This window comes from Barbus barbus (genome assembly GCF_936440315.1).
Source record: "Barbus barbus genome assembly, chromosome: 2".
NCBI lineage: Eukaryota > Metazoa > Chordata > Actinopteri > Cypriniformes > Cyprinidae > Barbus > Barbus barbus.
The window spans coordinates 18348653-18637010 of record NC_136730.1 but is presented as its reverse complement, the minus strand read 5'-3'; the positions used below and the strand labels follow the sequence as shown (position 1 = coordinate 18637010).

General features: G+C 38.7%; 6 protein-coding genes and 1 long non-coding RNA gene across 15 annotated transcripts; 2 read left to right on the top strand and 5 right to left on the bottom strand.

Moving 5' to 3' along the window:
• Positions 1-15929: 15929 nt before the first annotated feature.
• Positions 15930-19678, top strand: LOC306843270. 2 transcript variants are annotated; one of them, XR_013781825.1, is made up of 3 exons: positions 15930-17014; positions 18615-18710; positions 18783-19678. It is a non-coding gene; the product is annotated as an uncharacterized lncRNA (long non-coding RNA). The 2 variants fall into 2 exon arrangements; XR_013781826.1 differs by having other exon boundaries at positions 15934-17018; positions 18599-18710.
• Positions 19679-29338: 9660 nt separating this feature from the next.
• Positions 29339-37598, top strand: LOC306882391 (cartilage intermediate layer protein 1-like). The gene is made up of 9 exons (XM_079436984.1): positions 29339-29495; positions 30308-30466; positions 30977-31039; positions 31131-31400; positions 31649-31825; positions 31990-32304; positions 32847-32955; positions 34328-34479; positions 34603-37598. Exons 2-9 carry the CDS (start codon positions 30400-30402, stop codon positions 36954-36956), a joined length of 3507 nt encoding a protein of 1168 aa, XP_079293110.1. The 5' UTR covers positions 29339-29495; positions 30308-30399; the 3' UTR covers positions 36957-37598.
• LOC306882401 (eukaryotic translation initiation factor 3 subunit J-B-like) lies at positions 37322-41564 on the bottom strand. The gene is made up of 9 exons (XM_079436996.1): positions 41454-41564; positions 41274-41365; positions 39866-39923; positions 39602-39693; positions 39370-39484; positions 39077-39277; positions 38836-38909; positions 38544-38652; positions 37322-38432 (listed from the first exon to the last, which is right to left on the bottom strand). The coding sequence occupies exons 1-9, from the start codon at positions 41515-41517 to the stop codon at positions 38365-38367; spliced, it is 873 nt and encodes a 290-aa protein (XP_079293122.1). The 5' UTR covers positions 41518-41564; the 3' UTR covers positions 37322-38364.
• Positions 41565-64461: 22897 nt separating this feature from the next.
• Positions 64462-84035, bottom strand: LOC306886767 (CTD small phosphatase-like protein 2-B). Of its 2 annotated transcripts, none has more exons than XM_079444076.1 (13): positions 83895-84035; positions 80240-80424; positions 77360-77489; positions 76839-76967; positions 75696-75920; positions 75163-75256; positions 71866-71977; positions 71693-71779; positions 71392-71454; positions 71114-71193; positions 70599-70725; positions 67775-67870; positions 64462-67598 (listed from the first exon to the last, which is right to left on the bottom strand). In XM_079444076.1, the coding sequence occupies exons 2-13, from the start codon at positions 80399-80401 to the stop codon at positions 67533-67535; spliced, it is 1371 nt and encodes a 456-aa protein (XP_079300202.1). In that variant the 5' UTR covers positions 80402-80424; positions 83895-84035; the 3' UTR covers positions 64462-67532. The 2 variants fall into 2 exon arrangements, with proteins under 2 accessions (XP_079300202.1, XP_079300203.1); XM_079444077.1 differs by having other exon boundaries at positions 75696-75914.
• Positions 84036-84648: 613 nt separating this feature from the next.
• Positions 84649-99144, bottom strand: LOC306877749 (protein GOLM2-like). 3 transcript variants are annotated; one of them, XM_079429692.1, is made up of 10 exons: positions 97773-99121; positions 93248-93302; positions 92878-92980; positions 92645-92732; positions 92407-92548; positions 92228-92311; positions 91775-92089; positions 88952-89080; positions 87509-87676; positions 84649-86098 (listed from the first exon to the last, which is right to left on the bottom strand). In XM_079429692.1, the coding sequence occupies exons 1-10, from the start codon at positions 98097-98099 to the stop codon at positions 86022-86024; spliced, it is 1488 nt and encodes a 495-aa protein (XP_079285818.1). In that variant the 5' UTR covers positions 98100-99121; the 3' UTR covers positions 84649-86021. The 3 variants fall into 3 exon arrangements, with proteins under 3 accessions (XP_079285818.1, XP_079285819.1, XP_079285817.1); XM_079429693.1 differs by lacking the exon at positions 87509-87676 and having other exon boundaries at positions 84705-86098; positions 97773-99144; XM_079429691.1 differs by lacking the exon at positions 84649-86098 and having other exon boundaries at positions 86538-87676; positions 97773-99100.
• Positions 99145-100300: 1156 nt separating this feature from the next.
• LOC306877740 (protein ENTREP2-like) lies at positions 100301-202333 on the bottom strand (the record flags this gene model as incomplete). The annotated part of the gene is made up of 12 exons (XM_079429681.1): positions 100301-100516; positions 100673-100995; positions 101093-101158; positions 102643-103284; positions 104300-104378; positions 105992-106127; positions 106865-107025; positions 110207-110314; positions 116420-116551; positions 120721-120831; positions 156325-156381; positions 202109-202333. 12 exons carry the CDS (start codon positions 202331-202333, stop codon positions 100301-100303), a joined length of 2256 nt encoding a protein of 751 aa, XP_079285807.1.
• A 2294-nt stretch (positions 202334-204627) lies between these two features.
• Positions 204628-286552, bottom strand: LOC306878825 (tight junction protein 1-like). 5 transcript variants are annotated; one of them, XM_079431372.1, is made up of 29 exons: positions 286095-286552; positions 248047-248103; positions 245699-245823; positions 245076-245178; positions 244066-244366; positions 243675-243778; positions 242048-242213; positions 241724-241859; positions 234539-234669; positions 233562-233667; positions 233257-233407; positions 230666-230774; positions 229790-230009; positions 229402-229586; positions 228596-228691; positions 228352-228378; positions 227325-227407; positions 226950-227160; positions 225802-225902; positions 224243-224581; positions 222053-222277; positions 220089-220820; positions 219911-219996; positions 218982-219179; positions 218678-218757; positions 217892-218327; positions 217360-217577; positions 216980-217123; positions 204628-206471 (listed from the first exon to the last, which is right to left on the bottom strand). In XM_079431372.1, the coding sequence occupies exons 1-29, from the start codon at positions 286119-286121 to the stop codon at positions 206377-206379; spliced, it is 4992 nt and encodes a 1663-aa protein (XP_079287498.1). In that variant the 5' UTR covers positions 286122-286552; the 3' UTR covers positions 204628-206376. The 5 variants fall into 5 exon arrangements, with proteins under 5 accessions (XP_079287498.1, XP_079287499.1, XP_079287500.1 ...); XM_079431373.1 differs by having other exon boundaries at positions 217019-217123; XM_079431374.1 differs by having other exon boundaries at positions 217040-217123.
• Between the last annotated feature and the right edge of the window lie 1806 nt (positions 286553-288358).

Below are 288358 nucleotides of genomic sequence, written 5' to 3'. Positions count from 1 at the left end.
GTATGTCCTTGTGCTGGATTGCACACTGTTGCAGCTCATCTTAGTCTGATTTGCAGTGTCTCTCCCCATGAGCTTTAATGAAAGGGCAAGGGAGACTTTTCCATCGTGTTTTTGTGGTTGTATGCACACCTTGATTTGTGTCTGTGTCACAGTGTTTACATGTAATGAAAAAGTCTTTGCTTTGTCCTTCTGCATTAGGATGGTGTGATTTGTACATACATGTGGAGGGTTGTGTGCGTGTGTGTTTGAGGTCATGCTTGGAACGGGAATTAAAAACAGGAACTTATTTGACGAGACTGTTCAAAATCAAAACACACATGATCATACTCTACTCACTGATTGTCTCTGGCATAAATTGGATGAAAAGCAGATGTAAATTTATGGAAAGGATGCAAAAAAGCCCTGTGTTTAGTATCTCATAGATGCCACAAAGCATATCAAAAACATCACAAAGCACCCCCTGAGCTTTCATTGGGCTTTCTGAGTTCATATTCAGAGAACATCTAACAAAACAACTGCACTCACTCTTGGCAGTCATGCACATGCAGTCAAACACAAAAACATTCTTTAGTTAAAGAAGCAGTGCGATTCAAGTCAAGTCAATTCACCTTTATTCATATATAGTCCAGATATTCATCACAGTATCACAGCACTTACAAAATTCCATATTATGGTTTTTCATTTTTTCTTTCTTTGATAATTAACTAATATTTTATTCAATAATACATTAAAAAAAAATTTTTCAAGAATACTATCACATATTTCATATATATATATATATATATATATATATATATATATATATATATATATACACAGAGGGGCAAATAAGTATTTGATACACTGCCGATTTTTCAAGTTTTCCCACTTACAAAGAATGGAGAGATCTGTAATTTCCATCATAGGTACACCTCAACTGTGAGAGACAGAATATAAAAAAATCCAGAAAATCACATTGTATGATTTTTGAATAATTAATTTCCATTTTATTGCATGAAATAAGTATTTGATCACCTACCAACCAGCAAGAATTCTGGCTCTCAAAGACCTGTTACACTGAAAAAAATTATACATTGAATTTACTCATTTTTTTAAGGTAAGTGGTTGCAATCAATTTATTTTAGCTATATTTAAATAAACAAATTTTACTGAAAGTTAGTCAACTAAATTTGATTATTTAAATGTAGCTCAAATAAATTGATTGCAACCACTTATCTTAAAAAAATTAGTAAATTCAATGTATCATTTTTTTCAGTGTAGTTTGTCTTTAAGAAGCCCTCTTATCCTCCACTCATTACCTGTATTAATTGCACCTGTTTGAACTCGTTACCTGTATAAAATACACATGTTCACACACTCAATCAATCAGACTACAACCTCTCCACTATGGGCAAGACCAAAGAGCTGTCTAAGGACACTAGGGACAAAATTGTAGACCTGCACAAGGCTGGGATGGGCTACAGGACAATAGGCAAACAGCTTGGTGAGAAGGCAACAACTGTTGGCGCAATTATTAGAAAATGGAAGAAATTCAAGATAACTGTCAATCTCCCTCGGACTGGGGCTCCATGCAAGATCTCCATTATTTTCTGTCAAATAATGTGTTGGGTGTTCTGTTAAGTACTGCAGGTGTTGGATGATCATTTCACCAGCCAGGAAAGGTGAACGAAAATGCCTCTTTGTGATGTTACCACAAGGCATCACTTACTTATTTTCTGTAGCAATCTTTCCTGTAGCTCAAATAGTAGAGCATGGCGCTAGCAACGCCAAGGTCATGGGTTCGATTCCCAGAGAAAGCAAGAGCTGATAAAATGTAAAAACTGTAACTCGAATGCAATGTAAGTCGCTTTGGATAAAAGCGTCTGCTAAATGCACAAATGTAAATGTACTTACAGATCTCAGGCTTCTGGAGGGATGTAGATTCGTAAGAGTGAGGAGGAAGTAGGAGGGTGCTGAACCTGTGGATATTCTGTACGCAAACATCAATGTTTTGAACTTGATGCAAGCTGCAACCGGTAGCCAGTGAAGGGAGATAAAGAGAGGTGTGAAGTGGGCCCTTTTGGGCTCATGGAAGACCAGTCGTGCCACTGCATTCTGAAACATTTGTCAAAGTTTGTTTGCGCATGATGGAAGTCCAGCTAGAAGAGCATTGCAATAGTCCAACCTAGAAATGACAAGGGCCTTGGAAAGAAGTTGTTCAGCATGCTCTGTTTGGAAGGGCCTGATCCTCCTGATCTTGTGCAATGCAAAGCTGCATGATCGAGCTGTCTTTATAATATGGTCCTTGAAGGTCAGTTGGTCACCAAAGAATAATTTTTGATGAACCTAGCAGGATAATGAAATCATGCTGTAGAGTCGGAGTGGCAGGGAAAACGAGAAGCTCAGTCTTTGCCAGGTTAAGCTGCAGGTGATGTTCTTTCATCCATGCCGAGATGTTTGTCAGGCAGCCTGAGATCCATGCAGCTACTGTTGGATTGTCTGGTTGAAATGACTGATAGAGCGGTGTGTCATCAATGGTAGAATTTAGTAGGAGAAACCATGTGCTTGTATAATGGGTCCCAGTGATGTAGTGTGTATGGTGAAGAACTGATCCCCGAGGAAACCCTGTGGCAAGTTGATGTTCTTTGGATACCTCTCCTCCCCAGGAAACCCTGAAAGACCTACCTGTGAGATATTCAAACCAGTGGAGTGCAGATCCGGTGATGGTAGACAGGAGAATCTGATGATTCACAGTGTCAAAAGTGACAGATAGATCCAGCAGAATAAGAACTGATGATTTGGAATCAGCTTTCTCTACCCGCAGGGCTACAGTGACCAACAGCAAAGCAGTCTCAGTTGAATGGCCACTGCTGAAACCTTATTGGTTAAAGTTCAGGTGGTCATTCTGTGAAAGAAATAATGTAACTGTGTCTATAAAGGTGTGTGAACCAAATGGTCCATACCATTAGAATAACAAAGGAACGGGATTCCTCAGGAACGTATTGTAGATTGCAGGATATACAATTATATCCCATTGTCAGAACTTTGGGAGAAGCTAGGATTCATACAAGGGTTAAGATTGTTTGAAGGCTGCATTACCATCTTCAATAAATTCTTCTCCACAAAAAAAAAAAGGGTCAAGCATACTTAATTTTTTATATTAGAGAAATCTATTACATTGATGAGCCACCCAAAAGACTGCTCCGCAAAAATACAGTAAAGATGATGATACATGGGGCAACTTTTTAGGTTCGAACGGGTAGTATACACTGGCCTGTCTAGACAGATATTGTCTTTACATTAAGTTAAAGTGGACTAATTGAAAGAGAACAACTGCACACTCACTTAAGCATAATAAATAGCCTATGCTTAAGTGCGTGTGCGGTTGTTCTCTTTCAATTAGATCATATTTTTTCCTTCAACTTGCAACTCTATAGATGTGCGTTTGCTTTGCCTCACTTGCTCAATGAAGTTAAAGTGGATCATAAAGTGTCACTTGCTGTATTTACATCCAGAGATGAGGAATGGGTGGGTGAGGGAAGAGAGGATGACACTACAGAGGAAAGATGAAAGGGTGAAAGGGAGCATAGGTTTGTCTAAAAGTAATTGGTAGAGGAATTGGTGGCAGATATGTTAAATATAATACACTTCTGTAGGTTAAATATAATAAAGAAATTAGCAGAAATGTCTAGAAGTTTTACCAAATGTTGTCTGTGATACAATTGCATGTGTAAATTAAGTCAAGCTGGTTGCCTGATTTGTTAGTGCTATGTAGTGGTAAGCCATTTGAGATCGAATGAAGCTAGGAGTGGAAGTGGAAGTCTGCAGTGTAAGGCTTCTCCAGATGGATTTCGAAGTTACCTAAGACTACAAGTGGACTGCCATCCACAAAAAATGAGGACAGCAGTCCATACAGCTCCTTTATAAAGGATTATATATGACCAGGAAGGTGATAAATCATTACAATATGGAGTTTAACTACTCCGTAGTTGAAACTCAAAATAATCTTTAATGCATAGGGAAGAGTGGGTTTGGGGGGGTGACAGAAAGGGAAGTTGCAGAGTCTTCTGGACAAATCCAGGTCTCAGTCAAGCCCAAGATACTAAGAGTAGACTGAGAAGCAATGGCCAGAATGAAGTTTGTTGACCGCTAACTGACAATTCCAGAGACCCAGAGAAAATTACAGAGCTGCAGCAGAAGAGGTGCAGAAAGGACGCAGTTTAGCAAGATTGCGTTGCCATTTGCGTGTGATGTTAGAGCATTGCTGAGAGAAAACAAGAATGTATTGGAAACATACTACCACATAACATAATACCTTACTCTACCTGAGAAGTAAGGAAAAATACACTTACTTAAGGTTATATTTCTGAAATAAATTATTGTATTCTTGAAAACAATATTTTATTGTACTATTGAATAAAATATTATTTAGCTGGTGTGTGGTGGGCCTTCTGGCGCAATATGGCTGCTGTCGCATCATCCAGGTGGATGCTGCACAGTTGAGATTGAGATTCCCCCTTCCATGTAAAGTGCTTTGAGTACCCAGAGAAGCGCTAAATGTAATGAATTAATAATTAATTAATTAAAACATCCTTTTATTGTACTATTGAATAAAATATTAGTTAATTATCAAAGAAAGAAAGACAAAAATAATAGCCATAATATGGACTTTTGTAAATGCTGTGATACTGTGATGCTCAGATACTGTTATTTCCTTATTACATTGCTGATTTCACCATTAACTCTTCACCTGAACAATTTATGTTGCTGTATATGGTATCATTGTAATCCTTTACCATCAAAACATAGGGGCAGACATCACCTTTTCTGTGTTATCATATTTGGTTCAGAAGATGACACAAAATACATAATTTGGTTATGGCGGAACGTAAAATGGTCGCCATGGCAACCACGCAGTGTTTTTGTGATGGATCCATTTCTGAAAATGTTTAGGGCCGCAAACTATACAAGTGAACCACATTTCATGCTTTTATGAAAAAGTGAACATATCACCTGGATTAATAGTGCTTTATACAATACAGATTGTGTCAAAGCATCTTTACAGTGTTAAACAAGAAAATAGTGTGTCAATAATGCAAACATAATTCAGTTCTTCTGTACAGCAGCTCTAAAAAAAGAGGACAGTGGTAAATAGTCAATTTTCCAGTTAAAGTCAGTTCATCCTTGATTCAGTGATGTCATCGTCCAGGTCAGTTATGTTCTCTTCCAGTAGTGTCTGTGGAATCAAGTTGATAATAAACAAGTTTATGCCAAAACATAAGTATTTCCAACTAAGAAAGCCAAAAGTGACAGTGGCAAGGAACCCAAACTCCATTGTGACAGAATGGAAAAAAAAATTAAAATAAATAACCTTGGGAGAAACCAGGCTCAGTCGGGGAGCCAGTTCTCCTCTGGCCAGAATTAACCACATGGTGTGGTTTAATTCCAGCCTGCAACACAAATCAGACTATACAAAATACTTGTCTGGTTCTAGTCTTTGCTGAGGTTTGGGCCGATGGCCAACAAGGTCTTCGCAGGGGATCTGTCACCAGGGCTCATTGTCATGGTCTCCACTGACCATCTGATCTGGATACACTGTAAAATATGTTGGAAGGGCAAAAATATTTAAGTTGAGCTAATTTTATTGAAATCCACTCAACATTCAGAATGCTAAATGTTCACTAAACTAATAAAAACTAATCCAGCCAACACAGATAATTTCGCACGTGCACGAGCCTGAATGACTTCGCGGATCTTGTCAAGTTCATTCGTCAGGTAAGTGCCACCAAATAAATGTTATTTTGAGACTATATTTATCGACAAAAACGTACAGCATATCTGATGTTTTTGAGTGGATTTTTAGAAGTGTTTTTATGTCATATGTCCGAAGAAAAATTGATGTGAAGTGTATGTCAAGTTAATGCTAAGTTGCAAAAACGTACAACCTATAGGCTATAAAAACATTGAATAAGCATTGTATGAATATCTGAGGGAGCTGTTTAAGGGAGTAACGTGGCCTTTCTTCTTATTTAATCCAACACTTAATGTCAAAAGCTTTGTTACTGAATTTTAGGTTGAATTTGGGCGTGCTGTATATTTTTTTGTGTTTCCATGACGAGAACAGATGGCATGAAGAGCTCTCGCGGTTTTTCTCTTTTATAAGTCATTGATGCTTAATACCACAAAACATGTAATGTAAACCAAAATAATGTCTATCAAAAGCTTTGCCATAAAACGGAGCAAGGAAAGTATCTATACATTTCAGAATCTCCTTCCCTTCGATGGATGATAATCATTATTCGTCATTAAGAACACTGATTATCTGCAGTGTGTGGGTCTAAATAATTATGAGCCCATTAAATTAGAAAAACACTTCTGCTCTGTTTTATGGTCATGCTTGAAATAATACACAGATGTAATTGTTTGAGGACAGACATATGTTACTATGTATGTAAACATGTTTTTGCTTATGAATGCATGAAAGCATAGCAATGCGATAACATTAGGGGATGAAGTTGCATGTTCCTCAACTCTAATCAATGAACTGTCATTCCTATCCTGTTTAGTCCTGACGCTGTGACATGTCCCATCACTCTTTTTATTGCAGACTTGAAGCAGAAGGCAGTAAACAAGTTTGATGGGCTGAAAACCAGGTTAGATTTCCATTGATATTTCTGCAGAATAAATGAACACCCATGACACACAAATGACACTCCATGAGGAATCCATGATATATTGACGGTAAACTGAACATTTTCAGGCATTAATTTAGACTAAAAATATTTTGAGAACTTTTTTTTGTTAAGTATTAACCTCCCTAAATTATGTTAAATGTATGTGTAAAACAAGAAAAAATACTCTTTGCCGGCTTAGAAATTTAAACTTGAATAAAACGTCATTCAGTATTCTGTTTAAAAAAAAAAGCCATCATTTCTTATTCACTGCTGCTTGTAAAATAAATGTATATACATTTGTACTGAAAATGAGATCAAAAATACTGATTAGAAAAAATACTTTTAGGATAATTGTTTTTTTTTTTAAGCATAAAAAAATATTTTAAGCATAAACCTCCCAAAGTTATATTTAGGTGTAAAACAAGAAACTTACCATTTGCCAGTGGGGCTAGGAGATTAAACTTGACTTAAACGGTCTTAATATTTTTATGCACATCTGCTTATGTATCTTTTGTTTGGGATGCAGATATTATTACTGGAAAATAACATAAAAATACTGATTAGTATAATGATTTTTGAAGTGAAGTCCTTTAAAATCAGTGGCAATGAATTCAAAATTCTAAAGTAACTTATTTGCAGTAAAATTATATGAGGGATGTCAATAGCTCATTTCCTTTCCATTAGTCCCAGACTCAACTGAACGCTCCCACAAAAGGACATGCAGACTTAATAAAATGCCATCGGTATGATTCACAGGCACATGTCACGTTAATTGGAAAATACTTACACAGAGCGAGGAAGATGAGGATAGATGTTATAGTAGCAGAGGAGGTGTGACAAAATGATCATAATCTTTTCTCAAAGGCAGATCAGATTGTCCCATCTTCCTCTACTTCCTGCTGTCTAAAGGAAGAATCAATGTCATTTTTCCCAGCGTGCTCTGTGTCGCCTGCCTTCCCCTGTGCTTTTCATCACATACCCAACAGAGGAATAAGACACTCCTCCAATCAATTCACCTTCTGCCCTCTATCTGAACGATTTTGACATAAATCAAAAGGCTGAGCAGTGCACACCCTTTGAGACACAACCACTCTGGATTTCATTTTTCTGACAAGTTTATATTGTGCACACAGGCATTTCAAAAGAGAATGGAATGCAATTAAATAAAAATAATAATTCTTATTAAACATATTATTAACAATATCCCATTAGACTAAAAACTGCTAATATTTAGAAACATCATACATAAGTAAGTACAGTCTTTAGTACAGATATCAGTGGTACTGCATTATTGTTTTTGTTCTTTCCACAGTAATCCGATGTGCTCACTATGGCGATAGACCTTGTCAATGTCCAAAGGTCACATCATTAGTGTCCATGGCAGCAGACAGAAGGCCTGTAAAAACATGCCTCTGTACTCATAGGAAATCCATCATGATTAATATATCATTACTGCACAGTCTCAAATTGTTCAGGGAATATAACCTTGTTGTGAGATCAATTAGCATGCAGGACCAAGGTTACAAATTGACAGTCTTAGTTCTGGCCTCTGAACCTGTAGTTACTGAAATGGCATTGTGATCAATTAGAAAAATATAAAAGGCAGCAGACTAAATGGAGGAAAGTGGCATGTATTAATTATGTCCTCATTTTAGTGATGGTGTAATAATGGGGTGCTCACTGGAGTTATTGAATATCCTTACATTTCACTGCAGCACGTAGAAAGAAAAAGAAAGAAAGAAAGAAATAGACAGACAGACAGACAGACAGACACAGACAGATAGATAGATAGATAGATAGATAGATAGATAGATAGATAGATAGATAGATAGATAGATAGATAGGATGTAAAATGATGAGAGAGGGAGAAAAACAAAGCAAAGACTGTAAATGAGCTGTGAGAGAAGCAAGTAATTGCTGAGGTGTTAGTAGAATGATGCTGTGATCCTCTTAGAGGTCAAAGAATACAGTCAGAGTAGGTCAGAGGAGTTATTCAATCAACTCTATGTGTTGGGTCTACTTGAGGAGCTGAAGGACAAAATAAAAGACCTGAAGTAGTAATCTCATAGATAATGGACTCCTGTTGGAACTGGGCTGGAATCAATGCTGGAGTCAGGTCTGGCTAAATGAAAAAGTCATTTCTCCTTGATTCATCATCCTTGGCCAAACCTTAGGGCAAAGACTGTGTTAATCATATGTCTGCACATACTCACACATTTAATTTAAGCATGTTTGAGTTTCCTTATGCAAATGTATGGTTAGATGCATGCATTATTGTTGACATCTGGAGAACATGAAAGCACACATATAGTATATACAGTACATGTGGATAAATGTTAAACATTTTGACTTCATCAGCCAATCTGCTCTTAGAAAGAGAGAAACTCAGCAACTAGACATTATGTTAGACATCATGGCAGGAGAAATGATCAATTGAGAGCCACAGCTTTTTTCCCAATATGTACATATTGAGGTTCAACAGCAACTGTGTTCACAGTTTATTAAAAACCTAACTGCAGTTCAAGTATTTACATTTTGTCACACATCACTATAAATTACAGAGGAACGTGATAGCATAACATTAAATTCCCATCTGGATTCCCATATCAACAGATATATACAGTGCCATGAAAAGTTTTTGCCCCCTTCCTGTTTGTCACACTTAACCTGGCTGCACACTAGATGATTTTCAAATCTTAACGATTTTAAGACCATGGGAGACCACAAACATGAAGATAGTTCAACCGATTTTTAGCCTTATAATCCCCTGAACTCACACACTAGATGATTCGTCTCGATCGGGAGCAGATAAATAATTATAATGACACCACACAATAGAGGATTTTTGGACAAAAAAATCGCTTGTGACAAGCCGCGAATCGGGCCACAACCCGCGATCATTCGGGGGTACAAATCGGCCTTAAAATCCTCTAGTGTGTGGCCAGCCTTAAAAGATTCAGACCATCAAACAAATTTTAATTTCATTCATTTTCATTTCACTTTATTTATAGAGCACTTTATAACTGCACCAGCAGACCAAAGTGCTGTACAATCAAGAACACTCATTAAAACGCACAACTTAAGACAACACACATTCTACTAAACAGCAAAGACTAGCCCACACTCTCAAAGGCTAAAGACAAGAAGTAGTTTTTGACTTCAATTTTAAACACATTTAAAGATGAGACCTCTCTAAGTACCTGATTAAGACTATTCCAGAGCTTTGGCCCTGCAGCAGCAAAGGCCTGATCCCCTTTTAACTTTAAATGAGTACGAGGGACAGTAAACAATAATTCATTATTGGATCTTAAAGACCTAGGTGCTCGACGAACAGCAATGAGCTCAGACACGTAAGCAGGGGCCATCCCATGCACTGCTTTAAAAAAAATATTAAAAAGTTTTATATTTTAACCTGTAGTTCACTGGTAGCCATTTGAGAGAAGCTAAAATAGGAGAGATATGATGACTTTTCTTAGCACCCACTAGCAGCCTAGCTGCTGCATTCTGAACTAATTGCAAGCGTAAAATAGTGGCCTGGCAGGACTTCACATACAACACAGTGCAATAGTCCAGACGAGACAAAACAAAGGCATTAATAATCTTCTCTTAAGTCTTTTCTTGACAGAATAGGCTTTAGTCGAGCAATAGACCTAATCTGGAAAAAACAACTCTTTACTACACCATTAATCTGCTTGTCAAATTTCAGCTCTGTGTCAAACACCACACCTAAGTTCCTTATTTGGTCATGGCAATAATCGGACCATGAACCCAAATATGTGGAGATATCTAAACATCCTCTGGCAGGGCCAAAACACATAATCTCAGTTTTACTCTGGTTCAACTGAAGCAGACTTTGAGTCATCCAGCTCCAATTTACTCTAAAAATGCAAATAGCATATTCGAAACATTATTCTCTCATTATACTCTCATAGGTAAATAGATCTGTGTATCATCTGCATACAAATGTTACGACATGCCGTATTTTTTAAAAATTGAGCCCAGGGGCAACATATACAATGAAAATAAAAGAGGGCCAATAACTGAACCCTGGGGGACACCACAAGTAACAGGTGCTGTCGTTGAAACAAAGTTACCATACTTCACAGAGAATGATCTATGTGACAAATAAGACTTGAACCCCTCTAAAACCGTCCCACGAATTCCAACTAAATGGTATAACCGCTTTATAAGAATCACGTGGTCTATTGTGTCAAAAGCTGCACTTAACTCCTATAAAATCAGTGCTGCTGCGTTACCTGCGTCTCTGATTATACGGAGGTCATTAACAACTCTTAAAAGTGCAGACTCACTGCTGTGACCTACTCTAAAACCGGACTGAAATTTGACTAAGATTTCATACCTATTTAAAAATGACATTAACTGGGAATAAACCACCTTCTCTAAAATCTTTGCTAGGCATGGTAGTTTTGAGATGGGCCAATAATTCTTCAGTTCTAGAGGGTCTAAATTAGGCTTTTTAAGAAGTGGCTGAATAACAGCCTGTTTAAGGCCTGTTGGAACAACTCCATTATGTTGACAATAGAAGTAATACTCGGCCCAAGAACATCAACCATCTCCTTAAGAAGATGTAAAGGAACCACATCACAACCACCAGATGTAGGCATAATAATGTAGGCAAACGCATAATAATATCCATAACTTGCACCAGAGACACCTGACATGTTACTCAAAGATACACAAAGATAACATGAGTAAATACAAAATGCAGTTTTGAAATAAAAAGAGAATCACATATGACATCATATATGATATTCTTTTCATGAAAACCTGTGTTAGTTTCATGCCATATGTAACGGGACACACACCTTCCAAAAAGTTCAACTTTTGTCTCATCAGTTGACAGAATATTTGCCAAAAATCTTTTATGACCTCCTGGATGAGTCGTTATTGCTCTCTTGAAGTAATTTTGGTAGTCTGGCCACTTCCATGTTTTCTCGATTTGTGGATAATGGCTCTGACCGTGGTTCGCTGGAGTCCCAAAGCCTTAGAAATAACTTTATAACCCTATCCAGACTGATACATGTCAACTATTTTGTTTCTCATCTGTTCTTGAATTTATTTAGATCGTGGCATGATGTGTTGCTCTTTAAGCATGCTTCACTTTGTCAGACAGGTTCTATTTAAGTGATTTCTTGATTCAACAGGTCTGCCAGTAATCAGGCCTGGGTTTGGCTAGTTAACTCAGATTTCTAAAATAATGTGGTTAATCAGTTCTTTCATGATTTAACAGAAGGGGCAATTAATTTTTCACATCGGTTCAGGCAGGTTTTTTCCCTTAATAAGTGAAATCATCATTTAAAAAGTGCATTTTGTTTTTACTTACATTATCCTTGTGTAATATTAACATTTGTTTGAGGATCTGAATCTTTTAAATGTGACAAATATGCAAAAAATAAATAATAAAAACAGGGGGCAAAAACCTTTTCATGACACTGTAGATATTTATAAAATAGAAGGATAATTATATATACACATATAAATTATCAATGTTAATCCACTGATTTCTCGATTTTCACACACCTTCAGCTTGAGAGAAGCTCTGTTTCCTCCTGTCTGTTAAAAAAAACAACACAATACCTATTCAACAGGTCACCAATAACATACATCTGATACTGTAAAGAATACAAGCCACAATTGTGTACCTTCAGTATATAAAGCAGACTCAAAGACAGGATCAATGAGGCCAATGAGAATGTACAAATGGGACTCAATTGAGAAACTATGGTTTCATTTGCTGTTTAAAACGTCCTCTCCATTCCCAGAGTCTCTTCCACTAAACAATAGATTGAGGAGATCCAGGGAATTATGTTCTCTATAGAGGCTATAGAGGGACAGATGGAAGTCTGTATAAAGAAAATTGAGCCTTCATTGTAGTAGAGAGGGGTAACGGGACAAAAGTGCTGGGAAACTACACAGGTCAAGAGCATCAGATACACTATCCACCAACAGCTTGTGCTAACAGAATACTTTCAATTACTTTTGCAAAGAATGGGTAGGAATAGGGAATGGAATGTCGAGAGAGGAGTAGTGCTGGCAACTGTTTCACTGTAATGGAAATAGCTAAAGAGAGAAGCTGGGCTTGCCAGACAGTCCTATAAATGATGTTGATGATTTCTGCATCTTCTTGTGTGGCATTGGAAGGTGTGTAGGTTCATTTCAGTTTCAAAATAGAAGTAAACCGGTATCAGAGTGGAATAAATTCATTTAGTCACTCTCAACTCTAAATCTGTATGACTGGCTTCTATAGAAGTTATTTTGTGTTTTTGTCCATACAATGAAAGTCAATGTGGTTCAGTGTTATTTGGGCCCCATAACCCATTTTTTAAATATCTTCTTTTGTTTTTAACAGAATCACTATCACTGCTTTAATCATCTTTTCAGTCCTGTGTCCATCTGAGTATCTGTTTTTATTCCAGTTAATTTCAAAAGACCCTGCTTTCTCTGTCCTATCTAAACAGCCACTCCTCTTCTAAATCAAGCAAGGCCGTGAGCATGGAAAAAGCAAATCTAAGAAAAAATAAGTTGTTCTCAAAACAAAAGAAAGAATATGACACAGAGAAAACAGAATGAAAGTGAATGTATCTCCTATCTCCTACACACCCAATCAATTTTGCATCTCTCTTATTTTTCATCCTTGCTGTTGTATTACGTTTGATCATGGGAGTAAAATCAGGCCCCCGCAGCAAGCTCTGCTCAAGTCTACAGATGGCCCGCTCTCCCTGCAGTCTGTACAGCACTTCTGGAGCTCACTGAGCGGCTAGGAACCCTAGCAGGCATCCAGATCTCTGCCTGCCTGCTGTGCATCCATCTCTCTAGGGTACTGCAGCTGTGAGGCAGGTCTCAAGGTCCAGGATGTTTCCCCTCCTTCAATTTGTAATCACACACACAGGTTAGCTCTCATTTCTTTCAGTCAAACACACAATCTCCCACTCACTTCTGATAATCCACTTCCAGCTGCTCTGTGCTTTTATCACATACAGGCTGCACACTTCGCTAGATCATCATTAAAAAATCCTGCATGGCAGAGCAAACCCTCTGCATCAGCCACCCACCCTACAAGCAATCAGCTCACTGCACAAGGCAAACCTCATTCAGTCGTGCGTAAGCCACCAAGCTCCACACAGAATGGATGCCAAGCTCTGAGATCAGGTGGCTTTCAAAAGGAAGTTAATTCTGCAGTAATATTTTGGGTTAGAAACACAAAGTTATAATGACTGTTAATATCATTAATTTTGTGAGCTGCATATGTGCTAAACGCATAACATAGTGTATCTTTTTTTATTTTATTTTTTTATTGTCTTTCTCATTTCGTACTTTAGGGAATTTTGTTACATTTTATCCCATTCAGCTGTTGTGTATTGGATTATTTTAATGTATATACAAGTATTGACCATTCTTTATGAATTGGCAACATACAATTTATACTCTCAATGTGTCTTTCTATTTTACAACCTGTAGGTTTTGTGTACATTTTACAGTACATTATTTAATGTCTGAAAGTCTGTGGTCTCATGTTCTTCTCTCAACATATAGGTCGATCAGGCCTGGTTAATTATGCTCAAACCACAAAAGCCATGTGGGCCAGAGCGTTCTCATCCAAATTCCGGATGCAATTATAGGCATGTTCATGCTAATGACATGCTAATTAGGTACCAAAACCAAGTGTCTGTTTAAATGTTGCTCAGTGAGAAACATTCATATTGAAGGGCTGCTGCAGGAGTATCAATATGATGGTCCAGAGAACGAAGGAGAGCGTGCCAGTGAGACAAATCTACAGAATAAGCTTTAATTGGGTAATTACAGAAAGTGGGAATGAGGCATTTAGAGGCTTAAATGGAAGGCAAATTGCCCATTATCCGGTGATTGTCCTTGTCTATGTTACTGCTTAGTGCATGGGATTCAGATTTTACAATGACCATCATATACTGGAGTTCAGATCCATAAATTAGCCCCATTATTCCTTGTAAACATGGGAGTCCACACCTGTAGAAACAACCATAGACAGCGATGACGCAAACCACTGGAATATAGTGGTTTGGAATTAATGTTCCTTTTATAGTCACACGCTATGTGCTTTTTTATGGGAGGGACATTAATCATGGCTTTTTAATTATGGCCTGACCCTGATAGTTAGCTGTAATATTTAAACCAAATGTTTAATGATCTTGTGTATTGAAATGCATGGCTGATTTTTCTTCCTCAGCTTTCATCTTGACCTTTAAATCCCAAACAGCCTTTTCCTTAAAACCTATTAGATTTTAATGCAATGCTGTCTATGCTGATGGGTGTTATTTTCAAGCGGTATGAGGTTTTGCCAGTGTTTCTGTTCATTGTTTTTTTCTTAGAGCTCCCTATATAGAGAGCTGTGGGTGTAAATGATTTTTTAGTTTGATTGATGGCTCTCGTCTAATAAGGCATTTGTCATTTTCCACAAGTGCACATGATGTCTCTGGCACTCTGGACATAGTCCATACACCACCTCACACTGCCACCCAGTGGTGAGTCATAATAATTGATCTAATGAGAATGAGAAACGAGCTAGTAAGTGTACAGAGGGAGCCTGCTAAAATTACATTCATCTGAACACTGCTATCATCTGTTCGTAATAGACATCCTCCTGGGGAGTTTCAGACAATCTCCACATGATGATGTGTTTTTGTTTATACAGTCCTCCATGTGAAACTCCAGATGGCTGCCATAATACGTCTATATCACAATAACAAATTCCCATTGAACCCATGCTGTAATAAAGAGATATAAAAGCGATGACTTAATTTAAGATTAATGACAGAGCAGGATCAGAAAGAGAAGAATAACAGGGAACATTTGTATTTCACAAAATGATATTACACAACAGTGAGCTCACTTTACATTGCCATTTTAATAAAAACCTTTGGCAGAAGTAGCCTGTGTGTTGTAATGCCAGCGATAAGGAGAAATCGTTCTGAAGGAGATCCACACCTGATCAAGTGAATTCGGCTTCTTGAAACAGTATTTTTGATTACCCGTCTCTTATGTTTCTGTTTGTAAAGCAGGGGTACACTGTATTCCTGAACAGCATAACCTACTTATTAAAAATAAGTAAACTGTACTAAAAACTCCAAAACGTTAATCGAACTTTAAACGTTTAGGTGTGTTCACCGTTTTGGCCGTTTTAACTACCAAAAACTCAAATAAAATAAGTAAAACAGACTTAATCTTATAACCAACCTCATCTTCGCCTGTGGGTGGCGGTAATGAGCTTTATTGCGTTCCAATTAAACAAAGAAGAGTCTCTACTCGGTGCACGTTATTTGCCTATTTTAAAACATACTAGGTTAAATCTCTCCAAAACAGAACGAGTCAACATGTAGACTATCGTGCCATGCCATGTCAGTTTATTTCATGTTTTACAAAAATGACTTGGAAAAATTAACAACGGAGTAAAACGAATTCACATCTGAAAATGAGCTCGGAAGCCTGTGTTAACTGTGAGTTTATCTGAATCTATGATCCTTTACTGGATCGGATGTAGTTGATAACACTTTAAAGGTGATAATTCTTCTTGGGAAGTTCCATATTCCATATACATACAAAAATTACATCTAATAGTCCCTCATTTAAGTTTTTTTTTAAAGAACTTAATATATTTTATGACTCACTGACTTCCATTAGCTACCAGAAACAAGAAATGTATAAAAACATCTCTCGTATTAAAAAATGTATTTGTTAAATGTAATGCTTTACCATAGATCATATATATTTGTTATATGTATCCCCCATGTTCTTATTTATTTTTGTTGTTGTTTTTTGGATGCGAGTTATGCTTGAAGTTAAGTAACTTAGCTACTTCTGTATATTTGAAAAAAAAAAAAAAAAAGTTTTTCTCCATCTGTGAACAATAGGCCGCAGATTGGTTACAGACATTTGCAACATGTCCATAATAATTTAATCGTTCTTACTACGTCATGTTATCGTTGTAAAAACAAAGATAAGTGATTTCATTGTAAAGACAAAAGTGCGTTTAACAAAGTTTTAAAATCCTTGTTGTTTTGCCATCCGAACTCGTCCGACAAAATAGCTGTTAAAAACCACTGGTGCGAGTTATCTGAGCGACTTTATCTGCTTGAACGAGCATTTTAATATCTTTTGTTTTAAATATACTTTTTTTAAAACACAAGTTTGCAAAATTTACGAATCTGCGGCCGATTGGACACTGCTGGAGTCACCAGTTAACCAGAAAACCCGCCAATCAATTCACGCAGGAGTCGTCGCTTCAATGTGCTGCTGTGGAAGCTTTCATCATATTCATTGTTTCTGTGGTTGCTGTGGAGTTTTTTTTTTTTACCAGCTATTATCTGGTAAGTACTTTATAAAAGCATTTTAGAAAATATTTAAGTACTCAGCCTCAGAATGTGATGGTATATTCATGAAACTGAAACGAGTTACTGCATACACTCACCTAAAGGATTATTAGGAACACCTGTTCAATTTCTCATTAATGCAATTATCTAATCAACCAATCACATGGCAGTTGCTTCAATGCATTTAGGGGTGTGGTCCTGGTCAAGACTTTCTCCTGAACTCCAAACTGAGTGTTAGAATGGGAAAGAAAGGTGATTTAAGCAATTTTGAGCGTGGCATGGTTGTTGGTGCCAGACGGGCCGGTCTGAGTATTTCACAATCTGCTCAGTTACTGGGATTTTCACGCACAACCATTTCTAGGGTTTACAAAGAATGGTGTGAAAAGGGAAAAACATCCAGTATGCGGCAGTCCTGTGGGCGAAAATGCCTTGTTGATGCTAGAGGTCAGAGGAGAATGGGCCGACTGATTCAAGCTGATAGAAGAGCAACTTTGACTGAAATAACCACTCGTTACAACCGAGGTATGCAGCAAAGCATTTGTGAAGCCACAACACACATAACCTTGAGGCGGATGGGCTACAACAGCAGAAGACCCCACCGGGTACCACTCATCTCCACTACAAATAGGAAAAAGAGGCTACAATTTGCACGAGCTCACCAAAATTGGACGGTTGAAGACTGAAAAAATGTTGCCTGGTCTGATGAGTCTCGATTTCTGTTGAGACATTCAGATGGTAGAGTCAGAATTTGGCGTAAACAGAATGAGAACATGGATCCATCATGCCTTGTTACCACTGTGCAGGCTGGTGGTGGTGGTGTAATGGTGTGGTGGATGTTTTCTTGGCACACTTTAGGCCCCTTAGTGCCAATTGGGCATCGTTTAAATGCCACGGCCTACCTGAGCATTGTTTCTGACCATGTCCATCCCTTTATGACCACCATGTACCCATCCTCTGATGGCTATTTCCAGCAGGATAATGCACCATGTCACAAAGCTCGAATCATTTCAAATTGGTTTCTTGAACATGACAATGAGTTCACTGTACTAAAATGGCCCCCACAGTCACCAGATCTCAACCCAATAGAGCACCTTTGGGATGTGGTGGAACGGGAGCTTCGTGCCCTGGATGTGCATCCCACAAATCTCCATCAACTGCAAGATGCTATCCTATCAATATGGGCCAACATTTCTAAAGAATGCTTTCAGCACCTTGTTGAATCAATGCCACGTAGAATTAAGGCAGTTCTGAAGGCGAAAGGGGGTCAAACACAGTATTAGTATGGTGTTCCTAATAATCCTTTAGGTAAGTGTATGTAGCTAATAGACCTAATAAAACGATCAGATACGCTTTATACTGCAGTGTTATTTGTAGCGTGATTAACTAAATTTAAACAATATACATGTGCTGGTCATAAAATTAGAATATCATGAAAAAGTTGATTTTATTTCAGTAATACCATTCAAAAAGTGAAACTTGGTTTAAACCTGGTTTTGAATTCTCTCGTTTTAAATGTCTTTCCCTCTGTCATCGTTCCTTTATCTCGATTTGTTTCCCCTTTCTCTTGCACCACTAACACAGTTCTGTCTTTTTTCAGGACCCAAACGATATTAACAACAGACATACAGCTGCACTTCGAGGCCTCCCTGTGTACTTGCGTGAAGATGACTCTGTGTTTTTCAAGATGTGGAATGTAGGTTTTATACATCATTTAATTTTAATATAATTTATCTGCTTATGCTCATGAAGCTCTAATGCTTTTCAGACTGAAGAGGTGGATGAGCCAGACATTGCAGATTAAGCCGTAGCTCCTGTCAGCATGGTGAATGGCGACTCGAGTTCTACTGTTCAGTTTGACCCTGCTGGGATTGCCATTGCGCTGGAAGGTGACATTGTTCTGAGGGACATTTGCAGGTTGGCTGATGCTTTTCTTTTGATGTTTGGTTTGATATATGCATTACATCTCAACTATCCAAAAGAGCTGACCCACACCTTCAACTTCATCCAAAAAGTCCTGCTAGGATTGGTAGACTCAAAGCCACTTGCACCCAGGTTGCTGAGTCTAAAAAAATGATTTCCTGATTAAGGAGTAAGAGGAATGGATGTATGGGCTCAGTACAATGTATTTTCTGTTCTTTTCAGTTTTTGTGACTAATGTCGTTACACTATTTAAACACTGAGCTGAAGATTTGAAAATTGTCAGTGACGTACAGGTTTTTACGTTCATTTCATTATTCATTGGGATTGCATTTCTGAAAAACACTAGCACCTAGATTGCTGTCTAAAAATTGTTTGTTTACTTAAGAGATATTCTGTATCTCTGGATGCAAAAGAGATGATTTATTATTGATATTTATTGACTTTGATTTGATTTGTTGTGACTAATATTGTCATAGTCTGTTGTAATGCTTCTTCAATGTTACAACTTTCCAGAACACAGATTTTGTTCACTTGTTATTTAATGGGATTGCATTACTGAAAGCCACTAGCGCATACTGGTTACATTCTACAGAGCTCAGGTTATAATGCAGAGCTCAGAGCTGCAAAAGACAACAGTGTAAACGCTTCTGAAATTCCTTTTTGAAATGTGCTAACGTTTATATGGTATTTCTTTTTCTATTGTTTTATTCTCAAAAAGTATAAATAAATGTATTTTTGCATATGGAGTTTGTAATTGTCTTCTTTCCAAGTGTTTAAGAAATCTAATTTTGCTAATATTAATGTTGAGGTAATAGTTTTTTAAAGGCTTTTAAAATTTATTTTTATGAAAATAATTGTTTATTGTTAGAAAACTGAAAATGAAGTATTGTGTATTTTAAATAAATAGTATTTTTGATTTCTGATCAATACAATTTGAGTTTAAAATAACCAGAAAAACCTTTTATTTAAATAAATAATTTTGAGTTCATAGGTTAGATGTATGTGTTAAAAAAAATTTAGTTTATAAACTTAAAAGTTTTAAGACAATAAGTTTCCTCATGTTTTGAGTTATCTTAACTTATCGGGGTTTACAGTGTAAGCAGCATCGGTCCTGGAGTGCCGCTGTCCAGTAGAGCAGAGGTGGGGAACGTTGATCCTGGAGGGCCACTCTCCTGCAGAGTTTAGCTCCAACCCTGAAAAAAAAAAAATGTAACTGCATCCTGAAGACTTTGATTAGCTGGTTCCGGTGTGTTTGATTAGGGTTGGCGTACTCTGCAGGGACACCGGCCCTCCAGGATCAACGTTCCCTACCCCTGCTGTAGAGTTTAGCTCCGACCCTAATCAAACACACCGGAACTACTAGGGCTACAGGCAGGTGAGGTTTTTTTTTTTCAGGGTTGAGCTAAACTGCAGGACATCGGCACTCCAGGACTGACGTTGCCTGCCCCTATAGCGCTATGGAATCTTTTTTTCCCTGATGTTTTACATTTAAGTGTAAACCTTTTTTAAATCGTAAACAGTACCTGCTTGATACCTCATTACAATGTCACCTGGTGGTGATTATTAAGAAATGCAATGTTTTTAAGTATCCTGTAAGACATACTCCTACATGTATGTAGGGGTCATCAAACTTGATTCTGGAGGGCCGGTGTTTAGCTCCAACTTGCCTCAACACACCTGCCTGGAAGTTTCAAGTATACCTAGTAAGACCTTGATTAGCTGCTTCAGGTGTGTTTAATTTGGGTTGTAGCTGAACTCTGCAGGACACCGGCCCTCCAGGACAGAACTTGGTGACTCCTGCTGTAAGACTGTAAGACCCTTTTAGACCTCAAAGCTTTTCTTTTGGCTGAAAGAACTTCCATCAGAACGGTTTACTATTAACTATTTATAATTTCCATAATTTGCTTATGCTAGCTGACACAATGATACCATTATGCATACAAAGGAATTGTGACACCATATTCTTTTTCCTTTTTGAGTATTGGGTGTTCATGAGTCTTTCGGCCTGTCATACAGCTGTTACAGAGTCTGGCACATGTAGCCCGAAAGTCTCAGTATCCCAAATGGCAAATGGGCAAGCATGGTGAGAGAAGTTTTGGACTTTGATAACAGTCTTTTAGATTCTTCTTAAATGGAAGGTCGAAAAGCCAGTAAGAATCTATAGTCTGCCTCGACCCAACTTCCACTCCACAATATATTTGATCATGCTCATTTCCCAAAATGGCTTAATTATTATAGAGAATAAGAAAGTCAACAGTTGTTTGTAGACCATTTGGGATGATCACATCCTGAGCAAAAGGTGACCAATTGTAAAATAGAAGCAGGTGTGGGACACTGAGAACCACCTCAGACAAAGGGGTGTCAGAACTTAATTAACATACAGACTACAGCTGTTACAAAAGGAGCAACTTAATTTACATGTAGGGTAGTAAACTGGAAATGTATAAAAGGTTAGAACTTATGATGTTCGGGGCTCATTCTGACTCCGTTGAACCCAAGGTACTACATGTACTTTGTCACTGCTATGCTGCAATAAGCTTCTTCATAAAGATCGTCAAAGTCCTCTTCACTTTTTCTTACAGTCCCGGTGATGTTCTCCGCTGTTTTAACTATCATCTGCAACAACTTGCGGTCAGAAACCGCAGTTCCGATACCAGACAATTATGCAGCTGGACAGCACACTCTCTACCTCCTAGTGCCACATGATACAGGAACAAATACTTTCCAGATATCCTCTGTTCACGCATAAAAGGCAATAAGCAAATGCAAGAGCAAAACAGTCATGTAAACATGAGAAATGTTTGGACCAGTCATGTTACACGGTTGGCTTTGTGCGGACGCATGTGGTTTTCTTTGTTCTTGGATATCATCTCCAGAGGAAGAAGGTATGTGTTAATGCGTGTGTGTGTCTCTGTTCTGTGGAATCTTGGGGATTTCACTGGCTCTGATGGATTTTACAGGGCTCTGTCTGAGAATACATATGTTTGCATATATGTGTCCATTTATATATAGGAGCAAATGATAGGGGCCTTCAATTTTAACTGACATAGAGGCATACTTTACAAAGCACTCTAATCCCACCTTTCTCCCCAATTACACAGACGATTATGAGCGTAAATTGTGTGGCATTAAAATCCCTGTATATGAATGAATCCTTTCAGCACCTGCTCTGGACAATGTTTTGTGGATTTTATTTCAATGCAAGGAAAGATGACCAGTGTTTCTGCACAGCAAGGTCAGATTAAAATCACTATTCTAAAAGCAACAATGTTATTGCACTGCTTGTTGTGACCTGGTTCAAAGAGGTTTTTGTCACAGCCACGTGTTGTGGCTATTGGACTGATACAGGCAAGACAGGGAGGAATGATAGCGATGAGTGCGCAGACCTCATTGGGCAGGCAGTCAGGCAATGAAGAAATCGGCTCTCACGTTTCTTTTGACCAATTTTGACATGTCAGAGTTTACTTATATCTTTTTGTTTAAAAAATGACTTGTTTTGACAGAGTGGATCAGGGGAAGATTTAATTTGTTAATTTGTCACAGCAAAATTTTTCAGTGTAATTGAAACTGTTCTAAATTCCAACATAACACAATCAAGTCTCCTCTTTTCTCATCTTGCTCAAAACCACACACGTGTGTGTGTGTGTGTGTGTGTGTGTGTGTGTGTGTGTATATATATATATATATATATATATATATATATATATATATATATGAAAAGTTACAATGCAAAAGCCTCTAAAGGTCATCTTGGTCAAAAATTAGATAACGATACTGAGTGAATGCTCTCCACACATAGTATGTATTCATCAAGCAATTTCACTTCAAATGAGCTAAATCCCAGCCTCAACCCATTCAGAAGTACCAGTGCTTACATTGAAACCTATACATAGTAGCCAAAAAGAAATGCTAATTTTAAAGAAAAACGTCAGACGTACTTAGAGGCTTTTGCATCTGAACTCTTCATATATACACTCACCGGCTACTTTATTAGGTACACCTGTTCAATTGCTTGGTAACACAAATTGCTAATCAGCCAATCACATGGCAGCAACTCGATGCATTTAGGATGGTCTGAAAAAGAGAAAATATCCAGTGAGCGGCAGTTATGTGGACGAAAATGCCTTGTTGATGTCAGAGGTCAGAGGAGAATGGGTAGACTGGTTAGAGATAATGAAAGGCAACAGTAACTCAAATAACCACTCGTTACAACCAAGGTCTGCAGGATACCATCTCTGAACGCACAACACTTCGAACCCTGAAGCAGATGGGCTACAGCAGCAGAAGACCACACCGGGTGCTGCTCCTGTCAGCTAAGAACAGGAAACAGAGGCTACAATTCGCACAGGCTCACCAAAATTGGACAATCGAAGATTGGAAAAACGTTGCTTGGTCTGATGAAGAACATGAAAACATGGATCCATCCTGCCTTGTCTCAACGGTTCAGGATGGTGGTGGTGGTGTAATGGTGTGGGGGATATTTTCTTGGCACACTTTGGGCCCCTTAGTACCAATTGAGCATTGTTTAAACGCCACAGCCTGTATTGTTGCTGACCATGTCCATCCCTTTATGACTACAGTGTACCCATCTTCTGATGGTTACTTCCAGCAGGATAATGCACCATGTCACAAAGATCAAATCATCTCAGACTGGTTTCTTGAACATGACAATGAGTTCACTTTACTCAAATGGCCCCCACAGTCACCAGATCTCAATCCAATAGAGCACCTTTGGGATGTGGTGGAATGGGAGATTCGCATCATGGATGTGCAGCTGAAAATCTGCAGCAACTGCGTGATTCTATCATGTCAATATGGACCAAAATCTCTGAAGAATGTTTCCAACACCATGTTGAATCTATGCCACAAAGAATTAAGGCAGTTCTGAAGGCAAAAGGGGTCCAACCCGTGTACCTAATAAAGTGGCCAGTGAGTGTGAGTGAGTGTGTGTGTGTGTGTGTGTGCGTGTGTGTGTATATATGTATATATGTGTGTGTGTATATATATATATATATATATATATATACACACACGTGTGTGTACTGTCCCTATTAAGCCTCAAGCAAAGAATTAATAATAATAAAAAAAGATTTAAAAATAACTTCTGCAGTCAGTAAAGCTAGCCAGTATATGTGCTGCACATCAACACTCAGGTGTCAGGCAAAAATACTATTTAAACAAAAATTTTGCTTTTAGGCAAACTAAACAAAAAAGGGAAGCCATGATTTTCAAACAGATTGATATAAAAACGCTCTTTCAATAAATGACTGAGTCGTTTCACTTTTTCCAGTGTATAATAGTAGTGTCTTCTGAACTGAGATAATAACATCACCAGAATGATGAACGAGGCCGAGCACAAGGAAGAATAGGTTCCAGTATCTTTTTAAGAGGCCGTGGAGAACAAGATGCAAGGAGCACACAGTAGGCTTCATGCGTACGTCTGGTCTTGGGGCTAAATCATAAAAACATAAGGTTTCAGGGGTAACTCTGCACATTGCCAAAAATTACTTCAGGGCTATGAGGTAAATTATGTTGCTGCTTTAAAATCGTCAAAAAATTTTTAGAGAAATTAACCAGAATTAATGTGGTGGATGCTAATAAGTGACCCATTTGTCAGTTGATACTGAGAGTTTTTCATCAAGTCAATGAAGTTTACTAATAATGTCTTGAGAGAATGTCAGTAGTGAGGCTGGTGAAATAGGAAATAGTTTTTTAAAGCAGCCTGAAGTTGTTTTAGTTCAGAAGCCCAAACGTTAATCGAGAATGAGAAACAGATGCTTACCTAGAGGTTTTCTTTTTTTCTTTCTTTCATGCGTCATACTCTCAGTATTCTTTTTCCAGGTTTTTGTTTTTTGATAAGGTGAACACAGGAAAAGAAGGAAGCAGGCTGGCCTGGAGCTCCCAGACAGTGATGTAATCTGTTTGTGAAAAACACTCTCAAAATGTGATTGTAACAGCCACATCTTAAGAGGGTCACTTTAAGTTTGGTAAAAGACAGACTGACTCACCAGCCCCTTCACACTGTTTGGTGTTCCTCCCATCTCCCCCTCTCTGTCCTCCTATCTCTCACACTTTCTCACACACACACACACACGTACGCACGTCGCACGCACGCACACATTGCTTTATTAACCAAAAATCTTGTACTCCAGAAAGTTTGGCTTTTCTTACTTTTTTTTCCCCCCATGATAAATGTGAAAGTGCAGAATGTCCTTATCCTCATGCAGAAATGCACAGGATGTGAGCAGATTTGTGGCCACTGTTAGCAATGTGTGAGAATGGTACTGTGACTAAACAGACCAGCAGCATAAAAACATCTAAGGCCTTTCATGGCCTGAAAACAACCAACAACAGTGCTGGAATTTCACTTCAAACTCATAATAATGTGCAAAAAGAGAAATTCAAATCACATCTCTCAACACATCTTTTAAATCACATCACAAAGAGCATTTCGTAAACCAATGAAATAAATTAACAAAGCAGAAAAATATATTTTCGTAGTCCTGAAAAAGAACCAGACAGCTATCAACAGCTCTACATTTTTGGTTCATACATCTTGACATTTTTCATGCAGACTGTTTATCAACAGAGGTTTTACGTTTCTTACATTGGTATTTCTTCTCAAAACATATATCGCTATTGTTCTGTCTCTGAACACTGCCTCCATTCTTATAATACTAAACATGATGAGAAGTGTGACAAACAGCAAAATTCAATTGCTCATTTAGTTTTGACTTCTTTTCTTCACTTGTTCTAACTGTTCTCTGCAGAGTGAACTTGTGAAAGTGTGTTAAACTTGACAGGGTTTAAATTGAAAATTCTTCAGGGTTTCCACACTCATGGAAATATCATGGAATTTGAAAATTGGGTTGCTTTTATACAATCTTCTTGCAAGCTATGGAAATGTACATGTTATGGATTTTGTTTTTCAGGGAATCTTTGTGCAAAATATTCTTAATGATTCATTAGTGAACTGGCCTGAATAAACATGACTTTATTTTTTTTTTGTCCAGCAATAATATTATGGAAAGGTTATTGAAAAGTCATGGAAATTCATTCATTTGCCATAAACGGGGAACACTGATGCATACTCATGTTCACGAGATGACATATTCTTGGAACACAAATAAAAAGGTAGTTCAAAAGGCACCCTTTTACTCTTCAAACCAATTAAATTGTATAATTTTATTCCCTTATGTGAAGAAAGGAAGATCCTTTTTTGACTTTTGAGGGAAAGAGAGATTGATTCAAAATAAACAATTGGATGTTAGAAAATTGGAAGATTTCACCTCCTCGGCATGGTCTAAGCGTATCTCATCCATCTTGCAGGTCTGCCACATGTTTTCAATCTCATGGACCATTCTGCATGTCTTTGCATGTGTCTGCATGCATGTGTTTTATAGCTGCAGGACAGCTTCATGCTGAAAGCGCTCTTTGCTGCGCCTCAGGTCATATGCTTGTGTGTAAATGTTGAACATGTACTTTAAATGTTTATAGGGCTGTGTCAGATCTTGGGAATATTTTAAACACTCCCAAGCAAGTCTGGAACAAATCTCTTACTTGAATATCAGCACTACTTATCTTAAACACACAAAAAAGAAAATCTCCAGCAAATCTGTTTCATATGTTCTTGATCCATAGGCTCAACCACTTCTGATTTACGTCTCAAAGTGAATCATGTGTAATGCTTTTAGCCACTTCAGGGAATGTGTGCAGCATTTAGAATGGCAAAAGGAAAGAGGTTAACGTGCTCTTCCTGGGGTCCAGGCCCCTTAATGACCCTACCAGAAGCTGCTCTGCATACTTTCACTGGTGCAGTCATTAAGTCAAGCTTCCTCAAGAACCCCAGCATACTATACTTGTATGATTCAGTTTGGATCCAGACCCACTCAGTTTAGCCATTACTTGTATCTGCCGGTCAAGATTAGTCTTGCCTGGATGGCCACAGAAACCTTACACAACACTAATTAAAAAAACTGACCAGAAACATTGCACTTGCTACCAGAAGAGTGCAGTCTAAAGAGAAGGGACTTTACCATGACTGAAATGATAAAGCAAACTTTACCCAGACTACAGAAACTTTGGGCTGGATCTTTATTTTCCTCCAGCATTAGTAGTCAAAGCACTAGCACCTGCTAACCACGTGTTCCTTACTGAGGTCTTGATGTGTGCCATCACTTGTCTTGAGTCTTTGCCTGTTGCTAGGCAACTGACAAACCTTGTGTGTTTGTCTGTTTTTGTTTGTATTTCCAGTTTGTCTCTGAGAGCCCACCCTACAGGTCCTGTCCTGCTCAATTAGAGTGAAATAAGTTGCTTTGAAGAACAGCAGTCCTCTTTTTTTCGGCCTCATAAAGAAACCTCACAGAAGATTACAATGCGGTACGATTATTTAACCGTTTCTGAAGAGACGAGTTATAATGTACAGTATGTGTAGTGTCAAGTTGCATGATTTTTTTATTTTTTTTTTGGGAGATGAACGTGGTGGTACCATGGCATTTTTTTAAGCATCTTGGAGCATCGTAGTACATGGTAATCCTTCAGAGCCATGGTATTAACATCTGGCATCACACCAGCACTATAGTACCATAGTTAATTTAGTACGCAATGAAAGGAAAAGAGTGTGTCTGTATGTGTGTGTGTGTGTGTGTAAATTGTTGGTTAGAGGTTCTGTAAAAAGAACCTCTAACCAAGAAAGTTTCTTGTCTCTCTTGGAAAATAATTATATTGTCTCCAGTCTTACTGAATTTTCCTTTGTGAATACTGGCATCTCATCTGGGACACTAACTACTTCCTGTTTTTATACTGTTCTAATGACCTCACACTCCACCAAATTGCTCTAAAACAGGACGCTCATGCGACACAGAGTGTCCAGAAAAGCTGAGGTAAGATTTTATTGGTGCTGTCTACTTTTCCATTCATGCATGCTGGGCTTAAACGTTGCCCGTAAAAAGGAATTGCCAACTGCATGACTTTTTTGTGTTCTGTCAATCTCACAGTAGAACTGCATATCAGAATGCTTGTAATTATCTGTAGCACAATCATAGCCATTCTGATATTTAGCAAAACAACACCAGCACTGTTGAAATGGCTTAAACAAATACAAATACTGAAATAATTCTACAGACAGAAAAATACAAGAGCACTAACAATAGAATTTAGGTGTCTTTTTCAAAGTTAGAGCATGCTTCCATATTGCTCTTCCATGCATTTTGCTTTTTCTTATTTAAATTAAGAGACAAGTTAATGAAGGTCATTTGAATTCCAGGGCCAGAACATCTGGTGTTTCTTGTTCTCCAGCTTCCAACAATTAAGTCAGCATGTCAACAGCATCCCATTATGCTCCACATAGACAATGAAGAACATTTTTTAAACAATGACCCCTAGATTTTAGGACAGTAACTTAAAATGTCTTTTTTCTCATGAGAGTAAAGGTCCACAAAAATGATGGCAATAACGTGATTTTTTTTGGCAGACCGTTGGACTTAAAATGACTGTTATCCAACGCAATGCATTAAAGCATGTAAATTCCTTCAAAGGAAGCACTTATTAAATACTGAATTTCAACAGGACCATTGGACTGAAACTAATCGCAGCTGTTTTGGACCACAGAAACTGGTCCATTGCTCTGTTCAAAGTTTGCAGCTGCTTTGCTGAATTCATTTGAGTAGGTCAGTTATATGAAAGTTAGATCTTAAAGGGCCTCAATCCAAGTAACACTTTCTTGTATCTAATACAAGACCTGATTTCAATATTTTAGACCTGTTTTGCTCTGACTTCCCATTGACCCTAGGATCTGTTATTCCTTACAGATTTCAATCACACAGGTTTATGTTCTGCTGATACAGTGGATTTGTTCTGCAGATTCTGACATCATGACTGAAAAACCACAGTGTATTGCTGTTGGCTCTCGAGTGTTACAAATCATTCATATTGTTTATCAACACATTCAGAGGGACAGATGGGAAAGAGCATGCTAATGTGTTTAAGAAAGAGTCACGTAATGGCTTTCATGTGTTTGAAATACATGGATGTCATTCTTGAATGGCTTTCTTGTGAATGTTGCATAACTAAACATACTCCCAGCAACGAATATCCCACCACAGAGCTGACACAACTGTGAATCATTATGGAAAAAGGAAAAAAGAAAAAAAATCTACTTTGAGTGTGTTTTTGTCTCTGTCTACTTTCATACACACTTATCTGAATACCTTGTCACAGGATCCATTTTTTGCTAGTAGGATTCAGACCCTCCCCCCAAACATCTATCAATAGCGACTTTTATTTCTTTGAAATTATTGTTCCAGAACACCCCTGACTGAAAGCCAGCAATGCAGTCTACTGTACAGGAGCAGTAGATGGTGCTGAACCCATGTTGTTGTGTCATGGCAGAGAGCCGACCCTATGGCTCAGGGCTGAGCTATATAAGTACCGGACACAGACCTGGACTTCACATTCACTCTCTCTCCTCCTCATTCCAAGTATTTACCAACTGCTCTGTAATATACCACAGAAACAAGCAGGAGTACAAAAGCTTTCTATTTTCACCAAGAAACCTTTGGTAAGGTCTCAAGGTTATCATCTTTTTTTACTGTAACCACAGTTTGTGGATTTGGATTCAGACACTAATGCTTTCTAAATTGTTTTCTGTAAAAATACATTTTCTCACTGTTGTAGATTTTGTATTGTGCATTTTGATTTTTGAGAAAAATTACCTGTTCGTGTTTTTTTGCTAACTGCTTTATGTGTACGAATGATTTTACATATCAATTTGTAATGTAGTACTTCATAATTTGATTGTGACATTAGAAAAATGCTCCAAAATTAAGTTGAAGAGCTGTTGCATTTTGTAGTCATTTTTGTATTAAAGTAGTCACGTTGTGTCTGGTCATTTAAAGTTGTAATAAATGTGAATACAGACATAAACTGTTAAAACTGACTGCATTGAAAATATTTTATGTCATGCATGTATGTGCATATGGAATGTGTACTTAGAATTTTAGCTGTTCTCGAATAACACATCTGTGAGAGCCATCACTGCGTGTCAAGGGAATGCACAACTGTTTTTACATCCAGCCAAAAAGACCTAAGTACTTAAGCTCTTTCTCAGCAGCTTGTCTTTGTTTCAGTATGCATTTTCAAGGATTCTGATCATTTTCAGCCATTTCTTTAAAATAGGACATTTTTAGGTAAACTAATTTTTAGAATTCTTCTCAGGTCAGTTTGAATTTTGAAAGGTTGAAATGAGTTCATAACTAGTTGAACAGGGACATGGGAGTTTCCTGTATGATTTACAGAAATCAAAACAATATGGTCCATTTCCCTGTGTGCAATTTACTAATCGTCTTCATATTTATATCTGATCGGCACAAGATCTGTGGCTGGAGTATTCCTAGTGTGGAGGGAGCTGTGTATGAGGTCAGAGCCCCTTTACCGGAGGTCGGCGGTCATTAACGGGAGCCAGGATGGGCTGCCTCTCAACATGGACCTTTCTCCTGCTTCTGTTGGAAACTACAGGCACCTTTTCTCAAGGTTTGTTTGCGCTATGAATTTTAATCAGCACATTTCACACTGAATTGTTAATGGAAGTTATTGCTAAAACAGTTCTTGCATGTCATTACTCATGGCAGACGCTGAAAGATTTCGACAGGATATTGACAGCTGGCTCTTAGAAACATGACTCTTCCAATACCCTAACCCCCAAACCTCTCTTCAGCAAACCCATTACTGAAGGCAGCATTGTTCTAGTGTCCCCAGTATATCCAGAAGCTGAGTTGTTTTGAGAGCCAGCAGCAGAAAGCCACCTGCTAGCAATTGATTCTACTCTGTGTGTGAACTACTAGCGGAAATCTCTTTCTGAAGTAATCTGAAGGGTGAAAAATCACAGGAAAATGAAAGAAGTAATATTTTATTAACAAGACCCACAACAATAAGTGAGCCCTAAATGACTTATACTTTATTTTTCTTACCACATCCTAAACCCATCAGTAGGTTGCATCATTGTAAAACTATACTAAGAAACTAATGCAGTTTCCTAATTAGGGACATGGAGAAGCATCGTGGGGACATCATGGAGACCAAACCCAGCTGTGTACCATAATGAAGGTAGGTTTGTATGTTTCTGAAAATACATAAAATATTTCAATAGGTGAGGCAAACTGGTATTCAAATTCCATCAAATTCTTCCTTTCCTCAGATAATTACGAGTGGACTACATGGTTCAATGTTGATCACCCTGGAGGGAAAGGAGACTACGAGAAGCTGAATGTCATTCGTTTTTATTATCGAGCCCGTGTCTGTGAGGTTCCTCGAGCTCTAGAGGCACGTACTACCGAGTGGATCTCAGCTCGCAGCACTGGGGAAAGAGTACATGCTGACCCAGCAGTGGGCTTCTGGTGTGTCAATGATGAACAGCATATTGGGAGAAACTGCTCAAACTATGCTGTACGTTTCCTGTGTCCTAAAGGTAAGTAAATGAGCTGTAAAAGACAAATGTTTTTATGTTCAAAGCTCAGTGTTATTATGCACATTTTCTCTGATTACTGATTAAACATGCAAATTAAATACAGAAAAGGTGGATTTGTTGATGTTCCTGCAGAAATACGTATTCACAAATTTATTATTTTTTTTAATTTACCATGAGTTAACATCAGTTTTTGATTTCTAATGTCACCCTAGAAATTTAGCAGAATCTCTCTATCTCTCACCATTCAGAAATTGTTTCAGATGTTGAAGAGGTGATATGGGGTCCATGGTCAGACTGGAGTCTGTGTCCAGCTCAGTGCGATCAGGTTGCAGTACAGCATCGCTCTAGAAGCTGCAGATCCAGTTCTAAAGAATGCAATGGCCAAACTGTCGAAGCCAGGCCATGCCAAGGGCCACCTTGCCCACGTAATGCATCTACTGTTCCCTACAGTTTTAAAATAATGTCTTGTCAATTAGAATTTCAGATAATCTTTATCATCCATATTTACTAACAAAACCAAACCAAAATAATTTATTCAGTTTACCTTACATTTGTTGAAAAATCTCAGTTTTCTCTTTTTCTTTCTTAGGCTGCGATATGCAGTGTGTGATGGGCAAGGTAAATGATGAGTGTGATGGCTGCATGTGCCAGGATCATACAATTTTAGGATCAGTCCGTAGTGCCGGGGGTCTCCCTGCACCTGGAGCTGCCATCCTCCGTGCTGGTCCTAGGCCCAAACTCTTCACTGTTACTGATCACAATGGCCATTTTCAAGTCCCTGGAATCTGCCCTGATGGCAACACGACGCTAATGATCAAGCTGAAAAACCATGCTCCACACCAAGTCACTGTTCCCCCGAGCACTGAACGCACATCTGTTCTCCTTTTGAAGCTAGAGAGAGCAAGTAATGCTTCTTTAAACACCTTAAATCCATTTGACCTATGAACTGTGTGAATCTGTATTAGCATTAGAATACTGTCTCAAGAAGACTTTCTGAAGATCAGTTTAAATGTTAAAATCATTTCAGGGGTCAATAATAGATAAGCTGGGCCTTTAGTTTTTGCTGGTTCCACTACAAAGAATTAACAATTTTATTAAATGTTTTATTTTTTACAAAAATAATTTCTCTTTACAAATTAAATGAATTAACAAGTATATAGCTATGATGTAAACCCATCAATTTTGCTGGAAATCGGTGGCATACAATGTAAAAGATTACTGATTAGTTTGTAGTTTAACACATTTGAACTGATGCTTCCAAGGCTATCACAAGTCATTTTGACAATTTCAATGAAACCTCATTCATATTAGCTAGATTTATAATGTTGGTAAAAAATTAGCAATACAACATGGAATGTCACAGGAAACTAAAAACATAAGTTTGAAAAGCATAAAAATGGATGTACAAAGTCAGAGAATCTAATGAAATATCAATGTGTTCCTCAGAAAAACTGTATGTGTTGACAAATCCTGAGAACAAGGCCAGAAGGGAGGGTCAGACAGCTGCTTTCTGTTGTAAGGTTGATGGGACACCTGAACCAAACCAGTATGAATGGTAAGTAAAATTTTCAGATATAAATTGGTTCACTATGAAATTTTGGCCGATTACAAGGAAACCATGTTTCTTTATCTGATGGTATTAAAGGGGTCATATGATGCTATTTTAAAGATAATTATTTTGTGTATTTGTTGTAACAGAACATGTTGACATGCTTTAATGTTCAAAAAACACATTATTTTTCAAATACTGCCCATTACTGTAGTTTCTCTATGCCCTGCCTCTCAACGCGTCTTTTTCTACAAAACCCCTCCTTCCAACAAGTGCAGTCTGCTCAGATTGGCCAACAGGCACAGTGCATTGTGATTGGCCGAACACCACAAGCAGTTACACGGAAATGTAACGCCCTTTACCGTGATCACGAGCTTCAGCTTTTAAGTTAGTTTTACCATCATTCAAGCCCGAAAGGGGGACAGAATCGCGTGACAGACACAGTGATGATGCACGTATGTATTTGCAGTACACAAGCCGCGGTACACTCCACTGTGATGAGACCCTGTTCCACCCTCACACACACATACACACGACACGTTACACGCAAAACTCTGCATTTGAACAGTCAAAAGCAAATACTTGAACTAATAACAAAACATACTTACAGTCGCTGATTCAGAAGCGCCAGATTGTCATAGCAAAATCGGAATTGACCCTTTTTTTAGACACAGCCTTCGTGCATTGCCAGCCTTGTACTCTACTAGGTTCACGAAACTGTCATCCATAAAATGCTAACATTTGGGTTGTGCTGTGGTGTGGTAAACCAATCTTAACCAATGATTCCTAATTGCATCTACTTTCGGAAGGCCAAATAAAATACTTTTGCTTTCGCATAGAAACACACAGCGTTTCCCTGACATGGCTGCATCAACACTACTGCTGTTACTGAAACCATGCTTTCTTTCTTTGCATGCACATTTGGGCGGCATTATGCAAATATTTCCACATCGTGACGTAGACATGTGGGGGCGTGTTTAAATGAGCCGTTTTAGGGCGCAGATGAGTCTTAACTTTAATAAAGAATATCTCTTTGGGTTTGAGACTTTAGTCTTTGCAACTTTAGGAATCTCATCTATGCACGAACAGGTTGTAATACTCCAAAGATAAAGGAAAACTTGAAATCGCATCATATGACCCCTTTAAATGAGGAAAGACACTCTAAAGTCAAAGCCCTCGAAAGTCAAAAACACTCGAAAGTCAAAGCCCTCATGTGTTATGTTCCTTCAATAAAGTATTAAAACAAATAAATATTAGGACAGTTATATGAGGACAGACAAACCAGGTTATCATTAAGTTATTTCTTCATCCCCAAAGCATGGCAACAATGATCCTAAATGTGGGAAAAACTATGATAATAACTGGTATCAATCTTTAGGTTCCACAACGGTACTCTGCTGGACAGGAGTCAATATGACGAGACACTGGTTTTGAGGAATGTTAGTTTGGACCATTCAGGAGAATACTATTGCAGAGCCAGTAATGAGAACGGAGCCATCAAATCTAAGCCAGCCACCCTCACAGTTATTGGTGTGCCCTGTCATTCTATTTATAACTACACATATTTCATATTAACCTAAAATTGATCAAAATACTTAAATAGTCTGGTCACAGTTTGGTATTTATCTGTTTTCTATCCATTTCTATGTTAAGGTCAAAAAGCACCATCATGCAACCCTAAGCCTTATTCCCATCGGATACGACTACCACATGACTGCTTTCAAAATGAGACCAACTCTTTCTACTATGATGTGGGGAGATGCCCAACATCTACGTGCACAGGGAAGCTAGATAACGGTATCAGATGCAAAGACTCAGTTTCCTACTGCTGTGGAATTTCAAACATGGAGGAGAAAGAGATTACATGTCAGGGATATCAGTTGCCCATCATGGTAGTCACTGAGTGTGGTTGTAAAACATGTGTGGACACAAAGGCTATTGTTCGTGGACGTGCTATCGCAGCAGACACTGGTGAGCCGATGAGGTTTGGACACATCTACATGGATGGCGCAAGAATAAGTCGAACTGGATACAAAGGCACATTCTCTATCCAGGTACCAACAAACACAGAGCGTCTGGTCCTCACCTTTGTGGACAACATGCAGAAGTTTGTGAATACCACAAAAGTGCTACCATTCAATCCTAGAGGAGGAGCTGTGTTCCACGAGATCAAGCTGTTGAGGAAAAAGCCAGCTGTGATTATTAGCTCAAGAGAGACTAATAAGCTAGATCTTGGTGAGGTAGAAGGCCAGGATCCCATTGCTGAGATCGAGATCCCACCAAATGCATTCTATAAAGAAAATGGAGAGGTGTTCATGGGAAATGTCAAGGCCAGTGTGACTTTCCTTGACCCCAGGGATGTATCAACAGCAGCGGCTGCCCAAAGTGATCTCAACTTCATTGGTGATGAAGGTGACACTCTGCCCTTGAGGACCTATGGAATGTTCTCTGTGGACTTCAGGGATGAAGAAGGAGGTGAGTCGCTCAATGCTGGAGAGGTGAAAGTGCGTCTCGATGCAGCACAAGTGAAGATGCCTGAGCACTTGAAGACCATGAAATTATGGTCCCTTAATCCTGACACAGGTTTGTGGGAGGAGGAGGGCCAGTTCCATGCTGAGAAGAAACAAAGGGGGAAAAGAGAGGAGAGGACCTTCCTCATAGGTAACATGGAAATCCGTGAGAGACGGCTGTTTAACTTGGATGTACCTGAGAACAGGAGATGTTATATGAAAGTGCGGGCTTTCCGTAGCGAACGGTACATGCCTAGTGAGCAAACTGAAGGAGTTGTGATGACTTTAATAAATATGGAGCCCACGCCAGGGTTTTCAACCAACCCTCGGGCTTGGGGTAGATTTGATAGCGTCATCACTGGCCCAAATGGTGCATGTCTTCCAGCCTTCTGTGATGAGCAGAAAGCAGATGCATATTCAGCCTACGTCATGGCCAACCTTGGGGGAGAAGAGCTAGAGGCAGTAGCATCCTCTCCAAAGTTGAATCCTAACACCATTGGCGTCCCGCAACCCTATTTGAATAAACTGAACTACAGACGCACGGACCACGATGATCCCAGAATAAAAAAGACAGCATTCAGTATCAATGTGGCCAAACCCCGATCGAACGCGGCTGAGGAGGCCAATGGTCCTGTTTATCCATTTGACAAACTTAAAGAGTGTGAGGAAGCTCCATTCAGTGCAGCTCACTTCCGTTTCTCAAGAGTTGAAGGAGATCGGTACGATTACAACACAGTGCCTTTTAATGAGGATGACCCCATGAGCTGGACTGAAGACTATTTGAGTTGGTGGCCAAAACCCATGGAATACAGGGCCTGCTACATTAAAGTAAAACTCAACAGCGCCCATGAGCTCAACGTTCGGTCTCGCAATATGGGAGGTACCCATCCAAAAACTGTTGGCCAACTGTATGGCATTCGTGACACAAGAAGCATCCGAGACATGGACCAATCAACGGTTTCAGCAGTGTGTCTGGAGTTCAAGTGCAGTGGGATGCTGTACGATCAAGACAGAGTGGATCGGACCCTTGTGAAAGTAATGCCTCAGGGCAGCTGTAAGCGAGACGGTGTAAACAGCATGCTACAGGAATACTTGGTGAACCACCTCCCACTGGCTGTCAACAATGACACAAATGAGTTCACCATGCTTGCACCTCTAGACCCACTGGGCCACAACTACGGTATATATACAGTGACTGACCAAGATCCTCGGACAGCCAAAGAAATTGCGCTTGGCCGTTGCTTTGATGGTACTTCAGATGGCAGCTCTCGAGTCATGAAGAGCAACGAAGGAGTGGCATTAACATTCACCTGTGGTGATAAAGAGGTCACTAGGCAGAGTATGTTCCAGCAGATACAGAACTCACTGGGTCAGGCCACAGCTGGAAGTGCAAGGCCAGGAAGAGGAAACCGTAGGCAGAGAGGTAGCTCAACAGCACCTCGCAGTAGTAGGATGAGTACTCGTAATTCCTACACAAGTGCCCAGATCATTGGTTGATATACCAAGAACTTGAAAACTATTCACGAGACAAGACAGGCCCATTCCCTATGGGGCTGCCCTCATGTTTAACTTAGTTACTGGATTTTCTTTTTTTTTTTAACTTGACAGCAGTAAGAAGTGTCACAGCAATTAAGTATTGCTGATAACATCAACTGGCAAACAATATTAAAGATTTCATTAATTGCAACTCAAAATAATATTAGACTGAAGAAAACTTTTTACTTTCAAAACCTAACAAAAATCATATTTTTTTTTAAACAGTAACTCCAGAGGAATGTGTGCATGTAATTTTTTTTTTTTTTTTCATTTTTATATTTTCTATTGACTTGTACTGTGGTAAATATTTTACTACTTGAAACTGTAAATACTCAAATATTTATTGCATACTTCAGATTATCAAAAACAAGACAGTAGAACATCACATTTACACTCAAACATGTATGCCATTAATCACTCATTAATTAGAAAAACTCTGAAGTTGTCCAAACCCTTTACAAAAATACCAAGCGATACCTTTAATCCAATGATTTTATTATATTAGAGCTTTAAAAAACAATGCCTTTATCTTTATATTATCTTTGCCCAATTTCAACAATGTATGAAAAACCCTCCAAGCTGTTTTTAATAAATATTTTTGCCAATAACAAGTTCACATTTCATTTTACTTCATTCATGCCTGTAGAACCTTAATGTATAGTGACAATGGGTAAAACAAAAGCACAAAACCACGGATCTGTTGCTTCAACTAGTGATGACTAAAACCGATCATATACTATCATATGAGCAATACTATCGAATATCATTAATCGATCAAATGTGCAGCAATACTGAGTTAATTTAAAATATATTTTGGCGGAGAAACAACTGCACAACAGGTAATCTGTTCTGCATTCATATGAAGGCAATGTCAACAGATTCAAGACAATGCTTGGATTCAGTTTTGTTTTACTTTAATTTTTTTTCCATTCTTTCAGTAAGTGTGCCTCCTCTGCTCATTATGTAGTGTTGACAAAGCACTGAAAAATGTCCCGTTTTGATTTCACATGTTGAATGGTTCACACTTGAAAAACTGTCTCCAAATGTGCATAAATATGCAAGAAAAGTACAACCATACTTTCAATAAGGACATTCTTGGAAGAAATTAATTTGCATAGAGCATCACATGTACTTCTGTGTAACTGAAATTGCACAGCTTTAAAAACACAAGTCACTTTCAATGAAAACAAAAAAAAGATAGTCTACAAAGTTTTCTATAAGGCATTGAAATGCTTAAAGAAAACACCTCCATCAAAAATGTCCAACATCATACAATCTGTTTTAGATATAAAAATGAGACTTCAAGGCCATCTGAGTAAATTTACTTTTCCCCCATTTGCCGCTGAGGTGCTATGGGCTGATAGCAGCTTTATGAGGAGTCTGTCACCACTGGAACCAAGTAAAGGGTCAACGCATTGTTCAGTGTCCAAGATGACACTGAAAAGCATGAAAAGGTAATGTTGCATGTCTGCAAGGGCAAACTGGGCAGAGAGGAAATGGGAAGGGGGATGATGAACCTTCGTCACATGAAGTCATCATAGTCATTACCATAGCCATCGTCAAAACCACTGTAATCAGCAAAGACATCTTTCATGTTTGCTTTCAATCCACCACCAGGGACTACACCTTTCTTCTTTTTCTTATTTGCCTTCTTTTCCTGTGCATAACAGCAACAAATTAATAGAGTATTTTGCTGTTAATATTTTGATGATGAACAATACAGAATTATAAATAACAAGCATGTTAGTGCCTGTAAATAAGACTCTCAACTAGCCAAGAATCAAGTTCTTTACACTCAAGAGGTTTTGAGAAGTTCACAGAGAAATATCATTCAACTCACCTTTTCTTGCTTTTGTTTTTCACTGAGCAGAACAGACAACGAATTACTTATTTTTTTCAGGTCATCTACTTCCACTACACAGAGGGGGGAAAAAAAGTCTTCAGACATGTGCAAGATTTTATGTTTAAGAGATTCACCATATAATCTAAAAGCTGTTGGAATATCGGTAATTTGCATTCTTAAAATTAAAAAAAATTGACATATCCACACACAACTAAAAAATATATATTTCCGCACTTACATGAAATACAAAGCTCTCGAAACAGTGACTCCAAAAAGCTGGAATAATGCACTGATTTTTCAAACTGTGTTATCTTATCTTTCAGTAATTTTTCAAATGCAACAAAGTCATCTTTGGACGAAGGGCACATGGCTTCAATTTCAGAGGCATTGTTTGTTGTAATAACAGTAGTAGAGGCGTTTGCAGCAGCAGGATCAACACCTGAAATCAGAGTGATTGTTCAGTGATTAACAGTTAAAATTTGGACTTGGAAGACTTCACATGTAGTGCAGTGCACACAACTAACTTCTTACCAAATGCCTCACGGGCCAATTCCATGTCTGCCTCCTCCTGCAGTTTCTTCAGTAGAAGCTTCTCTGCATGCTGCTCCTCTGGTGATAGAGTCTCACTTTTCACTGTTTCTTCCATCTATTCAAAGGTTTCAAAAGGAAATGTTAAACCTTTTAGAATATGCAAAAAAATTAGTAATGAAAAATGGATTAATCCATTAATAAGTAATTATACAAGTAATACTATTTTACTTACATTCTCTCTCAACTCATCTTGTTTTTTCTTTTGCAAAATTTCTCTCTCTTTTATTTTATCAGTTATTTTTTTCTTCTCAGGGGGTTTCACCTCTATAATAAAAGCAAGTCAAAACATAAGAGTACTTTCCACTTGGGTTAAAGAAAAAGGGTAATAAAACAACAAACACCCAAAAGATACACAATTGTAAGTTTTACAAATATGCAATGGCTCTGCCTACAACGTTTACACTGTAAAATCTGACCCCTCAACAGAGGTCAATACCTGCTTTTTTCTGTTCAACATTCTTCTCTTCTTCCTCCTCCTCATCATCCCAGTTATCCTGCAGAAATGAAAATGTATGGTAACCATATGTGAACTAATAAAACGCTTTGAACTCAATTAGAATGTTTTCATGCCCTATTTACTTGTTTGTTAAGCAGTCGTGTAATAGGCAGAATAATGTAATGGCTCAATAACACTATTCTTTACTTATTTCGTCGCCATAAAATTATGATCAGTTTGGCCATTGCACAGACAAAAATTATTAAAAAAAAAAAGTTAAATAAATAAAAATAAAAAAACACTAAAGTGTAAAGTTTCTTTGTTAATAAACAGTGAATAGTGAACTGGCACAAATGGTTATGAAGCAATTTAAAACAAAATTAATGGTAGCTAACTTTTATATTTTAGCCGAGTAAGTTGCAGTACAGAAATTTCCTCGACTTTTTAAAATATTTTAAGACACAAAAACGATCATTTTTAAGTTTGCTGACATTTCAAGGTCATCTATGGCAGTGGGGATAACGCAGAATATTCCAGAAAAGTTTACTTAAACTCTTGAAGCCCCGGTTAGCGGGTTCATTCTGGGAGTCTTTTCCAGAGATGCCTTTCAAACAAAACAACTTGCAGTAATAAAACGTGCGCGCGCACACACACAGTTCGAAAAGAGGAAGGCGCGTGAGAGAATTCTAGATCTGCGCGTCAACAGATCTCAATTGCGTTATGACGTCACAACAGGAGCCCATGCAGCAGCTGCTCTGCCTGGCGCAAAAAATGACAACATCGGTATGACTGCGACTGTTAAGATGTGGAACAAACTCGATCAAAAAAATAAAAAAAGTTTTAAAACTTGTGACATTCACTAGACCAACTGCCACGTTCTTTGCCAACTACTACAAGCTAAAGTAGCAACAACAACATTTTTAAATTAAGTCAGTACAATGAACCAATAAAACAAATGAAAAAGCTGCTGCTGAAGCTCCGCAAGGCCTGTCACTTTATCGCAGTCGAAGCTGGTTTCATATCAGTCAATAAAGTTCAACCACTGACACTCACATGACGCTACCGGTATTCTGCCAAAGATCCCACATTAGTTTGATTAATCTGTCAAGTGTTGGCAGCTTATTTCTGCTAAAAGAGAAACTGTCGGATAACAGATCCGTCCAGCTGGAAGACGACACGCTGCTGAAACTGCAGTGCTAGAAAATCATGAACACGCAACTGGATACAGCTGGTGATTCTCTAAATAAAACAGGCCTATTCTAGCCTAGCTAAACTGCTAAAAATAAACCACGATCGTCCATATTAGCGTCGCTACCTTTAGCCACATATCACACGATGAGGCAGAATTAAAAGGACTAAAACGCTCTTTAGTGATAAAGTTTTGACAACATGGACATTAGCATGCTACCTTCACGTCTTCCTCCTCGTCCTCGCCTTCCCATTTATCCAGCCTCCCGGCGGCATTTACGATCGGCTCACTCGGCTCGAAGCTGTCAGCGCCTTTCGAAAAACAAAATAATGCCTTGGTTAAGACAGTGACCGACAGCCTGTCACTCACTTCACTCTACAATATGGAAGTAATCCTTACCCCAGTCGTCGGAATCCGCCATCTTGGTTAAGTGTGAGTTAAAGTAGTAGCTGAGAGAAAGCATGTGCTGCTCTGACCCACGCGCGTCTGTCTTCAAGCTGAGGCTCGCCCCCGTGTGGCGCACAAGAGCACGAGCCATTACTGTTCTACAAGTCTGTGTTTATATTTAATAATTATTTACAATAATAATAATTATATTATATATTATATTATACTTAGCAATAATAATTGTTGTTGTAGTTTTATAATAAGTCCCCTTATGATGTCTCTTGTAATACTTTATTTCTAAGGATATATGCACTGGTTTACACACAACAATACAAAATTAAAATACAGTCTGACATCAGAAGACATGAAGTAGTACGGCAAATAGGTAGATTTAAGAAGCCAGAATAAATACATGAGTGACTTTACAAAAAAAAAAAAGAAAAAGAAAACTTCACAGTCAAGTTAGTACTTCAAGTTAATACAACCCCTTCTGATATTTTTCCAGAATTTTAAAGTACACTACCAGTCAAATGTTTTTGAACAGTAAGATTTTTAATGTTTTTTTAAAGAATTCTCTTCTGCTCACCAGGCTGCATTTATTTGATCCAAAATGCAGCAAAAGCAGTAATATTGTGAAATATTATGAAACAGCTTTCTATTTGAATGTATTTTAAAATGTCATTTATTCCTTTGATCAAAGCTAAATTTTCAGCATCATTACTCCAGTCACATGATCTTTCAGAAATCATTCTAATATTCTGATTCGCTTGGTGAGCTTGATAAGCAGAAGAGACTTCTTTAAAAATTATTAAAAAAACATTACTGATCAAATACTTTTGACTGGTAGTGTATGAAGGCTTTTAAAGCAGTTAAAAAGTAAATAAATAAAATTAATAAAAACAGAACAAGAAGTTGAATAAAATCACAAGTCAAACCAAATCAGTTAAGGCAATTACAGACCTAGGTTGATACATTATTCTCCAAGCAAGCAATTATTCAAAAACAGTTCAACAAACCACATTTTCACTGACCAACTATTATAAAGTGCTGAAAGAAATATTTCCATGAGTTATTGTTCTTGTATTTCTCACAAGTCTTATATATACAGTATTAAAGTTACATCATATTGCACATATTTGAAAAGAAAAGTTCAGTTCAGTATAGCAGCAATTCAGCAGCGATAGACCTAACTCATCCCAGAGAAAACAGCAGCATTATCAGGATGCTGGAGAGGTAGAAGAAGGGACACGGATGCGTTGCAACTCCCAGTGACCTGCCTGAAAGATACACAAATATAACTGTGAGACAGAATAATGAACATTTAACAACCAAAAATGTCAGAATATAAATCATTCATTTAGGTTTGAGATTGCTCACATTTAATTATAACCAATATATAAAAGAGCTTTTCACACCAGGAGTGAAAGTACCTCTGAAATCAACAGGTTTGTCCTCCCAGGGGTTGAGCACCATGGACAGGGCCGTCTGCTGTACTGGAGACAGAGCGGAGCGCTGGGCCTCAGTCACAGCAATGGCCTGATCATAGGTGAACATACGAATCTGTGCCTGGTTAAACACCACCTGTGAAGAGAAAACGTAGAAACAACAGGTAATAATGGTCCTAGAATGACTTCAAAATACATTTAATCTTAAAAAATAGAGGAAATCCTAAGAGTTTAACGAGACTAATGGTAAACTAATGGTAGCTAACTTTTATATTTGAGCTGAATAAGTAGAAGCAAGTGCAGTACAGAAATGTCCTCGACTTTTTAAAAGATGTTAAGACAAAAACAATAATTTTTAAGTTTCCTGATATTTCAAGGTTATCTGTCATTCCAGAATTATTATTTTTTTAACTCTTGAAGCCCCGGTTAGCGGGTTCATTCAGGGAGTCTTTTCCAGAGATGCCTTTCAAACAAAACAACTTGCAGTATGTGACAATAATAATGCGAGCACACACACACACACACACACACACTCAGTTCAAAAAGAGGATGGTGCATGAGAGAATTCTAGGTCTGCAAAATTGAGGTAAGAAAGTAACTGTTGGATTTTATCATTTGTTGTCAAATCGGTGATAGATATTAGAAAAGACTAAGCATATTCCTCCGTGCTTTGCCACTAATAGTTATGAACACAGTCAGATAGCCACACATATACATACATCATACATTTCAGTGCAAGGCACTAAAGAGGCTAGAGAAAACGGATACTAACTGCAAATTTGCCCGCTGGGATGAGAGCGATGGCAAGTGGGGTGATTCCTTCTATCTGTTCCCTCACCAAAGCAGACATGGCTATGTCAGGCAGGCCCGCTACAGAAAGAGGAAAATGCTCAAAAACTCCATGTATAAGAAAATACATCAATGATCACAACTAGCAGATCAGGCACAAGTTTTTTCTTTATCTGCTGATGCTAAATAATATCTGTTAATAGACACTTTTTATCTCAAGTGACTTAAAGTATACCTGTTACAGGGATAATTTCAACTTTTGGGTAAAGTGCCTTGCCCAATGGTAATATCTGTGGGAATCAAACCATCAGCTTTCTGATTACAAGCTCTGAACTGTACCTGCAATCGCTCCAATCTCAATGAAGACCTCTGATCCCCAGGAGCTGACCGGTCCAAATGCCAAGCTATGACTGAGTAGCCCTGTCAATGCCTGCAGCTGCTCCTCAGAGCAAGACAAATTCAAACGGCCAAGCCACAAAACTGCTTTGCTGGAATAAGAAAAACAACACATTCAGCACAAGAGTAAATATAATTGGAGGAAACATACTGTACATGCAGTAAATTTTTAGATAATTCAGATAATTTCGATCATTTTTTTAGATAATTCAACCTGAACTCCACTGGATTCAGGCTGCGCATGACTGATGCATCAAGTCCACACACAATATGCCCCAATGCCACAAATGTGCTGGAGTCCAACTGGCTAGGAGTCTTTCTGGTTGAGTTCAGAACCGTGGAGAAGAGTGATTTCAGCTGCAATTGCAAACAGAGGTCATTTAAAATATGTATATAAAAACAGTAAGATTTTTTTCACATTGTTTCAAAACCCTTTTTTCCAAATAAATTCTGTTCTTTTGAACTTTACTTTCCTAAAAACAATCCTGAAAAAATGTATCATGGTTTTCACAAAAATATTTGTTGTTTTTACTGTATTTTTGTTCAAATAAATGCAAAATCACTCTGTGTATTTTCATTGATTAGTGGTATATTGTATCTTTCAATTTTTTTTAGTTTTACCAGCCATTCGAGCTCACTTTTACAAATGTGTTCATCAACATTTCACCTGTCTGCTCGTCCATGTGTTGAGAGCCCCCATAGCTGAAATTGACTGAATTTCAGAGAGTCTAAGAGAGGCCAATTCTTCAAGTGAAAGCTGAGTGGCAATGCGACCCAACTGAGAGATCACAGAAGAGTTAAAAGAGGAAGGCATCCCATACACCTACACACAGACAAAAAAAGTCACCACTATTATTATGCCACAGATATGCAGATATTCACCGAACATCACCAACATATTAATGGGATTTCCACCAAGTGGAAAGGTACAGTTGAAAACGAGGATATGTCTTATTATGTGCACTAACTAAATGTCATATCTCAAAATTTTAAAACACTTGTGAGAATGTTATTTAGGAGCATATGAGCTGATGGAGAAATTCAGGCACCTCTTTGGTCTTTGTAAGGAGCATTAACAGCTCGAATGCACTAAAAAATGGATCCTGGCCAATGAACTCCAAGCACCTCCGAAATGCAGCTTGTGGCATGTTTCTAAGGCTGTCAATAGTCCAGGCAGCAGGTTGTGTCACATGCAGGCTCTCACAAGTGGGGATCAGTCCAGTATCTAAGACACAGGGATGGAGAGATGAAATGAAAAGGGTTGAGCAGTCAAAAGTGTGAAGTGACAGCCATACTGCTGTATTATATCCCTTCACAATCTGTTATTTATTTAAAGTGAACAGAATGATTTTAACAGATGACATTCTGTCAAGGCAGAGAATTGTGCTTACAAGGGGCACGTCCCATTCTGAGGAAGCCGAGGAAGAATTGAAGCACAAACTGCTTCTTCTCAAACAGCTCTGAGGGTTTCTGACACAGAGAGCCAAACTCTCCCCTCTCCCACTTCTGCTGACTCAGGAACAGCCTCTCGATGCGCTCTAAGCTCATCAAACCCTGAAGACACATGCACACATTCAGACAGGTCAAAACACAGGCGTGTGTTCAGATGACACAAAGAAATATCTGGTCACTCACTAAGGGGATGAGCTGAATGGTGTCCTTTGGGAGAAAAAACAAGAAGCGGTCCACTTGGTTCAGTGTCTCTGATGTCCAGTTTTTTACAGGGCTATGCGGAGAAAACAGTTTATTGTCATCTTGTTGGGTTTGATGCTAGCTTTCATTTCCGGTAATTTAATAGAAACTAGTTTTAACTGTCCTTACCCAAATGTCCACTGTTCCTGTAGCATGTTTGCCACCAGGTCTCGTTTATTGGCATTGTAGCAGTATCTTCGTAGGAACTCCAGACCATCAACAAAAAAGCTCCTATCCAATTTCAAAAACATTTCATCTGTCACAAATGTAGCCATGACACCTAGCGAACGAAACTCCTCTTCAGTGTACAGGCCAGTGTACATATTCTGATGAGAAAACCAAAGAAAATAGGGTTGGAGATTCACAGAGACTACTATACCGACTAGACAATTTGACATTAAAGCCCTTTTAAAAGGTTTTTTAAAAATGTACATAGAATCAGGGTTTGTTAGCACAGTCAAAATAATTAACTGAAAAGATCCATGTGCATGACCTGTAGACAGTAATATTATATTTTTTTTACCAGTCTTTGAACCATCTTGTCCACCAGGACAGCTTGTTTGGTGCTGGGAAGCAGCAGGAAGTAATATGGGTCCTGTATTATAATTTTCCTCAGGGAATCCATCTTATCTTGTGGAAATTTCTTAATGGTGCTCAGCCTTTAGGCAATAACATGAAATTTAACACGTGAAGACAAAATTATATACACATGTAAATGTGTTTTGATGAGTTGAATTTTGACTCACGGAAGTGACAGGGCAATCTGAGAACCCAAATCTCCAAGTAAATCGGAGAAGAAGTCAAACTCATACAGTTCCTCGATTACACATTTTTTCTGTAGTACAGAAAAAGGAAAAGAAACTTCTGTCAAGAGAGTGTTTGTGCAATACTCCAACCATTATTCAGGATTCACGGCATCTGCACTCAATTTACAGGTAGGTCTGCACAAAATTTTATTGATTAATTGAGTGAGCTGTAAATAAGATTATGAATAAGCACTACGAATAAGACTAAATAAAGATTAAACTAAACTGGTAATCTGTCAATTTAGGTCCTGAATTTGAATGTAGGTTTACTAGATACCAGTGAGGGGTGGAGTGGCACAGGCTGCTCACTCAGAAATGTCATAATGTCACGTAGAGGCGATAGAGATGCCAGGGTCTGGAACAATCTTCTAAGGTCCAAGCAATTCACTCCCGTAGCCAGTGTCCCCAGAGATCTGTCATGTCAGAGAAAGAGAAAACATGATCATGCTTAAGTACCTCCCTGAGCAGCATCATGATTCATTTTATAGACCTTGTTTATAATCACAAAATGAACTCACACATCCCTAGAGGCCAAACTTACAGAAATTCTTGACGTGAGAGACTTGGGTGAGAGACGACAGCCTCTTTAAAGAGAACTTTAGCCTGTTGGATGAAAAAACTATGTAAGGATGCTATTGGAACAATCAAGGATTTAGATTTTAGCATAGCTTTAACTTGAACAATTCAGATTATAGAAAAAAATACTATGGAAGTAAATGGCTACCAGCAAATGGTTATCAACAATCCTCAAAATAGCTTCTTTTGTTCAACCGAAGAAAGAAATTCATACAGTTTTGAAACGTGAGGGTGAGTAAAAAATTAATTTTTTAACCTTATTAAATTTAAGGAATTGACCTATAAGTCAGGGGGCACAATTACTGTAACCTGTTAAATATTTATGCATAAATTAACAGTGAATCAGTGACTTCTTAGCTATGTAAGCTCATCTATAACAGGAAAGGGGGATTACAAAACACTTTCATGCTTAATGTCCCGGAAAAAGGGACTGGCAGTACTAGAGCAACTCGGGTTGGTTTTCATCTTATTTTCTGCTAGTTAACATGAGATACGGTGTCTAGTGAGCTAAATCAGAGGTTACACAACAAAGAAGCTTTGTTGTGCTCCGTTATCAATAATTAAACCAGTAATTAGACACTGTAGTATTACACAGATCTCTGTGGTCATGATGGAAGACACTTTTTATGACCTCTTGCTCAAACACAAACATTTAATCAGACTATGTGAGAAATTCACCAGATTTGGGATCATTTCTTGGATATTTAGACAAACTAGAAGCCAAACCAATGTCTATTTTTCCTTTGTGGGTTGAGTTGTACATTACCTTTGGGCATTTCTAATCATTGACTGTTTTGCAGATCTTTACTATGGTACCTTTAGTTACTGAACCTGTATTTATTATTGTAAGCATTATAATATTTATTTGTGAGTGCATGTGAAGTCTGAAACAATGTTGTTTTTTTGTTTTGTGTTGTACTCTGAAAAATCCTTAAAATAAAAAAATAAAAAAATGACCTTCACCAGATTTGCCATCCCTAAAATAAATACCAATACTTGAAAGGCAGCATAGTGTAAAAGTTTAACATAAAATCATAATTTAGGTTTTGGTTATACACTAATGAAATGCTACATGGTCTTTGCAGTGTAAGAACAAACATACACTAGTTCAAATGTTCGGGGTCAGTAAGATTTTATTTAATTTTTTTACCAGACAAAGTAAATTGATAAAGTTAAGACTAGTTACACTGTTCTCTGGAACTTTCTGTTCATCAAAATCCTGAAACAATTTGTCACAATTTTGACAAAAATCAAGCAGCAAACTGTTTTCAACATTGCTAATAAAGAGAAATGTTTATTGAGCAGCAAATCAGAATATTAGAATGATTTCTGAAGGATCATGTGACAGTGAAAACTGGAGTAATGGCTGAAACTTCAGCTTTGCCATCACAGGAATAAATCATTTTAAAATATATTACAATAGAAAACAGTTGTTTAAAACTGTAACAATTTTAACAAAAACATTGTAACTAAAACTGTAAAATAGATTTACTGTATTCTGAAGCCTTGGTGAGCATAAAAAACAATATTCTTTTAAAAAAATATTAAATAAATATGTACAAGGGACATAAAAAAGACCAATCAAAATTCAGTATGCAAATAAGTATAAAACTACCAAAAAACTACAATTGTACTGTAATTGTGGTTGATATATGAAGTGTGTATGACTGGACTAGAACATACCTGCTGCGTGTTCCAGAGGCGAGTGTGTACAGCAGTGTCTCTGATCAGCAGCAGAGGGACTTGGGGAATCACACTGAGGAGTGGAGTGCTAGAGAGCAAAGGTTTGACTTTATCCATCCACTGGGACACAGAACTAGAACCCTGAAAGCATGGAAGAAAAAATTCAGATTCATTTCTGTTGCCTGAGCTGTTACATATTCAAGACCAGCTGCAAAACATATCTGGTGAAAGGACACTATATATTTTTTTTAATCTTATGCGACACTCAATGAGATATTCAAAACCAGAAATTATTCTATTCCATTCTGGTGTTAATACCAGGAGGTCTTTTAATTGTGGATTTATTTACAGCTGTTTCTCTTAACTAATACTCCAATATAAGATGTTCATGTTCAGAAGCCTAAAGGGAAAATCTGTTAGAGTGAGTTTCTTACCCAGAGTTTGGAGATGATAGTGTTGACCTGTGGGGGGGTGAGCCCAGGTGTCTGAAGGCTCATAGCAGGTAACGCTTCTAGCAAAACATCAGTTGGTAAAGTCCATAGAGTCTCCACCTTTACTCCACTCACAAGAGATCCCAGCATAGACAAATGCGCAGAGCCTGGCAGAGCCAGCTGAGAGGGAGCACAAATTTCACATTTCTGTTACCAAAATATGATATTCAGTATCATTCATATGACATTCAGTATCATTGAGAATTTACCATAACAAACTGGAAAAAAATATACAGTTGAAATCAAAACTTTACATACACCTTTCAGAATCTGCAAAACGTTAATTATTTTACCAAAATAAGAGGGATCATACAAAATGCATGTTATTGTTTATTTAGTACTGACCTGAATAAGATATTTCACATAAAAGATGTTTACATTTAATCCACAAGAGAAAATAGTTGAATTTATAAAAATGACCCCGTTCAAAAGTTTACATACACTTTATTCTTAATACTGTGTCGTTACCTGAACGATCCAAAGCTGTGTTTGTCCTGAACAGTTACACTGCCTGCTGTCCTTCAGAGAAATCCTTCAGGTCCCACAAATTCTTTGGTTTTCCAGCATTTTTGTGTATTTGAACCCTTTCCAAAAATGACTCTATGATTTTGAGATTCATCTTTCCACACTGAGAACAACTGAGGGAATCATATGCAACTTTTAAAGAAGGTTCAAACGCTCACTGATACTCCAGAAGGAAAAGCCATGCATTAAGAGCCTGTGTACATTTTTCTTGTTTTGCCTAAATATTATATTTTTTCATTTAGTACTGCCCTTCAGAAGCTACAGAAGATACTTACATGTTTTCCAGAAGACAAATTAAGTTAAATTTACCTTGATCTTCAAATTCAAAAAGTTAAGGCTCTTAATGCATGGTTTTTCCTTCTGGAGCATAAGTGAGCATTTTAACCTTCTGTAAAAGTTGCATATGAGTCCCTCGGTTGTCCTCAGTTTGGAAAGATGAATCTCAAAATCATATAGTCATTAATGGAAAAGGTTCAAATAAACAAAAATGCTGGAAAACCAAAGAATTTGTGGGACCTGAAGGATTTTTCTGAAGAACAGCAGGCAGTGTAACTGTTCAGGACAAACAAGGGAGTCATGAACAACTATCACTAAATAAATAAAAAACAGCTTTGGATCGTTCAGGTAACAACACAGTATTTAGAATCAAATGTATGTAAACTTTTGAACGGGGTCATTTTTATAAATTCAACTATTATTTTCTCTTGTGGACTATATGTAAACATCTTTTATGTTAAATATCTTATTCAGGTCAGTACTAAATAAACAATAACATGCATTTTGTATGATCCATCTTATTTTGGCAAAATAATTAACATTTTGCAGATTCTGAAAGGTGTATGTAAATTTGACTTCAACTGTATATCAACTGCATTTTTTTTCTTAAATCCACATAAAAAAGAAATATAAGTTAATGCTGTCAACTTAATAAAAAAATATGTTTTCTTTAATGTTTTAACAATTTGCAAAAAAAAAAAAAAGAAAAAAAAATATTAGCAATTAATACTATTTTTCAGCAAGGATAAAACTTCAAAAGTGATAGTAAAGACTATTACATCACATTGTTAAAAAAATAAGTAATGTTGAAATAAACGTTCGGCCACGCTTTACTTTCAAATCCAATTCTCGCTATTAACAAACCATTAACTACGGGTTTCACTTCAGTAATCTTCTAATTTGCTGCTTATTAATAGTTAGTAAGGTAGTTGTCAAGTTTAGGTATGGGGTAGGATTAGGAATGTACTAATAAACAGCCAATATGTTAATAATAGGCATGCTAATAAGCAACTAGTTATTAGTGAGAATTGGTCCCTGTACTAAAGTGTTACGAAATGTTCTTTTGAACATATCTCATATCACAAAAAATATCACAGTTTCCACAAAAATATAAAATGCTGCTAAAAATAAAGCAGAAAATCAGCATATTAAAATGATTTCTGCAGGATCATGTGAGACTGAAGACTGAAGTAATAGCTGCTGAACATTCAGCTTTACAATCACAGGAATAAATTACACACATTTTACAGTATAAATGTTTTAACAAATAAATGCAGCCTTTGTCAGCATAAGAGACTTCTTTAAAAAAAAAAAACAACAACAATGTAGCAAGCCTAAACTTTTTGAAGGTAATGTGAATATAGTATATTTTAGGAAGTGAAAGAATTATCTCCATTTGGGGGTCCTCTTGATCAAAAATGTTTGAAAACCCCTTTCATAAACAATGTAACTAGTCTTAACTTAAATAATTAACATATGCTATAAGTGTCACGTTCCCTCTCGGGATACAAGGAGCGAGGAGACGTAGGAGTTCCAATAAGCACATTTATTATCAACCAGCAGACAAACAGGGATCATGGGGAGAGACGAACACATCTGACGTGATGACCGGACACAGGGGCTAGGAAACACCGGGCTTATAAACACTAGGAAAACAAGGAACAGGTGTGGACTAATCAAACACAGGGCTAGGGACTAATTAAACTAATGAGGAAAGGAACGAGGATGGCCAAATAGGGACACGAGAGGAGGGGAAACACAAGACAAGGACTGACATGTAACATATCGCCCCCCTCCCGGAAGGTGCGTCCCGCACCGTAACATACACATCACGGGCGGGGGGGGGGCGGGCGCTCTGGAGGCTGGAGCAGGGCCCGGACCGGGAGGAGACCAGGGAAGCCTCCAGGGCGGATCAGGGGCCTTGGGAGGCCATGGCAGGACTGGAGATTCGGGAGGCCATGGCGGATCTGGAGCCTTGGGAGGCCATGGCAGGACTGGAGATTCGGGAGGCCATGGCGGATCTGGAGCCTTGGGAGGCCATGGCGGATCTGGAGCCTTGGGAGGCCATGGCAGGACTGGAGATTCGGGAGGCCATGGCGGATCTGGAGCCTTGGGAGGCCATGGCAGGACTGGAGATTCGGGAGGCCATGGCGGATCTGGAGCCTTGGGAGGCCATGGCAGGACTGGAGATTCGGGAGGCCATGGCGGATCTGGAGCCTTGGGAGGCCATGGCAGGACTGGAGATTCGGGAGGCCATGGCGGATCTGGAGCCTTGGGAGGCCATGGCGGATCTGGAGCCTTGGGAGGCCTTGGTGGATCGGGGTCCTTTGTGGCCTTGGCCTTTGGCCTGGCCACACAGACTGGGACTATATGGCCCCCCCCCAAAATTTCTTTGGGAAAGTTCCCCTCTGGGGGCCACATTGGAGGAGAGGGCTCTTGGGGGCGCTCGGGAGGAGCGGGCACTTGGGGGCGCTCTGGAGGAGCGGGCACTTGGGGGCGCTCTGGAGGAGCGGGCACTTGGGGGCGCTCTGGAGGAGCGGGCACTTGGGGGCGCTCTGGAGGAGCGGGCACTTGGGGGCGCACGGGAGGCGCGGAGCTGGACGGAACCAGCGGAGACGAAGGAGAGCTGGACGGGACCAGCGTAGATGCAGGAGGGCGCTCTTGCAGCGCGGACTCCTGAGGGCGCTCTTGCAGCGCAGACACTTGAGGGCGCACGGGAGGCGCGAAGCTGGATAGAACCAGCGGAGACGAAGGAGCGCTGGACGGGACCAGCGGAGACGCAGGAGGGCGCTCTTGCGGCGCGGACTCTTGAGGGCGCTCTTGCGGCGCGGACCCTTGAGGGCGCTCTTGCGGCGCGGACATTTGAGGGCGCACGGGAGGCGCTGGGCTGGACGGGACCAGCGGGAACTCAGGTGGGCTGGACGGGACCAGCGGGAACTCAGGTGGGCTGGACGGGACCAGCGGGAACTCAGGTGGGCTGGACGGGACCAGCGGGAACTCAGGTGGGCTGGACGGGACCAGCGGGAACTCAGGTGGGCTGGACGGGACCAGCGGGAACTCAGGTGGGCTGGACGGGACCAGCGGGAACTCAGGTGGGCTGGACGGGACCAGCGGGAACTCAGGTGGGCTGGACGGGACCAGCGGGAACTCAGGTGGGCTGGACGGGACCAGCGGGAACTCAGGTGGGCTGGACGGGACCAGCGGGAACTCAGGTGGGCTGGACGGGACCAGCGGGAACTCAGGACGGCTGGACGGAACCAGCGGGAACTCAGGACGGCTGGACGGAACCAGCGGGAACTCAGGAGGGCTGGACGGAACCAGCGGGAACTCAGGAGGGCTGGACGGAACCAGCGGGAACTCAGGAGGGCACGTGCGTGGAGCCGGCACTGGAGGGCACGTGCGTGGAGCCGGCACTGGAGGGCACGTGCGTGGAGCCGGCACTGGAGGGCACGTGCGTGGAGCCGGCACTGGAGGGCACGTGCGTGGAGCCGGCGCGGGAGGGCGCTCGGGAAGCGCGGGGTCGCGGGGGCGCTCTGGAAGCGCGAGTTCGCGGGGGCGCTCTGGAAGCGCGAGTTCGCGGGGGCGCTCTGGAAGCGCGAGTTCGCGGGGGCGCTCTGGAAGCGCGAGTTCGCGGGGGCGCTCTGGAAGCGCGAGTTCGCGGGGGCGCTCTGGAAGCGCGAGCGGCGGCGGGCTCGGGGGAGCCGCTGACGACGGCGGGCTAGCTTCGACTCGGGCCCGGAAGTCTCCCAGACACCGGTATATCCCCAGCCTCCAGGTCAATCCCGTGGTGTCTGGGAGGTTCATGGGGCGGTGGTGACAGGCCCCGAGCCGGAAGAGCTGGAGGATGACAGCGTCGTGCAGCTCCGCCTTCCCGGCCAGCTCGCAGAACTCCTCCGTGTACTCCACGAAGGGGAGATCGCGGAGTATCAGGGCGCGGAGGCGGGCGGCGAACTCCATCGCCATGGAGGGAGCGGGAAAAAAGGAGCAAACAAAAAACTTTCAAAAACGGAAAACAAAATGGGGGAAAAGGAGCGCCGCTTACTTTGTAGGTCCGGTCATCTGTCACGTTCCCTCTCGGGATACAAGGAGCGAGGAGACGTAGGAGTTCCAATAAGCACATTTATTATCAACCAGCAGACAAACAGGGATCATGGGGAGAGACGAACACATCTGACGTGATGACCGGACACAGGGGCTAGGAAACACCGGGCTTATAAACACTAGGAAAACAAGGAACAGGTGTGGACTAATCAAACACAGGGCTAGGGACTAATTAAACTAATGAGGAAAGGAACGAGGATGGCCAAATAGGGACACGAGAGGAGGGGAAACACAAGACAAGGACTGACATGTAACAATAAGCAGACTATATTTCAAAAACAAATTTTTCCTTTAGGACTCTCATTGATGGCACACATATGAAAGAGGATGTGTGATGCATGCGTTAGCTCACTAGTGACATCCTATCTGGCCTACACCACAATGTTCCCTTAAACCTTAGACACAAAATACAAAGGGCCGCTTGGCAACTTCCTTGTGCCTGGTGCAATCTTATACCTTTAGGAACTGCCAAATCACACAGATCATATGAGTAAATGTTACATGCACTTTCAAACACGCAAAGTAAATTTATAAAGAGTAACTGACGAGTGAGTGTGTGTTTAAGGCCAATGCAATTGTCCTTGAAATACCCTGGAGTTGATTACAATGAATTGTGGGCCAGCTGGCTGTGCAAAAGTGCTGACATCTCAAACACAGACACAAACACACACACATGTAGGTTCACAGAGACATTGGCTGACTTTTCAAACATTTAAGAAGGAAAATATCAGAGCAAGTACAGCTTTTCTCAAGATATACTTACACTAAAATTGGCTGAGATCTTGTCGAAGATAACACGTGCCTTTATGGGGAAAAAAAACAAAAACTATACAGATTAATAGGCAGTGAATAAGGCAGTGCATCAAGATTATGAATAAATATTCTGATACATTAAGTCTCTTATGTTTAATTATATGGGTATTAGGTAGGTTTTTCATTTAATTAAAACATATTTTCTGACTTTTACAAGGACATTCCCCCTTTCAAACTATAACAAAGACATTCTATTGACATCTGAAGCTTTTTGTTTTTCCATTGTGCTCCCATCCTCTGCCTTCCTTATGTTTTGGGTGCACGTTGAGATGCAGAATACATGTTTGGTCATGCAGAAATGATTAAAAGGGTTGAGCAGTGACACAATCCTCTACCTATATCAGATACCATGGCTCTTCTGACAGCAGTCTTCCATCTGTTGCAGAGCCCTCGAGACTAAACCCACACTGCCTGCTTGTAACCTTTGACCTCTACTCAATTTTCCACCCACTTGGGCATACTCAGTGTCCAAATTTAACATGCCAAATGCCAAACGCAAGTAAAAATGGTCTTAGGCCAGCGAATAAAACCATGCTACAGACTAGCTGTCTGGTAGCATTATTAGAATTGTAACATTACATGGTGTAGATCAAACTGAAGACATCTTACCTTCTGAACCTTGCTGATGTAACATAAGAGACTCAAATAAAACATGAAACAATGTTGAATATTTCTAACACTGTGCTACCAAAATTAAAACATGAAAACAAAGCAGTTGTTGACAATTTTGTGTATGATAATATAAATGTTTCTCACATTCCTTTTAATGTATACCTATATTTTCTTTTTTCTTCAGCTTTTCAGATTTTTTTATTGTTATTTCTTTTAACCTTTTTGTAACTATCTTTTTCAAATATACTTTTTTAGAAAAAACTTTGAATTACCACTGTGTATGAAATAAAGTGCTACATAAATAAATTGCCTTGCCTATGGCTGACACAATGACATATCTGTGCTGTTTCTCATAAATACGCTGGGTAAAAAAAATCTCTGTCATAAGAACATATATACATTTTTAAAAATAAATAATGCAAAATAGAATCATGCCTGGTAAGGAATATTTATGGCCTGCAGATTTTGCTAAATTATTTGCCTTGTGTGGCAAATGTATGCATGTGTGGCAACAATGGTGCGTACCTGTGCAGGGGTGAAAGGCACAGAGGCGAGGGTGCTAAGGGCAGGCATGAGCTGGGCTGAGCTGAGCTGCTGCAGGACACTGGATCCCAGCAGGGGCAGAAAAGGGCCAAGCTCAGAGACTCTCTGAGGAGAGAGACTGGAGGGAGACTGCAGGTCAGATGATTTCAAGACCAAGCTGGAAATCTGGACACAAAACAAAAAGTAACCACAAACTTGAGGCTATTTTATATGTACCAATCCCGTGTTCAAATTAACCATGGTTTTACCACAAATAAAACCATAAAAAACATGGTTACTATAGTTAAACTGTGGCAACCACAAATTAATCATGGGTTTGCTACACTAACCATAGTTTAACCATGGTATTTGTAGTAAAACTGTGGTTATACAAATGATAATCAAATCAATATGTCAAAAAACCATGGTTAATACACTTTTACTATTGTAAAACCATGGCTAATTTTCATAAGGGATATTTTTCAAGTGGGGATTGTTTTTTAATGAAGAGGGTGAATATAAGTGACAACGATAAAAATGAGACAGTTAATCTGGACCATGTTTACTGACCATATTGCTAGGAACACTAAAACCCTGGACCACACATGTCCTGATGTTGTCCTGGATCACTGAGAAGGCTTCTGTTCCAGCATATGCCATCAGATGGCTGGGGTGAGCCAGACAGGACAGATTACCTAACCTGGAGTGAGTGGAAACTAGTTTATTTATTTATTTTTTTACATTTCCATGTCCCAAATCTGAAAAAATACAAGGAATTGTATTAATTTAATTTTAATGGAGTAAAACAACATTTTATTTAGCTAACATCTTGATCTGGTTGACAGTGAGATTCCTGAAGGTTCCAATGAGACTCTGAGCAATGAACTGCTGCTTAAGGAGACCCAACGGGTTACTCATCAGGACATTCAAACCATCCAGCAGCTAAGAAAACACAACACAGGACAATGAGAACAAAATTAGTCAAGATATGTCAACTGATCATTTAAGACTATTTATTAGTCATTTCAAACTATCAAATGGCCATTTTAAATATAAACTTAGTGTCATTTTTAAAATGGAATGACTACACTATAAAAGTTGTAAATAAAACAAAGATTACTAGAGTAAATTTGGCAAGAAAATGCAATAACATTCTTTCTACTTTAGAATGTCCTGTTTAATTCAATGAGTTAATCGCTGTTTTTATTGCTGTGTAATTATTTGTGTTTCAAGGTAAACCTTACACATCCTAATTTGTTTACCAAACTGTATATTTCATTTTAAATTTGTGTATTCTGAAATGTCCTGTTTATATGGACAGCAGTGAAGAACATTTCATTATGGTGATAGCACCACAGTCTACTACACAGCCATTCTTAATTCATGTGTTTCTGTGTTTATTTATTGAAAACAGACCACGAGGTCATGTCTCTTACAATGAACCAGTGGCAAGCATTGGCATTTTCCCCAGCTGAGCCGCCTGAGGGTTAACCAGAGCCAGATGGGTTCAGGTATCTTTGTGAGGTGTTGGGGCTGTTACCTGAGCAGGTGAGAGGTACTGGAAGCTCTGGAAGGGCAGATAGGCGATCAGGTTACCAGTGTCTCTGATAAAGGATAGGCTGCCGGCTGTCATGTTAGGCAAGCTAATGGACTGACTGAACCATCGACCAAACGCTTGCTGCTGCTCCAGGGAAAGGTTTTTAATGCTGAAGTTAATGATGCTTAACCTGGAGAAAAGTAGAGGAGCGAGATGTTTTAAGTGTTACAATTTTAATGGAAATAAAGATAAACATAAAAAAAATATTGGATAAAAAACTGGTCAAATGAGAAATGCTGCCAAATGAGAACTGTTGCCTTGGGAGCTAAGTGAAATAAAAAAGTTGAATTTTAAATCAAAATAAATGAATGCTAAACAGAAATATCAAAAAAAATTAAAATGACTAAACTAAAATTAAAATTTAAACGAAAACTGAAAATATAAAAGTTAATTCAAAATTTTAAAAATAAATACTATAGTAGTATAAGTAGAACTGTGCAATTAAATCGAATTTGATTATTATGCGCATCTCGTCAGTAATCGCCATCACCTGCTTTCAAATGGAGCTGGAATTACTACACAGAGCCGTAGTTCACTGACAAGATAGGCAATATTGCGTTCATAATCGCAGATGAATCGCCTTTGATTATGAACACGATATTACCTAGCTTGTCAGAGAACTACAGTTCTGTGTAGTAATTCCAACTCCATTTGAAAGCAGGTGATGGCGATTAACTACTAACCAAGAAACCGGTTTTACTGACTAGATGTGAATGATAATCAAATTCGATTAATTGCACAGTCCTAATAATAAGTATCCAATTTAAGATTAATATTTTTAAAAAAAGTTGGCAATTCAAATCAGCCATAATCATCATAAACAAGAATAAATTATATATATATTAAATTATATATATATCAATTATAATATTATAATAATATAAATAATAAGAAGTGAATGGTGTGATTGATAGATGGCTCTTTTTAAACAGGTGTGTCACTCACGCATTGATATTATTTTGTAGCGGAGGCATTGACAAGATGTCTGAAGGTGTAGCTAGAGCCAACAAAAGACCCATGTCAGGAAACAGGCTAATATCCCTGGGCAAGTGAATTTGGAAGAGCACAGACACCATGGTGTGCAGGTAATCATCTGTTAGCTTCAAAAAAAGAAAAGACTGTAAATTATATCTGATTATGCATTTATCTTGATTGTTTGTTCCTTCTTTTTTAATATATAATGATGCAATGATGAGATGGTCAACCTGCAAAGTGGCATAGTTCCTGTTATAGTACAGCAGGATCTCCCTCACGATTATGCTGTCTGCTGCACTGAGCACTGATCTCAAATGAGATAGAGGAATACGGAAATACTCCTGTAAGAGCAATAAGGAGAAGTGCTACTCACATACTGATTTCAGCAAACAAAAGCAGATATTGTGTATGAATGATAATGCAGACTGACAAAGCAAAACATGAATTTGGCTCCAACACTTTTAAGTGTTATTTTTAGCAGCACAAAGCTAAAAATTGAAAACATGCAATCCAACCTTGATCAGGAAAAAGTTAGTGGGCACATCTCTTCCTGTTTGGATCAGACTGGTCAGAACTCTCTGAAATACACACATGCAAAGTTTCAACTGGAAATGCAGTATAATAACAATATTGTCCTATAACATAACAAGAACAATCTCAACATTGATAGGAACAACAACATACATTAGGTATTTGTATTACAACACTAATGTAAGGACAAATCAAATGACTCAAGAGTTAATATTACACGCTAAGGAAGAGATTTAGATTATCCGGTGACAAGTCTAACACCTTACACCTCATGTTGATGAGCTAGATCATGGGTCAATTACAAAATAATGGTGAACCTGGTGAGGGACATGCTTAATTAATAATCAGAAAAACTAGAAGAACTTCCAGAACTAGTTCACAGTGTCTTTATTGGGAAACAGTGGTCTGATATGCCCTGTTCTTAATATGAATTTCTTTGGTTAGTAGAAATGTAATAATAATACCAACCCCAAAGCACTGCAAAAGCACACGCTTGTGGTCAAAGTTGGTCTCATTGTCCATGTAGATGACAATTGAGTCAAACACACTAAGCCGAATATTCTCGGTCACCGTCAGAGAGGTCATATGGCTTTCTTCTAGAGCCAACAGCAGGACCACCCACAGGCTGGTGGCCCGCTTGACCACTGATGCCACCCGTGTAGTCATGAGATTCTCCAAGCGAGGCTGGAGGATCTTTATCCCACAGCGCAACAGCACCCGAAGACCCTGGACTTGACTGGCACCTGGTTGACAGACAGCGCTGAAGTCTGTGCTGCATGTCCAGTTTAGCTTCTTAGCTAAATCCCTAATTAGACACGGCTGGGAAGTTGTTTCGTTGCTCCCACCGACACCGGTGGTTTGGGGAGCTGTGTATGTAGCACAGAGAGTGCCGACCCAGAGGCTGGAGGGCTCCCGAGTGATGTGGGTGAGCATGGAAGAGTCAGCACAGATGAAGGAGATAAAGTTGGCCTGGTCATAGTCCCAACAAAGAGCGAGGAGAGCAGCATCTGGGTCCACCAAAGCCCAACTGGAGTACTGACACTGCTGAGCTGGTCGGAAACCCATCAGGCTACCCCCATTCCCAGCCCCACCACCTGGGCCAGGCGCAGTCAGGTTTGTGCATTGCTCCAATAACCAAGTGTTGTCTAAATTTGCCAGCAGATTCTGGAGAACCGTAGCGTTGGCACATACATTCCGGGTGAAGTTCTCAGTGTCAAGATCTGCACAGAGAGCAAGTTCAGTCATGTCTACAATAGTAGGCTGGCTCCAATCGGAATAGACACAAAGTTGCTCCAACACATTTGTGGTGTCATTATCAGAGCACTCTCTAATCAGCCATTGGTTGTCAACATGAAGAGACAACTTGTCATACAAGGTTATGTTGCAGCAGACGTTCTGATGGAAGCCGATCTGGTCGTACTGCCAGCATAGAGCGACCACAGACGGATCCACAGACATGTTAATCCATTTGCTATAGTTACACCAAACTTCAATGCTCAGTGGCGGTGGGCTTGTAGGGGGATTCCTGATAGAATATGTGCAATATTGCTCTACCCAAGTATTTGCGCTGTTCAGCACAAGTTCAGTGACAAATGTGTGATTAACACACACACCATTAATGAATCGAACCTCATCATTTTGGATACATAGAGAGATCTGTTCAGGGGTGATTGCTCGTACGTTCTTCCATTCGGAGTATTGGCAAGACTCAGCCACAAGGGTGTTGATGTCGAGTTGTGGAGTAGGTTGAGAGCAATTGGGCTTCAGCCAGTTGTTTTCTTCACTGGAGAACACAATCATAAAAAAGGGCACACTGTCACACAGAAAAAACTTAAATCTCTCCATGTCATTATACCAGCAGTACGTCACTATTGATGGGTCGATGGTTTCAGAAGTCCACATGTTATATGAACAATACAGGTTCACTATGTACTTGTCTGACACGTTTGCACAGAATTCCCACACCCAAGAATTCATAGGATTTCTGATCAGCACTTGCATAGCTTCAGCATTGTTACACACGGCAAGAATGAACGCTGCACGATCATTTTCACTGCACATTGCGACCAGAGCTGGGTCCACAGCATCAGCAATAGTCCAGTTCTGGTAGTCGCAGAGGAGTTCGCTGAGGCTGAGAGTGGACCGCGCGATACGACTTGATTGTGCTGTGGCAGGATCACTGCAGGGCTCATTGAGAGCCAAGATGACGTTCTTGGTTATGTGACATGTGTTCCTCCAGACCTTTGTCACTTCAGTTTGAGAGAGCATGCTGATTGCTCTACACATCTGATAAAGGACATACGATTCCTGAGATGTCGCTTCTAAAATTGCTGCACAAAGGGTTTCGTTGAGTTGGTTCAAGTTTTGCTGTTCGCAGGTGAGACTATACATGGGAATGTTCACTGAGGGTGTGCCAGTACGACCAAACTGGATGCTGCCTGTGGTCTGGCATTCTGGACCTGGGAAACTGCAAGGAGGAGATTCAGGGGCCAAAAACATATCCAGAAGTGACTGTCCAAAAGACCAGCTTACATTATGATTCATGCCCCTAAATGCAGAAAACAAGACAGAATAAATGGAGTAATTTTAAAGTAAAACACAAATGGAAATGAACACTTGTATCATCAACAAAGAGTAATATGATTTTAGTTTATATTGCTTTTTACTTAAAAAAGAATAATAACAAAGAATGTAATATTATATAATACAATTTATATTGTATTGTATTTATATTTATAACAGGAATATGGGGTTCCACTGACATACCACATGATAAGCTGTTTGAGATCACCTGTATACACAAGATAGAAGAAAACAAGAACAATTAACTCCACTGAAAAAGTATTATAGTACATGCAGAACAAACATTACTGAAGAACTGAACTTAACCTAAAGCTGTGACACTTGTAAAGCACACACCTTGTTGACACTTCTCACTCTGGTCTAGGGTAGGGATCTCAATGCCGAACTGTAATCCCAGGTTTAGAAAATCCACTGGAGTTTGAAGAGCACTCATCATGAAATCAGACATGAATGACATCACAGGTGGAATTGCCATGTCCATAAAATTATTCCATAAGGCTAAAAAGTTGTCTGACAGCAGATAAAATGAGAGGTTTGAGGACAAAGTATTCGTCAACTTCTCCTGAAGAGAGCTTAACTGAGCCATAGTGGAGTCTAACATTCGCAGATTAGATGTCGACATGCAAGCTTCAGTTTTAACAGAGGATATCGCGGAAAGTACTTGTTCATTCAATGCAGATGAAACGATACTGGTTAAATCTGCTTGCCATCCACAGTGCTGTCTGTCTGCCAAAATGCAAATTAAAGCCTGTGGAAGAGTTTCAATGAAACTGTCAGTCAGCGTGGGCTGGTATATAGAGAATAAACTGTTGAATATCTTCAAGTAAGAATCTAGGTTAGTGCTGTCAAGTGCGATTTTCTCAAGGGGTGCTGACATTCTGCTCATGCTCTGATGAAGATCCGGTGAGGCCTCTTCTCCCTGTTCTTCTTTTGACAAGGATCTGATGTTCTCCATCAATTCTTTGATGTTCCTCTGAAATTCATCCTCAGTCCAGGAGCTCTTTTCACTCTGTCTGATGATGGTCCTGGGTGATGAGGGCTTTCTGGAGTCACCACATGCAACTCCTTCGAAGAAGAGGAAAAAATGGTCTTACTGCCTTAGCGTTAATGCATCTACTTAAAAAGACGGTGATACTAACGGACACCAGGTATTCATAATCATAAATTATTATTTTCAGGTGCAAACTGAAACTATACAACTATATATGCGTAATGTCAACTGTAATATAAGAAAAACAAATGCTGGCTTTAATATTTTATCTTCACTCTGACATAATTTATAAAACATAAGTTCACCTTAAAAACATTAAAAGCTGGGAGGCATTTAAAAATATACAGGTGCAGATAAGAAAAAAAAATGAGAAAGAAAGTCTTACCTAAAATGATGCTGAGTATGAGCAACATCAAACGTCCTCCGTGGTACATTTTTTGACCGAGAAAATCCTAATGTCGTTGAGGAGGGTTGTTAATTTAACACGAGCATGACTACTGTCGGGAGAGACTTCATTTCTTTTGATTCCATAAGATAATGTGCAACACTTGTCCTGTAATGTAGCCTCTCTGTGAAGTGATTCCTGGATTTCGTCTCTGTTCTATCACGGCTGCCCTGTTGCTGCAACTCAATCCTACATCAGTCGCCTAATTAAACAGCAGCAGAGAACCAAGAAACACACGGAACGGATTTGGGAGTGAAGACACCGCCGAAAGTGCTGAAATATTAACAGGTCGTGTTGACTGTCAGCCTCTCGGTCACAGTAATGTACACCCGAGCAGTGACACAGGTAGAAACAAAAGTAAGCACAGGTGGGTGGGTGTAGGATATTTCGCCCTCATTGTCACTTCTGCACGCGGTAAAAGAGCACGAGCATAAGTGAGTTTACAACATGGCTATAATAGCGACTGTTTCGTGTGCATTAATGAATAGGCTAGTGACTGAAAGCTTTGAGCAACTTTTCAAAGTGCTATAATGCTGTTATAACAGCCACGTCATGTTAGCCTATAACATTAGGCTCACAATTCATCGAAGCAGTTCTTATAAATAAACGTATGAAACGGATTTAACACAATAACTATCATTTTTGTACCCGACTGTCCAATCGTTTTAAACCCCATTAGTGGCTTATTTACTTTGTACATTCTCATTTGAAAATAAGTTATTAATATTAATTTGATTGGTTCCTGATATTTAAATGTAACCTGTCATAAAACTTATTTAACCCACTTTTGCTTAAACCACTGTAGTTAAAATCTATGGTAACAATTGTTATAATGCATGTATGCATTTGGTAAATGCTTTTATCCAAAGTTGCTTGCATGCAAGTACATATTTTGCATTTTACTAGTTCTTGATTCCCTGGGAATGGAACAAGTGACCATGACTTAGCCAGTGCCATTCTCTACTGTTTAAGCTACAGGAAGACATGCATTGTAATAAAGGATCAGTTGAGTATTTTTCTGTAGGTTAACATTCAGCTTTGAAACTTCAGGGTTCCCACACGTTTTGACCTTTTCTGTACACAGAAAACTTCAAGCTGATAACAGTGGAAAGTAGAATATACTGAAACAAAAAACAAGAAAAAAAAAATCACTAAAGACATTTCTATGACTTTAACATTTTATTCATTTCCATGACTGTTACGGGTCTGGAAATCACAATTTTCTGGTTCCATGCTTGTGGGAACCCTGAAACTCCTTGTATTTACAAAACGCATAGGTAAAATTTATTCTCAACTCCTTTTATGTACATTAACCTTAACTTGCTCTAGTGACATTAAGGCTTTTAGTTCACTTTTGTGAGGCTGCATCAATAAGATGCCATTTATGCTGACAGAGTCACACAAAATTGATACAAGTCATAATCATATTCATAAAATCTCCTTGATATTACACACCATTTGATGGTAAAACGAAGTAGCAGAAAAAGACATGAAATACAACCAGATTCTTAAGTATCTAACATGTTTTGACATAAGCTAACATTAAAATAAAAGGGCATGCAATTTTCCAAAGACTTAATTTCCATTATATGAACAATCTTAAATAACACGTTTCAGGAAATGACATTTAGAACTAGAATGTTTCCCCAACGCAGCTCAAGGACAAATCGCAAGCCATATGGCTTTTGAAGATGGAGTATAAAAGAAAACAAACCTGAAACATTGATCTGCAAAAAAGTGCCTTGATTAAATCCCAATTCTCACATAACAGGCTTTTTACATGCGGAGAATGTTTAGTGATTGGGCTAACTACATACAAATATATGAAGATGGAAAAAAAAAAAAAAAACCTGATGACAAGTTTTGCATTAATACATTTGAAAATCAATACATTTTAAAAAATAGATATGACATGCCTTTTTTGGAATACAAATAATCAAAAATACAAAAAGATTTTCCTTTAACTTTTTTTTTCATGAAGCTGCATGTTTTTAGTACAATATGCTTTGTACAGAAATAATGCACATTACAATGAACTGGTTGTACATATGAAACAAAGCTCTGCGTCACGTTTTACACTTAATACACTACTGCTCTTTGACAATCATACAAAATATTTTTCATTGTAAGAAAGTGCCAGGGCCTAACGGTAGTTGCAACCCATCTCCCAACATCTGATCTATCATTCTGGACCAAGGATGCCTTTCAGTTTAGCATCATTCAACTGTTTTGCATTAGTGCAAGTAAAAGGAATACTTCACACTAATAAAATGCTACTTTTTATGTAACACTATGTTTAAAATGTATATGTAACCACTGCTGAATCAGCCTATTCTATGAGAGAAATACTGTGCTTGTGGACTCTGTCAAACAGAAAAAACTAATTGTCAGTAGAGCAGGATCCTTGAGATCACAATTTCATTTTTGTCCTTCCTCTTCTATTTCAACTGGGAAGTACCACAGGATATTTAGACCTGCACTATGAACACCTTGCAATTCATTTTTATAATTACAATTAAAAAAAATATTTTAAAAACACTACATTTATCTTTACTGCATACAAGATGTTTTCTTTCTTTTTTCTTTAAAAAAAAAGGCCTCAAAAAAAAAAAAAAAAGTTATGAAAAAAAAAAACTATGACAGGGTCACAATCCAATGAAGACAAATAATGTAATCAGTGATTGTCTATTACTAACAATGACCCATTTATCAGAAAACACAGAGCATAAATGGCACCAACGACATTCAGAAAGTGAACAAGTTCATTTCCAAAACAAACAGGACACAGAGCAGAAAAAGAGAGAAGGGAATACAACTAGCCTGGCCCTGCTTCACTCACCCTGAATGGCACTACTATAGTTTTAACTCTTACTCTCTATTACTCAATTTTGAAATATCATCTCTAACTGTAGAACTGAAAAGGCCATATGAGAAGAATGGAAATTAAGAAAATTGTTTTTTGCAGTATGATCATTCCTTACTCTCAGACTATGATGCACAATCATTCATCTAGCTTGCGTCACAATATACCTCTTGACACAGGAACACCTCCCCCTCCCCAGAATAAAAGAAAAGCCAGAACGTCACGCATGCAGGTTTAAACCACAGCGATGAGACTGTTGTTATGCTGGTGCTATAAACAGGGCTCTACCAGGCTTCAGCCCTCCATCCTCTCCTTTGCAGTTGAGTTAGAGTAGATTAGCTCTGGGCAAATGCTACATTAACTCCAAAAGTTAACACGAAAATACTTCCATGTAATTAACACTAATACATAAAGGTGACATCTTTTTAAAGAACACCTGTTTAAAAAAACTAAAAATGTCAAAAATACACAGGCTAAATATGAAACAATAAGAAGCAAAACATGTAATAAAACAGTGACTGATAAAATACCACTTTGAGATGCTACTAATTAACTAATATGTTGTTGGCTCTTGAAAGGTGAATAAATATCCGAGGAGAGATAACAGATGGAAGTTGCTGGCTTCTGATTCACTGGTAGCAAACATCTTATATAAACAGTTTAAGAATTTAATTGCTGCAAATCTCTCTCTATAAAAGAGACATCACTCTGGTTTAAACCACTCAAATCACACCATGTATATATATATATATATATATATATGGTGTGATTCCACTTTGCTGTGAAAAACTGAACAATAATCTACCCAGAACATGCTCTTTGAGAAATGAACACATTTAGCAAACATAAGCCAGGAGTTTAGAGAACATTGATTTGAAATAAACACCAAGCAAAGTGTATGGATGGGGAGGAATGCATACTGAAAACAATAATGAAAAATTTAACTTGGCATAGAAAAAAAAAAAAAAAAAAAAAATTCACTCACAACCATGTAATTTCTGTCAGACAGTACGATTTTCTTACTGGCCATTCCTTATGAAATTGGTCAAAAGCCCAACAGTGTCAACCAATCCCACTGGAGCACCAAGACAACATGATCTTCTTCTCTTCTGACTGCTACACATTCACTTTGTACTGGATGAAACAACTGAAGAGACCACACAAGAAACTTCAAAACCCCTCTGACTGCACAAATGGCAAAAAGTGCCGAAAAGGGAGTCCTTTTTGTTTTGATGCTATCAAAGCAATGAAAATTTGGGGGGAATAAAAAAAAAAAAAAAAAAAAAGTTAATTTCAAGATTAAATGGCAATGATGTTGTAATGCAAAATGTATATCTGCATTTGTTGTCTTTGTTACTGTCCTGTCCCACTATGTGCACTCAGTCAGGAGGGAGGAGGTCATGAAGCCGAAACCGTTCACGAACATGTGGCCGCACATCCCCATTCTGTGGAAAGACAACAACGGAAAAGTACAATTTGTATTTAGACTCATTCATAAATTCTTATATATATATATAGAAACAATTAAAACAGAAATAAATATATTATACATGTATAAAGTTCAAAGAGAAACCTTGAAAGGACAAGAAAACTAAGAGATGAAGAAAACATTACTACGTACCAGTTCCACCAGTTTCTCCAAGAAAGGTACCAGCTTCAGAAGTTCACTGTCATTCTTGTCCATAAACCAGCTCTCAATTGGAATCCCATTGGAAAGCTGTGAGTGAAACACATGGGTTGGTAATTTCAGTTATACAGATCTCCCTAAGACATTTCTTTACTGGGTCATCTACCCAAAGATCCCAGTTACATACCTGAAATCTATACTTGCATATACTTTAAACCAGATGTGGGTAGTAACGAGTTACATTTACTTCGTTACATTTACTTGAGTAAATTTTTAGGGTAACTAATACTTTTAGAGTATATTTAAAAATGGGTACTTTTACTCTTACTCAAGTACATTTTTAGTGAAAAAAACGGTACTTTTACTTAGTTATTGTGGGCGACGCTCCTCTCGTTACTTTATCTTATTGCAAAACGTAATAATGAAGTTAAAAATGCTTCAGTTTATTCCAAATGCGCCGTCTACTTTTCTCTGGGCAATGAACGATGCCCATTCGCGAATGATTCATTCTTTTGAGTCAATTCTGTTCGAAGGCTCGAACAAACCTGTTGGCAAACCAGTAAATCGGTTCGTGAATCAGTTTGAATGATTCGTTCAGTGTCGTCAGAAGCGGTTCTCTCTCAGATAACAAAGTTTAAGAACATCAAGAGCGATGAAGACGTGGCTTTGGATCTACAGTCAGGTGAAAGCAAATCTGAAAAGGCTATGGTTTGCTAGCTATGAAGATCTTTATTAGATGAACAGCGCTGTCGGTTCCACAGGTATAGATTCGATTGCACTGACTACACGATACCACTATGACATTACCAGTTAGTTATAAATGTACCTTATACATTAAAGGTGCCATAGAATGAAAAACTGTCTTTACCCTGGCATATTTAAATAATAACAGTTCTGTACATGGAAATGACATACAGTGAGCCTCAAACACCATAGTTTCCTCCTTCATATGTAAATCTCGTGATTAAAAAAAGACCACTGAAAAACAGGCGAATCAGAACATAACACCGACTGTGACGCAACAGTCGGGATCACTACGTCCCCAACATTTGCATAAACCCGCCCTTGTTCTAAGCCGGCCGAACCATCAGAAGCTCTGCAGGTATTGTAAATAAACAAGCGCGGACAACAGCGAAAATAACAAAATACATTTTATGTTCCAGGCCGTGCAGGGGGTGTGAAGTGCAGGGATGGGTTGGTGTCTGTATTCAGAAAGGCACAGAAAGCAAATAACGCGAGCCACTAAAGGGACATGGTTAGCTCCTTGCTAGCGGTAGCCTGTTACAGTACATAAGATTTCACTCTCAGTAAGGAGAGATGAGGATGATGGCGAATGACTTACAGATCCTGAGCACCACTGACAAGCATCTGATTTTGTGAAATGTGTGGTAAGTACTGTTGCTCCATAATGTAAACATAGTTTGTGTGATCACGTCTCTTGAAAGTGAAACTATAACGCGATCGATGGATCGTTCAAAAGCAGTTTCAATGCCTCGCATATTAATAACGGCTCCCTGATGCCCGCGTTTTATATACAGTATAATTACCCGACGATATAACTGCGAGAGAAAGTATTTAAATATATATTTTCCTCCCTGTGCTTCCTTCTTGCTGATGAGCCGTACTGTGAAACAGCCAATCAGAGCAGAGCTCATTATTATTCATGACCCTGCCAAATAAGCCAATAACAGACCGTTTCATTCTAGGGAGAAATCCTAGGGTTGTAAATGGACATGTAAAATCGTTTCTGGAGATTTTTTGCCCTTACCTAAGCCACATACCTTCTGTGTAGATATCAGAGAACAATTTAAAATACTGTATCAATGCATTCTATGGCACCTTTAAATACAATCCATAATTTATTCATTAAATAAGCGGTCACAGAGTATGAAATGAACACCCGCCAAACCCGCGTTAGTTCCAGGAGGAATGCCTTTGCTTAGACAATTAATATTGATATTTTCACAATATTTACGCTTGCAGAAATAAAGGCCACATTTGTTTACATTTTGCGGAACAGACGGAAGAAGATCCATCATATGCATTTATTTCGTTATGTTCAGATGTTCTGTAGCGGTCTTGTGAGGAGATTTCTCTCTTCTCCATGTCAGAGGTTATATACATATATAAATAATACATAATTCATTAATAACAATTAATATACTTTAAAATATAATTTAATTCAGTGATGCAAATCTGAATCTTTATCAGCTGTTACTCCAGTTTTAAGAGTCATATGATCCTTCAGCAATCATTTTAATATATTGATTTATTATCAATGTTGTTGAAAAAAAACAGCATATGCTAGTTAGGTATGTTTTGAAGCTGGGATGCTGGTTTATGCTGGTCATGTGCTGGTCTTAAGCTGGTCGGACCATTAAACCAGCATCCCATGCTTCAAAACATACCTATACCAGCATAAAATACCAGGATGTGTGTGTGTAAATTGTATCTAAATATCTATATATCTAAATAAAAATAGACTATATTCAGTATATGATCCAAAGTAACTAGTAACTAACTACTTGAGTAGTTTTTTTATCCGATACTTTTTTACTCTTACTCAAGTAACTATTCAGACTATTACTTTTACTTGAGTAAATATTTCTACAAGTACTTTTACTTTTACTTGAGTACAGTTTTTGGCTACTCTACCCACCTCTGCTTTAAACAAGTATCAATGAAACTGAATACTTCATTACTTTCTAAATTACTACTCAGTAATTACTAATAAATTCTGGGTAAGCTGGGGGAATGCTGCTGAATATAAAATTTACCAATAAGGGATTTTAATAAAAGGCAACCTTGAACCACTCACCTGATAAGCAAAGGCTTGTGGTGAGTTATCAATAATTATAGTCTTGGACAGATCCCGTCCAAGGATATTCAGATCTTTAATGTAGTTTCCTTGCACACATACACAGTGCTCACGAAATAATCGGTGCCTAGAACATGTCGGAAACACACACAGGGAGAAGAAGAACGAAATAAATCTCCAGGCCTACAATCAATAATGCATTCAAAGCAAAGGTTTGACACCTGAGGATGGTGTGGAGTTTACATGTGCCAGAGGCCAAAGCTCCCAATCTACTCCAATCTCTCAGTCCCTCATTGTAACCAAACTCTACAAAGAAACTCTGCACAGCAATGACAAAACTGAGGCTGGGTTACCCAACAACTGACACCCAGCCTAATTTTACATGTACTCTTATAACAAAAACTTAAAAACTTTTAAAGGAACAGAAACAAACCAAAAAAAAAGATTTTATGTTTTAAACATCAGTGTCAAAGAAGACTCTTTGAAACGATTAAAATAAAAAGAAGTCCACAGACCGCACCAGCTGTTTCCTCGGATCGAGAATGTTCAGCAACTTGTCTGCATAAACTTTCTTAGAGGCAGTGAAGAGAATGATCTAGAAGGGAAAAAAGCCAACAGTGGAACAACTTCAGTCCACTATGAGGAACAGATGTTAACTTTAGCGAGGGTAAAATTTTTCTTTGTAATATTATCTTATTTGTAACATTAATCTTATTTGTAATCGTTGTAATATTAATCTTATTTAGAGAAAAAGGATGAGAGGTTATGTGGGGTAAAATGGATGAAGGCTTACCTCATAAATCTGTGACATGCGTTCAAGGAACTCTCTGAAAAATGGCCTCAAACGCACATAAACCTAAGAGAAATTGTGAATTAGAATTTAGCCCCCAAGAATGCAGGATTTTAGCCCCCCTAAAATTAGGGGGAAAACATGTAATTTCTTAAGTTTCACAAATTTCAAATCACTCAACATTAGAGACTTGCTTGAAACTCCTGGATACTTTTCTTCATTTCCTAAAATTGCTCAATGGTACCCTCTAGTGTTAGGCTACTGACAAACAATGTATTCGCACAAAGACAGCTTGGATTTCTACCTGGTATATGACATCTTGGAAGAGTACAGGAAAGGTTAGTGCTGCATCATCCAGCTCATTCAAGCTACAATGGACAAGGGTTTCATCCTGTAGAAGGGAAAAAATAACAAGAATCTATGCCAAAATGAAACCCTTGTAGTAGGAGTAAGTCTGCAGTGGTGTTTAAGACTGACCAGGTCAAGCACCAGGGAGAACTCAGGAGTGCTTCTAGTCTTCAGAGGGAGCGCAGGTTTGCGAGTTAGCTGCTCTTCTGTTAGTGGAGGTACATGTTTGATGAAAAAATACCTGCAAAAAATATGTATAAAAATGCTCAATCAAACAATACAAAACACTACAAAAATATTTCATAGAACCTACACTGTAAAAAGTCATTCTGTAGGGTTGTAGATTTCATTAAATTTATTATGTAAACTTAATTTAACAAAATTAATTTCTTGTTTTTATAAATATTTTTTGAGTTCAAACTATTTAAAAATGTCAGGAATAAAACCTACTTAATTCTGTTGTTAAGGATTTAGCTAATCATTTTGAATAACTCAAAATAGAGACAATATTGAATAAATCCAACATGATTGAAATGAGCTGTTTTCAATTTACAAGCATTTCCTGTTCCAACGTGCGGTTCAATCAGCTCGTGAGCACGAGACAACATGGAGGCAAGGCTGATCGGTGCTCTTTTTCAGTTAACTTCACAAAGGTATGGGCTATTATTTTATTTATATAGGAAAAAACTGTTGTAAATTATCGAAATGGTCCACTTTATGTGATATAGGCATCATTCATAATAGTCGGCTTAAAATTGATTGGTGGTAGTGCAAGTTATAGTACTCTTGAAAAAATAAATATGCTAATTCGTTCATGTAGCCTATATTTTTTTGTAGCTTACTAACGTTATCTTAACAAATAGACAACAAGCAACATTGTATAATAATGGCTGTAGTCATTGTCCGATCTTGGGCAACAGATCTTTATTTTGTGGCCTAGTGTTAACGTTTGAACTAGTGTGTTGCTCCTAAAGTATGGGTAATCATGTTTTACACCGATTAATGGTTGAAGGGGTTCATTTTAAAACTATTTAACGTTAGATCTGCCGTTGAACAGTCACTATTCAAAAAGTGTTTTTTTTTTTTTGTTTGTTTGTTTTACACATCTGTGAGGACCTGACGTGACGATCTGCCAGTACGTTCCACGGTAATTTACAGTAATAGCTGGCACACATATGTATCTTTTTAAATAAAGTCCCTCGAACCTAATCATTCCTCATAGTTACACATCATGTTAGGAGCTATTGATGAGATTGAACGGTCATTCTGCGCGATCGCGATTGTACGGAAGCCCTGAACTTAATTCTTAGTTATTTTGTCTTTGTTTCAGAACAAAATAACAAGTGATTGCTATAAATGTTAGTTATTTTCGTCTACTGAATTATTGATATTCCACATTTCTATTAACATTATTTTTTTCAGAACTGCAGAACAGAATTGAAGAAGAATGAAAAAATGAATGTCCAAGTATGCCAGCCCTTTTTCAGCCTTCTCAAGTGAGTTATCAATCATGTTTAGAGACCTAAAGGAACATAATGTATGTGAAAACCTCCTCTCAAAACGTGATCATTTTTTTCCCTCTCATTCCATATTTCAGGTGAATACAGAATTTCAAAGAATAATCACTGTGCAGCTGGAGCCTAAATTGGTCCTCACTGGACCTTCACACTCCCAAGCTGCTGAAGGAGGAGCACTTGGATAAAGACTGAAAACTGAGATAGAACTACTGAAGGTATAGTTTATAATGAAGCATGCAAGCCATTTGGCTACTTGTTTTATGTAAGGCTGAGAGAAATGGTTTATTCTTGTATTTTTCTTCATGATACTCCGGTAGTAATTCCCCTTCTACTGTAAATTAAATATTAAACTTGATGACATTTAGCTACTTAAAAGCTGACAAATGCATTTGTGTGACAACGGTTCAGTGAGGTTATGTTTTGTTGCCTTGAGTTAATTTAGTGGACTTTCACAGTAACTGAAGAAATGAAGAAACTGAGACAGACTAAATCCAGAAGAACTGTGTCTCCAAGACGCTTCAAGAAACCTCCTGCAAAGCTACAGTACTGTTAAAGGTTTTAGGCACTTGTGTAAAAATGCTGTAAAATGAGGATGCTGTCAAAAATTGTCATAAATTGATTTTCTTTAATCAATTAACTTCTATGAACTAAATGAAATCAACATTTGGTGTGAGCGTCCTTTGTGTTTAAAGCAGCTTTTGTCCTCGGTGCACTTGAGCAGAGATTTTCAGGAGCTTTGCATGTAGGTTTCTCGAAGCGTCTTGGAGACACAGTTCTTCTGGATTTAGTCTGTCTCAGTTTGTTCTGATTCTTCATGTCATTCCAGTTTGAACGATGATCAGATCAGAACTCTGTGTGGAGCACAAATCTCACTGGATTATTAAAATTAATGGCAAAATGAATGTTTGGAAATGTAAACTGATATTTCCTACTGACACACTACAGCAGAAGATAGAAATAACTGACTTAAAACCATTTAAAATAATTTTGGCCACTACTGTATTTCAGAAACTTTTCTTGGAGCTGGATGCGTCAATGCTGTCAAAATGAGTCCAGTCCAGTCACTCAGGTCTAAACTGCTGTCTTAAAATAAAATGGTTTTATCTGTTCTGTGGTTCCATGTTGCCAAACATACCTCACACATTTGAACATTTTGTGCCTAGAAAGAGAAAAATTACCCAAAAAAGTAACTGCATTGTGTATTTTAAACAATTGGTACCTAAAAAGAAACACAAAAAGAGACTTTGTTTTGCAGAATTCATATTAAGTAATTGTGGATACAGTCTGAGAATGCTATGCTATTGTAACTGTTGTTGGCAATAAAGCAGAAGCTTGTATTTAATCTTTAACGACTGTGTCTGTTATTCATATGTGAAATCATATTAAAATTACTTTAATCCATTTATTAAAAATAATACTTTTTTGTGTTAAATCAATTTTTTTAAGTAGTATGCATTAGTATAGTGCTCCAATGAAAACAATATTTTTGTTTAAATTTTACTTAATATTTTTGTGTGGGCTATTTGCATCTACTTAATTTAAATGGCTAATTTTTAAGGAATTAATTTGATTAATTCTAACTCAATTCTAAATAGCAGTTGAATTTAATTAATAATATTGCTTGTAATCTGTTGCCACAATTTTATTGAGTAGATGTAGTGTATTATTTTTTACAGTGTACACAACTCTTAAAATTCACCTAAAAGATCTTAATTTAAAATGCTAATGGGGCAGAGGGTTGGATATTGTTGTGGCAAATTGTTCTGATCTACATGTGCCAAAAATGTAACTATACAGGGCTAATCAACCAGGTAGGCAATAATCTGACCTACTGGCTTGACAGGGGCCAGTAGAAGAAAAAAAAAATCTCCCCGAGCAGCGCACAGACATTCACTAAAGGTGAACTCACGGGTCAAACACTTCCCACTCCTCTTCATATGATCCTTCAGCTGGGACAGTGAGAGAGGCATCCACATAACCCCCTGTTGCAGGAGAGCCAGGAGCTGACATGGTATATGAAACAAAGCACTGTGTCAATACATTCTTGCCCCTGTAAATACACCTTGCCATTCAAAAGTTTGGGGTCAGTACGATTGTTATAAATATTTTTGAAAGAAGCCTCTTATGCTCACCAAGGCTGCATTTATTTGAGCCAAAATACAATATAACAGTTTTAAGATTTTAAATTATGATACTATTTCACAATATTACTCTTTTCTACTTGGATAATATGTATATGTAATGTATTTTCCTGTGATTACAATTACCCCAGTCTTCAGTGTCGCATGATACTTCGGAAATCATTCTAATATGATGGTGCTTTGGTGCTCAAGAAACATTTCTTATAAATAAAAAATGTTGAAAACAGTTCTTTTTGTTTAGATTTAAAGGAGACTGTGCCTATGTTTGGGCTTAAGTGAAGTAATTTCGTGTCTTTCACACCTGTAAGAGGCGGCAGGTCAGAGTGGGGGGTGTTTTCACTCTCCTCTGCAATTGTATGAGTGGAAGGTGGAGGTCTGAAAGCCGAGGGCATGGCACTGGTGTAGAGAGGGACACTTAGCGGCTCTTTAGATGTGGCAGTACTGGTGGGCATCTCTTCTACTTGCTCCATTTCTAGTTGCTTCACAATCTCTTCTGCCTCCACCACCTGGCCTGGGGAATCTGAGGCTGACAGGACAAGACAGAATAATAGTGAAGGAGAAAGAAGGAAAGAAAAGACATGCCTTAGGTGATGCATTAATTTGAATAAATGCAAACTGAATAGGTGCAACAGTGTTTTTTTCTGATCATCAAAATGATTATGATCATCAAAATATCAATACAAAATACGAAGGGTGCATGGCGAATTGAATTCTGGCATCTATAGTATGTATAGTTGCCTAGTAACTAGTGGTTAAGTTCACAATATTCAAAATGGCAGCCCTGCTACCCCGTTTTAGCTGGAATGCTTCTCTTCTTTTTTTAAATTTCAATATTGACGTTTTATATAAAACTTTCTCTCATGAACTGCACTTTTTAATGTTCTTAACATTTGTCATGTGTCATCTTTAGAGGTGGCTTGTGAAATGTAAATAGAAATGGGTTAGAAAGACAACACAAAATACAAATAAACACACAAGTACAAGACCAAAGCTTCTCTAAGATTCCACAAATCTGGCTCCTCTAGCATTCAAATGTTAGGGGTCAATAATAAATAAATACATAAATAAAAATTATTTTTGATCAAATAAATGCAGCATTGGAGAGCATAAGAGACTACTTTCAAGAACATTACTGACCCCAAACTTTCTAACAGCAGTATATATGAAACTACATAGAAACTACATAATGCTGGATGTTGATTTAACAAAGGCTATCCTTCTTAAAGTAAAAAGGCCATCATTATCAAGAATGATGAATGAAGAAGGCTTCATCATTAAAGTTTATTTAAAATAAACATTGTACTGAACATCACGGGTACACCAGAACAATATTCTAAAATGTTTGTTGGAGTGTTAATTTTGTGTTAAAGTATCAACTGATGCAGAAATTATTTTAAATGATCATTCATGTCTTTAGAGTCCAGTTGAGTGTTTTTCATCTCACCATTTTTAGTTGCTGGTGAGAAGAAATTGAAGACAGGAGAGAAGATGGTTCCAAGCAGGGTGGTGCGGGGTGGACTGTTCACAACCTCCTCAGAGTCCTCCAACTTACTCGTGTCATGGTTTGTGGTTTCTATAGGACAAAGTATGAAAAGAAAAAAAATTTACAAATTACTATAATCAAATTATAAATGCAGAAGAGATCATTTAAATCCCCAACTCCATATAGGTTTATTACTCTATAGTTCTAGCCCTCATTCAATTGACCGCTTGATACTGAAATCAGAGACCATTTGTACTTTGATTAAAGTTGCAATTTGTATCTCTTGAAGGCTACATGCCATTGTTTTGATTTAATTTGTTAGTATTTATATAAATAAAGAACATATGAAAGTGTGGTCACCAGCATATTAGTTTTTGCTGTTGTAATGGTATTAATACTAATGACATTTATGTATAGCGACAGTTCTAGTGCAGACTATAGTATCAGTTTTCATTGTTTAACTAGAGCCACAAGGGACTGACCTCCATTTACAAAGTTTCTTCTGCGGGCCCTGTAGATGCTTTTCCTCTGCAGGTCATTTTTCCTCTGTGGGGTGGAGGTGATCAGCTCGCAGCTCAGACGATTCCTCTTTGCTGGGTTGTCCGGCTCCACCTGAAACACCAACAGTCATGCAAGCATGAGTTTTATACACACCAGTTTTAACATGTTTAAGGTTAGAAAACCTATTATTAATATAAATGAAAATTAAATTAAATTAAACAACATACAAATCAACATGAATTCCTCCTTAACTTTTGTTTATATTGAAGAACAGTTCTTGAAACTTCTGGAATCATGATTGATTAATATAATATAATTAGGGGTGTGCGATATATATCGTAATTGTTGTTCTAACAATGTTCAATTTGACAATATAGAGTATTTTGCAAAAACCAAACACCAACTACGGAGTGCACGCATACATTAGCTTACGTGGTGATGAAGCGGGTTAAACAGTGCACGTGCGCATGTACAGTGTGTTCTTTCACTGCATGATTCAGTCTAATAAAATGCATTAAGAATGATCACAAAATTCAAGATATGGGGGGCAGAAAATGTATATATTTACGTTTCATGTAGTTAAAAATCACACGAAGAGTGCCGTTTTTTCTTAAAAAATAAGCATGATTACAAATGTGATATTGATTTTATACAACAGTTCAATAATATTATATTAAGTTAATATTAAGAGACTTAAGTTTTATACACCGTATTACCAATTTTTGCTTCATTTCGCCGACAAAAAATAATTTCAAACAGCTACAGCACTGCTGTGAGTCTCTGAGCAACATGACGATGCTTCGTTCCTGAATGAATCACCCATTAAATGATTCGGTTCAGTCGCAATGACTCACTTATTACCAGTGACTTTCTCCCACCTACTGGCGGTTTCATTTTCTATTTTCATTTAATAATCCATTTTCATTTTTAAAATAATTTTAAATATCAGTATTCAATGTTTTATGTTTAAAATGTCAAAAACATATACATTTGTAACTGGTTAAAGCACTCCATGTCCCTCTGAGCTGCATTAGATAGTGTAAATGCATCTAAATGCCACTTCACAAGCAACTTCTCCAAAAATTTATTTTGATGATACTGGCTTCATTTGTTTGGTAACAGCCTAAATGTGTATTATCTTAATTGACTGATTAAATGTAACAATTTGACTCAAAAGATGTACACTTTTAGGAAAAAAATGCTTTATTAAAAGGTAAAAATCAATTTAAACTTAAATGAAAAGATTAATCACTGATGTGAACTGACCACACAGAATATGAAGAATATCAAAAACAGCAGCTGTCCACGGTAGATATCAGCACAATAACACACTCAGCAAAATATCGTCCAATTATAGTCATCAAAAAAAAAAAAAAATAAAAAAAAAAAAAGGTCTCTTCTTCAACATCGCACACCCCTAAACATAATATAATATATCAACACTTCCAATTTCTGCGAAGGAAAAAACTTTGAAAACAAGCAAAATTTTCATAATTACAGCAGAAATACGAGAAACATCAAGGGGCATTCAAATATTGTGTCGGACAGTTGGGGGCCTTTGAGTTAAAAACCACTGACATAATATAATTCAAAATAAAAGAAAAGAGCAATTAAAATAAACCAAAAAAAAAAGAAAAAAAAAAAAAAAAAAGGAAAAACTGATCATAATCCAATAAACGACTGACGACCACACACTAGGCTACCAGACCTTCAAGGCATTCAAACACAAACTCATGTGGAAACATGTGCCTTGTTGCTAAGAGAAGTGACAAGTGAAAACAATGTGTTCTAAAATCAGCTCAAAATATCAAAAATGTTTGATATCCACTGATTGTATGAAATCATTGTCTAAACTAAAGTAGGGTTAGGAATAGAAAATCGATTCAGACCTTGCTCACTAATCTAAGCACTGTTTGGATACACTTGTGATCAGAATCATAGATCAGAAGCCAAAAAAGCTAAGTATAATATTTGGGGTAATCTACACGTGTTGCAAGAGAGGTGTCTCCACCAACATGACAAAGCACAAAGCATTTAGCAGATCGTTCAAATTTACAAACACCATTCAAACACCAATGTGATTCTATTGCTAAATTACAATGACTCATCTGTTTCATTCCTTAACCTTAGATGTGTGCGATCACAACATGGTGATCACTCTTGGTTTGTCTGTGCTGCGTACGATAACACCAGTGTGATCCCCAAGGTGCTGAAAAGGGGCTGTTAAAATGTATGTCTTTGAATAATTCAAGAAATTCGTTAAAAAAAAAAAGCTGATTCATCCAGTAACGAAGCAAGTAAATCCTACCCTAGTCTAAAGCTAAAAAACAAAAACAAGTCTGTGCCATCATATACCATGCGATTTTCTAGGAAACCTGTAAACTCAAATCTGCGGACTGGCTCTGCCTTTCGGAAACTAGCGACAACTTGTCCAGACTGTCAATTTGGGGCAAAAGTTGTGTAGTGCATTTCAGCCTTTAGTGTCAAAAATGTTGAGAATCACTGCCCTAAATCAAACTGAGTTGATCTAGAACCCAAACAAGAGAACCCAATACCTTTACTGAACATAATATGTGAAGTCCTGATTCTTCCGCAGCAGACAGCATGCCTGTTAAAGCCAACCCTACCTACTGTCATTATGTGAGCTCTGTGGAACCACAGCTAAAATTAGAACAGGACTGAGCTCCTCAGACAAGCAGCGGCATTCCATCATGCGTTTCTGGGGGAAATATGATACCAGGTCTTGCTTGCATTCTATTCTAGAACATTCTGGGCTACGATAATCAAAACCAAGAAAACAGCTGGTCTGGATCTGCCACACTCGCTGAATAAAATACAGAGAGCAGCTGCTTGAGACTCACCTTTATGGAACTTCCATGGATGAACTTCTTGATGCTGGACAGAAGGCCCTTGCTATCACCTGAGCACTCCTCCATCTCGGAGTGCTTCCGCTTGGTCCGGGCTGGGCTGGGCCTGCGGGCAAGGTTCGGCTGCTGAGAAGCCTTGCGCATTCTCAGCTTCATTTTGTTAAGAGTCACATGTAAGACTGTGGAGAGAAAGAAGACAAGACAGAGAAGCTCATGCACGAGGTATAGAAAGACAACAAAACTGCACAGAGAAAAAGAGTAACAAGAGGAAATCACTCCATTTAGCAATGACCTTGAAAAGCCCAACTCCACTTGCACACACAGGTAAATGAATCACACTTTTAATGGTTTTGAATGAATTATAGTGCTTAACTTCAGCCAAGAGCTCTATCCACAGACATCTGGATGTATTCAAGACAACATACCCTCCAACATAGTTCATCATTCAGTTGAAGAACCTCCACAGCAAAGCACTCTCAACTGCGTTATCATTTCCCACATACAGAAGAATTCTAAATGGACACACTTTTGGATGAACTTTTGTTCTTATGCTGAACACAAAAGATGATATTTAGAATTTTCAACTGTTTTTGTCCTTTCAATGAAAATCAATGGTGTCCAAAACAACACCGACCGGTGGATCCTGTTGACTTTCATTGCATGAACAGTAAAAAAACAAACAAAAAAAAAAACGCTGGACTGACACGAGGGTGAGTAACTACAATTTTCATTTTTGGCAAAACTTGGCTAAAATGCAATGGTCTTTTTCAGTTGCTCAATAATGCACTAGCAAAGAGAAAGAGAGGTGATCACAGCAGTTTCTTGCAAGACACAAAAAAGAAAGAAAAAGAAAAAAAACAAAATGAGAGAGATGAAAAAAGGACAGGGGGAAAAACAGCTAATGTTTTCCTGATGTGGAGGAAGTGTCCCACTCTTCTTTAAAGGAAACGGGGGAAAAATAATGCCGAAATTAACTACAGCACTTGGTCGTGTGTGTCCCCCCTCCTCAAAGTGTGCTTATGTAACAACCGACCACAAATGTGCTCCAGCATTAGTGACCGGTCAGGAGTTACACCAGCTCTGACTGTAGCTTCCAAATGCTAGCCATGAAGGAATCGAACTACAATGATTTAGAAAAGATACACAGTAAAAAAAAAAAAAAACTAATAAAAAACAACCTTTTCCAGGGTATCAATGATTTCCAAGGAGCTGAGAAAAAGTTTTGTAGATCTAACACTAGAGTTGATTTCCTACGTCTTTCCAGATGCCTTTGTAATTACACACAGGATCCACTGATAAATAAATACACGGAGAACCCAAATTGCACTGTACATGATAAATAATAACTGTTTACAGAAGATGAGTTTAACATATTAGGAGAGGAAAACAAAGCTCCTCCTGCGACAGTGAGAAGCAGCAAGGACGACGAGTCGAGACATACTGCAAGCATAGTGGCATGTAAGAGACAGGAGAGGAGAAGAATGGCGAAAAGTAGAGAGAGAAAGCGTACAGATGATAATACAGCTCAGCTTTTTCCTTAACCACCACAAATGGTGACTCATCCACTGCCTCGAACAGACATCATGCCAAGATAGCTACCTCACAACACTGAGGAGCTGAAGCCTTTCTTCTAGAAGAACAGAGGCACAGTGATTTCAACAGCATAGTAAGATTCAAATTTCTGGTTTAAATAACATCAGCAGACATTAAACACCCTAAACAGCAGGAAATAAAACATTTTTAATCCATCAAAATTAAATGACGATTGTAACCATTACTCCTTTGACAACTCTGACCTCTTCCATCACAGCAGGTTTCCGAAAGTCAATATGTTCTGACAGCAAAAAAAACATTAATTAATAAATAAAATAAAGTTGGTTTGAAACAAAAACATGACCTCACAGACCGGCAGCAAAAAAAAAGGTTGCTGACACATTTCCAAGAACTGATCCCTGAGGCTTTTTTTTGTGTCTGCTCAGTTTGACTATGACATAAAATTACTATTATCTCTTGGAGGAATCTAGAACTTTACACGAAGTACATTGTACACCTAAAAGTGTAACTGATGCGCATGGATTCGTTATTTAAAAAAATAGCAAAACATGTCAAAGAACACCACACATAGGTGTACAGACAGACAGTACCATTGCACTTTGTTGGTAACCTGTCCCATAATAGCCAGACAACTAGGACAAATGAACAGTGGTTCATTAACGGGCATCAGTTAGCCTCCAATGGGCCAAAAAAAATTTTTATTTTTGAAATATATTACAAGCATGTTTAAAGAAGCTTTGTTTTCCATACATATTTTGATTTCAAAATATTTTTAAATTTCATTTTAATAATCTTATGGATTTTGGTAATTTCATTAATTTGTTTTAAAATGTGTGAAACATTTATTGCATTCAGTTTTAATTTTAGTGCATTAGTACTTAAGTTTTAGTCTTTCATGTAATATTCATATTTTGTCAGCATTATTTTATTAATGAAAACAACTTCAGTAGTTTTAGTTTACAATAACACTTCGCTCTGTACCTTATAAATAGTGAACTCTCTCTGACCTGTTAATTTGAATAGTAAAAGGTTTGTCCAGTCTCCAAGAGTCTTGAATTTCTATGTGGTTTGCCAGTAATTCAGCATTTTTAACTATGGCTGTATTATGAAGAACAATGTAATACCGATCTCTCGCAATTGTTTCATGCCAGGGTGCAAACTAAATTTGACAATAATTTTCTCAAAAGCTATCAGCAGATCCTAAATTGTTGTATTTTCTAATATATATAAGAAAGTTGTGGAAGAAAGAAAGTTATAGGCTAGTTGTGTAGAAAGTTTGAGTTACAAAAAATATTTGCGGTAATCTACATCTTAATTCAGCAGAATATAAAAGTGTTTAGTTTTTACCACAAAAAAAATAAATCTTAAAATTTCTAATGTGTAGTTATTTTATAATTTTGAAAGTGGTAGTTTCTCATAATTAAAAAGCAAGCGTCTTTGTTGAAATTTTATCAGACATACAAAAAAAACAACAACTGTGAGGGCCCTTCAAATATTGACTTGACAATGGAATGGCAATGTTTGAGGACCGCTGCCCTACAGTCAACTTCTTAGAAATTCTTCTTAGAAAAAGAAGAAAACACAGGTGTTGCCACACCATAACTGATCAAACCTCGTCAGACACTTCAGAAATGATGAAGTTCAGCCGCTGAAACCTGAACACAGCGTCGTGGTGGGCGGGAAACAAACGCTAAAGAGATTCTTTACGGAAGAGCAGCAACTTTCTCACCGTTTCGCCAGACATTAAGAACTGTTCACACAATGATTACACGACTCCAGAGCCTAAAATTTGAGATGTATTTTTACATGCAGCAACTGCTCTGAACACATCTGTGCATGTCTATCTTTAATGTAGGGCACATTCAAGGTTTCCGTATGAAGCCCGTCTCTCGAAGCCCGCTGTTACTAGAAGAACCCGCGTGTGCCATTCAAAACAACCAGCAGCGTTCTAATGACAGAGAAAGCGCGGGAACGACTCGCGAAGACTGCGCTACGGGAGCGAACCACAGCGGAACATAACCGACCGGAGCGAACAGACGGGGGTTTTAGGGGGGACCCCATCCCCACAAGCAATACAGATTAGGTAATAACTTACTGGACGAATCTCCGGGGATCGAGTCGCAGGATCACGGTCGTTTTCAGGGCTGCTGACACTTGCTGTTTTTTGCGTGCCTCTTCAGACAAGGTTCACCTCTGTCCTCCCCGCACCTCTGGACGCCATTTCCCGCCTCCGTACCCACACAGTCAACGGCAGGTACCCGGATGAAGAGCGTAGCGAGCATGCGTCCTGCGGTGCGCAACCCACACCCCCTTTCTGTTGTTCCGAGTATCAAAACAATATTGAGGCTTCGCAGTGCGACAGGTTTAGCTTACAATCCATTTAAAAAAAATACACTACGGTAGCGAGAATAACATATAAAATGTGTTTTAGCAAAAGCGCAGAGCGGGGAGGAAGTTAGTGGCGTTTACCAGGTAGCCTTTCAGGTAAACTAACAAAGATGTATCAATCAATACATATTCAGACAGGAATGTGCCTCCGATGAGTTAGCGTTTAATAGTAGAACAAAAGTAGCAGACTAATTACTGTGTGCTAGCATAAGCATCAGATTTATTTATGCATAGCACATCAACAACAAGCAGCCAGTAAAAATAGAACGAGCGCGCGGGGTATGAGATCAGAAGGAAAGGCACGTTCTGGTTGTCATGGCAATACCGTTACGAAGCACTTCGGCGGAATGCCTGTGTATTCCTGAATGAAGCGAATTTTAATTCCATTCTTCTTCAGATGCTATCATGTGGTACATTCCTTACACGTCTTCGAGCAAAATATTTTGAAATAGGGTCAATCTAAGGTGAATAGGTACACATTTATATAAACGTTCTATATGCAAACACAGTAAAATTTTATACAGAAAAAATATTTTATTGTCACCATAATGTAATCATTTATGTTTGTAAAGCAGCCTGGGACAAATTAATGAAGATTTCTGGGTCCTCTTCTCAATGCTACTTCTTTCTATACTTCAGTCACAGTGATAGGATTTGTACTTTTCTCAAAACTGGACCAGTTTATTTGAAATATAGAGTATTTTGTTAATTGTTATCCTTGGATTGCACTGCACAGCTGTGTAAGAAAGCCCAAACACCCATGTGACAGATCTCAAAAACAATCACAAGCTAAAAAGAGTACATTCAGTATGCCAACCCTACCAATTTTTGTTTAATTATGAAACAAACACAAACAGTTAGGTCTATGATCATGTCCTTTGAGAATTTAGCAATTTTACAGCATTCCTTGTCACACAGATTCCTCCTTGTATGTACTGTACAGCTACAGCTACCAGTAAGAAAGGAAGCAGGCCAACAGCTGTGACGAGTTTAGTCTGTGGCATCGAGTATTGCTTTTTTCCATTTTCTTGATGACCTACAGGCTGATTTACAAAGGCTGCCTTTTGCATGCAACAATGTCCTTACAAGGCTCCATGTGCACTTCTGAGTGCTCCTTCAGAATTAGAAACGGAGTAAAAAAAAAAAAAAAAACACATCTGGGCAATTTGTATCATTATATACCAGAGAGAGGTTAAAAAGTTGAACTGCAACTTAATTGCATCATCCCATAGTTTACACTTCAATTCAGCAACAGTTTTCCAAAAAGATAAAGGGAGATTATGCTTTTCAGCAGTTCTTAAAACAAAAAACAAAAAGGAAAACTGGTGTTGTAGAGGTCCTTTTCACCAGTAGTATCAATATGTTCCACTTTGTGAATCTAACAGAGAAATATTACTTCCGTATTATCTATTCACAGTAGTGTCCTCTAGTCACTGGAGAAGGTTTTTTATCCAAAAAAAGACAACAACGACATTTTTACAATATATTAGTTCCAAATCCCAATTCTGATAGACCTGTGCTACAGATGGGGCAAAAAAAGCAAAACATGAAAACAATACTCAAATTAGGTCATGTGCAAGCAAACATTTGCAGCAGATCATGAAATCACTGTCGTATTAAAGTGGATTTAAACTCATCCGCAGTCACTGATTTCACAGCCGTAACCACTGAAACTCGTTCCTCTCTGAAGACACTGAAATAGTTTGAATAGTCTGAATGTCTCCAATCATGATACCAAAATTGCAGGTGAAATCCAAAGTTCCTTTTCCTGGCTTGGCTACTTCACTGTCAGAAATATCCAAAGCTCAATGTAAAGGATTTTTGATGTGTCAAACTACAGGACATCAATGGCTTGATGTCGCTTTCCATAATCCACAGCCCTTTCACCTGGAGCCTCCCGATCTTCATCGTCTGAAAGATACAACAACAGGGATAATTACAATTCAGCGATTACAATTACAACAATGGCTGACTAAGTAACTAGCGTAACTTTCATGAGTGAAGAAAAATATGCCTATACACATTTAAACTAATAATAGTGAAAGCTACTAAGGCCACAAACACACTGCAAAGTTTTGGGAGTGACAACCACATTGTCTGAATCCCATAAGTTAGGGCTGTGAAATCATTTATTTTCAATAAATAGATTTTACAGCCTACCATTAATTATCATTCTGTGTGTTTACAGAATTCAGGAATTACTCGCCAGAAGAGGCAGTGTTTGTTGTTTCTAAAAAGAGTTGGTTCCATACACAGTGTGCATATTTTATATAAATGTGGTTGTCACTGCCTGTCCTTTTTGTTTATTAACAATTTTCAGATGGTATTTTATTTTTTTTTGTTTACAGCTGCCAAAATGTTTGTATGGTTAATACTATATCATCTAAGGCTGCACAATATTGAAGACATGCGATTTGCACCAACTTAATGCAATGTGCAATACATGTTAATGGTCTAAAATCTGTGGAAAATCAATTTAACTTAAATTCATTTAAAAATGAATTTAAGTTAAATTGAAACTTCTGAAGTGAGCAGCAGTGTTTTCCTGAAGCATTCAAAAATAATGTCAAATCTTATAATGTAATTTAATATTAAAACAATCCAAATGTAAATGCTACTAACTGTCAACATGGTGATGTATAGTTATAATCAACCAGAAAACTTAACATTACCAAACTGTTTGAGTTATTGCAAATATACTAGTTATTTGGAAATATCGTGCAGCCCTAATATTAACCATTCATTCTTGCACTTACATGCAGTTGTCATTCTCCAGACTTTGCATTGTGAACATGGTCTAAGAGACAGGGTTTACAACTGTCACAAGTGTTAAGTGATACCGATGCAAAAAATGGCAAAATGCATTAAGATGGCCCAGTCTACAAGGCTAAACAAGTCACTTCAAAACAACTCATTTAAAATATCAAAACCCTAGTGAAAAGGATTCAACACAGGTGTTAAGAGTTCACATGCACTGGAAACACAATGACGCTACACACAAGCACGCTGATTAGTAAAGACAACGACTGGAATGAGGCATGCTGGGAGAGAAGGTTCAGTCTCATAACCACATGGTCCAGTAAGGTTAAGGATCTCACACTCATAACTTTCCCCTCATTCACACATGCTCTCAGCACACTGAGGTGAGGGCTTGCTCCTCGATTGACCCCTTCCACAAGCCTTTCAAGCATTAGGCCAAACGAGCTGACAGTACTTCAGTATGCTGTGAGCCCATGATGACTGAACCAGCAGCACAGCAACAGCACAAGGGAGGGGGAGAGGAGACGGAATAGCAAAGCAGTCGCAATCCCCCTGGCTCACCTTGGACGTCTTCCTCCCCACCATCACCATCCTCTTCCTCATTGTAGGCCAGCTCGGCCTGCTTGTCCGCCTCATACTCACCCACGTTGCCATCATCCCCGTTATAGTCCGCCAGCTTATTGCCGTGTTGCGGATCTACAGGGGACTCATTTTCATCAAAGAAACGGCCTGCAGAGGCAGAGAAGGGCCCCATCAGGAAAGAGAGAGAAAGAAAAGGAGGAGCAAAATTTCAAAGTAGTAAAAGACGGGGAAAGAAGGACATTAAGGGAATAGTAAAAGAAAGCACAGAAAGGCAAACAGATCAGAAACATATTCACAAGAATAAAGAGTTAAGAAAGGACAATGAGACTACATGGAAAGTACTTGCTTATGCCATAATTTAGGCCCAAAAGGAAATAAAATCAACTGAGGACAACTGAGGAATGGAGCTGGTGGTAGAGGAGTTCACACAGAAGAAAGAAGGACTGGGTGGGATGGGGTACATGGTGGTGTGGAGGAGTTTAGCAGACGGTGCAAAGTCAGGCAGTGCAGTAATCAGCAGAACCCAATCTAACATTCAGCTTTACAATATGTAGTTCACACACTTATGCTCTGCCTGGGCTTCATATTCACACACATTCATTTGCTACCTCAGAGGAACCGATTTAAGACTGGCTTGAATGGAGCCAGCTTATGTTGCATCAAACCCCAGAGAGAGTCTCAGAGAGTCTTAAAAGAATAGTTCACCCAAAAATGAATATCATTTACTCGGCCTCATGTCATTTTTAAACCATATTTATTTGTCTTAAGGTGGAAACACAAAAACTTGAGTGAGAATTACAATCCACTTGTGTGATTGGTAATTCAAAAGCAACTTGAACATTCTGCTAAATATCTTATTTTGTGTTCCATGCAAAGCATAAAATCAGGTTTTGAATGACAATTTATATGTGAGCTATTCTTTTAAGATGAGAGAACCTAAAGACATGAAGGTAACCAATCAGCACTTTACAGATACTTTACGGAAACTCCCATATAAGAGAATATGGGAATATACGTATCCGATTGTTAAGGGTAAAGTCACATGTCACGGCTTCTGGGTTCTAAGGGTGTGCTGTAGTTCAACCAAAAATCCTGATTTTAGCCTTTATCTCCATACCAAAATCTCAATTGGCCAGACATTGATTCCTCTTTTCTGAGTTGTTAAAATAATGGTGTCTGTTACACCGTGAGCCTGGAGACTGTAGTGTACATTGTAATAAAAAGAAATTAGCTTAAAGGTGCGCCATAAATGAATGGTGCTCATAAATTGGATTGAGATGGTATTCTCATTTGAAACAGAGTGAAGGCTTGGACCCAGAAACAGTATTTGATGTCACGACATAGCAAGTGGATAGCTGAAGCTTTGTCTTGATATCTTCAGAAACTGCACCTATCCCCACCTTTGTACAATTTAATACTCACTCTGACGGTGACGTGGAAGGTCAGCAGGCGCAGGATCTCTGCCATTGTGCTGCTCAATGTGTTTGGGAAGGACATGAGCTGGGTTAGGAGGAGGAGGAAGTCCAACTCCCTCTGCCTTTAAACCCTCAGCTAATGAAACAAAGACAGACAGCACTGGATATTAAAATATTATATTTCTGTAAGTAGAGGGATGTCACTTAATGGCATGACTCTAATCTCCATTATTGCTATGTGAAAAAAACAAACAAACACTGAATTTTAAAAGGTAAACTTCAATTAATGACAGGGTCACGTAGAAAACAAGGATGAAAACAGGACAGTTCAAAGAGGTAATAATGAAAGAATTGTTGTAATGAAAGAACGGAAGCTCTACTACATGGCTTTCCCAGAACAAAGAAATCATGAACAAAACTGTATTTGCATTGTCTGAAGGTGTTTTTGGTAATATCATCCAGAAATGGAGAAAGCAATGCAATAAAAAAAACTGCACCTATAGTAATAAAATATTAATAAAAAAAACTTTCAGAAAAAGATGAAGTGTCACTTTAATAGTTTAATGGTTTGGTCTCGTACTGTATCGTGTATCTGGTCAGTGTGTGCACTTGCTTGGCCATTTGTAGTTGATAAACAGGAAAGTGGGTCCAGCTGAATTGAAATGATCATTTGTTGGATTGGTATAATAAAGGTTATTATACCGCGGCAGTCGTCGTGTGAAGCCCTCTTAGTGTGAAGACCAAAGAGTGTAAAGACCATCGACTCTACCGTGCGACTCCACCGGGCAGGGACACCGGCAAGGGATAGTAGTATCGCTTTTTAATTTTTTCATTGATATGTTTATTATTGAAATGTTGTTATATGCATGTGTCAATTTTATTTAATTTCTTTATTTTCTTAAATATGTGGGTAGATAGTATTTATAGAGTTGTAACTTTTTAGTTTTAGTTACTTTTTCTTATTTGTAAGTCGCTTTGGACAAAAGCGTCTGCTAAATGACAAAAGTAAAGTAAGTAAAGTAAAGTAATAGTTTTGAATTGTGTGTCATGCAATGGTGGAATCCTTACTGCCTGCATAGCTGTGTGTGTTGAGTATATATCTGGGTCCTGCATCACATTTCTAAGGGTGCTTTCACACCTGGTCCATTGTTTCGGAACCTGGCGCGTTTCCCCCCTTAGCCCGGTTCGTTTGGGCATAGGTGAACGTGGCGATCGCACTCAGATCCGCACCAAAACAATCGGTCCGAGATCACCTGAACGAGGTGGTCTCGGGTCGATTGAAAAGGAACTCTGGAGTGGTTCGGTTGTAGTGAGAAAGCAATCCGATCCAACGAACCAGGCTATATCACAGTGTATAATGGGTAATTACGTAAGTTCCATGAAAAGCAGCAGACGATGTCTGTGGGTGAGCACGTCTTCGCCATTCAAAATCAAAATCGTCTTTTCATTTTATAATGCCTTCTTATTGTTCTTTTTAGTAGGTGCATTTTAACAATGTTTTCCCGACGAATACTGGACTCCTGTTCAAAATTATAAATTAATATAACGACACCTGGGTCATTCTACAGAAATGTCCACTTTTCTGTCCCTAGACTTTACAGAAATATTACTGAAAAACACATTAGCGTTACTTTTTTTATATATTTTAAAATGAAACAATAGGTTATTTGAACAATTACACCCTTCTGAGCCATCAATGTGTCATTTATTATTTTTTTTTATTAATTATATAGAATTCCAAGTACCACAAAACTGCTTGTCCCCACAGCCATGTACAGCGGGAAAATGCTTTATTTTGAGGTCAAAAACAGGATTTTCTACCATTTAAAATACAAAAGTCTATTCATAACTATCAAATATATGATGTAAATGGCATAAAAAAAACTAAATGTCAAATAAATATGATAAAATATATAATGAAAACAGTGGTCCCCTGGAGTTGTGTCACTGGTGTTACCGCTTAACAAAAGTATTTTATTTTGAAATAAAAAAATTAAAAATAAAAATCACACTGATGACATCACTCGACTTCCTCCTTCCTATTTTCTAAAGATCTATGAAAAAAGGCCCATGTTTAGTCCACTGTTTCTTTTCAGTTATCAGAAATTCTCTCATTTATCTCATGATTTCATATGAAGCTTTTAGTTGATGTCACTGGTATGACCTATTTATTGTTAGGGAATTGTAAAAAAAAAAAAACTAATACAAATGGTTTAAACTAATTAATTCAGTGAGTATACCATGATTGACAACATGTGGTTTGATACCTTGCAGCATACATTTTGTAAAATGCATTTTTCATGAAAATTGTCACTGGTGTTACTGTCACTTGTGTTACCTTCCTTATGGGTAACACCAGTGAAGATCAGTATATCAGGTCTTAGCCGGATATACCTTGCTAAAGCACAAGATAACATTAACGTTCTGCTTGAGCAGATGAAAATTGTAACTTAATAAGTGTATGACAACCAGAAAATGAACGTTTTTGTCTTCATTTGTATTGGGGTTGAATACTTAGGGACATTTTGCTCTGTTTTGTTTGGATTCAGGAAATGTAATAAAATAAATTATATTGCCCATATATCTCAGGATACCTGGAATCAGTGTTACAAGTACCACAGGCACATCGTTTTTCCATTTTTGAAGCATAAACCCCATAAAACCGATGCAAGCTTCGGATCTTCCAATGTTTCTCTATGGCGCTGAAACCTAAAGATGTCCGAGTTCCGCTCCCCGTGCTACTGCCCCTTGAGGGGAGGGGCTTACCGATAGTTCAACTGAAAGGTGTTAGTATAAGCAATATAAGCACAGATAAAACATGGCCTCTCACCTCCCAGCTGTCTGCGCTGCTCCCCAAACTCATCTGCATTCATGGCTGCCTTATTATCTTTGTCAAACAGCATGGGTTTCTCTGCCACCGGCTTTGGAAGCTGTTGCTGCAAAGGTATGTCGTTGTTCCCCAAATGCAGGTTTTCATTATGGGGCATGTCTGGTCGGTCCAACGGTTGCCCGTGGGCCAAATCATCCCCTGGTCTGGCACCAGCACCAGCTCCAGCTCCGAACCCTGCCCTCTCCTCCTCCAGCAATGCCACAGGTTCTGCGGGCTCCATGTGCTTCTGCGGTGTGATGGCCGGCTTCTTTAGCGCTGGAGAAACATGAAAGGTGAATCTGAACGAAGTAACTTTTTTCTTTTCAGCATGCTTCAGAGTCTTTTCTCTCTGTTACTCATCAGCGAGATGACTATTCTGTAGTTCATTTAAATCTGTTACTTTGCGTTACTCACCAAACTGTGCATCTTCTATCTTGCCTACTTCACTGTCCTCAATGCCAGGCATTCCAGCATCGCTACCAGGTTTACCCATATCATCTTCAGTGTATGTGATAGAAAAAAAAAAGTCAAGAGTGAGATTTTTTTTCAACCAAAATGTTTATGCCTCTGCTCATTGAGGCTTTTCCTGCTACCTTTAAGAAGTGGGCCATCATTTCGCCGTGCAGCCACTGTGTGGCGCTCTGCAGTGCCCTCCTCTTTTCTTTTGATCGACTGATCAAGATCCGCCTCCACTTGCCGACCCCCTGTGTCCACTTTACGATTCTCTAATAAACTCTGCAATGAAGAAGTTTTTTGTTTTATGTAAAATACAGTGTTAGTGGAGCCAATTTGCAGTTTAAACTGACTGTATGCAAGTCAATCATATCCCACCTGTCTGAGTTTTGCTGCCTCTTCTACTCTTTTCTTGCCATCTTCATATTCTGCCTTCAGTTCAGCTATTTGTCGGCCACACTGCAAGCTGCAATGCACATATTACATTATAGATTTATATTTACATGATCAACTCGTCTAACGATTTAACCAATCCTTAATGTAAGAATGGAAGGGCATAGCAAACAAGACCCCTTTTTCTGGGTGGGCGCCCACACTGGGTTTGTGTTCACCTCTCATATTCTAGCTTCTTTTCCAAATTGGTGCTGTTTTTCCGCACTTCCCTCAGTTGGTCTTCCTGTCGGATGACCTCCTGTTTCAACTCCTTTACCTGCTCTGTAAACGTGTAAACAAATACAGACATTTAAACAAACATCACTACATGCCCCATTAGATCAGCAGTCCAAAACACCACAATATGAAAAACATCAGCCAACAGGATACCAGGATTTGTTTACATCAGTGTGGAGTAGAAAGAAACAAGACTGTATGAGAAAATGTACAAAAATAGTGGTGTACATCACTTGCATACCCCACCACAATCCTATTCCAATAACACAGGGTCGCCCTGGGAAGTAGCACCCTCTAGTGAGCACTTCTTACCTTTCAGTCTGTGAATCTCTGACATCTGGGCGCTGACATCATTTTGAAGCTTATTCTGGAAAGCACGAAAAATAGAGTGCAATATTATATTTTTAGAATATATGTGACCAAGGACCACAAAACCAGTCATACGATTAAATTTTTCAAAATTGAGAATTCAAAATATTAATTTAAACATCTAAAAGCTGAATATAAGCTTTCCATTGATGTATGGTTTGTTAGGATAGGGCAATATTTGGCCGAGATACAACTATTTGAAAATCTGGAATCTGAGGGTACAAAAAAGAGAGAGAAAAAAGAGAATGGATAATCACCTTTTAAAGTTGTCCAAATTAAGTTCTTAGCAATGCATATTACTAATCAAAAATGAAGTTTTGATATATTTACAGTAGGAAATTTACAAAACATTCATATTATAATCAAGGTTTGATTATTATAGTCAACTCACATTTGCAGCTGTGGGTGAATAATCTCAATCTAAATTATGTCTAAATATATTTCAAAAGTTTGAAATCCTGTTAGACTGTGTTTTTTGAAAACAGACTCATGCTCACCAAGATATTTATTTGACCAAACAGAGTAGAAAACAGTAATATGGCATATATGGTGATATCCCAAACTTTCTTTTTCTTCCTTTTTTACTAACTACATTTTTTTTTAATTGGTTCCTGCATTTATAAATCAAACCATCACCTGGACATTTTGAACCCATGAGAAATTGTGTGAAGATGCCTACAGTACCACACGCTCTTCAGTATCACCTCTTTTATGAGTCAAAAAGTATTGTTGTCCAATTCCTTTTCAATGATCCACAGTAAGAGAATTCAATCTCCAGAGCTTTACTGCTGTAAGAGAGGCGGCTGTGATTTTGTGATAAGATTGAGAGGGGGAAGCTCAGAGGGAAGTGTGATCAAGATGACAAATTCACAGAGGGGGACATGGACACAGTCTGAGCTTGAGTTTGCTGAGAGCAGAGCCCTGGCTCAAAGCACAAGACAAGATGATAGTCAGCAAGGCAAATTAAGCTGCAAGGGCAGCGGATATAAGGACTGAGCAATGTGCTATTACAGGGGCCCGATAAGCCTTGAGCTACTGCTACCGGCAGAACAGAAGAAGGAAATACAGCAAAATAGCAGTCTACTGCACTGTGTGTATGCAGAACTCACTAGCACTGCTGAAGGGTCAGCTAAATGTCTATGCAAGCTCATCCCATAGATTTGTACTGATGCTTCATCCAATCAATATCAATTTGTAAAAAAAAGTGAGGGAGCCAGCTTAAATAGTTAGGAGCTTCCAGTGTGTTGGTTTTCCAAACCTACGCTTCCATCTATTACTCTTTTGACACCTAAGTGGAGGGAGAGGCTTGCAGTTACTCTCAGAGTAAAACTGGAGAAAACCGTTTGAATTCCCATTCATCTCAGTGACAGCTGCTAGACTGGCATCTACAAACTGGAAGCTAACAGCCAGATCTTACACTGACCCATACACTAGTACCACACTTCTACTGCGGATTCCACTATTAGGCTGATCAGTCACCCGATTTAAAGTAGAAATTAATGGAGGAATCACACACAGGAGAGCGGTCAGTCATTAAAGCATCAATGTCACCCTGTGGAAAACAGTCGAGCTCAGCACCCTTCTCATCAGCAGGTGAGAGAGTAACAGAAGCTCACTGCATCACTTCAAACCACTTCCACTCTTTTACAATATTTGGCTCAGGGCAACAACTACTCACAGATCCATAGACTTGAAGAACTGATCTTCATCCACAATAATTAGGACCTTACATAAAACTAAAGTCAATATGAAGTGGCAGTTACATATCAAGATGTAGTCAAGTAAGGGAGAGATTTCATTTTCTATTTCTAGTCTATTTAGGCTGAAATAACATTCACATATGGATAGTGTACAATTACACCAGGAACAAGTAGACAGGGCCCATTTTGATTTCATGTTTACTTCTCATTTACTCTCCTTTTTAAAGTCAACACTTGACTATACTGACAAATTGATCAGCATACCATCCAAATACCATTGGTTGCAGGTTGCAATACAAATATTCCTCATTCCATCACTTTGAGCCATCAGGTTGTACATTTTCTGTAACCACACCTACTTTTTTCCATAGGTGAAAAATATCACACTGTGGTAATATTGTATTATGGTATTTTAATAAACAGCATAAATCAATAATTTAACAATATTTTGTAAATAAATGGTGCCACAATAGTTAATTACACAGTTTGCATACTGGCAACAAAATGTACGAGAACAGAAATATCTGTAACCTCAAAACTGGGTTCGTTCAGTTTTGCTGCAGTAGCCCACAAGCTTCAGAAACAACTTCGTTACTGAGATAATTATTGGCAAAGGGTCCTACGCTTCACAGCTTCATTCTATTTCCTACATGATAAAACATTTACTAGAATGATTAATAATTCAAAAAGAATATGGCAGGTCTTTTTTTCACCATAAACAACCTGAAGGCAATGATCTTTCAGTGTTTCTTCAATGACAACCATTCACTACAATCAATATTTCAGACCAATTTTATTCCCAAACTACATATGAATTAATATATTATATTTCACCAGTGCTCATTTTATCTGGACTTTCTGTCTTTGGCGTCAATGGCCTAGCTATACAGGTCTTGTGCTCAAGTTTGCATACGTCATCTGAGCAACTGCCATTGAGATGAATAGCAATGCCAATAGTTAACTTTCTCCTTGGACAGACCACAAAGCAAAAGTGAACAGGAATGTACGAGTGAATAGGTGTGTCTGTGTGTGCATATGGTCTCCACCTTTGGTTTACAGGACAGGAAACAGGATGACATTCCCAGTAGGGAACAGATCCTATTCATAAACCCATGACACATGGACAAGGTATAACATTACACCATGAAAAGACAAAAAATTAGACTCTCTTTAAGATGTAAGCATAAGTGTTGCCCTGATCAGTTAAGGAGCAATGTAACTTCAGTCCATCAAAATGTGTAGTACTGCTATTGACAGGTATTGAAGATCTAGCAGCTTTATCAACACAACAACAGTCTGTGAAGCAGCGCTGAATTTTCAGCATCATTACTCCAGTCTTCAGTGTCACATGTTCCTTCAGAAATCATTCTAATATGCCAATTTATTATGAGTGAAACTTGCTGAACATGTGATAATTTTTTCTTTGATTCTTTGAGGAATACAAAATTAAAAAGAACAGCATTTGTTCCAAATAGAAATCTTTTCTAACAATCTAAGTCTTTACTATGACTTTTTATTCATTTAACATCCCTCCTGAATAAAAATATAAATTTCTTTAAAAAAATATATATATATATTTAATAAATGCTGTACTTTTTAACTTTTATTAATCAGAGAATCCTAAAAAAAAAAAAGCAAGTGTCAGTGCTGACGTCTATCATGCAACCTGCTGACTGAACACGTCACACAAAAAGAAAACTGCCTTATCTGCTGGCACAACTAGTAGAACAGGCCCAAAGGGAACAGTTAATATAAGCAAACTGCCTGCTTCTTTAGAGAAAGTACGTAATCTGCTTTTAAATGCACTGTGTATGAAAAACCCTGGTCAGTGAAACATATTTACTATACTTCCATAAAAACCGAATGTTTCCTGAAATAAGGTACTATTAGACAAGACAATCGCTTACACAACTTTGTTTGCGTGAACTAAGCAATGCCAGTAATAATTAAAACTTCTTCAAATGAACAAAGGGCTAAACAAACCAATTACAGGATGTGCACTGATCATAAGGGAGAGACTGCCATGGGCTGTTTCCCCCAAAAGCACCATAATCCTAAATTGATCGTAGCTCCATTAGAGACAATTGGTTCTACGATCAACATAATAATAATAATAATCATAATGTTTTATTTATATAGCACCTTTCCAGAGCTCAAGGACACTTTACAATAAACATCAGAAAAGTGAGGAAAACATCAAACAGTAATACAGGGGAAAAAAAGGGGGCTTACGATACTTTTGGGAAACGCAGCCATGGTTAGTCATTGTTTTAGACAATGCCACCTGGAGTCATTATTCTATCTGCAAAAAAATATGTGAAAAACTGTGCATTATCCAATGGTTAACTGGATCTAAAAAAAGATGCCGAAAACCTTCAAAATGGCCAAATACTGGCCAGTTTATTGGTCTGGATGATGAATGGGTCTTCACTATGATACAATGTGATAATGAAAAGTTGTCAATTAAAGTAATTAAAAGTGTTACTGAGAAAATCTAGCCTTTCATACTAAAGGTCCGCCTGTTGGCTGAAAGTCTGGGTGGGAGCTCTGTAATGTTTGAAAACCCCTGATCAGTTCTGTCAGAAGTAACCAACATTTTTTCAGAGTACAGACAAATCCATGTCATGTTTAATAAAAAAAAAAAAAGTATCAACATAAAATTAATATAAAAAGACATTAATAAACGTCTCCCACTTAAACTCAACTGATTAAAAACTAGGACTCGACAAGGTGTACTCTGATCCAACACTGTCTTTTCCCTCACCCACCTTCTCATCGGTGCAGGCTTTGACCAGCGCATCCCTGGCCTGCAGCTTGCTCTCCAGCACGCTGTAGTCTCCGTCCTTCTGGTCGATCTGTTTCCGGTGCGTGTCCACCTGCATCATCAGCTCAGAGTTTCTCTTCTCCAGGCGCGAGCGCGCCGCGTCCGTGCGCTTCACCTGCGTCTGCATCTCGGCCAGCTCGTCCAGCAGCCGCCCGTGCTTAGTGGACACGCTCCAGTAGTTAAACGACACAATGACGATAATCACCAATAACACAATCAGGATGAAGGACGGGAGGCGACCTCCACGTCGATTCGCGCCGAAGCCGATCATCGCGCAATCGAAGAGGTGCACCGATTACGATCTCTGGCTTTGTGTGAGCGGCGCCGCAAGTAAAAACAAGAAACTAATGATGTGGCCACTGCTCTGCTAAGTTATCTATCTTGAAAGATTTCGGCTCTTCCCCATTCGGCTTACAGCAACCTTGAAGTGTCCTGAAGTTGGTGACACAACTACTTTGACGCTTCCTCCGTATCCCTTCCGCACAGTTGGCGTCTTCAAGCGTTTCCTTGTTTGCATTCATGCAACGCGACTGTCAGTAGATCAAACACATCAACACACACAGGCGACGCGGCCTATGAGAGCTGAAGCGAGCTAACGGCGCACAGCCATGAGCTTTTCGTTCTCCGCCTGATCCTACAGCACTTAATAACGCATTTTTATTCGGTTACGGTCATCTCTGCAGATCTGCCGTCACGCTCGTGTGATAAATACACTTCTCGGCTGTATGTTAGCTAGTTATAACCTCGCTAAAGTAGCATGCGTGGAGCAACAGCCGTGCGTTAGCTTCAGTTCAACAACGCGATACCGATTTCTCCTAAACACACAATGACAAACACACAAAGCCAACTCGAAATTGAGCATGTAAACAATCTATTACTATTAGCAACAAAGCACTAACAGGCTATTAGACCGTTAGCGTTACATCTGACACCGCCACAAGGCCAGATTTACAGTATTCAGCACATGCACAATAATAAGTACCTGATATAAAACAACACAGTATAAACAAACCGAAACGATGCGTTTAACTCGTCTCTGAATGCAATTCCATGCAGGGAAGACTAAGTTATACATACACCGCTAACGTTATATACTGTAACTCAACTCCAGCCTTCCTCCTCTGCTCTCGGTCCTGCAGAATGCATGCGCAAACACCGTGTATTTGTGCGCACGCACATAAGTAAACGCGTCAGCAAAAGATCATATTTCGAAATCTTGTCCTTATCTTGTTGTATATCTTACTGCCAGGTTGGACGTCTCGATAAAAACCAGAAAAATGTCGTCCAGCGTGTAAGGTGTACAGAGGAACGTGATTGACAGCTACAACAACCAATCAGTGAATACAACCGTAAACTTTAGACGTGTCTGATTGGCTTTGGGCGTAACTGCTTCTGTCGCTCAATTTTAATTGGACGCTCAAATAATAAGAGAAGGTGGGGTATACGGCATTAGAATGAACGCCAGAACGTCGCTTTTGGCCTACCTATACCGGGATGTTGCTCATTATGTCGTTTTTCTGTAGATGTTTTATTTTATATGCGTATATAAAATAAAAACATTAATTTAATGCCTTATGTTGATTTGAATAGATCAGCTAGTTGAGGCTATAAATTGTAAGAGCTACAGTAAATGCCTATCTACAGATGATTTAAACAAGTAGTTGCCATCTAGGTAACAAATAATCAGCCTCCCTGTCTGGTTTACCAAGGGCCCTTAGAATAGATTAGGAACCGAAACAAAGATTTTAAGCAGAGCAAATACTGCTGAACAGGGATTTTCACTGCAGCAAGATAAACCTGAAATAAGCCTGCTCTTTGTTTGGGGCCCATTACAAAAATTCTAAGCACACTCAAACACTCAAGACCCTGTTAGAGTAGTACTTATGTAACTCATTCAAACAAACAATGACTTGAGGGTCTATGACGAATCTATAACGAAAAAAATACAAACAGACACATTTTTATTTTGTAACACAGAAAATAATTACACACTGAGGTAATTTGAATAATCAGCTTCGCAAAGGTCTCTGTCCTGCAATGGCACACAATGACCAAGTATGTCCAATATTTCACATAATATTTTCAGAAGCTGTGTATTTAAAAAAAAAAAAGGTTTCATGAAGAGGTAAATCCATGTTGTCATCTTCTATGGTCCATTACAGACCCATTCTTCTATTTAGCACAGTAGCAAATTCAGCACTTTAACAAATCTTTGACCTTTTTTCTGACAGTAAAATAAAGATATATACCCCTGCAGGTAAACACTCTGGTGTTTCTTTATTTTTTCTTTCTTTATTTTTTTTTTGTATCTTTTTTAACATATGAGAGAGAGCATCAACTCCATGTTAACTCGCTGTTTTGTTGGGTTTTTTTGTTTTGTTTTTCAAGAGCTACAGTTTTCTGCTGATGAGAACTTGGCCTTGGCACATATTCAGAGGATTATGAGGAAAAGGGTGTTAGTAGTCTGGAGGGTCAAAGTGTAGTTTCTCTGCATACACCGATGAGGCTTTGAGGCTGGCGTGGAGGCTGATGATCCGGGGGAGCAGGGACATCTGTCTGACTGGATCCTCTGGGTGGACGGCACAAGGATGAAGACGGGGAACTCAAAGCCCCACAGCTCTGTAAATGTAGGTCTTCGTGAGCATGCTTCCTCCGGCTGCCCATGATCTTCTGTGACTGTGTCATCAACTATGTGAAGAATATGAGAAAACCAAACATCCCCAATGTAATTCAGTTCAGTGATTTTTCACTTTCAACTAAGCATAAGTAAAACTGTGTAAATGTATTCATTTCAGATGATAAGGTAAATACTATGTTTTCTACACAAAAATATTCCAAATTCACCTGATCAATGATACTGGCACTGAAAAGGGCCTCTTCCATGTGTTTCTCATCAGATTTAATAACACATTTAATGCTGTTGACCACCTGCTGGACCTCTGGAGTTAGGCTGCAGCTCGAGTGCTCCAGGAACTTGGCCACCAGCACTTTGGTGTCTTTGTAAGTTTTGAGGTCTGCGAGAGACTGCGGCCGTTCTGTAGACATTGAGTGAGGGATGTGAGGTTTGAGTTGGATGTCCACCTTTCCACCGTCCTTCTGCTTCTTGACCCCTTGGCTGCTTTGTTTGGAAGAAGGGTGTCGTGCGCTCTCAGAGAGCTCCATACATGCTGTTGAAACCAGTACATTCGTATGTTTATTCTAATAACCATAATTTTACTTGAGATTAATAACTATGTTACTTGGAAAACAGAAAAGAGATGTAACCTTGATCACAGGGAGTCTGTGGGGAGTCCTCAGGTGGATGGTTAGAAGCAGGAGCACAGCGGTCACCTGTAAGTCAAGTCACATGCTCAGTTCTCCAGACTGCTTATGAGTTAGTAATGATTTGTGACCCTGGACCACAAAACCAGACATAAGAGTCAATTTTTTCGAAATTGAGGTTCGTTATGATAGGACAATATTTGGCTGAGATACAGCTATTTGAAAATCTGTAATCTGAGGGTGCAAAAATCTAAATATTGAGAAAATCGCCTTTAAAGTTTTCCAAATGAAGTTCTTAGCAATGCATATTACTAATCAAAAATTACGTTTTGATATATTAACAGTAGGAAATTTACAAAATATCTTCATGGCACATGATCTTTACTTAATGTCCAAATGATTTTTGGAATAAAAGAAAAATCAATAATTTTGACCCATACAATGTATTTTGGGCTATTGCTACAAATATACCCCAGCGATTTGAGCCAGGTTTTGTGGTACGATGCTGCTTTGCAAAGATTTTTTCCCTCTACCTACAACAAAGCAATGATTATATAAACTCAACAAGTTACACGTATGTGGTTTTCATAATGAGCTTAATCTGGTTTATTGTAACAAAATGTCCCACTTGTAGTTTTGAAACTGAGTTGGCACAGAGTTTTGAAACCATGCATTGAATAAGCTTCAGTCCTACTTTTGTGGCATTAAGCGTGCATTACAAAGGTGTACAGTGTGAGATGATATACTGTTAGAATGTAATGGCCAGTCCAACCAATAATAAACTGAATAGCACTTGCCTCATTAAATATTTATGCACTTATTCAGTCACAGAACTTTTAGGTGTTGCATTTTGTTTCAGCATTTGAGGAAAAAATCAAAATGTCAAACAGTGACAGAAGTATTATGATTTTACCATTATGGTCCAAAAAGTCTACATAGCACAAATACAGTAAGGAATACACTGAGTAAAAACAGTAGTATTTTGAAATATTGTAATAAAAAAGTAACTACTTTTATTTCTGTGATGGCAAAGCTGATTTTTTTTTTGCAGCTTTTACTCCAGTCTTCAGTATCACATGATACTTCAGGAATAATTTAAAAAAGATAGAGATTTGGTGTTCAAGAAACATTTCTAATTATTATTAATGTTATAATTATTATTATAAATTCTTGCTTTTTAATATTCTTGTGGAAACTGTAAACATTTTTTCAGGATCCTTTAATTAATAGTTCAGAAAAGTTCAAAAGAACAGCATTTATTTGAAATCATTTATAATATAAATGCCTTTACTGTGACTTTTGATCAATTTAAGAAATCCATAAGCCCAACTGATGTGCAAGAGTAAGACAAGCTGCCATTCAAACAGGTGTGTGTATTGCGTTCGTCCGATCAATAATACTGACCTACTAAAATAAGTGCATTAACTTGGGGTTTACAAATGTACAGTGTGAAACATGGAAAAAGCTAAGCTAGGATTCTGTTAACCTAGGGTTTAAAATTAATGAAGTAAAAAAAAACTATAGAGCCACAGAGAGAAAAAGGACTCACGTACTTCTAGATATGGAAGTACAGGATATGGGTTCACTAGTGGAACGCACAATCCTCGCCAGCTTCCGATACCCTTTGGTGGCACGGAGCGTGCGGGGCCACTCACGTTGACTGGGGTTGCTGAGGGCAGAGGTAGCATGGGCCTGTGAGGAAGAGGAGGATGGGGACCAGACGCTGAAGTATAGCCGGGTTCCCCGCAGTTGAGCGGTGGGTGACGGAGTAAGAGCAGAAGCTGCGGCAGCAGTGGAGGTCACTGCTAAGTTGGAAGCACATTGGGATGGTGTGCTTGGAGGGAAAAGAAGGGTAAGCTTCTTATTGGTTCGTTCTCTGAGCTGCGTGCGAGACATGGGTTTAACTCCTGTAATCTTCTCCTTCTCAGGCACGTTAACAGCATCGGGTGACAGCTGGGGAGAGTGGGGCTTGGACTCGCTGTGGTCCAGTCGAGCAGGGGTCTGCTGCCTCAGAGAGGAGTGGGTGCTGCGATCCAGACTTGTGCAGCTACCGTCAGTAGCTACGATGCGCAAAGTGCCATATGGAGAGGAATCAGAGCCTTGTACTTCGAGAGAACACAGGTCTTCAGAGGAACAGCTGTGATCAGGGATGTCTGCAGTCTCAGACACCATAAGGGAAGCACTATCAACAGAGGCTACGAACAAAGACCATATTATTGTTATATACAGATAATGCCTGAAAGCTGTTGAATTTGTTAAATGAGTGTTTTGTCTGTAGATGTATAATATAATGTATAAGGAACAACTCTCTATGTATGTAATAACACTACCATTCAAAAGTTTGAGGTCTGTCAGATTTGTAATGTTTTGAAAGAAGCTTCTTACATTATGCTCACAAAAGATGCATTTAAAGTTTCAAATATACAGTAATATTGTTGAATATTATTACAGTTTATATATGAATCAATTTGTTAGGCTAGTTAATCTCATTTGTGTTGCAGTTTGTGCATTTACAAAATTGTCAGTTTTCCTATTCAGTCACATTTACCATATATACCATATACCATTTGTATAATTCAATAGATATGTACAGGTATAAAGCACGGCTCACACAGAAGTCAGTTTTAAACCAATCAACTTCTTTTCCTTCCTCATGTGAAACATACTGATTGTTCACTGGAATGACCGCACCTTAAGTCAAGTTAATAATTTAGCAAATAGTTGGACTTGTGCAATTCATGATATTATTAATAAACTTCAATGTTTTTGTTTTGTTTTGCTGAATCATATGAGTACTATGTTGGGTCACAACTTAAATAAACCGTTCAAAACATTTGGGGTCAGTAATGATTTCTGAAGGACCATGTGATAAATTACATTTTAAAATATATTAAAATGGAATACAAATCATTTAAATTGTAATAATATTTCAAATTATATATATATTCAAATGTTTTTGATCATATAAACAGTCTTAGTGGGCATTCTTTCAAAGACACCAGACCTTTGAAGGGTAATAAGTAAAATCTATTTCCATAGCAAAAGCTGGGTCCTGAAGCTATTATTCCATCAAACATTACAGATACATTATGCTAATGTTGAAGGAATAGAAAATTTGAACAAAAAATATCTTTCAATCTATATCCACTACAGAATGGAAAAAACTCTGACTTTGTATTTGTTAACAAATATGATTTGCATCCTCCTCACCCTGAGTGCTAAGGCCAGCTGTGGTGTTCCTTTCACACAGACTGGATACTGTGACCTGTTGCTCAAGACTGGTGGTAATCTGAATGAGAGAGAGAGAGAGAGAGAGAGAAAAGCATTTGAATTAAATTTCTAACAAGCTCCCACCCCCTTTCTTAGTTTTACTTAAATTAACCATTTTTGAAACATGATTTGTTGCATTGTCTTGTAAACGTGTTTTATATTTTCAACTTGTCTTATTGTGTTACTACTGAATCAGAAATAACCTATATTATATATTTTTTTCTTCTTTTTTTATGTAGTTTTTTGTTCATGTTTTTCATATGTAAAAGATGTAACTATAATTGTTGTAGTACATTTTTTTTTACAACCATTGTTGTAGTACACTGTTATATATTGTTACATCTCAATAAATAGTTTAAAAACGCTTTTGAGAGTAACCTTCTGGAGAGGATGGTGATCGAAAACATTCTTACACCTGAGGATGATAACAAACAACTGCAAAAGGCGGAGAATCAGACATCAGAACATCTGGCACTGAGGAGTCTGCTGCAGCCTGACATCTGGCACCACAGCAGTGCTTTAAAAAGACTGTGCCATCTTGTGACCTGCAGGGGGCTCTCTAAGATCACATTTGCACTTTAAACTTCTGCATTATTGTGACTGCACACTGTGCGGTTTCCATTAAAAAAATAAAAAATCCTCATAACATGATTGATCCAAAACACATAAACGACTATACAGAGAATTTATCAAGTATACAGAGAGCTTATTTCACAGCACAGATCGACTTGATGTGGAAAATAAGCTGCAGGCTACAGTCAGTAGCTATAAATAAAGCTGACTATATCAATTGTCTCTTTCTAATATTGCTGCTTTCAAATCTTCTCAGGCTTTTGCTTAAGGAAAAAATAGCTCTACTTATTGAAATGCCCCTGTTGCTTTGTTTGCTGATGGTTATCAATAGCTCCACATGAGAAAGGTCTAAAATCAAGGAAACCTCTTGGGATTTTATCCTTTTTTAATCACAGAGTACACTTTAGGTAGCAAACAAATCTTCAAAATAACACGTAATCACGGGCTCAGTCCCTGGATTTGAAAGGTTTGGGTGGTTCTTTGTGCATCTTTTTGCAAAGAGGAGAGCTCTTGTTCCCTTTCATCAGGTGAAGAAGAGAAATTTGATGGGAAATCATTGTTCAAAAACAGGCCCTGCTCTCACTGTAAGAAAGCCCATTCTTTTAAATGGAATGAAATTCCTGCCTATATTGTTGATGTGTTCCAGAGCAAATTATAATCCATTATACGAAGGCACTAGTATTAATTCCTTTCAGCCCCTCAAGTGCACCGAAGGACCTTCTGACTGTCGAGATTTACACAGACAAATGAGTGTAACTGAAGAGGAGGAACATTGCTGAATTGGTGGTATGCTAACACATAGAGTCTGCATTACTTTAAGATTGAAATTTCCACAAACTGTACTAGTACAATCTACAAGAAACCAGGAATTGTAACAAAACACTAAAAGGATCAATGATGTGAAGCTCATCTGTTCATTTATTAAAAAATGTGCAAAACAATGACAAATACACCTCCTTTATGATGATCATGTTTTAATTTATGTATTAAAATTAGGTAATTTTTTGGTTGGGGTGTAAAATGCCATGTGGTGTCATGTTAAAAGGTGTCAGCTCCTACCTGGCTGGCAGGTGTCTGTCCCACAACAGATTCATAGGGTGGTGGCAGCTCAGATGGATATAAAGCTCCAGGGCTGTTTATAGGCACCCCATAAATAGCACTGAAGGGAGAGTGTGGAAAGTCCAGATGCAACCCTCTAATGGACAGAGAGGATAGTAATACATGATTACAACAATGAATCAATGCTTCAACAAATTTGGCTATATTATATTGTTGGGGATGCTAGCTGCAAAAAATATGTGAGGCCATTTAGGAGCTGTGGAAAATGAAACCATTTCCTCTTTATCTCAGCGAGTTATATATTCCATTCTCTTAATCAACCAGACTCCCTCTGTCATAAAGGAGGGGAGGAATCTGTTTTTTCATATGTTTCTTTGTGTATTACCACATCCTGACATGGACTGTGCTTTGAAGCAGCCCGTGTGTATGTTGGGCTGCTCTTGCTCTCTATGTATTTACTGCTTTGTTGACACATTAGTGTGGCCGCGGGCTAAACAGCCTCATCAGCACATTTTTTATGATGGTATGGTGGGCAGAGTGTCTCACAGTGCAAGACAGAGAAATCAATGGTGGATTTATACCAGGACATGGACACTGGTGCTCCATAATGTGGATTGTCAGAGCATGTTTGCATTAAGACCTGCACTTACACAACGTGGCGGTGGATAGGTCTGAATTCCCATAAAAAAAAAATTTAATGTATTTTTTGCATAATTACATAAATCTCTGGGAATCAATTTATTTACAAGTGCACCTTTTTCTCAGAGCACAGCAATCTGGGATCAAACTGTTTCTCACATATAGTGCAAATATTAAGTCATTTCAGGTCAGCTGGGATGTGAGCTGTGCATCTATCTGTATGTGTGGGTTTACCTCTGGCCCTCCATCACAGGTGTGCAGGTGTACTCTGGGGGGTAGTAGGGAGGAGGGGGGATGGGTGGGATGAACTCGTCGAAATCCAGCGTCTGGTGTAAGATGGTACCATGAGGGGTCATACAGTCCGCGCTCAAGGCACGTGCTCTGTGTGGCATGAACTGATAAAAAAGATTTTAAAAAGAGTTCTTTAAAAAAAAAAAAAATAGAACATACACAACTGTTCAAAAGTTAAGGGTCAGTAAGAATTTGTAATTTTTTATATTTAATTTTTTTCAAAAGAAGGCTCACCAAGATGCATTCTATTTGATCAAAAATACAGTAATATGAAATATTATTACAATTTACAATAACCATTTTCTAGCTTAATTTATTTTAATATGTATTTATTCCTGTGACGCAAAGCTGATTTTCAGCACCTAGCACTCCAGTTTTCACTGTCAAATGATCTTTTAGAAATAATTGGCTGATTTGGCAATCAAGAAATATTTCTTATTATTATCAATGTTGAGAATAGTTGTGCTGCTTAATATTTTGTACAGTTGGTGATTTTCAGGACAGGATCAACTTTTTTAGGATCCTTCGATGAATAGAAAGTAAAAAAAAAACAAAAAAAAAACGCATTTCAAATAGAATTTTTCTTTACTGTCACTTTTAATCAATTAAATGTGTCCTTGCTGAAGCATTAATTAAAAAATCCAACTGACCCCGAACATCTGAATGGTATTGTATTTGACGACCCTCTAATGATGAAACCATTCACCGTATAATTCTGTTCTTTGAAGTCACAGTTACATAATTTTCATTGTGTTCAAATAAGGCAATCCATGCAAACCATTGTGTCCAAAACAATGAAGACTAAAAGTAGGATGTCAGTTGGGTAATAATGGTTTTCAAAAAAGACATAAGTAGGTCTGGATCTTTTGCAAGGATATGAGTACCGTGAGGGTAGTTAGGGTCCTTTCTCACACTGCTGAGACCCTTTGGCTAAAGAGTTTAATTTTATGCAATTTAACCCTCTGATGCATGAATTATTAAAGGGAAAGAAGGATTTTACTTCAAAGCAAAGGATATAATCATTCCAAATCTTCTTTTTCCTTCTTTTTTGATGTATTGAGAGGGTTACATAATGGTCATTATCACTTTCATCAGCCATGTAGAATTTAGGTTATCAGAAAGAGAAAAACATATGACATTAAGAAAAAAGTCAAATAGAATAATCAAGAAGGGTCAAAGGTTAGGGATAGTTTACCCACAAATGAAAATTCTGTCATCATTTACTCTCCCTAATGTCATTCCAAACTTTCAGAGCACAAAAGAAGGCATTTTGAAGAATGTGATCACTCATTTCCATTGTACGGACATGAAAAAGGCATTTCTCAAAATATCTTTATGTTCCACAGAAGAAAAAAAATCATACAATTTGGGACAACATGAGTGTGAGTAAATGATGACAGCATTTTCTGGGTGAACTATCCCTTTAAAATAGCTTTTAAAGTTCTGTCCATGAATCAGCTGGTGAAAAGTTCAGGTTGGAAGAGTAACCCATTTTGTGCCATTCTTGTGAGTTCAAGTTTAGAGTGTTTTTATGATGACAATGCACTTTCCTGTTGATATCATTTTAGAGTATCATCTTTGAATAGATCAATCTGATCCTTAAGCATTAAGAGAGGCAGTGACTGTAAATGACAGATAAGTACAGCTAGCACATAAAGGCATTACATCACAAAGCCAAAATCCTGGTTCAAAATAACAACATATACAGAGATAAGATACAAATGATCAGGCTGTGGTGAAATCACTTAATACAGTTGCAAAGGGAAAAGCTCCATGCAGTGCTTCACCTCATCCCTGCCCTCGGGCCTCTGTTGTCTTTGTGCATGGTCTGTGCAGCTGGTAACAGAGGTGATTTCTCGCTTTGCCACTCTGTGCCCTGAGTCGAAACTAATCCCACAACTGCTCCAGCGACTCTCAGAGCCACAGCCATGCTAATATAACTCATCTCAATTCATCTCTCTGTGCCCATGCCTCTGCTGCAGCCATCCATGAGGCTGTGCAATTTACTGCAGCGCCCATAAACCGCACAAAGCCCACTCTTAAAGAATATTAAAACTTTATGTCCCACAAGTTTATTTTCTCTCACATAAAACAGGCTGGCTGAAAAAGACAGATCCACTAAAAGGGAGCGATGACAGATCCACGGTTTTCTCCCACTGAGCATTGTAACATCTGTGGTCTCATCCACATGTAATCTTACGCTTAAGAAAGGAATAGTACTTCTGAAATATATGCTTGTTGTCCAACCAAATGAGATGAAGACTCTTGTCGTAGCTTCAATGGTTCAGAGAAAGCTGTTTTATTCTGCATTAAAGAAAAGGTGATTATAAGTCTTTGGATGCAGAATAAATGTAACAAATTAATCATGGCTGACAACAAAAATATAAATCATTAGTGTCATCATTTACTCACCCTCATGTAGTTCCAATCCTGTATGACTTTCGTTTGTCCATGGAACATAAAAGAAGATATTTTGAAGAATGTTGGAAACCAAACAGTTTTGTTTCCCATGACTTCCATTATATGGACAAAAAGTACAATGGAAGTCAATGGGAACTGAAACTGTTCGGCTGACAAAAAAAATCTTCAAAATATCTTGCTTTGTGTATTCCGCAATAAAAAGAAATTAATACAAGTTTGGAATGACAAGAAGGTCAGAAAATTACAACCGAATTTTAATTTTTAGGTGAACTATCCCTTTAACTAGTGAAAATATATGTTCACATAACTTGGAAATGAAGTCTTTGTAACTCAGATACTTCAGATATGCCTGACAAATATTTTTCATTTAAGAGTTAAGCTTATTTACTGTCATATTATAAAAGCAATGGGTTTCTTTACTATAATTAAAGTCAACTTATTTTACAAAGTCCAAGACCACTCTATTATGGCTATTGTTGAAGAGAGAGAAAAGGATAGAAAAATCAAAAATTAACATTAATTTCTAAACTGATTATTTTAAGTAAATCAGGTCTCTCTTGAGAAAGGGTATGAAAATCCATTCGCAAAAGTAACAGGATATATTTAATGCTTTGTTCATATTACTCTAAATCTTGCTTAATGAAAAACATTATTTAGGCCAGTATAAGATGCACTTAATGAAATCTGATTAAACTGCTTATTCTCTTGATGTTATAAGTACATGCTATAGACAATTTCTCTGGCATTTCGCTAATTACACTATTGCATTTTCACTTGTCTTGATCGTCTGCTATTTTCTCCATGATGTAATGTGCATTAACACACTCAGAAAGACACACACGTTGTGGTATGAATCACACTTACCATCTGTAGTAAATCAGTAGAAACCATTTGCATACAGCACACGGCCGTGGCCAGAGCACACACAATGGTGGAGATAACATTCAGTGCACACACGCTGAAAAGCAGCTCCTGGGAAACAGAGAAAGAAATGGAGAGACAGGGAAAAGAAGAGAGAGGACAAGAAGGTGTGAATCAAAGAGAAAGAGACAGAGGGACAGAAGGAGAGTGAGAGAAAGACAGAAAATAAACGCGAGTGGCAATTGTTTCTTTGCAAGAACCTCAGCCTGGCACGAACATTTATTGTTCCGTTTGTCAGAGTGAGAAAGCCATGTAAAAACGGCAGTCAGGAAAGAACAAATGTGTGGAAGAGGAAGAGTGGCTATGGCATAATGGATAAGAGGGATAATGGTGTCACAAAAGTGGGACTTTTGCATGGCATTATCGTTCTGCAAAAGATAAGCACAAAAAGCTGAACTAAAAGGTGGAATGGGGAAAGTCCCTGTGCAGCCTTAAAAATCCATTCCCATTCAATGACTCATTTCATTCCCACATTCTGATTCAGTTTGACTTAATCCTGATTCAGTTGATCGGATTTGATTCTGTACATTTCACTTATAATGTCTATTGTAAGTAAGTACTTACTTTACTTACTCAATTGTTACAATGCTTTTGATGTAAATTTTTATAGGAACTTTCTTAGTACAAAAATGCTGATTTAAAAAATTTTTACTAAATTAAATTTCAAGTGTGAAAATGTTCCATAAGAATGTGTAAAAATGTAATAAAATTACACATAACCTTATGAACACTGCTTATAAACTCCCACAAAATATAAGATGTCCACAAGGAAAAAAAGGAGAAATTTTTTCATGAATCAGACTACAGTGCTTGTGGTTTGGTACTGAGTGCAGTCCACAAGGAACTATTGCAAGAAGTATTGCAAGACAACACAAGTATAGAGAAAAAGGAAATAAATCTTAGGATTTTAAGAATATCAAACAATAACACATATCATATAGCATAACACATTAAAGGGGTAGTTCACCCCCCAAAGAAATTCTGTCATTGGCTACTCACCCTCATGTCGTTCCAAACCCATAAGACCTATGTTCATCTTCGGAACACAAATTAAGATATTTTTGATGAAATCTGAGAGCTCTCTGACCCTCCATAGACACTACAGGTACTACCATGATCAAGGCACAGAAATGTAGTAAGTACATCATAAAAACAAAAATAATGACTTTATACAACAATTCTTCTCCTTTGAGTTACCGTCTTCTGCCATCATGGAGAGTATCATGATGCATACGTGTGCTTTCCTGCACATAAACAACATGCATGTGGTGCTGCTGATGTAGAACACGCAGCCTGCGCCTTGTTTACGTACAGAGGAAAGCACACGCATGCGTCGCGCATTCCTAAGATGAACGAAGGGTTTGAGACGACATGAGGGTGAGTAATTAATGACAGAATTTTCATTTTTGGGTGAACTATCCCTTTAACCTAAGCAGGAGCAATTGAGGAAAGCAATGACACTAACAGAATGCAGCATGTAGCCACTGTGAATAGTGAGTCATTAGGAGAAAGGGATAACTGGAATAAAAACCAAAGGAAGTCACTGGCAATGTTTGAAATTCTACCAGACTGAGTATATTCAGTTTATACGACAGCCCATCACACACACCTGCTATCAGAGCCCTTTCCGATCTCTCGTTGTGACAAGATGGAATGTATGTGACCCAGTGATGTCCTCAAGGAAAATGTTGAATTCCTAAACATGCACAAGCCCTTTAGGTGAAAAGAGCCCATCCTAAGAGGACTGGACAGGCCTAACCACTTCTACATGACTGTACACTCATCTAACCCTTCCGAAAAGGCCAAGACCTCCTCTTTGGGGGCGGGGGATGTGTTTATACAAATGCACACAAAAAAGTTTTGGAAAGAAGTGACTCTATGCATTTATGTAGGTTTTTTTAATGTATGCTATGTAGGCTTTTTTATGTAGGCTTTTTTATGTAGGCTAATTTAAAACTTTTATATAATTTTTTTAAACGTTTTAAATAAAATACCAATATATAATTCCATAATACCACACTACACCAGTTCACAAAACTTGCTGCATTTCAAATCAGACATCACTAATGATAATGATAACTTGCTATTCAGTAAGTCCAGATGTTGAATCAGAAATTACTCTGATTCAAAGTCTTTTGAACAATTCTTTAAAAGAAGAGTCATTTGTTTATCAATTGAACTTACACTTTTTAAGCTAGTACATTTGTCTTTGCATGCAGCTTGCGAGTGCTACTCAATAGCCAGAAGTGTTTCTAGCCTAGATGTATTTTCCAATTCACAGTATTTTTATCTCACTATATTCTGTTCAGACATTAAACTCACACTGGGTAACATATCATTTCTGTTGTTGTGCTGTAGATTCAGTGGCAGTGGCAAAAAGCGGTAAACAAACAGATCGAGACAATATGAATCTAGACAACAAACTATTGTTATGACTGGACTAACTCTAGTAGGATGCAGAACTAGCCCATGCGGTTGCGTTCCAGCAAATCTAACAGAGGTACTAGGTCAGCTCCACTGAGAAACACCTGCTCTTCTCATTTTGAGCCAGCAATGCTAACACTCGTCTCCCTGACGACAAGCGAAACAAGAAAGACAGATGAAAGTGCATGCCTGTTCCTCACCACCTTCACTCTTACAATGAGGGAGGCACAAGATGTGATATGCCAATGATTCATAACATTAATTGCACTGATGGCCTTTATAGGCATCTCAGCTGACCTAACTGGCCATGCAAAGACAGGAAACCTCCAGACATCAATAAGAGCATTAAAATGTATAAATCTTATTGATGCTTCATAACTCCACCTGAGTAAATGTCATACAGGTCATCAACAGTCAAATAATACAGGTTTGCCTCTCCCTTTGTGTGTGATATTTTTATAATTCAACAATGTGACAGGCTGGCTGAGGAAATTAATTTATATAGTCCAGTGTTGCTATTGTTAATTAAAATGAATGGTTTTCAGTTATTAAAATAAAGATAAAATAAAACAAATATAAATATTAGAAGAAAGACTAACTTAAATGAAAATTAGGAATGTTGCCTTGGCAACTAACTGAAATAAGTTTAAGTAGCAAAATAATTAAAATTAAAACAAAAATAAAGGTTCAGAAATATACACTGAACAAAATTATAAACACAACACTTTTGTTTTTGCCCCCATTTTTCATGAGCTGAACTCAAAGATCTAAGACTTTTTCTATGTACACAAAAGGCCTATTTCTCTCAAATATTGTTCACAAATCTGTCTAAATCTGTGTTAGTGAGCACTTCTCCTTTACCAAGATAATCCATCCACCTCACAGGTGTGGCATATAAAGATGCTGATTAGACAGCATGATTATTGCACAGGTATGCCTTAGACTGGCCACAGTAAAAGGCCACTCTAAAATGTGCAGTTTTATCACACAGCACAATGCCACAGATGACGCAAGTTTTGAGGGAGCGTGCTATTGGCATGCTGACTGCAGGAATGTCCACCAGAGCTATTGCCCGTGAATTGAATGTTCATTTCTCTACCATAAGCCGTCTCCAAAGGTGTTTCAGAGAATTTGGCAGTACATCCAACCGGACTTACAATCGCAGACCACGTGTAACCACACCAGCCCAGGACCTCCACATCCAGCATCTTCACCTCAAAGATCGTCTGAGACCAACCACCCGGACAGCTGCTGTAACAATCGGTTTGCATAACCAAAGAATTTCTGCACAAACTGTCAGAAACCATCTCTGGGAAGCTCATCTGCATGCTCGACGTCCTCATCGGGGCCTCGACCTGACTGCAGTTCGTTGTCGTAACCGACTTGAGTGGGCAAATGCTCACTTTCGATGGCATCAGGCACTTTGGAGAGGTGTTCTCTTCACGGATGAATCCCAGTTTTCACTGTACAGGGCAGATGACAGACAGCGTGTATGGCATCGTGTGGGTGAGCGGTTTGCTGATGTCAACGTTGTGGATCGAGTGGCCCATGGTGGCGGTGGGGTTATGGTATGGGAAGGCGTATATTATGGACAACGAACACAGGTGCATTTTATTGATGGCATTCTGAATGCACAGAGATACCGTGACGAGATCCTGAGGCCCATTGTTGTGCCATTCATCCACGACCTCACCTCATGTTGCAGCATAATAATGCACGGCCCTATGTTGCAAGGATCTGTACACAATTCCTGGAAGCTGAAAAAATCCCAGTTCTTGCATGGCCAACATACTCACCGGACATTTCACCCATTGAGTATGTTTGGGATGCTCTGAATCGGTGTATACGACAGCATGTTCCAGTTCCAGCCAATATCCAGCAACTTTGCACAGCCTGTGAGGTGGATGGATTATCTCGGCAAAGGAAAAGTGCTCACTAACACGGATTTAGACAGATTTGTGAACAATATTTGAGAGAAATAGGCCTTTTGTGTACATAGAAAAAGACTTAGATCTTTGAGTTCAGCTCATGAAAAATGGGGCAAAAACAAAAGTGTTGCGTTTATAATTTTGTTCAGTGTATATATATATACTAATAAAAATCTAAATTGACAGATTATAATAGAATTCTACTGAAATCACTCAGATACAATCTCTTTTTACTTTCAATTCATGCAGAAAATTGTGTGTAACCAGCTATTTTCATTCTCAGCAAGGTTAGCAAGTTAGTTTCACTGTAATTTACACTGTAGAATTAACCAGCACACTTAATAAAAATACAAATCATCTGAACTGAGACATAATGTTTATGAAGGCACAAAAACACAGACTTACAAATATAACATCTGTACAGAAAAATAAGACTTACTGTGTGTTTTTCTTAGGACGAAATGATGACAACATGTAAAGAAGCATTTATAAGCAAATATTTACAAGCAAGTGTTTTTCTTGATTTCATACAGAGTGGCAATTGCTGTGTACAAGCAAATTTGTGGAAGCCTCACATTACCACAAACCTTTTCAAAAGCTGCCAAATGTGCCGGGATCATGGCTAGCATGAGTGAATTGCTTAGACACTGGAAAGGCAACCATTGGCAGGCGCTAATTGAAGATGCATAACTAATGATAACTGAGTCTCATCTGCATATTAGAGAGAGACCCACAGTGCAACATGAAGCGACGTGTCCAATAAGGCAGACGTTTGCGGGAATAGCGTGTAATTCTTGCTCTGCTAAATGCTTCAAATACTCTCTAAAAGTCAAACGAAAAAGTGTTTGAAAATGGAGAAATCCCCGGAGGAACCCAGCAAATGTGCATGGGAGCAGAGCCAAAAAAATACTTCTCCAGGCTATAAGTATGATATTTTACAAATGTATTTCTTAAAAATATAATGCAAAAATTCTTGGTGCTCAAAAACAACATTTAAAACCAAATAGCAGAAAAAGAGTACAAACCAAAACCATTAAAAGGTCTCTGAAATGTTTCTTGGGCACCAAATTAGCTTTTTTGAATGATTTTGATGTCACTCTGCAGACCGGAGTAATGGCTGCTGAAAATGCAGCTTTTCCATCACAGGAAAAATAACATAGAAAATTTTACAGTTATTAAAATTGTAATAATATTTCACAAAATTACTGTTTTTACCATATTTTCCAACAAATAAATGCAACCCTGATGAGAATAATAAAAATAATCTTACGTACCCCAACCTTTTGAACGGTACTGTACAGTACAGTCCCTAAGAAGGCCCCTTAATTGTCAAGATGTTGTCTATATAAATTCTCCTTTTAAGCAGTATAGCTGAGGGGTACTAGACTGTTTTCTCTAATGACACTACCATTTGATTTACTCTTAAAATCTCTTTTATTGATAATGAGAGTTTTTAATCTGGTTAATTAAATAAGATTAGAGATACATTGTGTATCCTCAAAATAAAATAATCATCATTTGCATGTCTAATGTATTTAATTGTCCTCATTTACTTGTCTAATCAAATATTCATTAAACTGAGGCAAATTAGAAAAAAAGTCTAATTAGAATGGTTAAAAAAATTTTTAATAATGGAATATGAAATTGGTAGAAGAGGCTATTAACGAATGTAAAGAAAATTAGCTGGCTATTCTGATGATGTTCTGAAATCAGTTCCAAACATCATATCTCATCTCATTTACTTTGATAAAAGACACAGATACCAGGATTTAACAAACACCTACACACACACACTCAATGATACCTTCAGACGGAGACGTATGGTGTTGCAGTCCCTCAGCGGGTTGAGTTTAAGCGTATCTCCTAGATTATTACAGGTGGATCTCAGGTGCTCGAGCTCACAGCAGACACACACACCGTCACTGTCAAATTTGATCTGCAGAAGGACAGAAACAAACTGATTTCAGTTTCATGCAAGTCAAATGTTTATTTCTGCATAAAATGGACAATAAATTGTATGAATGCTCAAGGAGAAAACAAACACGTAAACAGGGCTTCCTTCCATCACAAGAATGTTACAGTGATGACACTTGTTCAGCAGTCGTGAAATAGAATTCCCTGTCTGCCTGAGAAAAGCAGGATCATATTACCCCTTGAGAAATTGTCAACAAAAACAAATTTTGTGGTACGTCCAAAGTTATTTTCTGCTGTCTTGATGCCATTGAATTTATACTTGATGGTTAAAAGTTATCATAACAGTGTAGCTGGCAGCTAGCAGACAGGGTCATATTTATAAAATACACAAATTAAATTCAAATCTTCTTCAGAGGGAGCACTTTTACCACATTGTTTTTTCAAACAACTTTTTTACACAAAAAGTAGCTGCATTTTTGTGAAAGCTTAAAGTATTAAGAAAAGAAAGAGAAATTACTCAAGTCTTCCACATGAATAAGTCTCGTATGTTCTTAAACCTAACAGCATTAGCCCAGTCATACACATGTTTGTTAAGAAAGATCTTAATAAATAGCATACATGGTGGTCCAGCATTATAAACACTTTTTGTGTTAGACTGAAATGAAGTCGCCATTTGACCTACATTGTACAAAAGCAGTGTGTGAACTTTGCAGGCAGGGGTTAATTGAATCGGGGAAACAACTTTGTTAATATTTCAGTCATGGCAGGATCATGTCTCTGAGGAGGCGAACGTTCAGTAGGCAGAGAGGAGAGATGCTTAAGCCAACATGCTAATCCCTAAATCAGGTGGAGAAGAGACTGATGGAGACAGAAGTCTGTCTTTAGCCTGGTCTGAACCTGTAGACAAAGGGAGGGATAATTACCTGACCTGTTTTTGCACAACGGCACCAGGTGAGAAATGCCATTGGGTTCTCAATGTCATGTTTCCATGACGACAAGTGATTAAGACAGTGTTTTGTTTCTGTTCAATTATGGAGAATTACTGGAGGATTATGAAGGGCCTGTTTAAGGAGAGGATACTAGAAAGATCTCCATCTTATTAATTCTTATTATTTTTTCAAATTACTATCTTGTGAGACAAACTCTCTACTGTAGATTGAATAAGAGTTCAAATGCCTGGAGAAATCTAATCACCACTGGCTTCTGCTTGCTTAAAGAAAAAAGTCATTTATATGACTTTATGAAATGAATATATAAATAAATAAAATAAAAATTGGACCATTTCCTACTGATTTCACATACCACAAAATGTCAAAATTTAAGCTTCTTTTCATAGCTAGGAGAAAAAGTGTACTCATTTATATTTGACTACATGAATGCATAATTTCATATCAATCACAGTGAGTTCTTCACAGCAGACAAAATGATTGAAATCACCTGAATATTTCATCTGTATGACATAGTCTATTGAGCTCATGCCACATTGTGGCGTGTGTGCTCAATCCTTTGTAAGATGAATCATTACAGCATTTCAGGTTCAGTTTCAAAGAGCCATCAACACTTTGACTGTGCATTCATCTCAAAAACATTTGATCATTATTTATAAAGCAAGTTTTTTTGTTTTTTTTTATCATGAAAGTGTGTTCCAACTGACTGCCCACTACACAAGACTGAATGAACATAATTATTATTATAATGAACTGAATGGACATTATTTAACTCACTGTTGAATCTCTCAATTCAAAAATATATAATAGCTTTGCTATTAAGCTGGATTTTCATGTTTTAATAAATATAAACAGACTGCTTTCAGAACAAAATCTATTAATTCTGCAAATACAAAATCAGATACCAAAAAAAAAAAAAAAAAAAAAAACTTTGATGGTCATTTGTATTGTATGCATGTTAAAACAGAAGTTCGTTTTGAAAATGCAAGCCACAAACATAACAGATCACTGATACTAGAATGAAGCTTAAACAAATTTAAAGCCTCCATCCATAACCAGAAAACCAGTCATGCATTTAATTGTGTTTGAAACAAACAAATAAGAATTACCTGGTGATTAATGTACGAAGATATATGAATGTGGAATAATTAATAACCGTAAGATCTTCAGCTAAACTCCAGCACTTGTTTCCGATACAGTGGGTTTATTCCTATGTTTTATAACTGAAATCATTGCATTTGGAAAGAAAGATGAAGTTCTCAAGGTGAATGCATACCTTGACTCTAGGGGTCAAACAACTAAAAATCAAGTCAGAAATCTTGGGGTGATTCTAGAGACAGACCTTAGTTTCAGTAATCATGTCAAAGCAGTAACTAAATCAGCATACTATCATCTCAAAAATATTGCAAGAATTAGATGTTTTGTTTCCAATCAAGACTTGGAGAAACTTGTTCATGCCTTTATCACCAGCAGGGTGGATTACTGTAATGGTCTCCTCACCGGCCTTCCAAAGAAGACCATTAGACAACTGCAGCTCATCCAGAACGCTGCTGCCAGGATTCTGACTAGAACCAGAAAATCTGAGCATATCACACCAGTCCTCAGGTCCTTACACTGGCTTCCAGTTACATTTAGGATTGATTTTAAAGTACTTTTACTCGTTTATAAGTCACTCAATGGCCTAGGACCTAAATATATTGCTGATATGCTCACTGAATATAAACCGAACAGACCACTCAGATCATTAGGATCGAGTCAGTTAGAAATACCAAGGGTTCACACAAAACAAGGGGAGTCTGCTTTTAGCTATTATGCGGGCCGCAGTTGGAACCAGCTTCCAGAAGAGATCAGATGTGCTAAAACATTAGCCACATTTAAATCAAGGCTCAAAACTCATCTGTTTAGCAGTTCATTTGTTGAATGAGCACTGTGCTATATGTCCGAACTGACTGCAATAAATTTTAGGTTTAATCATTTTCTTTAAATTTATTTTAAATAATTCTCTATATCATTTTAAAATTCCTTGTTTTTATTATTTTTATGTCCATGTTTTTATTGATTTTTAATGTCTATTTCACTTTCTTTTATGTAAAGCACTTTGAATTACCACTGTGTATGAAATGTGCTATATAAATAAACTTGCCTTGCCTTGCCTTATAAAAAAAAAACAAATCCTAAGAACACACGTGTAATATGTTAATTTGCCACCAGCTCTGAAAACTGTAACGCATCTGATCATTTAGTTATTTATTGCTTCCACACCAGGCAGATAAATGGTCTTAGAGCTGGAGAGGGGTGTCCAGTTCTGGATAACAAAAATGGGGGAAGCCGTGCTGAGCTGTTATGCTGTGCTGGGCCAGCACTGGACCCACTGTAGAGCTGATAAATCAACCTCAATAGAAAACACAACAAAGACTGACTGCTGTATTAATCTCCTTTATAAGCTTTCATTCAAAGAACACAATGGGTAGCACACAAACATACTATGCCATTCATTGAGGAAATCCTTCAGTATCAAAAACAACAATTTAGAGATTATGATTTGCCATAAAAATGAGAGAAATTGACTTTTTTGATTTCATATTTGAGCTTTACAATTTACAGTCAATTGATAGCTGTCATATTGATAACTGTAACACAGTAAGAACACAGAATACACTCAGACCCTGATACATTCAGTATGTAACAACATTTTAAGAATTTGTTCCTCTCTTGTGAAGGCAAAAGTGACCTCATGACAGGACCTCATAGGTAATATATGTGACGCTCACCAACTCCCATTCACTCGACTGCTGCACTTTCAATCACAGCAGGACAGAATCTCTCCCATGATGATTATGATTTTTTTGCTAGAAAACCCCTGTGAGCTACGGTAGCTGATCAGGCAGCCGTTTTATTGAGGACAAAGGTGGTGGGTGTTAATATTTATTTCTGCTCCAACAGAATATTACAGGAGGCACAAAAATGGGTCCCGACAGACATTCTCATTCTCTCTGCCTTTGTAACTGATTGTTAAGCTAATTTACTGAGATCTTGACAAGGGCATCGTGTTAATGAATGATGCTCCTGGGAGCTATAATTGCTCAATGGATTGATTCTTTAGTGACAGGCTAGTTTTGAGTGGCTGATAAAACGACGCAGGTTTAACACTAAGCTATTTTCACTAATTAGCTATTTTGGACATAAGAATCTATTTGAGGTTTCCGTTACAACAAAGAAGTGATTTCAGACATGGCTCTCTCACCAGCTGACAGTCCTCCAGAGCGTTGACCAACTGGGCATTCTGACAGGAAAGGATGGCTCCTGCGAGGTTCAGCATCACACACACAGCAGACAACAGCATGAAGAAAGTTATCTGTGGAGAAAGGAATGGAACAGACTGTCAGTTTCAGAGGTTACAGTGGTATATTAAGCCTACTAATAAACAAAATACAGTAGGATGCATTTTTTCATCTCATTAAACAGGCTTTGCAGAAGGATTCCACATACAGGGTTCCCACATATTTTGGCCAACAAAAGTCCATGAATTTTAATATTTTTTGGAAACTGATGTTTCAGTATTCTTTGATGAACAGAAAGCACAAAAGAACAGCATATATTTGAAATATTTTATAATTGTCTTAATTGTCTTTTGTCTGAAATAATTGTCCTTACTGTCGTTTTTTAAACAATTTAATGCAAGATTCGTAAAAAAATCTTATCTCCAAAATTTTGAACAGTATTATGTATCATGTATGCAAAATAATAATGATACTACTACTAATAATATGTTGATGCATGCTAGAGTTCAGCATAACTATAAAAAGTATTTTTCAACTTTAAAGATTTTACATTTCTACTTTTTTGCAATCTGAAAATTCCCTTATATTTTTTCAGGTTTTCCATCTCTCTCTCTCTTTTACATGTTGTTCTCCTGTTTTTTTCTGTGTTGAGACTATGTGATTTGTAATCCTGCAATTTAGTTTATTTGTAAGACATTTTACAAAGTTTTTTTTCAAACGTAGCCATTGTGCAGAATGGAATAATCATTACCTGAGTGTGTTTAGTTTTATCAGACCAAAAATAAACCAATTGTGGTTTATGGAACTTGACGCAGAAGTGTGAAAGATCGAATGTGATTGATCCGATCTATTCATCCATGTGGAAAGCGAAAGGAACAGATGTGACTAATAATTAAAGCATTCAATAATCAATGACTTCAACCAAAACAATTAACGTTGATCTCACCATCTGAGCCCAGACTCATTACTGTGAGAGATGGCCCCTAACAGCTCACATGAATAAATGAATAACACAAGCGCACTTCAGAGCATTGGGTTATTTTTCTCAGGGTGTTGATATACTACCTCTTCCACAATTCCTCGGTAGACCACGCTGATACATGGCCAGTGACATATGGTCAGCTAGAGAAACCAATCTTTGCGTAATTCTCCCACCCCACATCCTATCAATGCGGCCCCATGCAGCTTGATAGATCTCAAGCGTGGTCATTTTTTCTCTTTTTTGCACCGCTGACAAAACCACAACTTCTGGTTCCTCTCCCCAAACTCGCTATTAAAAACAATTCTCTTTATTTCTCAGCTGACACTTCTGGGATTTCAGTCCTGAAGGATGAAATACGTTAAACATTCTGACTGCTTTAATTTAAAGTTTGTGTGTGAGAGAATGAGTTTAAAGCTGCCAGGTCTACCCCGGGTAGATTACAGACTAGAACACTGAGTCGTATATCAAGAGTGGCCTTACCTCCACAACACGGTGATTTACTAATGAGACCCTCTACCTGACGGGACATTAACCTTGCAATACCATATATGTCAGCAAAGAGAGAGTGATTGGAGCTGAAAGTGAAAGTTGGACAGTCATTTCAACACATTTCATCACACAGACATAGACTGACACTTACGATATGTAGGATATGAGGGACGCTGGGAGATATGAATTTGATAAGTGTTTTTCAGGCTACCAGCAAACTGGAAGATTAAGAGGCTGATGTACGAGGAGGTTCACAAGCATCCTGGGGCTGTGAGGGTCCTTGGCTCAGGCGTACAGGAAGCCTCACGCTTGATTTCCTCCATACTTAATAAAGTACAGACATTGTAGAGATGACAGTGGTGATCCACTGCAGCTGAATGACTGAACTAGGTTGCGGACCAAAGGACACTGAAAGGTTACGAGCTCAGAGAGGAAATTATGTGAATCTATGTCTCAAAGATGGCATGATAAAAATGCGATTTGAACAGAGCATCACATTTGTTGTTGCTTGCTGTGGGAAACAGACTTCTCTGATTTTCATAATTAATCACTGACAACAACATTCATGTCAGAATGTTTTCTTGTGCAGGATGACAAATATGAAACCAAACCCGAGCTTCAGGCGGAGAGATAACATCTTTATCACTTTACAGAGAGAAAACACATTACAGCACAAATGATGGCTGAGAACCAGGTTAAAATGCAGGCAATAATGAGTCTGATTTTGTAAAGCAGAAATTGAAAAGATGTTATTCAGAACACGAGTGATAAGAGAACGCTTAATGGGCCACTCTTCAGCTGTCCTTTCAATGCAAGCTGAGCGTAGCCAATGAAATACACGATTCCTGTCTATCTCTAATTTACTCTGCTGGTAGTACAGAGGAGGGAAAATGGTCCCTTTCAGCAAATGCTTTGTAGTTTGCAGTGAGCAATATCAAAAGACAAATTCAGTTGCTGCGCTTCGAATCTACAACTGCGACTCAAATTCAATCTTTAACTTTAATTGCAACATGCTGTCTTCACCAACTGGTTCACAGGCTTTCTGTAGGATGTCTGGGCTTTTATTTTAGCAGCAGCTTTCTACAACTGTATAAACATGAAATCTGAACCCATTTTGCTTTTAGCAATCTTTAAATTAAAGCTTTTTTTTTTTTTTTTTACAGCATTTTAACCTATATGGTAATGTTAACTTCCACACAAATAAAAAAAAGTTTGGGATCAGCAAAATGTTTTCTTTTTAAAAAGAAATTAGTACTTTTATTCAGCTATGATGGATTAAAATGATCAACAGTGACAGTAAAAATATTTATAAAGTGACAAAAGAATCATCAAAGAATCCTGAAAACAATGCATCACAGTGCCCATTAAGCAGTTTTCAGGATAAATTTACTAGCATGCACAGTAATAAATTACATTTTACAAACATTAAAATAGAAAAGAGATATTTTTCAAATGTAAAAATATTTCACAGTATTACTGTTTTTACTTTATTTTTGATCAAAAACAAAAAAATCTTACTGACCCAAATCATTTGAATGGTAGTGTTTGAAACATTAAAAAAGTTTAATAATAATAATATACTTTGAAAATAATACTACACCTTTATTTAATATAAGAGTATAATAGGATTGATATTTAAATATATAATATTTTAAGAAACCTAAAATACAAAAATACAAATAAGAAAATAAAATGAAAATGCATTATTATAAATGAATGTGAAAATGAACATAAACCTCAATTAATGCTATAAATATTGTTGTTCACTCTTAGCTCATAATGCCTAACAAACAGAACCTCACAGACCTTTGTAACCTCGCAGCCTCGTTTTCATCCGCATCAAATTCCTAAGGTCTATTCTAAAGTGCATCATTCAGCAATCTAAATAAGCATGAGGTATGTTAGTTGTCTCCGTCTGGCTAAAATCTCCTTTCGGAGGGTTGACTCCTGAGAGCCCCGGCCCTGAAGGACTAATTACTCCGCCTGGCTCCATGCTGTTGTTTTCTAATTACCGTGTGGGATCACATATCACTGTTTAACAGGTTCTCATTAATTACAGCCCACCTGCCACCTGCATGCCAAGCAGTACGATGAGTCGCCTGGCACGTGCCACTCACCGGCGGCAGCGCTGGTCACCAACGATCATCAGCCACAAAACAATTCACACCTGTCAATATTGCTGTGCATTGGCATTTAGGTTTGGCATTAATGGTTGACAGGTTCCCTATCGAGAAGAACTACTGGAAAGACCACAGTAAGAAAATGAGACATTCAATTTAGAGATTTTAAAGAGAACAATCTGGAGATACAGTGTGGGCTGACTAACTGCAGACATATTTGTCAATGTTCTCTGACCACCTGGTGGAGATACAAACACATGGACGATTGTGCTCACAGTGACAATAGAACCACCTACCAGCCAATCAACACCACCCGCCCCTCATATCAGCAGCTCACATGCAGCCTGGGAGCCAAAGAAATATGGTGTGAACAAGAGGAGGGGCATTAAGACAGAATATCGCTGGCAGATTGTGATGAGATACCGGTGCTTATTATAGTTTGTCATCGTCACCATTAATTCAGCGTTGTGTATCCAGGGACACTTTCTTATTACGTAAATGGGAAACATACCGTGTTAAGAGAGCAAAGACACCATATTATCAAAAATGAATGTATATTATCAAGCAACATCATCACAAGGCCTTTTCTCATTGACAGAAGTAGTGTTTTCTCATTTGCACTTCCTTCACTCCCTGGATGACTTTTACTATGTTATGTTTTTCTTAGAACAACATGAACAATCTGAGATGTGTCACTATGAAGGGCCTATCATCATCGCACAGCAAAAAATGCACACTCCATATGTGGTGTGAAAATGTATTTCTTACTTACAGGTCGAAAACCGATAGAAACTGTGTGAATCGAAATACATCACCCAGCTTCTCTATTTCAGGATCAGTTAAGATTATCCAACTCACTGTTCAGAAGCAGAGCAGTCAAGCAACCGCTCAATACGCTCCCGATAGTTCAGCTTCCCTGAATAATAGGTTGATGCAATCTCACAAATATGGCAAACTTACACTCAACCCATTTAGCAGGGTGCTATTTCTCCTTAGGGGATATGGGACCTTTTATACTTATTAAACTTTTCAAACAGCAACATTTATCAGGGCAGCGACTTAAATTTAAAACACTATTAGCGTTAGTCCATGTGTATAGATTTGGGATTCAAGGCTAGAGATATGTTCTTACTAAACCAACAGAGTACTGAAAATTCCTACCAAAATATCCAGTAATTAAATAGTGACTGAATGTAATATAAATATTACATGCAATTTACTTAAGTGCAAAATTTGTACATTGTATTTCCCTTTACAAAATAAATGAACAGTTAATAGTCTAATGTGCACCTTAGATCAAATAAAAATGCTTTAAAACACATTCAAATATTTTTATACTGTAATTTTTTTTTACATTCACCAAACTCCAGTGCATTGTTTGGATATTTTTATTTAGTGTATAAAAGGTAGTAGACAAATATATTTATAAAAAAAATCAGACATGAACAGCTGATCAGCAGTGATGTTTGTTTGTTTGGTTATTTCACATAGATGAGTGGGTACTGTGTAATTGTGTGATGTGTAAATAAAGAAATGAGTAAAATGTTATTTGAATTCTGAATTGAAACCTGTTTTGCTAATGTGCTTTTTATTACTTTTTGTTGAGTCATGACATCAAAAAGGAAACCAAATCAAAACCTATTAGAAGAACAGAAGAACATTATGATTGTTTCTTACATTTCAAGCTCAGTGGTTGACGCAGTGACAAGGTTATACATACATATATTTATACACATATACATGGGATAGTTCATCACAAATGATAATAAAAAAATCCTGTCATCATTGTCCCAAACCTACATATTTCCACACAAAATAACATATTTTGAAGGACACTGGTTGGTTTAGAAAATACTTTGTGTTCTGGAGAAGGAAAGATTTATAGTACTGTATGAGCGCATATGTTTATGCTCCTGAATACTGAATAAAATGTCCCTACCAACATTAAAACCCAACCAACACCTACTTATCATGACTACAAAACTAACATCATTAGCTAGTTAAGAAAAGACTTGAAGCAGGGACATTTAGCAAAAAGGAAACACTTCATCATTGACTTCAAAGATGTCTAAAGTAAACAAAGCCTCAAGAGACACATTCCTAAACAAAATCCACATGCTTCACCAAACTGTAAACACACTGGGTCCTTAGCTACCTCTCGGCCCCATGACTCAATTTATCAACGTCAAATACCTAAGAAAGAAAAAAAAATCTCACCCTAATCAATCTACAAACAGGGTGATGACTCATACTAAGCACATCTCTGCCTCTCTGTTTGATAAACAGAGATGTCGGGCAGGTCTCAGACCCCATCACTGCACTCTAATGTCAGCTGCTAATTGCCCTGCTGATGGAGGATTACCTTTCATCGTACCAATCATCTGTTTTTGCCCATCCGGCTCTTCTTTACGCTCATTAGCTATGGTGGCTGAGGTAGCGAGTAGAATCAAGAGCACATCGCAGAACACCGAAGGAAATGTGAAAGTGTTCGTCACAGTCTATGTACACTGGGTGTGTGAAGGAGATTGGAGGTGTTTCTGCTGCAATATATCTGTGAAATTTACTTTTTTAAGTTTATACTAAAAAATTGCAGATATGTCATGAATATCAAGCGGTCAAGGTTAGCTGGTTGGCATGGGCCAAGATGACATAACTACAGATTTATTTCTGCCAAAAAGTAATTAATATGGTTGTGTATACTTGGCTTGCTTAGTTGGGTTTTAAAAGTCACTTAATATTCAGTAATATTATTGATTTGACTGCATTGGCACTATTGAATAAGAATAAAACTTGAACTGAATTGATGACACTATTGTTTTCCATAGAGCTGCTTTATAATGGAATCAGATTTGTTCTAAAATTGATGAATTTTGCAACATCGACAGCTATTGAACTGCACTGAATAAACATTGAACTGACTTGAACTGAATAACGACAATGTTGACTTTTGTATCCTGGCTTACAGCTGAATTGAATGAACTTTACACAGTTATTGAACCAAACCGAATCAACACTAAACTGACTTGAGCTCAATAATGACACTATTGTCTTTATTTAGGGCTGCGTTAAAGAAAAATTTCAATTGGTCTTATTTTGTGTATCATTGATTCTGTTTATTACAGTGAAACTGCTTTGAAACAAACAATCTGCATTGTATGTAGAGCTATATAAATAAAAAGGACTTACCTATTCTGATGGGGAAAAAATAATATATCATTTTAACATATTATAAATAGATCATATTATATGTATACGGACCATTTTTGGAGGGCTCTTAAAAGCGTGAAATTAACTTGCAGATAGAGATCATAAACTATGGCAGAAGACTCCTGAGAGGTGACGTGCCAGCCAAGGAAATTCCAGAATGCTAACAGATAGCTTTGTCCATGGATTCTAGTCCCCGTGATTGCGTTTGATAAGAAAAGTTCATTTTCAGAAAAGCTTCTACACTGACAGACAATTTAAACATAACCTTCTGACCCTACACCGACTCAAATAACCTCCATTTGACTTGTGACTTTTGGCTAAGAGGAAGGAAGAAAGGATAAATAAGCAATTATTGGCAGAGCTAACATGTATGGACTCTGAGCTAGCTTAACCTGTGAAATCCGCAAACATCTAAATTGGCCTCGCTGAATTAATGGATAAAAAAAAAAGATTAGACAGGCAACTCACAGAAGGCGAGAGGTTAGAGCCTGTTCACATTGCTGACATGCTGGTTTAGCACCCTGCCCGCCTCTGCGGCACAAATGAGTATTTAGTCTGCAGCACCTCTGCGACAACACATCATTTATTTTCAATTATTTCTGCCCGGATGAGATCGGGACAGTGTTGTTTTGATGCGGTCTTTCTCTCTGTCTTCCTTGGAGTTTGTTTACTTCTAGGACAACCATTTTGTTTTGATTCCTGCCACATCACTTGCCCATATCCTGGAATACTCACCTTAAGGGCAGAGAAACATCAATCTAGTGACAGTCTAAGGTGGATTCATTTACCTTTCTATCTCTCTCCTCTTTCTCAAACATTCTCTCTATTTTGCATCACCATTTCTGTCAGTGTTTCCACGCTTGGAAGGAAAAAGGTCTGGACCTCTACTGTCTTCCTCATTTTCTCTCTTGCATTCTGCCTCATGGCATTTTTATGGATTGTTAAACTAAAAGTGAAAATGACAGGACGATTGGCCAATGAAAGCCCATAAACGCACGATAGAATTAGCATTCAGTCTGGGTTTGTAAGTCCTCGGAAAAACAAAAGCATGGTGTTTGTTTTGTATTTTGGGTCTTGACTTTCTGCTCTTTTCTCCAAGCAGCTTTGATAAACAAAAAAAGAGGAAGGTTAGAGGTTGCTTTACAGCCAGGAGATTAACAGGGGGATCTACGGACCACAAAGGGTGATTTACGTATCAGAAGAAAACCCTTCCCTGTCAGCCAGCACAATATGCACAGCCACAGCCGTATCTGATTAAAACTGTACAGTGGCCATTTGTCCTGTCTCGGCGCAAATATCTCATAGTGACTTCTCCATCCTGACCAAACGCTTAGCTCGCACCATCCAAACAAACCCTTGAGGTGTTATTGTTCAGGCTCCAAGGGCAGAGGCAATCACTGCAATCCCTGTTTTCTGTTATTCACAGACGGTGGATCTATTCAGGGGAAAATTTCTTAAACACCAGGAGTAGGTATCGCTTACACGTTCATTAGTTACTGTTAGCTGCTAATCCCTGAGAGGGTCATGATAAACACACTGATCTATAGGCCTCGACTGCTGAGGGCAGGCAAGGTTTCTGTCAGAGAATCAAGACAAAGAAAGGCCAATTAGAGAGTCTCCAAAGAGTCGCAAAGCAAATCCAGCAGCTGTTTCTGGGTAAAATCTAAATAATTAGCTCCTTTTTTTTCTGAAAAACTTATCTTTAAAGGCCTTTAAAATAAAGTTGTAGAATATAACTGACTATAATAGACTAAAAAATAACCCACAAAAAGTACAGTACTCTTGGCAACTAGTTGCAGCTGTGCACTTTCACAGTCCGCAGATACTGAGTAGGCATGCAAAATAAAGTATTTTATCATAAATTACATTACATCTTGTTAATTATTTTTACAGACTGAATTACAACCAAATACCACAAAAGAAAACACAACAAAAACTTCAAAACACTAGACACTACAGTACCGAAAAACCACTACAACACAACACAACACTACTGACTAGCCATGCAATGAGTATTTTATTTATTTATTTATTTTGTGCAGTTAATCTGTTACTTTGTAAAAAAATTATAGATTTTTTTAAAGTCTGCATTACAACAAAATACTACAAAACAAAACAAAACACTACAAAACAACAAAACACTAGGCATGTAATGAGTATTTTATCAAATTAATGTATTTTAAATGTTAATGTTTCTTTTTTAAAGTTCTTTTTTATCTTTAAAGTCTGCATTACAACTGGGACTTGTTGTATCACTTGCATATCATTGCTCTTTTGTTGATTTTGATTGCTTCCAATGTCCTGATTTGTAAGTCACTTTGGATAAAAGCGTCTGCTAAATAACTAAATGTTAATGTAAAATGTACTACAAAACAAAACAAAACATGCTGGGGCAAAAGGCAGTGAAACAGGCAGGGGGGTGTCTGGACTGTAGGCAGAGTATTCTACTGCACCATCTTAAAGACGCATTGATTAAAATGGTCTGAGGGCCACAACAGCTCCCAGAGGGTCAGTCAGTGATTAACCCACAGTTTTCAACTTTTAATCAGTTCCTGACCTCTACAGATCAAAACAAAAAGCCCTAGATGGAGCTCCAGCAGAGCAGCCTGTAATGAGGTTCCACTATTATTCCTTTTTTCTACTAGTAGGTATGCACCATGATGCTGACATCCAGGGTTGAAAGAGAGAGAGAGAGAGAGAGAGAGAGAGAATAAGGTATACAGCAAGGTAGAAACTACCACATGACAGAGGAGATCAGAGCATCCTTTGTTCCAGTGTTTCAATCAGGTGGCTCAGTAATGGTCATCAGAGGACCCACCTCGCTGCAGCCTGCTCATGAAGGCCATTAGGGCTTGACATCTACATCTACAGGAGCTTTTCTTTGCTCTCAGCCACAACTCCATCACGTCAGAAAATGAATACAGCCATATCAGAGAAATCTAGCACAAATGACCTAGTCTAGGTTGAGGTTTGCTTGCCACTGCAAGGCTTCGTACAGGAGAGGATGATGTGATTCAAGGCTGTAAGATATATGACACGACATTAACACATCATGACTTTTATAGGGGCTTCAGTTAAGCTTGGTCTTTAAAATTGCTCAGAACACACTAAGATGTCATGCACTAATAGGACACACACTATAATATAACCCAGCTACTGAATGAAATGAGCAAGAGAAAGAGTTTACTTGCACACGATGGATGCCTCTCATTCTGCTCTGACAGTTACTGTGAGCGAATAAAGTGTCTGCCTGAACCAGTCACATGGCTGTGCTCTTGAACACAGGGCAGAGGCTGGTGGAAAGAGGACGTTCTTTCTCGCTCAAGTAAATAAGGTGAAAACAGCAGGCTGAAAATAGATGTTTAATATTGTTTGACATTAGCTTCACAATTGGCAAAGAGACCTTGAGTACAAATCTTCAAGAGGCATCAGATAAGCAGTATAATTCATATTCTAATTAATATGGAAGCATAGCTGAGACTCATAGGGTCTCCAAAGGGAGAGCATTGCTCATCAGTCTTATCTGAAAATGGGGAAATATCCAAAGTATCATCCCCATGGAATATTACTTCCCATCTCTCTTTCACTTATTCGTTCTTGCGTCACTTTCGCTTGCATGCACACACACACACAGTCCTAAAAAAGGCAGTTAGTAGGATGCTCCAGGGAAAATGCTCCAGCAATAAGTGTTAATGATGGATAAAAGCACATCTTAAGCTCTTTTGACCTCCCTTTTCTAAATTCGCTGCTGTCTTTCATATATTCATAACAACAATAAGCTCATCATTGACAAGAAAACAAAGAAAATGTCACAAATCTTCTGGAGGTCTTCTACCAACATCCTAGTTTGGAAGTTCTGCTACTATTCAAAAGTCTTGGGGCAGTAAGATTTTTTGTTTGTTTGTTTGTTTAAAATGTGTTTTTGAAAGACTTACCTTATGCTCATCAATGCTGCATTTATTGAATATACAGTAGTACAAAAAAAGGAATATTGTCATGAAAATATCATTATATCATTACATGAAAATATCATTAAAATAGCTGGCTTCTGTTTTAATATATTTTAAAATATAATTTATTTTCAGCAGACATTTCTTATTATTATCAATGTAGAAAACAGGGTAAGACTTTAGTATAGGGACCAATTCTCACTATTAACTACTCACTAATTTGCATGCCTATTAATAACATATTGGCTGTTTATTAGTACTTATAAAGCACATATTCTGCATGATCAAATTCTACATCCCTAATCCTACCCATCCCTAAACTTAACAACTACCTTTCTAACTATTAATAAGCAGAAACTAAGTAGTTTATTGAGACAAAATCATAGTTAATAGTTTGTAGAATTGGACCTTACAATAAAGTGTGACCGAAAAATAACAGCATTTATTTAAAACGTATCTTTTTTTAAAAATGTAAAAGTCATTCGATCAGTTTAATGCATCTCTGCTGAATAAAAGTATTAATTAAAAATAATTACTCACACAAACTAGTGTACATTCAGGAATTCTAAGAGAACTACAGGGAACTCTACAAAACCAACCTCACTTGTACAAATTCATAAGCTTTTTGCTAAATCGTACATATTTTACGAGTTGACAATTCGTGTGAATTTGTACGAATGACCTACGCCTAACCCCGCCCCTAAACCTACCCATCACTGGGGTTTAGACAAATCGTACGAGTGAAGTTGTACGAGTTCATACGAATTAGCCACCCCGTAAAATACGTACAAATTGGTCGTGAGATAGCGATGACAAAACAGCACCATTTTAAAACAATCTTCATAAACCTGAATCTCTAAGTCCCATTTTTGCATCTGACCAAAGAGTCATTTCAAAAATGTTGCCATGGATTCGTTTGGTTGACCGCAGATGACAGCATTCTGTCTGATGTGGGGGCTGATGAAACTAGCAGAAAACACTGTTTTTGGATGCTCAAGGAACAGACTGTAAAAATTTTTTTGTTTTGTTGCTTCATTTGAATATGTCTAAATAAACTGATTTTATATGAACTCAAAAATATGATTTTACATGACTGAATCAAATCACACAGAAATAGCTCTTTAAGGTTGCAATATTGCATTTGCTTTTTACAGTGCAACTGAAACTGAGAATGAAACAACCAATTTCTTCACCGAGGCAACTCTTACAAAACCAAAGCTTCTCACAACATCCAAAATAAAACTGATGTTGCTTCTTGGGTTTTATACAGTGCACTGTTGAGTCTGAAATGTAAAAGGGATCTTACAAAAGCTGTTGAAGTGGACAGGTCTGAGGTCAGTGGATTTAATCTAGTATAGTGCTAAACTCAAGAACATGTGAAATGTTCTGCATTCAACTAATGTATCTATAGCCCCAGCTATGCCTCTGACACAGATAAAACTAACCTAACGTGCTCAGAGATCAGTACATGCTAAGTTCAGCTCTGACATATAAGTGATTTCCTACCAGACCCACTTAGAGGATCTTAGAGTGTCCTGAAGAGTAAAGACAGAGGAACCTCTCGGTTTGTGCAGGGATTATAAACATGGATCACTTTGTCTGTGCTTAGTTTGCAATGAAATAAACCACAGGAACAGTAAGAGTTCCTCTGACTGATGCTGGGATAATACACATTGGAATACAAACTGGAAACTTTGACACAAATGTTTACATACTATGAAAAGTAAACAGGGCCAGCCTGTGGGTTTGTGGGGCCCTGGGCGAGATCATGAAAATGAGCCCTGTCAGTATAAAAGTGACATAAGTTAAAAATGTCCACAGAACCAATGCAATACAAAATGTGGTTTCTTTTAAACCATACATGTCCACTGGCATGTATGCATGAGCGAACAATTCCAATTCATTCTTTATGGGAGTTGAATGGCAGGCTTGCACAGTGGGATTGACAGCGGAGCAAAGCAAGTAGTGAGCGCGTCACAAAAATTGAGAAGTGCTGAATTCGCAAATGAGAGGCGAAAAACCCCTGGTGGCATCCCATGTTTGTGAAGCCAAGGTCTGTAATAAACATTTCAAAATCTGTTTCTGGTGGATTTGGTGCTGTAATCACATTGTTACATATTACTATATTTAATTTGAATTTCAAATTAAATTTGGATGCTCTCATTGTGGCTTGATTGTGGTCGCATATACACTTTAGGCATACAGAAATACTGTGTACATTTTTCCAACAACAACACATGATAATGTAACATGACACTGAAAGCTATAATAAACTGTGCTAAAGTGCCATGTTTACTTAGATAAGTAAAACTGCTTTATATGTTAAAAACACTGTAGAAACAGACACAACAATGTGAAATAAATAAATAAAGCACTATATGAATAAACTAAATGTATAAAATAAAGCCTATGCGTAGATGCAATACTCAACAGATGTTTCCCAGCAATGCACCACAACATGAATAAATTATGCAGATCACTGTTACTGTTTATTGTTTAACTGATTGCTGCTTTTATATATATGCTAATTCTTGTGTCTGTTGTCACTTTCAGTACTTTTGAAGGTATTCAGAGGTCATCTTGTACTTTCATCCGAAAGTGATAGCACTTTTTCCTATCACAGCTTGTTGAGAAATTATTGAGCATCCTAACCAGGCTGACACAATAATGTTGGCTCATGGAGTAAGTTTGGAGCGAGACTTTTTTCGAGCATCCTTTGTGAAAATTTTTTTTTAATTCAATTTGATGACACTAGTGTTAAAATTAAACAATTTATTTAAACATTTAAGTTGCGCAGGCCAAATTAGGACATATAATGCAAAAAAATGAGTCAATTGCAGAAGATAAAAACAACACTGGATGTAATTTGTTCAAAACCATACATGTGATTCTGTGTCCTATATTACGCTCGGTTCTCCTGTACTCTTAAACCACTCAGAGATCACTATGTGCTTCAGTCTGATTCAGCTGATCACAGAAGACTGTTTTCCCTCTTCTCCTTCTCGTCTTGACAGCGACCCCTCAGAGATTCATCACCAGTCTGAGGAGAGTGGCAGGACTCTCTCCTGTCTCTCCAAACAGCTTCGCTCCAAACAACAACACTACTTAATAGAGGGAAAGGGTGGGGAAAGTGTAGGACACTAGTGTAGCCCCAAAACACCAGGGCTGTCAAAAAGACAGATGTATGTCTGTGCTGTTGAAGAGGGTGTGCTGTAGTCTGAGAGAAAGAGAGAGCGCAATGAAAAGAAGGAGAAAAAGTGAGCGAGTGAGTGAAGGAGAGAGTCATTTGTTGGTCTTATGACATTATAAAACCTATAAGACAAGAGCTCTGAGGCATAATAAATAGCTCCTCTCACAGCTCTTTCATTAATGAAAATGACAGAGAGTGGCAGCATTATTTACAGGATTCTAATACCCCAAATGCCTCTGAAACAGCAGCTCTCCCCATTCACTCAAGCTCCCACAATCCCCTTTGTCAGAATGGATGAACAGAACCATTACGACTGTACTTCATGAGCAGAAAAAAATATGAGCCTGTATGACTAAGGAACCCTACATAATGGTTCCTTTGAGAAAGAACAAAACATATGAACATGGGGACTAATTTAAGTGTTTGCTTGGCTTTCCAAGGACGTGCTGAATAAAAGCATTAAGCTTGAAACTGAACTGTGTTTGGAGGTCATGTTTACATGTTTCAGATCATTACAGCTTTATGCTGCCTTAATGGATTATGTCTGTATAGTATTGTTAGTTGGATTAGCCCCCCCCCCCCCCCCCCCCCCCCCAATATATATACTAGATATATTAGTGATGTCAAACGGTTAATCGTGATTAATCACATCCAAAATAAAAGTTTTTCTATACATAATATATGTGTGCATACTGTGTATATTTATTATGCATATATACAGACGCACACATACAGCATATATTTTGAAAATATTTACGTGTATATATTTATATTCATATAAATTATATAGTATGTAAATATATTAAATATATAAACATAACATATTTTTCTTAAATATATGCATGCATGTGTGTGTATTTATATATACATAATAAATTTACACAGTACACACACATAGCCTATATTATGTAAACAAATACTTTTATTTTGGATGCGATTAATCTTGATTAATCGTTTGACAGCATGTACATACAGTACATATATATATATATATATACATATTGTGACGAGTCGGCTGCCTCCCCCCTGTCCATCATCACCACCCCGTACCGTATTCGCCGCCCTTCACCAGGCTCCCGACGGGAGTGGGTGTGTGAGAGAGGAGGGGCGCTGAACACCTAGGGCTGGCGGCGTGTGATGAGGCGCACCTGATGTGAATAGAGCCTCATCACCACCGCTGTTTAAACGCCGAGCGCGCCTCTCCTCGGGAGACCGGTCTCTTCCCCGTGCATGCACGCTGGTGTCCTCATGGGTCCAGGAAGGGTGCGTCGAGGAGGACTGCCGCACTCGTTAGGCGGCTGACGGGCCAGGATGCCGGGCCGTCGAGTCCCCCAGAAGCGCCGGGGGCCCAGGAGATGGAAGGAGCCGCGCAAGAGACGCCGCCGCCACTCGCTCCCGGCCCCGAGAGGGGAGCACGTGCGGCCACCGGACTCCGCCCCTTCCGTGGACCCTTCCCTTCTGAACACTACCTTCCTGCACAAGCCCCGCAGCACAACGAGGACACCAGATTCCCTGTTTATTTGGACACTTTTCCCCTTGGACACTTTATTTTACCTTTTTATTGTTTAATAAAAACCTCTCCGAGGCTTGACGCCACACCCACTGTGTCTGTCGTTTGCTCCTCCCGCCACAATATATATACATACACACATATTATGCATATACATATATATGTATAAATATATATGTATATGTATCAGAATCAGAATCAGAATGAGTTTTATTGGCCAAGTATGTTAACACATACAGTATGTATATATATATATATATATGTATATATATATATATATATATATATATATATATATATATATGTGACCCTGGACCACAAAACTTAAGACCACAGTCTTAAGTCGCTGGGGTATATTTGTAGCAATAACCAAAACATAATCAGATTTTCTGAAGTCCTGAATATTTTCTTTGTCATTTATTTATTAAGGAAAATGATCCAATATTGCATATCTGTAAGTGGCAAAAGTATGTGAATCTCTTGGATTAGCAGTTAATTTAAAGGTGAAATTAGAGTCCATCTGTGCAGAGGTGTTTTCAGTCAGTGCAATGACTATCAAATATCAGTACGTGGCCTGTTTTATTCAAAGAACAGGGATCTATCAAAGTCTGATCATGTTTGTGGAAGTGAATCATGTCACGAACAAAGGAGATTACTGAGGGCCTCGGAAAAAGAGTTGATGTTGCTCATCAGGCTAGAAAAGGTTACAAAACCATCTCTAAAGATTTTGGACTCCACAAATCCTCAGTTAGACAGATTGGGTACAAATGGAGGAAATAAAGACCACTGTTACCTTCCCGAGAAGCGGTCGACCAACAAAGATCACTCCAAAGCAGAATGCGTAATAGTCTGCGAGGTTGTAAAAGTTCCCAGGGTAACTTCTAAGCAACTAAAGGCCTTTCTCACATTGGCTAATGTTAATGTTCATGAGCCCACCATCAGGAGAACACTGAGCAACCATGGTGTGCATGGCAGAGTTGCAAGAAGAAAGCCACTGTTCTCCATAAAGAAAATTGCTTGCTAATGATCATGTGGACAAGCCAGAGGACTATTGGAGAAAGGTTTAATGGATGGATGAAACCAAAATAGAACTTACTGGTTTAAATGAGAAGCTATTATGTTCAGAGCACACAACTCATTCTACCAAAGAATGGTTAAATAAGAACAAAGTTAATGTTTTAAATGTGAGTCAAAGTCCAGACTTTAATCCAATTAAAATGTTGTGGGAGGACCTAAGCAAGCAGTTCATACGAGGAAACCCACCAACATCACAGTTTAAGTGGTTCTGCACTAAGGAATGGGCTAAAACTCCTACATGTTATTGATCAGCTGATCAGCAACAAGAAACTTTACCTTCAGTTACTGCAGAAAAAGGGGATCACACCAGATACTGAAAGCAAAGATTCACATACTTTTGCAACACACAGATATGTAACACTGGATCATTTTTCTCAATAAATAAATGACAAAAAAAATACTTTTCTCTCACTTGTTTGATTCGGTTCTTTTTGTCTACTTTCAGGACAAATCTGATTATGTTTTGGGTCATATTTATGCAAAAATACAGAAAATTCTAAAGGGTTCACAAACATACATACATACATACTGTAGAATATCAGAGACTGAATCAGACAAATTTAAGATGCGATCAGAACATTGAAACATGAGGAGCTGGAATCCCACAGAGAGGCCCAAGGAAATAGGACAACGTCGTAAATCAGATTCCTAGCTCCAACTAGCCTGAAGCAAGCAAACTCACCAGCAATCCTCTTTCACAAAACAGCTTACAACCTTGAGACAAAAGAACACTTATTGATAATTCCAATTCAGGAAGGAGACTGTCAAATTTGTTGCAAATAATCAAGACAGATGGTCAAAGAGATGGCCATCACGTGTTCCACGATTGAATTCACAAGCTTCCTTAGACTGACTTCTCCCCCACATAGAAGACAGACCAAACCAAAATTCCTTTTTCTAAAGAACATGCCTTCATTCTCCATAGAACTATACAAAGACTTTCTTTTTCATATGCACATAAAATCATCCTAAAAGGACATTTCTATGCAGATCCCCATATTATGTTTGTAACCCACATATTAGACTATCATGTTTTAATCAAATATTATGTATGTCTTTTTAATCATTATTGAATAGCTGAAGGATTCATATGCGTGTTTGGTATGTATGAGTTTGAAAAATCATGCTTTAAATGTTTCTTCCAATCAATTCTTTGTCAAATGCATCATAGTCTTGTTATAGAAATCATGTTCAAAAGTATACTTTGCAAGAGCCTATAAAGTTTGGACCTCTGACTGAACAGATAACATGTTGATTTATTAGTGGGGTGGTGAAACAAAGCAATACCCCGAGCAAGGACAGTATCTAATTGGTCAAGACGTCCAGATGGGACGGTCTGAAAGCCGAGTTTAAAAACTCAGGACATCATCAAACTCTCTCTTCTTCTTAAAAATGCTCTCTTCTCCTCTTTTGCCACCGCGATTTGATGCTGCTCTTGCCCACATGCCAGCTGCTACCACAATGAAAAGAAAACCACCCTAGTCTCGTAACATCCATTTATTCTTATTCTTTTACTTTAGTTTCTTTTCTTTCCGTGGAGTTTCATGTTCTAATGTAAGTTTGATGCAAAGTTCAACTCTGACTGCACTCGCTTCAAACTTCAACCAGACCAACTCCGCATCCTCAGCCAACGCCCAAGACTTCACTTCAAAGACTACTGAACTCTCAACCAATCAGACACTTCGGGGAACCCCCCTGTCTGCAACGACGGTGACGACACAAAGGAAACCCCTTAACACAGTCAAAGCAAGCAAGTAACACCTCTAGGTTCTAACTGAATCTGTGTATTTAATATAAATGTTAGCCTCATTGATAAACTCAAAGCGAGGGTTAAATAAGTGATTGATGGTTGTTCAGGTCTATGCAATTGAACAGCTGTAAACTTGGGATTTCACATTTCCATTCTCTTAAACATTACCATACTAATACTGTGTTTGACCCCCTTTCGCCTTCAGAACTGCCTTAATTCTATGTGGCATTGATTCAACAAGGTGCTGAAAGCATTCTTTAGAAATGTTGGCCCATATTGATAGGATAGCATCTTGCAGTTGATGGAGATTTGTGGGATGCACATCCAGGGCACGAAGCTCCCGTTCCACCACATCCCAAAGGTGCTCTATTGGGTTGAGATCTGGTGACTGTGGGGGCCATTTTAGTACAGTGAACTCATTGTCATGTTCAAGAAACCAATTTGAAATGATTCGAGCTTTGTGACATGGTACATTATCCTGCTGGAAGTAGCCATCAGAGGATGCGTACATGGTGGTCATAAAGGGATGGACATGGTCAGAAACAATGCTCAGGTAGGCCGTGGCATTTAAACGATGCCCAATTGGCACTAAGGGGCCTAAAGTGTGCCAAGAAAACTCTTAAACTCATCCTTACTTTCTCTCTTTCTGCAACGTGTGAATGTGTGAATGCTTGTGTTCATGTGTTAGATTAGTTTATGTCTTAGGTTTATATAAATAAAATCTTATTTATATTGAAAAGAAAAGCATCTTGTGCTTTGTGCCTACAAGTTAATGTCTTAAACTGCCGATCTTGTTACTGTCCTATTAAATAGTGTTTTCACTATATTTTGGATTTTAATATCCAGTGCAGAGTTTGTTATACGGCTCGTTCAGTGAATCGGCGTAACAGTGATTCTGTTCAAATTCCTTATAAAATCATAAATGATTCCCTTTGACCTAAATTAAAATATTTCTTTAAATTACATATTAATATTAAGTTTTTTTTATTACGTTACAATGCGTATATATACGTTTATATATTTACATATATTTATAGTCGTTTATTTACATTTACATTTAGTCATTTAGCAGGAGCTTTTATCCAAACGACTTACAAATGAGGACAATGGAAGCAATCAAAATCAACAAATGATATGCAAGTGCTATAACAAGTCTCAGTTAGCTTAACATAGTACATATATATATATATATATATATATAAAATGTGGGTTCTAAAGCTAAAACGATGAGAAGTAAAAAGATGAGAAGTACTGCACTAAATAATACAGGCGGCAATACAAGTGTGCCAGGATTTCTCCCATGAGATTCTGTCTGCGAGAGAAAGGGGGCAAGCCATTATAGAGGACATTCACACAGTTACACACATACACATTGAAATCCACGAGTGACAATGTACTGCAAAACAGTAGTGAAAGCAGCACTGGACCATCTGCCAAGTATGAAATGACACACAACATGACATGAAAACACTGTGGAGACTACGGTTAATATGAAGATGAGTCTCAGTCTCTAAGGATCCTGGGGTTGTGTGTCAGTGTGGTGGCAGCATTAAGCTTTAAGTACACACTAAACGGATTCAAAATAACTACACCCTTTAAAGGCTCACTGTTTTGTTTGAAATGAACCTCCGGTAGAATAAACACCATTACTGAGACCACACTCAGCTTGAGTCAGAGACAGAAAAAAGACAGAAAATAGCAGCAGTGAAATGAGTGCTTCTCTGTTTTCTGACTGTATTTATATACTGAGCCTTTAACACAAGGCTAAATGTTTATGTTGAGGAGATTCATACACTTAAGTAATGTATGGCTCACTGTCACTGAATCCATGTGAGAAACATGTCCAACCCTCATCCCTGTCCATCTTATTATAATGAGTAACAGAAGTCAGCTGGGTTATAAACAGCAGGGTGTTGGAACATTAATATTACAAACAGTAATCAACAATAATACAGCTGGTATTTCACAGGCATGCTCAACTGAATGACACAACAGAGTCTGAGGAGTCATGACAAGGAGTCAAAACTGACTTGATTTACTTTCTTGATCAAATATCTCTGGTCTTGATGTGCATGACTTAACGTTCTTTGTTATAGAGGGAGAAAGGTGTTTTTTTTTATTTAATTTTTTTTTATCTTTCAATAAACAAAACAACTTCTGAGCCTCTGAAATGACATTTCTTTTCTGTTGATGAATCCAAGGCAAGATATGTAGGGGAAAAATTATAAAATCAAAACAGCAATCCAATTCTGTTTTGGGTTGTATAAATCCGCCTGTTATTAATTGGGTTCAATTAAAAGTTTACTAACGTGATATATTTCATGATATACAAATATATATATATATATATATATATATATATATATATATATATATATATACACTCACCTAAAGGATTATTAGGAACACCATACTAATACTGTGTTTGACCCCCTTTCGCCTTCAGAACTGCCTTAATTCTACGTGGCATTGATTCAACAAGGTGCTGAAAGCATTCTTTAGAAATGTTGGCCCATATTGATAGGATAGCATCTTGCAGTTGATGGAGATTTGTGGGATGCACATCCAGGGCACGAAGCTCCCGTTCCACCACATCCCAAAGGTGCTCTATTGGGTTGAGATCTGGTGACTGTGGGGGCCATTTTAGTACAGTGAACTCATTGTCATGTTCAAGAAACCAATTTGAAATGATTCGAGCTTTGTGACATGGTGCATTATCCTGCTGGAAGTAGCCATCAGAGGATGCGTACATGGTGGTCATAAAGGGATGGACATGGTCAGAAACAATGCTCAGGTAGGCCGTGGCATTTAAACGATGCCCAATTGGCACTAAGGGGCCTAAAGTGTGCCAAGAAAACATCCACCACACCGTTACACCACCACCAGCAGCCTGCACAGTGGTAACAAGGCATGATGGATCCATGTTCTCATTCTGTTTACGCCAAATTCTGATTCTACCATCTGAATGTCTCAACAGAAATCGAGACTCATCAGACCAGGCAACATTTTTCCAGTCTTCAACCGTTTTGGTGAACTTCTTCACCAATTTTGGTGAGCTCGTGCAAATTGTAGCCTCTTTTTCCTATTTGTAGTGGAGATGAGTGGTACCCGGTGGGGTCTTCTGCTGTTGTAGCCCATCCGCCTCAAGGTTGTGCGTGTTGTGGCTTCACAAATGCTTTGCTGCATACCCCGGTTGTAACGAGTGGTTATTTCAGTCAAAATTGCTCTTCTATCAGCTTGAATCAGTCGGCCCATTCTCCTCTGACCTCTAGCATCAACAAGGCATTTTCGCCCACAGGACTGCCGCATACTGGATGTTTTTCCCTTTTCACACCATTCTTTGTAAACCCTAGAAATGGTTGTGCGTGAAAATCCCAGTAACTGAGCAGATTGTGAAATACTCAGACCGGCCCGTCTGGCACCAACAACCATGCCACGCTCAAAATTGCTTAAATCACCTTTCTTTCCCATTCTGACATTCAGTTTGGAGTTCAGGAGATTGTCTTGACCAGGACCACACCCCTAAATGCATTGAAGCAACTGCCATGTGATTGGTTGATTAGATAATTGCATTAATGAGAAATTTAACAGGTGTTCCTAATAATCCTTTAGGTGAGTGTATATATATTGTCTGTTACAAATGCTGTTTAAAATAACAGCTGTGGTTGCAAGAAGTTTACCATAAGAAATGTGGTAGTAACATTTTAGATTTTATGGACTGAACTTCAATTTCAGAGTTAAAAAAAAGTATACTTTATTAATTGATATAATGTTAAAATATCAACTTACTACAGTACTAAAGTAGTTTTATAGTATAATACAATCTTTTTTGTACCTTACATACTGACCACCACCAAAAAGCACAGGTGGTAATGAGAAAGTCAAATAGTGAAATTTTTTCAGCTTTTTTCAGATTTTAGGTAAGTTGAGATAAATACTAATACTGCATTATAGGAAGTGTCACAAAAAAACATGGTATATACACAACACTAAATCAAATCAAATAAACATTAATTTAATAAACATAAACGGTTATTTCGATAAAAACAAACATCAAAAAACATCAAATGTGAAGTATAACGCACATAATTCTGAGGAATGTTCATTTATGGTTGTACTGCAAATCGACTGGTTCTTATTCACTTCCAGAAACTACTTTAAAATGATGTATTACACAGTTTTACCACGCATTTCAGTGCACTTTACTTACTCATTCACCTACTTTCCTGCTCCCTCACTCATTCTCTCAGTGCTCACTTGAAGTAATGTGTCAGTGAACCATTATGACCCACCTTCTGACCCCAAAACAGATTTAGTTCAGGGGTCCCTGCTATGATCAATACACCAATCTGGTTCATGTCTTCATGATTGCCAGTGAGATCAATATGCACTGTTTAGGACTTCATGTCTATCCACCTTCCTTTCTTTACTAGTATCTGATTTTGACATAAACATGCTTTGATTATATTGACCAAAGGGCTTTTCTGGGTGTTCATAATGATCGATATACAGTAAACACTAAGCATCAGTTGTTGATGGACAGGTACTGTATGTCAATGAGCTCCAGTGCATGTTTCTTCATGTTTCATTCTACATTCATTCTTTCATAGGTAAATAAAAATGTCCTTTTATCTTTATCTAAAAAATAAAAACTCCAATGAATAACTTATCAGAAGGACAATCTAGAGGTTACTTGTGAGTTGTGTTTAAAACACAGCGCTGCATTATCTAGCCTACGGGTGTCTTGCAGTGCAAGGTTCTAATCCTATAAGAAATCACATTGTGAATGCTGATCGTCCTCTCGGCTGTTTGCCTTTGACTCTGTGTGATTATAACGCTTTAACACAGCCGCTGTAATCAGAACCGCCAGGCGGCCCTCCTCCACCTCCCTCTGCTTAATCAATCTGACCCAGCCCAGATTAGCTAGATCATAATCAACAACCTGCTGTGGCAAAAAAAAAAAAACCTACCGCCCACTCCCTCTGGCACACTGGACACCTTGCGGTCATGGTAACATATGCGGACCGTCCTGCTATCAGGGCCTTCACACAAACGGTCCACTGAGCTGCAGGGAAATGAAGCTTTATTCACCTTGCAATCAGAGTGGACCAGATACTAATTGCAGTGGTTATGCTGGATGTGAGAGAGCGAGCGGATAGTACAGCGCTCTGTTCCAGAGAGGAAACTTGAGGAGGATCTGAAGCCCTTCAGGGTTTTATTTCTCTGAGTGTTCTAATTAATTTTCTTGGCACTTAAGACAGCGACTTCAGAAAAAAGCTGTGTGCCATAGGTGAACCATCACTTTCTGTGTGTGTGTATACAGTAAAAAATGAGTAGGAGTGAGAAACACGAGTGTCAGAGAAATGTTTCATGCTACTAATTTAATTTTCAGAATGCACATTGCAAAAGATCATAGGCCATAAATGTATTGTTTATCCAATAACGAATATAAATATTAAACTGCACATTCGATCTGATACCAAAATATTTTAATATACTTCTATCCATCCATCCATCCATCCATCCTGTGGTGTCGGCAAGATATTTGTAATGTTTTGAAAAGGAATCATCAAGGCTGCATTATTAGAGGGGGTGGGAAGGTAGGGGGAACATAGTAAAAACAGCTAATGTTGTAAAATATTATTCAATATTTATCTTTGGTCCATATTAATAAGTTTTCAATTTAATATATTATAAAATTATATAAAATTTCTCCATTACCCAAGTCTTCTAATAAGCTAATTTGGTGCTGAAGAAACAAAGATTGTGCTGCACCTACTTAATACTTTTTTCTCTGATATTTTATTTTTATTTATGTATTTATTTTTTCTAGATTTGTAAGTAATAAGCAGCACAACCATTGTCATATAAACACATACACAGACATACATAGAAATTAAATATGAAAAAGCAATTTAAACATATAAGATGCTAATACAAGTCTATCCTGATTCTCTGTTCTCTCTTTTTTTTTCTCCTCTCTGGGCACATGACTCAGGTAGCAGCATGGAGACTTCATGCAAGTAGACGACTTGCATACACCCCACTGTCAGCGTGCTACACCATTCGTGACAAGTGTCAAAGCACAGTGTGGAAAGGCCACCTGCTGCATGAAGATCACATCACTCCATGCCAGGCAGACAGGTGAGAGAGGAGAGTAAAAAAAAAAACAACAAAAAAACTATCTGCTCCTGTTTAGTAGAACAAAAAGGTGAATGAAGTTCCCATAAATACCAAATAAAGATTCATTACTGCAATATTCACAAACAAATGATTACCCTAGAGAATGGATAACAAACCTACACTGGTTTAGTATTCAGTAACCAACTATGAATAAATAAGAAGAGAGAAGCAGTGGAGTTTTTAACAGCATACACAAACCATCATCTGTTATTCTCATTTATAAAAGTCATAATTTGAAGAGGGATTCCAGGAGGCGGAGGAAACGAGCATAAATGAGACAGTATTCCCAGAAGGCTTAGGATGAGCTGTAACACAGTGTGTGGGTGTTTGGGTAATTATCCAAAGGAGTCTGCTGTTTTTGTTAACAGTTATGAGTGTCTGCTAGCTGCTGTCACATGGAGCGAGAGAGAGAGAGACATATTTGACAATAAAGATTTTGACAGTTCATATCCAAACAAGCCAACCTGAGAGACACCTGAGTTCTTTAAATATATAAAGGATCACACTACCTCTTATTGGAATGTGTTGTTTACACCACAAATGCATTCAGACTTAGACCAGAAGCATTTGTTTTAATTCAGAGAGGCATATGTACATACACACATAAACACACACACAGGCACAAATAACTTCTCATGTCATGTCAGAAACGTTTACCGGCGTGCCATGCACACTGTAATCAGATGCGGATGAGAGGGCTTCCTGTCAGTTTATTTGTGAAGGAGTGAAAGGAGTGACAGGTTGAAGTGGAGCGTGAGAAAGAGAGATGGAAAAGGAAAAAAATGAAGAGTCGGAATGAGGCTACGACACGTGTGTCAAACTTTGTCACAGTCGAGCTGTGATTGAAGCTTCGAAGCTGCCCTAGATATCCAAACATTAATTTTCAGTGAGCAGCAGAAAGCTGAGGAGAGCAAGCACACATCCGGCACAGTGTTTTTTAAGGTGCTTCAAGCTGATGATCAACCCTTTGCAACACACTTTCCAAGTGAAAAATGTGCTAGAATATGCATAAACATAACATAACATTTTCATTTGTTAGCTTTTAGTTGGCATTTTTTAAACAAATTGTTTAAAATGAAATAAATTAACGGGAGACATGTTTTAGTCATTAAGAACAACTCTCTGCCTCTAAATCATTTTGGCATCCAAGTTTGCTGACATTGGTTGTTAAACATCTTGTTTTGAACCAAGGGTGTGGTTAGCAAAATGGCAGAAGTAAAAAAATGTTTGAAAACTGCTTTAAGCACCTTAAGTGTTTGTATTTGCTGTAGTAGACCATAAAACTGATTGTGACCATAATGAATCAGAAGTAAGATTCTGTGGTTGGAAGATGCATGACTGCGGTGAGTCCCATCTGGTCTGGGGCTCTCCTGAGACACTAGAACCAGAAAGGAGGACTGAGGTTACACCGCTGTACCGTAAATACAGCTGACATGCTCATTTACTGCAGCCATCACTGCTGTTCTTTGTAGGCAATCAGACACACATGCCTCTCAGTGACAATGCTATTTGTTAATGAAAAAAAAAAATCCATCCGGGCTTTGTTCTTTTACTGAAAGAAAACGCCAGATGTAACTTTCCACCCTCAGAGAAAAACACAAAGAACAATAATTAAATCAATGCTAGTGCAATTTCATCTGTCTCTTAAAATGGATCCATTTTCAGCCATTTAATAAGCATATTAGATTTAATAAACAGCCAAGTGGTCTAAAGTCCAAAGCCAGGCCCGAGGTTTCATGTTTTATACAGGAGCTCGACCAAACAAGAGCTAATGAATGCAGCTTAGCTAACAGACACTTTGCTTGACTGCAGAACAAGGCCACCCTACTGTGCTGCCATACTGAGGCAGGTCTAAGACACTATCCACATGCACAGCCAGCCAAAAGTCCTGGAGTTATGACACAATAAATCTAATGAGAACAGTGAAACATAAATTACACTTCAATTCCAAAAGGAAACACCCAGTACTATTCACCTGTCAATCTTCCACCCAAACTCCTCTCCCCGTGTCCGAGGTTCTTCCTGCAGCCATGGCAGCTGGGGGAGAGAGAGGCCTCTGTGACTGGCATCTGCACTGCTGGCTCAAACTGCTAATTACTTCATTTTACTAGTAATTAGCTGATTAAAATAGGTATTTAAGACCAGTGTCAGGGCTTCCGGAAACCACACGTTATAGAGACAGGAAGACAGCTGCCGGCTGTAAAAGACACAGGGAAAGACTGTGATTGAAGCAGAGCAGAATGCTAGCGATGTGCTTTTTACGCATACAGAGTGGTAAGATCCGGGGTAATTGACTGTTAAATGATCAAAATTGGACCCCACTGTGAGTCAGATGTCTTAAATAATGCAGGAAATGCATACACTCCTCCTCATCTGTTCTGTAAAGAGGTGAGAATTACAACAATGCGGCAAAATGCTGAACTGAAAGGGGTATTTTAGGACAGTACCAATTATGAAAATTAAGAAACACTCCAAATAAAGTTTTTTAAATTTTATATCCAGGAAAAATTTTGTCTTAAGTGAAATGTCAATAAATGTCTTAATGGGTTTAAAGTGCACTTAGTATGAAATAAATGTATTTTAAATCAATTATGGCATAGTTTATTTTATTTTACTAGGGTACAACAGTTACAATAGAAGTTCATGGTAAATGTTTATATGTTCACACTGCTGTCTTAGTGTGATAAGAGAATCAAATCATCAAATTGACATCCTTGATCCTTCTAACATAACATTAATGGAGGCTCAGGTCAGGTCCTCCACTTGGCCTGGTTATCATCACACCCTCATCACCTCTCCATGTTACCCCCTGTGCTTCCACTGGTCACTGCTTCTCAAAAGGCCCCTGAGGTGCTTCTGTGCTAAACCAACCATGACAAAGCTTCACACGCTACCGTGATAGACGATGCTCAGAGCATTTATCTCAAAATCACAATTTTGAGGCATTTCTCAGCTGCTTCTGAATCCCAGCTGCCAGCTTGACCGATAGAGAGGCGAAGATACGCTAAAGCCCCATAAGCTCTTGCCTCCAGCTGGACTCTACATTATGAATGCTCTTGACTTCCTGCCGCAGGGTTGCCTTGGAGACGAGGACAAATCTGCACTGGGCACACAGTGATATTCAAATGCTCCCTCTGAAGCAGAAAAAGAGAAACGACTAAATTATTTCTCTTGACACTCTCACGTTCATGTGTTGCACTTGTGTGAATGGGGTGGAAGGAGAGAGGCACTTTATTCCTGGTTAAGAGGAATAAACAAAGAACAGGAAACATGTTGGCAGATTCCAGCGCTGCTGCTTTCCATCCATTGAGATTTCAGCCCAAAACTGTGGTAAAACTTCACTGTTTAAACTGCAGAAGAGTATGAGATATTAGAGTGATACATACTGTATGTCATGATGCACCACCATCAATCATATCAGAACAACCAAATACGATACCACCTAGTTATCAGTGTTCACTCTATATGTTTTCAGCACTGGGCAAACAGCAATCTCGTTGAGTGTAAGCTTGTGAGTTACATACACAATACTATATTTTGAATTAAATATAAATTTTCCTGTATGAGATAAATCATGCTGCTGCAAGAGCCTCAAAATTCCCTTCATAGGCCTTTTGCAGCTATAAGTAAAAACCTTAAAACTCAATACATACACCATAGTAACATTTAGAGGTGTTGTAACCCAGTTCAAAAATCATTTTGCATTCATTATTATCTATTTAAAAATGAAATATACTTCTCTTAGAAAACAAAACAAAAAAAATACACAAAAGACAGAAAATAAAATATTAAAATATACATTAAAATTAAGAGTTCTTTCATTAAATTGATCAAAACTGACAGTAATTTATAAAAGTTAATATCAAATAAATTATATTCTTTTGAACTTTCTATTCATCGAAGAATCCTGAAATCAAATCAATCAATTAATCAATCAGCACAGACAGCAGTTTTCAACACTGATAATTATAATACATGTTTTGAATTATGTCTGTTTTATGTGAAACCGAAGACTGGCGTAATAGCTTTCTGAAAATTCAGCTTTGCCATCTCAGAATTTTGGAAATATATTCAAATAGTAAACAGTTCTTTTAAAGTGTAATAATTTTTACAGTACTGTTGGTTTTTCTGTTTTTCATTAAATAAATGCAGCCTGGCTTATCATGAAAGATTTATTGCAAATTAGACATGAATTCGAATTGCATTTGTATTTTTGTAAGTTTCCAGGGTTGTTTTGCCTACAACAGTTTGAAAACTATTGTTGTAAAGAGTCAATAATGGGATACACTTTAGGGCACTCGTTCTCCTCCCTCAGGATCCTGAATTCCAGCAATACACTGATAGAGCGAAGCCAGAGAAAGAGTTGCTCAGAAACCGAACAAACTCACTCTACCAGGAAACACTCCACTCCTGGGACATATATGCAAACAAAACACACACTCTCTGGCAGCGCTCCATAGAACTCATCCTTACAACAACCCCAAACACTATAAAATATTAATCCAGGACCTCAGGTTCAGTTCTTAAAACATCTAAAACAATATCAGACTGAAATATAAAAGAGCTTATTGAATCCCCAAGTCTCACACTATCAGGTAAGTCTCCAAACAAAAGACAGGAGCTCAGATTAACAGTCAGAAAAAGCAAACAATTTTCAACCTAGTCAACTGGACCAGTAGGAGGGAGGCAGCTAAAACTCCACGCATGTCCTTGAGGAAGATTGTGTGCAGCATATGTGTGGTGCAGGGCAAATATCATAAGGGTCATGAGGAGTTGAGAGCGGGTTGAGGCCGTTCTGAAAGTAATATCACTGCAGTCCCAGAGCGGCCCATAGGCATTAGATTAATCACTTGGTTCTCAGACAGATGCACGTACGCGGCTGGAATCTGTCAGTGGAAAGGTTGATGAATGCAAAAGCAGAGAGGAACATGGGGAAAAGACAGCAATGAAAAGTCATTTCACAACATGTTTGCTCCATGTTCCTCCCAGCACTCAGTATCGTAGGTCTATATACATACATTCAAAATCATTGAAATCTTATTAAACATAACTGGCCTCACAAAAACTTTCATGGCTTCTTGAAGATATCAGTCTATACTGCATTACATCACATGGAGACTGGATTTATTACTTCCTGTAATCCTACATAAGGAAATTCATGCTTTGAATTCTCTAAAGCACATTTGTGTGTTCCTACTTCTAGCAAAAAAGCAGAGTGAGGCTGAGGATGAATTACTTTTAAACCCTTGCAATTCTTCAAAAATTAAACATAAAATTGTTTATATTTTATATTAAACCGTGATTTATTGAACAAATTGCTCTTTAAATAAATTTAATTACAATTAACATTTTCTTAGGGACAAAAATCTACCTCAGCGTCTACCTCTCTTTTACATTACTATAAGGTTACAATTAACAACAAAGCCCAAACTTAAATTAAATTCGGTCTACTATTTATTTTTATATAATAATCAACAAACAAGTTAAAATTTTATGCAAACATGTAAACTGCACGTAATGTAGTTTTTAAATTAACTTTTAAATTATAAAATTACTATTAAATTACTATTTGTTGTTGAACTATATTAATTTACATGGTGGCTGTCATAACTTGTTTCATAACAGATTTATACATACAACTAACAGTTAAAGTAAATTATGAGTATAGTCTAATATTTCTTGAAATGCTCTTCATTTTTCTGGTGAACTAATTGGAGCTGTTGACACTGATGATTTGCCTGAGGTACAGTAAATGAAATGCTACATGACATTTTGTTAGCAAGATGTTTTACTGACGACTTTCCATGGTTTAAATACTGATTGAGCGATCACATGAGATGTTCATTAATGTTTATTTCACATAAAAACTATAGTAAAGAGAAGGGGGTTATTGCGCTCACTCTGAGACGTTTATACGTCAATCTGTGGCACCACATCAAAGAGTGTCAAAAAGGCATTTATTGTTTACATTTCCTGATAAAATGGACAGAATTTAAAAGATGAGACTTTGTTTCTTATCAAAAGTAACAATATATAAAACTAGAACTTTCTAATGAAGTTCCACTCATGCAGTGGTTAAACCAGTGTACTGAACCAAAAGACCCATACCAAAAATTTTCAATACGAATACGTGTACCATCACACCATTTTATATATATAAAAATCCACCAAATCCAGATATTTCTGGTGTATTAAAATAGCGTGCATTTTGTCCCTCCATTATTTTTGTTTTTTTCAGCATACTTTGAAAAATTGACCGTACCAAAGTAATCAAATTTAATCTAATTGTGACCAAATTTTACTATTCACTAAGACATTTAGAGAAAAAAGCACATATTTACAGGCCTAATGAAAACTAATAATTGATGAGGAGCAGAGCTGGGCCTCTCTACATGCCTTCAGTCCCACTAGTGCGTCATTCTTACCCTCCATACCCACAAAATGAATCTAAATCAATTCAGACAAACAAGCTTTAATAATTCATGAACCGGGTTCCAGGTTCACTTTAACAAAAGTTTTATGGTGATCATTATTGTCGCACATCTGTGCAAAGTCATAGATCCATTCAAGGGCTGCTTTGCTGTTTTCATTGCTTCGTATGTCATTTAGCTGGCATTTCACTGTAGAATATTATGAAAATATTGGTTAATGCCATTCTATCTTAGATACTCTTTCAGAATGCAGTGAGGCTACAATTCTGCTGTAACGGAGCCGACGAGACGAGGGACGTGCGGATCCATTTGCAAGCTTTTATTAATAAACAGTCAAATAACAGGCAGGGTCAAAACACCAGCCAACGAATATGGCACGGACAAGACAAGAGCAATCCTAGGGCACGCGTGGGTCCTCGATCGGCGAACAATATCCAGAGGGCTTGAAAAGAGGGGTAGTCCGATAACCTGAGCAATAATCCAAACGAGGTAAACAGAGTCCGAAACGGTGAGAAAAGGGTAAATCCACGATACAAGAGCGGGAAAAAGGAAACGAGAATATAAACAAAACAAACTAAACTTAGACTTAGAGAACACAGAATGCCTCTGCTAAGGCAGCTAACACTAGGAGAGTGTTATACGCAGAACCAGACTCAGAGCTAAACATGAACACAGAAGGCTCAGTAAGGCAGCTAACACTAGGAGAGTATTATACGCAGAACCAGACTCAGAGCTAAACATGAACACAGAAGGCTCAGTAAGGCAGCTAACACTAGGAGAGTATTATACGCAGAACCAGACTCAGAGCTAAACATGAACACAGAAGGCTCAGTAAGGCAGCTAACACTAGGAGAGTATTATACGCAGAACCAGACTCAGAGCTAAACATGAACACAGAAGGCTCAGTAAGGCAGCTAACACTCGGAGAGTGTTATACGCAGAACAATACACGGCAAAGACAGAGGAAGTTCAAGGCTTATAAAGCGTGTGTAATCAGTGCAATCAGCTGTGTGATCAGAGCAATGTGAGATTGGTGACAGCTGTGTGTTGTCAGTGCAATGGATGATGGGAATTGTAGTCTGTGGGTGAAGAGCAACAGTAGTGTGGTGCAAGAGTCAATATGATGGAACGGCGACCTCTGATGGTGAGTGTACGGAAGATCATGAACTGGATTCGTGACAGCTGCACACATTAGAATGAATGTCAATCAATGTCCTTTCATTCGTCCCGTTTTTCATTCAAGGTCATCTTTTCATTGGTGTGAGAAATGTCTGACTAGCTACTGTCCTGCTGCGCCATACTGTTTCGAAGACGAGACTGTTTATTAAACCACAGTCAATGTGAACACTGTGTTCTCCTGCCATTTTCATTTCCGCAATGAATTAATGTGGCTACTCACCTGCTCCCTCCCTCTCTGTCAGACACTTTTAAAAGCTGATTAATTCCCTCCTCCGCTAGGTAAGCAGGAGGAGAGACTCATCAATCTTTCTCTACCTTGACAGCGTTCAACTGTGGCACGCTTTCCCATGTTACGGGACTGAATGGACAGAGCCCTATTGATAACTCAATCATCATCGCTGGCCCATGTGAATGGAGACACTTGCCCCCACGAGGAAAGACTGTGGAATTCACCGGCTGATCGGCAATCCCCTGAAATCAAGTTCAATGACAGTCCCTGAAGTCAGGAGAAAACACTCCGGATGGCACACTTGTCAGTCCTGTATACTTCTTTGCTTTCAGTGCTGTAATAGGCTACAGCTGGGAGGGATTCCTCTGGATGCCAGCCAGTCTTGATCCCTTTACAAGACCTGTCCATCAGACCACTTCTACATTTCCTAGGCTGCAAGATAGCATATTTGTGCAAAGTGTTTAGGTACACTAACACCAGAGGCAATTTAGTCAAATGCCCAGGCATTTTGAAGTAAAGCCTGGAATTTGGAGATGATTTCCAGAGGATTCCATGCATGTGTGCAGTGTGTGAGGAAATCATTTGTGCAGATAAACAAACTACTCAAGCGTCCGTTCCCTCGTGCTGATGGAGCCTGGGGACTGCTGCTAAACTACAGTACTTAATCTCGGCCATAAGATGCCGTGTTTACCTGAATCCCACAGAGAGACCTCTCATGCTGTAACTCATCTCATTCTTTGATCTAGACTTGTGTACTACATCAGAAATGTAATTTCAACTCTCTGTATGTATGTGCCGTACATGTGGAAGAATTGACAATAAAGCAAACTTGACTTGACTACATCTATGAGAGAGAGAGCCAGAGAGATAAAGGGGATCATACAGAGAAAGAGAGAAAAAGAGACTGATAGAGTGAGAGACAGATAGCGAGAGAGAGAAAGATAATCATCTAATGAGATCTCAACCTCCCCAGAGTGATAGTCCAGACATGAGGAGAAATATGACATTATGTGGCTACTATACAAATAATACAACAGGGGAAATATGTTGAAATAAGCTCAAATATAAAGGGCATAATCATCAGGCTTAGAAGAACAAGTCGGGACAACAGCAAAACATGCCACATCAAAATAGGAAAAACACCAATATTGGTATATTTTCAGCTTTTCTTTTTTTTTGCCAAATCTCAAATGGTTTAAAATAATAAGGCATCACATCTGAGCAGAATTAATATATAGCTCCAACCTTTTGTAAACACTTCTTTGATTTCTAGAGGCAGACAAGAATGTTTAGTCTGAATCAGAGCAGTGCAGGAAAGTGTTGATATGGTGAAAAAAAGTTGTTCAAAGGTTAGTTAAAGATATTCACCACAATAGTTCACCACAAAATAAAAAATCTGTCCTTTTCTTTTTAAATAAAATGTAAAAAGTGCTGATCTTTTCCATAAAATGTCATTAATGACATGACATTTGAGAGCTACAACATAAAGGAAGATTTTCAGTGAATGACCACTTAAAATAGAAATACAGTGAGTCATATGGACCACTGTTATGGTGTTTTTGTTTTGTTTTGTTTCACCATTCACTTTTACTGAAAGGAAAAGAGCAGCATGAACATCCTACTTAACATCTTCTTTTGTGGTCTATGAAAGACAGAAAATCATTTCTAACGACATGAGGGTGAGTAAAAGATTATTTTCAGCTGAATTACATTGTGTATAAGCTGTGTCCGCCATTGCGTGAACTGCTGAGAGCAATTGTCTGTGTGTGTATGCATTTGTCTTGCGTGTGTGATTTTGTGTCAGGGTATGGATTTAACAACATCCCACCCATTTTGCAATCTGTAAACTTATACATTCTCTGTTAATGCTCCCTCCAGAGCCACCCAATCCTACAGAACAAGAGGCATGAAAAATTCAGCCAGCGTGCCCAATCCCTGCTGCAATTATGCATGAGTAGAACGGCTGGCTGAACAGAGCAAAACCCAATGCATATACTTTACATTCCATTCCCATTCCACTGACTTCCAGGCTGGATCTGTGCATGCTCATCTCAGACGTTCACACTGTCTACAGAGCACTACACGACAGGCAATCAGAAGCCCTCCAGCTCCTTCCTGATAGCGTTCACTGTGATAATGCCTTAGCATCACACAACCGAACAAATCCGATGCAAAATTCAGACAGGGCAGAGGGCAAAGATGAAAATTAGCCTCTATAAGTCTAACATACATGTGCATGTCACGTGCTGGTAATGCACTGTAAAAAAAAAAAAAATTGAGCCAACTTAAAATTTTAAGGCAACCAGCTTCAGCAGATTTTTGAGCTTTCTCAACTTGTTGTTTTAAGTTTATACAACAAAAAGTTGAGAATTTCCTACAAAAATAAGTTGAAATCAAAAATCTTTTTTTTTTTTTTTTTTTTTTACAATGTGGTATATTACAAATGGAAGAAACAAATCGCTAAAGATCTTAGAGGATAAAATTTAACATAGAAATGGTTTATGAATCCAAAAAGATGTAACAATATATTCACATCAAGGGGGTTGCTAAACATTGTAATTTAAGAATGTACTGATGCACAATATATCTATTATTGGCCAATATTAGATTTGTATCAGTTTTTGATTGCACATGTTAATTTTACATTTAGAATGCCTCTGCCATCATCTATTGCTGAGTTAAGGTTAATCTTTAAAAACACTAATAATTTAACAACTCTGTTAAATCTAATGTTTAGCAAATCTCAAAATGATTATCAATTTTTCATACTGTAAAAAAAAATATTTCAAATGACATTTCAGTTTAATCATTTATTTAGACAAACAAATTTGAAGAAATATCAAAATGATTTCTAAATGATCATATGACACTGAAGACTGTTGAAAATCCAGCTTTGCCAGCACAGGAATAAACTGCATTGTAAAATACATTATATTAACATAAACAGTTATTTTATATTTTAATAATGTGTCACAATACTAGTGCTTTAACTGTATTTTTGATCAAATAAATTCACCCTTGTTAAGCATAAGAAACTACATTCAAACTTCTTTAAAAAATCTAAATATTTCAAAATGTTTGACTTTTAGTGTAATTATTGGTTTAATTATTGGCTTGTCATATTAACCAGAATTTTAATATTGTGCATGGGTAGAATGAACCATTAAAAATCCCATATCAATTGAACAAATATGATGAATATCTAGGGGACGTGCACATACACTAAAAAAACACCACATGCGTATTAGTATACTATACTTCATTTCTTACCACCAAAGAAAGGGGCCTTTTCCATGATACCACTCCGATCAGTCCAGACAAGAGCACCTGAAACAGAAAGAATACAGTTTTTTGAGACTAAAGAACAGAGCTACTCACTGGGCCAGTTCAACACCAACACTGCCAAACAAAATCACATCTCAGGCATTACAGGAAACAGAAAGAAATGAGCTCCATCACAGTTGAATTTATCAATATTTAATGTGCAAGGAATAATGATCAGGATGGCAGGGGGAATTCTGATATAGAGGTGTTAAAAATTCTTGATATAGAGATGTTAAAAAAAAATTGCGATAACATGAACACTTTTATATTCTCTGCAGTACTTGTTCTTTCTTTCTCCTTCATCCTTCATTAACCAGCTGCACTCCACTCCGAGGCAGTCTCTCTCTCCTTCACCCTTTAACCTCTCAAGTCCAGCAGGCCTCTCTCCCTCATTCACACTTTGTACCCATGGGACCTCAACGCTGCGTTACAATCACAGTGCCATCTCATATGAACCAACAGGAGCAGAGCATTAAATGGAACAAAATGTTAGCAATGAAGCTGATGCTGTCAGCAGTTTAGAATGTAAATTCAGGTTATGAATAATGCTCCAGATGGAATTAAAATGCTTAGGTATATATAGTGTTTCATACATAGAAGGAGGTGAATGCTGAGTGGAGTGCATGCTGAGTATTTCTCAGTCACTGATGTGTGTTGGCTGGCAAAAGAGAAAAAGAGATCAGTGAGACTGAGGAGTTGATCGATCTGAAGATTATAGGATTATGCCATCGTGTGCAATCACACACAGCTATGGGATTAACAAGCACCAACATAAAGGAAAAGTGCAGAAAAACAAATAAAAAGGATCCATGTGTGAGTCAAAAAAAATAAAAGCAATTAAAAAAATTCAGAGAAGAGAACGCTTTTGCAAGGTCTTGTTAACCATGATTTGGTCAGCTAATTGGTCTGGCCACCTCATTCCAGGACCTTATGCGTAGGCAATAATGCTTAGGCCAATTATTAAGACATTACTTTAACACAAATACATTTCTGTAACAAGCATGACATGAGATTATGTTTTATGAGAGAGTGTGTGTATGACTTTTTAAGAGAGATGATGTCAGAAACGGTTCACATTGTATTTGCTCTCTTAAATTTTTATCCTCTTTCAGTAACAATTGAGAGGGAGAAAGAGAAGGAGAAAACTAAACCAAGAGTGAGGAAAAAAGATGCTGGGAAGGAGTCAGTTAAAGATAAGATTGAAAGGGAGGAAAGGCCTGGCTGGTGTGTGTCCAAGATGGAGGCAGCAGACACTTGATTCTCGATGAAGCACCTGTTGTAACTGCCAGCGTTAATGTAGGGAAGTGAGTGCATTTTGATATGGCTGACTTAAGGCTACTACTTTTTACAATGTGCCTTATAACAACTATAAAGAGCGTGTTTAAAGACGCTTTACAGACCGGTAGGCTCTACAAACAAACATGGGTTATACATGAGTCATGACGCTGTGCCCAAACAATACCCAGCGGATGATAATTCCACTAATACAGATTTTTCGAGTCTCGTAAGGGCTCTGGGGCAGGATGAGTGGATTTTATTTCAAAATCAAGAAAAAGTTTGGAGAAAGACCTTGGATTCGAAACATTTTGAGGATAGGCACAACTTCGTTTTCTCTGGAGAAACGCAGACAAAATGGATTAAACTCATCTGTATCCTAAATGGAGTTTATTTCAAGAACGTAACTTTTTCTACTACTTGGCGAAATGGGAGACCATTTGGACTACCTTTTTTAAAGTTTGCAATCCGTGTACTGAAGAAAATGCCATTAATCAACAGAGGCCTCCCTCAAGTTCAAACCTGGGATTCCCTTGGAAGCTGGATTGAGGCGGAGCTGCGCTTTTTCAGCCGGCACTTGGGGCGTCACGGAGTACAACTCAAGAACAAAAGCAGGTGGGCAAAGACAAACTGGCATATTTATGGCAAAATAGAAAAGCTAAAGCAATTCAAGTTATTCTTAACAATAGTAATTATCCAAGTGCACCAGCCTGTACAAATAGCAAGCACCTTGTGCAAAAGTATTACACTTCCAAATGTGTGCCTGAAAGACCAGAAAGTACACTAAGTGTGCCGCCATGGACAGGTTCATTAAATCCGGTGCAATATAGTCAACCGAACGCCTCGCTATTTACTGTTGGTGAGGTAGAAAAAGTGATTATTAATTTACCAAATAATAAAGCAAGTGGATTCGATGGTGTGACGTACGAAACGCTGAAATATGGTAAAAGCACATTGTGCCCAGTTCTGACTAATATATTTAACATATGTCTTGAGAACGGCAAAGTACCAGAAGCATGGAAAGGGGCATTGATCCATCGAATCCCTAAGAAAGATAATATTCCCGATGACCCGTCAACTTGGAGAGATATATCCTTACTACTGACAGTTTATAAGGTATTCATGAAATGTCTGCTCTCAAGAATCCTTTCCTGGTTGGTGGAGACAGGAATACTCTCATCAAAACAGAAAGCATATATCAATAGACAGGGAATGAATGAGCACGTTTTTTGTTTGAAAGCAGGAATTGATGATTTCAAACATTCATCTGCAAGATTCTTCACTGTTTTTTTGGATTTTCGTGATGCCTTTGGCTCACTGTCCCATGATGTTATGCTCCATGCATTGGATGAAATAAGACTACCACAGCCATATGTGGATGTGATCAAGGATGTCTACAATAACTCCTATGTTCAAGTCATATGTGGAAGTGTCTTAACTGATTCTATACCACTTAAGGTCGGTATTAAGACTGGTTGCCCTTGGAGCGCTGTTAGCTTCATACTAGCGATTAACTCCTGGCTGAAATGGATGTGTCAGTGCGCACCAGTAGGTGTGCGATCTCCAAATCCAGTGCAAGCTTATGCGGATGATGTGGAAATATCTTCACGAGATGAGAGTGTAATCCATAGTATGCTTCTTCGTACGGATGACTTCATAAGGTGGTCTGGTCTGGATAGGAAACATACAAAGTGTGCAGCGTTTTATGAAAGACGGAGTGGAGGAAATAGATGGTATAGATCAAAGTCTGACAAACCTCCGGTCTTTGCATTAGCACATAAACCTATCCGTATATGAACGTCATGAAACCTATCCTTATCTGGGGCATAAATTCAACGTTAGCGGTGACTGGGAGGAACAGGTTACAGAGCTGTGCCATGAATTTACCCGAAGACTTGCACTGATTGACTCTTCCCCTCTCCCCATAATGATGAAGACTGAGGCTATCAGATTGATTGCAATAGCCAAATTTCAACATCTGTTCATGAATGTTCATATTTCACAATGCACACTTTCAATATTGAATGACGAAATGGTAAAGCTAGTGAGAAAATGGTTCTGTCTCAATAGCCATACAACCCGAGATATTATTTTCCAGTCACGTCCAAACATTGAATGGATTTATACTGCTTCCAGAATAGGTCATCTTCTTAACATGCTGAATAATGACGATACATCTGTCAGAGAATTGGCACGTGAGTCACTTTTTCTTCATCTACAACGGTGCAAAATACCGGCTGCTTCGTGCAACGAGCCACAGTTTCTTGGATTTAAATTAAAACAGAATGGAAAATTGGACATCAAAACAGCTGGATTTGGAGTACGTTCTGATTGGCTGGACTTAAATGATATTTGCCAGCATACAGGACTGATGGTCTTTAATGAGAATATAATAACAGATCCGCATATCTCTACTCTAGCAGTACTCAACACAGAAGGAACATCTCGTCAATTATCGACCAATAATGTACGAGTCTCACTTCTTCATCTTAGAAAAACTCAAAGTGCTCAGCATTGGATGGGCTTGAAACTACAGGGAAAATTAGCACTTCTCCAATCAGCTGACCATTCAGTATCACACTCTGTTTTGACGAACTTTTCAATCTCAGAGGATATTCAAATTTTTATGATTAAAGCACGACTACAATGTCTTCCAACAATGTACAATTTGTCAATATGGTATCCGTCAAAATACAACTCCTATTGCTTGTTACATCAAAATCAGCAGGAAAATGAAACCGTCGCTCACATTTTAAATGGATGTTGTTTCTATAAAGGACTGTATGTGTTCAGACATGATCGCCTGGTTGATTTGATTGTAAAGGACTTGAAAACAATACATAAAGACAGTAAGATTTACCAGCATACTACTGTTGAATTGAACTGGTTCTATTATAACACATCTGACAGAGACTATTTTAAAAACATTCCAAATACTCCTGATATTGTGATTGTAAACGAGGCTTTGAACACTGTATTTGTTATTGGAGTTGGATGTTGTTTTGACTTGTATTTGGATACTTGCTATCTTTCCAAATTGCTCAAATATCAGCCATTGGTTGAAGCCATCCATCAACTTGACTACCAGTGTAAATGAATTACTCTAGTATTTGGAAGTTTAGGTCATGTGCACAAGAATGTGATTAAAGGACTGCAGTTGGGTGGATTGCAAAAAAAGAAAGCAAAAAAACTTGCTAAATTTTGTTCAGTTTCAGCTATTATAGGGAGTATGCAAATATGGAAACGAAGATGTTTTGTCTATGCTTGAGTGTTGATTGTTATAAATATAAGGACTTGTGAATGTATGTTAGCCATGTGAACCTGTCATCTTGCAAACTGACTTCCCAAGGTGTTTGGATTCCGTTTTTGTTGCTTGGCTTGTGGATCCAAATAAAGGAAGAGATGTGTGTGTGGAAGGATCAGCAGCACAAAAGAGCTCACTTAATGGAATATTCAGGCGTTGTGCAAAATCCTATTCCCTGGCAAAATCACATCCCCTTTTCGGCACCTAAACGATTCTATTGGCTGAAAGATCTTTTGGGGCTATTCTATTCAGTGTCAGATTAAAAATGACACAATATTGCCTGTTCATGTATATACACTTAAAGTCGAATAAAATTGAAATTCATTGTCTATATTTTATAAATGTCTATTTTTATAAACATCCATTTGATCAAATCTATTTTATGAACATTTCACGAGTTCACACTCACAGTTGGTGTGCTGTCTGAGGGGAGGGCTCCGAGCTCGGAATTTTGGCCCAAACCCAGAGCACACCTACCCCCCCAACAGGATAGGACAGTAATAGTTGTAAGTGCGGAGAAGGGGTGGCGGAGGGGTGCTGGAAAACTGCCAATAAACAGAGGCAAGTCTGTGTATATATACACTCCTCTTACCTTGTTAACTAGGTTGATTACTAATTGTTCTCCTCTCGTGTTAATTAGGTTAATTATCTGAACATGCTCCTCCCGAACTTTGCTAATAAAACATCATTTTGTGAAAAATATTGCTTTTTTGACTATGTAATTTTTAATCAAAATGTCATAACTCAATCTCCGTGCAAAATAACAGACTTCTAGGGTTTATGTACTGTATGCCAGACTTTTTCAATCATATATTCCATCGACTGCAAACTTATATTCAGATCTGCCTCCATCCAATTAAAATCCAAAGAGATGGTGCTTCTCTGTTACATCACAACTTTAATCATAATTTTTTTAAAATTAATTATTAAATAAATTGACATTTCTAAATATTATCTAGTTACAGTTTCCTATCTCATCATACAACACAAGTTAAGGTCTAACTTACAGTTGTGAATTCATACTTATTTTCTATTATATTGTATATTATATTATATTAATATATAATGGTAGCAAAGTTTTTTGAGGGTGATTTTTGCTGCTGTTCCTCTGATAGTTACATTTACATTTATGCATTTGGCTTTTATCCAAAGGTGACTTATATTAAATTCAATGTACACATTTTATCAGTTCTTGGGAATCGAACCAGACCTTGGCATTGCTATCGCCATGCTCTACAGTTTGAGCAACAGGAAGGCGTATTATAAATAATACAGGCCCTCCTTCACCCAAATATGGTTACCTTTATCTGACTCAGGTTTTATAAAAATTTTAATGTACCAAGAGATGAGTCAGAGTGTTTGTCTATGTTGAATGACAGCATGCCTCAGATACACACACACACACACTCACTCACTCACTCACTCACTCACTCACACAATGCCTACATTAACACCTGCCGTATGAATCCCCACTGACAACTATCCCTTATTATTCTTAACTCTGTGCCTAAATTAGGGCTCCCTACTGACTCTCGGTACCTTTATAGCACATAGGTTAATAACATGCTGTAGAGCGAGTTGGACTGCAAAGCGTCAAACTATAGTACTTCATAGGTTTGTTGGACAATGGAGGAGGATTATATACTGTAGTTTAGAATAGAAGTTATGCTGCGCAACCTTTTCTATCTTTTCTGGATTTGTGTGTATGACAGGCATAAAACATCTGCAACCATCAATCCCATATTCTCTACTTCTTCAGAGGAGCAGCAGAGCACACATTATGCCCTGGGTGGGAAGTCTTGCCGGTGATTTCCTGCCTCCAGAAATTGTTTTCTGGAAAGAGGCAACGATAGCAAGCAATAATCAAAGAAGGATTTCACCCTTGGCTGCGCTCTCAACAGGATTAAGACGCACCACTCACTGACATTAGCCACTAAAGCCTTTTAGCTCAGTCAGTAGTGCTATGAGAGGCAATAGAGCCCCTCAGTCAATTACCAGGGTACAGCTGCTCCGTCTAATATATGTACATGTCATACAGCCCATATCGCAAACACCACAAATGACAACTAGACTCTAAGGACTGGATTCAGCTCAAGCCCAGTCTGCTGAAACTGGACTATTAGGAAAAATCTGAGGGAACACAAACTGTCAAACAGTGCTGGATCAAACACAGTGCGCTTTGAGAAATTGCTCTTGGCTGTCAAAATCAAGACTAAACTTGTAGTGGTTTGCATATTGAGTGTGGTCTGCAGAGTGTGAGGGTGCAGTGGGCGACAGGCTGCCTGGGGGACGCTCTTTAATCACACCAAACTGTTTGCACAGCAGTGATATACAGCTGTCCCCCCTCCCCAAACACACAGAGAGAGAGGCTGAGAGAGATACAGCATTTGAACTGAAAACTATAGGAAAAGCAGGTAACAAATTTTGTGTTTTGAAATGTTTCTAAAACATTGTAATGTCCAATTTTCTTGTTGTGATTATAATGTTATTGAAAGGTTAGAAAAAAAAATCTTACAGTGTTATACTAACTTTATTTTTCAACCAAAATGTTATTTTCAAAATTCTTAGAACGTTAAAATGTCCAATTTTCTTGTCGTGATTAGAATGTTGCAAAATAAAGTTTCTTTGAATGTTTAAGTACAAATAACTTCATAAAGACATTCTGATGTTGATCTCAGAACTTTTTAGTTACTGTTATGAAAATTTATATGAAATTAATTTACATGTTTATATAAATTAAACATATTTATATGTATTCAGTTGAGATACACTACCATTACAATTTTGGGGTCAGTAAGAATTTTTTTAACCAATGTAATTATATTTGTATTCAGCATGGATGCATTAAATTGATAAAAAGTGACGGTAAAGATTTGTAATGTAGCAAAAGATAGCAAAAGATTTCTATTTCAAATATGTTTTTTGTCAACAATTTTTTTTTGGGGGGGGGTAAGAGTTTCCACAAAAATAGTAGGAAGCACACTTTTATCAGCATATAGATATAGAGAATCATATCAGCATATTACAATTATTTCTGAAGGATCATGTAACACTGACGACTGAAGTAATGCTGCTAAAAAAAATCACCTTTGACATTACAGAAATAAATTACAATTTAAAATATATTGAAAAAACATAATTTCTGATTATATAAATGTAGCCTGTGTGAGCAGAAGAGACATCTTTCAAAATCTTTAAAACATCTTACCAACCCCCAAAGACACATACAAGACTTCACTGAGTACACCAAAGTTTAAACAGCCTAATATCAGCAATAAAAAATTCTACAATGTTCAACATGCCCTTGATGGAATGACTGAACAAGCAAAACCAGCTAATGCAATCGGATAATCTTCTCGTCTCAGCTCTTTACCGTTAATCTGCATGATCTTGTATTCTCTCAGACTGATGTTTTCCTTTTACGTGATACCCCGAGGGTGCAACCAAACTATTCAGAAGCTGAGCATCCAGCACAAGAAAAGACAGACAGAAGACAGAAGGCCAAAAATGATCACATCAAAATCCGAAAATACAAGAACACGCACCAGAATCTGTCAAATCACTTCTACTCAACAGACTCCACTACAGACATTTGTTTAGACAGCTGCTGCTTGCTACTATTGTTCCGGCTGCAGGAAGGACATCAGCAGGCCTCTGGTGATGGCAGCAGGATGGTCAAGTATGTGAGAAGATTTCAACCGGGCTCATATGTGCCTGAACTTATGTCCATGTCGTGTGTTTGGAGAGAGCCCAAGATTTCTCCTTTTTTTCTCTTGACATCCTTATTGAGAACGTGGGGTTCAATTGCCTCAATTAAGAAGGAAACTGTGATTACATATGTGATATTACATATAAATAGAACACACTCCCACTGCCCACTGCAATGCCTGTAATGACTTCAAGGCATATTTCTCAAGCATAGCTTTCCTCACACACATACTAATGAAGGTGTGTGGCCTATCATCTTGATTTACATACATATTTATGAAGGTGCGTGCATGCTTATGAAAGCATAAAGCGTCATTCTTACTCACATATACACTTATGAAGGTTTATGGCTCATCGCCTTTATGTAAGGCTCGAACTGAGTTCAATATGTGAAACATTTGGATGCATCTATAAACGTGATGATGATGATCAGCACGTCTACGTGAGTGACTAAACGAAGGTCCTGGAATGAGGACACGACACACTTACACATCACTCCCTAAAAGGGAGGGAAAGAAAGAGAGAGAAGGAGAGGGACGGATGGGAACGGTGGTTCTGTTGCCGTGGAAACCCCTTTCTGGACACTTTCCAAGCTTTGTAATGATTTCCCATTTACCCCTCAGAGAGAGAGAGAGAGACTGAAGTGACTCCTTCAGTATCAACACGCAACACACACTACGCTGAACAGAGCTTCACTACGAACCCCTGAAGATATGAGCACAAACATAAGAACCATGTGATGTAAAAAAATAAATGTTACCGTCACAATTTTCACAGGATAAATTTCTTGAACCTTTCGGATGTGTAGTAAATCGATTCTGCTCACACGCACTCCAGCACCAGAGAACTGAAGTCGGCCACTGACAGTATCATTGAGCTCCAGATGGTATTCTGAAGCTGAACTCTTGGGCAGCTTGTGCTGTTTCCCCTTTAAAGTGATGACCTGCACCTTGCTGCAGATTCGCTTCTGTCTAATAAAATTACAGAACCATCACTGTCCTTGTCATAGCTGTAATCGTGTTACGGGGGCACTCTTATCAGGTTGAACACATCTCTCTGGAGCAGCTAGCACGTCCTAAAAAGGTGTCTTTTTACAGGTTACAGGGACGCTCGACTTGGGTCATGTGTCTGCATGTGTGGGTGCCTGCAATAAGGAATATGGCACACATCTTTACTTGACCCTCTAACTCTAGCACTATCTATTCTAATTGTATTTTATCTATGTCTTTTTATTAAAAAATAACAACAATAATAATAATAATTATCTGTACTGCGTTAGGCTAACCAAGACTTGTAATAGCACTTGCACGTTGTTGCTCTTTTGTTGGTTTTGATTGCTTCTTATGTCCTCATTTGTAAGTCGCTTTGGATAAAAGCGTCTGCTAAATGACTAAATAAATAAATAAATAAATAAATAAATAAGTAGAGCTGGGTACATTGATACATATTTCATGATTCAATTTTGATTCGCTAGCTCTGGATTTGATTCTGTTCTCATTTTGATTAGTTTCAATTGACTTATTTCCTTTAAAATGTCCATTTCGCATACATGAAGTACATTCTCAGCAAACACTATACATCAGTGCTTCTCAAAGTCTGGACTCCGGTCCGGATTCAATGAGGACCCGCCTCCACTTCGTATTTCAAGTGCACTCGTATCACTCAGACCTCCATGGCACACACACTCGCAGAGCGCACGAATGTTGCAGTGTTTACTGACTTTTTTGTAAGACAAAGCGCATAGCAACTAGTGACATTTTGAACAAAACTTAGCTATCATTCCGTAGAATAATGTTACCAGTTTCAATAGTTAGCTGCACATTCAACGGACTGAACCGCAGCAGACTTGTGAATGAATGAGTAATGAGCGTTTCCAAAAACCCATAACCGTTGACTGTCTGGGCATATGAACATTAATGTAGTTCATCTGTAAATATGCACATAGACAGACGTTTGTGCTGCATGATATATAAAGTAAAGTAATATTCACTGCTGTATAACAGAGTATTACATGTATAATTAAAGATTTTACCAATTCAGTTGAAGTGACTGCAGGTTACACTGAAGTACTATTTCAGACACAGAAAATATGTAAATGGTTCTCATTTACATGTTTTCTGTGTCTGAAATAGTACTTCACTGTAACCTGCAGTCACTTTAACTAAATTGCTAAAATCTTTAATTGGGCTTAATTGGGCATTTAGTTGTATAAAAATGCAGTACTGTTACAGCTCAGAGAGTAACTCTTACGAAAAATAACCATGGTTTTATTATAGCTAGTAAAAGTGTAGTAACCGTGTTTTTTTGGCATACTGATTGCAATTTGTATAACCACAGTTTGATTACCAACACCATGGTTAAACTATGGTTAGTGTAGCAAGACCATACTTAATTTGTTAACTACAGTAACCATGTTTTTTGGTTTTATTTGTTGTAAAACAATGGTTAACTTTCGTAAACGCAAGTATAACCTGATGACATCATGAATATGATAATTAAGCATACATAAAGTTGAATTGTTATGCAAAGTTATGAGTATGTTTATTAAAAACAAGTTTTGTAATAACAATTATTTCTGACCTTTTGATGTTGATGATAATTCAGATTCGGACCTTTGAATGTAAACTTTGAGAACCCCTGCTATACATTATACATTGATGCATTATGAAAATATTACATTTAGATATTAAGATGCATTAAAGGTGTCCCCTTGATCTTTTGATATATAAGAGTTCATAGTGCTATAAAAACGTTCTGTGAGTTTCAGAACTCAACATTTTCTCGTTATTCTAAAAACAGCTTTTGTTGAAGCCAAACGACAGCTTGTGGAATGTGCCACTTTATGACGTAATAGTGTGGCTAAACACCGCCTCCGCAGAAGAAGATCAACGCCTGCTTCTACATCACTGCCCGTTTAGCCCTGCCCACTGATTCATACATGAGCAGCAAATTCAGGTATACACAGAAACCAAAAGGATAAACTTTATTTGACTAACTTTTTTAACGAAGTGCCAAGCTATGTCAGTAAGAACTAGGCCCTTTGTTCACTTCATTTTACTGTGGTTTTGTTTACAAACAAGGCACAATTTGATATGAGATTTTCAGAAAGATTGCAACTAAAAGACGATGCTGTGCCAACTATATTGGATCTGGCAGCAATGACAACACACAAGGTTGATAAACTGTTTTCAGTATGTGATCACTATTGCTTTGTGTGTTAAACAGATTGTTTGATATGTACTGAGTTTTTACTTCTAAATTGTTTTATTATGTAAAACTTTTGATAACATTATAAGTGGACCTCAGCGAACAGTACAAAATAAAAAAACAAAGGCAGTTCATGACCCCTTTAAATTGATCAAAAATGACAGTAAAGACATTTGTAATGTTACAAAACATTGCTCAAATTAATGCTGTTTACTCAAAGCTTGTTCATCAAAAAAGCATGAGAAAAAAAACTAAGGCAGATTCCATTAAGCAGTTTCATTAAGCAGCACAACCATTTGAGCACCAAATCTGCATATTAATCATTTCTGAAGAATCATGTGACACTGAAGAGAGGAGTAATGGCTGCTAAAAAATGAAGCTTTGCCATCACAGGAATAAGTTACATTTTAAAATGTAAAACTGCCATTTTAAATTGTAATAATATTTCACAATATTATTCTTTTAATGCATTTTAACCAACTCTTCTCATAGGAATAGCAGTTTTTGAGAAAGTACAGTAGTAATGTTGCACAACAGGGCTTTTTTTCTTAAACTCTTTTAGTATCGACCCCTAGAACACCAGTCTACAAATCCAAACCTGAGTGTTTATGGAGGACACACATCCAACTTTGAGACACATCAGGGAGAAACGTGTGCTCCTTCTTAATTAAATTGAACAATCCGGGGATTAAAAGAGTGTCAGTGTAAATACGCTCCTAAAGACGGTGACATTCGGCAACTCCAGATATATCACATGGAAAAACTGTCAGCCGAGAAATCCTTCTGGCTCATTTCAAAGCAACCAGATCACATGACTTGCTGTGTTCAATTTAGAAATTGCATTCTGCTGTCGCAGGCACACCTCGCAAATGAATAAAGCTGTACCTGTACATACGGTCCCGTGCCAACAGCAGAACATTGCCTGAATAAATTAGAGTCAAGAGTCATGCGTTTTTTGGACTCAAAATGTGGAATGAGAAAACTAGAAGAATACAGCAATCTTTTGCTGGCTGGGTTGTGCATGTGTCTGTATGTATAAGACGGGAGAGAGAATGCTTGTGTTTACACTTTGACCTCTCCATCACGTTGGCGTCTGCTCCTTTTGGGCTCTTGAGACACAGATGAGAGCTTCTCTCAAATTAGACTCTGCCACCCTCAAACAGCTCTTAAGCTGCAGTTTATTCCAGCACTAACAATGGCGCTCACAGGAGAAGGTCAAGGTGATCGGCTGAGTTCTTTTAGCTCATTCAAAATGCAATACACACAGGCTCATGGTTGCTCTCGTCTAGTCGGTCTACCTCCGTCATTCACCTCCTCTTCCTCACATTCTCTCATTTCACAAATCATTATTCCCTGTCTAACCTATCACACGGTTCTGAGCTTAGAACAAACAGCTCATCCTCATCGCCATGGAAACAGTGGGACAACAGCAGGTTCCCTGGTGTTACTGGGGGTTGGGCATCTCAATCATTCTTTCCCTTTCTCTCTCTCTCATGCTGTTATTCACGTTCATCCACTTTCTGCACACAGATCCCCTCTGGAGACCCTGCCAGTATGCACACACTGAGCTCCTCTGATAACTACAACACCGCAATAACCACAGAAACTGTTTGGAGCCTCTGCTCTGACCACACCGATTGTCTTTAAGAACTATTTTGGTACACCTCACTAACCCCTCTTAAGAACATGTCCAGTTCAAATTTCACCCCAAAATCACAAGGGACATATATTTTATAAATCAAAAATTTCCTGATAATTTACTCACCCCCATGTCATCCAAGATGTTCATGTCTTTCTTTCTTCACATTTTTGAGGAAAACAATTCAGGATTTTTCTCTATATAGTGGACTTCAATGGCGGCCAATGGGTTGAAGGTTCAAACTGCAGTTTTAATGCAGCTTCAAAGGGCTCTGCACTATCTCAGCCGAGGAACAAGTGTCTTGTCTAGTGAAACAATGGCATTTTTTTTTTTTTTTTTTTTATAAACAAAAATGTGTATACTTTTTTACCACAAATGCTCATCTTGCACTAGCTCTGCATACATTCACAACTTATGCATTATGTATTCACGTCGGAAAGGTCAAGACGAGCATTTGTGGTTAAAAAGTATATACATTTGAATTTTTTTAGAAAATAACCAATCGTTTCACTAGATAAGACACTTATTCCTTGGCTGGGATCATGTAGAGCCCTTTGAAGCTGAATTGAAACTACAATTTGGAACTTCAACCCATAGGTCCACATTGAAGTCCACTATATGGAGAAAACTCTTACAATGTTTTCCTCAAAAACCATAATTTCTTTTTGACTGAAGAAAGAACATTAACATCATGAAGTAACTTTAGTCTAATTACGAGTATTTTTAAAATGTAATTTTATTGAATTACAAGTACATGTATAATCACTTCCTACTAGAGCTGGGTAGTAACTGATTACATGGAATCTGGATTATGTAATCAAATTCCAAAAATTAAGTACTTGTAATTAGATTAAATTTGTTTTAAATTTGCTTTGTTAAACTTTAGAAGGAAGTAGGAAGAGGTGATTTTAATATTTCAATAGCTATACACCCGCACATAACCTGCCGAGCAGTGGGACATATCTGGTGACATTCTCTCAGTGCTGTACCTCCTCTAATAGGCCTCTCTTGTCCAGCTCTTTGAATAATTGCAGAGCAACAGAAATTGAGACAGCATTAGATAAACAAAGCTAGCCGAAGCATCCCCCATTACTCCCCGTCTCACACTATTACAGTGTAACAGTCAAAACTACACAGTGACATGCTGCAGACTACAGTGGCATTAAGAGAGAAAAAGAGCTTTTCATCAGAGCACTGCCTTACATTAAAAAAAAATCCACCAATCATTTTTACATGGTAGGAGAAATATGGATCATGATGCTGCTGATGATGGAGAGCGTGAGGAGGAGAACGAGAAAGATGACAAACAAAGACTAATTAGGGAAGTTAAAGGGGGAGAGAGAAAGACTGAGCAAGAGAGATAGAAATCCTGTGAGAAAAGCAGGGACTTTTCCTCAGTAATTGAGATGGATTGTAGTGGGCAGAGAGGCCAGATGTGAAAAGAAGAGACTCTCACTGCGGGAACTATTCCCCCTATCTCTCTGTCTCATACATTTTGTGCTTTAGAGATGACTTTAGCCAGTTTAATCACTAATGACTTCTAAATTGAATTTTGCTCAAATTAAAAAAGCAAAATCAAATAGGAGACGGAGCGTGCTGTAAGCACTCCTGCAGCTCGCTCTCTTAAAACAGCTGAAGCCGGCTTTCTCACTTTATTTTTGTTTTCGACTAATAAGATGGATTATTGCAGCCTCTTGAAAGGAGGCATGACAAACAAACTAATTTAAATTACAATTTGATTCATGCTGTATTGCCAAAGTTGAAAGTGCTGATAAGCAGAAGTGCCATTTTCAATACCAATAGCCCCTTACTGCCTCAGTGCCTCAGTGTTTCCCAAAAAAATAGTCAACATTTGATTCAAATGACAGCTAGTGGAAACTTCCCTCAAAAAAGAAAAGGAAAGTGTGTCACTGGCAAAGTCAATGACAACTCACAATGGCTACCGATGAAGCGATTTCACACCGATGAAACTCTTTTCTTTTCTTAAAACACTGAATTATTTCAGGTTGCTTTAAAGCTTAATTAAATGAAATACATCACATCAACCATGTTGTGAACATCTAAAAATGGCAATTAGGGCTCAAGTGCTTCCATAATGTAATTATCTCGAAATGGCATGGGCTTCATCAACACAATGTAATGTAAAGACATCTAAACACAGTTTAACAACGGCCTCCCAATGACAATGGTGCTCTATTATACCTAAATTATAACACTGTACTGTAGGGAAATTTATTGGAACTAATCTACAAAGATGAATACTTACTGGTGGAGCAAAACAAGATATCAAAGTGTGTGTTTGTTTGAGCATTTACAGGGCAGGATGTTCACATGGCTCAGAACAAACATGCGCAAAGGCTCCCATCACAGCTGGCAACCAGAGATGTGCATGCCTACCATTGAAGTTGATGTGCCAGGCTTTAATTCATACACTGGTGGCCAATCAGAGAGCATTGGCCCAGCTTAACCACACACACAACAGAGGCAGGATCACAGGAGCCAGTAAGACTCCCTGCAGGCTGGTTAGATCAATGGCAATAAATACCATTGCTGATTGTTGTAAAACTGAATAAGTGTAAATCCTATTTGAAAATCAATACAGAAAAAGAACTGCAACTGCAAAAATTCATTGAGATACTTCATTTTTAAAATCTCTCAAGCACAAACCTGAAACTATAAAATACCCAGCTCTAAATTTATCAGTCACATAAAAATGAAATAACATAGAAATCTAATGTTTTCAAACCTGTCACGTTATCTGTCATATGTAATTTGAAATCTGATTAATTTATAAATTCCAATCTAATTTACGCATCTAGGTTTGCGCATTTTAGTCATTCAGTAAGTACTTAATATTGTATAGTCTATTATGCAGTCGTTTTTGTTTACTTTTTTATTTTGGATATAAAAACCAAATTCAGATTTGTGTGTGAACAGCTCTTGTGCAAAAGTATACTGATAGAACCAGGGCTGTACTGGCATTGCGTTTTTATTGCCGTTGGTTGTCCTAACACATGATTGGTATGCACACTCTGGCTATCTGCTGCTCATAATAAAATATACGCATTTTCTTGGCAGTCTGTTCAATAGCAAAGTATCTTCCAAAAAAAAAAAAATACAGAATGTTAATCAGGGAATTATTCTAGTAAGCAAAGCAGTAGTGGATGGAAGTGATCAGTAATATGAGGGTTATATTCTCACTTACACATCAGGTTGGATTGCTGGGAGTCCAGTGAGAGAGAGCAGGGCCTTGTGCATCAGTGACTGAAGAGGAAGAAACACCCCCAGTCACACACAGGCTACAGAACCCATCTGAGATAAAGCAGAGCACTAATGTCTGCTCACAAACACACATTTCGCTAACCCATACTGGTTTAATATATTAGATGCAATGGTTTGAATGAGTAGGGTTAGGGTTTAGAAAATGAATGTGAATGCTTTCATTTTATAAGCATTCCCCCTCACAAACCTATTGACATCTTTATATTTAATGCAGAGCAACTGATAAGCCTTTCAGATGCCCTCACAAGTAAGTTTCTGACAATATTCTGTTTCATATTATTTGTGAGGATATAAAAAATGGCCCTCACAAGTATTGCTAAACTGGTCTAGATAAATTCTTGCTTTAAATGCTTACCAACCATACAAGATTTAATTTCATGAATAGAAACACACACACACACAGAGAGAGAGAGCGAGTGAGTGAGAGAGAAAGAGAGAGAGAGAGAGAGAGAGAGAGAGAGAGAGAGAGAGAGAGAGAGAGAGAGAGAGAGAGAGAGAGAGAGAGAGAGAGAGAGAGAGAGAGAGAGAGGTCCACTCATTTTTATATAGCTAGTTATAAATACTAACATAACCAACACAAACATCCTTACAGAAAACTTTCTGCATTTTTTACAAATAAAAATAATTTTTAAAACTTTATTTTATACAGTTTTTACCTATAAAATCCTCAAAAAGACGTTTAGTTAGATTTATTTCATTTCTGCGTACAAATTTGTCCACAAACTGTTTAAGTAGGCACATATATACACACTCATTTACATTAATATTTCAACACTCAATTCAGTGTTTTGTTACATTTTTTTAGGTCAGGTATACTCAATGAAAAAAATAAAAACACCTCAGGGACTGACATTGTGTCTTCCATGCAATTTAAATGCAAATCACACATATTAAACAGGACAAAAGTGCAACACATAACCCAAAATAAGAGCCTTCAGAAAACATCAACTGAGAACTGTAGCAATCAAGAAGATCACTCTGAGTGTGTGTAGCGATCATTTACAGTTGGAGACACTGAGGCAAGTTGTAATGTCAGTTATATATCAGTAACTATAATATTTTCTATCCAGTGTGCTGACATGCATAAATCTTATGTTCATCAGCCTCACAAGAACTTTTCAAAACAGCATGCACAAATGAATGCATTCTTCCTGTCATTAGTGACTCTATAGCGAATCCATCTCTGACACTCCAACTACAGACTGATGAAGAGGAGTAATGACCCGTACACACAGAGCATCTAATCCTGCTAATGATATATAGTTTGTAATACTTAATCACAAGTGTCTTCAGAAGAGGCAGATATGCAGGTAATTAGTAGAAAAAGTCAAATTCCGTTCATGCAAATTCTGTTTTATTTACCACTGTGGAATTCTGGTTGACCAGGCTCAAACTAAAATGATTGTGTGATTGTTGTCAATGAAAAGCTTGATGAAAAATTCATTTTTAATTTTGCAACATTTATTCTTCTCAAGTAATGGAGAAGGTGGATGTCTGAATTTGAAATTTTGTCAGAATCACATTAGTTATTATGTCATTATCTCATAAAATAATAACAAATCACATATTATTTTATGAGGCTCCTTCACTGCACATCATCAAATCTATGAGCTTCTTAACTTGAACTTGCTCCTCTTTAGAAAGAGTATGTATGTATGTGAGACTCCAAGAGAAGCATGAGAAACATGAAGAAGGAGTGTGGGCTTTATGAGTGTTCGGCTGGCAGTAGCACTAAGGGCCATATTTCACCTCTCTCTCCCCAGAGGATTATTAATAGAACTATAACAACCCACCTCCTTCCCTGCTGTTAATCTACAAGCCAACATGTGTTACATACACAAATGCATGATTACACACATAAAAAACAGTAAGAAATGCGTCTACATTGAAGTGGCTTTCCATTTAGTTTATTGACAGACACTTCAAAAACTGCATGTTGTGTTTACTCGTGTTATCTTTGATTAATATTTAAATTTGTTTGATGATCTGAAACTTTAAAGTGTGACAAACATGCAAAAAAATAAAAAATTAGGAAGGGGGCCAACACTTTTTCACACCACTGTATATCATAATATTTTTTAATAATGACTAAGATGTCAGAGAGCAAATACACTGTATTCTACTAAACACATATTAATTACTACACCATAACAAAAGAACTATGAGGGACTTACTTCTATTTCCATATAATAAAACTAAAAATCTCACTTTGTGAAGGGAAAGCAGAAAATGAGATAATGATTAAGAAAGTCACACCACTTCAGAGGCTAAAAGAAAAAGTGATGATCTACAGAGAATCCCGCTGAGTGTGAGCACAACAAAGAGATCCACTCATCTTATTCTAAAGCTTTATCCATCACACAGATGTACATAGAGACTTACGCAAGATGAAACACACATAAAACACCTGCTCCCATACAAAGCGTAACTAACCCTCTCAATTTATAAAAGTGCACCACAGATCAATAGGGATTAGTTTCCAGAAAACAATATTGGTAAGATGACAGATTTTCATTTGAAAAAAGACATTATTGCCCTTTTGGGATATGGCTGTAATTGTTTCTATCGATCAGGATTCTGGACAGATCTGAAATAAACTATGGCACTGTAGATGTAACTTTACAGTGAAATACTGCCAATTGATAACACCCCCTAGCCCCCATGTTTATTTCTAAACATGAGTAAGTCTGTTGTTTTCTAATCTATGGCAGGGTTTGGTTTGAAAAGAAATAAATAAAATCACGATTAAGAAAAATCAGGAAAATTGGAAATCATGCCATGAAAACAGAGAAAGTGTTTCAATTAAGGATCAGCATTTCAGTTTAAGTTTATTATCGACAATTTATTTACAGGCTTATTATTATTCATTATGCCTATAATGAAACATCACAATAAATTGTTTTGCATGCATGAGCAAACAAACTCAAGTTCATTAAATCTAAATAAGCATACATTTTCTTTCCAATAAATAATAATGAACCATGTGACAAACATTTTTTTTTAAATAATAAAAAAATCGAATTAATATGTGGAGGAAAGAGAGCTGTGCATAATGCTAGTCTGGAGAAAAAAAAATTTAATAAATAAATCTTGTTCAATGGCTCAAAAGTCCAAAAGGAAATGTGGGGTGTCAGTCATCATGCACTTTTTTTTCCAGCTGACCACATAAAAAAATCAGCAGGTTTCATTTTGCAAAGTTGTGTTCAATTACTTGAGTGTAACGGGACACATGACCCCTAATTTCACAGATCAAAGGAGGAGTATGCATACGTCAGCATACAAACTGAGTGAGTGAGCAGTCTTTCAATCCTCTTAAAGAGCTTTAAAGAGGCAGTTTGCCATGAAATGCTGCATTACGAATCAGTTCTATAGCACATGAATAAGAATGTGACAGAATGGCATTAATATTATCACAGTAAAAAGGGATGAGATAACTGAAAGATCAACTGAAGTAATTCCAAGTCATTACAAAGTGTGGGTTTATCTTATAATAATGCAAAAAGCCACAAGACGTACACTGACGTGCTTTTAGGCACAAAGAACCTCCTTAGCTACAGTAAAATGAGCAAATACTGTAAATAAAATAAAACTATAATTACTACAGTCTCTTGTAGCTTATTTATTTTATAAAATTGTGATATTTGCCAATAAACTGTTAAAGGGATAGTTCTCATCAAAATGAAAATTAATTTAGTTAAAAATGTCTTTCTTCTGTTGAACACAAAAGAAGATATTTTGAAGAAACCAAATAGTTTCTGGCCCCGATTGATTTGAAACAGCATTTGTTCCCCACGCTATGGAATTCAATGGGGACCAGCAACGTTTTGGTTACCCATATTCTTCAAAATATCTGCTTTTGTATTCAGCAGAAGAAACAAAACACACACATTTGGAACAACTTAAGACTGAGTAAATGATTACAGAATTTGAATTTTTGGGTGAACCATCCCTTTAACTATGGTCTGAGAAAAAAAGCACTTCCAAGATGTTAAAAAAAAGAAGTCTACAACTGAACTGGTTAAAAAAAAAAAAGCAATTAAAAAGCAAGCAAAGCTAAGCTGGACTACACCGTGGCAGCTTTTGTTTCCATCCAGGATTCTTAAAGAGCCATTTAGATGATACATATTGAATATTTTTCATTGTTCTGCCATTTTATTCACACTGAATGCAGGATATATGACAAGCAATATTGCATTTTGCTATTCAGCCAAACAGCTTTTCTGGATGGATTCCAATGACACTCTCCAGCACCTTCATTTAACGGGAGGATGAGGGAGCATAAAAATAGTCATGTCAAGTTGAAACTTCTCATTGTCACCACCATTAATCAATGGCTACATTTACAAATGATGTTTACTGTTATTATAGCATTAAGAATCCATTACTACATTTGTTAATGCCGCTTGTGTAATCAGTTGTCAACTTCTCCTCTCTCTGTTTTTCTCTATGGCCCTGAGCGCTTCTGGATATCAGCTGGTCGTCATCGCTGCCACAATGTGGGTGCTAAAGATTTCACAAAGCACAGACACTTTCTGTAAGGAAGAACAGTGTCAAAACTCTACAATAAATCATGACATGTCAGTTCCAAAAACAGCACATTAATGATGCGTCACCATCACAACAGACCCTAAAACCATCCATCAATGACCTTCACAATACAGAGACACTTTCACACAAACAGGCCTATTTGATGATATTAAAAGACATTCAAAGAGCAGGACTCTTTTTCATAATACACAAGGAGACTGTGCTTCAACCTGGTAGTCTGGCAACTCACTTAACACACTGCTCTGGGTGAAATATACTGTAATTATACACACACCGCATTACTTTAGTTGGCCATTTATCAAAGAGATTTCGCAGGTCCGCAGAATTATTAAAGCATCTTGAAGATATAGATATGTCAGATATGTGACTCAAGGCAGAATGAACTATATTTACTGCACTTTGAAATAGCTATTGTATCATGATGTCTGTCAAGACATATTTTCAGAGAGAAAGCTAGAAAGGTCTGAAAATCCTTGAACAGAAGCCTTATAGTGTCAGTTACCCAACGGTTTGTGTAAGAAACATGCAGTGGTATAAACTCTCACCATTCATCTCAACACCAGCCATCAAACATTATCAACATGGCTCCACATGTGGGAAGAACTAAATGCATCAAAAATGTCTTAATTTGTGTTCTGGAGATGAACAAAGGTTTTGGAATGACATGAGGGTGAGTAATTAATGACAGAATTTAAATTTTTGGGTGAACTACCCCTTTAAACCTACCCATCCCACCAAATCTGTCCTTAACCTTACCCGTATCACCACCTCAATTGCAGCAAAAGTGTTAAAAAAATGGGTAGCACTAGGTGTATGTAGGGATTCAGGATATAGAGAATATACTAAAGGTCTCTACAGTAGTCACAGAGATGGGAGGGATCATCTGCACAGTTTTACCACACAGCTTTACCCTGCCAATGACAAGCAAGGAGAGATACATCTCAGGAGAAAAAAACAACAGAGAAAGTGGCAGAATGAGATGCATATAATGGGAGTGTGCACAGGGGTGAATGTGAATGCTAGGACAAATCTTTTTCCTCCTCACAACAGAATAAATGACAGGAGGATGGATTCAGTCTCCAACAAAGGCACAATATTGAGGTATCCATCATCACAGGGCTTCTGTCGCGCTTCTTACATATGCTGTGCTACAACAACAAACGCTGTTTTTTTCCTCATGCCTTTATATAGATTCATTTAGGGGACCCCATCAAAGGCAAAACGCACCATCCTAACTCAGCCCACCCCCTAGCTGGTATAAAACCGCTGTACCTTTGGTGTCCCCTTCAGAAGATGCTTCAAGGGAAGCTTTGATGTGTTTTGATGCTATGTGTTTCACATCAAAAGAAATAGCAGCGGATGTGATCAGCAACACAGTGCTGCTGAAGACCGTTTACTTGTACTCCCTCCAATGCCAAAAAACACACGAGATAACAGGGATATCTCACTGAGAGACTGGAAAAAAGAGAAGATGGAGAGTCGGCAGTGAGTATTGCATCACGATAGCAGACACAGTGCTCACACTTTAAATTGTCTAGACTGCGTAATTGAAAATGACTAAAAATGGCTTTTCTGAAGTCAGGCCACCTTTGGGGATCTCAAATCAAGATATAAATGAATCTTGCTATCCATGCTAACAGAATTACAGCAGTCGTCATGAAGCCGCGGCCGTATTGCCGATAATGAAGGGGACATGATGGTGTCTGGAAATATACAAATCATTAGTTCCAGGATGCAGCTGGATCTGTGGCCTTATGTGCACCTGTGCATTTGTGTGGGTCAGTAATCGAGTTTTTCCATCTTTCCTTCCTGTGTGGCCGTCCTCTCTTCTTCTCCACCGTATCTGAATGCTACACACTCTGCTTTCACAGTTATTTGGCATCTCAGGGTTCCCTCGGGCCTCTGTGCTGATCCGAAGCCAGTCCTGTGCTAAGAGCACAGGGATCCAGGTATTTTCCCATTTTCAAACCAGCAGCTGTCAGGGAGCATATGAGTAAAAGCTGAATGACGCACATCACGAGTGCTGAAGCAGGCCACTCCTCTGAAGAATTACAATTAGACTCTGGGTAAGTCAGCGAGAGAACAAAACACAACCCTCAAAAGTATAATGACATAAACACCTTGAAAAAAAGGTGGGTTGGGGATTCATGTTATAGCCGCTCCGAAATATCCATAGGCCAGAGGGCCTAATTTCTTTTTGAAAGTAAAATTTTTTTTTCACATAATTAAATTTTACATCTTAAAAATGTTTAATAATGAAGAAAAAGCTGAATCTTTCAAATGAGAAAAAAACTGTCGACAATATTATTCATGTTATTGTAGTTAGGTTATTGCAAGCTGTTGTGAAAATTACTGTATATTCATTTTCTTTTAGCTTATGAATTAAATTTTTATTCAAAAACAATAAAAAAATGTATCCTGCATTTATACTGTACTGCCTACTATGTATTAGTATAACATTACCTTTCAAAGTGGTCCAAGGTTAATATAGCCAGGGTGGAAGTGGGGGATAAGTGCCCTCTTCTCAAGAAATGCCCCATATGGCGTGTATCTCTGATCACCTCTGTCAACCAAAATCCAGCTCCTGGCCTTCGCGTGTGGCTTAGCTTCTAAGCCCGGCGGACCACGTTCTTCTACTAACAGGAGAAGGGATGAAGGCGGGTCACTGGCGCCTTAAAACCAGTTGCTTCGGGCAGATGGAACTCGTTAGCCTTGGATGGCCGCTCATCTAGGAGAAGGTAAACTCTGATTTCAAACCTCCGCTGCCTTGTGGCTATACCCATTCATGGGAAAGGCTACGGGAGTCAACCCCGACATAAAATCCGGAGACAGAGTCCCTAAGGCAGTCTTACATTGTATTCAATGCCATTCTGGCAACTCCTGCAATGCTCCTGGTGCCTAGCTGTATCGACCTCTGTCTTTCCCTTGGATACACCAGCTGCGTAGAGATGGGGGAATCTGCTGCATGGGCAACAGCTGATTCTCCATATTACCCTGCCCAGGCCTTGTGGCTCTACTGGAGAGGACACTCCAGCGACGCCGCAAGGTGTCGACACAACACGGGAAGTGGCAGTTACCAGTGATAAACTCATCTGATTGGCATAGGAAACAAGTGCCAGGGGCCACTTCTGACTGTGGGAGAGATCATCGTATCTCATTGGACAGCTACCGCCCACCCAAGCTGGGCAGCCCCCAGCCAGTAAGGTGCTGTCCCCGCCATGGCCTGCCTGCTTCACTGGGTGCATGGAGCTTAGAGAGCCATCTCAACAAGTGGGCCACATCTTCTGCACCAGGAAAAAACATTCTAAGAAAGTAGACCCCAGCTCTTCGTTTTGCAAGCTGGAACGTCAGGACCTTGTGTCCTGCATTTACTGCTGATCTGCAGCAGGTTGACAATGCACGTAAAACTGCCGTCATTGATAGGGAACTCTCTCGACTTAACGTCGACGTTGCCTGCCTACAGGAGACCCGACTGTCTGACAATGGTAACATCAGGGAAGCAAGCTACACCTTCTTTTGGCAAGGGCAGCATGGTGTCGGCTTCGCTGTCAAGAACACGCTCGTCGCCTTCATTGAACCTCCATCATCAGGAAAAGAGAGGATACTTGCACTCCGCCTGTCAACATCCTCTGGCCCAGGAAATATCATCAGCGTGTATGCTCCAACTCTCTGCTCTGGAGAAAGACCAGTTCTACGAGGCACTGGATGAAACAATATCCAGAATCCCCAGCACTGAAGGACTTTACCTGCTCGGTGACTTCAATGCTAGAGTGGGACCTGACCATGAATCCTGGCCTACCTGCCAAGGTCTTCATGGTAGGGGTAAGATCAATGAGATCGGTCAACGTTTGCTGGAGATGTGTTGCTTACGTGTCCTCTGCGTGACAAACACTTTCTTCAAATGCAAGGAGATCTATCAGGTGTCTTGGCGGCACCCGCGGTCCTGCCACTGGCACCAGCTAGACCTTGTCCTCACCAAGTGTGCGGAACTTGGTAGTATCCTCCTCACCCGCAGTTACCACAGTGCCGACTGTGACACGAACCATTCCCTTGTGGCCAGCAAGGTGCGAGTTGCACTGAAGAAACTGTATCACTCCAAGAAAAATGGCCGCTTACATATCAACACTTGCTGTGCAAGCAACCCAGAGAAGACACAGCAGTTTTTTAGGAACTTACAGGAGGCTCTCACCAAGGAGTCACCTATTGATGAAACCATTGACTCAAAGTGGTCCCACCTCCGAGACACTGTGTACAACGCAGCAATCACAGCCTACGGGAAGAAGGAGTGTAAGAGTGCCGATTGGTACGAGGCCCACTGGGAGGAAATGGAGCCCGTGACTGAGGCTGAGAGGAAGGCCCTTCTGGCTTACAAGGCATCGCCCTGCCCTAGTACACTGGAAGCACTCAGGACAACCAGGAAAAATGGCTAGCAAACTGCCCGCCACTGTGCCAACACATATTGGTTAAACCTCTGCAGTAGCATTCAGACAGCTGCCGATACTGGAGACGCAAGGGGCATGTACGAAGGCATAAAGGCGGCGATAGGTCACAAAACCAACAAGATTGCTCCACTTAAGACTAGGACAGGCGAAGTCATCACAGATCATGAGAAGCAGTTGCAGCGCTGGGTTGAGCATAAAACAGAACTGTATGCAACTCAGAACATTGAACCAAAGGGTCTGGAACAACACCAACCTCACAGTGAAGACCAAGCTGCGTGTTTACAAGGCCTGTGTGCTCAGCACACTCCTCTATAGTAGTGAGACATGGACCACTCACGTGAGGCATGAAAAGAAACTCAATCATCTGAGGTGCCTGCGGCGTATTCTGCGCATCCAGTAGCAGGACAAAGTACCCAACACAGAGTTTCTAGAATGCGCCGGCATGAGAAGCATGGCTGCCATACTTAGTGAGAAGCGCCTTCGCTGGCTCGGCCACGTCAGGAGAATGGACCCTGGCCAAATTCCCAGGGTCCTATTGTATGGCGAACTGGCTGAGGGCTTTATAGCCACTCGCGAAGGTGCAGATAAATGAAATTTCATCAAACTGGAAGCCACACCATCGTCTCCTGGAGACGGACCTTTCAAAAGTTTGGGGCAGCAAGTTTTTTTTTTTTCCTCTCAGAAATTAATACTTTTATTCAGCAAGGAAATGTCTAGTAATCAGAAGTGATAGTAAAGATAGTAAAAAAAAAAAAAAATCCTATAATTAAATTAATCCTGGTGGAGACAAAAAATACATCTATCACTGTTTCCAAAAAAAATAAAAATAAATAAATAAATAAGGAACACACCTGTTTCCAAATTAATTTGAAGAAATGTTACCTAAACACTAAATCAGCTTATTAGAGTAATAGAATGATGGCAGCTGAAAATTCAGATTATACTTTAAAATATAGTAAAATAGAAAACAGGTTATTTTAAATTGTAATATCTCACAAAATTAGTTTTTACTGTATTTTTGATCAAATAATTGCAGCCCTGGTGAGAATAATAGACTTCTTTCTTGAATCTTGACTTGAATCTAACTGAACCTGAACATTTGAAAAGTACTATCTGAAAATAAGGGTGTAAATTGGACAGTTCATCACGATATGATATACTGATTCCCATAGCCAGCGATACGATATTTGCCGATACCTCAAAAAATTATACAATACGATTGCAATACAATTTGATTCAGGTGTATATTTGATCGATTTATCAATATTATGATATTATTGGGTTTTTTTCAGCTTGTTCAACTTGTAGGAAAAACAAGTCTAAGTAAATTGATTTAACAAAATGCCATGTGTAACTGTAGGATTCAACCAACAAATTATCCAAGCACAATTTTCCTAGTATTCATCTTCTGATTGACAGGGCAAGTCCTCCATTAACATTCACAGTTGTGCGTACTCCTGACTCAACTGAAGCACTGCGTGCCCATTGCTATTAATCAGGCATTAGAAGCAGCAGCACCATCAGCCTCATCCTCACAGGTCAGACAGTGTGAGAGCTCAAGGATGTGAGCTACATGCTGCTCAGCCTCAGGTTAGGAGAAGCAGGTGAGAGCGACAAGCAGACATCAGAGCAGATGCGTGACCTGACACCAGAGAGAGGAGACACAGACAGAAACTCGTAGGCAGAAGGGTCACGCAAGAAACAGGGGAATAAAAAATGTGTTTTATGCTAAATTTACTTATGAGGAGGGCCCAACACTGCAACATCTTCTGTACTGATTTTGAAGGAAATATGGTACATGATAAAATCTTATTGGCAACTGGAATTATCAAATTAGTCTAAATATTTCAGAAACAAAACAGTGATGGACGGCTGATGTGCAAAACCTGGTGAATGACAGGCCAATTTCAATTCTGTGGAAATCTGCTGAGCTTTCTGTTTTTTGGCACAGATGCAATGTGGGCCTGCTTGTGAGGGATGTTGTCATTTATTAGGTAATAGAAAATGTGTCCTTTTAAATGCCTTCCTCTCCCATTTTTGCTCCTGTTCCCATTCTACCTCTCTCACACACACTCATCTTAGTCTCTTTCCGCCCTCATCTATCTTAATCTCTCCTCCTCATCATTCATCAGACACCCTCAGCAGTTTCCCACTGGTGCTTTGGACAGGAAAGGTTTTGGCCAGGTGGTTGGTGCTGTAAAAGGTCAGGGCCGGTGAGGACAGTCGCTCCTGCAGAGCTGCTTTCCTCTCTTCTGGGTCCTGGCAGTGCGATACGTCCGTGTTTTCAGCCAAGAGACAAAGACCAACAGCATCTCTCTGTAGTGCCAGGACCAACTACTCTGTATAATGTTTTCTTCTCTTTCATGATGAATCTTTTACTTAACTTCTTTATTTAAGATCTCTCTGTTTTTTTTCTGCATTTAAAGAAGAACGTCCATTATGGATGTGAAATGGAGCTTTTAAAGAATCCTTACAGTGATGGACCCAGACTTTTTTGGTACAAACTGTATTGGCAGGAATATTTTTGCTAACTGAAACTAAAACCTTTAAAAAAAAATCAAAAAGATTATAATAATAAACTTATTTTATTTAACTGCCAAGACGATATTTTGTAAGTTTAATTTTAAGTTCAAATAAATAAATAAAACTAAATAAACTAAAACGTATTAAAAAATACTATACACATTAAAAACAAAACAAAAACGAATAAAAATAACAAAAAACAACAAAACTACTAAAACTTCAAAACTGAAGTGAAAACAAGAAATATAAAAATAAAATCTAATTCAAAATATTAAAAAACTATAATAGTATATCAATATTACTAAAATAGCTCCACTGAAAAGGCTCAATTTCATGAATATTACATCTGAAAGCTTGTTTTTTGTTTGTTTTCTATAAGAAAAAAGTACATCTGGGAAAAAAAAGACAGTGAAAGCAACAAAACGTCTTGTCACCAGAATCGCTTGAACTTTTCTCCTTAAATTAGCATCACTTTTCTGTCACTTCTGCATTGTAACATTTAATTTTCTTTGCCAGTGCTTTGATGTTGGCATAAAGACAAGGCTTCTTTGATTTTCGTGCGAGCATGAGATGTGGGAGGGAAGGCCTTGAAAAAAAATTATAAACACCAATTGCCACGTCAGTCTGATTAATTACACACCACTCAGGAAAATACACTTGAATCACGCTAACTCTAATATAGCTGCCCATCTCCCTGCCAAGCCAAATATATGGGTGAAATGAGGGAAAGGAAGAAAGAGGTGAGAAGTGCAGAGAGGCGGATGCATAATCTGGAAAAAAAAAAAAAAAAAAAAAAACACCTTAAGCTGATGAGGTTATGCTGAGGATTCCCTGGTGACCTTTTCTTTTTAAATTTAATGTTTTTGCCACGTTATTGAAAAGACAGTAAAGCAGTGACGGAAGAGAGAGATAGAGAGAGGGAGAATGTGACTGGGATAGACATGAAGCCTGGTGCTTGACATGTGGAGCACGTATGCTAAGCACTAGACCACAGCTCTGAACTGGGACCTTTTTCTTATTAGGAAGCAATAATGTGTCCGGTCTGTTCCTCCCACCCCATGCTGATGCCACACGGAGCCTTTAATGGGACATCCATCTTGGCTCGTCACATCATTTCCTTCCGCTCTTCCCACCCTGGAGCTAATCTCCTGTTTAGAGAAATTCCAGAAACATGGGCTACCTAAACTGAGTTTACTACAAAACTAAAAAATCTCTTTAAAAAGGTACTCTATTTCTTGTTTGTTTGTTTGTTTATTACAAATTAATTATGAAAGCAGGACATGTGGGTCTCAACAGTACAAATGTCTTCAAGAAGTCATTATTCATCAAAAACAGCAGTGGTAGTAGTAAAAGAAACTTGTGTTTAGAAATTTGCAGGTTCAGAATAATTTTTTTTTTAATGCTAGTTCATATTTTTACTCAGCATAAATTTTAAGCAGAAGCATTCTTTTTTTCCTGCAATAGTAGCAAATAATAAAATATAATCAAATAAATAACAAATTAAAATAAAATCTTGCTATGCATTTTACATAATTATTAGTTAATGAGGCCTAATGTTCCTCCACAAGTAATTTGCAATTTAATGTTTCAGCACAGATGTGCCCATAATGCCAGCAGACATGAGTTCTGAAAGTATATGTGTGTAAAATCCGGCCAGTTTTGATACCTTGTGATGTAAACACTGGCAATAACCTCAAGTTCTTTAGAATAATTGAAAAGCTGAGATGGCCCCTCTTCTCTATATTATTAATGGATAACCGTTTGACCTCTTGACCCACAGTATGTATCTCCTCGGCCTTCAGGGCTTGAATGCATCAATGTGTACAATCACTCTCCATCTCTTTAATTACAGCCATCTCGGAATGCTTGAGCTGGACTATCCTATAATTTGAATTTTTAGAAACAAACCCCAATGCGAACATTTTAAAAAGATCAGACACTCACAAAAACAAACAGCTTTAATAATTTTCACCATCGTTGTTCTGACATGGCCATACCTCAGTGCACTGCTGGTATTCAGACCACAGGTCACACCCTTTCCCAACAAGCCCATTTTACTAATCAGAGCACAAAAGAGCGGCATACATCCAGCGTGCCATTGATCTGCCTTTGTAAAGGGCCACGCTTGGCTCATAAAGCCTCTTTGTGTCAAAAGGAAGTGGAGTGAAAGTATGGTGGCAGCATGTGGAAGCACATCTGATTGTTCACTCATTTGGGATGAATACAGAACACCGCCTGACCCGGGACAGTCCGTTTATGTGGCGTAGGTTACACTTGCACACAGCACTGACCTATTGACCTGGTCCTAGTCCAGGAGTATCAGCTGTCTAAGTGAAGGGATGTCTATTTTGCTGCAATAACGCCATGTACTGACTGCCAACATATCTATGGCTCAAAAAAATGTTACAGTATACTAGAAAAAAAATCTGTTTGTTTAACAAATACACTTTACCTTTCTAAACAAGAAATCATTTTCTTGATCTCATTCACCATTTCTAAACCGATTCGGTTGAGCACATAGTCACATACTGTGAAGAACAATGCACTGTGCAATAGTTTTCATATACTGAAAACATAGTGAACAAGGGCTGTCAAGCTCCAAAAAGAACAAAAGAGCACCACAAAAGTATGATAACATTAGTCCATACCTGTATGACTCGTGCATTGGAAGTCTTCTGAAACTATAAGACAGCTTTTTGTGAGGAAAATGACAATCTTCCCATTTTCTGTAGACTTAGATCTCATTTACATAATTAAACTTGGTGTGATGTGACCGGCTACAAGACCACATAAATCTATCCACCTTATTTTTAATGTAAGCGCAGATGAGGCCAAATTTACCTTAAATGTGTGAAGCTTCGGGTGTCAGCTGCTTCCAGTTATTTTATCTGTACAAAACTAGTCTTCTATGTTGCTTGGAATTGTAAACTGGTATTAAATTATTTAAATGTATTATCAGAATCATAACTGGATTGGACTGGTTGGTTTGGACTAAACTGGATTGTAGCACAAGTAGGTTTACCATTTCTTGCACTTCTTCTAAATATTTACCCACAGCAGCTAATGAATATGAAGTCTCGCACATTCACAGGAAAAAACTTACTTCAACACTGACATCAATTCTGGTGCAAAACTATTTTATGGGCCAAGTTTGAATATGCATAAGTGTGAATGAGATTTGAGATCTGTGGGGGACAACATCTCCTTTTGTGTTATACAGAAGTCATAATGAATTCAATTCTGCACTAAACTATGGTGGTGTCAGAAGATCTGGAATATAGTGCATTACACATATGACATTCCAATTTTGTGTCTCTATTTCTGTTTAGCAGAAGAACAAATATAACACAGTCTGAACAAGATGAGCAATTATGACAAAAGTTGCATGTGATGTGAACTATTCCTTTACATAAACAAGAGAAAGAGATGCACCTTTACTGTTAAGCATGAACAGAGGAACAATATAACGCTCCATCAGATTTATATAAAACTTCATGGCACCTTTTCTGCGGTGTGAGAGTTAATGGTGTGTAAAAGCTCTCTGACATACACACAGTCACTCTGACATTTTGTGAACATTTGTTTCCATATTGCTCATATGCCCAACTGCACTCAAATTCCCTTTTTTCCCCAAAAAAATACAAGTAAAAAAAAAATATAGTACAACTTAGTAGTTTCTGAGAATAACAGCGGTTGTACTGCAAGTAAATATGTAGGTGCACTAAGTTTAGGGTCAGTAAGATTTTTATTTTTATTTTTTTAAGAAATTAACATTAAATAAAAAATATAAATCTAGTTAGCAAAGAAAATGTAAACTAATCAAATGTTTTTTTTATTTTTTTAAACCAAAGAATAGCACAATTTTTTTTTTAGCAGCATATAAAAGATTATCAGTATATTAGACTTATTTATGAAGAGTCAAGTGGCACGGGTGTATTCACACCAGGAAAGTCAGCTAGTGCATTTGCTTTTGTCTGGACCAAATACAATGTTGTTTGGTGCGGTTCGCTTTCACACCGCCCATTTTGCAAGTGAACCAGAAACTAAACAAAATCACACATGTGCTTAATGTCATTCATTCATTGGTTCATCCATTCAGCCGTACCAGAGTGCATTTGGAAGCGGACCGAGACCATCTCTTCAGCTGGGTCTCGGTATGGTTGTTTGGTCCGCACCCGAGTGCGATTGCTGTATTCAGACCTGCCCAAAAGATCCGCACCAAGGGGGGAAACGAACTTGAGTTTCATTCAATCGAACCAAACAAGACAGGTGTGAATACACCCTAGTAAATATTCAAATAGAGAACATTCCTTTAAAACTGTAATTTATTTTTACAATATTACCGTTTTAGTGTATTTTTGAGCAAATAAATGCAGCCTTGGTGAGCATGAGACTACTTTCAAAAATATTAAAATTCTTATCAACCCCTAACTTTTGAACGGTATGGCAGATTCTGCCTGTATTAGACCAGCCTGTAATCCATATCTGAAGTATTACACTGTCAACAATGAGTTGATTAGATATAAAAAAAAATAAATAAATCACACAATACTGACTCGCATTCACAAATCACTGCTCCATTTTTACCAGCCACAGGAAGAGTATGAGATGCACCAAATACAAGAGGATGAACACAAGAGGTCATCTTGGACTATGAACACACAAATCGTTCACAAGCTCAAACATCTGCAAGACAGTCATACACTGTATGTGTGAGGTCCGCGTTGTGTGCATCTGTGGGGTTTAAGGAGCAGGAGAAAGGGGAGTGTACTCATTAACACATCTGCAGTCCACGACGGGAAAATGTCTTTTATAGCCTACGAGATTTATCACTGCAAAGCTGCAGCTCACCACAGGCTGCTGTTGAAACTACTGCCTCATAACAGCTCTGACTCATCCCCTGAGCTCACATACAGACACAATACACAACTCTTTAGACGCTTAGCTTCAATCTTTAACTGCACTGGGAGCAACAAAAGTTTGAAATGGATTTCCACAACAACAGAAAAATGTGTCTGTATTGGTATTTGAGAGCAATATTTCTCTCTTTGTCCTCAAACACTCCTTTACCTCCAATAAAAGTCTGAGTGTGTGTGTGTGTGTAGAAGAGATTTCCACACTAATTACAAGTAGTAGCTTTAATCACGTCACTCAGGGTCAATATTCAAAGCCACCGGTGATGTAAAAGTTTGAGTGTGCTGTATGTTGCTTTTGATCATCAGAAGCCCAGTGCAGGTGTGCTAGCCAGATCCAAACACGTCTTAATGATGCATGACAGCCTCGGGAGCAGATCACTTTGACAGCAGGCACTGGATGCAATCCTTTAACTCAGATCTGAGATGCAGTAGGTGTCTGCAAAAAGATCTGAGGTGCATTATCCAAGGCGCAGGCATCCAAAGCACCCACTGCAGACGGTGGCGAGCAGCAGATCCTAGCCCTTGGCCTGGTTTTTTGACGGACAGCTCACCAAATGGAAGCTAATACCTCCGGAGTAAGGCTAACCGTACAAGCTGATCTTATTATGCCAACTTCTCAGTTACGCCTTGGCTGGAGCTCAAGCTTTTTCATTCTAAAGCTCATTAGATTTATATTCATGCCCTTCGGCGTAGATCAGCACACTGTATATCTCTTATTTGGGATCAATATCTTATATGGTTTACAGAGCGAGCTGGGAAGCTTGTAACATTTTTAATCCTTTTCTTGCCTGCAGGTTTCCTTGGATAAAAATGTTATTTTGCTGTTTGTTAGAAATGTATTCAATATATAATTGAGGCTTGCTTGCTTAGATTTTCATCAGTAACACAATAAGGTTTAGTATTTGAACAATCAATAACACCTTTACAACATTTATTAATCTAGGTTCTAAATATTAACTTCTACAAACTTTTTTTTTTTTTTTGATGACAATTTACATTTTTGGGAAAATCGATCCTTATTACAAGGAGTGCCTGACAGGCAGGGGCAAGAGTCATGATGGGATGGACAGTCTATGTTACTTTAAGTGACGGAGAGAAAGTAACACTAGCATATGAGCAATGAGATGAATATTAGTGTAGGATGGATAGTCTGAGTCCCTGGAGATGAGACGCTCAAATGATAGGAAAAATGAGCCTACTTATAATAAAGAGTTGCACAATGAAAATGAATTACTACTGACCGCCGACACCTGAACAGCTTGCAGGCTCACAGGGGAGCTCGTAACCTGCAGTAATTTCTAGGAGTGCACAAAAAATGAGGTCACTGCAAAAGATTAATGACTAAGGCAGACATTACAAAGCTGCGCGATACACTCAAACTAAATAACCAGGCGGGAAAAACATGCAAATCGAATCATTGATCGGAATCCATCTAATTAACTGATCTAGCACACTTTGTCAGGGATGGGTGATTTAACAGTGAGTGGCGTGAGAGCAAATTCAGTAATGGAGTCTACAGAGGAAAGTGATTGATCCGAGAAGTGTCCAGTGAGAGTAGGCATGATACCAACCACCATGGACCCTTGAGCTCCTGAATCAACTCATCCTTTCCCTGAACCTCATTTTTAGGTTACATGACGATGCATTTTTACAATGTTTTACAGAATGAGATTAAAATTTTACTGAAATTTCTTAATTTTGCAAGAGTTTCAAAGCAAGCACTTCTGGCACAACCTTATCCTGCACCACTTCACAGACAATGAGTGGAATTTTAGATTGCCGCAACAGTCATTTATTATATTCAACAACAACAACTTTCCAGTTTCGGTTTTCAATCCAATCAATTGTGTACATGTCCTATTGAATGGATTAGAAAAGGTTTATCCCACCCCTCTCAACCCAGTTGAAATTTCAATCAGTTTGGGCATTTTTATTCCGATAGAGATGTTTACATGGAGCATTTTCATTCAGATTGGACTTTTAAACCAACTCTAATTGGAATACGATGCTCCATGTAAACGCACCTAGTGATGCACTGAAACTGTAACTTAACCTAAAAAACAAAACCAAAAATAAAGTTCAATTCAAGTACAGTAAATAACTGGTAACTCGGTGTACTGTTCAGGTTGTCAGGTTTTCAAATAATAATAATAAAAAAAAAAAAGATATAGTAAAGTTCTTACAATGAGCCATCTTTCATTATTTCAGACAAACACATTTTTAAAAATCATGGTACTCTAACATCATTTTTGGTCACGGTGAAGTGCGTCCACACTGCTGACAAGTTTACCTGTTGTAGCTTGTTTGTTCAAAATACACAATCAATATGTGTCATAAAAGAAGCACTAATGTATCCTGCAAAACTATTTTCTCTGAAACGGAATAATTTGCTGTTATTTTTGGTTGCATCACTAACTGGTAGTTTAAATCTAAATTATTTGACTTCATGCAGCATCCAGGTCATGTGCATCAGTCCATGTGGATGGGTTTAAAAAGTACCAGTTTGATATAATGACATGTTTCTAAAAACCACATAAAACCCAAATGAACTGTGCTTACTCATGTTACATGTCAATCATATGTTCTCTTACTGTCTAACATGTCAATCATATGTTCTCTTACTGTCTAGGTGGGCATTTCTAAAGCAGAAGCAGCTAAAAGTGAACTGGTAACATACAGCAGTGTGGTTCCATAGCAGTGGATGATCATAGATACAGTCACTGTGTGAACTCACATGTAAGTACCTATTTAGTGTCAGGTTTAGCTACAGTGAGAACTATTGATGTGTTGGCAGACATGTGAGCAAGGAAGCATTATTCTTTCAAGGTGTCGGTTATTGCACTTCCTTTAATGGGCTTCCATTTGCAGGAATTGTGGATTACACATGGAAATCTCGTCTAAATATGGCCACCTGCGCCTGAGAAGTTTCATTAAATGAGATCCATCCCACCTCCTCAGTCTTTAATCATATTTCATATTCAGAAACAATTACGCAAGGCAATTTAGCCAACCCAGGAAATGAACAACTCCCATCCAGGCCTTTTCTCTCAGGCAAACTTGTAATTTACCAATTAGTATGCAAAGAGAATTTAATTCTGCCAGCTCCACACACAAAGGCGATTTTTCCTCTTTAACTCCATGTATGAACCATTAATCACTAATCAAAGCTTTTAATGACGCAGAGACAGACACTTGAATATGTACATAAGGGTCTACTGGAATTACACTCTTTTAATGGTAAATCCTTATGGATGGAAAAACAACAGAATTGCTCTTGCATTATCAAAAGCAGTCCAGATTTTCCAGTTAGGGCAGAAAATGCAATCTTGAAGTAATGTAACTGCTAAAAGTCGACAGACCTATTCAGGAACTACGATTTAAAATAAAATAATAGTTAAAATTTGATTGGAATATGAATTAAGTTTCAAATTTTAGCCTTAAAATACAACCTGCCAAAGAGAACAAAATCTATCCTGTGAAAAGCCCTATCACACTGCAAATACAATGCGTTTCATCCATTCTTTTTGTCCACCTCTCTCTTCCTTTCTCATCACAATGTTCCAATGAGAATTCTCTATCACACTTTACAAAGTCACAATGAAACAAGGCGATAAGTATGATGTATTGAATGCAATGCATGGGCAAGGATAGTGAGGGGAGACAAAAGCGGCTCCTCCTCTGCAAAGTATGAGATGAATTCTGGCATAGAGTAAACAGTGTTGACCACAATGAAGTGAGCTGATTAAACTGAGCTCGGGAGAACTCACAATGTTGGGAAAAGACAGGGATGGATTAGAAGAGCTGAAAGGAAAAGTTGAAGTTCAGAGCTGGGATGGGAGAGTTCACTCATTTGGGAATTCTGGAAATAAACCCAGTCTCGCACTCATTATCGAATGCTCACATTATTGCATGTAGATACTAAAAACATAAGCCCTCCAACCCATCATGATTAACAGTCTAATTTAGACCACATTGTTCTAGTGCCTCGCATGTGAAACCACATGATGCCCACACAAGCACTCCTACATACTGACTGGTCACAAATATACTAACATAGTAAAGAAAAGCTTAATGGTTGAAATCAGAACTTGAAATTATGAGCAGTGTTTCCTAAAAGCAGGAAGCCTGGAGTTTGATGCTTTCCTCCTGTTCTAAATCTCTACGGCTGTGTTACACGAGTCAGTTCCGATGCTTGACTAATGTGCAGCCCAGCTGCAGAGCATCTCTACAGCAGAAGCACACACTCAGCCAAATGAGAAGCTGGCATCAGACATTTGTGAATGTGGGATTAATTAATAAAAATGTGAACTTCTGTACAGAGCCCTACATGGTATTTGGGACAAACATATACTGAGCCAGATATTAAGGTTGATGCCGATTCATATTCTGGCCAATAACCCATAAATGGACAATATAATAGTAGTTTGAGTCATGTCTGGTATAGAAACAGTGTTAAAATGATATGTGATCTTCAAGTGAGTGTTCTTAAAAGTGTTACATTTTTTATTTAAATAATCTATTGAGATGTCTTGCCGTTGGACAATCTAAATCGTGGAATAGGTGGAAATGATTTCACAAAGGAACTGAAATAGCCACAGATTTTTTTTTCTTCTGTATTGTGACATGTATATGTTGGCTGGCTACAATAAAAGGCCACTCTAAAATGTGCAGTTTTACTGTATTGGGGGGGGGGGGGGGGGGGGGGGGTCCAAAAACCAGTCAGTATCTGGTGTGACCACCATTTGCCTCACGCAGTGCAACACAACTCCTTCGCATAGAGTTGTTGATTATGGCCTGTGGAATGTTGGTCCACTCCGCTTCAATGCCGTACGAAGTTGCTGGATATTGGCAGGAACTGGAACATGCTGTCGTATACACCGATTCAGAGCATCCCAAACATGCTCAATGGGTGAAATGTCCGGTGAGTATGCTGGCCATGCAAGAACTGGGATTTTTTCAGCTTCCAGGAATTGTGTACAGATCCCTGCAACATAGGGCCGTGCATTATCATGCTGCAACATGAGGTGAGGTCGTGGATGAATGGCACAACAATGGGCCTCAGGATCTCGTCACGGTATCTCTGTGCATTCAGAATGCCATCAATAAAATGCACCTGTGTTCGTTGTCCATCACATACGCCTGCCCATACCATAACCCCACCGCCACTGTAGGGGTTTATTACATTTTATAATATTAATACGTAATTTAAACAAATAGTTTAATTTAGCTCAAAGGGAATCATTTATGATTTTATAGGGATTTGAACAGAATCAGCGTTACGGCGATTCACTGAACGAGCCGTATAACAAACTCTGCACTGGATATTAAAATCCCAAATATAGTGAAAACACTATTAAATAGCACAGTAACGAAATCGACAGATTAAGGCATTAACTTGTGAGCAGAAAACACAAGATACTTCTCTTTTAAAATATAAATCAGATTTTATTTATATAAACCTAAGACATAAACTAATCTAACACATGAACACAAGCATTCACACATTCACACGTTGCAGAAAGAGAGAGAGTGAGGAAAGGATGAGTTTAAGAGAATGGAAATGTGAAATCCCAAGTTCACAGCAATATGTTCTATTGCATAGACCGGAACAACCATCAATCACTTATTTAACCCTCGCTTTGAGTTTCTCAATGAGGCTAAAATTTATATTAAATACACCAATTAGAACCTGTTAGAATCTGGAGGTGTGTTGCTGGTTTTGCCTGTGTAACGGGGTTGTGTCCTCGTTGCAGACAGGGGGGTTCCCCGAAGTGTCTGATTCGCTGGAAGTTCAGTAGTCTTTGAAGTGATGTCTCTTGGGCGTTGGCTGAGGATGCGGAGTTCTTTCTGGTTGAAGTTTGAAGCGGGTCGGAGCTGGACTTTAGCAAACTTACATTAGAACACGAAACTCCACGGAAAGAAAATAAACTAAAGTAAAATAATAAAATAAAATGATGTAACGCGACTAAGTTGTTTTCCTTCTCATTATGGCACGTGGGCCAGAGCATGCTCAAAGAGCAGCACGCGGTGAGAGGGACGAGAGAGTCAGAGAGTAAAAGGCAAGAGTGATGTAACAGAGAGAAGAGGAGGATGTCCTGAGGTTTTAAACTCAGCTTCTGGACCGTCCCATCTGCACGTATTGACCAATTAGGTATTGTCCTTGCTTAGCTAGGGTGTGTTCTTCAAATCATAAATCAGCTTGTTATCAGTCACATGGTCCGAATTTTACAAGCTATGGCCAAGTATACCTTATTGAACATGATTTCATAATAAGACTATGATGCATTTGACAAAGAATTGACAGGAAGAAACATTTCAAGCGTGAATTCTCAAACTCATAGATACTAAACATGCAATAGGTCTCGTTAAGGCTCGAGCCATTCAATACTTATTAAAAGCAAGACATATTGAGTTATTAAAACAAGGATATTCAAATGGGTTACATACACAATATGCAGTTATGCATAGAAATTATTAGTTTCATTAAAATTGAAAATGAAAGTCTTTATGTGGTTCTATGGAGAACGAGGCATGTTCTTTAGACAGGAATGTTGGTTTGTCTTCTATGTGGGGGAGAAGTCAGTCTAAGGAAGCTTGTGAATACAATCGTGGAACCCGTGATGGCCATCTCTTTGACCATCAGTCTTGATTATTTGCAACAAATTTGACAGTCTCCTTCTTGAATTGGAATTATCAATAAGTGTTCGTTTGTCTCAAGGTTGTAAGCTGTTTGATGAAAGAGGCTTTGCTAAGTTAGGAGTTGCTTCAGCTAGTTGGAGCTAGGACTCCGGACAGATTTATGATATCCTGTTTCTTGGAGCCTCTCTTTCTGGAATCTCAGCTTCTCAGGTTTCAGTGTCCTAATGCATCTTAAAATTGTCTGATTCAGTCTCTGATATCCTACATCACCATGGGCCACTCAATCCACAACGTTGACATCAGCAAACCGCTCACCCACACAACGCCATACACGCTGTCTGCCATCTGCCCTGTACAGTGAAAACCGGGATTCATCCGTGAAGAGAACACCTCACCAAAGTGCCAGACACCATCAAATGTGAGCATTTGCCCACTCAAGTCGGTTATGACAACGAAGTTCGAGACCCCGATGAGGACGTCGAGCATGCAGATGAGCTTCCCTGAGACGGTTTCTGACAGTTTGTGCAGAAATTCTTTGGTTATGCAAACCGATTGTTACAGCAGCTGTCCGGGTGGCTGGTCTCAGACCATCTTGGAGGTGAAGATGCTGGATGTGGAGGTCCTGGGCTGGTGTGGTTACACGTGGTCTGTGGTTGTGAGGCCGGTTGGATGTACTGCCAAATTCTCTGAAACGCCTTTGGAGAAGGCTTATGGTAGAGAAATGAACATTCAATTCACGGGCAACAGCTCTGGTGGACATTCCTGCAGTCAGCATGCAAAATAGCACGCTCCCTCAAAACTTGCGACATCTATGGCATTGTGCTGTGTGATAAAACTGCACATTTTAGAGTGGCCTTTAATTGTGGCCACTGCTCCAGGTGTATGTTCACTACTGAGAGTACACTTTCTGAGTATGGGTCACCACACTTGGCCACACACCACTTCCCTTTCCCTAAGGCACACCTGTGCAATAATCATGCTGTCTAATCATAATCATGTGGCATCTTGATATACCACTCCTGTGAGGTGGATGGATTATCTTGGTAAAGGAGAAGTGCTCACTAACACAGATTTAGACAGATTTGTGAACAATATTTGAGAGAAATAGGCCTTTTGTGTACATAGAATAAGTCTTAGATCTTTGAGTTCAGCTCATGAAAAATGGGGACAAAAACAGAAGTGTTGCGTTTATAATTTTGTTCAGTGTGTGTGTGTATATATATATATATATATATATATATATATAAATAAATGATGTTGGTTCATGGTCACATGCAGGTAAACAAAGCTTTATTTCAGTGTTTTTTTAATAACTTGATTATTTATTAGCTGCAGTTCTTTTGTAAAACCCCGGGGGTTCATGAATCCCAGTTTGGGAAACACTATTTATCACTTGTAGGCGAACCTATTAAACAAATTAATAAATAAATGTACAACCAAATGTTTTATGAATCAACAGCTGATGCGATATTTGAGCACTTGCTCTTCCATCTCACTCACTAGCTCTGTGGGAGTTTGTGAGGAGGCAGTTGAATAAAACAAAATTCTGAATCAACACACACCTCATCCTTTTTCTCAGCCTTCTGCTGTAATGCCTTCAGAAGGACTCAGATCAAAAAGTTCTCAGTGATGCAGGGCACATGAAAGTGACCGAGGTGCATTCAGAAGACACATTAACACACTACTGCAACCAGCCTTTGCCAAACAATAGTACATCTGTTTCCACCACAGCGTGCCCCTTGAGAGAGTTCATCCTTAACCGTATGCCGTGTGTAACTGTCAGTCAGGTTTGCCCTTGTTGCCAACTCTCTCTCCTAATGGAGCACTGCCATGAATTTCATCCCAGAGTGGCCATCCAGAGCAGCAGGGCTACTTCAGACTGCCTCCTCTCTGTGGGGGATAATGGGGAAAAGGGCACTTCTGGATAGTCCTGCAACAGGATTTCCTCTAAGCTGCTAACTGACTCATGGTTTATACAGAAAGTGCTGGAAATTCACTAAATGCTGTTGCAAACATTACAAACTTCACACATTCATACATACAGTATACACTAAGAGATTTTTGCACTGAATACCGGTTCAAGACACTGAGGCCAACTGCAGTCTGGTTAATGTGTATACATTACAGTTCAAAAGTCTCTTAAATATTCTCATAATAAAAATTTTAATAAAAAAAACAGGATTTATTTGAAATAGAAATATTTAGCAACATTATAAATGTCTTTAGTGTCACTTTTTTTTCCAATCAAATCAATTTCTTGCATCCTTGCTGAAAAAAAAATCTTGAAAAAAAGAGATTCTTACTGACCCTAAACTTGTGAATAGTAGTGTACATGCTCGACAAAGCTGAGCTACAAACACATTATCAAGGTACATTTATCAAGGTCCAAATTCATTAAAAAGCTCACTGTTAACATCTGTGACCCTGGACCACAAAACCAGTCTCAAGTCACTGGAGCATATTTGTAGCAATAGCCAAAAATACATTGTATGGGTCAAAATTATCGATTTTTCTTTACTTAAGATGTTAAGTAAAGATCATGTTCCATGAAGATATTTTGTAAATTAAAGGTGATTTTCTCAATATTTAGATTTTTTTGCACCCTCATATTCCAGATTTTCATATAGTTGTATCTCAGCCAAATACTGTCCTATCATAACGTACCATACAACAATGGAAAGCTTATTTATTCAGCTTTCAGATGATCTATAAATTGGTTTTGGTCTTAAGACTGGTTTTGTTGGCCAGGGTCACATTTCAGTTGAGCTAAAGAGTGTAATGTCATCATGAAACCAACCATATTGTGATACACTTTCAAGTGAAACGGGTTTCAAAATTTACTAAAAATAAATAAAATTGAAGGGTAGTCATTTCACTGGAAAAGCAGGTTTTTATGAATTTTGATTAAATATTACAAGGTCAAAAACAGTTATTTTTTAATAAACAATTTTTCACAATAAGACAAGTAGCATGCATTAAAGAAAGCAAGGTTGATTTTAATTTTGGTCTGAAAAAAAAGTTTATTCTGACTGAAATCAAACTTTTCAAAGAACATGTGGACATACTTATTGCATCACTCACTCACAAAGAGTTCTGGTTATTTCAATTCCAATGTTGCTAGATTCAGCAGGAAACTGTTCAGGTCTGCGTGGAATGTGATATGACAGAGGGTCATTTCATATAAGCCTGTCAGGACTCATTTTGTTACCCTAGTGACATGTCTGTTTATGGCTGTCAGAGTTCCAACACCCTTCTGCCATATTCCTACCAACACTGAAGATTCTCCTGCAGACTGTGATGGGCCTTGCATGAATTGATCTGTGTTTGAACAAAATAACAAAATAACTAGTTGCATAGCAAAAGGAGGAGAAGCACAAGTTAAATTCTCACATGAAGGTGGATTAACAAAATACTTCTGTGCACACACGCACACACATTCAGAGATCTCCTGCTGACCAGGCCTCCCTGCTGTGGTCAGAGACTTGATGCAGGCTCTCTGTGTCTTTCTGATGTTACAGCAATGAAAGTGGGATGAGAGATGAGGGGGAGGTTGGGGACATGAGGAGCAGAAAGCTGAGAGAAAAGATGTAGGGGCTCTTAACCTCAACTGTTAACCTGCAGTCCTACCAAAAATAGGAAGTTTTTATCTTTCTCTGCCCCTTGCTCCTCAGCCTATGCTCTATTCTCTCTTGTTAAAAAAAAATAAAAATAAATAAAGTACAAAAATTGTACCTTTGCTATTCAATGGGGCAGTATACTCAAGGTACACCTTTGTACCTTATCTACCCACAAAGGTGTATACCAATAAGATAATAATATGCACCATTTGGTGGTACAAAAAGGTACTTTGAGGGTATTGCCCCAGTGCCAACTGCCAACTAGGTACAGCTATTGTACATTTTTCAGACTTTGAGTCTTCATACCATTTCAAGCAGTGTCAGTAATATCATTCAGTTTAACGTGCTAAACTATATGAAAGAACATTTCTAATCGTTTTATATAAATAAATACACATGCATTTTAGGACCTTGTATTACCATAGAGACATAATATTTGTACTTAATTATTTTAAAATACCTCAAATTATTTAAGGGAACTGCAAAAAAAACAAAAAGGTGATTAAATATTATGGGGGAAAAATGGTGACCGCGGGTAGTCTACAGGTTAAAGAGATTCCCGACAAAGGGTAAAACCACGGAAAAAACATGATTGGGCCAGTTTTGCATGGCAATTGGGGTATTTTTGTTACGCAAACCTGGCAACCCTGCAAAAGATGGACATATATTCATTTTGAAATTTGCTTGCACAAAATAAACTGTCTGAAATACCAAAAAAAATCAGATATCAGCCAATATCGAAAGCAATATTGGTAAAATAATAAATAAATAAAAATGATCAATATTCTAGGCATCTTCAAATATTCAAAAATAAACCAAATATATCAAAATACTGAGCATCCTAAAATTAAAAAAGATTAGATTAGATTACACAAATGTTTCTATATAGTGGAAATATGTTCCTTAAATTATTAAAACGTTCTTGACACCAAGAAAAAAAAAAGAGCTGTTTATAGAAAGGTTCTCTGCAGAACCCAAAATGGTTCTTGTATGGCATGAACCACGGAGTGTAGGAACGTAATGTAAAGAAATGGCTGCATAGTTACATTTAGAACATTTTAAATCATTACATTTCCCCCATGCACAAGGACAAGCACACATGCTGCTCATCCCCCTGTCCAGCTCACTCAAGACCACACCATTAATCCAGACTCTGATTGGTAAGTAATTCTGCAGAGCTCCATTATGCTCCAACAGCTCAGCCTCCTGTGAGGAGCACAGCATGTTCACCAGCTCTTTGGTGCAATAACCTCAGGCCTGGACATGACGATCTGACCCCACTACAACTCAGAGGCGCAAAATCTATTCCAACGCCCTATTAGATATTTAAAACAGCTAATCCTCCTGCACCTTCAGTATACATCTACATGAAAATCTATGAAACCATACTGTTACAAGAAGCAGCTGAGCTTTCTCATAGCCACGTTTCCTTATCTTCTGCGTGCAATACATTCAGCGTCTGGAGAATGATCAGTGAGCCCTGATGTTTGACCTCTGTCCCCAAGGCTGGTTGTCTTTGCCACCACACATGTCCCGTCCCATCTATATTACATTTTCACAACCATAATTAACACCACTGAGCTTTTACATACACCTTCTACGGGAAGAAATAAAGAGTGTGTGCCTTCATAAATATTTACTGTACGGCATTAAATTTTAAGGTGTTGAAAATACTGTCCTACAAAAGTTCCTTGTACAGTGTCCTATAAAGATGAATCAGAGGGTTGTGCTTATGCTGCTTTGTAAAGAGCAATGGCAATGAAATTGTTACTGAACACACACACACAAACACGCAATTAAATGTTATTTCTGTTTCTGTTCTGCATTTGTCATTCAGCACAGAAATAACACAATTTGAGGATGACAAAATGTAGTGTAACCAAATGGACAAATGCAAACATTTCAGAAATTAACATAAAAGTCTTTACGATTAAGATATCAATCTATGAATCAATAATAATAAAAAAAAGCTTACCAAGAGCTTGATATGCAATGCAAGAAGCAGCAGGGTATAACAACAAACACATGAACAAAATGGGCATGTCACTTACAGGCTACAAAATTCAACATATTTACATTAAACAAGAAAACTATTAATTAAAAGTGCCAAGTGTCTGTCGTCAGAAACTGTGGAAAAGACATGCTCTTATTGTGATTAATGAACAGACTTATTCCTGTCCGAAAATCTAACAAGGATGCATTAATCAATACTAGCCAGAAACTAACAGCCTGTTGAAACACTTTCACACAGAACATCAACAGGCACAAATGAATGTGCCTGATCTTCTCTAAGCATTTGGCTTCATTCTGCTGCATTATAAGAGGCAATTCACCAACCACACAGCCTTTCATAGGTGAGCTCACCTGAGCCCAAGCAATAAAGCAGCTTTAAAGAGTCCCTCTGCCCCCCGAATTATTTATAGGCTACTTAATTTCGCATTTGGTGAATATTGTACCGCTGGCTCTCGATGATGAGCTGGAGAATTGAATTATAAACTAAGAATGAGCCGCGCGTGATGTGATTGCTGACTCTGCAGTTGCTGGGGGTCACAAATGGCGCGTAAGATCAGCCTTCTGTTCAGGGGAAACTCACAAAAATACATTATCGTTCGACAATAAAGGCAACTTACCGAGAATCCTGCCCAAAAGGGACACGAATGTCTCACCCTCGGAGATGTAGTGAGGGCCAAAGCAGCGAAACTGACAGCCAAAATCAGACTCCCGAGCACCATCTGTGAAACTCCCAGAGAAAGCATGATGCGCGTCCGGGTTCGAAACTCCCTCAGCCGCGAGAGGCTGTGGGACAGAGATACCGGGCTTAGAGATCGACCCCTCGGCATTGCACTGACAGGCATGGTCACGACTAAATAGTTTAATTGGAACAAAAACTTGGGTTAAATCAGCGGGCTTCGGGTTTACAGGACACCTCTGGGTTCAGTCGCTCCGACATACACAACGTAAAGCCGAATTCATAGCGTGTTGCCAAGACGCACAGACCGTCATCCCGTTACAATGTCCTACTCTCAGTGTAAGTGCGCTGTTTTCAAGCAGGTGTCTCAACTAGCGTTATCCAAAATCATTTCAGTAAGACAATGAGGTAAGCTCTGCGTAAACGCGCGCTGTATGGTCGCCAGCTTCGAGGAAACGCACGGGATAGGTGATCCATCAAATCCGTTCACAGCCGTGACAGTCCGTTAATGAAATCTCTCACGGCTCTGAAGAGAACGTCTAAATAATAAAGCTCGCATTCAGAGGAACGAACTTCACATCGATCGCGCGTATGTGACGCGGTTTGAGGTTCCACGACGCGTTCCCAACGTTCGACTCCAGTGTAATAACGTTCGTTCGAATCTTGAACAGCCACAGCAGCAGCCACAGCCTCGCGCTAGTAGTCTGTCAGTTAGATGTGTGAGCAGGTGCTTGGGTAGAGGAGAGGAGGTGATGGACTGACGTGCCGCCATATGTAGATTCAGATAGATGGATGCGGGCAATGAACTCATTCGTGGAGCCATAAAAGCCAGAGTCCGTAAATGGATATAATGAGCCTACTCAATCTTAATTATTATTCATATTGTTACTTTTCATTAAACGGGCTTTAAGACTGAGCCTTTGCGCTCGGTTAATATGCCATTCAAGCAATGTCACAAGAGAAAGAGTGCTGCTGTACTGAATATTAGCAAGGCTCTTATCAGAAATTCAGTAGCCTACTACTGCACCATTGTGATGATGGTTTTATAAAATTAGTAACTAGTATTTATCCGGCATCCGTCTCAGACCAAAATTGTCTAATTTAGTTGCGATATTATTGTCTAAAAAGTCAAAGCTTCAAGCTTCATGTGTCACCAAGCAACGCACAAAATGAAAGCAGGTCTGGAGCCTATGCGACTGAGATGGTCCCTTCCTAAATGAACGCGTTCTGTATTGATTCTGCTGAAATTCCATTCCGGATTTTCACTTTCACTCTAAACTAGAGAGAGAAACCCGTTCAGAGCTTTCATGGAGCGAAAAAAAGCCAACCATTTAACTTTTAAAAACGCAATCCTCGCTGTAGACAAAATGACTCCGCGTCGGTTTGTTTGATAAAAAAAAAAAAACAAGCTAAAAAAAGCTATTCACTGACCTACTCCTATCTAAATCTTCATAAACACGGAGAAGCGAAGCGACACAAACACTGAAAGGATCCTCTCCATTGGCGTCCACTGATCCGCCAATCAAATGTTTGTTTTCGACCAATCAGATTTGCCGACGAGAAAAGTTCTGTCAATAAAATGTACTGAATTTATAGATTTCCTTTAACAACATTTATAACCAAAATATATTTCTGAGTTTGTATAAAAATAATGTAATGTAAACGAGCTCTCTATACATTAAAATGCAGACTGAATTAATACGGACATTTCTTTAAATGGTTGGAAAAAACCCCGTTTAATTCCAGGTTACCCTTCTGAAAGATCGCCAAAGCTCCTTGAAAGGAAGGATGTTAAACATATAATATAGGCCTACGCAGATACAGCTAACATTACCATATTTGGTTCATGTAATATTTACAAGGTCTATAGTTATAGCTCCGTCTCACATAAATCATTACATATATAAACAGCAGTCACAGAGGAAAACCCAGTGCCCCATTTTTAATAATTAACTTATAAGCTATAAAATTGTAGCTTTCACGTCATGAAACAAAAGTTCGAAGAGACCTACATTCATCATTCCCTTTCCCCCACAATTGCCACATAGTAAAATAAGAACACTTTGAAACTTTCTATAGTGGTAAGCAACTCTGACGGTAATGAAACACATACTTCACTAACTTTTTATTTCTTGAAACAAGGCACGCAGTTTCATTGGGTGTTAAAGGAGTAGATGTGACCACTTGGCTGGGCCTGATTTAACCAATCGATTAAAGCTACAGTATCATTACAATCAGTTTTATAATCGCCAAACGCAATGAACATTCTGAATGAGTGCACAAAGCATTTGCGCCATCTGCAGGCCACAGAGAGTCCCTACACATTATACTGCCGCAATGAGACACAATTTCAAAGTCACCTTGCTTATATATAACGGGACACTGTAATCTTTATGCAAATGCTTTCTGTATTGCAGCTACAACTACAAAACCCCACAACAAAATAACACCGTGTATTTTAAAAATGATTTTATTTTTAATACAGTGGCATACTGGAAATTGTGTTGAAAAGGGAACAAACTGCCACATGTGAATAGCTAATGACCAGTCAAAGCTGTTATATTGTCTAAAGAAAAAAAGAGAAAAAAGTATTTCGGTATGCCATAATAAATCGTCTATTAGTACAAAAATACATTTCAGGACACAATATAGCATCCAGTATCACAAATAAATGCGTGGGACACATTTCGAGCACACCGTTGAAAAGAAACAGGTTTTGAGAATAGTATACATCAAGCACTTTCTTTTGTAAATAATGAATAAAAAGAAGGTTATCATTAAAAACGCTTATATTTAGTGTGTATCTGTAGAAAATGTGATATTATTACTGCTAAGTACACGTTCCAAGGCTCAAGGGTAGAACCAGAATACAAAGACGGTCGTTTTCATTTCATTCATCCTTTTATAAATGTTTCCCCCCTCAAGTTTTATACAAAATAAAGACATACAAAAAAAGTCATTTACAAACCAATAATGAAGGCATTATGCTAGCTTTATGTACAGCCAATTGATCTCCTTCCATCTTTTATTTGTTTCTCTTCAAAGGTCATGTGCATAGCAGATAAAAAGAGAAAACCTGTTCTTATCCTTTACGCTGTTACACTTGTGTGCAACACCCAGGTTTATTTGTACAGCGGGTTGACAAAAATGGCAGAAAGACAACTTCAGTTTCTTCATAATTTATCATCACAACTTAGCAAAAAGAAACCACAAAGGTTTTTGTTATTGAAAAAAAGTGTTGTTTCAGATAAGGCATCACTGCTTCAGATGGAGTGAGTGAGAGAGAGAGAGAGAGAGAGAGAGAGAGAGTGAGGAAGAATCTGGGAGAGAAAAAGGGGAAAGGTGAGAGCAGCGTTCTTCACACCTGAGTCAAAGCACGTGCATAGATCTCGACACAGCAGGAATGTTCCAGTGCTCAAGTTCACAGGTCTGTGAGGAGACTAGTGGTGTCTACAAAGGAGCCATTTAAAAAAGGTGAGCCTTAGGTGACACGTCCTTGGCTAGAAAACTTCATCCTGTATTATTCTTAAAATGCTGAGATTCTCTCTGACACTTGCGCACACAACTAGCACTGATCCTGCCCCTTGACATGATAAAAGTCAGGAAATGTGCCAGATGTACACTTCAACTGCTCGATTGAAAAGCCTAGAACTGGGATTCGATATTCTAGGAAAGTTGCACTATACATGTGAATCATAACATTATAGTGTGCATACTATATGAAGTTAAAATAAACGTATAGACTATATTAATCTGCAAGTGTAAGCAGCCTAGACTGAACGAAAGAATTTAATAAATCCTTTAAAAAAAAAAAATAGACAACTTAATGTGTCGCAGAATATTACAGTTGGCTTACAGTGTGAGTATTAGTTGGTCAATGGCACAGAGCATGCAGTCCATCGATGGTTAATGTCTGTTTTTGTTATCCTCGAAAGCCTTTAAAAGCACTTAAAACAAGAAGAGGAGGAAGAAGTAAAAATGAAGAAGATGATGAGGAGATTAAAACAGCACTTCATTGAATGTAACCCTCCCTCCAAGTCTCAGAGGTTATCGTAAACAAAGCCAGAGCACAGTCAGGAGACCCTTCATTTAGTGTCGTGTAGCGCCTTTATCTTGTGGAAGAGTGTGAGTGTGTGTGTTTATAAGGGGAAGGTCCTCTCTCCTTCAATCCGGTTCCACATTCACTAATGGGACCTGCTGTTGCCCTCCTCAGAAATGGTCAATAAGCACAGACACACAGTTGGCTCCAACCAAGTAGTTGGGATCCCCAGGGAGAGATTTGTTCTGCCAACTCTTAGGATCACCTGGATAAACAGAAAATATAGATCAATATGATGGATGAATGGAGAGAAAGATGAACCACCACATAAAAAAATCTGGACTTTTTTTTAAGTAATAAATGAATAGGTATATTCAGCAAGAATGCATTAAACTGATCAAAAGTAACAGTGAAGACACTTTTTTTTTACAAAAATAAATTATAATAATAATTATATTTCAAAAGAAATGCTATTTGAACTTTCTGTTCATCAAATAATGGAAAAAATGTATACAAGTTTAAACAAAAAATATTACACAATAACTTTTTATCTTATGATACTAATAAATGTTTCTTAAGCACCAAATCAGAATATTAGAATGATTTCTGAAGGATCCTGTGACACTTATTATTTTAAACTGTACTAATATTTCACATTAATACTGTTTTTACTGTATTTTGATCAAGTAAATGCAGCCTTGGTGAGCATAAGAGACTTCTTTCACAAACATTTAAAACATCTTAGTGATCCTAAACCTTTGAACAGTAGTGTATTATATGTTAGGTACATGCATAAATAACAATCAAATGCATTAATTAAATGTTGAAAAAGGGTGCATGCATGCATGCTTGCTTTCTAGTCAGATCCACTACTCTAAAGACAACAAACACTACCAAAAATCTAACATCAAACAAAACACACATTTGGAGAAACATCACAAAAATATTAAGTTACCTCACATTATTTTATAGCATTTTCAACAGCTGTAACAGCATAATATCGTGCTATTATTTTAGCCCTTGGTTTGCATGAGGAAAAGAGAGGAGCGTAGCAGGACGCTTAGAGATAAGACAGGCTCTCAGCATGCGTTATTTGTTCTGACAGAGATAATCAACAGAGCCAGAGCAAGAACCAATAAGCTCATAGCCTAAGGTGCTGTAATGCATAAGAACAAAGCTGTTTTTCCATTCATCAAGGTGAAGTGTGTAATTTCGGCACCACCAGCGGCGCTAAACAGAAGTAGAAAAAAGGTAGATTGTCAAACAAACAGATTATAGTTCTGTTTGGTTTTGTGGTACACAAATTACACACTTTATTCATAAGAATTAAAATAATGGTTACACTACAATTGTGCATATACTTCGATGTCTTGTAGTTCATTTATAAATCTACAAGGACCTGAAGATTTCAGTGCCCTTTTGTAATCCACTGTGAGCTCCATCAGAACAACGCCTTTGTTAAATCAGTTAGGTAAACGCTCTCTTTCCAGGAAAGTGCAGGGAAATTTGTCTTGAGCTACAAATAAACAATAGCCTTGTTTTAAAATATGCAGATTAGAGGCAAAGGCCTGTAATGGTTTTGGATGAGGTAGGATTCTCCCATCTCTCCACTGCACAATCAGAATGAGAGGTTCATTCGGAGGCTAATGCAGGGCAGTGCCAGGTTTACCAATAAGAGTTATATAGAGACGAATGAGTGGAAAGAGAGAGAGAGAGAGAGAGAGAAATATAAGACTTAGGGAAAAACATTTGCTGTTCTCCAATAGCGGGACGAAGGCAACTCCAGCATCTCTGCATATTTAGACATTTGGGTGGCTGTGTGAGAATCAGTTTAAAGCACAAACAATGTGAGTGAATTATGATTAATAGATGTGAATTCCCATTCATGAAATCATGAGACCCAAGTGAACATGGAAAATCTTTTTTTTTTGTAATGTTCATCTGCAGATCTGTGATTCAACTAATCTCAAGGGAGAAATTGAGTGATTCAGTGTCTCGATCGAGAAGTAACAAAGGCCTAAAACACAAATCTACCCAGTGAAAACAGCTTTAGATCTGCAATACTCAAACTGAGCACAATGCAAAATTTGTTGGGCTCTGCAAAATACCAACCATCTGCCAAAACAAATTTACTTTCTTTAATGCAAAATGTCCATTCATTACAACACTGGAGATTACAATGGATATTTATTTTTTAATATGTACTTTAAAAAAAAAAAAAAAAAAGTGTATTTATTCCCTTATATACAATACAATATACAATACCATTAAAAAAAAAAAGTTCAGGATCAATTTAAAATAATTGTCTATTTTTATATACTTTAAAATATAATTAAAAAATGTAATTTATTCCTGCGATAGCAAAGCTGTATTTGCGGCAGTCAATTACTCCAGTCTTTAGTGTTACATGATTCATCAGAAATATGAAATATAAATCTTTTGTAAAATAATTATCTTCACTGTCACTTTTGCTCAATTTAATGCATCCTTGCTGAACAACAACACAAAAAAAACATTTTTAAATGGTAGGAGAACAGTTTTATTGTGCATTAAGTGCGAATTGTCACAAAGGAAAATTGATTTGATAGTAGAGCTAAAATTGACACTTGGTTTAAATATACAGGTCCTTCTCAAAAAATTAGCATATTGTGATAAAGTTCATTATTTTCTGTAATGTACTGATAAACATTAGACTTTCATATATTTTAGATTCATTACAACACAACTGAAGTAGTTCAAGCCTTTTATTGTTTTAATATTGATGATTTTGGCATACAGCTCATGAAAACGTCTCGGTTACGTACGTAACCCTCGTTCCCTGATGGAGGGAACGGAGACGTTATGTCGTGACGACATTAGGGGATTTACTTGGAAGCCCCGACTGCCTCTGATAAGAGAAAACGCCAATGAAATTTGGCTAGTGGATTTTGCATACCTGAGCCACTCCCCGTGCATACGGGTATAAAAGGGCGACAGGTGCATCCACTCATCAGGTTTTCCGCTGAGGAGCCGAGAACGTGTCCCTGGCAACCAGCGATGGTTCGAGATTGTGGCATGGGGACATAACGTCTCCGTTCCCTCCATCAGGGAACGAGGGTTACGTACGTAACCGAGACGTTCCCTATCTGTCGGTCACTACGAGTTATGTCGTGACGACATTAGGGGTCTATGGAAAGCGCCACAACCTGAACCCCGTCACGACCTTGTGGCATGCAGATGTTGACAAGCTAGTGCGTGACAGACAAATGCGATGCGAAGGTCGCAACCTTCCCGTCGCCCCAGCGCAAATTCGCTAACCTTGGTGCCCGCAGGGACCACTGAGTACATTGCTGCTGGAGATAGCCAAGCCGCTGTTCCTTTCCCCAGAAATCGGAAGGGATTTCGACCTTCTATGAAAGATTGCTTCAAGTCTTTCCTGTTTGTTGTTACAGCCCGGCAGTAACGACGGGGAAGCGAGCCTTCCGGAGAAGGGCGCTACGGAGGCCACACCCTGCCCGAAGGGAGGTAACGTGTGGAGACACTGGTATGGACTGGCCCAAGCCTGGGGCAGTGCTACATACGCCTGGACCCTGGGGCAGATCCTACCTAGGAGAAGGGAGGAAGGCTGCCAGCAGGGCCTGACAGAGCTCTGTCAAAGGGAAGACACGGGTTTACCATGAGGGAAACCGTACCGTGGATGAATACACGTGTGGGATCACCCGAAGGGAATCAGGCCGCACGGGCACCTAGCCGAGTACAGGGGCTGACCGGAGACCCGGGCAAGCTAACACCGGTACTGGGCCTGGCGTCAGACTGCTCCGCCCAGCCTGACTGCCGGGGGTGCTGGAGGAACTCCGCCAGGGTTCGCCGTTCGGGGAACTAACTGGAGGAGAGAATAGGCGCTCGTATCCCCGAGTAAGGGGGAATGGCGCAGCAAGCGTGACACCGGCCAACTCTTCCCGCCACTTACCTGTTACCCAACACACGGGAAGAGACTGGCTCAACGCGGAGACTGTAAAATCTCGCGAAGGTGTTCGGTGTCGCCCAGCCCGCAGCTCTACAGATGTCTGCCAAAGAGGCGCCGTGCGCCAGCGCATAGGAGGAGGCAACACTCCGTGTGGAGTGAGCCCTCACCCCGAGGGGGCACGGCTCGCCTTGGGATTGGTACGCCAAGGCGATGGCATCCACTATCCAGTGGGCCAACCTCTGCTTGGAGACAGCCTTCCCTTTCTGCTGACCTCCGTGGCAGACAAAGAGCTGCTCGGAGCTTCTGAAGCTCCGGGTGCGGTCCACGTATATGCGCAGCGCTCTTACGGGACACAGCAACGCCAAGGCTGGGTCTGCCTCCTCCGAGGGCAGTGCTTGCAGGTTCACCACCTGATCGCGGAAGGGCGTGGTGGGAACCTTGGGCACGTATCCAGGCCGGGGTCTCAGGACAACGTGAGAGTAGGCCGGCCCAAACACAAGGCACTCTTCGCTTACCGAAAATGCTTGGAGGTCCCCGACCCTCTTGATGGAAGTGAGCGCGGTCAGGAGCGCTGTCTTGGCCGACAGGAATTTCAGCTCGACTGAGTCCAGCGGCTCAAAGGGACCCCTCTGAAGTCCAGCCAGGACAATAGAGAGATCCCAGGAGGGCATCAGGGGTGGCCTAGGAGGATTTAACCTTCTGGCACCCCTCAGGAACCTCACGATGAGATCGTGCTTCCCCAGGGACCGGCCGTCCACTGCATCGTGATGGGCCGCAATAGCAGCCACGTACACTTTCAAGGTGGAGGGCGACAGCCTGCGCTCCAACCTCTCTTGCAGGAAAGAAAGCACCACTCCAATCGTGCATCTTCGGGGGTCCTCTCGACGAGAAGAACACCAGTCCGCGAACAGACTCCACTTCAGTGCATAGGCTTGCCTAGTTGAAGGGGCCCTAGCCTGAGTGATGGTGTCCACCACAGCCTGTGGCAGGCCACTCAAGTCTGCCGCGTCCCATCCAGGAGCCACACATGGAGGTTCCACAGATCTGGACGCGGGTGCCATATGGTGCCGAGCCCCTGAGAAAGAAGGTCCTTCCTCAGAGGGATGCGCCAGGGAGGGGCTGTCGCGAGGAGGGTGAGTTCCGGAAACCAGGTCCGGGTGGGCCAATATGGCGCAACCAACAAGACCTGCTCCTCGTCCTCCCTGACCTTGCACAGCGTCTGTGCGATCAGGCTCACTGGGGGAAACGCATACTTGCGCAGAGCCCGAGGCCAGCTGTGTGCCAGTGCGTCCGTGCCGAGGGGGGCCTCGGTCAGGGAGAAATACAGCTGGCAGTGGGAGGACTCGCGGGAAGCAAACAGGTCTACCTGAGCTTCCCCGAATCGACTCCAAATCAGCCGGATCGTCTCGGGATGGAGTCGCCATTCTCCGGGGAACGTGAGCTGTCGTGAGAGCGCGTCGGCTGCACGATTGAGCTCCCCCGGAATGTGGACGGCGCGCAGCGATTTGAGCTGTGACTGACTCCAGAGGAGGAGATGGCGGGCGAGCTGTGACATGCGGCGTGATCGTAGACCCCCCTGCCGGTTGATGTACGAAACAGCCGCAGTGTTGTCCGTGCGGACCAACACGTGCTGGCCTAGAAGCAGTGGCCGGAACTGCTTTAAGGCCAGATGCACTGCCAACAGCTCTAGGCAGTTGATGTGCCAAAGCAGTCGAGGCCCCGTCCAGAGCCCCGAGGCTGCCTGCCCGTTGCATGTAGCGCCCCAGCCCCTGCTGGAGGCATCTGTTGTGACAACAACATGCCGGGACACTTGTCCTAAGGGCACCCCGGCCCGTAGGAAAGCAAGGTCTGACCAGGGGCTGAAAGAGCGGCGACACGACTGTGTGATGGTCACACGACGTGTCCCGCGGCGCCATGCCCATCTCGGGACCCGTGAGTGTAACCAGTGCTGAAGTGGTCTCATATGAAGCAACCCGAGCGGCGTGACTGCGGCTACGGATGCCATATGCCCCAGGAGCTGCTGAAACTGTTTCAGCGGAACCACTGTCCTGCCTCTGAAGGAACTCAGGCAGTTCAGCACTGATTGGGCACGCTCGTCCGTGAGACGTGCCGTCATACTCACGGAGTCTAACTCCACACCGAGAAAAGAGATTCTCTGCACAGGGGAGAGCTTGCTCTTTTCCCAGTTGACCCGAAGCCCCAACTGGCTGAGGTGCCGGAGCACCAGGTCCCTGTGACCACACAACTGTTCTCGCGACCGGGCCAGAATGAGCCAATCGTCGAGATAGTTGAGGATCCTGACGCCCACTTCCCGTAACGGGGCAAGGGCGCCCTCCGCCACCTTCGTGAAGGCACGGGGAGACAGGGAGAGCCCGAAGGGGAGGACCCTGTACTGCCATGCCCGCCCCTCGAACGCAAACCGTAGGAACGGCCTGTGTCGAGGGAGAATCGAGACATGAAAGTAAGCGTCCTTCAGGTCGATCGCTGCAAACCAATCCGCGGGCTGCACGCATCTGACGATGCGCTTCTGTGTCAACATCTTGAACGGGAGCTTGTGTAGGGCCCGATTCAAGACTCGCAGGTCCAGGATTGGCCGGAGGCCACCGCCTTTCTTGGGCACGATGAAGTAGGGGCTGTAAAACCCCTGCCTCATCTCGGCTGGAGGGACCGGCTCGATTGCACCCTTTGCCAGAAGGACAGCAATCTCCTCGCGCAGGACAGGTGCATCTCGGACTGCCACCGAAGTCTCGAGGATGCCACTGAACCTGGGAGGCCGCCTGGCGAACTGAATCGCATAGCCGAGTCGAACTGTGCGAATGAGCCAGCGAGACGGGCTGGGTAGCGCAAGCCACGCCCCCAGATACCGTGCAAGTGGCACCAAAGGCACAATCGACGTGCCCGCAGTGGTGCAGCGAGGGGGAGTAAGGTTGGATGGAACAGAAGGCGGTGCGTTCTGACTCATCCCCACAAAACTCCCTGAGTCCCCGGGGGGACTGGCTAGAGGTGCGCGGGGAGGCATCGCGTCCCCAGACCGCACTCTCTTGGCCACTGGCAATATGGGTCTCGGGTGAGAGTGAGGAGGCAGTGCGTCGCACACTGTCAGCCCGCAGACCTGGGAACCCGGAGAAAAGGGAAATTGCTCTTTCTTTGACAATGTGGGTACCACTGGCCCTTGAGCCAGTGGCGGAACAGAAAGAAAAGAAAACACAGGATTCTCCACCCGGCCCTCCTCCGGGGGAAGGAGCGACGCTAGCCTCGTCGTCTCCTGGGAAAGAGCAAATTCCTCCATCTCCGGGTTGTGCGCGTCAGGGCCGCTTTGTCGTCTTCCTGGAGGACTTGGCGGCCGGCTGAGGCGCAGGGGGCGCCGCACTCCTGCGAGAGGCTCGACGCACCGGCCTAGGTGACGACTCAGCACGGGGCGGAGCAGCTCTGGAGGACGCAGGAGGGCGCCCACGGCGACCAGCAGACTGGGGCCTGGCCCTTGGGCCAGCGGTGGCAGCTGGAGCATCCCGCCGTTTAGGGAGGATGTGCTGGATTGCCTCCGTCTGCTTTTGTACTGCCGAGAATTGCTGGGCAAAACCCTCGACAGTGTCGCCAAATAGCCCCGTCTGGGAGATGGAGGCGTCGAGAAAGCGTACTTTGTCGACGTCCTTCATCTCGGCCAGATTGAGCCAGAGATGGCGCTCTTGGACCACTAACGTGGACATCGCCTTCCCGAGGGACCGCGCCGTGACTTTCGTCGCCCGGAGAGCGAAGTCAGTCGCCGTGCGCAGCTCCTGCATCAACCCCGGGTCGGGACTACCCTCGTGCATTTGTTTTAGTGCCTTGGCCTGGTGAACTTGCAGGATGGCCATGGCATGCAGGGCAGAGGCGGCCTGGCCCGCAGCGCTGTAGGCCTTGGCGGCGAGTGCGGCCGTCAGCTTACAGGCTTTGGACGGGAGACGCGGACTATTCCTCCAGGTGGCGGCGTTTTGCGGGCACAGGTGCACCGCAACCGCTCTCTCCACCTGGGGAATATCCACGTACCCCCTGGCCGCCCCGCCATCGAGGGTAGTGAGGACGGAGGAGGGAGACGAGCGGCTTCTGGCCGAAAAAGGGGCCGTCCACGACTTCGTCAGCTCCTCATGCACCTCCGGGAAGAAAGGCACCGGGGCAAAGTGCGGCCGCTGGTCGCGTTTTGCGCCGATGAACCAATCATCCAGCCGCGAGGGCTCGGGACTGGGCGGTCTGTTGACCTCCAGCCCGATACTCACGGCTGCCCGGGCAAGCATGGCCGTCAGCTCTGGGTCCGGATCGGCAGTGGCGACAACACCCGAGGGGGGCAGCCCCGCCGATCGTTCATCCTCAGAGGACGAAAGCCCATCCCCCGATGCCGCGATCGACATCTGATCCTCGGGCGGCGCACCGAATGAAATGCTGGCGGCCCCGTGAGGCGAACCAGCGAAATCACTCGGGAACCGGACGGAACAAGCGCTGCGGGAGGAGTAAGAGGTCCGTGGGGACGTGCCCGGCGGAGAAGCTCTTACCGTCACCCTCAGATCTCCCAGAGCGCCAGCCGGCGGTCCTCTGCTCGAGCCAGAGAGACCGGGACGGGTGGCGGCAGAGGGTGCCAATCCTTTCAGAAAGGAAAGGCGAGAACGCAGCGTTGCCATGTTCATACGCCCACAACAGGCGCATGACTCATCCACAAACGCATCTTCAGCGTGCTGGATGCCCAGACACTGAAGACAACGCTCGTGACCGTCATCCGAGGACAGGAAGCGACCGCAACCAAGAGAACACGGACGGAACGGCATCTTTAAAAAGACGCGAACCGCCCAGTGTTTTAGAAATTTGCTCTTTCAGGTGAAGTGCCCAGGGGAATCGCTGCTGCAGGGACACCGCTGTCTGCACCGTGACGCCACCCAGGAACAAACTCTTTTTTTTGAGGCAGAAGGCTTTGTGGAGATCGCAAACTTCTCATCCACTCGGCTCCGAAGCAAAAATCTGATGAGTGGATGCACCTGTCGCCCTTTTATACCCGTATGCACGGGGAGTGGCTCAGGTATGCAAAATCCACTAGCCAAATTTCATTGGCGTTTTCTCTTATCAGAGGCAGTCGGGGCTTCCAAGTAAATCCCCTAATGTCGTCACGACATAACTCGTAGTGACCGACAGATAGGGAACCCAAAATTCCTATCTCAAAAAATTAGCATATCATGAAAAGGTTCTCTAAACGAGCTATTAACCTAATCATCTGAATCAACTAATTAACTCTAAACACCTGCAAAAGATTCCTGAGGCTTTTAAAAACTCCCAGCCTGGTTCATTACTCAAAACCGCAATCATGGGTAAGACTGCCGACCTGACTGCTGTCCAGAAGGCCATCATTGACACCCTCAAGCAAGAGGGTAAGACACAGAAAGAAATTTCTGAACGAATAGGCTGTTCCCAGAGTGCTGTATCAAGGCACCTCAGTGGGAAGTCTGTGGGAAGGAAAAAGTGTGTCAGAAAACGCAGCACAACGAGAAGAGGTGACCGGACCCTGAGGAAGATTGTGGAGAAGGACCGATTCCAGACCTTGGGGGACCTGCGGAAGCAGTGGACTGAGTCTGGAGTAGAAACATCCAGAGCCACCGTGTACAGGCGTGTGCAGGAAATGGGCTACAGGTGCCGCATTCCCCAGGTCAAGCCACTTTTGAACCAGAAACAGCGGCAGAAGCGCCTGACCTGGGCTACAGAGAAGCAGCACTGGACTGTTGCTCAGTGGTCCAAAGTACTTTTTTCGGATGAAAGCAAATTTTGCATGTCATTCGGAAATCAAGGTGCCAGAGTATGGAGGAAGACTGGGGAGAGGGAAATGCCAAAATGCCTGAAGTCCAGTGTCAAGTACCCACAGTCAGTGATGGTCTGGGGTGCCATGTCAGCTGCTGGTGTTGGTCCACTGTGTTTTATCAAGGGCAGGGTCAATGCAGCTAGCTATCAGGAGATTTTGGAGCACTTCATGCTTCCATTTGCTGAAAAGCTTTATGGAGATGAAGATTTCATTTTTCAGCACGACCTGGCACCTGCTCACAGTGCCAAAACCACTGGTAAATGGTTTACTGACCATGGTATTACTGTGCTCAATTGGCCTGCCAACTCTCCTGACCTGAACCCCATAGAGAATCTGTGGGATATTGTGAAGAGAAAGTTGAGAGACGCAAGATCCAACACTCTGGATGAGCTTAAGGCCGCTATTGAAGCATCCTGGGCCTCCATAACACCTCAGCAGTGCCACAGGCTGATTGCCTCCATGCCACGCCGCATTGAAGCAGTCATTTCTGCAAAAGGATTCCCGACCAAGTATTGAGTGCATAACTGAACATAATTATTTGAAGGTTGACTTTTTTTGTATTAAAAACACTTTTCTTTTATTGGTCGGATGAAATATGCTAATTTTTTGAGATAGGAATTTTGGGTTTTCATGAGCTGTATGCCAAAATCATCAATATTAAAACAATAAAAGGCTTGAACTACTTCAGTTGTGTTGTAATGAATCTAAAATATATGAAAGTCTAATGTTTATCAGTACATTACAGAAAATAATGAACTTTATCACAATATGCTAATTTTTTGAGAAGGACCTGTACCTTAAATATACCACATAAATACATGAGCAGACTGGAGCGAGCGAGTCAGTGAGATATGCTATATGAGTGGATAATAAAAAAAATAAGTAAACAAAATATTAGTGATATGGAGTTGTGAAAATAAGAAAGTGCATAATGAAAAAGTTCCACAACCAAACAAGATGTCACAAAGCCATCCCAAACGACCCCAAAAAGGACAGAGAGAGGACAGCGTACCCGACGAGGAGTCGGAGGATTTTAGAGCAAAAGACCAACCATCAGGGGTCATAGACGCACAGTGAGGTAGGCGGAGCTCCACTGGCTTCAGGAACTTCAGGCCGTGGGGACCACACATCACCAGAGGACTCAGCAGAGTTTCACCTGTAAAAAAAAAAACACCTTCCTTTAGCATTTACTCTACACACAAACACATAACTAGAAATAAAGCAGAAACCTAACACAAAAACATCCCAACAAGCTATAAATTATCACTTGCATTTGTAACAAACTAGAATCAGTATCAAACTCTGTATTACCAAGCTTTTTTCACAGACCAGAGAAGACAGACAAAAATGTCACAATCTTCTGACCCTCGAGTTAAAAGATGCGTGACTGACCTTTCTCTTTGTCCAGAGGTGGCAGGATGCTGTTATCCCGACACACCTTGAAGTAGATCTCTTGCTCCACACCGTCAGGAATGGCTCCCTGAGGGATAATGATGCTTACTCCCGTCTCAATGGAGCTCAGGACCCCGCCGTTACTGTTGAAGATACCCCGTGCTGTCGCCACCACCGTGTGGCTGTCATCATCATCGTCATCCTCCAAAGCACTCGGGCTGGAAAAAGAAAGAAAAACAGATCAACCTTATTTTTAGTCTGATTTTCAATTTCAGATTTTCTTTATTTAAAAAAAATTAAAATCTAGCTATAGCAGAAATGTAATATCAGTACACAAATATCTAATTCTACCGATTGTGATAATGGATCTTTCTGCTTTGTTTTGTTGGCTACTACCCTAAATATTCAAGACTTATTTTTTAAAAAAGTTAAACTTTTTTTAAATAAAAAATAAAAAACTACAGCATGGATAAAATGTCTACTTACCAAAAACATGCAAGCATGACAATTCCAGAGCTAGTTTTTACTATACCTGACAGGTATTGCCTTGGGTACAGCGTTGATGTTGTTCTGCTGGTATTTGGGTTTCTGATCCATAGTGCGAGTGAAGGTGTCCAGGCCGCTGTCGTGGTCTACCGGCCGGGGCGAGCTCTGTGGTTTGGTTGTGGCACTGATGGGAGCTTTCACATTATCTGCCTTATTTTGAGAGTCGTTAGGCAGGAGGTTGTGGTTGAACTTGGGGCTGTCAAACTTGCGCTCGAAGGGTCTTGCAGAGGTTGTGTACGGCTTGGGCACGAAACGGTTGTAGCTGGACGTGGCAGTGCTGTTGGCCTTTGGAGGTTCACCCGTGCCGTTAACAGGAGATTTCTCTGGGAAGCTTTTCTGAGGCAGGTAAGTGCTCTGGACTGTGTCTGCATGATTGGGAGGCTTCACTTTGGGAGATCCGTGTGGGTCGAGAGGTGGAGTGACTGTGTGAGAGAGTATGTGAAAAAATGTGTGTACAAATTTGGAAGTTTCTTTACAGATAGAAAATAAACTCAGCTTTGTTTCAGTCATTATATTCATATTTTGATGACAATATTTAACATTTCATTTAAAATATTATATTATTATATTATATTCTATATTCTATTCTATTTTTAAAATGTAATTAATTTCATTACTCCAGTCTCCTTCAGAAATCATTCTAACATGCTGATTTGTTGCTCAAGAAACTATTCTAATTTTCATAAATTTTGAAAACAGTTGCTGCTTAATATTTTTTGAGGAATTATGTATGTATTGTGCTGTAGGAAGGAGGATATATGATCATTTTTACCTGAGGGTTTGGGCAGGGTCGGGGGTGGGACAGCTGGGTTAGGTGGAGCAACAGGGTTGATCTTCTCCACTGACTCTGCCCTGTAGCAGAAAGCAGACAAAGAACAAAGTAGTCAAGATTTAAACTTAAAGCCATATATTCTCTCATCTACATATATATTACAAATCTAAACAAGGAAAAAAAGTCTAATTTAAAAAACATAACCCTTTACCTAAATGCAAATATACACATTTTATCAAAACTTGGTAAAACAAAAACATAAAACAGAGTTGCATTAAGTATGATTAAGTAATTGAACACGTACCTGGGATAGTAACCTGGTTGGGTCTGGGGTTGGGTTGGTTTGTTGGCAGGTGCCAGCTGTGCAGAGGGTTTGCTGTCAAAGCTTCGGCGGTCAAAGTAAGACAGCTGTTTCCTGTAGTACTCCTCATCAGGGTCATTGTTATTCGAACGAATGATATCATCTGTTGCTTTAAGCTGGGGCTGCTGGGGCTCTGGAGAGCTGACAGAGGAAAGAAGTATGTGTACCTTAAAATGCTTGATGTATAGAATACTGTTGAGGTAATGGTAATGTCAACACAAGTGCTGCACTAATCTGAACCTCATATAAAATATTTCAACTTCAGTATCACAAGAAAGCCTAGTGCATAAAGAGTGGCCAAATTTAGTCTCATCATGGATATTTAGAATCAGACTCATTATTTGACTATTTCACCACTAGATGGAGATCTAGGACTAACTTCGTTATTATGGCTAATGCCACTGGGGACAGTGAGATTTTTTGGGGGGGGAAAAAAAGTCTTGTTATGCTCAACAAGGCTAAATTTACAAGAAAAAAAGAGAAATATTAAGAAAAATACATTATAAACTAATATTGTGAAATATTACAATGTAAAATTTCTTTTTTATATATATATTTTAAAATAGAATTTATTCCTGTAATGGCAAAACTGTCATATGACAGTCTTCAGTGTCATATGACCTTTCAGAAATCATTCTAATATGCTGATTTGGCGATCAAGAAATGATTTCTTATTATTATCAACATTATCATGTTGAAAACAGCTATTATGTTTTTTTTAAACTGTTATAAATTAGTTCAGGTTTCTTTGATGAATAAAATAATAAACATTTTAAACAAATCTTTGGCAACATTACAAATGTATTTAGTCACTTTTAATCATATTGATGCGAATGGTTGCGGATTTGATTTATACTTTATGTGCTAGTTACCTAAAGGCCTTCTCTTGGTCCAGGTTACTTAAAGAATTGGCTTTGGGCACAGAGGCAGCACCAGGTTTAGGCACCATGTCCACAGGCTAAAGGAAGCAGAAAGATTAACATTAATTAACATTAATAATTCAGCCTGAAGAGTGTATATTTAGTTAGTATATTTAGTATGTCAACTCACCCTAATACCAGAGTCTGGAGACTCTCTTGCTCTGTCCACAGACACGGATCGCTTGTTCTCAAACATTTTAACCCTTGTAAGCACAGACTGGTGCTTCATGGCTGGGTCATCCTCTGCCTCAGCTGGAGGAGGAGGAAGTGCAGGTTCCACTGGCAGTGAGATGGACTCAGGTTTAGGAGGGGTCACAGAGGCCTCAGAGTTCATGTAGCCCCTCTGTGGAGGTTGAGTATAGGAAGGCCTCTGGGATGGGTCATAGTACTGTTGTTTGGGGGGTTCAGGGGAGCGGGAGGAGGCTTGAGTACGAGGGAGTGCTTCCTGGTCATGCTGTGGGCGCACAGGGGGTGGTTCATCATGTCGGATTGGTCCAGGACTGGGTTTGCCATAGCGAGGTCGACTGGAGTCATAGCCTGTGTCATGTCGCATCTGAGGGTGACCGTACATGCGGTTCAGACCATCCTCATAGGGCATATGAGGGTCATATCCAGAGGTTTGGTCATACGGGGCCCACTGCTCATCGTACAGAGGCACGTTGCGGTCAAAATGTAGGTGGGGGTCAAAATTACGAGCCTTTGGTTCCATGTAGCCCCCATCGTAGCGGTAGGGCTGATGGTCATAATCTCTGTATGGCTTGTCTTCCTGGTAGAGGGGCTGCTGGGGGTTGTAGCTGGGCTGCATAGGGTTCTGGTTCACCTGCACCGGCTCATTGTTATGATAGATATCCTTCTTGTACATCTGTTGATAAAGCCAAAGAAGGACATTTATAAACGACTTCATAAATAATCTCTAAACCACAGCAATCAATTGAATTGAATGAAACGGCAGAAACCAGAAGTGATTAATATTCGGATTAAAAGTTGAAGAATGAAGCACAGAGTCAGCAGAGACACCTGCAATAGAGGAAGACTCAGAGTGGGCAGTTATTGAACAGGTCAAAATGGAGGCAGCCATCACACAAATAGTTTCAGAGTTTAAGAGAGATCAAATGATTCATGACACGCCAAGCTGCAAAAACATTGGGGTAAAATCAGACTGAAAAATCCCACTGAAAAAGAAATATACAAAAACAATTTGCTTAAAAAAAAAAAAAAAAGTATTTTGAGACGTAGCCTTTTAGGAACAATAATAGTCCAGTCTGTTAGACACAGAATCACAACTCTAAGCCAGTGTTGAAGCCAGCATTAATTATTACTTAAAATTATTTTTTGTCAGTGATGAGGAAATAAACATGGCCACAATTGAACTAAAACGAAAGAATGATTTATAATAAAACATGGCCAAAAAGTCATGAAAACTCATGGCCACAATGTAATTTTTTGCATGTCCATAGTTTTATTTTATTTTTTATTTTCCACTGTCAATGAAATGTTTTTGTCAACTAAACTTAGATTAGTCATTTTAATCAGAGCAAAACTGAAACACTAATAAATATGAAAATTTAAATTTAAAGAATGCTTTCGACAGAAAAAGTATGAATAAAACTGTAAAGATGAAAACTGGTTAAGCCGTACTCGTATGTTGTAAACAAAAAGGCTACCTTTCAAAGTCATAACAGGAGGGGGAAAAGATACAAAGTTTTAAATACAGGTCAAAATAAGTTTTAAATCATTTCATCACATTCATTGCACCACTAATATTCACTAGCTCTACTTCAACAAGCAAAAGCAGGAAATTAAACCCATGCAAGAGTAGGCAAGCAACAGTGGGGACCTGGGCTTGCCTGAAGCTACATGGACTATGATCTGATGCAGCAGGCCTCTGTCGTACCCACTGTTGTTTATAAACACGCACGCACACATTCACAGAAGGAGAACGGACGCTCTCTTAAATAGGCACACAGCGCACATGCAAGAGCTAGAGGAAAGCACTGCAGCACACAGGCAGGCTAGACGGCGATAAGAGAGGGCACCGGGCTCGGGCGTTAAGTGGGCCGGTTTCAGTCCAGAGCAGGGTGGCTAGCGAGGTACCTTGGACTCTGACCCGGGTTGTTCGGATTGGTTGGGGTCGGGAGACGGGGGATGGGCTAGCTCAGGGGCAGGTGGGAAGAGAGAGCCAGCCTCTGGGCTAAAATCCCCCCGAGTGAGGGTGACCGGGAGATCCTTGGCACTCAGGGCCCCTGCATTTACATGAACAGCAGGGGGCGCTGTCTCTGCCAGCGGCTCAGGCTGCGTGGGAAGAGCAGCCTCTGCTTTCTGTGAAGGTGTTCAAAAATGTTTAATACATGTGGTCAAACCTCACCACTGCACTTCAGCTGAGCTTCATGATTCTCTTCTGTCTCACCTGACACCAGTACTGTTCTATTAAGGGAATGTTCCAGGTTCACGATGTTAAGCTCTATTGACAGCATTTAGGAAAATAAACATGCACAGTTGTGCAATTTCAGAAAATTCTGGAGGTTTTCTTTTCTATTATGATGTACATCCGAGTGAAGCAGATTGTTAATAAGAAAAAATGTAGTCAGAAAGGGGTGGGGTTTAATCGGCCTAAATGATTGAAATGATTATCACAAGAGAGAAGTCTGAAGTTTCACCCTAAGATTGAGTTATCACATTTATATTTTACATTTACATTTATGCATTTAGCAGACGCTTTTATCCAAAGCGACTTACATTGCATTCAAGTTACAGTTTTTACATTTTATCAGCTCTTGCTTTCCCTGGGAATTGAACCCATGACTTTGGCGTTGCTAGCGCCATGCTCTACTATTTGAGCTACAGGAAAGCTTTTATTTTAAATTACAAGTTCAAAAAAAGGTTTACAATAAGATCAATAGCAAACATTTAGAAAACAATGTAAATTTACATTTAATTTAATTGAATGCTCTTTCATTATTATTATTAATAATGCAATGCAATTTTAATTATTATTAATAATGCAATGCAATATTATTAATGCAATTTATTATTAACAATAAATAAATTAAATAATAAGAAATATAATTTAATCTGATAAAGTTCAATAAAAGTAAAATTTTTATTTAATTGGCTTTTATATATGGCTTATATACATTATTGGCTGTTATAAAATATTTAATTGTGCATGAACAATTCTCCCATTTCTACATTTAGATTTTGCTGTTATCTAATATGTAACCTGTATTCATTTGTAATACAGGTTTAATTAATTTGTAATTGTTATCTAAAACATTTACTACCTCTGTTAGGGTAAATCTCTAGCAAATCTTAAAATAAATATCCATTTTTTTGAGCTGTATATAATGTTGTGATGCCAAAATTCCCTTGTAGCGCTTACAACTATTGTTTTTAGATTTGGATGTTATAAATTTAGACAAACTGAACGAATTGTAATGTCCATCCAATGTTCCTAATGTTCCCATTTAAGAGGTACCAACAGTAACAATTGATCTCGATATTTCAGCCAAAACTGCAATCAGTGCATTTCTAGTGGCTATACTTTTAAAACATTTTAAATCTTTCCATTGCTAGTGCCTTAGCTGCAATATTATGCCACAAATGCTGTTCACTGAGCTTAACTTGTATTGAACTAGGAACATCCCACTAACATGCAGAATAGATTGACTCTGGGAACCATGTCATATAATAATTTACAACTGGACAAGGTTCTGTTTTCACGTTAAGTCTGATGTCAGTTTAATTCTAATACAGTACAACGTTTTGGCTCTCTTGTAATACAAGATCTAAGACACTTTGGATATCATAGTGGCCACTGAACCCATATAGATAAATACATTCACAGTAATACATTTAACACTGTAAATCCATCATGCACATAATACTTTCTGGTAATGACATCATTTTGCATGACAGCAAGGGGACAGGCTAGACCACAAGGATGGGACAATCATTTCACATAGTTAAAGATACAATGTCCTCACTTCCATCTCCTCTGTGATCGTACTGAGATAAGAGTCACGGCATCTATGTGAAGTATAACAGCCAAGCCATATTTGTCACATACACACACACAGACTTCCACACAACTACACGCTCATAAATACATATAATAAATACATGGCAACAATTATTACTTGGTCATTGTCACTTCTATAGTACTGCAATGATACGCTTTTTTTTTTTTTTTAAAGCACTCCTCCAACAGCGCCGCTAGAACACTTTTCTCACGCACACCACGGCCTCCAGACAACAGGGAAGGCGAACAGCTCGCAGAAACGCTACCTGCTGAGGTGCAGGGGCCTTGAACCCTGCTGGGTCGATGCGGTTCAGTGGTTCGGGCTGGTACCCTCCGTATCCAGGGGGTTCCTGGATGACGGGCGGGTCCTCCCGGACAGGCTCTGAGGAACGAGTGATGGCGGGTTCGCTGGGCGGTCCAACCTCGTCATTCAGGGTCTCGTCTAGCTCATGGTCCGTGTAGGCTCCGCCCTCTGTGTCAGTGTCCTCGTAGTCTGAGGTGTGACGGCTGTCCGTGCTGTACATACTGTACTCGCTACCAGGGGCAGATACATAGGACAGACGGTCATCGTGAAGATCCAGATCATCGTCAGGTGCGCCGTCCGCCTGCAGAGATCGAGAGCACAAGATCCAAAGAATTCAATGAGAGAGAGAGAGAGGAAGACGAGAGAACATGTAGAGAGAGATGAGAGGGTGAACAATTAGTGGAAGGTAAAAGAGAGAGATGACATTGGACATTAGATAATCTTACAAAATTATATTTTGCATTTAAAAATAAAGCCTACATTTTAGATTTTTCCACATTTCAACATTATATCCAGGATAACCAACCAAAATTTACATCAAACATTTTTACCATCAATTATTAATGTTCTACTGTCTCAATTTTCATGTATGATTCTTTCATGATGCTATTGTAATTTCTTACAATATCGGTAAAACAATCCTGCTTTAAATTTAAAGAAATTAAAATCAGCATAAATTAAAAGCAGTTCTCCAAATACTTAATGATTTTATAAGTATAATTTAAATCACAGCCTTTTCTACATTACCATAATAAGAATGAGACAGCGTTATAAGTATAATATATTATGTGCTTATATACTTATACTACAATATAATATACTAATACTTATATTATAATGAGCATCATGATGGTACATAAATACTATATTATTATTTATATACCATCATAATACTTATATTTTGGTAAGCTTTTATATTTTCAGTTTACATTTTAATTTTTAAATGTCTAAAATTCCATTTAGCTTTTCAGTTTTAGCTTCAATCATTTTAGTACTCTATCAAATATTTTTATTTCAGCATTATTTCAATTAATGGAAACAATTTTTAAATAGCTTTAGTTAACAGTAACATCACTGTTATAAAAACGAGAATCTCTTTTATTTTTTGCTTTCCACTACTAAAAATGTGAGACGTTTTTTTCTCATTACGACATTAAGAATTGAGGGGGTGTGCTTTATTGTTGTGAAAATCATTTCCCAAAAAGGGTAAACACTTAATTTTTAGAGTGAAATATATCAGGTTCTGGTACATATTTCATAATTGTGACGCATCACAAAAACAAAACTCAGTCCACTGGGAGGAAGAGAGGAAGAACAGATGTTGATCAAATGAACCATGCAGTGGTCAACATGAATGTTGTGACCACAAGAACAGATGCATGGGAAACAAACTATGCTCTGTAAATATAAACATGGAACTAAGAAACCAGACAACCCCAGACAACAAATGAACCCTGTCCCTGAAACGTCAAGCATCTGCTGTGGAACTGCATCACTGTGGAAAAGTTTGATGACACTCACCTTGCCCTCTGAGACCCACACCAGCTGGTTCTGTTGCTGCTGAATGGTCTCCTTCAACGCTCCATACCAGCCATCATTCATGTTGTTCATGTTAATGGTGGCTAGAGGACAGTCACAGGAAGGAAGACATCAAATCACTAAAGAGAATCCAGCGGAGTCAGGTATTTGTAAAAAACTTTTTGTGCTCAAAAAAAAAAAAATAAATAAAAAAAAAAAAAAAAAAGGTACATTGTGTTGATTTAGCAACCTCATTGCACCTCAGTGTCCACTGCACACAGCATGCAACATCACTCGTTTATGTGCTCACTAATTCATTGAAAGGTGGATCACTGTTGGATTCTTTCACTTTACAACCGAGTGATCTTTCTGCCCTGTTACATTTACATTTATGAGAGGCCTTTATTCAAAGTGATTAACAAATGAGGAATGCTATAACACAACAGCCTTTATAGAGCTCAGCTAGATACAGTGTGCTTGTCTTAATATTTCCATAAAAGTTACGACCAAAACTTGAGATAGCAGCCAGGCTGCTAAATGTGACCCATCACGAAATTTAACGTGACATACAGTTTTATGAATAATTACTCCAAGTTATTACTGTGAATTACATTTTTAAATTCACATTAAAAGAGGTCATAGTGTGTGTGTGAGACATGTAGTAGTGTGTTTGATTAATTTTAGCAAATTGGCTCATCTGGAAATCTGGATTCATTTCACAGACACAAGACACTTCAGTCAAAAGAGTTCTCAAAATGTCTTCAATTAAAAGAATGTGCGTGACATTTTATTTATAATAAAAACTAGATTAGGTATAATAACTATTTATCACTGTTGATTAAGATAAATAATACAGATGATACAGTTTGTTTGTGTATATGTTGTATTTTGCAAGTCACGCAGTCTATTAATTTCATGAACACTTTACAAAGTTCTTTAGTTCAGCAGAATCATTAAAATAATGTGGCTCAAAAGAACGACTTTCCTCGCCTCACTCAGTATGTCTGGGTCTGTAGTTACTATATTAATACCATCGGGCTTTGGGAACAAGTGTCTGCTTTTGCAGGTGAACCAATCCTCACTGTCTCTCTCTCAGTCTTTTCCTTTTTTTTTTACAATAAAGAAAACAACCTTAAAACATCTGTGTTTACTTGTGAATAGGTGGTGGTTGTTCTTTCTCAGTTTAAGTGCACGCTCATGGAGTTTCCTGGCACTCTTCCTGGACTCAGGACACAGTCTGGTCCTCATGCTCTTCACACCCTGCTTACTGTCAGGATTCAGGAACACCACGATGGGATACCACTGAGCATAGTTCAGCCGATCCACTGCGTTAGGAGTAATATCCAACACTGCATGTTTATCCTGCAAAAGACATACAAAGACGCCTCTTCTTGATTTCATGGACTCTCAAGTGTATGGCTATATAACATGCTGTACTATAATCCACCAGCAGAAGGCAGTAATGCTATTCAGAGAGAGAGTGTTCATGCATTGCATTTTGTGCCTTTGTATGTGTGAGATCTCACCCGGTCGATTATCTGTTTGATAGTGTGAAGCCGTATGATCCCCGAGCTGCGCTGGTCAGTGCCGGCATCTCTGGGTTCACTCTCTACACAAGAGAAAACAATCCATAGTACCATCTACATATACTTCCTGTGCTCCCTCTCATGCAGTACCTCAGCATCTTCACCCCTCAAAAGCATACAGTGAGGAGGCAATTCAACATGGATGTGCACATGCGCCCGCATACACAATATATGAGCACCTGCAGACTGTTCACATTTTCCATACGTGTAACATCAATGTGGTACGATGCATGTTCATTTACTACAGATATCAAAAAAACTATATTCATTTTATCAAGTGGAGGGTGAAGTAGCATCTGTACACCACAGTGACTAAGAGGGGGTCTGGAATATCTGAAGAACATTTAACAAAAAAGAGTGCAACCAGAAGAGGGTAAAACTAGTGTGCTCTGACCTTTAGTAGCCATTTGTGGCCCCTGACATCAATACATTACTGGGATAATTCACCCAAAAATTTTAATTCTAGCATCATTTATTTTTCCTTATATTGTTCCAATCAAAAATAATCTCTCTTTCTATACAACTGAAGTTAATGGGGTCCAATGGTGAGTAAATTATGATAGAATTTTCGTTTTTGGGTGAACTATCCCTTTAAGACAGCAAGCCTGCATCTGTATCCTTTACTATATCATGGTTCTAAAATAGCAGCAACTACAGGAAGTCTTTTCAGCAAAAAAGAAACACAGAAAAGCCCAAAGAATCACAAAATAACACAGGAAGCAGGTGCTTGGGATGGGGGAAAATCAATGAGCAATGTGCCTTCATCTCCTCACAAGCATGACTGAAGGGTTGGGGGGGTTGGAGCTGTCGATAGCATGAACACATCTTGGATTTTGTTTTCATTGTTAACATTCCAAGCGGTGTCGATTTGGTGTAACTAAAATAAGGGATGCCATAATAATGCACAGCCTCAAGTAACTATGGTTACTGATGGAGTGAGCTGATGTGACTACTGTATGCAACGTACTTTCCCTTCCATCTGGGTGCTGTGTCTCTGAAAAGCAAATACAGTCATACAGGAACAATGTTATGTAAATAAAGCCAGTGGCCACTCATGGAATCAGTTTACAAGCTGAATTTTAAATGCACTACTGAAACTGAAGAGCAGGACAGCTCAAGTGTGACTGATCAAGTATGCTGCACAGGTACATGGATTAGAAAATTGAAGCGCTGTCTTATGAAGGCATGTGTGTTAACAAATGGACACTCACTTGCAAGCTCAAACAGGTCAGGCACCTCTCTCGCCAGTTTATCTCGTGCCACATCTGCGATCGGACCGAAGATCACAACGGGTCTCAGAAACCCAGCTACAACGAGAAAAAGTCAGCTCTGTTATAGTTTAAACAAAACAGAAATATAGCTATTATCAGATTACTGAATGACCAATATTTAAATTCTACGTTACACTTTATTTTAAGGTGTCCTTGTTCCAGTGTAATTATACATTTAAGTACTGAATAATATTAATTAACTACATGTACTTACTATTTGGTTAGAGTTACTTTATAATAATTTATTGTTATTATAATAGTTAGTACATGTAACATGTGTAACAAGGTCTCAAACTGATTCCTGGAGGGCCACAGCTCTGCACAGTTTTGCTCCAACCCTAATCAAACACACCTGATCCAGCTAATCAAGGTCTTCAGGATTACTGGAAACTTCCAAGCAGGTGTGATTTAAAGCTGGTTGGAGCTAAACTCTGCAGAGCTGTGACCCTCCAGGAATTGAGTTCGAGACCACTGGTCTAAATAAATGAAAAATAAAACTAAAAATCAATTTAAATGCATTTTGTGAATGAAATTTGTGTTATTAAATTAGTGTTTTAAATGTTAATTTAAGTGACCATTAAATGGAGGAAAAGGTCATTTAAATTTAAAAAAGGGTGAAATTAGCATAAATCTAATTTACAAAATCATAGCGATAGTGATTAATTAAAATAGAGTAATAAATAAATTTCTCTACTATCGCCTGATAACTGATATATTGTGCATCCTTCTCTAAGATACATACATACCTTCTCTAAGAACCACCCTCTCATATGCCGGGAACTTGGTCTGAACAGGCTGAGCTGACAGATCTTCTCTGCTCTTCCGCAGGTTCCTCTTTGAACTGCGCAGACCTCTGAATCTCCAGAAGTCTGCTCGGTCACCGCCTGCAGTTTTGGGGAGTGTATACTGTACACTTGATAACTGCTCTGCCCTGATGAGATGGCGGCAAAACAAGCTTTTGTTAAAAATATACTGAATTTTCATTCTCTCTAGGATCATAGACTTGTATAGAGATACACAAGATAAAAAAAATAACTTTATAGTAATCTATATATGATCTACTAATCTGTATATTCCGAGTATAATGTCTACAACAGGTGTTTGTGTACTGCTGGTGCTTGACTGGGTGATTACCTGTTCTTGTTGGGAATGATGCCCCTTTCCACTTCCTGGTGGTTCTTCCCAATGCGGATGGCCAGCCAGGAGCCCAGTTTGCCATTGTAGAGGGTGTCCACCACTCTGAACACCTCTCCCTTATTAAAGCTCAGCCCATACGGAGACTCTTTCTCATACTCAAAGTGTGTTCTGATGTAGAAGGAGTCGCCCACATCAGACTCCACTATCCGCCGGTACACTAGAGGACATGACATAAATTAGATGATCAACAGGAAGTGATGAGGAATAGCATTATAATAAACTTTTTCTTAGAATGACTGAATTTGACTTAACTAAACAACAGGGCAAGTTATACAAGAAAGGGATAACACAGATAAATAAATAAAGCCAGACAAGGTGATCGTGCCCCCAATGTGAAGCAGCAGAGTCTTGCATCACCCTTAAAAACTGGCGGATTGCACATTATCCCACTTATTATAGAAGTACTTACTAAATAAGTAAAGAAATGGACATAAAATGTTGATTAAAATTTTATTATGTGAGAAGAATAAGGCGACAGCGTGATATGAGACATGATATACTAGTGCCGCTATGTGAGAAACACATTTATTTGATTGCAGAAGACATTTGACCACTGAATGCTGCGAGTGACCAATAAGAGTTAAATATTCTAGACCAGAGGTTCTATACCAGGGTGTTGGAGCCCACTAAGGTGCCTCAGGAAAATTCCAAGAGGCCTAATAAGGCATCAGAAGTACTGGAGATACACATTAGTTTAGATTTCAAATATTGTCTTCGACAAGAGGGTGATGATCTTGGAGTGAAAAAGAACCATGTAATCAATGAACATAGGCAAACATAACTGATACGTGAAAAGCGTATGCATCTGCTCACCATCTTTCTTCCTCTGGGCCAGGATGGTGACCTCTTCACCTCTGGGCAGATCGAGAAGGAACAGCACTGCTTCCTCACGAATGATGTTTGCAAAATCAACATTGTTAACCTACGAACGCAAGAAAAAAACAGGCTTTAGATCTCTGCGGTGCAAAACCCAAACAATACACTGTTTATTGATAGTGGAAAGAGAAATACATTTTTCTGTTTCTACTTTATCTTAAAGTCACAATCTCAGGGAAAAAATAGAGTAGAGGTGAACATGCAGTCACCTCTAACAAAATGGAAAGGGAAAAACAATGAGCTGGGAGTCTCGCTGTGGGGCAGGGCCTGGAATCCAAGGAGTGTGTGTTTGTGAAGCAGGGACGGGAACTTTCATACACTCATATATACAGTACGCACACTGCTCTGGGACTTGTGTGGGAGAGAAACAAAACTATCCATGTTTCATTAAATTTGCTCAGTGGTAAACAAGCCTCACTTAAGAGTCTCTGTATTACACAGACAACTGACAATAGCATAAGACCACTGGAGGCTAGTGTTAAACAATGAGCGCCATTGTGTGGCCAAAGGCTAAACAAAGGAAAGCTGGAAACAGAGGAGAGACAGGCACTGAGTCAGAGCAGGAGTATGTCATGATTATTTTTTCCCACAGCCACAGGGGTTACATAGGGTCTTCATATTTTACTGAGAAAAAGTTGGATGTTACACAGTCTTACAGCACAGAGATTAGTCAACAGCAGATGTTAAGTAGAAAAAAAATAAATAAATTGAACACATGCTTTAAGATTTCTTTGTTATGATTAAACATGCTACTGTATCTGCTGCACATGTGACGTTTTCACACAATGAATGTCAATGATTTCAAAGTGGAGATTTAAAGGCAACAAATAGAACTGAAAATGACAGTTTGGCTCCAAATTGTTTGATATTTGATTATATATTATAAAATAAATACAGTTTTAGTTATTTAATGTTAACTAAATTAATTTAGTTTTATGACATTTTGTCATTTTTAACAAAATTATCCAGATTTCAGCTTTAACTAGGCAAACACTAGGAGGACACGATATTGATCCTTAAAAGGATAGTTCACACAAAAATTTAAATTCTGTTGGACTTGTTATTAATTAATGAAATTCTTGTTATTAATTACTCTCGTGTCATTCCAAACCGTAAGACCTTTGCTTATCTTCGTAACACAAATTAAGATTTTTTATGAAATACGAGAGATTTCTGACCCTCCATAGACAGCAACGTAACAAACTTTCAAGGCCCAGAATGGTAGTAAGGACATCGTTAAAATAGTCCATGTGACATCAATTGTTCGACCTTAATGTTAAGTTACGGGAATACTTTTTGTGTGCAAAGAACACAAAATAACTTTAACAATGTCTTCTCCTCCGTGTCAGTCGACGTGTTGTCACGAGAATACCACGACACATGCGTGTGACGCAGGAGCCTGACGTAACCTGGATGCGCTGCACCTTGTTTACAAGCAAAGGAATGTGTCGTGGTACTCTTGTGAACAAGCGTCGAAGACTGACAAGGAAGAGAAAGAAATAGTTGAATAAAGTCATTATTTTTGTTTTATTTGTGTACAAAAACTATTGTCATAGCCTTATAAAATTAAGGTTGAAACACTGACGTCAAATGGACTATTTTAACGATGTCCTTACTGCATTTCTGGGCCTTGAACGTGTCAGTTGTATTGCTGTCTATACAGGGTCAGAAAGCTCATCAAAAGTAATTTGTGTTTCGGAGATGAATGAAGGTCTTACAGGTCTTAAAATTGGTGCTAGATCCACATCGCAAGACCTCACTTTAAAGCCCATGTAAAATCAATATTAAATGCATGCTCTGAGTTTGTCACATCACAGAAAGATGTGTTATTAACCACCCAGCCGAATTTGAATTCTAAAAAAAAAAACGGCAAGTAAATAAAATAAGGTATCAAAATCTTGAAAAAATAAGTAGTATTCTCTGCTCACAAACCACTCGCGGGAAAGCTGCCGTCTCTCAACTGTCTTCCTCTGCAGCTTATTTAATAAGGAGGCCAAGCTGTTTTGTAAATGATCGCAACCAGGTATTATGCATTTATGTGACAAAGGCATAGCTAGCTAACAAACTGTAGGCTATAGTAACTAACGGCAATGACAATTGAGCCGTGAACCACTGATGCTAATGCGCTCTAGTTATTAGGTGTGTTCGACTTGAAGCAGCACTGTATGACATTAAATTACAGAGAGAGCGATTCGAAAGCATCAGGAACGTCTGCTCTCTGTAGCTCTCACTGCTTCAAGTCGAACACACATCTTATAGTGTTATTAAAGGGGATGTGCTCGGTGGCTCGATTGCGTCATTGAGTCCTGATTTAGCCCCACCCAAAAAATCCTGATCACGAAAATAGTGAAAAACTGTTTAACAGTCTAACTCCACAATTAAGTACTACATAGTTCACAGTCTTTGTAACATGTTTCAGCAAAGCATTTCCAACATATATAATTTGTTTACAATTCTCAGAATTGACTTTACACGGACTTTAAAGATGCTACTTGCACCTAGTGGTGAATGTAGAAGACGGTCCTCACCCTGAGTATCTGGTCTCCCTCCTCCAGGCCTTCCTTAGCAGCAGGACTGTCTTCCAACACTCCAGCAACAAAGATCCCCACATCATTTCCTCCTGCTAGCCTCAATCCTACACTTTCGCCTTTCTTAAACTTCACCAGCTTCATACTAGGCCTGGTAACAGAGAATAAAACTGGCTCAGTTTTTAATTATCTGTACACATGCATCTGCACAATAATACAGAAAGTTTACTTTGCTAGTAAAATCAAGTCACTAGAAAAGGCACTTGGGAGTATGATGAGAGTACAGAATATACAACAACACTGACCGGAGGATGCTGTCATCATGGGTGACACTGGGCACAGGGGCGTCAGAGGGGCTGACTGGCAGATCAACATCAGGTTGCCCAGGTTGTGCATACACTGGTTTCGGCTCTAAACACACAATACTGTTAGACATGACGAAATGAACGTATTTCTTTTAACAACAGGCTCTTAACAGGTGACAAATCAGCCCAATAAGAACATGAACCAAACTGAAGCTAGGTCAGATTAAGGAGTAAATAGCAACACGTTACAGAGAGAAAACTAAAGGAGAGGAGAGGTCTGATTTCGATCAGTGGAAAGGTGGGAGTAGGAGTAGGAGCAAGATGGGTGTTTTCTCCAAGGAGGTGAGGGAGAACATTGGGCTTACACGCTATTTGATGTACACACCAATATGATGCAAATCACAATTTTTTCCTCACAGTAAAATACAGTTAAAAAGTCACATTAAAGAAAGCTGTGAATTGGCTTACTACTCTGTCAAAGCAATAATATCTGACTTTCGTGTTTGTAACAAAATCCAATCCTCAAAGTCAGTAGAAATGGGTGGACATTACAAAAGTTTGCCAAGTTTGTAGTATTATATAAAAGAGAAAATTTGTCTGTTGCTATTATTCTATTAGAAGTAATCTAAAAATGTTTTGAAACATGAGAATTTGACTTATGGTTGTGGTTTTAATTGACAGTATGTCAACTTTAACATGCAAAAATATTGTAGGACTGGTTGCTTGATCAATGTGCTAGATAAATTATGTTCATCTAAAATAAATTATAGATAAATTATGTGCCAATTTAGCAAATATCACATGGAAATGAAACATGAATTTACATTGGACTAAAAAAAAAAAAAAGAAAACAACCAGGTGGCTTTGCCTCATCATTTAAAAAGTTGCCACATGCCACTGGACTGGGGAGATAAGACAGTAGGAGAGCACAAGTAAAGACAGAAGACAGCTGAAAGTCTGGAGGTGAAAGTCCCAACCTGGCAGTGGAGGGATCTGTTTGTCACCGGGCTGTTCTATGGGCGGAACCAGAAGGGCATCTTCTGTCATCTTAACTGGAGTGGATACCGCCGCTGTTTTGGAGATGCGCTCCTCCTCACGACTTCTGTGACTACAGAAACACAAAACTCACAGTTACAAACTGAGCCTGGTTTTGTCTCTGCTTACAAGTACAACCTCTGCTTTCTTAGTAGTTACAAAGAACATGGACATTAACTTTATTTTACAAAATCAAGAATTTAGGTTACACTGTATAAGGCAGAGTATATTTTTATGTGTATTAAATGTGTGAAAACTGTTTATTTGGCAGACACAGGCAGACACCATGATGCAGCAAAAATTCCTGTTGGGCAAGTTACTAAAGACCTCAAAAACATTGGTGGCATTTCAACTGTAGATAAGATTTTGATCAGCATGTATACAAGTTTCTAAGAAAAAGTCAGACATTATATTTGTTCCATTTAAATATGAGAGGATCCTGAAGGAAGAGTGTGTAAAAAAATGCTGAATGGAAACAAAACAGAAGGATCACGAACACAACAAAACTTGAAAACAGCAGAGATAAAGGTTGCTCATTAGACAGCACCAGATGCCAGTGCTTTAGATCAGACTTTTTCTCTTGCTAAAAATTAGGAGATACAAGGGCTTCTTTTAAAGTGAAAGTGATGTGACATACGGCCAAGTATGGTGACCCATACTCAGAATTCATGCTCTGCATTTATCCCATCCAATGTGCACACATACAGCAGTGAACACACACACACCGTGAACATACACCCGGAGCAGTGGGCAGCCATTTATGCTGCGGCGCCCGGGGAGCAGTTGGGGGTTCGGTGCCTTGCTCAAGGGCACCTCAGTCGTGGTATTGAGGGTGGAGAGAGCGCTGGACATTCACTCCCCCCCACCTACAATCCCTGCCGGCCCGAGACTCGAACCCGCAACCTTTGGATTACGAGTCCGAATCTCTAACCATTAGACCACGACTTCCCCAAAAACTGTAAACATGAACAACTCACAAATATGTAAAATACTTTGAGGCATCACAACTTCTCTGTTGCACATTCTAAATTCTGGATGTGTACAGACACAGAAAGCTGGAGAAGCATATGATGAGTTTAGGATGAGGACTGCACTCCAGAACTAAGGGTAGACTTTAGAGTCACATGCCTGGTACAGTATGACTCAGACAGGAAACAAGACCACACCTGAAACATTCATTTTTCTCTTTGATAAACAAAATTAGCATTGCTGTGCTAGCTGAATCACAAACAAACAGATTTCTGCCGAGAAATTAAATGCTTATCTGTCAGAACAAAAAAAAAAGAAAAAGTCCTTGTTGCCTAGCAGTGTACTTTATCTTAAATCTCTTATGCCCTGGACATGCAGAAAAATACACTGCCACACACAGACACACAAAGGCCTATAAAAATCCCAGGCTCTCCTTTGCTGTTGGTTTTCTCTGTACGAACACATCCATCACACATGGGCTAAATCCTCTGCTCACATTCTCATGTGAGCTGTTACAATCTCACTGAAATGCTTCTATGTACATTTGTGCATTGAACCTCTATAAAAAAATTTTTTTTTTAAATAATCCCTTTTTGTAGCGTGCACATAAATTATATATTTTGAGTATAAAAACTAGTACTGTCAAACTATTAATCGCGTCCAAAATAAAAGTTTTTGTTTACATAATATATGAGTGTGTACTGTGAATATTTATGTATATATAAATACAAACACATGTATATATTTAAGAAAAATATGTTTATATATTAAATATATTTATATATAATCTAAAATATACTGAATATGTGTGTATTTATATATACATAATAAAACAAACAAACACATTACACATACATATATCACGTAAACAAAAACTTTTATTTTGGATGCGATTAATCGTTTGACAGCACTAATAAAAACACTTTTTTTCCCCTAAATGAACGCCATTCTTGTGATTACACGGCAAGAAAAGCTATTAAATTTGCATTTCTATTACAAGTAGAAAAATATGGAAGTTGGAAGCTGTTTATTCTTTGTTTTACATATGAATTGCAGCTGGTAAAGTTATTTTGTAAATATGCGATATAGAAAAGACTATAAACCTAGAAGACCTATTACATCACTAAGTTTGAATCAGCAGAAATACAGACTGCTCACTGCAAACACAGTGGTTATGCCACACACAGCTGGATCCAGCTTCAAGAATATCTTAAAATGTAGGAAAAAAATAGGTTCATATTTTTATTGAAATTATTCTTTAATACAATATTTTAAAATGTAAAATATACACAAAATCTTCTTTCCTTTTTTATTAAAGGGGTCATATGATGCTTTTTTAAAGATCATTATTTGGTGTAACAGAATATGCTGACATGCTTTAATGTTCAAAAAACACAAAAATGTACAGTATTTGAAAAATAATGTAAGTCCTCTATGCCCCGCCTCTCTCAAACGCTTCGTTTTCTACAACGTCCCCCCTTCTGACAAACACAGTCTGCTCTGATTGGCCAGCTGGCACAGTGCATTGTGATTGGCCGAACATCACAAGCCGCATCGGAAATGTAATGCCCCTTTCCATAATCGCGAGCTTCAGCTTTCAAAATTAAAGTAAAAACAGTTAATGATGTAGTTAGTTTTACCATCAGTTCAAGCCCGAGAGGGGAACAGAGTCGCGTGACACAGTGATGAAGCTCGTATGTGTTTACACAAGCCGCGGTTAAGACGATTTCTGATGGGCTGTACACTCCACTGCGATGTGACCCTGTCTCTCTCTCATACACACACACATGCTTTTAAGATAGCTGATGTGCTGAGATGTGACCCTGTCTCTCTCTCTCTCTCTCTCTCTCTCTCACACACACACAAACACACACGACGCACAAAACTCCACATTTGAACAATCAATAGCAAATACTTGAACTAAAAACAAAACATACAGTCGCTAATTCAGAAGCGCCAGATTGTCAAAGCAAAGTCAGAATTACCTCCTCTCCTAGGTTCACAAAACTGTCGTCCATAAAATGCGTTGTGATAACATCTGGCTTGTGCTGTTCTGTTGTAAGTAATCTTAATGATACCTAAATGCATCTACTTACAGAAGACCAAATAAAGTGCATTTGCTTTTGCATAGAAACACACAGCGTCTCCCTGTCATGGCTGCATCAACACTACTGTGGTTACTGAAACCACTCCTCCTTTCTTTGCATGAACATTTGAGCGGCATTACGCAAATATTTCCACATCGTGACGTAGGCATGTGGGGACGTGTTTGAATGAGCCGTTTTAGGGGGGGCGTGGCAGTCTTAATTTTGATAAAGAATCTCTCTTTGGTTTTGAGACTTTAGTCTTTGCAACTTCAGGGATCTTATCTATGCACAATCAGCTTGTAACACCCCAAAGAGAAAGGAAAACTTGAAATCGCATCATATGACCCCTTTAATTTAAAATTGATTTAATCCACTTAACTGATTAATTTAGGTTCATCTTTCTTTCCCCAAGCAATTTTAAATAATTGACTTTACATGTGTTATTACTTCTTTTCTTTGTTATGCTTATGTAGAGCATTCTGAATTACCATTGTGTATGGAATGTAAATCTATATGAATAAACTTGCCTACCCTAACCTAATACAGAGACGACACTGAATCAACACACTCGAGTACTCTTGAGAAACTTATGTAGAGGAGATAGATTAAAAAGCTGACAGCTCAGACAGAGAAGAGAGTGCATCTCTGTGGCTTGTACAGTGATGAAAAACCCATCTGGTGATGCAAATTTCAGAGGGAATTGTGTTGTCTCTTGTGTGTCAAGGTTAATGAACACACATGCAGGAAAATGAATTCAGGCCCATTTCTGCATAACAGCCTTGACACCCACTGGCAATTTCCACAAACACACACACAATACAGAGCTAGTTGCCTCTGTGGGACCAGCTCAACATGACAGAATGCATGCTAATTTCACTACAAGCACATTGTAATGCACCACATCAAATGCATTAAAAGTGCATTTTACAAACTAAACCGTCCATATAGAGCACAGGACACACAAATTAATAGGACTATGACAAAACTGCACAAAAACACATTCACAGACAAACCAACCTAATATCCATGCACTCAGACTCAATCTACAAAAACTATCCACTGTGTACAGAGCACAGCACTTACAGCGGGAGCATTCTGGTGAGAAAAGAGCCCCTCAGCCTGTGTAGAGACAGAGCAGTTATTCAGTGGTGAGTGAGAGATGCATGGCTCTGAGATATTAACCTGGCTCACAGACAAACAGGTTCATCATCCCCCAAAATGCCTCTAAAACTAGCTGTCCAAGTCCAGTAAATTACTTTTTAGACAATCCATTTTTGTAGTGGTGCTGAAGGAGGACCCTAGAGCATTCCCATGTTGCCCAGTCCTGTTACTCATCCAGAGAGTGAAGAGAGATGAGCCATTTTATACACTATATTGCCAAAAGTATTGGGTCGCCCCTTCTAATGAACAGGTTTGACTACTTTAGTCATTTCTAGGAGTACAAATCTTAATGTTTAAGCATATAATGATATTCTAGGGAATTGTGTGCTTCTAATTTTATAGCAACAGTTTGGACAGAACCCTTTTCTAGTCTAACATGACAGTGCCTCTGTGTATAAGGCACGGTTCAAAAAGACATGATTGATTCAATCGGTGTGGAAGAACTTGACTGGTCTGCAGAAAGCCAAGTCCTGATCCCAGCTGAACACCTCTGGTGTGACTTTAAATGCAGACCTTGAGCCAAACACTCGTCACCAAACACCAGTACTTTTGGCAATATAGTGTAGTTATACAATGTTGCTTGATTAAATCAGTTTACATTAATAATTGTATGCCTGTATGCCCACTATGCTCCAAGGCTGCATTTCTTGATCAATAATTCATTAAAAACAGCAGTATTGTGAAATATTTCAACAGTTTATAATAACTTCTATTTTAACAAGTTGTCATTTTTTTGTGTGATGGGAAAGCAGAATTTTCAGCAGCATTTATTCCAGTCTTTAGTGTCACGTGATCCTTTACAAATCATTCTAACATGCAGATTTCACGCTCAAGAAACATTATCATCAACATCAAGAAACAATGTTGAAAACCTGCGATTTTGCTGAAAAGAAAGCTCAGAAGAACAGCATTTATTTGAACTCTTTTGTAACATTATGAATGTCTTTACTTTCGATTTATTTTGATCAATTTAATGTATCCATGCAGAAAAATAAATAAATAAATAAATAAAACTATAAAGAAACATACATTAGTTTAAATATGTGCCAGTCTTAGTTCCATCCCAGGCTTCATACTTAGCTCAAAGAGTTTCCCTTGCTATTATCAAGTTTGACTTTACTGGCGGTCTTGCTAGGCACTATAAATTTCTTTTTGTAAATCTGCTTTGGAACAATAAGAAATGTGCCATAAAATTAAACTGAAATGAGAACTGAACTGACTTTAGCTCTAGCATCTTTATATTCAATATCATTCAGTGGAGATCGATGATTCTACTAATATTACAGACACTGTCCACATGTGCAAAGCAGACTATGTACAAACGCACACACACACACACACACACACACACACATGCTAGAAATTGCTACAGCTGAGGCAGTTCTCTGAGACTCGAAAGGCATCAGTGTCTTGTTGAGGTGAGAGAGCCGATAATGAGGTGTAATCTGAGTTCAGATATTAAGTGAGACGCTGCTGTAGACAGACAGGTGGAGGATGTGCGGGGACGCGGGGTGTGAAATTTCATTAAAATACAGCCTGCGGCAGTGTGGGGATGTGGGATGTAGAGAGCAGCTGCTTTAATGCCAAGAAAAATGGCATGTCCCCTGGGAAAGGACCGGCACCTTGCAGCATTGTCATCGTTTTCATCCTCGTCTCTTTACATACTCACAGTCTTCTGGAAACACCAACTCGTGCTCTTTCTGTCTTACTTCCATCTGTTTTACATGCTCTTTCCGCTATAATACCATAACATAATAGCATTACTACTGCTACTGATATAGTGGGGTATATAATTATAATTAATGTTATTTTTTATGAGAATCTCTCATCCAGTTTTATTTAGGGCTGTATTTCAATTTTAATCACATGAATTATGTGAAACTGATTAATTAATCAAACAATTAATCACACATCAAAATGAAGATATTACTGAGACTGAAAAATGTCACAAATTTTGTACACAAATACAATAGGCTGATAGCTCTATGTTTGTTTTTGGAACCAAAAACTAGCACATATTTTGATAAAAAATGGTTACCATGGTAATTTTTGGTAAAGGACAAGTGTTTATGTATGCATATACATTATATTTGTGATGCACCAAGAGAGTTTACCTTATTTTCTGTAAATATTTCTCAGGTGGTGAATTAAACTAGTCAGAGAATTTAGGTTTTTACTAGTCTGTAGCATCATAAAACATATCCAAACACACTGATTCTTGTACTTCATTGTCTCTTATACAAACATACACACAAAGAACACTGAAATCATCAGACTGCTTGCTGTCAACACTTCTCACGTCTACAGTGCTAGAGCACATCTACTACGTTAGTTAAGACAGCTACATGAGCTCAGCACTACTGTAGTGTCAAACTGAGTTACGGTCAGCCAGCTCACTACACTATGACCAACACTTACATTCTCCTGTGACTGCAAGCAAAACAAAATAAAAATTAAAATAATATATATATATACACATTTCACACAAATACAAATCAGTGACAGTGAGTGTAATATTTCTTAAAGCTGTAAGTGTGCAAATCAGTTCTATCTGTTTATTCTGATTCATATGATTAGTACTAACATTTAAAGCAGGCTCAGGGGTGAGGGGGATGGAAACCTTAAAATATCTCTTAGGACCAGTAATCAATCACAGCACTCTTCTGTCATTAGGCAGATCGAAGCAGCCTTACTGCTCTAGCTGACATCTGAACCTGCTAGTAGCTGAAATGTGACTTGCATGCATATACCAGAGGATCATATAATACATATTCATCTCTCTAAATTAATGAGACAATCCAAAGCGTGACATTAACCATGGCAGAGAATTAAGGGACACAAAATAGTTAAGGGATATTTGAAACTTGAGGAGGTTTTGTTTGGTTAATGTAAGCATTTCTGGTCTCTTACCTGCCGTTGCTCATCTGCTGTGGAGAGTGGCCGGAGATGTCGGAAGGCTCTGAGCGTTTATCAGGGGAACGGGATCGACTGCGACAGGTGCGCTCATGGGAATGATCTGATGCCAGTGAATGAATTTCTGAAATGTCTGTTGAAACAAATCATGATTTCCAAGTGTCAGTTTAGTCCAAGTTGACTTGCTTTTAGAAAAAGACAAAAATCCTACAAGAAAAAGGAAAATAAAAAGCCTATGCAAATGCAAAATATAAAGTCTGAAGCTAATGTCTGACCTTAAGTCTAATCTTTTTTTCACATTTTTAACTAGGATCATCTCACCATCTCTGTCTGAATTAGCTGAGGGAATGCTATCATCCATATCTGGAATGTTTAGGAGTGTCGCTCTCTCGTCTCTCTGAACCACCATCTTCAGCTTGCCTTTCGATCGCTCTATAAGCTTCTTTGCGTCTATCAAAGACAGGTTCTCAGTCACTGTGCCATTGATCTATATGGAGAGGAGAGGGAGAACAGAAAGAACAACATTTTGTGAAAGCATTATAAATGTATGCTGATAAATTAAGCATTTTAAAATCCTAAACACTCTCTTAGCTCTCCGATTAGTCCTATAGACAGCAATTTGCAAATAAACCAACAATATACACTACTGTTCAAAAGTTTTTAATGTCAGCATGACTTTTGTAATGTTTTTGAAAAAGTCCCTTGTGACTCCTCACCAAGGCTGCATTTATTTTGATTAAAAATACAGAAAACAGTAATATTAGGAAATACTATTACAATTTAAAACAAATGTTTTTTATTTATGTGATGCAAAGCTGAATTCACCAGCCATTCAGTGTCACATATTCTACTATGCTGATTTGGTGCTTATCATATGATACTTATTATTATCAAAGTTGTAAACAGTGGTGCTGGTGCTACAATGTGGAAACTGTGATACATTTTTTTTCAGGATTCTGCGATGAATTGATGAACAGAAAGTTCAAAGGAATGGAACTGATTTGAAATGGTAAATGTTTTTAATGTCTCTTTTGAACAGTTTAATGTATCCTTGCTAAATAAAATAATTTCTTAAATATATCTGAATGGTAGTGTATATGTAGAAAAAAATAAATGCTGTCCCTGATTTTCCATTTACAGAGATTTGCAACAAGCCTGCTGGCATTGTGCTCTATACCCCGCAGTTTCACTCCAGTGCACTCTGGGATATGCTCTGTTCCACTCAGTAAGCACTAGCCTCATTTAGCTGATGACGGCTCATAAATTCACATGGAAATGTCAAGTAATTTCCCTACTTAAACAACTAATAACTTGGTGTTAGAGATCTTATTCAGCCAAAACTAGTCAGTTAGTATATATACATTTATATACAATTTCTACCTATATATACACAGTACAGTATATATATAGGTAGAAATTAAAGTATAATAATCCAAACATTAAGAATGAGGGTGAATTTTGAGTGTGCTTAAAGTTACTGTAAATAAAGGTGCTGTAATTGCCTTTGTGGAAATATCCCTGAAAGATATCACACTCATCTGTCCTAGTCTTTATGAACAGACAGTGACGACAAGCAACTGTCAGATTCTTCATTCAGCCACTGAGAAGGCTTTTGAGGCGCTTTCTGCCTGTCAGTCATTTTGAACATTTAGTGGGCAGTCCATATATGGGAAGCCAAACGCTGAGAGCATGATAGATTAACTTGGAGCAGTTTTCGTAAGTTTAGAGAGAGCCAAATTTTCACAATTTCTTATCTATCAACAACGACTTAAACAGCCAGACATTTTTATAGAAATATCAAGACAGAGGAAAACAAAGAGTCCACAACGTTGAAGCTTTTCAGCACAAGTAACGGTACCAGTAACTACAGCTAGTACTGCTCACTCCATGATTATCTAGTTCTCTTCTGAAACCATCTCTGATCCATCCCAGACACCACTTCTCATACCTTCAGGACGACGTCTCCCTCTTGTATGTTGCCATCACGGGCTGCGAGGCTCTCGGGAGAAATGTCCTTTACAAAAATGTGGCTGGCCAGACGCAGGCCGTATTCTGTGCACAACAGAAAATACACACAAGAATGAACAATAACAGACATAATCCGCTTGAATTAATGAGTGACTGATAAATCTGGCTACTGAGTAACTTACTACAGCTTTGTTCTTGTTGAAAGCACCCTGTGGGTATTTACGCCAGTAGACTAATCACAGCTATTAGCTAATGTACAACAGACTGCATTACACCTGTTTACACATTCTAATATGTTTGCCAAGCCCTCTGTTGAAGCTATCAATAGTAATTAACAGGTTTGTCCTCCAATTTTGAGCAGCTCCACTCACCTTCATTCTTGCGGGACTTGACGAGTGCGACTTTGGAAGGTCGTGGCGGGACATTGGATGCAACTGATCGTCTGTCTGAGCGTGGGGAAATGCTCCTCTCACGGGAATTACTATGGTCCCTCCTTCCGGTGCTGCCGCTGCGCTCGTTTCTTCTGCTAGTGCCTCCACTCGCTCCCCCCGCACGTGCTGGTCCCTCATGATCATCTTCCTCAGTGTCGTCCTCTTCCTCTCGCTCTGACATAGTCTCTCTGTCTCCCCCTCGACTTACAGGAATCTGCACCTTCCGCTTTCTGCGGATAGTCTGAGTAGGCAATATATCAACATTTTAACCAGATTAATAAGATTAACATACTAAAAGAAAATAATAGAGCATATTAATATATTATCATTAGCAAGGGCAATAGCCAATCATCTGTTATAGACTATTATTACGCAGCTCTCTGGTATACTTCATTCTGATTGGTCAATGCATTTTGTAATCAAATGTGGCCGTTATTTGCACTTAAGACTCCAAAATGAAAACCTAATTATATTACATATTCAATTGTTTTTGGGGAATAACTGAGTGTGCATATTATTTTCTTATGTATCTTCATTTAAAGTGTGGATTCATCAATTATGTCAGTATCGGCTGTGAATGTGTGTATCCATATCATTCGTATCACAGAAAGCCTGACGTACTGATTAAACTCTGCATTTAAAAAAAAATCTAGCTCTAAAGGTCATGTCTCTTCAGAGAGGACAAAAAAAACACAAAGTGTCTAAACACTGACTAACAGCTCCTGTACGCTCATAAAGACAAATATTCTGCAGTACTGCAGTTTGACTCCCAGCATTCCTCACTGCTTAATGTAAAGTTCAGTCATGACTGATCACCTCCACGTCCTGCCTCCCTCAAGTTCTTCCATCCTCCATCACAGCCCACTACTCACATCTGTAGCCCAGTTAAAACTCAAGGTTGTACAGGACTGATGCAATGTACGAGGGATGACGCTGTGCTGTTGACTTACAATTTTGGCATTCTTTCCACTTTTCCTCAGCTGCTGAACAGCGTAGGCATGCTCCACATTGTCCATGGAGACACCGTTTACCATCACCACTCTATCATTCTCTCTGCAGACAAAAAATATATAGAATTTTTTTTTATAAATTAGAATTAAAAATGTGTATGCTATAATTACATAGAATTGTAATTACATATAAACAGATTATATATAAATATATTATATTTTAATATATATATATATATATATATATATATATATATATATATATATATATATATATATATATATTTTTTTTTTTTTTTTTTTGTGAAGAAAATAAAAATCTAAATGTTTTTATATAAATAATGTTTTAACAAATATAGATTTAAAAGTAAATTGTATAAGTTATAATTACATACAATTATTACACATTCACAGATATATAAATAGATAAATACAATCATACATTTTTTTGTATTTATATAGCTAGACATATGATTTTTTATTATGATTTTTTTATTGAACTTAAAATTTATCTTTATACATACAAATATTAAATTATAAAAAATGTATTTTCATTTAAATAACTAACTGTTAGTTAAAAATATGTTTTAAATGTTGAATATCCTAAATATTAAATATCTTACTGTAAAAGTCCTTCCGCTGGTCCCCCTTTAAGCACATCTGAGATCACTATAGAGGTCTCTCCGCTCTGGAAATGAGGGTTGTCACGGCCCCCTGAGATGGCGATTCCAAACCCGAAACCTGGTGCCTGCAAAGGATATGAACATACACAGTGTAGAGTGAGCTGCTGGAATTCACAGCACATCTCTGAATAATTACATTACATGGGATAGAATGATGAAGACTAGTGGTTGATAATTTTTTCTGTTTGGCCGATATGTTCGATGCGGGACTTTATTTTGATGCCGCTGAGAAAGGAAGCGCCTGAGCACACAGTGCTCACGTTCTCTCTCTTGTTCGCCGTCGTCATTCAGTTGTCTAATATGGATAGAAGTCTATCTAATAATCAGACAGAACAGTTAAACAAAAGAATTAAAATGTATACAAAAAAGCATTATAGTGATTGCTTTAATGTAATTAGTAATAGAAATAGTAATAGAAAACAAACATTATAATACTTTCTCGTTTGCCATCAGCATTCAGCAAATACCCATTTATATCATTTAAACAAATCTTTGAATGAACATTTAATTTCACAAAACTTGCAGACTTAGTGGAATCTAGTTGAGATCTTGTGAAGTGTGCATTTGTATCCTGCTCGATCGGACCGTCACACAGAGAATTAAATGCTGGATTTAACCGTCGGTCCTTGTGAATTAAATGCTGACAGGAGGAGAGTTCAGCTTAACTGGAGATGCGCGATCAACAAACTTTAAACTCATGATTTCAAATTATGCTGCGCTTTATGCATTTTCCCACTGTCATGTTCATGTCATTATCAATGTGTGCTGTATGTAATATGAGTGTTACCTTGGGTTTATTTGAATAATATCATCCCAAAGCACACAAACTACCCAGAATACAGGGTGCCCTGTTGGTTACAGTATTTACCTCCTGTTTAATTATAATTTTATTTAATATTTATTAAATATTTATTTGTGTGTGATAAAATACATTGTCTTAAAGTATGTTTATTTTACAAATTTATATTTTAATCCATTTTCAAATGTTTTCAAATTTCTTAAATATTAATTAAAATAAATAATATTATATCAGCTTTATATCGGCCACCCTGCTTTCCAAGATATCGTCAAAAAACCCATATCGGTCGACCACTAATGACCAATATGTAGGTTACACTGTGAGTGTGTGTGTGTGTGTGAGATATGCATTTGCAATGTCTGGCAGCTTTTCAATCTCCCAGGTATCTGAAGCTCTGAGCTCTCACTTTTGCACTCAAGCAATCACAAAGAGAGTGACAGACAGACTCCAGACAGATGGCAGAGCTCTGTTTAGAGCCTTTCCTGATTTCACTGGGCGTCTTCACACACACAGGTCTGTTCTACCTCTCTGCCATCCAAACCATCTGGCCTTCCTCCAAACACAAACAGCTATAAATCATAACAAGAGTCTGTGCAGGTGAGGAGCACATATAAATCACAGGGGGAAAGAATACAGCCTTGTTTATTTTGCGGATAGTAACAGAGGCAGCTATGTAATACTGTTAGCCAGGAGCGTTCTGACACCGCTAAAGAGATTCCACTTATAAAAAAAGCCCCTAGTAAAAGGCTTAGCGCTCGTACACCTGTTATCTTGTCTAGGCTGTCAGTACATCAAAAAACAGGTCACAAGTGGGATTGACTGAACTGATGTGTTACACAGACATCAGGTTATGAAACCGATCCAAGATGTGTGTGAGTGACCACAGTACTTCATAGAGTACTTCACAGTGCCCAACTGACTATTGAATAATCTCTGACTCGTTCTCAGACTCTGGTTTAGATAGGTTTGAGCCTAGGAACATGCAGGAACAGGAAGTGGAACAGAGCAGGCATTTTGTCCTCTCACACACTGCTTCCTGCCATCTGGGGGATCAGCTATTGTGTACTCAATGACCACACATCCTGTAACTAGCCATCCCAAAAGAGAAGAGAGAGGAGGAGGAGGAAAGACAGACAAATAGAAAGAGTAGGGATGCACTAATATTAATATCCTGGTTATTACCCATAATACACATATGAACGAATAATTTTCATGGCCAAAATCAACATTAGATACTACTTAGATCAGGGATACACAAATCTGGAGACAAAGAAAGAAAGAAAGAAAGAAAGAAAGAAAGAAAGAAAGAAAGAAAGAAAGAAAGAAAGAAAGAAAGAAAGAAAGAAAGAAAGAAAGAAAGAAAGAAAGAGAAAGAATGAATGAATATTGGGAACATTGCATGAGGAATGGTGAAATAGGAAAATGTAGAGGGGAAGAAAATTGAAGCACCAAGTGAGAAGAGGAAAAAGAGACGATGTTGAACACTCACCCTGTGAAGAGTCACCGTGTGCTGTTCCCATATTACAGTTTCCTCCATTGTTGTACTCTGAGAAAGAGACAGAGAGAAAACGATCAGTTAAGACAGTCTAAGCACAGACAATGAGTTTGTATCAGCAGGTATTTCTCCTCTTCGTCAGATGATTTTACTCTGAACTCTATGAGCTGCAGGTCTTAAGCATATTTAACAAACCAGCTCTCCATGCTTGAAGTAAATCTGTGTGTGTCTGTGTTGGTCTGAGCAAAGACTGCCATAGGGCTAAACAGTACTGCAAAGCTGACTATGCCCATGAGCACCAAACGCACACACGCAGAACTGAAACAACAACACTACAATGACTAGAACAGCCATTAACAGGAGTTATCCTCATTTTAGCACAGAAACATAAAAGCCTGTAAAAACAAAGTGCAAACTAGGGCTGTGCAATTAGTCAGTAAAACCGGTTTCTTGATTAGTAGTTAATCGCCATCACCTGCTTTCAAATGGAGCGGGAATTACTACACAGAGCCGTAGTTCACTGACAAGCTAGGTAATTTCATGTTCATAATCGAAGGTGATTCATCTGCGATTATGAACGCAATATTGCCTATCTTGTCGGTGAACTACGGCTCTGTGTAGTAATTCCCGCTCCATTTGAAAGCAGGTGATGGCGATTAACTACTAATCAAGAAACCGGTTTTACTGACGAGATGCGCATGATAATCAAATTCGATTTAATTGCACAGCCCTAGTGCAAACCCAGTTACAGTTCTTTTTTCATCACTGAAATTTCATAGAAGTTTACAGCACGTGCCTAATAAAAGCATGTGATTAATAAAGCTTATTAACACTACTGTTGTCTAACAGGGTAAATTACAAGGTAAAAAAAAATCGTTCACAATAAGATCTATAGCAGGTTGCATAGACAACACTATCAATTCATGCGACTTTTAATTTATGGCTGGGTTATTACTAGGGCTGTCAATGTTAACGCGTTAACGCATTTTTAAATTTTAAAGCATTAATATTTTTTTAACGCAAATTAATCGTTTGATAAGGTTTGACCCCAACTTCTTGCCTTCATCGCAGCGTGGAAGGTAATCATTGCCTGCGTCCCAATGTGCACACTAGCCATCCTAAATTCTGTGATATTAGTAATTTTCAATACTATTTAGGGCAGATAGGGTGTATAGTATGCACATTGGGACCCAGGGATTGTGTGATTATGAGGCGCCGGGCTCGACAAAAGTGAAGGGAACGTGGAGAGAGAGAACGAGTATCAGAGAGAGAGAGAGCGACGGTGCGCGAGAGATATGCATACTCATATGTGATAATGGTACAGCAAAGTGTTGCCAGGGTTGTCCCACTTTTCTTATCTAACCAATCAGATGACAGCTATCCCACTCATGTCTCTGCTTTCAATGCACACATCGTACAAACAAACTGCTACAACATGAACAAGCTGCACTGGTACAAGTCAGAAGGGACAGATGCAGAAAAAGAGAGAGGGAATGATAAAGACAGGGAGAGGAAGAGCAGATGGTATTTATAGCTCTAACCCTGAGCTGAGGTGAACTGTTTGTGCTTCTGCTCCTTCACCCCTGTACTGTAGATGCCAGGCTGGATAAATTATTACAGTAGGTCTGAGAGTTTGAAAACAGACTCAAGCACTAATGGTGCACACATTGTGTATGTCTAACTGCATTTTAACCACTTATACACTAAATGAACAAGGAAAACTATTTATGTGTGTCAATATAAGACAGTAATAAAACATTTTAATATGAGAAAACATTTTATAACACCAGAAAAATCGTCATAAACACATAAGGAATATTTCCTGTACCACCCACTGTACATCACACTTAAACATCCAGCATATCTGCACTGAAAACACAGTTTAACCCTCTGACCTGTTTACCACGCTGCTTAGCAAGCATCTCATTCATGGTCCTAATTGGCACAGGGGCAATATTCAGTTCATGCCCCCATTTCTACCCCTCTGTCTCTTTATTGTTAAAGGATCTGTCCTATTTGAAAGGCATCCACCTCCCACAATCTCACCGTGCCTCGATCCCCTCCTCTGACCCTCATCCACACATTCCTTTAATGTGTCTGTAGGGTCAGAGGTACTGGATTCATCGGACTGTAAGAGCCGACAGCAGGGGCCCCGACCATGAGAAAAATGCCCATGCAGCGAGCCATGTGACAGACAGAGAGAGAGAGGCCTAGGGGTTCTTGTCCTTGGTGGCAGAAGAACAGCAGACTGTTCAGGCTTCAGAAGAATGGCCCCATTACGCCTGCGTGAAAGCTGAGGCAAGGTCAGGAGTGGAACAATAAAGGCTGGAACCCACTACAGGACTTTTGCACAATTATTTTTTTAGACTTACAGTCTAGACGAGTCAACAACGCTAAATGTCGAAAATCAGTGCCAGTCTGAAGATCCGAGTTGACAGATTCCACAGAAAACGATGTAGTGTAAGATCAGCACGGAGTCCAGTTTTTAGCTTAAGACTATAAATCCATCCAGCTAGAGGATATTGAACATGTTTGATATTTTGAGCTAATTTTAGAACACATTGTTGTTACTTGCCATGCACCTCCTAGCAATGAGGTGCATGTTTCTGCAGGAGTTTGTTCTGAACAACTTGAAAGTCTGCAAGTGTGTGATTCTTAGTTTACTGTACAAGGCTCAGTTTTGTACATAACCATGTACACTGCCCTCCAAAAATTTAGAAACGCCCTAGAAAAGTGGGGTTTTGGACAATATTGGCATGAACCCTTTTTAATGTGTGATAATTTTGCACTAAGGGACAACACAAACTACGAAAACATATTTTATTACATGAACAGTTTATACATAGAAAAAACTTAAATTTTCGATTCATCAAAATATCCACCATTAGCAGCTATTACAGCTCTGCATAATCTGGGCATCCGAGCTGTCAGTTTATTCAAACATTGACTTTGAATTGGCAATCTGTGAATTGAAGCTATTAAGATGTGCTGACCCAAAACTCTTTTAAAAACCTGGGCCAAGTTTAAACCAGTAACCAGGGATCACAGATGGCAAAGGGGCATGTTTGTCTTTGACATGTATATATTGCCATTATTATGTTTTATTGCTGGTCTTCAATGATAATGTCAAGTTACTTGAATGTATTTGCACCAAAAAATGATAAGGATTTATGCTGATATTGTCCAAAACCACACTTTGCCAGGGGTGTTTCCAAACTTTTGGTGGGCAGTGTACATAGTCTGAAAAGTGTTTTAAAACCCATTTCAGAGTTGAAAAGCCATGTAGTGTATTCCAGCCTTAAGGATTTTTAATGATTCTGGTTCCACTTATCCATTACATTAACAAATATTTTAGCAATTTTAAAGATTAAAGACATCATAAAGACATTTAACTGTCCTTAGCAGCTAGTCGTCAAATGATTTTCAATGACATATCATTCAGCAATATGGTATGAGAGGCTATACATGTTTATATACAAATATTATATGTGGGTGAGCACTCAAAATGACCAAAGCTGCATCAGCCACCTCTGGCTCAGTTTAGCTACATGTAACATTTACATTAGTCTCGAAAGAACTACATTTACACTTCCTCAAGGTTCCTTGTCTTCAGTGGTCTATTAATGAAAGGGATCTTTCACTCAAAAATTCTGTCATGATTTACCCTCGCTCATGTTGTTACAAACCCATGAGACTTTTTATCATCTTCAACACAAAAATTATATTGTTTAAAAAAAACAGAACAATTCTCATTGGTTCTTGCGCATCAAGAAAGCACGTTTGCTTCCGTGTACCATTTTTGTAATTACTTACAAATAAAAAAAATATGCAAGTAATCACTAACAAATACAATCCAAATAAAACCCTAAATTAAATCTGTTCAACATGTAAAATGACTGTCTCGTCAGAAAACTTGGATTACCGCTCAATTAATCTAAATTACAATTGTAATGCCTTTATGAATGTTTTGAGGAATCAACATTTTAGTGAAATGGACCTTCAAAGGAGGGATAGAATTCCGTAAATTTTCATAAAAAATATTTTCATTGTCGTTTCAAAGATGACCTTTTAACTCCAGGGATCTTATCTCTGCTGAGAAAACATATGGATATATGGAAGCTGATTGTCAGCAGTGTGTTTGGTCAGGTAATAGTCACTCCACAGTGCTCGAAGCCGTTTATATGAGTCAGGCTAAGCACTTCTGATTCGCTAATCTGATGACATTATCTTTTAATTAATCACAACAACACAGAGCTCAAAGTAAACACGCTGTTCTGAAATCTGAGCGCAGTAAAGCTCAACAGAGATCAAATCTGACACCTAAAACACTTCTTAAGAGGAACCTCTGCAGATTTGACCAATTTTAACTTAAAATTCCACTCTGCTCCTGCTAAATTATAGATCTAGAATCCATTTTTACCCAAAAAGTTGTCCAAAAGTTGCCCTCACAAACTTCTTTTTGCAGCCAAAATAAATCTCCTGAAGGCAATTCAAAACAAGGTCTCATTTTGCAAAACAAGAGTCTGAAACACAGCGGAGATCTAATAATTCCCTACAAGCAGCAGCAAACAATAAGTCTTTTTGTGCACAAGAACGCCTGGGTATATTTATACATTCACGTTTATTCAGGCCTGAGGCCTAGCTGAAGTAGTGCTGCGCCAAGAAACAAAGGGCAGACATTGGGCAGTCCCGCTCAGAGCCAAAGAATCGTTCTTCCACTAAAGAGAGTCTTTGTTTCAAGTAGACCTCAGACCTGCCAGAAAGAGAGCAGGGGTTCAAAGAGCCCAAATAGGCAGCTAATAGTAAGCTCTGACAGCCAGGTGAAACTGAGAGGCTTTCTAGTAGATCAGTGGCCATCTTTTCTAGGCCAACAGCTTCACTAAAATGGGCAGCCAGCTTAAAAGGTGGTGGAGATTTCTCTCTGGATCGATAAAATTGATGAAGAAACCAACTGCTTGTTAACAGCCCCTAGGATTTTGATAGTGATAAGCAGTTCCAGGGTGTTTGCTAGCGAGCTGTGGCACTCGTGGCTAATAAATAATGAGCGTCCTGGTCATTAGACCCCTCAGCACACACTAAAACAGCACAGCTATAATTTACGGTCTAAATACAGGTTTCTGCGGAGTGTTTCAAATAATACTGACTGCTTGCAGTAGGGAGGTCCAGATGTACCCAAGTGTGTAATCTGAACTCTCTCTCAAAGAACATTCCAGCAAACTCATTCTCACGCCTACATCAAATAGATACACACGTATATTAACACAACACAGCATGGCTAGCTTTCCTGTGAATCTTCTCAACTGCTACAACCACTGAAATTAGAGCCATCTCAAGAAAAAAGGAGACTGAGAAGTGTGTTAGTGTGGAGGACATAATAAACAGCAGATGTGAGAGCCGTAACGTAGAACTGCGAAAGAGACTTCAACCTGAACCACTAATCTATTATTGATGATGCAAATGTCAGCATGATATAAGCCACACACACACACAGACACACACAAATGCACATGTTTGTCTATTTTCCACATTAAAGCACAAATTACAGACTTCAAATAAAAATATTAGAGCAATTCATGTTATACAATAAATCTTGGCATCTTCTGAAGCAATTAAAGAGCAATTTTATGTCTTTGTTTCCCTGCTAAACATTAAAGCTCTTTTCTGCAGAAAATCTCCTGCTGGTTAAGGTGCTGACCATGTCCTTTCTGCTTTGAACAGGAAATTATCCATTAGCCTTACCCTGGGACAAACCCACACAGGGTAAAATGGGGCAGAAACAGCTGAACTGATAGCAGCATGTTCACATTCATTAATACTTCTTAATTTAGATTTCTATTTGTAATTGCATTTCTGTTTCTTGCATTTTCATGTTGTTGAAACAAACTACTGCACCAATGATTCAGTAAGGTCACACACATCACCTAGAATACTGAATCTCTGTCCCTGTTGTAAGAAAGTTGAGTGTTTAGGAAGAAACAGTTGACCGTTGACACCAGCGTGTGAGCAGAGCTCTGATTGGACTGGACAGGACGCAACCAAGAGCTGGAATTTACTGCAGGAAGCTCCTTCCTGTTTGCAGAGAGTAATTTCAACTTTAAAAGAAAACACCCAAGCCGGGTGGGATCACCTTGAATTGCCCAACATCACTGAAAACAAAACACAATGTTGTACACATCACAAAAAAATTAAATAAATACGTAATTACATGAATTATATGACTAATTCGAATATTTAAAAAAAAAATGTCAAATTACCAAATACCAAATTACACACTAACCGATACGTTCAGACAGAATGCACTGAAATAAACTGACCATATGAACAGCAAAGCAGCAAAAGCAAAAACATGTTCACCATGGCCTCTGTCCCATTTGTCTTTTTATGACTCTTAAGGGCGTACATGAGTTCCTCTTTGGTAGCTGATATGCGTTTTCTGTGTGACATCTACATTTTCAAAGCATGGGCCTGAAAGAGGGGTCATTTGGGACAGGGACTATGTCAGCAATCACTCAGTGCACTAAAGACCAGAGAGGTTTTAGTCCTTATTTTGATCTACTTTCACTACTGAAGACATTCACTACTGGTATAAAACTGGGCACTGCAAGATTTTAAAATGTTTGTGAATGTATTTTGTGCTCACCAAAGCTGCATTTATTTGATCAAAAATACAGTAAAGATGTAACTACAATTTAAAGTAACTGTTTACCATTTTAATATATTTTGAAGTGTAAATTATTTCTGTGATGACAAAGCTGAATTATCAGCAGCCAGTCTCCAGTCTTCATTCTGATAAGCTGTTTTGGTTCCAAAGAAACATTTCTTATTATCTGTGTTAAAAACTTTTGTGCAGCTCATATTTTTGTGGAAACCGTTACAGTTTTTCAGGATTCTTTGATGAATTCTGAAAAAATAGATATTTCATTAAAAATACATTTATATTGAAATATAGCCTATTTATATTAAATATATAATTTGAAATAGAAAAAAAAATGTCTTTGCGTCCTTGCCGAATAAAAGTATTGATTTCCAAGAGTGTTTACTTTTATCTAGCATCATCGGTTCGCTTTTTAGCAGTATTCTTCAGAAGTGTTAATGAATGACCATTTTGCATGTCCTTAATCTAAAAGAAAAAATAATAATAATGTTTGAATAGATGTATCACACAATAGATTATGCAAATCAAGAGTATCAGAGAAATGGTAAGGAGACCAGAAAGGGCCGGACACACTCCTGAATCAGGATTACTGGGGGCAGCCCAGTATCCTAATGCTGCCATCCTGGGATTGCCCTGAATGATTCAAACATAGAAATTCCAACACATCCCCTTACTTGAGCACCAAGAGCTTTACACCAGAACAAATCTCTCAAATCATGTCGGCTAACAATGATGAAAAAAATTATAAGAGATTAAATGTTGGTTGTCTGGTCAGATATCAGATGCATCAAAACCAGATCCAAAAGTGACCACATACTAATTTTTGCTGTGGACACGCATGCAACACGATCTTTAAAAAAAAAAAAAAAAAAGGTTGACTGTGTAAATCCAATCTTAGTTACACAACAATTTAGCACCTTTACTGCAGCCCATCCTGCAAAGCCCAAACACTGATCAGTCAATCTGACGACTTCACATGCCCTGAGACACCACACAATGCAGATGTTTTCTAAGGACAAGGCTCTAGCATTTGTTTCATTCTCAAATATCACAAATATTCATAGTTTTCTAGATTTTTGATTAAATTAAGTGTGTAACCCATTTAGAGACGCTCATTTTTGCATGTGGGAAATGGCATAATCCTCTCTGCTGCAGAGTGTAACACTCACAGTTCAGCGGTAGATGGTTGAATCAGGTTATAAGAACAAAGATCCATGCATTTCTTCGTCTCGGCCAAGATCCATACACACTGCAGGAGTATACTGTGCACTTTCCCGCTTAATGTAAATCCACACAGAAAGAGTCAGGTGGCCGGCGGCGGTGCACAAACACAGAGCCCGTTCCTCCGGCATGCTAAAGATCCCTCATTAGAATGACAGGCAGGAACTCCACATGTTCTTAGGATGGATGTACACTTGCGTCAGGCAGAGAGAAATATTATCCTACTTGGTGTAAAGAAAAAAATTCCCACTGCAGTACTAGTTCCTTACGGCTTCTTCCTCTATACATGTGGTTTGTGTGTTTGTGTGTGTGTGTGTGTGTGAGAGAGAGAGGGATCACAGGAGGGAAGGAGGGAGGGAGAGAGAAACACACCCACAATAGATGGTGGGGGTGTTAGTGATGGGGGAAATGAGACACCGTTGCTCATGCTCAGCCCTGGACTGTGTGCAGTCTGCTACCTACAGCTGCAAAACACACACACACACACACACACACACACACACACACACACAGATACCTGCAGCTTCTTTACATTCACGCTGTCTACTGCAGTGAACTGCAGCATGTGTGTTTATTACAAGGACTCACACACACGCAAAAGATCACTTTATTTAAGGCTCTATGGGCACTTATACATCATGTTAGACATAAATCATACCAATTCACTGATTTAAAATGCAAATTTGGAAAAGTGATGCAGCTAAAAGTTCAAACAAATTGCAATACACTGTAATGTAAACCAATGGGACTTTGAGAAATCCAATTTGTTTTGTTTCTGCTTGATTTCAAACTGACCTGGCTTCTCCTATACCCTCAAGATCTTATGCAATCCCATCCATCAAACGCTCCATCAGAGCTTCCTCTAGCGTGCAAGTGGTCTAATAGTGTTGCCCAACTCGCATGCAGGTCTGACATCCTAATAATGCAGCAAATGGAAACAAGATTCATTTTGATTAGCTTGTAATGGATACAGAGGGAATAAAGACAGAGATGGTGCAATGAGGAGGACATGGAGACCTCACTAAAAAATAAGAAAAATTGTAATACTCAATACGGCAGCTGTAGGAATGTAGGTCTTGTCTGTCAGTTAAAAGAGAAAATTGACTTTTTGATAAAGGCATCAGCTATTTTTTCTTCTTTAATGATTTCTGAAGGATCATGTGGCATTGAAGACTGAAGTAATGACTTAATTCAGCTTTGCCATCAGAGGAATAAATTAAATTTGTTAATTTATTACAAGAGAAAATGTTTTAAATTGTATTAATATTTCACAGTTTTACTGTTTTTACTGTTATTTTTACTGAGATCACCACTATCAAGATCACCACTATTAAATTCCCAGGATTACTAACCGAGAGCAACCTATGACCATCAGTTCACTCAATTGATGTCATTAATCCTTTGTTTCTGGGACAAGCCTACATCCTCTTCGACTGCAGTTGAGATCACATGATCAAGGACAACATGAAACATTACAGCTGTATATCTAGTAAAATAGTCAAGGTGTGCTGGTTAGTGTTGCTTATTAGCCTCTGGATGTAGTTATCATTGCACCGCCATCTGGTTCTAAAAAGCATCTTCTCCAACGAAGGTCATTCAAAAGTAGCTTCGATAATATTTAATTAAATTGCTATAGATGTTTTAACAGACAATTCTTTTTAAAGAGAAATGTGTAAAAAAACAAAAAAACAAATGTGAAGCCATCAGCACTGTCAGGTCACTGATACAATGGCACTTCGATTCCATGAAATCCTCTAAATATAGATGTTTTATAGATCTTTTTGCAATTTGCTGATGTAATCCTAAAAAAAGCATAGCTTCTCTAACCTATATTCACAATGATGGGTCAGCAGGATTATTTTCTGTTCTCCTGTGTTATTTTTAAAACATGCAAAGGTCACATGATCTTTCCATATTTTTTTCCCCTTTTCCTCACAATCTGCTTTGGTCCCTGGGCTGTGCCCTGAAAAAGATGTACAAACGCTCTCTCTCTTCAAACAGCCACTAGCTTAGACAGGCACACACTCATAACACACTGGCATGCATACACGCAGCCCAAATCCATCTTAAACGCAGTAATTCTTTAACAGTTGGATTCAGAGGAGCTCTGTGCATCTGTTCTGCAGACCTATGATTCTCTGTGCTGTCGGCTTCCTGTTCATTGTGATAATGATATAGAATAACATGCCAACAACAGTGTTAAAAATTATATGAAACGTGTAAAAAAGTCTAACATAAAAATATTAGTGCTGTCAAATGATTAATTTGACAGCACTAACTGTGTATATTTATTATGTATATATAAATACACACAAATACAGTATATATATTAAAAATATTTACATGTATGTACATTCATATATTGATATTTTATATTATACATAAATATATTTAATACATAAACATAAATATTTTTTCTTAAATATATACGTGCATGTGTGTGTATTTATACATACACATAATAAATATACACAATATACACACATATATTATGTAACAAAAACTTATTTTGGATGCAATTAATCGCGATTAATCGTTTGACACAGCACTAAAAAAATGTAGAAATTACTAATACACGATATATGCAAAGGCCTCAGCACAGATCGAATTTCAAGCCATTTACTCTGGTGATTTCTGAAAAGCTGTTTTCCAGAAAAACAGGAAAGTTAGTTTATGCAAATCTCAGAAAAGCTGTGACCCACAATTCCTTGTAAATAGCTACTGATGTAGTGCCAAACAGCAAAGAGTGTTCAAACCTTTAATAAGGAATATGAGATCATATAAAGATGGTTAATGTGCTCAATCAAAAACATTTTCTTAGAACTATGAGACCATATAAAGATGACAAAGGTGTTCGATTTTAAATAAGACTATGAGTGAGTGAACAAGGACCATCATTATTCAATCTCCCATTCTGCCGTTATCAGCTGATTCTCTTCACCTTCAAGTAAAACAAAAGAGAGAAGCCACTGCAGTCCATAATTCTACAGACATGTATTAAATCCTAACAATCTGCCCATTTATACTCAGTCTTTCCCACTGACTCGGCTCAAATAGCCAAAGTAGGTGTACCAGCTCTGGCCTTAGAGACACTGTTTCAATGGCACTAGGTAGGTGACATTGGCAGTAGGTTTAAAGGGATGGTTCATGATTTACTCCCCCTCATGTCATTCCAATCTTGTATGACTCATTTTCTTCTGTAGAACAAAAAGATATTTTGAGAAATATCTCTGTTTTGCCCAAACAAATGGAAGTCATTGGACACCAAAACTTTTTGGTAACCAGCATGTTTTGTAATCCACTGAAGAAGATCATAGAGGTTTGCAACGACATGAGAATGAGTAAATGACAAAAATAATATTTTTGGATGAACAATCCCTTAAATGTGCTGCTTCAGATTTTCAGGGTCAAAACAAAGCATTGTTGCACCCAAATGATAAAAATTATATCATAATCAATAGCGAAGTTGAAACAAACTAGCCGAGATGTATCATAATAACCACATGACGCCAAGGGGGAGAAAATGAGAGACAGACAGAGAAAAACAGAGAGACGTCTAATCTGGTTAAGCAGTTCTTGACAATCAAAGTCTAAAAATAGCCCATGGCAGCCGTGAATGAGCAGGAGAGAGAAAGAAAGAGAGAGCGAGACAGTAAACAGAAAGACTGGCCTAAGGGGAGGGGGTTGCTGCCACTGCCTCAGTCGTGCTTCAGAAGCTTTCGAATTTAAGCATGCAGGATCATCACTGTCAGCCAATCAGAAGCCAGCACCTCCTGCAGAACAGCACGCCAGCAGTACCCTCATGATGTCATAATAGTAAGCGTAACCATGGCGACTTTATCTGCTTTTCCTGCTGACTACCGGTGGATGCACCCTTCAAACAGCAACACACGTGGACCTCTCTGAAAACACACTCTCATATTGCAGTACTATAGACTTTCTCAATTAGTCGATCTTGTACATAAAAGCTGATGAAGTTAAGACCATCTTACCCTTCTTCATCCTTACCCTCAATCCATCCATGACCCTTACCTCACCTTACAACTCACATCCATTCAAATTATTCTTTTAGGACAGTTAAATATGTATACAATTTCTGCACCTCTACAAAAGCAACAATTGCGATGAGTACAAAATGTGTCATCAGGTTTCCCAAACATCGTCAAAATCAAGTTCTGTTTGACTAACATTCAGATTTTAAAATCACCTTGAGCAAAAATCCCTCATTTAGAGAAACAGAATGCAGAACACAAATTCGAAAGTTTAAATTTAAGGTTTATTTATTAAGAAATTAATACTTGTATTCAGCTAGGATGCATTAAATTGATCAAAAGAGGCAGTAAATACATTTTTAATGTTGTGAATTTTTTTTTAAAGATTTTTAATATTATAAAAGAAAATGCAGCCTTGCTGAACATAAGGCACTTCTTTCAAAAACATAAAATAAATCTTACTGACCCCAAACTTTTGAACGGTGAAAACAATTATATTAAGCACTAATTGCAAGACCCTGTTCTCACGTTTTACTAACACAGCAGACAGTCTGAATGTTTGATTTGCAAAGTCGAAGTAGAAATAAAAATATAAAAACCTCTAATCCTGTGCACTTGGATTAATAAGTTAATCTCCACCACACTTCTCTTAAAGGTCCTCACAGCCTGACAAAGGCCGTCATCAGCAAGAGAAGGCCAGTAAACCCCTAACATACAAGTACAGGACAGTGAACTCCATCTCATGTATCTGACATCTTAAGAAGGTTTCCTGACTTGCATAATAACCTAATATTAGAGGTGGCTCGATACCACTTTTTCAGAACCGATCCAAATCTGATACCAAAAATTCTGAGTATTGGCCGATACCGATATTGATCCGATACCAGCGCAGTTTTTTAAATCAGTGTAGAATTTCTATACCTCAATGCGTGTTGAACAATCAACTAAATATAGACAACTTTCGTATAAAGAAAAATAACAGAAAAAATACATATAACCATAATCTATGACAAAAATAATATTACAAACTAGGTTAGCGGATAATTCAGTTACTCTAGAAAAATCATGAGTGCATAATTTTATAAAATCTAAACTTTTAGTGAAAAGACAAACAAACATTATTTAGTGGGGAACAAATAAAAGTGAATAAGTATTGGACTAAATCTGGTAAAATGTTATATATTGCTCTTTGTATGGTTGTAAAATACATTCATGAAAAATGTAATATATTTATATATAAATACATAGGGCCTACTATACTAAATTAAAAACATTTCTTTTAAATGTATAGCACAGTAATGAGGAAGCAACATATGATAGATAAGACGAACAAGAAAGGCAATTAATAATCTGTCTCTGTGCAAAAGTATTATGATACGAAAGGCTCCAATACAGAGCGGCACAAAGCGCATCCCATGCACAGAATGATGCGCTTGAAGCAACACAGAGTCACAGCGTGCAGGCAGAGCACTCCACCTAGAAAAGTTCAAAGCACAAAGGGAAGAGACATTGATGCATAGTTTATTAAATCTGTGTGATTAAATCTGAGCCTTTTCTTTTAACAGTTTTAAATCATAGTGATCTCTACTCCAGTGATGTGATCTGACACGGTAGAAAGATCTGACACGATTTAGAAACAAAACGAAACTCCAGCAAGATAAAGTCCTTTTATGGAAAACCATGTATCTTTATTTACAGATCAAGTATAATATTAGGAACACTGAATCATCTTGGAGAGAGTTTCATTGTCTTGACTGTCGTAACCAAACGCAACACGCAGTTTGAATGCTGAATTAAGGATGACAGACAGCCGCAGCGGAGAGAAGAGTTTCCTGTAGCTACCTCACATTAAACTGTGGAATGCTTCAGAACTCTTGGAATATAGTGCACGACAACTTTATAGTGCTTTATGATGTTTTTGTGGCTTTCGTGGGGGGTTTACAATAACACAATAGTATATGCAGAATATCAGATTTGGATCAGTCTCGTATGACCGTAGTCTCGCGTAGCCAAACCTTCAAACTGACGGCTGAAGGTCTGGGAACTTTGGCCGCTTTGAATGGCGAAGGCCCGCCCAAGAGGCCATATGACTGACAGGTGAAGCAACCAATCATGTTTCGGTGCATGGAAATGTCGTCACAATAACAGACCAGATTCTATGCCACCAACTTTAAATTTTTCACATACTTTTGAAAATTCAGCGTTTAGTTGATCCTGACAAGTGCTCTTCGTCAGTTGTAAACACGACGGTGAGGGGGTTTGGCACCACAGCATAGTGTTATATCGCCAGCCTGTGAGATCACCGATACACGATATTATCGTGCATGGGCTACTTCAAAACTATTTGGTGATTTTAAACCGAGCGTGCGTGAGAGAGAGAGCCTGGAAGTACCAATAACATGTTAAAGATAAAAATATTTTCAGGTTAGTTCATATTTTTGGAGTTAATTTAAATTAATTGGATAGGCAGGCTACATCAGTCATAAAGCGCTGGTGGAACGTTAAAGAACTCGACACACGTCTCCAGGAAATCCTGTATAATCTAACCAATCTGACAACAACTTCGAAACTCCTGAAGTGTTTCCAGATAAGTATGCCATATGCATCAGACATTTAGCCAACGTTCCATGGGCGTGACATCTGAGGCTGAGACTAGTCTGACCGACACCCCGATCCTGCAGAAAATGCCAGTATCGGAGCGATACCGATACTGAATATCAGATCGGCGCACCCCTACCGAATAATTTAGGTAGATCCACCAACACCTGCAGAGTCTCGCTACACAAAGTGTGAGATCATATACGAGTTCTAAAAAACAACTCTTTAAAAAACTGCATAAAATACAGTCTGAATTACAGTCTAAAATGTCCATGAGTAACTCAGTCCTCACCACTAACTGCTATGTGTTTAAACAAGCAAGACCCTCTGATAAGGCAAGGCAAGGCAAGTTTATTTATATAGCACATTTCATACACAGTGGTAATTCAAAGTGCTTTACATAAAAGAAAGTGAAATAGACATTAAAAATGAATAAAAACATGGAAATAAAAATAATAAAAACAAGGAAATTTAAAATGATATAGAAATTGATTTAAAATGAATTTAAAGAAAATGATTATACATAAATTCACTGCAGTCAGTTCGGACATATAGCACAGTGCTCATTCAAATGCTCAGTTAAACAGATGAGTTTTGAGTCTTGATTTAAATGTGGGTAATGTTTTAGCACATCTGATCTCTTCTGGAAGCTGGTTCCAACTGCGGGCAGCATAATAGCTAAAAGCAGACTCCCCTTGTTTTGTGTGAACCCTTGGTATTTCTAACTGACTCGATCCTAATGATCTGAGTGGTCTGTTCGGTTTATATTCAGTGAGCATATCAGCAATATATTTAGGTCCTGGGCCATTGAGTGACTTATAAACAAGTAAAAGTACTTTAAAATCAATCCTAAATGTAACTGGAAGCCAGTGTAAGGACCTGAGGACTGGTGTGATATGCTCAGATTTTCTGGTTCTAGTCAGAATCCTGGCAGCAGCATTCTGGATGAGCTGCAGCTGTCTAATGGTCTTCTTGGGAAGGCCGGTGAGGAGACCATTACAGTAATCCACCCTGCTGGTGATAAAGGCATGAACAAGTTTCTCCAAGTCTTGACTGGAAACAAAACATCTAATTCTTGCAATGTTTTTGAGATGATAGTATGCTGATTTAGTTACTGCTTTGACATGACTACTGAAACTAAGGTCTGTCTCCAGAATCACCCCAAGATTTCTGACTAGATTTTTAGTTGTTTGACCCCTAGAGTCAAGGTATGCATTCACCTTGAGAACTTCATCTTTGTTTCCAAATGCAATGACTTCAGTTTTCTCCTTGTTTAACTGAAGAAAGTTCTGGCACATCCAACTGTTCATTTCATCAATGCATTGGCAGAGGGTGTCAATGGGGCTGTAGTCATTTGGAAATAAGGCTAGGTAAGGCTAGTTCCACATTGAAAGCATGAAGGCTGTCTTTATAGATGCTATAGTGAATTTCGAGTTTTGTCTTCCGCCACATCCGCTCAGCTTTTCTGCATTGTCTTTTCATGCTCTGAACTGCTGTTGATTTTCTCCAAATTGATTTCTGTTTCCCCGTCTTCTTGCTGACCTTTATCGGGGCAATATCATCAATAACATTCTTAATTTTTGAGTTAAATGACTCCAGGAGAAGATCAACAGGGTCTGCAGAAATGCTTGGTGTTAATGACATTGCCTTCATAAATAGCGCACTTGTGTTCTCGTTAATGCATCTCTTACTGATAGAGACAGATCTCGATTCAGTGGTGACTGAGATCAATATATCAAAGAAAATACAGAAGTGATCAGATAGTGCTACATCCTTAATAACAATGGATGAAATGTTTAGACCTCTACTGATGAGTAAATCTAGAGTGCGTCCACGATTGTGTGTGGGTCCGTGCACATGCAGATAAGACCTTCTTTTTCCCAGCATTCAACCATTCAGCTTTGAACATGCCCACTGACCCTTTACTGCCACAGTGTTTTGCAAGCACCCTCATAGCGAGGTCATCTGAACTCAACCAAACACCTCTGAGCTGACAACCCAGATGGAGAAAAGTAACAATAACAGCAAAATAACAGCCCATAAACTCTTTAAGTAACATCTTGTACACTCACTAAGACTTCTTCAAGAGCAGTTCACCCACCTCTTGAGTCAACAACCTCCTAGCTCAAATCATAATGGTAAAGATGTATGTACTGACTGGATTATCTCTCTCACTGTGACACACACATTTTATTTTAAGTTTGCAGTGGCAAAGCGCTTGGCAGGTCAGAGACGATAACCAGGCTGCAGATTCTGGCCTTGCCACAGGAGTTTTTAAATCAGCGCTGCACTGACCCAATGAACACTCACAGAGTTATCTGCCCAGCACACACACACACAATTCCACAGGGCAGGAATGTGCTGATAAGAAGCCAAGGCCCTTCACACTCTCTTTCATTCTCTCTCTGACAGAATTGTGATGATGTTTGCTTAAAAACTTGAAGATTTTATAACCATTTTTAATCATTAAATGTTGACAATTTGAAATTACAATACCACAAATTTACAATACCAATAATAGAACAAAGCCATCGATCCTAAAAAATTTAATGCTGAATATTTATGCTATAATGCTATCAATAATGAATCAAAAGCAAAATAAAAACTCACCTTTAGCTTTGCTACTGACAGACTAAATCTGAACATTCAAAGTTATGTTTGCTGGTTTTGTTCATCTCTGCTTTATAATTCTTTATAATTACACATTCTTAATGTTTTTTTTTCTTTTTTGTTTTTTTGCCTGACTAAAATATGTTAATATATAAATACACTGACAGTCAAAAGTTTGAGTTGGAAAGATGTTTTTGAAAGACCCACTTAGAAAAAACAGTTAAAACAGTAATATTACTATTATAATAACAATAATAATAATAAAGCTAAAAAGAGTAAGATATTGTAAGGCTGCCTCTGGGCCCTCCGTGGGCAAGGCATAGTTTAGGCCCAGGACGAGCCATCTAGGAGAGGAGCTGCAGGGCACAAGGACCAAAGTCTCAGCCCCGGCCGCCACTCACATGCCATGTTTAAAACAGTAATATTACAAAAAAAACAAAAAAACATTTATATTAACTGTTATTTATCTCACATGCCATGTTTAAAACAGTAATATTACAAAAAAAACAAAAAAACATTTATATTAACTGTTATTTATCTCAATTTATTTTAAAATACAATTTATCTGATAGGAAAGCTGAATTTTTAGCAGCTATTATACTCAGTATTCAGCGTCGCATGATCCTTCAGAAATAAATGTGGGGAAAGTTGGAGGATTAGAAAGAGGACAAAATAGTAATAATAATAATAATAATAATAGTAGTAATCATAGTATTAATAACAAAATAATAATAATATTAATAATAGAGAGAAAATAATTATAATAATAATAATAGTAGTAATCATAGTATTAATAACAAAATAATAATAATATTAATAATAGAGAGAAAATAATTATAATAACAATAATAATAATAAAGCTAAAAAGAGTAAGATATTGTAAGGCTGCCTCTGGGCCCTCCGTGGGCAAGGCATAGTTTAGGCCCAGGACGAGCCATCTAGGAGAGGAGCTGCAGGGCACAAGGACCAAAGTCTCAGCCCCGGCCGCCACTCACATGCCATGTTTAAAACAGTAATATTACAAAAAAAACAAAAAAACATTTATATTAACTGTTATTTATCTCAATTTATTTTAAAATACAATTTATCTGATAGGAAAGCTGAATTTTTAGCAGCTATTATACTCAGTATTCAGCGTCGCATGATCCTTCAGAAATCATTCTAATATGCTGATTTGCTGCTCAAGAAACATTTCTTCTTATTATCAATGCTGAACACATTGAAAAACTTTTTTGTAACTTTATAAATGTCTTTACTGTCACTGGTAAATTTAATGCATCCTTACTGAATAAAAGCATTGATCTCTTTAAAAGAAAATAAAAAAAATCTTACTGACCCCAAACTTTTGAACAGGAGTCAGTTAAATCTGTCTACAGGGAGAGGTGGTCTTATTTATTAGATAATGTGTTGTTGTGCAATGTCCATGTTCTTAGCTCTGAGCTAACAACCAAAACGAGGCTGTTCCCACATCTGAATTCCACAGCCAGAATCTGTGATGCAAAACACGTACACATACACAAGCACAATGATGTGCAACTGTACAACAACAGCCTCATTCACCAGGGGGTCCCTTTGTCAGGGTGTGTGTAAGGGAGAGAGAGAGCAAAAGAAAGTGAAACAAAAGAAGGACAGGCGGCAAAATGATGAGTGAGAGGGGAAAGTGGGGGATAAATAGGACACCTTGGTTTTGCTTATATCCCAGACCCACAGAAACAGCAGTCACCCTGGACAGGCCTCCCAGTCGAGGGTCACGTGACCAGTCAGAGCTCACTCAAAGGAATTCCCAAGCCCTTACAGGCGACAATGCCTGTTCTGTGGCCGAAGATAGACAGCCAGAGAGAGTTAATGAGGTGCAGCTAAAGCTAGATTAATTCCCTTCACCACTACAGTATATAATTAATATCCAGGAATAATTAGGGCCTCCCCCACATATAATAACAGAGCATATGTGTAGGAGTCCGTATAATTATATACTAATAATATAAAATAATTAATAACCAGGGTTCTTACACATTTTTAATTTCAAAATTCCATACTTTTCAAGACTCAAATTTCCAAACCTCTCGGTAGATTTTCAGACCATATTTAAAGGGATACTCCACCCCCAAATGAAAATTTTGTCATTAATCACTTACCCCCCATGTCCTTCCAATCCCGTAAAAGCTTCGTTCATCTTCGGAACACAATTTAAGATATTTTGGATGAAAACCAGGAGGCTTGTGAAAATTCAAAACACCTACTAAAAGCCTTTAAATGGTCTCTCAGTCTAGTTCTGTAGGATACACAATAATGGGGAAGACTGCTGACTTGACAGTTGTCCAAAAGACGACCATTGACACCTTGCACAAGGAGGGCAAGACACAAAAGGTCATTGCTAAAGAGGCTGGCTGTTCACAGAGCTCTGTGTCCAAGCATATTTTTTTTTTTTTTTTTTTTTTTTTTTTTTATTATGTAAACAAACATGCTATTTACAGGTGACAAATCAGATACAGAGTAACCAGGGTCAACAAAACATACATGACAGCCAACATGGTTTGTGTGAGTATGAGTGTGTGTGTGTGTGTGTGTGTGTGTGACTGGGTGTTGGGTTTGGAAGTATACTAAACAAAATAATCAAAAAATTTAATAAATTAATCAAAAAAAAAAAAAAAAAAAAAAAAAAAAAAAAAAAAAAGTACAACAGTAATGATAACAGTAATAATAATAATAATAATAGTAACATTAATAACAAAAATTAGAGGATAGTAATTAATTAAAAAATAAATAAATAAATAAATGTGGGGAAAGTTGGAGGATTAGAAAGAGGACAAAATAGTAATAATAATAATAATAATAATAGTAGTAATCAGTATTAATAACAAAATAATAATAATATTAATAATAGAGAGAAAATAATTATAATAATAATAATAGTAGTAATCATAGTATTAATAACAAAATAATAATAATATTAATAATAGAGAGAAAATAATTATAATAACAATAATAATAATAAAGCTAAAAAGAGTAAGATATTGTAAGGCTGCCTCTGGGCCCTCCGTGGGCAAGGCATAGTTTAGGCCCAGGACGAGCCATCTAGGAGAGGAGCTGCAGGGCACAAGGACCAAAGTCTCAGCCCCGGCCGCCACTCACATGCCATGTTTACCTCACATATGTACTGTATATGTATTGTTAAGTGTATAATGCATTAAAAAAGTGTGACGTGCAGTGTGGAGCCAGCCCAGTGCAAAGCCCAGGCCCCCATGCTCACGTCCCACTTACCCTGTGTGTGTCTGATATACATGTATGCATTTTTTTTTTTTTTCTCTCTCTTTTTCCCCTTTTTTTTTTTTTTCTCTTTTCCCTCCCCTCCTCTCCTTCCTCCTCTCTCCTCTTCCCTTGCTTGTTTTAAAATAGATGTATGTATACCGTCTAGTGATGCATTAAAAAAAACAAGGCATGTAGTGCTGAACCTGCCAGAGGCAAGAAAACCAGGCCAAAGCTGGTACAGGTTGGAGATACAAGGCCCCCGGCCCCACAGCACACCCACCAACCACTAAACCCAACCACACAGGGCCACAGCCAACTGAGGCCCAGAGGCGTGAAAAGAGAAAGAGAAGAAAAGAGAGAGAAAAAAAAATAAATAAATAAAAAGTGCAGATAGCAGAAAGCAACCGTAAGAAAAGGATAGAGAAAGACAAAAAAAAAAAAAAATAATAATAATAATAATAATATTAATAATAGAAAAATATTTTAAGTTTTTGATTTAGTTTGATATTAGCCTTTGTTGCTACCTCTTCCTAACCCCCCTCCCCCATAATCTTATGTAGATATTGATGAATGGTGTGTTGTTGAGGGTGGCTTCAGACAGAGAGGGTCAACGGATTCATGATTGATGGAAGTTTATGAGAGATAACAAAGAGGGGTTCAATTCTGTTGTATTATTTTGAGTGGAAGTTGACAGGTTTTTCATGGAGATGTAGTCTGTTATTAAGTTTTTCCAAGATGAAATATGTATGCTATTCCTTGATTTCCAGTTCATGAGGATAGTTTTCTTGGCGATAGTTAGAGCTACTAAGAGTAATTTACTATCTGTATCGTTTGAGTTGATTATGGATGTGTCACCTAATATACAGAGGGAAGGAGACAATGGGATGTGACATCCCATATGGTTGGATAGTGACTCAGTAACATTTTCCCAAAATTCTTTAACTGGGGTGCAATGCCACAAGGCGTGAAGATAGGTGTCTGGGGTGTTTTGTGTACAGTGTGAACATGTTTCTGAAGTAAAACCCATTTTAAATAATTTTCGTCCAGTAAGGTGAAATCTATGAAGTATTTTATATTGTATAAGTTGAAGATTGGCATTTTTCGTCATGAAGTAAATGTTTTTGCAGATTTGTGTCCAGAAAGTGGCATCGGGGGCAATAGATAAATCTGATTCCCATTTAACATTTGGTATACCTAATGTATTGTCCGATTTTGATATAATTCTGTATATTTTGGAGAGTAGTTTTTTAGAAGAAGAAATATTTAATAGCGCTGATATTGGGAGGGGGAGGTCTAGATTAATTGTCCTAGTGTCAATTTTTGATTGAATTGATGATTTGATTTGTGAGTATTCCAAAAAACAATTGCTCCCAATGCCATATCTCTGAACCAAGTGGGAGAATGGTGCCAGGTTATTATTATGAAAGATATGCTGAAGTTGTGTGATTCCCTTTTCTGCCCATGTGCGTAAATTGAGTGGCTTCTTGTTAGCTGTAAAATCTGGGTTATTCCAAATTGGGGTGTATTTAGATGGTGCAAGAGGAGAGTTTGTGATTTGATGGAATTTCCACCAGGCTGTCAGAGCTGCTGCTATTGTCGGCATTTTAAAACAGTGATGCTTTTTGATTGTCTGATTGTAGAAGGGTAAATCTGAAGTATTAATGTCCTTACAAATTGTTTGTTCAATATCTAGCCATGTGCTTTCTGATGAGTTAGGTTGAATCCATTTTTGTATATTTTGGAGCTGATTGGCCAGAAAGTAGTGGTAAAAATGTGGTGCTTCCAGTCCTCCTTGTGTTCTCTGTTTCTGTAGGGTGGTCAATTTGATTCTTGGGGTCTTATTTTTCCAGTAAAATTTGGTAATTATTGAATCTAGTGATTTAAACCAGGAAAGGGTGGGTTGTGTTGGTGTCATTGTAAATAAATAGTTTAATTTAGGGAGTATAGTCATTTTAATTGTTGATATTCTGCCCATAATAGATAGTGGTAGGTTCATCCAGCGTTGAAGATCCTCGTCTATTGTTTTAAGTAGTGGAGTGTAGTTGAGTCCAAACAGCTCTGACAGCCTGGGGGAAACATTAATACCTAGATATTTGATATGATCGGTGCACAGAGGAATTGGTGATGTATGGGATGTCACATCCAAACTAGTGGAATGTAATGAAAGTATAGCAGATTTACTCCAGTTGATTGAGTATTCAGAGATATTTGAAAAAGAGTCAATGAGTTTAATCGTTTCTTGTAATGATGATGGAGGATCTTGTAAATATAATAATATATCATCAGCGTAAAGACTTATTTTGTGGTGTATATTTAGTGTTTGAATACCTTTTATGTTGCTGTTTTGACGGATGGCTGCTGCTAATGGTTCAATGAAAATGGTAAAAAGTGAGGGGGAGAGTGGGCATCCTTGTCTAGTCCCGCGGTGCAGTGTGAAGCTACGTGATGTTAGTCCATTGGTGATGACAGTGGCTAAAGGTGATGTATATAGAATTTTAATCCAATTAATGAATGACTCCCCAAAACCAAACCTCTCTAATGTGGAAAACAGGAATTTCCAGTTTACTCTATCGAAAGCTTTTTCTGCATCAAGAGTGACTATGATGGTTTTGGCTTTGTGAATTGATGAATAATACATTAAGTTAAAAAGTCTACGTGTGTTGTTAGATGCAAGTCTACCTTTAATGAAACCAGTTTGGTCTGGATGTATTATAGATGGTGTGACTTTTTCTAATCTATAGGCTAGTGCTTTGGCGATGATTTTAATGTCTACATTGATTAGGGAAATTGGACGATAGCTTGACGGTAGTGTTGGGTCTTTATTGGGTTTAAGAAGAAGCGAAATTGTAGCTGTGTTCATATTATCTGGGAGTTTTGATTTTTGTTTTGATTCATTTGTCATTCGGATAAAGAGTGGTGATAAGATGGACCAAAAGTGTTTGTAGAACTCAGCAGGGTATCCATCAGGACCTGGTGCTTTATTATTCGGCATAAGTTTGAGGGCATTAAAAAATTCATGTTCTGTTAACGGAGATTCAAGAGTATTTATTTGAAGTTTACTAAGTTGAGGTAGGTTGATATTGTTGAGAAATGAATCGATGTCTTTCTGAGTCGGGTGTTTTTCTGAAGAGTATAATTTACTGTAAAAATTGTGAAAAATTTGATTTATTTCTTCTGGTGAATTGGTGGACTTCCCTGTTGTGTCCAAGCATATTAATAGAGAGGCGAAGGGAAGGACAAGATGTGGTAGAAAAAAAGTGTACAAGCAACAGGGATAACCGCACCCTGGAGAGGATTGTGAAACAACCCCCATTCAAAAATGTGGGGGAGATTCACAAAGAGTGGACTGCAGCTGGAGTCAGTGCTTCAAGAACCACCACGCACAGACGTATGCAAGACATGGGTTTCAGCTGTCGCATTCCTTGTGTCAAGCCACTCTTGAACAAGAGACAGCGTCAGAAGCGTCTTGACTGGACTGCTGCTGAGTGGTCCAAAGTTATGTTCTCTGATGAAAGTAAATTTTGCATTTCCTTTGGAAATCAAGGTCCCATAGTTTGGAGGAAGAGAGGAGAGGCACATAATCCACGTTGCTTGAGGTCCAGTGTAAAGTTTCCACAGTCATTGATGGTTTGGGGTGCCATGTCATCTGCTGGTGTTGGTCCATTGTGTTTTCTGAGGTCCAAGGTCAACGCAGCCGTCTACCAGGAAGTTTTAGAGCACTTCATGCTTCCTGCTGCTGACCAACTTTATGGAGATGCAGATTTCATTTTCCAACAGGACTTGGCACCTGCACACACTGCCAAAGCTACCAGTACCTGGTTTAAGGACCATGGTATCCCTGTTCTTGATTGGCCAGCAAACTCGCCTGACCTTAACCCCATAGAAAACCTATGGGGTATTGTGAAGAGGAGGATGCAATACGCCAGACCCAACAATTCAGAAGAGCTGAAGGCCACTATCAGAGCAACATGGGCTCTCATAACACCTGAGCAGTGCCACAAACTGATCGACTCCATGCCACGCTGCATTGCTGCAGTAATCCAGGCCAAAGGAGCCCCAACTAAATATTGAGTGCTGTACATGCTCATACTTTTCATGTTCATACTTTTCAGTTGGCCAACATTTCTAAAAATCTTTTTTTTTTTGCATTGGTCTTAATTGATATTCTAATTTTCTGAGATACTGAATTTGGGACTTTCATTAGTTGTCAGTTATAATCATCAAAATTAAAGGAAATAAACATTTGAAATATATCAGTCTGTGTGTAATGAATGAATCTAATATACAAGTTTCACTTTTTGAATGGTATTACTGAAATAAATCTACTTTTTCATGATATTCTAATTTTATGACCAGCACCTGTAGTTGTTTATTTAAGCTGTGAATATTTCAATTTAAAATATTTCACACACATTTTCATAATTAAAAATTCAATAATTCATATTCACCTTCCAGAATTCACTTCCAAAATATTCAATCTGTTTAAAAATGCGATGTATAATATTCGACAGGCAAATTTCGGCTAATTTTATTTTACTTTCCAAATTCACTGTCACAAATTCAGTGGTTAAAATTCGGCAGAAAATTTAGCATTGTACATCCGGGACCCGCAGGAATAGCAGTAGAGCACCGATGCATGATCTCCAGCTGATGTCAGCCGCTCACCAGCAGGTGGCGCAAGCGGCTGTTGATGAAGGCCATATGTGGATCAAGTCATTCATTCACATATATACAGATATAACTAATACAGTGATATAAGACCTCAGATCTCACAATACACTTTACTGATGATTATGCCAACTATATCGACAGTACATCAGAACATGTATTTTAGATTTTCTAAAATACCCCAATAATCAAAACTTCTACTTAGCGCTTGCTCCATTTCTGCAAATACGTTTTTGTGAATGAATGACTTGATCCACATATGGCCTTCATCAACAGCGTCTTGCGCCACCTGCTGGTGAGCGGCTGACATCAGCTGGAGATCATGCATCGGTGCTCTACTGCTATTCCTGCGGGTCCCGGATGTACAACGCTGAATTTTCTTACTTATTTTAACCACTGAATTTGTGACAGCGAATTTGGAAAGTGAAATAAAATTTGCAGAAATTTACCTGTTGAATATTATACAATTTATTTCTGGCAGGTTTGGAAGTTATCTGATCATTCAGCTCTCAAAAAAATGTTAACGTAGGCTTGTTCAGTAGAGCTATACCAGATTTCAGAGTTTGAAACAAACAGAAAAGTTGCAGACCTTCAGATTCAAGCCAAAATCTACTCATTTATGCTGAAATACACAAGACCCTCTTACAATACAAATCTAAAATTATGATAAAGCTTTAAACAAAATAGCTCAAGAGAAGTCGAAAGACTAAGAACTCTAGAACTGCTGATAAAAGCTTATGGGGTGCAGCAACAGTGAGGAAATTGCTCAAGCGTTATCTTCAAAACAGCCTTCTAGAGTTTCCTAGCTTCATAAACACAGAGTAAATCTCAGCTAACCTGCTTTGTGCTGTGGGCACAGCAAAGCTGAGGTCAGTGGACCTGGGTCTGAGAAAACAGGCCTAATGGAAAGCTGGACTGACAACAGACACCAAGAAACAAACACAAACAGCTAAAACACAAACAGACTTTACTAAGACAGTTTTTCCAAGATAATGTGGGGTTTCCTGTGGCAGTGAGCTTGTCAGTTTTAGTATATTCACAAGAGAGTGATCGCTATTTTTCGCTGTACTCCCATAAACGCCACAAAATCACTAATCCACTGGGTCACACACACAAACCAAACCTCCAAACGAAGACCGTCATTATCCCAACACTCTCACACACTCCATCCCCACAAACACACCAAATCTAGCAGCAATCACTATCATTATGCACACACAATACAATAATAACAGACTATTATCAAATAAATACAGCCATCGCAGTCTTAGAGGTAAATAAACTCTGTGAGGTCTGTAATCTCTGCAAACTCAGTCTGCTTCGCTTAAACAACAATTATACAGGAGGCAATACCGTTGAAAATAATCCAATTTATCAATGCAACTAACTCCACGGAACTGCTCAGAATACACAGAGCTAGACATGAGCATCACCTTTTTGAAATATTCCGCCAGTTCAAGCTGAGGTAACATGAAGGAATTTGGCATGCTGAGTGTGCGTTTGGGTCACTATAACCCACAATCTCCTGTAGGGCTCTGTATTATCATGGTTGAGAGAAGGCGGCTCACTAAAACTCGACATGTGATTCAGATTAAAGATGATTCTTTTTTTCTGTATGTGCCTCATTCTCTCAGCCGGACTGGTGTATATCAAGTAGCACTGCTAGACGTGATGGTAAATCTTAAAGTTAAAGGGGTCATATTATGATAAATCCAACTTCACTTGATATTAGTGACAAAATAGTTTGACTTACTATAAAAAAAAGTGCAAATTTCAAAACTCAAAATTCAAATCTCCCCAGTATAAGATGGACCATTTTTTTTTTTTAAACCAAGCACAAAAAATATTTGTTCCATACATGCACAACTCACAGACGCCAGACAGATAAAGACGTTAACAAGTGATGGGCACAATTTACACACAAACAACTGATATATGGTGTTCAGAAACGCTTCTATTTAAAATTAGGTAATGTGGAGAAAGTAGAATAAATACTATTACTTCAACACCACAAAAATAAACAATAAAATATGAGATGGTCTACCAAACCTCTCTGACTCCATGTAGCACCTACTGCTCTGCAAATCTGTTTGATGGAATCGAATGTTAAAAAAGGAATAGTGGAAGTTTATTCTCAAAAATTTCCCTCATGATTAAGTGAAGTGAAGTGACATTCAGCTAAGTATGGTGACCCATACTCGGAATTCGTGCTCTGCATTTAACCCATCCAACGTGCACACACACAGCAGTGAACACACACACACCGTGAACACACACCCGGAGCAGTGGGCAGCCATTTATGCTGCGGCGCCCGGGGAGCAGAAGGGGGTTCGGTGCCTTGCTCAAGTATTGAGGGTGGAGAGAGCGCTGGACATTCACTCCCCCCACCTACAATTCCTGCCGGCCCGGAGACTCGAACCCGCAACCTTCGGATTACAAGTCCGACTCTCTAACCATTAGGCCACGACTTCTCTAACCATTAAAGTCCAAGTCTCTAAAGTCTGTTTTATAAAAGAAAAAAAACAATTTTTTTCTAAATATTTCTATACTTACATATTATTTTTATACCATTTTTACAAATGAGGATATCCCCAAAAGGAGGTTTGTCAGATTTTGCTCACTTCTGGTTAGAAATGTGTCACCAAAATATAGTATACACACAAATCATTTATTGTAAGCCTTTCTTATAAATCACAACAATTTAATGTGCTCAAAAAAAAAAAATATTTAAGTACAAATGAAGCTGATTGTGTTGCCTAAAATTAGCGTGCTGTTACAGCTGCCCCGCTGAGTATTGGACCACTCTTAATATTCTACAAACTTACTGGCTACTTTACAGAAACTGCAGAGATGACACATGCAGAGGATCACACATACACTTCTGCTTTCTCCTGTCACATGCAGTGAAGATCTGAGTTTTGTACAGGCTGCCTCAGACAGTTCCAGAACACTGAAAGCCCAGTGGGGAGGACTGAGGGGGTGGGCTAACAGTGGGTGACAGTAGAGCACAGCCCAATTAAGTCCTCATTAGCATTATACTAAGCAAAAATTTGAAAATGACACAACCAAGTGGGCCGTCAGATCCATCACTCATATAAACAAAATATCTATCATAGCTGGTGACAAAAGCATAAGAGAGAGGTGAGGAAGTAATACTGACAAATGTGCAATATAGGCCCTGTGGTGGAGCTGCACCAGGAGCCCAGTGCTGTTGCTCACCATGGGAACGTCTCAAGCTTTCCAACAACACAGGCACACTTGAGTCTGATTGGCTCTGAGTGGCACACAGGACTCTGTAAACAGCACATTACACTGCAAGATTTTTGACATTTAGAGTTTTATCTTCAGATTTTTGCAGGAGGCAAAAACAGATATAGACAAAGTAACAAACATTCCCTCTCCAGCAGAGGAAATTTAAAGTTTCTAATATGTCTGGTACAGCAGTAAAGTGGAGATAAGTTTGTACTCTGATGATTAAAACCTATTCTGCAAGCTCTCAAAGTGGGCCAGAGGCTCCAGCAGTAATTAACATAACCTCTCCAGAACAGAAACGCAGGACTTTTCTCTCTCTCGTTCTGCTTTGCCTATGAATACAAGCTCGAGGGGCCTATTTATAGTATTAATACAAATCATTTTCTGTTGTATTTTGTGCATGGGACAGACAGGTGATCTAGGCTGTACGTACTGTTCCATATTAAATACCTTCATTTTCATTAAAATAGGACATTAGATTAGTTCCCTCTAGATTGAATTAATATTTTCCCCTCCAGTATAGACTGTTTATTTACTCAAGGGAAAGAATATGGCATAGTGTCAATCCAGATAGTCAGATACTACAGAGAGGGTGTGAGAGTGAGACAGTCCAGTTTAACAAGAAGTGTTCAACTCAAGAACAAACAGATGTAATCGGTACCAAATGGTGACTTGATCCCACAACTAACAGGATTTACATTTACTACAGACTAGCTTGTTGAATCCAAGGATTTTGAATTCTGCTTTGTTAAAGCTTTAAAATAGAAAGTATGACTTCACTATATTTTATTAAGAAACATGTTATTTCTCAATAATAAAAAATGGAAAAAATCCTCCATGATTTCCCAATCAAAGTTGTAAATAAGCCCTTAAGAGCAGTTGCCATGCAATGCATGTGGTGTCACTGATGACACATAAAGGACTTTTGTCTCTATAAACTGTCTTAAGGCTTGAGTCACAGGTCACTCATTGTAGTATCTGGTCTGTTCTGGAACTATTCAGTGATTTTTAAATAACAAATAGTCCCAAACTGAGTATAGAGTATAGTAATAGTCCCAAACTGAGTATACTTTCCCCCTTCTCCAAAAGACCTTATGAAAAAGTAATCACCTACATTAAGTCTTTGTATTTAAAACTCTGAGACAAAACAAAGTGCAGCAGATAGAGCATAGACAGGATAATGTCTCATAGAGAAAACAAGGACACCGGGAGATCGAGCAAAACTTTAGGACACAAAAACAAGGTCACCCAGAGAGATCCACACCTTAGACATGATAAAAAATGTCCACCTAGAAAAATAAAGCGGTGTCTTCTCATGCATGTCTTCTGTTGTTGTATTATGGGATACACAGTAATAATAACTACATTATCTGATTATTAAAAATAGCAACTATTAAAACAAAGGACTTTCTACCTCAAAGTGAATTCTGTTCTAGTACTACATTACAGTAACTTAAATATATTAAATTAATTGTATATATTTTAAAAGCTTAGGTCAGTAAGATTATAATATTTCTTTTTTAAATAAATGTTCTTTGAATTAACGTTCTGTCTTAAATGTATCATGTATTGTATTGTATCATGTATAAATGTATAGATCGCTAGATAGTCAAGTCAAATCGCCTTTATTTATATAGCGCTTTTAACAATGTAAATTGTGTCAAAGCAACTGCACAATATCAAAAGAGGAAAATAGTGTATCAATAATGTAAAATGAAAAGATTAAAAAAAAAAAGATTTTCAGTTAAAGGCATTGCATTATTGAATTCAGTGATGTCATCATCCAGCTCAGTTCAGTTTAAATAGTGTCTTTGCAATCAAGTCGACGATATCGCTGGAAATGAAGTGTCCCAAGTAAGCAAGCCAGAGGCGACAGCGGCAAGGAACCAAAACTCCATCGGTGACAGAATGGAGAAAAAAACCTTGGGAGAAACCAGGCTCAGTCGAGGGGCCAGTTCTCCTCTGGCCAAACGAACCAGCAGTTCAATTCCAACTGCAGCAAAGTCAGATTGTAAGGGCTCAACTGATTCCAGTGGTCTTTCCCGATGGCTGTCTAAGTGGCAGGGTCCTCACTGGGGATCTGTCTCTGGCGCTCATCTCGGTGTCCTGGTCTCCGCTGACGTTCAGGGCTGTAGAGGTCGTCTCTGGGTGCTGATCCACCATCTAATCTGGATATGGACTGGATCTGGTGACTGCAGTGACCATCTGGGCTGGATACGGACTGGATCGGGTGGCTACGGTGACTGGGGATATGTCCCGGGCTCATCCAGGTGTCCGGCCTCCACCGACGATCAGGGCCACATACATCATCTCCAGGCACCGATCCACCATCTGATCTGGACACGGACTGAGAAACAGAATAGAAACAGACAAATATTAGCGTAGATGCCATTCTTCTTATGATGTAACGAGTACATCATGTTTTATGGGGAGTGTTCCCGGTTCCGGTTGATCTCATTAATGCAGCCTAACCTTTAACGGATTTGAATAATAGAAGTGTATTAGTGTGTTATGTGTAAGCCAGGTTAAAGAAATGTGTCTTTAATCTAGATTTAAACTGACAAGAGTGTGTCTGCCTCCCGAACAGTATTAGGTAGATTGTTCCAGAGTTTGGGTGCTAAATAGAAAAAGGATCTGCCGCCCGCAGTCGATTTTGATATTCTAGGTATTATCAAATGGCCAGAGTTTTGAGAACGCATCGGGCGTGGAGGACTATAATGTGATAAGAGCTTGCTCAAGTACTGAGGAGCTAAGCCATTCAGGGCTTTATAAGTAATTAACAAGATTTTAAAATCTATACGATGTTTGATGGGGAGCCAATGCAGTGTTGACAGAACCGGGCTAATATGGTCATACTTCCTGGTTCTAGTAAGGACTCTAGCTGCTGCATTTTGGACCAACTGTAATTTGTTGATCAAGCGTGCAGAACAACCACCCAATAAAGCATTACGATAGTCTAACCTTGAGGTCATAAACGCATGAATTAGTTTTTCTGCATTTGACGTTGAGAGCATTGGTCGCAATTTAGATATGTTTTTGAGATGAAAAAACGCAGTTTTACAGATGCTAGAAACATGGCTTTCAAATGAAAGATTGCTATCAAACGGCACACCTAGGTTGCTAACTGATGAAGAAAAATTGACAGAGCAGCCGTCAGGTGTTAGATAGTGTTCTAGGTTATTACATGTGGGGTTTTTAGGTCTGATAATTAACACCTCTGTTTTTTCAGAATTTAGCAGTAAGAAGTTACTCGTCATCCAGTTTTTTATAATCGACTATGCATTCTGTTAGTTTCTCAATTTGGTGTGTTTCACTGGGCCGCGAAGAAATATAGAGCGGAGTATCATCAGCATAACAGTGAAAACTAACACCATGTCTCCTGATAATATCTCCCAAGGGTAACATGTAAAGCGTGAAAAGTAACGGCCCTAGTACTGAGCCTTGAGGTACTCCGTACTGCACTTGTGATCGATATGATACCTCTTCATTCACTGCTACGAAGTGATGGCGTTCAGATAAGTACGATTTGAACCATGCTAATGCACTTCCACTAATGCCAACAAAGTGTTCTAGTCTATTTAAAAGAATGTTGTGGTCTATAGTGTCGAACGCAGCGCTAAGATCCAGTAGAACTAATAAAGAGATACAACCACGATCAGATGATAGAAGCAGGTCATTTGTAACTAATGAGAGCAGACTCAGTACTATGATACGGTCTAAATCCTGACCGGAATTCCTCACAAATACTATTTTTCTCTAAGAAGGAATATAATTGCGAGGATACTACCTTTTCTAGTACCTTTGACAGAAAAGGGAGATTTGAGATCGGTCTGTAATTAACTAAATCTTTGGGGTCAAGTTGTGTTTTTTAATGAGAGGCTTAATAACAGCCAATTTGAAGGTTTTGGGGACATATCCTAATGACAGTGATGAATTAATAATAGCCAAAAGAAGATCTATGACTTCTGGAAGCAGCTCTTTTAGTAGTTTAGATGGAATAGGGTCTAACATACATGTTGTTGGTTTAGAGGATTTAACAAATTTATACAATTCTTCCTCTCCTATAGTAGAGAATGAGTGAAATTGTTCCTCAGGGGATCTATAGTGCACTATCTGATGCGATATTGTAGCTGACGGCTGCATGGTTACAATTTTATCTCTGATAGAATCGATCTTGAAAGTAAAGTAGTTCATAAAGTCATTACTGCTGTGCTTTTGGGAAATGCCAACACCTGTTGATGCTTTATTTTTTGTTAATTTAGTGACTGTATTGAATAAATACTGGGGGTTATGTTTGTTTTCTTCTAGAAGAGACGAAAAGTAATCAGATCTAGCCATTTTTAATGTTTTTCTGTAGGATAGGGTATTTTCCCGCCAGGCTATACGAAATACCTCTAGTTTTGTTTTCCTCCATCTGCGCTCCATTTTCCGGGCTGCTCTCTTTAAGGTGCGAGTGTGCTCATTATACCACGGAGTCTGACTGTTTTCTTTGATCTTCCTTAAGCGTAAAGGAGCAACTGTATCTAAAGTGCTAGAAAAGAGAGAGTCCATAGTTTCTGTTACAGCATCAAGTTTTTCTGCGCTGTTGGATATGCTGAGGAATTGAGATAAATCAGGAAGATTACTCACAAAGCAGTTTTTGTGGTAGAGGTGATGGTTCTACCATACTTGTAACAAGGTGTAGAATTTACAGTTTTAGCTATATGGGGTTTACACAAGACCAGATAATGATCTGCGATATCGTCGCTTTGCTGCAGAATTTCAACACCACTAACATCAATTCCATGTGACAGTATTAAATCTAGAGTATGATTTCGACAATGAGTAGGTCCTGAAACGTGTTGTCTAACCCCAATAGAGTTCAGAATGTCTATGAATGCTGATCCTAATGCATCTTTTTCATTATCGACATAGATATTAAGACTTTATTATTAAGACGCCAACAATTAAGACTTTATCTGCAGCCAGTAATAACTCATAAAATCAGCAAATTCTTTAATAAAGTCTGTGTGGTGCCCTGGTGGCCTGTATACAGTAGCCAGTACAAACATCACAGGCGATTTATCACTAACACGTGTTTCTCTAGATAATGTTATACGCAACACCATAACTTCAAACGAGTTATACTTAAAGCCTACCCTCCGAGAAATACTGAGAATATTGCTATAAATTGTAGCAACACCTCCCTCTTTACCTTTCGGACGTGGCTCATTTTTATAGCAGTAATCTTGGAGGGTGGACTCATTTAAAGTAATGTATTCATCTAGTTTTAGGCATGTTTCTGTCAAACAGAGAAAATCTAGATTATTATCATTGATCAAATCATTTACAAAAAGTGATTTTGTAGAAAGGGACCTGATATTCAGTAAGCCAAGCTTTATCAATTGTTTCTCTGTATTGTAAACATTTTTTATTTGTTGAACGTCAATTAAATTGTTACTCTTAATTTGGTTTGGACGTTTTCTGTATTTTCTAGTTCGGGGAACGGACACTGTCTCTATAGTGTGATATCTGGGTGAAGGAGTCTCTATGTGCTGAGAATTAACTGACTTCTGTGACGCAAGGCGGCTAGCAGACGGTCGGTTTAGACTGGTCTGGACTGGACTGGACAGACTGGTCTGTCTGCTTCCTGACCTGGGCCCCAGTTAGTCAAGTACGAACTCTAAGACTATGTGCCATATTTATAGAGAGAAGAGCGGCACCACCCCAGGAGGGATGAACACCATCTCTTTTCAACAGGTCAGGTCTGCCCCAAAAACTCGTCCAATTGTCTATAAAGTCTATGCTATTCTGCGGGCACCACTTAGACATCCAGCCATTGAGTGACGACAGTCTGCTATGAATCTCATCGCCACGGTAAGCAGGGAGCGGACCAGAGCATATTACAGTGTCTGACATCGTACTTGCAAGTTCACACACCTCTTTAACATTATTTTTAGTGATCTCCGACTGGCGAAGTCGAACATCATTAGCGCCGACGTGGATAACAATCTTACCTAATTTACGTTTAGCATTAGCCAGCACTTTTAAATTTGCCAAGATGTCAGGCGCTCTGGCTCCCGGTAAACAATGGACTATGGTGGCTGGTGTCTCTATTTTCACGTTCCGTACAATAGAATCGCCAATAACCAGAGCACTTTCATCAGGTTTCTCAGTGGGTGCTTCACTGAGTGGGGAGAACCTGTTTGATGTTCTGATCGGAACGAAAGAGCGGTGTTTTGACCCACGACTAGGCCGCCTTACAGTCACCCAGCTGCCCTGCTGCATGGGCTCAACTGGAACCGAACAATGTACAGGACTCCCTGAGCTAGTCGCATCCAAAGCAGTATCTACAGCCCTCACATTCTTACTATTCTCAACTAAAGTTTGGATGCGTGTCTCTAATTCTGAAATCTCTGTCAGCCTAACTATTTCCCTGCATTTATCACATGTGAATCCCTCATCGCCGACAGAGAGATAAACTATACATGTGACATGAAGTGCAAACAACAATAGCAGAAGAAGCCATTACTCACCGTGACTGATGAATGATACCAACTTAACTTACCACTGTTGTTTGATGAACTCGTGAAAAACGGAGCAAGAGAGAAATGAAAACGGAGCGAACAATAATAGAAACGCGAGTAACAAGCTAACCAGCTGATGCGCTGCTCTCGCGGTTTTAAAAAGCGAACGATCAAATTAGTTAGATTAGTTTGATAGATAATACCAGAAATATGGTGGGAATTAAGTTATATATTATCACTTTAAACAACAGAGAGTGAAAGTAAGGTAAAGATTCAACAAAAAAGCGGAGCTACAAACGCAAACCGCTCAGCAGCACAACAGACAGGGACAGACTGAAGCAATCGATCCAAGATTCTAGATAGATAGATGTGTTTAATGCTAAATGTATATAATGTAAATGGTGTAAATTGATGTAATGCCATGGTCCAAGCTTCTAGATAGATAGATAGATAGATGTGTTTAATGCTAAATGTATATAATGTCAATGGTGTAAATTGATGTAATGCCATGGTGTGTATTGACATTATATCATCACGCAATAATTTCATCAAGAGAAACTCGCCAAACCTGAATAACTGTATGTGCAATACACATTCCTGTGTTTTCATATGCTTCTCACACAGTACAGTGGAAGAGGAAGCCCACTGAAGATCAGCAAAAACACATACACAAACACAATGTGCGCCATTGTACTTCGTGAGCCACCTTAAACACATAACCCACGCAAAAACGACTTCTCCGCAGACACTCACTCTCTCAATTCAATTCAATTCAATTCAATAAAGCTTTATTGGCATGACAAAAACATACATTTTGTATTGCCAAAGCATTAAAAACAACATAGAAAGTGATTTAGAATGTCTGAACATTTAGTAAAGCTTAGAGAAAATAATAGTAATAATGAAACTAAAAGGCATTATTATATAAACACATGGCTAGATATAGCAAAAAAATAAATAAAATGGTGTTAATAAAATATTAATAAAATAAAGAATTATAATAATAAATAAAAGATTATACTACAGACATGTAACAACTGAACTTAATCCTTAGATCTAATGGTGTGTGTTTGGGCTGTGAGTGAGTGTGTGTTTTTTGGCTGTTTGTTTCTCTCTGGCTGTCCCTCAGGAGATGAAAAGATGCTACAAATCTTGAGCTATATTAGAACATTTGGCTTCTTCACCAAGAATGAAACTGAGTTTTTGGGTTGGATTAAAGGTGTTAAATTGGGGGAATATTTTATTAATTGTGGGGTAGTAGTGGTCTCTGATATCTTTATATATTTTGTGCATTCTGTGAGGAAGTGCAGCTCCGTCTCCGTCACTCCCAGGATGCAGTGCAAGCAGAGTCTGTCCTCACGAGAGAGCCAGGTCTGTCTGCGCCGGCCCGTCTCTACGGCCAGACTGTGTTCACGGAGTCTGTACATCGTCAGTTTTCCTGAGTCTCACATCACTCACGGCGCTTAGGTAGATCGGAACAGTGTATTCTCGATTTAGGGCCGAATAACATCCCAGTTTGTGCTGGTTTTTAATGGTGTTTGTCCAATGGGTGATGTACTTGTCTTTTTCTGTGTTTATAATGTGTGTGAGTGTGTGTGTGTGTGTCCTGAGGCTGGCTGATCCTGAGTGTGTGTGAGCTCAGTCAGTCTCACCACCAGCTGGCACAGGGGACTCTTACTTACGCTCAGCTCTTGGTGTTTTAGGGCTTTGTAATGGTATGTGTTGGGGTCGCTTGTTTTTAGGTGTTTCCAGAATTTCAGGGCTCTTTTTTGGATGTTTAGAAGGAGAGGGTATTGGCCTAATTCTGCTCTGCATCCGTTGTTTGGAGTTTTTCTTTGGACATTGAGTATTCCTTTACAGAAATCTAAATGTAGAGTTTCGATCGGGTGTTTTTCCCAATTTAAGAAATCAAATTTTATAGAAGGACACACTTCACTGCCATATAAAACAATTGGTTCAATTATAAATTTGAAAAGTTTGAGCCAGATTTGGATTGGGATGTCGATTTTAATGGATCTTTTTATGGCATAGAAAGCCCTTTGAGCTTTCTCTTTGAGTTCATTCACAGCCAAAGTAAAGTTACCGGTTGGAGTTATTTTCAGGCCGAGGTAAGTGTATGTTTTTGTGGTTTCAATGGTTCTGTGTGATAGTGTGAATGTGTGTATTGGTCCCTGAGATCTGGAGCGTTTCTGGAACATCATTACTCTAGTTTTTTGGAGGTTGACCATCAGGGCCCAGTTCTGACAGTAATCCTCCAGCAGATTCAGGCTGCCCTGAAGTCCCTCTTCAGTGGGCGACAGAAGGACCAGGTCATCTGCGTAGAGAAGACACTATCTCTGTGTCGTGTAGAGTGAGACCTTGAAAGGGAGCGTGTTCTAATATGTTGGCAAATTGGTTGATGTAAATGTTGAATCTCTCTCTCTCTCAGATACAGAACCACTGCTCATTCTGGTCGAGTCTTTCCCACCACATGCCTTATAATGTAAACAATCCCTAAGCAAATATGCAGGCTGAATATAATACAATAACTGAACAGAATCTCGTATATAATTTGAGGCATTTATCTGCATCTGCACAGGCCAGAGTAGTAGTTTCCTACACCTGCAAAATCCTGCCCACATTATTCAGACAAACAGAAACTATTTTGAGGTTGAGATTTCCGTGTGCGCATTATTGACTATCCCTAGAGACAATATTCAGGGTCTACAATATTCAGTAACTCGCGAAAATAGATACTATAGTTAAAGTGCAGTAATTTCACACCACTTTCACATGACAAGTCTTGGCATTTCAGTGCCACTTATAATCAACAGGTAAGTTACATAACGAGCCTCCTGAAGCTTTACTTTGAACGCGTTTAAATTGTCCAAGAATCTTAAAGGGACAGTTCACGCAAAATGTATTCCAAACTCGTATTATTTGTGCGTGCAATACCAATGGAGATGTTAGTCAGAATGACAGTCTCGGTCACCATTCACTTTCATAACACCTTTTCTTCGTGCAATGAAAAATGATTTGTGAACTTGTTTTCCCCTTTTTGTTCCATTTAAGTTAAAAAGTTGTAAATGTTTAAAATAACACGAGAGTTAGTAAAGGATTAGTTTTTTTATTATTATTATTTTCGGTGAACTGTCTCTTTAAGATTCTGCCTTTCACGTGGATTATAAGGAAAATGGGATACAGTCGTGTGGAGAATGCGTCTTTTCCAACATGTATCGCTCCTTAAATGGGTCAGGACTCGTATCCCGTCTAATTGTTTTGAAAAGTACCTTTAGTAAAGTAATTTCCTACCTTATTTATTGCAGCCTTGGCAGACATTTTGATATCTTGCTGGCTCCCGGCGTAGCAAGTTTACTGTTGTTGAATATCACTACACCCAAAACACACACACACAAAAATATTCCTCCTTCGTCCTGCCCAGCAGCCGCCGCAGCGCCGGGCAAAGCGGGTTTATTTCCTCTGCCCGCCCAAAGACATGTCAACACAACTGAAATCCAGCAGTCCAAAGTTCATCATCTATTATTGCGCGTGAACACGCACAAACTTCAGATGCTACGCGAATACCTTGCTGATTGTCTCTTTCTCTTTTTAATAAAGTGAAAAAACAACAATGAAACACCTTGCTGTCCTAAAGTCGACCGCGCCACAGAGTTTAATAATATCGATGCGAACCGTCCCACAGCGGCAGAAGTTTCAAACAGATGAGCTCGATCCTCGCTTCTCTCCTCTCCCAGCAACAATCATGACATGTCTGACTGGAATGGACCATTACACTCCAGCGGGGGTGGTTGGGTGGAAACCGGGGCAGCGTGAGCTGTATAACCACAATTCCAGAAATGTAATTTTAACTCTTTATGTGTATGCAGCTGTTTTGTGTGCTAGTGTCGCGTGTTATGTGATAAATGTGTCTTATTTTACATCAAACGATAAATGCAATAATAAAAACTACAGTTACGCCCCCGTGCCTGGCCTTTTTATTATGACCGGGGAGCGGATGGAATGGAGAGAGGGAAGCAAGGTGAAGTGGATCAAAGTTGTTACTCGCTGCTTTGCTGTTGCTAGCCGATTAAAAGTTTAAGTAGGAGAAATAAGTAGTTTCTATATTTTAACACACACACAAAAAAAAATTCTCACAAAAAGAATGTATTTTTTGGACTGTTAAACATATTCTTAAATAACCAAGCATTCCAAAACATGGGTCAAATTAGGCTGTTTTTCTAATGACTAATAAAATTAAAATTAAAATAGAAATACAAAATAATAATTATAAAGTAATTTTAGCTCCATGTGTTCTGATGTTTGTTTAAACATACAGTGACTGTTAAAAAAAGTGGTCTGTGCAATGTGTAAATGAGTCTTGGAAACAAAATATGCATTCTATTCAAAACCTAGAATGGGCAACCTAATTATGCCTACTAAAACTTAGACTTTTATTTAGACTTCTAAGATTGTATGTAGTTTAAACTTTAGACCGAGTTTTGGTCGATAACAAACCCCTCAGGAAACCTAACGGGACATAATTGCTGCAATACAGACTGCTTCCTGTGGTTTCCGGGTCCCCTCCCATAGGACAGGGCCATAGAATGCTGTTTGTATTGTTTTGAAATCAGCATTATGGGCTGTACGGTTCACTGTAAAATGTCAACTTATGTTTGCAACTGATAAAATCAAAGAAAAACAGCTTCTCAAAAGCAAAAAATATCCCTGACCCCTTAAGAGTATAGTCAATCATTTAGTTGTCAGTGATAATGCATTCATGCTTTAGGTCCCTGAAGCATTCCTGGAGATCAGCAAACAAGAGAAGAGAAAAATGGTTTACTTTACATTCAACAAGCCAACTGCCTGTAACAAGGGAAGCAGACTGTCTCTGATCTCCACAGTTCTTGTAACTGTCATTAAGATAGTAAAGATAATTTCTGAAAACAGTGAAACTGAGGATAAAAAAAAAAGATCGATTTTAACTCGGTACCACAATTACCAAATTAGATACAGCACACAAAAAATCAGCAAATCAATCCCTAATAAGACAAGGCTTACTTTGGTGCACCACTCAAAAAGACAAACATTAATTGTAATCTGAGTAAACCAATTCTTACTGAAGACACTGAATGCTATGTTCTCTGTTAAAAGTCTATATCAGCTAATGGTCACAAGGTCTCTGCTTGTAGATGTAATTCCGCAAATACCTTGATGATTGACAGACAGGTCCAGGGGAGAGGCTATGGATATTTTGGATTAGTCAAGCTGCTGGATAAATTCTTGTCATAAACCAGACCAGAGGGTTAAACCCAAAATAACTCCGTGTAAGAGGTCACATTCTCTCATAGCTATAGGCTTTAGGAATCATGGAAGGAGAGGAAGTGATAGGACAGAGCTATAAAACATTTAAGAAGATAATGCTTTTTAGTGACCAATATGTCTCCCCATATACATTTATTACCCAAGACTCTTAGTGTCATCAAAAAAAGTAAACATAAATGTGCTAAATGAAATTAAATGTAACAAGCGATGATGATGAAATATTTGCATTAGAGCCATGAATGACTGTAACAAAT

Excerpts from the sequence above, each read along its gene's own strand:
- LOC306877749 (XM_079429691.1), bottom strand. The coding sequence starts at position 98,099 with ATGATCGGCTTCGGCGCGAATCGACGTGGAGGTCGCCTCCCGTCCTTC. Across the intron at positions 92,090-92,227 it reads GATAGAAGATGCACAGTTTG|CGCTAAAGAAGCCGGCCATC; the intron begins GTGAGTAACGCA and ends ATGTTTCTCCAG. Across the intron at positions 87,677-88,951 it reads CCTTCCACGTCACCGTCAGA|GCCGTTTCTTTGATGAAAAT; the intron begins GTGAGTATTAAA and ends CTGCCTCTGCAG.
- LOC306886767 (XM_079444076.1), bottom strand. The coding sequence starts at position 80,401 with ATGAAGCTGAGAATGCGCAAGGCTTCTCAGCAGCCGAACCTTGCCCGC. Across the intron at positions 77,490-80,239 it reads TCCATGGAAGTTCCATAAAG|GTGGAGCCGGACAACCCAGC; the intron begins GTGAGTCTCAAG and ends TTGGTGTTTCAG. Across the intron at positions 75,257-75,695 it reads TGACCTGCCGCCTCTTACAG|CTCCTGGCTCTCCTGCAACA; the intron begins GTGTGAAAGACA and ends ATACCATGTCAG.
- LOC306878825 (XM_079431372.1), bottom strand. The coding sequence starts at position 286,121 with ATGTCTGCCAAGGCTGCAATAAATAAG. Across the intron at positions 248,104-286,094 it reads CCAAGGCTGCAATAAATAAG|AGTACAACAATGGAGGAAAC; the intron begins GTAGGAAATTAC and ends TCTCTTTCTCAG. Across the intron at positions 218,758-218,981 it reads CAACCAGGTTACTATCCCAG|GGCAGAGTCAGTGGAGAAGA; the intron begins GTACGTGTTCAA and ends TTTCTGCTACAG.
- LOC306882401 (XM_079436996.1), bottom strand. The coding sequence starts at position 41,517 with ATGCTTTCTCTCAGCTACTACTTTAACTCACACTTAACCAAGATGGCG. Across the intron at positions 39,924-41,273 it reads ACGAGGAGGAAGACGTGAAG|GATAACTGGGATGATGAGGA; the intron begins GTAGCATGCTAA and ends TCATTTCTGCAG. Across the intron at positions 38,910-39,076 it reads TCGAGAGCTTTGTATTTCAT|TGGAAGTAGATGACCTGAAA; the intron begins GTAAGTGCGGAA and ends CCCTCTGTGTAG.
- LOC306882391 (XM_079436984.1), top strand. The coding sequence starts at position 30,400 with ATGGGCTGCCTCTCAACATGGACCTTTCTCCTGCTTCTGTTGGAAACT. Across the intron at positions 32,305-32,846 it reads TTTGAAGCTAGAGAGAGCAA|AAAAACTGTATGTGTTGACA; the intron begins GTAATGCTTCTT and ends TGTGTTCCTCAG. Across the intron at positions 34,480-34,602 it reads AGCCACCCTCACAGTTATTG|GTCAAAAAGCACCATCATGC; the intron begins GTGTGCCCTGTC and ends TTCTATGTTAAG.